Here is a 288,358-nt window from a genome sequence, read left to right as displayed (position 1 = left end):
TTTTGTATTTATAACTGATGTTAGAATACAGGGTTGTATTTATGTGTAGCGTTGGCATTTGAATGCAGGGGTGTGTTTGTATGTAGTGTTGGTGTTTGCATGCAATTCTGTTTTTGTGTATAGTGTTGGTGTTTGAATGCAGAGGTGTAGTTATGTTTTGACAAAGGTCATATATTTATTTTATTAACCCCTTAATGACAGCAGGCATTCTATGTTGTCCTTAAGGGGCCGGTCCTAAACTCTTGCAGGCGGCATAGAATATTCCCACCATCCTTTACACTTACCAACTCCCCGCTCTTCCCCCTCTGGCCACGAAGATTGTGGGGACCACCTGCCATCCATGCAGTACCACTGCAGCTGATCTGGCCCTCCCAGGCCATGTGATCGCGAGACTTCCTGGGATGTCAGGTAGTCCCCCATATGCATGTGATAAAGTTTGTAAACGTTAATAAAAGTGAGTACACCCCTTACATTTTTGTAGATATTTTATTAAATCTTTTCATATAGCAACACTGAAGAAATGACAGTCTGCTACATTGTAAAGTAGTAAGTGTACAGCCTGTATTACAGTTAGACATGCGCAACTCGTTTCGTTCCAAATGTGAATTCGGACAAATTTCGGGCAATTCGGACATTTGGATTCTTCCAAATGTCCTAAATGCGGAATTTCCAAAATGCCAAACCGAACAGAATTGCCAAAGTGCTGAATTGCTTCTGATTTCTGAAAAGTGGAAAAACAAGAGAGGGAGGGAAAATCACGTGAATGATGACAGGGGTTGGGGTAGGAGTATAGGATTAGGGATCCCTTCAGATGTTCCAAATTGCCGAAGTTCTGAATTGCTGAAGTGCCGAATTGTCTTACTTACCCAAATTTCCAAACCAAATTTTTTTCCCATGCACATCCCTAATAACAATGTAAATTTGCTGTCTCCTCAAAATAACTCAACACACAACCATTAATGTATAAACCATTGGCAACAAAAGTTAGTACACTCCTAAGTGAAAATTTCAAAATTGGGCCCAATTAGCCATTTTCCTTCCCCGGTATCATGTGACACGTTAGTGTTACAAGGTTTCAGGTGTGAATAGGGAGCAGGTGTGTTAAAATTGGTGTTATCGCTCTCACACTCTCACACTGTCTCATACTGGTCACTGGAAGTTCAACATGGCACCTCATGGCAAAGAACTCTCTGAGGATCTGAAAAAAAGAATTGAAAGAGAGCTCCAGGGGCAACATTTGAAGCTCAGGTGAACTCCATGCCCATGAGGGTTAAGGCAGTGCTAGAAAATAATGGTGGTTTGCTGTCCCCTCAAAATAACAACACACAGCCATTAATGTCTAAAACATTGGCAATAAAAGTGAGTACACCCCTACGTGGAAATGTCCAAATTGGGCCCAAAGTGTCCTCCATGACGACATTATGGAGCTGGTGGATGTTAGAGATCCTGAGCCCATTACACAGTTTTGGAAAAAAATTAAACAGACTTGCCACTGGCACCTCCCTGTCTGTCGACATGAGAGAAACAGTGTTGTGGTCTGACTGTATCCTAATAGGCCTCTCCATTAACCAAGATCTGAATCGGTGAGGGGAGTGAAGAACTGCATTACGAGCTCTGAAATTAGCTGACTCATTTTTATTTGGACCAATAATGCTGACACATTAGAGAATTTAGAGGAGCGCCCCTGCCTGTGATAGATGCCTTATGTAGGGAGAACTACTCATTCTATAGGCTGAAAGGTCAGACTTGGAAGAAAGCGTGACGTTTTCCACCAGTTAAACCGATCTTCCATGAAAAGAGTCTAGGAGATACAAATCCAAGACCTCCACACTTTTGACCCAGAGAATTTTCCACTGTAGCGGCCATATTTTAGATTTTGCTCAGTAAAAGTAAATTTTGCATTATTAAAAACTGGACCTTTCCATTTTAGTGCAGTCAGATGCAGATATAACGTATTAGGGGTAACCTAAACACCAGAAAACCTGTGTTTTCCTGGAGGAAAAATACATTATTTTTATATTCTCCGGATCCAACCATGATCCTGTAGCGTTCTGCTAGCTATCTAAACATACGTTAAGGGCAACCGTACCGTAGTGTAATGGGAGCAAGGACCTATTAACTATTCTTGAGGGACCGCAATAGGGATATGTTGGTATATATCTTCTTTCTGCAGAATCGGAGTTACCGAAGCATCAGTTTCGATTCTGAATCTCAGGAGATGAACCAAATAATTTAAATTCAAAACAGGTCTAAAGGAACGATCCAGCGTTGATATCCGGGAGATTCCTGAGGAACTTAATGGTTCACTAGAACCATATTTCCAACTCCTTGTATCCAACAGGGACTCTTTTTCTGTAAATAGAGTAGCAGATGTTCAGAAGAATTATAAATTAAACAAGGTATTATGGATTGGGCATACTCTTAAAGAGCAATTGGTGCCCTCTGTACTAGATAAAGAACTCAGTGATTGCAAGTAGATTCCCCTTAAAAGCCGGGAAGATTCATTCAGATATAGACTGGATCCCAAATGAATCCTGGGAATAAGTGACTCCATTTAATGGTACTCAATTTATGTACCTCAAAGGGAAGAAGGGCTGAGTCAACACAGCTGGGAAATTGAACTTGTGACCTCCAAGGGTTGAATCAAGCATTAGCCCACTGAACTATCTACACTTAGTATAAAAATGCAGGATTCTGCCTCCAACCTTCTTGGCATCAGAAACGTCTACCCATGTCAGACCTAGTTCTACCACCAGGTACAAAACTACTTGTCTTGAGGCAGAGCTTTTTTTGTTTTTGACATAGGTTATAAGATACCCATTTTCCTAATGGGAGTAAACAGAGGACCGGAAGGGATGCCGATCCGCAGTCCAAGCCTAAGCCACAAGGACACAAGGGCAAAAGAAGATCATTCCCTGATTATGGGCATCAATTTCAAAATGTATTAGTCATGTCCATCACAAAAGTATGTGGCAATCACAAATCCAGCACTAAACTTAAAAGCTGCTATCTGGAGACTTCCATAACTTCCATTAACAATAGTAATCAAAGTTATACGTTCTGGGCACCTGCCAGCAAAGCCATAAAACCAGAAGCCTGGAAGTTTGTCTGTAAGAGGTCTCAGCCTTCTTGACCACAGGGTATTTAAAGCAACTATTTTACTTATGGGATTAGGGAAGAGAAATGCAGAACTTTCTGGTTTCCCAGTGTATCTCGGGGATTGAACTTTTACCCCATTTGATGGTAAACATATTAAATGCCGGGCAATAAAGGCTTGTTACACAGAGTTTTCCCATGGGGTCTGAGGAACAGAGAATCCTCATATAAATTCAGCAGATTATCCTGCCCCATGACCGATTCATTCCCAATGAACCTTCTTAGTACATCAGGTGGGAACCAACTCCACACAATATCATGAACCAGATATGTCTCAATAAGCGGTAGGCAAACATACAAAGGCACAGGCACAGCAGCTGATAAACTATTTGATTCTCCATAAGAATCCCAAGATAGGGCTTGATAATCTTGATACCTGGCTAGGAATGATAGCATAGTATTTGCTTACATTTTACCAAAGAAATTGCAGCACCTTGGTTACAATTATATACCCCAGTATGCAGGGCCGCCATCAGGGGGTGACAACCATAACGGTTGTCACGGGCCCGGCGGCCCTGGGGGGCCCGGCCGCCCGGGCCCCACGTGTAGCAGCGGAACTGCGGCGCCCGCACGCTGATGGGGCCCCATATCTTCAGGGGCCCGGTCAGCGCTGTGGCCGTGGTATAGCGCGACCGGGCCCCTTTAAAAAATAAATTGCCGCCGCAGCGCAAGTGCTGCTGGGAGGAAGTGGTCACTTCCTCCCAGTTTTCACTCCGCGCGGGAGGAGGGAGCGCCCGCCCGCCTGCCCGACAATGAAGAGGGAGAGCCCCGCCCGCCCGACAATGAAGAGGGAGAGCCAGCCGACTGACAGTCCCATCAGCCCCAGCCAGCCACCCTCCTGCAAAGACAAGGTAAGAAACAGGAGGGTGGCTGGAAAATGAGCTATGTGTGTGTGTGTGTGAATGTATGTCTGTGTGTATGTCTGTCTGTCTGTCTGTGTGTGTCTGTGTGTATGTATGTCTGTGTGTATGTATGTCTGTGTGTATGTCTGTCTGTCTGTATGTATGTCTGTGTGTATGTCTGTCTGTGTGTATGTCTGTCTGTTTGTGTGCATGTATGTCTGTGTGTATGTCTGTCTGTGTATGTATGTATGTCTGTCTGTCTGTGTGTATGTATGTCTGTCTGCGTGTATGTATGTCTGTCTGTGTGTGTGTATGTCTGTCTGTGTGTATGTATGTCTGTCTATGTGTCTGTGTGTGAATGTATGTCTATCTGTATGCATGTCATTATGTGTATGAATGTCAGTGTATGTATGTATGCATGTCATTATGAATGTGTGTATGTCTGTCTGTATGCATGTATGTCTGTGTATGCATGTCAGTGTATGTATGTCTGCATGTCATTATGAATGTGTGTCTGTATGAATGCATGTATGCCAGTATGCATGTATGCCAGTATGAATGTATGTCATTATGAATGTGTGTATGTATGGATGTCAGTGTCTGTATGGATGCCAGTATGAATGTATGTCTGTATGTATGTATGCATGTATGTCTATCTGTATGCATGTCATTATGTATGTATGCATGTCAGTATGAATGTGTGTATGTCAGTATGAATGTCTGTCTGTATGTCATTATGAATGTGTGTGTCTGTATGTCCTTATGCATGTGTGTCTGTATCTATGTTAGTATGTGTCTGTCACTATGTACGCCTGTGTGTCTGTATATGTGTGTATGTCTCAGTATTTGTGTGTCAGTATGTATGCCTATATGCGTATCAGTATGTGTGTCTGTTAGTATTTATCAGTGTGTGTGTGTGTGTGTATCTGTGTCCTTTTGTATCAGTGAATGTGTTTGTGTCTGTGTGTGTATTCCTGTGGGCGGGATTTGGAGACGGTCTCTGTGGGCGGTTTTGGAGGCGGGCCCCCAGGGGCCCAGACCCTGAGCTCAGTTAGGGGCCCCAAACTTTCTGGTGGCGGCCCTGCCAGTATGATCAGGAAGGGGAATAGCACAGATACCACAAGAAAAGCATGTTTATGGAAGAGGCATTCCAAGGTGCATAGACAGACCACTAAGCAAAACTTAAATTCTTCTATTCCAGTCAGAACAGATTTTTAAAGTAAAGATGAGCTAATCTTAACTTGAAAACCTCTGAGCCATGTGGGGAGCTGGTGACACACGGAACTCTTCTGACAAGCGTCCTGCTGCCAGAGGGAACTGAACAGCGATCCGCACTCGGACATTTCCAGGAAGTTCCGGTTCATGCATGTGCAATAGCACAACCAGAACTTCGGTGGAACGCAACACCACTCGGGCGTGCGTTCCACCGCTGTGTGCAGACGCAAGGCCTGCCATGTACTCACTGCGATCTCAGGCCATGCTTTCTTCCCAACGTCGGTACTGACTCTGCACACAAAGATCCTGGTGTTGAAGCTCCGTACCTCCGTGGAATGAGTCTGGCCACTCAGCCTGCCACCCGGACAGCTATCTGACTGCACCCCCCAGTCATCAACCCATGTGCCTCACCTCCAACAGATGCCTGATCCGTCCGGTGCTGGGACAAGAAAGAACTGAGGTGGGTTTGCTGGGGGAAGCCCTTTATAGAGTAAAGGGAGAGGGAATTTTCTTAATTCCTATCTTGCAGATACTTGTCACAATTAAGAACCACAACCCATTCGTACTGCCACCAGAAGTCAGAAAAAATAACATTTAATTTCTCACTTTTTTGGATTTTATTCATATTAAATTATGTTTCATATATACATATTTGATGTAAAAATGAAAGCCCCCTTTCTCAGGTACAAAATCATATATAATAAGTGTTAACACACTTAATATGAAAAAGGTAAATTACATGATTTTGCTGTTTCATGATGAAAAGTCATGATTCTATGAAAGACACAAAGGAGAGTGTTGCTTAACCCTTTCTTTACTATCCACCAACAGCAACAAAGAACACACATAGAAAAAAAAGAACATATACAGTGTCACCAGCCAATCCCCATCCAAGTCCTAGTATAACAGTAAACACCAGAAAATTCCAATATACGGAAAACACAACAACAAAGTCCAGCAATTGACAGTCCATGAAACTTGTCAACCGGAAACAAACTATAGACGGAATTCAACCATCTCAAGCGAAAACACACAGGAAGGCGTAAGGACCCTCAAAATGAATGAATTAAGCTGTGAAAACATAAGGAACAGGAGCCCAATGGTTAAATCGGTACTAAAACCAAACTGCAAAGGTAAAACAACCATTGACCCCACATATAGTTACTTACATAGCTGAAAATAGTCCATCAAGTTCAGCCTTCCTTACATATGTTTTTGTTGTTGATCCAAAAGAAGGCAAAAAACCTAGCCTTCCAATTTTGCAACAAACTAGGAAATAATTCCTTCTTGACCCCAAATTAGCAGTCAGATGTCTCCTTGGATCAAGCAGCTATTGCCCCACTAATTAGAAAGTATATCCTTGTATGTTATGCTTTTCCAAGTATGTATCCAATTGCAGTTTAAATACAGTTGCAAGAAAAAGTATGTGAACCCTTTGGAATGATATGGATTTCTGCACAAATTGGTCATAAAATGCGATCTGATCATCATCTAAGTCACAACAATAGACAATCACAGTCTGCTTAAACAAATAACACACAAAGAATGAAAGGTTGCCATGTTTTTATTGAACACACCATGTAAAAATTCACAGTGCAGGTGGAAAAAGTATGTGAACCTCTAGAATAATGACATCTCCAAGAGCTAATTGGAGTGAGATGTCAGCCAACTGGAGTCCAATCAATGAGATGAGATTTGAGTTGTTGGTTACAGCTGCCCTGCCCTATAAAAAACACACACCAGTTCTGGGTTTGCTTTTCACAAGAAGCATTGCCTGATGTGAATGATGCCTCGCTCAAAAGAGCTCTCAGAAGACCTACGATTAAGAATTGTTGACTTGCATAAAGCTGGAAAGGGTTATAAAAGTATCTCCAAAAGTTCATCAGTCCACGGTAAGACAAATTGTCTATAAATGGAGAAATTTCAGCACTGCTGCTACTCTCCCTAGTAGTGGCCGTCCTGTAAAGATGACTGCAAGATCACAGTGCAGACTGCTCAATGAGGTGAAGAAGAATCCTAGAGTGTCAGCTAAAGACTTACAAAAGTCACTGGCAAATGCTAACATACCTGTTAGTGAATCTACAATACGTAAAACACTAAACAAGAATGGATTTCATCCACAGAGGAAGCCACTGCTGTTCAAACAAAACATTGCTGCACGTTTACAGTTTGCACAAGAGCACCTGGATGTTCCAGAGCTGTACTGGCAAAATATTCTGTGGACAGAAGTTGAGTTGTTTGGAAGAAACACACAACAATATGTGTGGCGAAAAAGAGGCACAGCACACCCACATCAAAACCTCATCCCAACTGTGAAGTATGGTGGTGGGGGCATCATGGTTTGGGGCTGCTTTGCTACATCAGGGCCTGGATGGATTGCTATCATCGAAGGAAAAATGAATTCCCAAGTTTATCAAGACATTTTGGTAGCCATCTGTCTACCAGCTGAAGCTCAACAGAAGATGGGTGTTGCAACAGGACAATGGCCGAAAGCATAGAAGTAAATCAACAACAGAATGGCTTAAACAGAAGAAAATACGCCTTCTGAAGTGGCCCAGTCAGAGTCCTGACCTCAACCTGATTGAGATGCTGTGGCATGACCTCAAGAAAGCGATTCACACCAGACATCCCAAGAATATTGCTGAACTGAAACAGTTCTGTAAAGAGGAAAGAATTACTCGTGACCGTTGTGCACGTCTGATCTGCAACTACAGGAAACGTTTGGTTGAAGTTATTGCTGCCAAAGGAGGTTCAACCAGTTATTAAATACAAGGGTTCACATACTTTTTCCACCTGCACTGTGAATGTTTACATGGTGTGTTCAATAAAAACATGGCAACATTTCATTCTGTGTCTGTTATTAGTTTAAGCAGACTGTGATTGTCTATTGTTGTGACTTAGATGATGGTCAGATCACATTTTATGACCAATTTGTGCAGAAATCCATATTGTTATGACACTCACCGCCAGGTATACGAAGCCGCAGTTTAGTAGATAATCCCCTTCTCGAGAAATGCAGTTTTAATCTAGCCGATCGTCAAACTCCCGAACGGAGCACACAAACGCGACAACTCCCGATCAGCAATTCAGTCGAACTCCTTCCACAGCTAGAAATAACGAAAGCGCTGTCCCAATAATAAATCCCTCCACAAACAAGACCAAGCTCCGTCTTGAAGGTCAAACAGGAATGTGTTTAATGGGGGCTACCTGCCCAGTATTTATGCGGGTCTCCACAAGGTGGACACTCCCCTAGGGGACCTTGTGGAAGACTGTAAAAAATATTGGACAGTAGCCAATCACAGTGGCTTCAACATAAGCCCTTCCCATCTTACCCATACATCCTTCTTCTCTATCCCGGAGAAAATTAGGAAGAAACCTAATTATCTCCCAGGATAGAGACAATCGCCATTTTAGAATACAGTAGGAAAAATACAATAAAATACATAACTGCAGAAATACCGAATGCATATGGTTCGTGTAACGTATCCCCAGATGGCCTGGATCTGAGTGCATATTTCTACCGAATAACGCTCAGATCCGATGTACCTGGTTCAATCGCCATGGAGTCAAAGTCTTTCACAAGTCCTTCGGTATACGAATGACTCCATGGGACAGCTATCTGGTTAAAGTCCATACGAAGGGTAGAAACTCCCGAACTGGCTGGTGTTCGTACGCCTCGACGAAATAGAAGGCGGGCTGTGACTTCCAGCAGTGTTCGGTAGATAAAGTGTCCGTTTTTAGTTCCATAGGATTTGTACCGAACACCTCTGATTCTCCTCGTGTCCCAAAATGGCCGCCGCCTCGTGGTCGGCATACGAACGACGACCACCCGTACGAATGGAATGGAGAGGTGTCTGCGGTTAACCGCAACTTTCTAATTGGGGCCATTAGGTTAACTAGCAGCACACTCCTCTCCTGGGGGGCCGTCCGTTCGGTAGTTTCAATCGGTATTTGGAGAAACACACGAACAGGGGCATACGGACAGGAAATCCAGCAAAATTAGGGCAAACAGATGAACCAGCAATATAAGTCCATACAGATGGATCTGTCACACATATCATTCCAAAGGGTTCACATACTTTTTCTTGCAACTGTATCTGTATGGACTCTGATAAAACCACCTCTTCAGGCAGAGAATGCCATATCCTTGTTGCTATTACTGTAAAAAAACCACTTTTCTTTGCCTTAGATTAAATCTCCTTTCTTCCAGCCTAAATGTGTGACCTCGTGTCCTATGTATAACCCTCTTATGAATAGATTTCCAGATAATGGTTTGTACAGGCCCCGAATATATTTGTATAATGTTATCATATCCCCTCTGAGGCGTAATTTTTCCAAACTAAAGAGATTTAAATTTTTTAACCTTTCTTCGAAACTAAAATGCTCCATTCCTTTTATCAATTTTGTAGCTTATTTCTGCACTTTTTCTAGTGCCATGATATCCTTCTTTAGAACAGGTTTCCAAAATTGCACAGCATATTCAAGGTGTGGTCTTACCAGCGATTTATAAAGAGGCAAAATTATATTTTCATTACGAGAATTTATGCCCCTATTTATACATGACAAAACCTTGAATAATTTGTTGTCTATAACAATTCCCAAATCCTTCTCGTGTGTGGTTATCCCTAATTCACTACCATTTAGGGTGTAAGTTGCTTGTGCATTCTTGACACCGAAGTGCATAACTTTGCATTTCACTACATTAAATTTATTTTCTTTTTTTAATTCTTTATTTTTTGCTGTGCATGATATGACAATAGGCTCATTCAGCCATGACAGTAGTCGTAAGCGTTAACAGGTATAACAATATAACAAGTCAAACATGGCCTATGCATAAACGGCACAGTTTTTACATTTTGGGAAGAGAAAACACAAACAGTAGGTAAAGATATAATATGCGAGCTTTCTTGTCTGTCCTGCCCCTTTTCATATACTATATTTTGCAGCTTGACAGAGTTAGCAAACATAAACTTAGTAACGTGACATGTGCAAAAGCCACTGTCTGTGTTAATCAAAATGGTAGTTTAGTATAATAAGAAGTAATTAACGGTTTTATAACAGTGCTTAATCTTTATATTTGCGAACACAATCTGGCTAGTTGACCGGGTGTCTGTAAGTATTTATACCTGGGCGGCCCTACCGGGACAACTGGTGTACAACCATATATTCAGGCGTAGCTCTTCAGATTCGTAGCGTGGTACACAGCGTAAGGGTGGAGCATTGTCCCCGGTTTAGGGGCACCCTCATACAACTCTCATACTGTGCCCCAGGTAAGTCCTGTGCCAGATATCAAGGTAGTGTCAGCCCGTCCCGTGTCCCGGGTTGGGCTAGTAAAGAGAGGGAGAGAAGAGGGAGAAAGAAAGAGAGAGAGGGACAGTGATTTAGGGGGTGGGACCTGGTTTAAGCAGCGGAGGGTGGTCAGTATTCACTAATCTTAGTAAAGGGGGGGGAGACCGGGCGAGGGCGGGGACGAGGTCCAAGCGGTCGATGTGTCGGCGTCATTCCCTCCCCATGTCGCTACAGTCCCAAGGTTCCCATATTTTGGTGAATTTTCGTGTTGAGCCTCGCACGCTAGCCGTCAGTTTATCCATCAAGTGGATCTCCCTGATTCTTGCTATAACCTCCGGCATCTTTGGGGTATCTTGTTGCAGCCATGTGGCTGCCACTGCGTTTCTAGCTGCTAGGGTGAGTTTGTGTATGAGTTTTTGCTCTACCCTAGTCCATCCCTCGACCGTACGGTTGAGGAGGTAGACCCAGGGGTCCAAGTCAAGGGTCCTGGATAGTACTGCCCGTATCAGTTGCTTAATTGCGGACCAGAAGAGGACCATTTTTGGGCATCACCACATGTGTAGGTAGGTGCCTCCCCCCCGGCCCCCATCCCTGCGCGGTGGGTGGGGGGCATAAATCACAATGGGACGGACCTACTTATAGGAGTGGAGTATTGTTCATATCAGTTTAATACCTTCCGCGTCTCCGATCAGTGGACGTGTATATGGCAGCCATTTTAGGAACCGCACACCTGGGACCCGAGCAAGGTCACCTCGTTCAAGCTGCTCTGGTTCCTTGATGAGCCAGCTGCCCGTGAGTTAACATGTCCCGTGGAGAAGCACTCTGTCCTGTAAAGCCTCACCACAAAAAAATTAAGTAAATAACAGCACTCGGAGTGGTGAGTTTAGTAAATGTTCATATCAGTTTAATACCTTCCGCGTCTCCTATCAGTGGACGTGTATATGGCAGCCATTTTAGGAACCGCACACCTGGGACCCGAGCAAGGTCACCTCTTTCAACAGGCGACATGATTTGGCCCTGTAAAACTATCCTGGATATTCTCTACAATTTCTATGGATATGGCATTGATTTATGTAACAGGGAGATGGAAGAAGATGCTTGGTCGGTCCTCTTACTTGAAATTTGGGGCACTGCGCGGGCAAGCTAATGTGCCACCAGATAGGAGTGGTGAGTTTAGTATTGTTCATATCAGTTTAATACCTTCCGCGTCTCCTATCAGAGGACATGTATATGGCAGCCATTTTAGGAACCGCACACCTGGGACCCGAGCAAGGTCACCTCTTTCAACAGGCGACATGATTTGGCCCTGTACAATCGAGTACAAGTTGGGGATTGCCTTTTGTGAAAAGAAATTCCGGCCGGGTACCTTCCACTGCGGTGTCCCAATAGCTACAAATTTTTTGAACGCCTCAGACTCAACCAGATTGTATGGTAAAAGCTGGCGGGCTAATAGTTCGGACAAGCCAGCTGTCAGACGCTGGGCAAGAGGGTGACTTGGTGACATTGGCTTCTTACGCTCAAACATGTCCTTGACAGACACATGACTGTGGGCAGATGAGCGGGAACTGCTCAAGGCGGGAGACGGAGTGGCGGATGGTTGAGAGGGGGCAAGAAGGACAGCAGTGGTTGACGTGGCTGAAGATGCTGGACCAGGAGGAGGATGGCGGCTTTGAGCAGGCGTGCTGCTTGTACTCATGTGTTGATCCCATAGGCGTTTGTGATGTGAGATCATGTGCCTACGCAAAGCAGTTGTACCTAGGTGGGTGTTGGACCTCCCACGACTCAGTTTCCTTTGACACAGGTTGCAAATGGCATCGCTGTTGTCAGAGGCAGACACACAAAAAAAATGCCACACTGCTGAGCTCTGCAATGACGGCATTCTGGTGGTGGACACAGCATGCGTTGATTGGCGTGCTGTCGGGCTGACCCCGGGTGCCGATGCATGCTGTCTGACTGTGCCACTAGCTCCTTGTGACGACCCCCCCCTGCTTCCAACTCGTCTCCTCCTCCTCTCTGTCTCCACATCTGAACTTTCGCCCTGTTCTTCTTCTTGCCGAGCGGGCACCCACGTGACATCCATGGACGCATCGTCATCATCAACCGCTTCGCTTGTATCTGACAACTCAGAAAAGGAAGCAGCAGCGGGTACAACATCATCATCATCACACCGTACCTCCATGTGTTTAATGCTGCCTGCCTGAGACATATCCCTGTTATCTACATCCTCTAGCAATAATGGTTGCGCATCACTCATTTCTTCAAACGGGTGTGTGAATAACTCCTCTGACATACCAAGTAAAGCGGCTGTGGTGCTAGTTTTGGTGGTGGCGGCAGGCGGGTGAGTGGTATCTTGAGAGGGGCCTGAAGCTAAGCTGGAGGAGGATGGTGCGTCAAGGTTCCGAGCGGAGGCTGTAAAAGATTGGGTGTCCTGTGTTAGCCAGTCAACTATGTCCTCAGAACTTTTCAAGTTCAGGGTACGTGGCTTCTGAAAACTGGGCATTATTCTAGGGCAAAAGAGAATCACAGCACCACGACCACGACGGCCCCTGCGGGGTGGCCTGCCTCTGCCTGTCATTTTTTTGGTCATTAGTGGTACTATGCGTGCAAGCTACTGTGAGACCAGATATGATTGGCAATGTGAACTGTAACAGTTCTGCAGAGCACACACTGTAGGCCTGACACACCCGCTTGAAGACAAGTAACTGCTATTCAATCTATAACAGTGAAAAATACATTTTGGTTGTAAAAGCACGCTATAGAGACACCAGATATGATTGGCAATGTGCACTGGAACAGTTCTGCAGAGCGCACGCTGAAGGAAGGACTGACAGAGCCGCTTGAAGACAAGTAACTGCTATTCAATCTATAACAGTGAAAAATGAATTTTGGTTTTAAAAGCACGCTATAGAGACACCAGATATGATTGGCAATGTGCACTGGAACAGTTCTGCAGAGCACACGCTGAAGGAAGGACTGACAGAGCCGCTTGAAGACAAGTAACTGCTATTCAATCTATAACAGTGAAAAATAAATTTTGGTTTTAAAAGCACGCTATAGAGACACCAGATATGATTGGCAATGTGCACTGGAACAGTTCTGCAGAGCACACGCTGAAGGAAGGCCTGACAGAGCCGCTTGAAGACAAGTAACTGCTATTCAATCTATAACAGTGAAAAATAAATTTTGGTTTTAAAAGCACGCTATAGAGACACCAGATATGATTGGCAATGTGCACTGGAACAGTTCTGCAGAGCACACGCTGAAGGAAGGACTGACAGAGCCGCTTGAAGGACACTGACTGGCTGCTATTAGCTTACACTAGAAACCTTTTTTCTTTGTAAAAGCACGCTAAAGAGACACCAAATATGATTGGCAACTGTCAAAGCACGCTGGAACAGGTCTACAGAGCACACGCTGAAGTAGGCCTGACACCCAGACGCTTGCAGACAACTAACTGCTCTTCTATTACAGTGAAAAAAAATTATTTCTTTTAAATCTAAAGCTTAAGCTATTGTAAAAACAGATATGAGTGGTGGCACTGGGCAAGAGGGCACAGTATCCACTGTGAACCTCACACAGAAGCTGGCAGGCAGGCAACTGCTCTTCTATTACAGTGGAAACAAAATTTTGGTTGTAAAAGCACGCTATAGAGACACCAGATATGAGTGGCAACTGTCAAAGTACGCTGGCAGGGTTGTGCAGGGCACACGCTGAAGGAAGGCCTGACAGAGCCGCTTGAAGGACACTGACTGGCTGCTATTAGCTTACACTGGAAACCTTTTTTCTTTGTAAAAGCACGCTAAAGAGACACCAGATATGATTGGCAACTGTCAAAGCACGCTGGCACAGGTCTGCAGAGCACACGCTGAAGTAGGCCTGACACCCAGACGCTTGCAGACAACTAACTGATCTTCTATTACAGTGAAAAAAAATGATTTCTTTAAAATCTAAAGCTTAAGCTATTGTTAAAACAGATATGAGTGGTGGCACTGACTGTGCAAATGGGCAAGGCATCCAACCTGACACAGAAGCTGGCAGGCAGGCAACTGCTCTTCTATTACAGTGAAAAAAAATTATTTCTTTAAAATCTAAAGCTTAAGCTATTGTTAAAACAGATATGAGTGGTGGCACTGACTGTGCAAATGGGCAAGGCATCCAACCTGACACAGAAGCTGGCAGGCAGGCAACTGCTCTTCTATTACAGTGGAAACAAAATTTTGGTTGTAAAAGCACGCTATAGAGACACCAGATATGAGTGGCAACTGTCAAAGTACGCTGGCAGGGTTGTGCAGGGCACACGCTGAAGGAAGGCCTGACAGAGCCGCTTGAAGGACACTGACTGGCTGCTATTAGCTTACACTGGAAACCTTTTTTCTTTGTAAAAGCACGCTAAAGAGACACCAGATATGATTGGCAACTGTCAAAGCACGCTGGCACAGGTCTGCAGAGCACACGCTGAAGTAGGCCTGACACCCAGACGCTTGCAGACAACTAACTGATCTTCTATTACAGTGAAAAAAAATGATTTCTTTAAAATCTAAAGCTTAAGCTATTGTTAAAACAGATATGAGTGGTGGCACTGACTGTGCAAATGGGCAAGGCATCCAACCTGACACAGAAGCTGGCAGGCAGGCAACTGCTCTTCTATTACAGTGAAAAAAAATTATTTCTTTAAAATCTAAAGCTTAAGCTATTGTTAAAACAGATATGAGTGGTGGCACTGACTGTGCAAATGGGCAAGGCATCCAACCTGACACAGAAGCTGGCAGGCAGGCAACTGCTCTTCTATTACAGTGAAAAAAAATGATTTCTTTAAAATCTAAAGCTTAAGCTATTGTTAAAACAGATATGAGTGGTGGCACTGACTGTGCAAATGGGCAAGGCATCCAACCTGACACAGAAGCTGGCAGGCAGGCAACTGCTCTTCTATTACAGTGAAAACAAATTATTTATTTAAAATCTAAAGCTTAACCAATTGTTAAAACAGATATGAGTGGTGGCACTGACTGTGCAAATGGGCAAGGCATCCAACCTGACACAGAAGCTGGCAGGCAGGCAACTGCTCTTCTATTACAGTGAAAACAAATTATTTATTTTAAATCTAAAGCTTAACCCATTGTTAAAACAGATATGAGTGGTGGCACTGGGCAAGTAGGCACAGTATCCAATGTGAACCTCACACAGAAGCTGGCAGGCAGGCACCTGCAATTACATTACACAGAAAAAAAAAAAAAAAAAGCAGCCTGATGTTATAGCCCTAAAAAGGGCTTTTTGGGGTGCTGTCCTTACAGCAGAGATCAGATGAGTCCTTCAGGATTGTAGTGGACACTGAATACCCTAGCCTAGCTATCAATTTCCCTATCTAATCAGCAGCAGCTAAACTTTCCCTCCTCTCACTAAGCATGCAGCTGCAGAATGAATCGAAAATGGATGCTGGGAGGGAGGTTGGAGGGTGTGGAAGGTGCTGATTGGCTGGAATGTGTCTGCTGACCGAGAGGCACAGGGTCAAAGTTTGCCCAATGATGACTAATAGGGGGCGGATTGAACTGCGCATGTGTCCGCCCGCCGCGGCGAACGCGAACACGCTAAGTTCGCCGGGAACTGTTCGCCGGCGGACAGTTCGGTACATCACTAGTTGTGACTGTTATTTTATTGGTTATTTTATACCTCCCTGTGGGCGGTCCTGTATGTGCAAGACCGTAATAAAAAACAGGCTGGGTGTGCCAGCACAATTCAGTTCCTGTTTAACCTTAAAAGTGAAGTGTCGTCTCATTATTGGGGGAGGATTTATTGTATGCGGTTCCAGTTTGACTGCTAGGAGTGTAAACCTATTCGCATGTTTTTCCTATTCGGCTGTATACAGCATTCATATGCTTGAGAGAATTTATGTGCTTCTCCGGTTCGGTGATTCTGGTGTCTGCTGCAGTGCTTGGAGTCCTCAGGAAGCGCTAGGAGCATCCTTTAACGGAGGTACCCAGTCGGGGTGCCCGTCGATCCGTTACATTGGTTGCAAGCGGTGGGATGGCGTCCTAGTGCGAGGAGAAGCAGCTCAGAGACACCGTTTGGAGTTACAAATTGAGGGCAACGCTAGCACTCATGCAGCGCCCCTGGGAGCAGACGTATCCAGCGACTTGGAGCAGACAAGTATGGAAGGCTCAGGCTCTGGAGATGATTGGCTGGCCGAGGTGAGGCAGCGAGTGGCCGAGTATGGGGATGATATACCTATGGAGACACGCCGGGTGATCTGGAACCAGGTCATGGCCGAGCGAAACACAAGGCTGGGCCGAGAATTCCAGCTGGCGAAAGAGAGGAAGTATGCTCAGCAGCAGGAGCGTTACAGCAGCCGAGTAGAGGCTGCAACTGAGGAGGTTAGCCGTCTTTCCCTGAGGTGGCAGGAGGAACCCGAAGTGGGGGTCCTCATAGACTGGTCCTGTGAGGAACCACAACAGGCAGGTAGAGATGGGACCGAGGTCTCTCCACCGGGCCCACCGGGATGCTGGGCAGCTGGCCCAGATCCCCAGCAGCAGCCGGAGTTGCCAGGTGGGGAAGCAGGTGGCCCTTACTCACAAATGTTGAGGGGCCTCACGGACTGGTCCTGGGAAGACCCACAGATGACAGGTGGAGATGGGACTGTGGTCTCTCTACCGGCCCTACAGGGATGCTGGGCAGTCGGCCCAGACCCACAGCGTCAGTGTGCATTACAGGGAGCTGAAGGTGCCGTCCTTGCTCCCCAGCGGCAGTGTGTGTTACAGGGAGCTGAAGGTGCCGTCCTTCCTCCCCAGCAGCAGGACAATATATTGAAAGGGGAGACAGTTAGTCCCCCTCTCCACCAGCAGAGAGAGTGTCAGGAAAAGGAGCTGGTGACCCCCTCTCTCTAGCGGCAGTCTACGGTTCAAGGAGAGGAGCGTGTTACCCCCTTTCCCCAGCGGCAATCTACAGTTCAGGGAGAGGAGTTTGTTACTCCCTCTTCCCAGCAGCAGTATATGGTTCAGGGAGAGGAGCTGGTTACCCCCTCTCCCCAGCAGAAGCATAACCCACCAAGGGGAGACACTAAGCCCCTCACCAGCGCAGATGGGACCATGGTCGCTGCGCCCAAGCTACAGGGAGTACGGATGGTCGGTCCTGCTCCCCAGCGGCAGAATATTCTACCGGGAGGGGAGAGTCTCGTTCCCCCTCCCCAGCGGCAGCGTAGCCCACCAAGGGGAGACCGTAAGCCCCACAACAGTGCAGATGGGACCGTAGTCTCTGCACCTGCACCACTGGGGATAGGGACGGTCTGTCCAGACTCCCAACAGCAGGACAACGTATTGGAAGAGGAGGCAGTCGGTTTCCCCCTACAGCAAAGAGAGTCGCAGGGAGAGGAGCCTGTTACCCCCTCTACCCAGTGGATGAAAGTGTGTAAGGGAGAGGAGCTTGTTACACCCTCTCCCCAGCGGAAGCATAACCCACAAAGGGGAGACACTAAGCCCATCACCAGCACAGATGGGACCGTGGTCTCTGCGCCCAAGCTACAGGGAGCATGGACAGTCGGTCCTGCTCCCCAGCGGCAGAGTATTATACCAGGAGGAGAGAGCCCCGTCCCCCCTCCCCAGAGGCAGCCTAGCCCACCAAGGGGAGATGATAAGCCCCACACCGGTGCAGATGGGGCCGTGGTCTCTGTACCCAAACCACAGGGGGTAGGGACGGTCGGTCCTGGCCCCCAGCAGCAGGGCTGTATATCCAAAGGGGAGACAGCCTGTCTTCCCCTCCAGCATCAACCCCAGGTCCAGAGGGAGGAGCCTACTAACCCTTCTCCTCAGCTGGGCTCCAACCAGGCTACTCCCGTGGTAGCGCTGGCACCAGAGCAGAGTACTGCTGGTCTCTGCCCACTCAGCAACCCACCGATCTGGAAGGCTAGTACCCCCCAGAACCGTGGTGGAGCCCCTGGACATGGACAAGCTACCCACTAGCCCAGGTGCAGTAACTTTTCATTGTGGGTGGGCTGCACTACTGACTATGTTTTGTGGGTGGGTTGCTGGACTAACCAAGGCACTGACCGACAGGAGGCCAGATACCTTGTTAGTCTTTTTGGGAAAGGGGAGAAATGTGGCGAAACCAACCTCGCCACTGGGCATTGGAGAAGCCTGTTTGCCTGCCTCCTGCCTGCTGACTATGGCCCCTGGGAGATTTTGCCCTTTAAATACATTGACTGGGCTTAAGGGGGTTTTTGTGCATCACTACTGGCCCTTTAAGAGCCAACCAGGGGCATATAAAATGATATTGCAGAGACTTCGGACTATATAAATTATGCAGCAAAGGACATTGAGCTGTCTGCAAACTGTGGGTTTTAAAATGCTTTCGGTACTTTGTTTCTGTATATGAAGCATTCGTTTGATTGTTCACCTAACAATGTACCTGTTTTATGCAATAGCTGCACAATTGTATATTTTTATGTATTTTGTTGTATTTTGCTGCCATGTGGCTAATGGAGTTTTGCCTCTGTCCTTGGAGATAATTTGATTACTTCCCAATTATCTCCAGGATAGAAGACTCTTTTATGTGAATGTGATGTATAGTTTTAAAGTTATAGTATATTTGTAAAAACTGTATTTCTCTGCCTGTGATAATAAGATTTCCCATTGTGTAAGATAATTGTATCACAGGCAGAGGGAATGACTTTACTGTGGGTTGTAACTGTTATTTTATTGGTTATTTTATATCTCCCTGTGGGCGGTCCTGTATGTGCAAGACCGTAATAAAAACCAGGCTGGGTGTGCCAGCACAGTTCAGTTCCTGTTTAACCCTCAAAGTGAAGTGTCGTCTCATTATTTGGGGAGGATTTATTGTATGCGGTTCCAGTTTGACTGCTAGGAGTGTAAACCTATTTGCATGTTTTTCCCAGTCGGGGTGCCCGTCAATCCGTTACACCCCCTTATTGTTATTTAGGGCCCCCACCCACCGCGCAGAGGTGGGGGCCGGGGGGAGGACAGTAGGTCCCCCCCTTTATTGATATTTAGGGCCCCCACCCACTGGTCAGGGGTGTGGACTGGGTCCCCCTGTCCCCACATTCTTATTTATGGCCCCCACCCACCGCTCAGGGGTGAGGGCCACGGGGGAGGACAGTAGGTCCCCCCTGTGGCGAAACCAACCTCGCCACTGGGCATTGGAGAAGCCTGTTTGTAGTAGGTCCCCCCCTTATTGTTATTTAGGGCCCCCACAGGCCGCGCAGAGGTGGTGTAACGAAAATATACCCCAACTCGCAGGATTCAACTTAACAAAAGACAACACAGAGGAGAGATACGTCTACCGGACCTTAGAATGGCGGGACTCGACGTATGTGAGGGGAGACAGAGTCAGGAACGATCCGAGGTCAAGGGCACAAAGAGACAGCGTAAACTAGGACTAGCCGGGGTCTGGTACACAGTAAACAGCAAGCTGGCAAACAGAACAGATAAGGATAAAGAGATAACGTAGTCAGAAACAAGGCCAAGGTCAATACGAAGGAACACAACTGAACACAACAAGCGCTAAAGGGAACTGCAACAGAAACCACGATAGGGCAAGGACTAAGGGAAAAAGGTAAGTATAAGTACCTTCTAAACTAATGTGATTGGCTCCTGTCATATCCACACCCCTAAAAGGTAAGTGTATGGGGAGTGTGGCATGACAGGGGCCAATGGGAGCCTTTTGCCAATTTAGGCTCCCACTGTTTCTTTAAGAGCACGCCCGAGACCCGTGGCGTGCTCTTAAATTCAGGCAGGACATGTGACTGCTTCTCGCGGTCACTGCCCGCCTTCCTGTTGAAGCCGTCGGATGAGCCACACGCAGCAGGAACGTGCGCGGCTCGATGAGAGGACCGCGGCCGGACCCTGGATGAGGTAAGTAATGCTACAGTACCCCCCCCCCCCCCCCCCCCCGAGGACACGCCCTCCGGGCGGGTAGGGCCAGGTCTGGCAGGAAAACGAGAATGTAAAGAACGCACAAGGCGGGGAGCGTGAACAGCATCAGCTGAAATCCAACTGCGCTCCTCAGGCCCATAGCCCTTCCAATGCACCAAGTACTGAAGTCGACCCCTAAGGAAACGAGAGTCAAGAACAGCAGAAACTTCGAATTCCTCATGACCCTCCACAGAGACAGGAGGGGGAGTATGCCGGGTATAGCGGTTGCGTACGTAAGGCTTCAAGAATGAGGTGTGAAAGACATTAGGAATACGCAGATTTTTAGGAAGGCCCAAGGCATATGAAACAGGATTAACCTTATGCAGAATACGATAAGGACCAATGAAGCGGGGAGCCAATTTCATAGAATGCACCCGGAGGCGAATATTCCATGTGGAAAGCAAAACCTTGTCCCCCACAACATAAGAAGGAGCCGCTCTACGATGCTTGTCAGCCTGAACCTTCTGGCGAGCAGCAGAATCCACCAAAGATCGCTGAACCTGCTCCCAAGTATTACGCAAACCAGCCAAATGCTCATCCAGAACTGGCATGCCCTGTGAGGAGAATGCAGCCGGAAAACAACAGGACTGGCCATAGACAACGTAAAAGGGGCTTTTGCCGGAAGAATCATGAGTGGCGTTATTCCGAGCAAACTCAGCCCAAGGAAGAAGGTCAGACCAATTGTCCTGATGGTGGGGCACAAAACATGAAGGTACTGCTCCAGAGACTGGTTGGCACGTTCAGCAGCTCCATTAGACTGGGGATGGTAAGCGGAGGCAAATGAGAGAGAAATACCAATTTCTGAACAAAAGGTTTTCCAGAACCTGGAAATAAATTGGCTACCCCTATCGGACACAATAGATACGGGAATACCATGTAACCGAAATACCTCTCTAGCGAAGATAAGAGCCAGTTCCTTGGATGTGGGCAACTTGTGAAGAGACACAAAGTGAGCCATTTTGGAAAACCGATCTACTATCATCAGGATGACTGTGTTACCATTCGAAGGGGGTAATTCAACAATAAAATCCATGGATAGGTTAGACCAAGGTCTCTCGGGGACGGGTAACGGATGCAAAAGCCCACAAGGAACTCTACGAGAAGATTTCATACAGGCACAAGTAGTACAAGCACCTATATAGTCAGTGACATCCTTGCGTAAGGAATCCCACCAAAAATATCGAGGAATAGCTGACATCGTTTTGGTAATACCAGGATGTCCAGCAGTCTTAGTATCATGATATAAAGACAGAATATCCCGTCTCTCGGGAACATCAACGAACAATTTATCAGTAGGCCTCTCGCAAGGTGCCATGCTTTGTTTCGCCTGTATGGTCTGCAAGAGGGATGAAGAAATAGACAACATAGTAGTAGCTATTATCCTGTCTTGGGGAATGACAGGAGTAACATCAATCTCCTGTTTGTCAGCAGTTTCGAACTGTCTGGACAGAGCGTCTGCTTTACTGTTGCGATCACCTGGCCTATAGGTGATAATATAATTGAAACGGGACAAAAATAGTGACCACCTAGCCTGCCTAGAAGATAATCTTTTAGCTACACCAAGGTAAGATAGGTTCTTGTGATCCGTAAAAATGAGGGTAGGATCCTTAGTTCCTTCTAACAGATGTCTCCATTCTTTAAGAGCTAAGATAATAGCAAGGAGTTTGCGATTACCCACATCATAATTCTTTTCAGCTTTGGACATTTGTCTAGAAAAGAAGCCACAAGGATGCAATGGCTTTTCAGGCGACTCTCTTTGGGACAAGACAGCACCTACCCCGATATCAGAAGCATCAACTTCAAGAATATAAGGCAGTGAGGGGATAGGATGCTGTAAAATAGGTGCAGAGGCGAATGTTGATTTAAGAAATTCAAAAGCCTGAAGTGCCTCGGGAGACCAGACACGAGTATTACCACCCTTTTTTGTCAAACGGTGATAGGCGCTACAATAGAAGAAGCTATATGTTCTTATCTCAGGACGGAAATTTGCCTTATCGTATTGGCCTGTTCCCCCTACACTATACGTACTACCCTTTGTTGCCGCAAGTAGGGTTTGAGATTCCCTCACACCTACCTAGCGGCCTGGGGGTCACTTACCAGTCCTGATATTATTGAGACTTTTTTCTTTCTTTTTTATATTTATTACACCTATGTTGGGTTTTCAGTTTATCACCATTTTAGGTTAACACTTATGTACACTAGCACGTTGTGGTTTTAATATCAATTAATAAAATTTATTTGTTTTTCTTTGCTTAATTTGCTGAGCAATTGACCAGTGGTAGACTCTGTCTTACAGTTGAATATTCTGTATAGTTTACCGAAGTCCTTTCTGAATCTATGCATCTTTGAGTAATAACTCAGTATACATAGGTACACTTTTTGCCCTCTTTTTGCTACAATAGAAGAAAAACCCTTAATAAAGCGTCTATAATAGTTAGAGAAACCAAGAAAACGCTGAATGGCTTTCAAACCTTGTGGTAGAGGTCACTCTATGACAGCAGAAAGCTTCTGGGGATCCATACGAAAACCTTTAGCGGAAATCAAATACCCCAAAAACTGGACTTCGGATTGGTCAAATACATTTTTTTCTAGTTTACAATAAAGACCATTAGCAAGAAGGGTCTTCAGGACTGTTGTAACATGTCTGTGATGAGTGTGTAAATCTGTAGAATATATTAGTATGTCGTCCAAGTACACAATTACAAATGTGTGAATAAAGTCTCTTAAGACGTCATTAATAAATTCTTGAAATACTGCTGGGGCATTGCAAAGACCAAATGGCATAACAGTATACTCGTAATGACCGGATCTAGTGTTGAATGCCGTCTTCCATTCGTGGTCTTTCCTAATACGTATTAAATTGTATGCACCTCTAAGGTCCAATTTAGTGAATACAGTAGCATGTTTCAGCCTGTCAAACAATTCTGTGATTAAAGGTATAGGGCATGGGTCGTCAACCTGGTCCCTACCGCCCACTAGTGGGCGTTTTAGGATTCCAGGTGGGCGGTAGGGATTTCCAGGTTTTGACGCCCGGCGGGTTCCAGCCGGCGGTACCCGTGCGACTGGGTACCGCCGTGACCATTTGCGGCCCCGGCCCGCGCGGCAAACCGCCGGGGCCGCATATGGAGGTGTCCATCGGGTGGCCCATGCTGTCAGGGCCACCCGATGGATGTGGATTGTGAGGGGGCCCGGTCAGCGCTGGGCGCTTTAACAGCGCGACCGGGCCCCCTGTGATGACATCACAGAGCTGGGAGGAAGTGATTCCCCGGTCACTCCTCCCAGCTAAAACTGAGAGCCGCGCGGGAGGAACACCAGGGAGTCAGAGTGGGAACTCCCATCCACCTGAGCCACCACTGGACCCCAGGGAAAGTCACCCTCCTGCACCTTAAAGGTAGGAAACAGGAGGGTGACTTAAATATAATTTGTGTGTGTGTCTTTGTAGGTATGTCTTGTGTGTGTGTGTCTTTGTATGTCGTGTGTGTCTGTCTGTATGTGTCTTTGTATGTATGTCTTGTGTGTGTGTATGTGTCTGTCTGTATATATGTGTGTCTGTCTGTATGTGTCTTTGTATGTATGTCTTGTGTGTGTATGTGTCTGTCTGTATATATGTGTGTCTGTATGTATGTGTGTCTTGTCTTTGTATGTGTCATTGTATGTGTGTCTTGTGTGTCTGCATGTGTGTGTGCATGTCTGTGTGTGTCTGTTTGTATGTGTGCCTGTCTGTTTGTATGTATGTGTCTTGTGTGTGTGTGTGTATGTGTGCCTGTCTGTGTGCTTGTCTGTGTCTTTGTGTGTGTATGTATGTGTGTATGTGTGCCTGTCTGTGTGTCTGTATGCGTGTGTCTTGTATGTCTGTGTGTGTGTATATGTCTGTTTCTGTTTTAAATTAAGAAATTCCAATGAATTTCCATTTGAAATAATCACAAACGCATGCCTCGTCTAGAAGTTTTCACAACCTAAAAATGTGAATTATTCCAGCCATATTGTCAACGCCATTCTGATATAAACCTCTTGGATATGTCTGCTTTGCTAGAAATTACATCTTAGAACATTTATTTGTCATAGATAACCTCTGTGCCTCCATCTGCAGTAAAAGCCCGTCTGCACTTTGGGACAGACAATAACCAGAAGCCTTAAAAGTGGGGGGGAGCAGGGGCACTGTGGGTAGGTGGGGGGAGCAGGGGCACTGTGGGTAGATAAGGGGGAGCAGGGGCCCAGTGGGTAGGTGGGGGGGAGCAGGGGCCCAGTGGGTAGGTGGGGGGGAGCAGGGGCCCAGTGGGTAGGTGGGTAGGTAAGGGGGAGCAGAGGCACAGTGGGTAGCAGAGGCACGGTGGGTAGGTAAGGGGGAGCAGAGGCACAGTGGGTAGGTGGGGGGAGCAGGGGTACAGTGGGTAGGTGGGGGGAGCAGGGGCACAGTGGGTAGGTGGGGGGAGCAGGAGCCCAGTGGGTAGGTAAGGGGGAGCAGGGGCACAGTGGGTAGGTAGGGGGGAGCAGGATCACAGTGGGTAGGTAAGGGGGAGCAGGGGCACAGTGGGTAGGTGGGGGGGAGCAGGGGCACAGTGGGTAGGTAAGGGGGAGCAGGATCCCAGTGGGTAGCTAAGGGGGAGCAGGGGCACAGTGGGTAGGTGGGGGGGAGCAGGAGCCCAGTGGGTAGGTAAGGGGGAGCAGGGGCCCAGTGGGTAGGTGGGGGGGAGCAGGAGCCCAGTGGGTAGGTGGGGGGGAGCAGGGCAGTGTGAAGCTATGTGAGGGAGCAGGCACTCCTTCCTGCTTCCCCCTCTCACTTACCAGGCAGAGGGTCCAGTGTGTGTAGCTCCGCCCCCGCCGGTCGTGTAGCTCCGCCCCCACCGGTCGTGTAGCTCCGCCCCAGGCTCTCTAATACACTAGAGTGGAGGATAATAAAATCCGGGTGCTGTGTTAGGGGTGCTCAGAGCACTCCTATAATGCTGGTTTTGCTGTGCAGCGTGACCAGCATTAGGGGAGAGCTCTGACTGAGCATTCACTCACAGCTTTCACTGGGGCCATGTGTGAGCTGTGTCAGCAGCATGGCGCCCCCTACTGGCATGGCGCCCTGTGCGGCCGCACAGCTCGCACACCCCAAAGGCCGGCCCTGCCCGCGGCGCGCTCTTAGATTCAGGCGGGACACGTGACCGCTTCTCGCGGTCACTGCCCGCCTTCCTGTTGAAGCCGTCGGATGAGCCGCGTGTGGCTCGTGCAGCAGCAGGACCGCACGCGGCTCGAAGAGAGGAACGCGGCTGGCCCCTGGATAAGGTAAGTAACGCTACAGGTGGGGGCCGTGGGGAGGACAGTAGGTCCACCCCCCTTATTGTTATTTATGGGCCCCACCCGCCGCACAGAAATGGGGGCCGGGGGAGGACGACAGTAGGTCCCCCCAGTTCTTATTTATGGTCCCCACCCACCGCTCAGGGGTGGGGGCCAGGGGGAAGAACAGTAGGTCCCCCCCGTATTGTTATTTAGGGCCCCCCACCTGCCGCGCAGGGGTGGGGGCCGGGGGAAGGACAGTAGGCCCCCTCCTTATTGTTATTTAGGGTCCCCAACTGCCGCGCAGGGGTGGGGACCAGGGGGGAGGACAGTAGGCCCCCTCCTTATTGTTACTTAGGGTCCCCAACCGCCGCGCAGGGGTGGGGGCCGGGGGAAGGACAGTAGGCCCCCTCCTTATTGATATTTAGGGCCCCCACCCACCGCTCAGGTGTGGGGGCTGGGGGGGAACAATAGGTCCCCCCCTTATTGGTATTTAGGGCCCCACCCGCCGCTCAGGGGTGGGAACTGGGGGGGGCAATAGGTCCATCCTTTAGTTTAAAAGCCCCCACTCGTGCATCGCAGGTGGGGGCTCAGGAGGGGGGATTTTTTTTAACTGTTTGCAGCCACAGGCTGCTCACTGTTTAATAGACATGCCCCTACTCGCGGTATAGCGAGTAGGGGCATAATTTAATAATACTAACTAACCAGCTTATATAGAGGCTGGGTCACATGCTGCACTGGCCAATCACAGCCATGCCATTAATAGGCATGGCTGTGATGGCTTCTAAGGGCAAACGAGTCAAACGCTTGTTGATTGGCTGCCCTGCAGCCTTTCAAAACGCGTCATTAAATCGCCAAACACCGAACTCCAACCCGAACATACAGTGATATGTCCGTGTTCGGTTCCTGGGTCCAAAAAACGTAATGTTCGGTACAAACCCGAACTTTACAGTCCAGGTTCGCTCAACTTTATATATGTTCTATTTTTCTATTTGTGTTCTTTGCTGCTATTGGTGGACAGTAAAGAAAGGGTTAAGCAATATGAGCCTCTGTGTCTTGACATAAAATTATGGTTTAACAGACATACAACTAAAATTCCAGGTTTTGTTTTGATTTTTTTTTTTTTTTATTAGAACATGTCCAATTGCCTCCATCCTTAAGGGGTTAATACAAATACATGTTCCGAAAAAGGATTTTTTTGCAAGCAAAACTCAATCAGGACAGTTATTTCAGAATACTGACATTTATTGTGACAGGAAAAATGTTCTTATAACAATGAGTTATGATCTTGACAACTGGTAGACTTGTTTACCCAACATCTTGTCATTCATTTAGCTGCTAGCAGCTATTTGTCACGGACAGTTTTTATGTTTGTGACAGGACAGTTTCACGGCTCTTATTGCTACCTCAGGCTCACTCACACACACCCACAATCGACAGCATCATGTGATCTATATTTCACATAGCAGCTCCACTTCGCCCCTTTCCTTCTCAATTATGAAACAAATAAATAACAATGACAAAAATTCTGATGGCCTGCAGTTCAGTAATATTCCTGGATTTGTGTCCTGCAACCCCCTTCTTCAAATGCTCAAACGTGCAACCAGCTGTTTTGGTGTTTGGGTAGATAACTGTCTCTTATTCATCTATAGTTCCCACATACATTTCATGTAGCCCCTCTCATTGGGTCTGCTGTTGTAGCATTTAAGCAGGCCTAAGTTCTCACTTTGTGGCCTGCACTGGCAGATCCAGGGGAGGGGGGGCAATGGGCAATTGGCAGGGAAGGGGAAGGAGGAAGAGAGGACACGGGAGCTCAGCCTGCAGCTCCTCCGGGTCCTTCTCTCACTAGCACGGAGCGTTGCAGTGGTTACCACGGCAACGCTCCGGATCTCGCGAGAGTGAACTCTAGCTCGCAGCTCCATGGCTAGAGTGAACTCTAGCCATGTAGCTGCGAGCTAGAGTTCACTCTCACCCCTGGGACCACCAGGGATTCCCTACGGACAACCAGGGACATACATTTATTTATATATATATATATATATATATATATATATATATATACAAAAAAAGTGATAATTTAGGCACTCACCCCTGCATGTTGTTCAAATGTATCCTGCCTTTGGTGCATCCGTCGTCCAAATATATATATATATATATATATATATATATATATATATATATATATATATATATATATATATATATATATATCTATCAAGCGATAAAATGGAGCACTCAAAAGGACTTTTCAATAGTGGATTTATTGATACGAAAAAACGCTTACATTAAATTGTAAATCATCTGTTTCGACGTTTCGACCCCTCAGGGTCTTTATCAAGAACAATTTACAAGTGAACTAAACAAGATTTATATAAGAGTGAAGACAATTGACTCACCAATCGCGTGTGTGTAGCCGCCCGTTCAAACCCGGAAGTGTCACGGAGACCCACGTGGTTTCCCTGACGTGCGTCAGTGCGTACGGCGTGGTTGCTATGCGATGGTCTATACACAATGCGATCATGTGACCCTCGCAACCAGCCTGAACAAAATATCAATCTGGGTTGTGATTTGAAAGTGTGATCTATGGGAAGGAGATCTCAAAAGTGATATAGTATGCACAAGTATGCAAAAATATGCAAAAGTAGGAAGACCTCAAGTTTAATAAAGTGAATCTTTATGAGACATACGACCAAAGTGTGTATGTATACAAAAAGTGCTATGTGCTGTGTGCCTAGATTGCACCCAAAAATATCGTGAAAATAACGGCAAACCAAGTGATATAATCCCGATGTATTAGCAAAAGCGAAAGATAAAGCCATGAGACACACGATAAGTGACCCCATTGGGACCATGAAGAAGACCTCACAAGCAACTAAAATGTACCTACCCTTAACTTTGCATACAGGCACTTCACAAATCCAAAAAGCCATGAATAAATACTGGGGTATATTACGGTCTGACAAGAATCTGCCGAACGGGCGGCTACACACACGCGATTGGTGAGTCAATTGTCTTCACTCTTATATAAATCTTGTTTAGCTCACTTGTAAATTGTTCTTGATAAAGACCCTGAGGGGTCGAAACGTCGAAACAGATGATTTACAATTTAATGTAAGCGTTTTTTCGTATCAATAAATCCACTATTGAAAAGTCCTTTTGAGTGCTCCATTTTATCGCTTGATATATATATACATATATATATATATATATATATATATATATATAAAATTTAAAAAATATATAAAAAAAATGCCTCCCTACCCTCCTCACCACACATTTACACACTACCCCCCACATACACTGCCCCCACATACACTGCCCCCCCACACACACATTGCCCCCACATTCACTGCCCCCCCACACCACACTTTGCCCCTCATACACACACTGCCCCCCCACAAACACACACATTCACACACTGCCCCCATACACACATTGCCCCACACACACATACACTGCCCCCCCGACACACACACACAACACTGCCCCCACACACACCATACACATTTACACACTGCCCCCCATACACACATTGCCCTACACATACATACACTGCCCCATACACATACTGCCCCCACACACATACACTGTCACCCCATACACACATACCCACACACATACACTGCCCCTATACACACATTGCCCCCCCACACACACAGTGCCCCATACACACACTGTCCCACACACAGAGCCCCCCATACACACATTGCCCCACACACACATACACAACCCCCCATACACACATAGCCCCCCCATACAAACACTGCACCCATACACACACACTGCCCCCCATACACACATTGCCCCACACACCCTACACATTCACACACTACACCCCCCCACACATTGCACCTTTCACACACACACTGCACCCCTCACACATTGCACTACTCACACACACCACTGCTCCTATGCCCTACCACAGCCCCATATCCGAGCAGACCCCAGGTAAGTTGTCAAACTGTTCTTAAACGGTTTGACTACTTAATACATACAATGGTGGATCACACATCTGGATACGTCTAAAAAGAAACAATAAACCATATAGTGTAATATAGTCAATATATATGTAAATATGGATAGCTTTGAGATCATGTACTCACAAGCCTGGAGCCAAATATTATCATATGGCTCCCATGAGTTGTGCAATGGGACTTTTAGATGGGATGTCCCTGTCCGTCTTCTAAACGCTCTTGTAGTACTCAGCGTAGAAATCAAACTGGGCTGGGAGAGTGGGATTTCCTCACAAAGTGCTTTATTCAAAGTATACAATAAAATCCAAAAAGAAAAAAACAGAGCTATAAGTAAAAATATAAAAACAAGGACTGTAGGGTAAAATGGTCCAAAGTCCAGTGTAGCCAAATGGCCAATAGTGTCCTGTAAAGTCCGAAACGCGTTTCGCCCCATGCCAGGGACTTCCTCAGTCGGTAGTGGTATATAAAGGCATCTCGGCGTCCTTTAAATGATTCCTTCCGTCTACTTCCGGGTTTCGTTGTCACACGCTGGGACGCACAATGCTTTCCAATTCAGGCGCCATGCGTCTCATTTCCAGGTCACGTCACTTGCGCCGACTTGGGCGCATAGCTGACATCACTGGAGCGCATGGTGCATGATATGTGCATTCCACTTCAGATTTAGTTCAGGGATCTGGCTTTATTAACTCGGATCCTGGCTTAACATATATATAAAAGCACAATCAAATAAAATCTATGTATGAACAACTTTTGTCTGGATAAATAAGCATAACAAATTTTTGGGGAGTAATATACACAAACAACATTAAATGGGTATATAAAACCATTGTGAATATAAATAAAAAATTCATGTATAAGAGGGAGAAGGGCTGCAATACAGAAACAGGAAAGCTATTAGGAATAAACATCCTTTAAAGGAGAAAAGAAGAAAGAATCTAAATGACAATATTATGAATTATATAAATAAAATCAAACTGATTAGTAAAAACATCGATCTGATAGATAGTATATTGCATTTATCCCTTGCATTAGTAATTTATAAATAAATATGTGCAAATTCATAGGTACGGTAAGTAAATGTGTCAACAACCTTTTAATCCCAACCTCCCAAATAGGTTGATAGTGGGGAAAGTGCATAAGGATGTGATTGAAAGTGCAGAGGGGTATATAGTAAATGATTAAAAAAAAGTGACATATCTCAAAATCTGAATTGAGGCCGTACGGTATCAGTGTATTAAAATTATAAATGAACTTCATTTCTTCTGTTCCTATTTTTTTTAATATAGTTCCCCCCTCTCCAATCTTTTTTTTATGAGTTTTAAGGGACAGAAGAACAGGTTTTCTGGATTTTGGTGATGGTATTTCTTAAAATGGTTTTAGACACTGTGAGTTTCCAATCCATTTGTACTGTTGCGTACATGTTCTGAAATCCGAATATGAATACATCTGATAGTTCGACCTATGTAGAGTAAGTTGCAGGGACATTTTAATACATTTAGAAGACAGACGGGGACATCCCATCTAAAAGTCCCATTGCACAACTCATGGGAGCCATATGATAATATTTGGCTCCAGGCTTGTGAGTACATGATCTCAAAGCTATCCATATTTATATATATATATATTGACTATATTACACTATATGGTTTATTGTTTCTTTTTAGACGGATTTAGACGTGTGATCCACTCAGGTGGTTTATAGCATTTTTTGCTATCACACTCATGCACTTTGGTTCACTGTATATTTATTTTATACTTATGGTTTGACTACTTACTCTGGGAGGGGGTCCCGGCACTCCTGGCACCATAACCACTACAAAGAGCTGTAGTGGTTATTGTGTATGGATTATTTCTTTAAATATTCTTCAAGTGCCCCTCCCAAGATCAGGCTCTGGATCCGCCACTGGTGGTGCTCTAATTCTAGTAGATTGTCCTCTGACAGGGATTTCATTTTTGGCTTGTATTTCTGCATCGTCTTTGGCTTCCTCTAGGTGAACAGTATCGGGACTTGTTGCTTTGGGTTGTGAACTGCATGGATCGTGCCACACTCCTGCCAAGTTTTAATGTTGTACACATTGAGTTTCAACCTTTTCTTTATTGTTGTTGTGACAAACTCACTGTTTATCATGTTCTAAAGACATTTCCAACCTAGTTCATGTTAGAAGTTTCCCCGAACAGAAATACGTTTCCTCAGTTCTGCAGTTGCAATCTACCGAACACCAACCACCCACCTGGCTCATTAACTACAAACTAACCGCAAACGTAAGTGCTTTCTTTTTGTATCTGCCATTCGTATTACCGAACAATACGTGCTGTGGAAAACGGCGGCCATCTTGTCATCCATGTGCGAACCTCAGTGATCTTGCATCGATGCCTGCTTCTGTTCCAGACAAGACAGGAGAGCACTGTTCGGTAGGATTGTTCGCACAAACTAGGCAAACAATCACTATCTATGAGCCAGGGGAACCGTTCAACATTTTGTTCGTTTTGGAACTCCCGAAAGTGACTGACCAATACCACTTTTTTTCTGGAACTAATTTGGGTAGACGCTACATGTGCAGTCGGTCAAAACTTTACCCCGGTGGCGATCTGAGCACTATTTGGATACTGTGGGTGCTCAGATCCAGGCTATCTCGGGATTGAAATACTTGTTAGGGTTCCTACATGTGTTATGTGTATTTTGTTTTTTTTGTATAATATTTTGTACCTTTGTGCCTGGGAGATAATTAGGTTAAGCAAGAGCAAGCTCTCTTATCTCCCAGACACAGAGGTGCCTGGACAGGTTTACTGTACAAGTGAATGGAGACCACCTGTTGGGGGGCCGGGTATATAGACAGGCCACTGGGCCATAATAAAACATTCTTCTTGTACCCTTCATCAAGTCTTGGATGATGTTTGGGTATACGAGAGCTATAATAACTATATTTGCTCTGGGACTTGGGAGACTTACAATGGATATACTCAGTCGGAGTATAGGGGATTCGTTACAGTTGTGGTGAATTTTTATTTGATCAACACGTCTTCTTAGTGGTTGTCAATTCTCTAGTGTCACAGAATACATTCTTGAGCCCAGTAATCCAGAAACAGCTCCTGGTAACCATTTACTTAATTGTTAATTGAAATTTTAATCCAAACCATATTTCCAATGTTAAAAAGACAAGACAATTTTATTGGAACTTCTCTTTGTTTCTCTGCTACTCTAAATGGAACAAAATTATCATGCTTTGGTATAAAAGGTCTACCTTACTCTTTAATTTTCTTCTTACAAGTAACATAGCGGGTGCTACTCCTGTTGTTGGATGCAGTATATTCCTATAATGTAACGGAAAGTGCTCTAGGGATTATTGTGTGTTTGCACCCATTATTTCTGTTGTTTTTAAGAGAACAAACCTTTAAGTGTTTGATTCCATTCCCAGCTAATAATGCCTTAAATTATGTGAAATGGGGGTGGCGCCTGACTTCCGGTGCGAATGGTGGCTCCAAAAGCGCGCAGTAGCAACTATTCTCCACATTCTCACCCCCAATTTGGTTGACCTGAATTCCAGACACGGTTCACAACCGGCCCAACATGGGGGTAGGCAGAAAACAAAAACAAGGCTCGGCGGTGGTGCCAATATTCCAGAGCTTTAAGGAAGATGGACCAACACGCGCTAAGGAAGGCTGCGACTATGATTCAGACTCGGGCGCAAGCAACACAAGCCACGCGGCTACCACCGCACCCCTTACAAGGGACGATCTCAGGCACCTGTTGAAAGAAATTAAGCTAAATATGGCGACAGAATTCACTAAGTACCTAACACCCATCAAAGATGGCCTCAATGACCTCGCGCAATGTGCTACCGACATGGAAAAGCGGATGGACCAGGCATTCTCACGGTCCACTGCACACCAGCATGCAATAGAGGAACTAAGAGACCATGTACGCCAGCTAGAAGAAGCCCAGGAGGACTTAAACAACAGGTCGCGCCGCAACAACATTAGGATACGCGGCATACCGGAGTCCGTTGAAATGAGCACCATAGCCTCGACTCTTCACAAACAGTTCTGCAGCCTTCTCCCAGAAGCCCCACGAGCAGAGCTATTTCTGGACAGAGCCCACAGGGCGTTGAGTGCCCCTACACCAAATGCAACCCATCCACGGGATGTCATCATCCGGATGCACTACTTCCATATTAAGGAAGCAATCATGAGAGCGGCCCGAGACACCCCGCTTCGGATTGAAGGGAACCAAGTCCACTTCTATCAAGAACTAGCCCCCAACACCTTACGCAAGAGACAGGAGCTGCGGCCCCTAACTCAGGAACTAACAAGGCGACACATACGCTACTCATGGGGACACCCTTTCAAACTCAAAGTTGCGCAGGGACAACCACACTCTCACACTGCACAGCATCGCAGAGGCCGGAGAGTTTGTGGAGTGGCTGGGCCTACCCCAAATTGACTTTACCGCTGACCAAGCACCTAGAGGGATCTCAAGGTGACCACCACCCATAAACCCAGAAGAGCAGATGCAGGGGCGACAGGGGGACCAGTGCCGGGCAGGTCCCCGGACCCTGCTGAATGCCACTGAACAGCCCGACCATGTTACACAAACGGACAGTCCGGACTGAAACCACCTATTGCGGGACTCACACATGGCCCACACAAGCCTTAAAGAACACTAGCAGTGATATACACAGCATACATCATATGCAGACTGCAACAGACTCAGATAAGATTCCACACTTGCCAGAATACAGATAAGCAACGTTTTATGTTTTCATGCTTTGTATTATATGTCAGATGTGCTAGATTTACTCACCTAACTCAAGCTGTGAAGAGAACCACAAATGGCTTAGCACCCTACAATACCCCCGCTCAACACTTCCGTGTAACCCGTCTGGCTACCTATTAATATACGGAACCGAGAGGGACCTAAAATTGACCGCACCCCAGCCCATGAGGGAGACAGAATCCTGATCGGCATAACCCGGTAATCCTGGAAGCATACTACACCCTCCCACCAACACCCCTTGATACCTTGCCCCTCTCAATACGGGAGGCTCACCACGAGTGGTGGAGGGGACCGGCGCTCTCCCCTTAAGACTTGCTGACACAGCCACCAAGGTCCCCAAAACTAAGCCGCTAAAGGCAGGAGGCATCCACCACCAAGGGCACAACCACTCGTGATAAAGGACACTTACGCTATCACTCCCATGCAGAGCAGTCGATAGCGGCACCTAACCCAATGCAAGCAGCCCCCATGAGCACTGGACTCACTCACAACCTTTCCTATGGACCTATGAGTAGCGCACACACTACCCGCTACCCTAACTGCCCAACTCACTGCTAGAGTGGCCCAAACCTGCATCCTCGCGGCCATAGCCGGAGACAGACTAGGTCCTGTTTCAGACCTCTACCGGGGCGGCACAAAAGGGATGGGACGAGTAGGGGCCAATCTGTACCCGACCACATTAGCCTTCACACCAGCACCCACCCCGAGCTCACCCAAACTGACCCTACCACATTCAAGATAGCCACCTGAAAATAACAGACGGAGCGACCCCCCCATACCGGACCCCCCCTACTAGGTAGGGACCACCATGCTTGGACATGGGGACATGAGCGGCGATGGCACGGGTTCCACTCCAGAACGCTGCCGCTGCTCAATCGCCCCCCCCCCACCCCAAGCACCCCTCATTACCATACAGGCTACCATTCCCTCTTGATGTTAAGTTACTGTGGTTACTAGATGTTATAATGTCAATGTATTATGATACTACATGTTACATGTTACAATTTTACCGTTGCAAAGAGGGGGAGAAAAAGAGAATGTTTACACCATGGCATAAGCACATACCCACCCCCTCTCCCAACCCTTGGCTCACAACACGGCATAACCTGCTGACCACACGGAATCTGAGCTTTATCACTATTGTAGCACCACCTGGAGACCTGAAAGGCCCCCTGGTTCTTCCCCCGGGATGGACACCGATGACAATCCTAAGACGACCAACTTCACCTACTCAAGAATAGTAACATGAGTGCCAAGGACCTGCTGGCGACTCTGACTGGACCGCCACCAGTGACTGATACGACTCAAACCTACTCTGACCAGACAACCCAAGTTTTGGAAATTAGCTTTTCTTGAGATGTTTGTTTGTCACACACCAGTGTTCTAATAATCGAATCAGAGTGTCTTGCAGCCAAAAATGTTTATTTATTCAAGCATACACAAAATCCGAAAACAACATATGTCAATGCAAAACACCTTTGACCAATACAGAGCAATGTTCAAGATGGTATCCATTTTTGATGTTAAAAGTATTGGTAACAAAATCTGAGCTGCAATCATTTAAAATTCAGTTACATAGGGGTGTATACATAAGGTTGCCTTACTTTAAAATAAGTGGCTATCATAGAAAAAGGGTGGTAGCTTAGTATCATTGTAATCTATGATTAAAGCCATACGTTATATTTAGGCGGTAAAATAGAAGTTACACAAAAGAAGTTCTATATACATGGTTAAATGAATAAATGGTTCAGAAATGTGAGCCTTGGTAATACACAGGGGGCCTGGCTTGCAAAACTTGGTCAAAGGTTACTATCATCCATCATTCTTAACATGAACCAAATGCGGTGACCATCCATATTCAATGAAAGTCTGTAATACTAGTTACATCCTGTGTCTGTAAGAAGTTTGAATAAAGACGTTATAATATTCATATCACAAAAAACAAGATTCTACAACACATCTGATAATTTAAAGTTAATTAAATATTTTTCACCAAGGAGCAGTCAGGTGCTCTACACCACAACCTACTGGCCCTAGGATAGGATAGTCGGAAACCTGTTGATAATGGTTTCTTTAGGGGTTGTGGTGTTTGTAAAGCTTGCCAGACTGTTAATCTCAAAAAGACAGATGCTTTTTCCAGTTTCACCACAAGTGAGGTATTCCAGATCAAGTCAGAAATTGGTTGCCGCACGGACTATGTAGTTTATTTACTGCAGTGTCCGTGCGGCAGCAATATGTGGGCAGGACCAAGAGGCCCCTAAAAGTGCAACTTTTGGAGCATATAAATAATATCAAAAAGAACTTGGCCACTCATTCTATCCCAGTACATTGTAACCATTGTCCCCAATTCTCCTTCACTGGTTTAAAGTGTATAGGTATCGAAAGGGTATTGGTTGATTGGAGAGGGGGGGATAGGGTTAAAAAGTTATCACAGAGAGAGACCTACTGGATCCACAGGCTACAAACACTAGAGCCTGGTGGATTAAATGTGGATGTGGATCTAGTGTGTTTCTTATAAATATATATCACTATTGGTCACAGTTATTATAAATTATATTGAATTAGTATGTCATTATAATTAAGCACTGATTTTCACAGGATAAATTAGGTTTATTAATAATATAATAATAATAATAAAAAAGACACTCTTTTGATTAGATTATAAGAAGGATAACACATACAATGAAATAAAATGATAAACTATACATTAGAGGTAATACTAGATATTTAAATAATATCACAAAATTAGGAGATAAAAGATTAGTTAATATAAGATCCATATCACCAATTATTTGACACACAATATGGGAAGATTTTTTGTGATCTGCTGAGTATTGTGCAGATGGTATAAGGTTAATAAATGTATATATTATAGGGGAATACACCATAAATGGATTTGTGGTTAAGTTATAGACCATTTATATGTATTTTTGTGGCTAGATATTCCAAAATACAGGTGGAACGCAAAACAACGAAGGTGGAACGCATGCCATTTCCGGATATACAGAACTTCCGGGTTTGCGAGCACAGTTGGAACGCACAGCACTTCCGGTTTCCGGAACGCATGAAAACGCCGAAAATAACCGGAGAATCATAGAAATAATGAAGATCAACTGTGAATACTTGAGAATGCGATTTCCAACAGATGATATTCATCTACACAGGACCAATGAGGAAGGACAGAGAGGCACATGTGATCAATTACTCTTAGGGATTAGCCCTATTTAAAGGATTTGTGGGTGGAGGGGTGTTAGGCTGCTTTTTTGATTGTACTGCATTGATTGTAATTTTAATATTGTTGGTTCCTTGAGGAAGTCCCATACTTTATAGAAGGGACGAAACGCGTAGGACCTCTATTTGTATTTATTTTATATACTTTTATCCAATTAAAGCCGCTTTTTTCATACCTTCACCCGGAGTCCTGCTTTTTGGGTGGAAGTGTCCAGGGGATCCCCCCAGCCCCCCACATCATCAGGGGTGGCACCATATATGCCTGAACTGTCCAAGATCCTGTGAGTGCATTTCATATTGCGCAATGTCAATATTGTAAAACTGTATTACACTATATTTCTTTGTATTTATCTTTATTTAGGCTACCAGCCGGTTCCCTCGTTGTGTTTTGTATATGGCCCTAGGATAAGCCCAGTAGCCTTACACACCTTACCCTTACCCTCCCTCACCTTTCTGACCCCAGCCCAACCCACTGCCCCCTCCCCTGCACCGCTCCATCCTCACCACACCCTTCTCCTCCCACCCGACCGACTGAGCCCGCCTGGGCACATGGCCCCTGCCCACCCACACACAAAGCTCAAGGGGTCCCGAACCGGTCACAGCCTGTACACTGCAAACATGCCCACCATCATACGCTGTGTGTCGATTAATGCCAAAGGGTTAAATGCACCCACCAAGAGGCATGGAATACTACGATGGGCCCACAGACAACATATAGATATCCTCCTCATACAAGAAACTTATTTCAGGAACAGCCGCTCATTTACCCTCACTAATCGTTAATACAAACAAAGCTACATAGCCCCCTCCCAAGACACCAAGACGAAAGGGGTAGCGACCGTGTTAAAAACCACATGCCCCCTAACAAACATCTCATGCACCAAAGACCCACAGGGCCGATATATCACGATAAATGGGAAAATAGGGACTATGGGTTACGCATTCTCCTCTGTCTACGCCCTAACGACACCAGAACAATCATTCTGGCAAAAGCTCATGACACACCTCGGAACCTACTCCAACATGCGCCAAATAGTGCAATGCAGTTCACACGCCCACAGTTGACAGAGCACCACATAACCTTGCCCGCAACAGACCCACTAAAAATGACACCCTTTTCGCTCAATTCCTGGCCTTCCAAAAACTGACTGACATCTGGAGAGCGCAACACCCATCAAAATAAGACTACACCTTTTACTCACTCCCACACAGATCATACTCACGCATAGACTATTTTTTAATCTCCCCAAACCTGATATCCCAGATAGCCAAATCGGACATAGGAACGATCTTCTGGTCCGACCACGCAGAGATAGCCATTACCCTGACTCTACCCACCATACATAGGCCATGGTTCTGGCACCTAAACCCGCTCCTCTTACACAACAAACAAATAAAAGACGCTGTAGCCAAAGCGATAACAGACTACGTCGACCTTAATGTACCCACAGCAGCCACGCCAATGTCCCTATGGGCCACACACAAGACGGTCATCAGGGGCACCCTCATCAGCCTAGCCACACTCCAGAAAAAACAAACACAGCAGCAAATGACAGGTGCAATGGCAGAGCTGCGTAGATTGGAAACAAGACATTAAAGAAACCCTTTCTGTCTCATTAGAGATTTTTGCCAGAGGCTCAAGGAAGCAAGGTGAATGGTTAGAGTTAGGACCCACCTAGGGGGGTCTGCCTTGATGTGGCAGGTGGGCTCAACCTCTCATGGCCATTGGAGGTAACTAAAAGACCTCCATTTGTTTTAAAAATACATAGGGATAAAGGAGTGAGCGCGAGTAACATGTTTTTCTTTGGTTTTTACTATGTATTGGGGCTGATGTGTACTGTAGTCATTGCAGCCGCCCAGTAGTGATGGGAGTTGAGCGCAGGACTTTTCTTTCTGCATTTGTATTAAAGAAACTCTTACCCAACCACACTGGGCGAACTAAACGTGACTCGGGATCTTCTTAAAAGACTCGCCCACTCCGACACATCCAAAGCCCTAATGTGGTTAAAACAAAAATACTATGAAAAGTAGAACAAAGTGGACGCCATACTGGCCCAGAGACTCAAAACACGAATATAATCCATGCAGATTTCCTCAATCCACACCAGAGATGAAACCATTAGCAACTGTCCTGACCACAATGGGAAAACATTCCAAGACTACTAAACGACATTATATAACCATGCCCAACAGACACTCACTAACGTAGACACCCACAGTACCCGGATAGACAAGTTCCTGCAACCATCTCCCCAGATGCCAATCTTGCGATAGGGAGAGAGGCCACAGTAGAGGAAGTCGCAGCGGCCCTAGGGTCCTTCAAACCTAAAAAAAGCCCAGGCCCTGATGGCTACACAGCCCTATATTGCAAGGAATTCAGCCCCCTCCTCTTGAAACACCTTTGTACGGTATTCAACGCATCGCTTAGGGGCGACACACTACCAACAGATATGACCAATGCAAATGTATACCTACTCCCCAAACCCGATAAAGACTACACAGAACCCGCACATTATAGGCCAATTTCATTACTGACCATAGACCTAAAAATCATGACCAAGATAATGGCCAACAGACTGAACCCGTACCTGGGCTCCCTCATACACCCAGACCAAGTGGGCCTTGTCCCCACAGACAAGCAGCATACAATACTCGCAGAAACATCACTTTCCTGCAAGCGGTTTATCACTCCCCACAGGGAACACTTCTATTGCCTAACATATCCCCACCATGGTTTCCCATAACGAACGGTACACAACAGGGCTGCCCCCTTAATCTTCGCCCTCTCCCTAGAACCCCTACTGTAGGCGGTGCTCTCCAGCCGAGAGATAGAGGGCATCATGATTCGAAGTGAGACATCCAAGGTCTCAGCATTTGCCGATGACGTCTTGGTAACCCTGACAAACCCAGAAGAGTCAATTGGCTCCCTTCTTACCCTCATTCAAACCTACTCAGAGATTTCCGGGTATAAAATCTATCTGGCTAAATCCGAATTCCTACCAGTACAAATCGACACCCCCTGCTTGGACCGGATTAAACGAAAGTTCCCTCTACGGATTTGCCAGACGACCATATCTTATCTAGGGATTCAGTTACCAGGGGACACTAACACGCTATATGAGAGAAACTATGCCCCATTGTTGCAAAAAGCCCACAATGACCTAAATCGCTGGAAACCTCTAGCGATCTCTTGGCTGGGTCACATCACCTCCATTAAAATGAACCTCCTCCCCAGATTATTATACCTCTTCCAAACCTTGCCTATCCCAGTCCACAAACCTGACCTAAAAGCCCTACAATTGGCAATAGGCGCATTCACTTGGAACGGACGCAAACCCAGGGTCTGCAGAGCCACACTGTATGTCCCCAAAAAATTGGGGCCTACCAAAACTTTGCACCCTATCACTCTGCAGCACACCTAACCCAAATACAGCAATGGCACATCCCACCGAATAGAAAAAAAATGGGTGGACTTGGAACACCTAATTTTTGGCTGGGAACACCCATCCCAAACCACACAGGCCCCTGCCCCCTCCCACATCACCCGCGATCACACATGCACTAGACTTATGGGAAAAACTACACAATAAATATGAACTCTCATCCTTCCTATCCCCTATGACCTAGATTTGGAGAAATAAACTATACCCATCGGGCCTTACCCCAGAACACTTTAACACAATGATGAAATCATCCAATTTGCAGATATCAAAGACTCAGCCTCCCTCACGACCTTCGATCATTTCAGGTATATCGCCTCTACCCCTATTATAAAACAAGCTGGCACTGCCCAGCTCACCCGCTTCAAGCAAGATTGCCCAAAACTTAATCCTCTTTGGCAGGGAATCAAAATGCTAATAACCAAACCCTGTCCCACAGAGCCCTGGACCTTACTAATCTCAAAACCTGTAGAGACCTACACCAGAGCAGAAAACAAATTGACCGCCCGCATCGCCCTAGCAACGCGCAGGGCAATTGCAGAAGTATGGTCCTCGCTCTGTATCCCAACACAGGACATTATAACAAGAAAAATCCTAGACAGCTTACAAATGGATAAACTCACGGCGCAACTACACGACATGCCTAAGCAATTTCACAAAATCTGGGATCCCTGGTTGGAGGGGGACACAACCCTACCACAGTAACAACCCTTTATGAAAAACCCGTCACCCCACACAGAGAGGGGGAAGACACGCATGCACGCACAACCACTAGCAGCCTTAGAAGCTGGCCATCCAGGCCTGGGCAGGCTACAAGACGAGACCCCAACCTTTCATCTGAAACCCACAACCGCGACTCACATAAAACGCTTACCCCCACTTCCTCGGTGCTCACAGGACGGGGCACATTACATGTCCATGGACGCATACCTCCACATAAGAGACACAGAACCCCAGATGAACGGGTACAACATACTCCCTAACGGTAAGGCACAAACCCAGACTGGGCCATGGGCACACCCAAGCATAAGCCCTCCTTAAACCTGAGATCTGCGGGCCGCAGATGAGAAAAGGAGGCCGCCAACTAGCCAGCTCATGACACCAATACTCACACCAAATGAAGTACTGTGACACAATATATGGACGAGGGATGCATTCCAACCACCACCACATAAAGACCACAACTGCATACAACACCTGATAACAGTCTTGGGGACCGAAAACCGACCGACAGGTGTTGCCCTGGGAAATGCCCCTTGCAGAGTACACCAACCTCGATTAAGATACCACCCACAGGGCATGATAACCCAACTATACCATATACACACACACCATTAAGCAATGCGAAGGAGGCTGTGTACGAGTGTCAGGAATGTGATGGACTGATTCCCTGTTTTTACTTTGTATGACTTCCCCAAGACAATAACCCAAGAATAACCTTTTCTTTTTTCTGTAAACCTCTACTTGTTCTACTGAAAATGAAAAACGAAAAATGGAAATAAAGCATTAAAAAAAAAAAAATTCTGTAAAACAAGTTGAGCTACCAGTGTATCTGGTAATGCAAACCGAGGAAAGAATCTCCATAATATTTTAATTGTATTTACTGATGTTGTTGTGGACACAGGTATTACTTAATTAATAATTTGCATCAATTATGACCAAATATGTTTGACCTGCAACTGGTCCTGTAAAGTCAACATATAATCTTGACCAAAGTTATTCTACCAATGCTCATTTACAATGGGTTTCTTTGCACCTGGTTGCAACCATTACAATTTTATTTGGACAAGTTTATTTTTAAGATTTATGTAGATTTGATTGAGAAATATACATGATTCATGTGAAACAGTCAAATTCATAAAAATAATGAAAGTAAACAGTAAATAGTTGACCCTTGGAATAAGATATTTTGGCCTGTAATTTCCTGGACAACCAGGAGTCTGAATTTTTGTTTAAAGGGACATTATATGTTGATGTATCTACAGTAATAGTTTGCAAACCCGATGAACCTCTTGATGGCCACAGTAAGACGGCTTCTAGTTTATGTGGATCCATTTTGAAACCTGAAGCAGAAACCAGGATTGCTGTGGAGGGTAAATATCCAGGCATGGGGTGTGCAGATCAATAGGGTATGCTATGCAGGCAGTTTTGTTCGTACGGACAAGGGAAGCAATCGCTACTATGAGCCAGGAGGAACCATTCGGTACTTTTGTTCAATTTTTACCCTTTTGTGAATTGACCGACCACACACACTGAATTCATGGAACTATTTTTGGCAGGAGCCTCGTGTGTGGTCGGTAAAATGTGACTTCCACACTTTTTGAGAACCCCTGAACCGATCTGGGTGAAATTTGGATATGTTTGTACCCCAGATCGGGGCTATCAGGGGATATGTGGGGATACCTTATGTGGAAAGGGGTGTTCTAAGTTTTTGGGAAATTGTGTGCCCTCTGCCTGGAGATAATTGATTTATTCCTTAACTTATCTCAATATCTCCCAGGCAGAGGGAAGGCATGTATTACTGTAAAACTGTATGATGATTGGTTAATGTCTTTGTTTGTTGTGGGAAGTCCTCTTGCAGGGGGATTTCTCATAAAAGCCAGTGTGTTGTCAATAAACCTCAGTTCTGTTACACCCTTCATGAAGTCTAGGCTCATGTTTGGGGGATATTCTATTTGATGGAGAGAATCGTCTTGGGAACTGCATTCATCTATTTCATTCCTCTACTCCCTGCTGCAGCTATAATCACTTATGCTCAGCTTATGGGAAAAGGCTAGGAGACCGCAGCACCATAACCACTGCAGGTCTTAACAACTGGTGGCAAGTGACGGGATTGAATGGGACGCAGAAAGACAACTGTTGAATGGCCCAGCAGTACGAGAAACTAAAGAGGACTACGCTAAAGGATCTGCTGGAAGCCCGAGGTCAGGTGGCAAGCAACAAAAAGAAAGCCACCCTCATAGCAGAGCTAAGGGAGGGTGACCAAACCAACAGCATGGCGAACGTCAGTCAGGATAAAGCGGAATTCCAACAAAAGGTGATGTGGAGGCTAAATTTATATGGGCCAAATCCCCCACAGGAGGTGGGGACGCAAGTCCCGGCGCAAGCGATCGCGGAACGCAGATCACAACAGGCAAGCGACAACCAAGGGGACACCGCTTCCTCAGCTGCATCTATAAATGGAGGGCAGCGGAGAAAGATCAATTATGCTGCTTTTAAAAGCTTTACGGATGGAGAAATGGAAATTGACGCATATTTACAGGACTTTGAACGTCAATGCGCTTTGGAGGGTCTGGAATCCGAGCAATGGGCCGCAATTCTAAGCAGCAAGCTCATGGGCCGAGCAGCCGAGGCATACCGAACAGTTCCTGACGCAGCCATACATGACTACGCCAGGGTAAAGGACATTCTGCTAGCCAGGTTTGCCGTGACCCCAGAGAGATACCGGAAATAATTTCGGGCGCTACGGAAAGGGGGCCGAGACTCCTACACCGAATGGGCCTTTAGGATGTATCGGGCAGCCAAAATTGGATACAACGTCATATTCCGGCTCCCAGCTACAGCAGACAGCCCGCGCGGCGAGAGGAAGCAGAGAGCACACAGCTCCCTCGCCGCGGCTGATATGGAGAGAGCCGCCCGACCCACTGGACCCCAGGGACAAGTCCACGCCAGCACTCCAGGTAGGGAGGCTGGGTGGACATTTTTTAATTAAAAAAAATAATAATGTGTGTGTGTGTGTGTGTGTGTGAATGTGTGTGTGTCTGTGACTGTGTTTGTGAATGTGTGCCTGTGAATGTGTGTGTGTGTGTCTGTGAACGTGTGTGTGTCTGTGACTGTGTTTGTGTATGTGAATGTGTGTCTGTGAATGTGTGTGTGTGTCTGTGAATGTGTGTGTGTGTCTGTGACTGTGTATGTGTGTCTGTGAATGTGTATGTGTGTCAGTGTATGTGAATATGTGTGTCTGTGAATGTGTGTGTGTCTATGAATGTATGAGTGTGCGTGTGTCTGTGAGTGTATGTGTGTGTGTTTGAGTATGCGTGTCAGTGTGTGTGTGTATAAATATATATATATATATATATATATATACACACACACACATATACATACACACACTGGACTGTATATTTTTTTTGGGGGGGTGGGAATCTTGGTTCCCACACTTTATTCCCCAGGACTTTATTCTCCCCTGTCGGCTCACGCAGAACCGGCGCTGAGTGTCGGCTCTGCTCTAAGCCTCCATGGGCCGGCGGGGAGATCAAAGATCTACCTCACTGGCCCACAGCAGCATGAAGGGAGGCAGGAGAGGACCCGGGGAGCTCTAGACAGCAGCTCCGCCAGGTTCCTCTCGCGAGATCTGAGCATTGCCGCGGCAACGCTCAGATCTCACGAGAGTTAAGTCTAGCCCCGCAGGCTAGAGTTCACTCTCCACTGGACCACCAGGGATGGCACATGGCGGCAAGGATCCCCCCTCCCTACATAAGGTAAGAAGGGAGGGGGGTATTTACTAATCTGCCCCCACCTCCACAATCTGTCCAAACATACAGCACACACACACACACATACAGCACCCACACACAAAAAGCACCTACAGACATACAGCACTCTCACACAAAAAGCACAAACACAGCACCCTCACACACACAGCACCAAAACAGCACCCACACACATACAGTACACATACAGCACCCTCACACACAAAGTACACTAACCGCACCCTCACAAACACACACAACACCTTTACAAACACACAACACCCTCACACACAGCACACTAACAACACCCTCAGAAATACACGACACCCACACACATCACACAAACAGCACCCTCACACACACAGCACACTAACAGGACCCTAACAAACACACACACAAACACCCTCACACACAAACAGCACCCTCACAAACACACACACACAAACACCCTCACCCACATTGCACACTACCAGCACCCTCACACATACACACACACAGCAGCACCCTTACACACACCACCCTCACACAGCACACTAACAGCACACACACACACACAGCAGTGTATGTATGTGTGTGTGTATGTATATATATATATATATATATATATATATATATATACATGCGGCGTGTGTTTGTGCTTTAGGGTGCACACCCTAATGCAATAGGCTGCGCACGCCTATGGTTGTCAATAAACCTCAGTTCTGTTACACCCTTCATGAAGTCTAGGCTCATGTTTGGGGGATATTCTATTTGCTGGAGAGAATCGTCTTGGGAACTGCATTCATCTATTTCATTCCTCTACTCCCTGCTGCAGCTATAAATCACTTATGCTCAGCTTATGGGAAAATGCTAGGAGACCGCAGCACCATAACCACTGATGGTCTTAACATCTGTAAAAAGTGAAGAGTAAAGAAAAAGGAGTGAAGGGGAGAGGAAAAAAAATAAAGGCGGAGTGGAGGGGATACTTTTTGCTTTCAAAATATATAACAACCCTGGACATTTATTTTTTACTTCTCTTCCGCTGTCAACTGCACAGTTAATATAACCGTTATAAAATCTATTTTTTCTGATCCTGGGAGTGCACAGAAACAGTGCGACACTGCATGGCATGTCCCCCAATTCATATTATGTAACCACCACCTGCTATTCATGGTTTGGGATGGGGGAGGAGGTAGCAAATAGCATGTTCACAATAACTATATTATTTAGCTACTACCTGCTGTCCATGGGGTTTTTGGGGAAGCAATTGGCATGTTCACCCAATTCATAGTATTTAACTACCACCTACAGATGGTTGAGGATCGGGGGCACTTGGTATATCCACCCAATACATATTATTTAGCCCTTACCTGCTCCCCCCTATAATCATTCTACCACTACCTTCTGTACACAGGTGGGGGCAAAGGGTGGGGGGTCGACAACAGCATGTCCCAGAGTAGAGCTTGGGTTACCGTGCAAGTGCCCTCCCTGTTATTTTACTGCCCCCATTCTTTTATATTAACCCCTCCACTGCTGGGAATTGTTGAAGAGGTAAGGAGTGATCATAGATAGCTCCTCTGTAATTAGGGATTATTCTAGCCTCAGTGAGGGAATAATCTAAATTTTATTAAAGACAGGAGGCGAATATTTGCTTTACCTTCTTTACTGAAACCTCCAGCAGCAAAGAAACAGTTAACAGAACTTTTCAAAACAACCAATCAGAACAAAGCAACAGTAGTATAAAACCCCTTAGCATGCTCTTCCACTTCCTCTTTCTTTGATGAGGTCGAGCAGGAGAGCAAGGAAACCAACGAATCCACCTTGTAGCAGACACATCCAGAGAAATAATCGTCAAGCCCAGAGAGAAAATAGATTACACTGCAAGAAAAAGGAAAACATTGTGAAAGTAAACTGTCAAGGCAAAATGTCATATCCACACAATATCACTTGCACATCATAATACCTGATGAATAAACAAAGTCTACAGATCTTATGAAGACCTAGTATCTAGTATGTACCTAAACTAAAAGGCATCGACGAAACATAATTACAACACAAACATGATGAATAAAATGCACACAGACAATCATCACCGAATAATAGAAATAACCTTTATTATGTAAAACAACGCATTCACAAAACATAACAATATCCCCAATTAATTATAAGACCCAAATCCAGGGAGGGAACGTAAGAAAAGGGGGGGGAAATATTCGCCTCCTGTCTTTAATAAAATTTAGATTATTCCCTCACCGAGGCTAGAATAATCCCTAATTTTATGGCAGGACAGGAGGCTTCATATTTGCAATTTTAACGCCCAAATAGTAGAACCAGAAGCAATATGACATAGAGGACTGAAATAAAAGGAGAGTGGAAAAACCCATTCCCTAAACCAAGCAGCGGTGTAGAGAAAATGCAGAAGGGACCCAACGGCTTCCAAAGTTGCTGAGGTGACAGCACCCCGAACCAAAAGTGTCCCAGAGGAACTCTCAAGGTCAGCCAATGAGAGGATCCACCAAATCCAACGGGCGAGCGAAGATGCAGAAACAGTTCAAAACGGCCGTACGCAGAAATCAACAGCTGTCCATGAGTAGACGGATGAAAGAACCAGAACCTGGATCTACATGGTCGTGTACAACCTGTCAACAGAGCCGTGGCCTATCCGGAGAATAGGGGTACAACACAGAGGACGGATAGAAATGAAATATGTACGGAGCAGAAACCGATGTACTGAACGGCAAGAAGGAAGAAGACACTACGTCGATACCATGACGTCAGAACGCCATGAAATACAAGATGTACTGGGGAAAACCGTAAGCGGAAAAACTGGCGCAAGGCAAGTCCTTGTCATCAGGTCATTCCTCAAGGAAATACAGAACACACGATACCACTAGACTTGAGGAATAGCGAGAGATAGGGTTCCCGTAAGGTATACTCCTCTTGGCAGACTGCAAGAGATCCTTACCAATGCCAGAATCTTGAGAAACGCACACGAGTCGTCCTCTAGCTGACATAGGACGTGAATGGCCCCATACGATCCTACCCTGAGAGGGCAACTCAGCCAGACAATGGGGACAGCCATAGGGACCTAAACATCTCTCCAGACACCAGTCATGGCAGGCTACCCCTGTGGATCCCACACAGGACGTGAAGAGACAGGGAGTCGTAGATTGCTTTCCCATGGCAAACTCCAGCAAAAGGGGAAAGCACGGAGGACTCCTCTGAAGTGGTGTGGCCAGGCGAAACGACGCTCCCAGGAATTCGGTCTGAAGCAAAGCCCGAAGTATCCTGGAGGTAAACAGGATGCGTACGCCCCGAAGGAGACCAAGCTTGGAAAACGCGTCCCTCGCCTTGCTGAGGGTCCGGCAGCCAGCTGGAGAACCGCTCCGTATGGCAGTTCGCACCGAATTTAATCATGCCAGTACTCGAGACCCCGGAGGGTGAGGCAACCAATAATTGGGGTCTCGCCATGGTCGGTTGAAGCCGTCCGCCACATGAGTGTCTCGTCCCGCAGACATTGTCACAAACGACGAATACTTGTCCAGACGCTATAGATAGCGATCCTACGTGAGATCCGACTGCAGTCCAAAGTGGGCAACCAGTGATAAGTCCAGGCCGGAAGGTAGCGAGCAGTACTACTTCCCCTGGGAAAGCTGTAGATGTTGAACAAACCTGCAGGTAGTTCCATGCAGTTGGCGTGAGGAGGTCCCTCCTTTGGAGTCCAGGCCGAAGTTGGTTGGGGTCCGAAACTCCTAGGTAGGCCAGGTCCCCCTATGTCGGAGTCATCAATTAAGTTTTAGATGACCTTTGTACGAAGGTCACATGATTCGGTCATACCAGGCCGAAGACCCGAGAAAGCGTCATGTTGGAGCGGCTGATAGTACCGGATCCTGGAGGTATGGCCTCGATGGCGAATAACAACTGGTCAATCGACTGGGTTGGGCCCCTAAATGTGACCCGAAGGTTGCGGAGCAAATGCCTGGCATTTTCCTTGAAGACCGACATCTTGGTCCTCGGGAAGCGGAGCACCGTCTGGACCAAATAAGAACAGTAGCTCAATCAGTGAGAGGGGTACCCTCTTTTACGGGTATACCCGGACGCTGCAGATCCAGCAATGGCGTCACACGTCCATTATTATTGTCCAGTAGCGGGTAGACCCCCAGAAATATGGACGGTGGGGGGGGGAGGGGTAGAAGGGTCCATACAGCTAGAAGCTGATTCACATCTACAGACCACTCAGGTATAATATTAGGATACACTTTGAAGTGTATGCATAGTGGAAAATTTTAAGCCCCTTGCAGGAAGGGCAGCAAAACCTTGGCAGGGGAGGTAGGTGCTGAAAACAGACCATATAATTTTTGTTGAGAGAAAGGCTTGATTAGCATATATCACATGTGCATAGTCTTGTTAAACAAAGATATTTAAACAAAGAGCAGTAACATACCCCTGTAAATTTAAGATTCTCCTTAGTAGTAAAAAGTGTGGCAAGTCTACTGCTAGGATAGAGAACCTAGTCACATTGCATCAGACATCATAGTAAGCTGCAGGGTGAGCTGTGAGAGTGCCTGGGACAAATCCTGCTATCCAGGATCTGTCACATATGCGGCATGTGAGACAGGCACAGTAAGTAGGGGGATAGCCGAAATATTGGGCTATCTCCCCTTATATAGGGAGAGGGAAGGCTGGCCACATGGCCAGCAGGCAGCAGGGCAGCTCGGTGGGTGAGACCGGGCTGTTTGCGACGCACGGAGCCCATGTGGCTCCAAAAAAAATGCCCGCCGCGGCTCCAACAAAATGGCCGCCGCGGCAACAAAAAGGACTAGCGCGGCCTACCGCGTGGTGCTCGTGCGGCACTGCCACGGCTGAAAAAGTTGCTCAGCACACGGCCAGGGGCCGCAGGGAGCAGGTGGGGGATAAGGGAGAAAGGGTATGGGCGACAGAGCCCAGCAGGAGGACCCAGGGAGGGGAAACAGAGTACAGGCAGAGTCAAAGCATCAAAGCAGGGACATCCAGTCCCCATGCAGCAGAGTGAGAAAAAACTGCATAAAGTAACCCAGAATAACAATAAATCAATGAGCAGTATCCAGAATCTATCATATAAGTAGTCTAAATACAGCATGTTAACAAGTGGTACAGCAGCTACATAGCATGAAGTGGTATAGGAAATAACACAGAATAAACTGCCTAGCTAAACCCAGCAATAGACTGCCTAGATAAACACAGCAGACAAACTGTTAAAACAAATCCAGCAAGAAACCTGCCTAAATAAATCCAGCAATTAAGCTGCCTAAACAAACCTAGTAAATAGACTGATTAAATAGACTGTTTAAATAAGCAAGCAGCATGTAGGATAAAAAACAACCCAGAGCAGAGACAACTCTGAGTTGGTGAGTGCTCACCTGGAGGTAGCAGCAAAGAAAGAGGAAGTGGAAGAGCCTGCTATGGGGTTTTATACTACTGTTGCTTTGTTCTGATTGGTTGTTTTGAAAAGTTCTGTTAACTGTTTCTTTGCTGCTGGAGGTTTCAGTAAAGAAGGTAAAGCAAATATGAAGCCTCCTGTCCGACCATAAAATTATAATGCCTCATTTAATTGCCTAGGGAATGGAATATTAATGGTTGAGCTGTTATTGGCTTGAGAAATTGAATCCTCTTGTTAGCGATATAGAATTGATACCGGAGAAACTGACGGAAGCCAAGCACAGAGAGATGGACACAGGTTTCTTCAGGAAGGAAGAGATTCTTTATTGGATCACCGATCGGGACTCAGAGGGACTAATGTCACCAAAATACAGCAAGTTCTGAGCCCCGGACAATAGTGCAGGCTCCTTATATAGGCACATGACTCCTCCCATATTAAGCTCCACCCGCACATTCTCTTGACCAATCAATACAAATAAGAATTAACTTCCTGCTTGACCGCATGGCTTGTCCAGCACAATGGAGGAGGGGAATACTATATCCTGTATTCTTGCACATGCTCCGTACACTACTGATCGTATCTTGCCTCGTGCAACCAACTGATCGATACGTCAGCATATGCACGTACACATGCCACGTGGTAATCTCGGCCTACTAAATTTATTTTTACCGAGATTCCACCACATTCCCCCCTTTGATGCCTCTTGATATTTCACAATTACTTGAGGCATCACTTAACCTTAGTTTGCATACACCGCAAATTACCTTGAACCAGACCAGACTTATCTTATGATGTGAATCTTCAACACTCATCTTCCTGCATTGGTTCTCCCTGATCTAGAGCCTTATATTTATAAATTGCCATTATCTGTGCAGCAGCCTTCCTTTCTGCTATATTTTCTATCAGGCTTTGCACAGACCTAACTACTAAGGGTATAAGACACGGCAGGAGTAGACACAACATTAAAATCAGTAGGACTCCACCTACCACTGCCTTAAGCCCTCCAAACCACTCATACCAGCTACCAAACCAACTACTTGGATTATACCCTTTCCATACCTGAGTAGGCACATGCGCTAGTTTAACCATATGGCTAGTAAGCTCAGCTATTGCTTGCCCTTCGTCATCTATTTGAAGACAGCAATTGCTCAGGTTAAACTTCCCACATACACCTCCCTCTACTGCCAAAAGGTAATCCAAGGCTAATCTATTTTGGTAGACTGCTGTCCTCATCCTGGTATTATGCTTCGCTAGAAGATTGAGCGCTTGTGATGTCTCGTTAGTAATGATCTCAACCACCGCCTGTAATCGTATAATGCGGTTGAGCATATAAATAGGGGTTCTATAACCAAAGGTACCATCTTCTGCCCACGTTGCTGGCCCATAATAATCTATAATACGCTGGGGAGGCCATTCATTATCTTCCCAGGCGCCTATCTCTATGGGTCCCTTTTTCTTCCTATGATTCACATCATACACTTTAACACCTAAAGTCTCACCTGTTTCAATAGGTAACAAGAAGAAGGATGGCTTGAGCATACCCAACACACATGCCCCTTCCCAGTCCTGTGGCAACTCCGAATAGGCTTTCTTACCACAGATCCAGTACAAATTTGCTGGGGCTCTCCAGGTAGATGTGATAGATAGGTCAAACCACACATCCTTTAAATTGGCGTATCTAGCAAACGGGTTAGATGGTTCTGAGACATTTGAAGCCGACCACCAAGTTGTATTCTTTGTATCATCATCATAAGCTTTTTGCCCTAGACAAGTTAATTCTCCTACAGAAGTATTATACATCATTCCTTTCCTTGCTATGCAAACATAACCTATGATGGAGGTCTTTAATCTCCACTCAGATTTACCTCTAACACTCATATGATAATCGGCTTGTGTAGATATTAATTGGTCAACTGCCTCAGAACCGGACATTACCTCCTTTGCTTCCCAAGGCCATTGGTCTCCCATGTTAGTACCTCCACACACATAGCAGTTGGTAACATTAAGACTACCGGCAATACTTTCGGCTAAATCGATGAACAGGTTTTTAGCATTATGGGGGATCTTATTATCTATGCTCATCTCTTCATAGAAGGAATGGTATACCTGATTAGTTTGGGAGGTTACCGTATCAGTCTCTATCCCTATAAACAATACTGTCCCAGGATCTAAACCCGTCCCATATATTTGAAACCCAAATAAATTACCATACTTGTCTAAGAACTTGTCGGGGTTATTTATAAGTATATGGACTGGATTGCATTCCATAGACTTACAATATGGGCTGGTAGGCAACTTAGTCACAATCATGTCCTTGTCTACTGTCTGTCCCCAAGTTGCCCACCCCACACAAGACCAATATGGGCAAAAGTTATAGTCTCTATTTGGGCATCTAGGACTCACATATTTATTTTTACTACTGGGACAAATATATTTATCGTTAGACCCATACGTCCTCTCCCATCTAAGATCCCCACATACATTCCACGTCTTTCTACCACTTGATATCGCCTTACACGCATCAAATAGCAGAACACCCGAAGAATGTACGGATTCTAACACCATCTTATTAATTAGGGTCCCCTGAGGATCTCCATTCCTGAGAGTCAACCAAATTGTACGAGGTTGATACTCCGGACTGAAGCACTTAGGTTCTCCTACTCCTAAATGGCACACACTATATTCTATATTTAGGTATCTACATCTTGATACATCTCCTTTACACTCGTATTGTGAATGCCAAATTAGGGTTTGGGAAATATGGTTACCTGTTCTTGTAGTCTTAATGCATACCTCACAGCTAGGAGTGTCGGTACCTCTACCTTCCTGAATATAAAAATACACATAAATAAACATTATTATAAGCACTTCTTTCGTCGTCATCCTCAGTCTTAGTCCGTGCGAAGGCACCTCAGCTTCCAGGATGTAAGGGCTGCAGGGAATGGAGTTCTGCTCGTCTTCACAGGGGTCCCTTCGAGACTTTCCTGGCTTTTAAATCACACGTTGGTGAGCGGACAGGCTTTATTATGGCCGTCTAAACACTCACTTTACCAAATCTCTGAAACAACAAAATTTGTAATCCACAAGGTTCCTCGTTACTCCGACTGAGTCGTGCGCTTTAACCGGATCTTGCAGGGATTCTCTGGATCTGCTGTAACTTGCCAAGAATCGACTGCTGCTGGTTTAACCCTGGAGTGATGTATCCACGGAGTCACTTCGGCTACTTTTATCGCTGTAGGGGTAGACAAAAGAACAACATAAGGACCTCTCCACTTGGGCCCTAATGGTACATTATTCCACTCTTTAATCCACACTTGGTCTCCTGGGTGGTAACTATGAACTGGGGGATAAATATTCACAGGTAATCTATCTTGTACCCATTTCTGTACCTCCTCCATAGTCTTACCCAACTCTACAACCTGCTGCCGGGTAATTCCTTCTCCCAACTGACTCAAATCCCCCCTTAAGTTACCAAGTACGGGAGGTGGTCGCCCATACATGATTTCAAAAGGAGAGAGGCCCATCCTTCTGGTAGGGGTACTGCGGATTCGCAATAAAGCTATGGGTAAGAGAACGTTCCACTTAAGTTGGGTTTCCTGACACATTTTAGCCAACTGATTCTTAATAGTTCTATTCATTCTCTCTACCTTACCAGAACTCTGGGGTCTATATGCCGTATGAAGCCTCCACTTTATACCAAGCATATGAGTCAGTTGTTGTAGGCACTGATGAACAAAAGCTGGACCATTGTCCGATCCTATAGAGCAGGGTAGTCCATATCGGGGTATTATTTCTCGTAACAGGAATCTCACAACTTCTCCTGCTTTCTCTGTACGAGTAGGACATGCTTCTACCCAGCCTGAATAGGTGCACACAATTACCAACAGGTAACGATGTCCACTCGATTTAGGCATCACTGTATAGTCAATTTGTAAATCAGACATGGGGAGTCCCCCCATAAACTGGACTCCTGGTGGCTTTACTGGTCCTTGCCTTGCATTATTTTTAGCACACGTTACACATCTTCGTACAATGGCCTGAGTCAAGTTGGACAATCTTGGTATGTAGAAATGTTTTCTGAGAGATTCCTCTGTGCTGTCTCTCCCAGAATGTGTCCCGTTGTGATAGTTTTGGACAATTTCTACCGCTAGTGATGCTGGAATGACTATTCTTCCATCTTCTAACTGATACCATTTGTTCTCCAAATACTTTCCAGGTTCAGTCTTTAACCACTCCTCTTCTTGAGCTGTATAAACTGGAGTCCATTGAGACAGTGGAGTTGGTATAAGAGCAGCTATATGCCCCACATACTCCTGTCTTCCCGATTCAGCGGCACGCTTAGCTGCACTATCTGCCATCCGATTTCCCTTGGTTACATCACCATCTCCTCTCAGATGCGCTCGACAATGTATGATACCGACTTCTTTCGGCTCCCACACTGCTTCCAATAGTTGTAGGATTTTAGCTGCATACTTGATTTCTTTGCCTTCTGAATTCAATAGTCCTCTTTCTTTATACAAAGCTCCGTGGGCATGAGTGGTTAAAAACGCATACTTGGAGTCCGTATAGATGTTCACTCTTAAACCTTCAGCCAATTGTAACGCTCGTGTCAGTGCTATCAATTCTGCCTTTTGTGCTGATGTTCCTTTCGCCAGTGGCCGAGCTTCTATCACCTTGTCAATTGTTGTTACTGCATATCCTGCATAGCGGATCCCTTCTTTCACATAACTACTGCCGTCAGTGTAATATTGAACATCGGGGTTCTGGATGGGAAAATCACGAAGATCTGGTCTACTTGAAAATACTTCATCCATTACTTCCAAACAATCATGTTGACTTTCAGTAGGTTGTGGCAAAAGGGTAGCTGGATTTAAGGTGTTTACAGTCTCTAAATGCACTCTTGGGTTTTCACACAACATTGCTTGATACTTGGTCATACGGCTATTACTAAACCAATGATTTCCTTTGTAATCCAACAACGTCTGTACTGCATGTGGGACTCGTACATAAAGTTCTTGACCCAGAGTGAGTTTATCGGCTTCAGCTACTAGCAGGGCGGCTGCAGCTACGGCTCTTAGACAAGGTGGAAGTCCGCTGGCCACTGCATCCAGTTGCTTAGACATGTAGGCAACAGGTCTTTGCCATGATCCCAAGTACTGTGTCAATACTCCCACAGCCATTCTTCTTTGCTCATGTACATACAGGTAGAATGGTCGTGTGTGATCAGGTAGACCTAATGTGGGGGCACTCATCAAAGCCTTCTTCACATCTTCAAATGCCGTTTGCTGTTCTTGAGTCCATAAGAAGGGGTCGTGCTCTGTACCTTTGATAGCTGCATACAGAGGTTTTGCCAGTATCGCGTAGCTGGGAATCCATATCCTACAGAAGCCTGCTGCCCCCAAGAATTCTCGCACTTGTCTTCTATTCTTGGGTATCGGTATTTGGCACACAGCTTCTTTTCTCTCTGGCCCCATAATTCTTTGACCTTCAGAGATATGGAATCCCAGATATTTGACAGTTGGCAAACACAACTGAGCCTTCTTTCTAGACACCTTGTATCCTGCCTTCCAGAGAATGTGTAGTAGATCGTGCGTTGCTTGCTGACATATTTCCTTTGTAACTGCTGCTATCAACAAGTCATCTACATATTGTAACAATACACACTCTCCTGGGATGGACTCGAAATCCAATAAATCTTGACTTAGAGCTGAACCAAATAGGGTAGGTGAATTTTTAAACCCTTGGGGCAGTCTTGTCCAGGTCATTTGGCGTTTTGAGCCCGTCACAGCGTTTTCCCATTGGAAAGCGAAGATACATTGACTTTCTGCGGCAATTCGGAGGCAAAAGAAGGCATCTTTGAGGTCTAAGACTGTAAAGTAAGTAGCCCCGCCCGGAATTAAAGCAAGCAGGTTATATGGATTGGGTACAACTGGATGTATACTAACAACCGCATCATTGACTGCTCTCAAGTCCTGCACAGGTCGATACTCATCTGTACCGGGCTTTTGAACAGGCAGCAATGGGGTGTTCCAGGGGGAAGTACAGAATTTTAGGATACCATACCGTATGAACTTATCCAGATAAGATTGGATGTTCTTCTTAGCCTTCTGCGGGATGTGATATTGTCTTAGGCTTACTGGATAAACCCCAAGTTTTAGTTCAATTTTAATAGGTGGAATATTGCGGGCCAGTCCTGGTGGGTTGTTCTCTGCCCAAACTCCTGGTATGTTGAATAAGGACTCATCACTCCTAGGGTTTTGGCTAGTCAACGCTGTATAAAGTCGCCACTCTTCTTCCTTTGGTACGGATAATGTCATAATACCTGAAGGTCCATTAAACTTTAAGGATGTTGTTCCATTTGGTAGGAACGTAATCTGCGCTTGTAACTTAGATAGCATATCACGTCCCAGCAATTGGACTGGACATTCAGGCATATAAAGGAATTGATGTTTTACTACGTGGCCTCCCAATGTACAGAGTCGACTTTTAAGAACCGGTTTTTCAGCACTTCTTCCAGTTGCTCCTATTACAGTAATAGTCCTTCCAGATGGAGGAGCAACTAGGTTAGTCACCACTGAATGTTCAGCACCAGTGTCGATCATGAACGCACTCCGTTTTCCCCCTATTGATACATCGACCATAGGCTCCGCTCGACCAAGGGGGATGGAGCCCGGTCGGTATCAATAGTCCTCCATGACCGTGTCAGCCAATCCTACAAAGTCCCTACCTTCTCTATCGCGGGACCTTTGCGCTCGTGGAAAATACCTATCTTCCCTAACACTTCCTCTGTTCCCATTACTCCCTCTATTACCATTATTCCCTCCGGGGCCTCCTCTACCTCTCGCTCTGTCTCTAAAGTTTCCGTATCCTGCCCTGGGTTGGTCTCTCTCGTACTGCTCTCTTTGTGGACACTCATTCCTCCAATGCCCTTCTTCCTTGCAATACGCGCACTGATTCCTACTCAAGGGCTCCCTATTCCATCTACCATCGCATCTATCTCGGCCCCGTCTATCTACGCCTGCGATCGCTACCGCTAGCATATCTGCCTTTTTACGCATCTTGCGCTCTTCCTCTTTCTTACTTTCTGTTTCCCTGTTCATGTATACTTTATTCGCTACCTCCATTAGTTGGGTGATAGACATACCTGCAAACCCTTCTAACTTCTGTAGCTTGCGCTTAATATCTCCGTAAGCTTGGCTGACAAAGGCGGAGTTCACCATTCGGGAATTATCTGCGTCTTCCAGATTAAAGGGGGTATACAAGCGGTATGCCTCCAATAATCGGTCATAAAAGACACTGGGCGCTTCATCACTTTTCTGAATCACCTCAACTGTCTTCGACATATTAATGGCTTTCTTTCCTCCGGCTTTCATGCCAGCAATTATAGCGTCTCTATAGGCTCTGAGTTGAACCATATCAGCACCATTTACATTCCAGTCGGGATCGGTGTTAGGATAATGTGTTGCGGCCCATGCTGCCGGATTGGCTTGATTCAAAGCACGTGCTCTATCCTCTAGCGCTTTAATGGCCGCTTGATTAATCCTTGTCCTTTCCTCATTGTTAAACAAAGTCATTAATAACTGCTGGCAATCAGCCCATGTCGGGTTATGTGTCTGAACTATTGAGGTGAACAGATCGGTCATAGCTTGTGGTTTCTCAGTATACGAGGAGTTGTGGGTCTTCCAATTCAAGAGATCGGTATTAGTGAACGGGACATATACGAAGACTGGGTCAGCATGTGCCATTTGACCTGCGGCATCAATATAGGCTGACCCGGGATTCAGATGAAGAGGCATCTGATAATGTTTTAATTGTTGGGTACCGGTCAGTTGTCGGGTTAGTATAGGGCTACGTAGAGGGGCGTCAGTTAGAGATTCCGGTCGGGGGGTAATAAGGCATGAGGATGTGGGAGCTTGGTTTTGGGAAAAATTAGTAAATAAAACACTTCGAGCCGAGCTAGAAGAAGCTTGACCGGAAGTCTGAAGTGGCGCCAAATCAGGATATTCAGATCTAATGGGGGTTGGTTCTGGTTCCGGAAGGGGAGATTTAGTACGAGAGGGGGTGGATTCTGTACTGGAGGAGGAAGCGGAAGTGGATGAGGGCAATGAGGGGAGGGGTATAGAACTTCCTGCATTCGCGTCACTTCCTCTTAAAGGAAAGTAAGGGGGCGGCAAAGGGATCTCGGACTCAGGGGGCGTGTCCAAAATGGGCCTAACACCAGTCCTAGTGGACAAACAAGTCCTAGCCACCATGAGGCGACATTGCTCCTCGTGGCATGTCTGAATCCATTTTGGCGAGTCATTTACGGCCTGTCTCCAACAATCAATATAAGGAAACTGCCCGTAAAGTTCAGGCCTACCCGATACAGCCACGTGTAAGCGCTGTACCAGAGTTGGATCCAAACTGCCACGTGGCGGCCATGCCGCAACCAAAGTAGGCCACTCCCTAGTACACAAAGTGACCAAACGTACAGGAGACATTTTAACCCCAAAATCACATGTTTTGAATCCCTTTTTAAAATTCTTCACCATACAACCTAAGGGATCCGGAATCGTTGACTCCGACGCGCCCATACTTATCAATGGAACGTCGTTGACAACGAATACTATGCACGCGTACTATTCAACAGTCACACCCGTTTCCTCTGGCAACAGCACCACGTGGTACGGTTACCAAGTGAAACGTACACAATAACACAATAAACACTCAGGGAATTCCCGTACACGCACAGCTGTTACACCAGTCACTAGATAATCAATATTATGCCCTTTGGCGAAACTATACAGTCACCCACGCTATAATTCTCTATATATGAATTACCCGTCTATAACACACCCCAGTAACATCGTCTTTTACAAATAGCGGTTACAGTACGGTTAGCATAGGTCAAAGCACAATTTAAGGTCACAATACAATTATTAGTGGTTATGGTGTTAAACATGCAATAGACGACAATGATTAGTACTTATATACAGTGTCAGTAAATATACAGGGTTATGGTACCGTGCACTATGATACAGCAACACACTATTAACACTCTCGCTAGACGGCTGAGCTCGCGCAATCTAACAAGATATACACTTTACTAAACAATCTTTAACACATTTACAATTCCCAACTAAACTATTGGCCAGTACCTTGAATGGACTACCTAAAACTATGTACACCCGTTTTGGTTAGCCACACTGCCCAAGCACCACATATAGCGAGCTAGAGGACCGAATTTACACAGGCGCCTCTTAGTCGATTACTATCAAAAATCTAGTGGGTTCCAAATTTACACGCCTTCCCACTTAGCCAAGATAGGTTGAGAGCTAGCGAACCGAATTTACACAGGCGCCGCTTAGTCTCCCGGTCCCTCCGACCTAGCGAACGTAATATACACCCTAGAACGCTAGTCTAGACAAGACACCGGTGTCCGGCTAGGGCTATTTACACAGGACCCCGCCTGACTAACCAAATCAAACGGTCTGACTAAAGAGCGTTCGATTGAGCGGTGCGCCTTCGCTCCTTCCCTCCGACAGAGGGGGCAGATTCCATACACAAATAACCCCTTATGGGCCTACCGCACAATCGGTATACCCCTAGTGGGTCTGCCGTCTAAAACAGCAGTTGTCTTACCTCCTCGTTCCTGAACCTGAGTTCACACTCATCGACGGGGACACCCCAGCACTTCTTACGTAGAGGCCGATGATCTCCTGGACAACAGACCAGTGGCGCCGAGACGAAGGGAGGTCCACGCAGAAGTTCAGGGGTGCAGCCGTAGAGAACGTGGGCAAAGATAGACCGTCTCACGCCTCTGCCTCTCAGCTACCGTTGAACGATGAGCTTCACGGCCAATGCACCAAATGATACCGGAGAAACTGACGGAAGCCAAGCACAGAGAGATGGACACAGGTTTCTTCAGGAAGGAAGAGATTCTTTATTGGATCACCGATCGGGACTCAGAGGGACTAATGTCACCAAAATACAGCAAGTTCTGAGCCCCGGACAATAGTGCAGGCTCCTTATATAGGCACATAACTCCTCCCATATTAAGCTCCACCCGCACATTCTCTTGACCAATCAATACAAATAAGAATTAACTTCCTGCTTGACCGCATGGCTTGTCCAGCACAATGGAGGAGGGGAATACTATATCCTGTATTCTTGCACATGCTCCGTACACTACTGATCGTATCTTGCCTCGTGCAACCAACTGATCGATACGTCAGCATATGCACGTACACATGCCACGTGGTAATCTCGGCCTACTAAATTTATTTTTACCGAGATTCCACCACAGAATCATATTGATGCCCATATGCATTTTTTTTTTTAAAACAAGAGGGTGCATCAGTGATGCTGTTCAGGTACATCCTAAAACAGAGGCTTGTCCGAGAGTGGAATGACAGAAATTGCAGCAGGTGCAATGGCACCTGGGCCTACCATAGCTTAGGGGCCCCCTCTTGGCCACACATCAGGGGAGGGAGCACAGTCAGAGTCCCAGCAGAGGTGGGCTGAGAGCTCACCCTGGTTTCTTACTCTCAGACAGGGCCGTCTTTAACGCGGGGCAAACGGGGCAGCTGCCCGGGCCCTGTCCCTGCTGGGGGGCCCAAGACAGCTGCTCCGTTTGCCCCGGCCCGCAAACTATGGGGGCCCATCGGGTGGCCCATGCACTTAGGGCCACCCGGTGGGCCTGTGTCAGCAGGGGCCCGGTCGGGCGCTGTGGCGCTTTAACAGCGCGACCGGGCCATTGCTTTTCGGCAGCCGTCTGGGAGGAAGTGACCGCTGCGCGGCACTTCCTCCCACAGAAACCGGAACCGCGCGGGAGGAAGGAGGACCAGCTGCTCAGAAGGGGGCCAGGCCGGGAGAGAGCGAGAGAACCCACTGGACCCCAGGGAATCCACCCTCCAGGAAAAGGTAAGAAACTGGAGGGTGGTTATCAAATTTTGCATGAATGTCTGAGTGTGTGTCAGTATATATGTATGTCTATCTGTGTGTATGTGTGTTTCAGTATGTCTGTCTGTGTGTATGTGTGCCAGAATGTCTGTCAGTGTGTCAGTATGTCTGTGTGTGTGTTTGTCTCTCAGTGTCTGTGTGTATGTGTGTTTCAGTATGTCTGTCTGTCTGTGTGTATGTGTACCAGAATGTCTGTCAGTGTGTCAGTATGTCTGTGTGTGTGTGTGTGTGTGTGTGTGGGTCTGTCAGTGTCTGTGTGGTTCAGTATGTATGTGTGTTCCAGTATGGCTGTCTGTGAGTGTCAAAATGTCTGTATATGTGTATGTCTGTCAGTTTCTGTGTGTATGTGTGTTTCAGTATGTCTGTCTGTGTGTATGTGTGACAGAATGTCTATGTGTGAGTCTGTCAATGTCCGTGTGGTTCTGTATGTCTGTGTTTGTCAATATGTCTGTCAGTGTATGTGTGTTTCAGTATGTCCATCTGTCTGTGTGTATATGTGCCAGTATGTCTGTCAGTGTATCTGTATGTCTGTGTGGTTCAGTATGTCTTTGTGTATGTGTGTTTCAGTATGGCTGTCTGTGTCAGTACGTCTGTCAGAATGTGTCTCTGTATCTGTATGTTGTCCATTTGTGTTTGTGTGTGTATCTGTATGTGTCAGTGTTTGTATCTGTATATCTGCATGTGTGTCTGAATGTGTGTCAGTGTGTGTGTACCTTTCATATCTGCATGTATGTCAGTGTTTGTATCTGTGTGTGTGTCTATGTGTGTGTCAGTGTCTGTGTGTATCTGTATGTTCTTGTGTGTATCTATATGCGGTCAGTGTGTATCTGCATGTGTGTCAGGTAGTGTATTTGTGTGTACCTATATGTAGTCAGGGGGGCCCAAGTAAATGCTTGCCCAGGGTCCAATCAAAATTAAAGACGGCCCTGCTCTCAGACAAGGTCATGTAAGCATTAGAAAGTAATGGAATCTTAGTTGCTGCCTCCATCTAGCCCAACCTATTTTTATTTCAGCATGCAGGCTGCCTTCCTAGTGGATGACGGATGATGCAACTGCTTCATCTTGCTCTGATTGTAGCATTGGGTCTCAAGCACGGGAAGGAGCCCTCCTCTATAGTGTCTTAGTGAGTCAGCCTGTATGTCAGAAGAAAGGGAAGAGCACTGGGGCTTGATCACTAGCTGGGAAGGGTGGCATGGTATCTTTACTTCCTTGATACCTTAATTTAGCAAATAATTTTTAATATTTCTGCAGATTACAAAGATGGAAGAGCTGATGCCAGTGCACAGAACACACAGTAGGCAGTACTGGAGACCGTATCTTCAGAAGGAAGTAGTGTACAGCTACACAAGTCATCAAACTAACTTTTGACAGGTGCCCCGCCCCTTTTTAGTAAACCACGCCCACTGCACAATATAACCCCGCCCATTGCGCATTGTTGTGTGATCCGCCCCTTTTTTGACTAAACCACGCCCATGACACCTTATGGGCCCCGCCCCTAATACATTTTTATTTTGTCAGGTGCCCCACCCCTATTTATTAAACCACGCCTGTTGCGCAATATGACCCGCCCATTGCGCGACGATGTGTGTACCGCCCCTTCTTTACTAAACCATGGCACTAAACCACAACCATGGCACATTACGTCCCCAGTGCTATTTTTGACGTAGTAACGGCCATTTTTATGAGTCCACACACACGGCGTGTTATGACCACGCCCATGATCTTTATTACATATTAGCGAACATTTTAATGAAGCCACATCACGGGGTGTTATAGACACGATACAATGTTCATAGAGTGTGCCACCATATGGTTGTATGAGGTATTACATTCTTTGATTGGATTTTTTACATTTATTTTTAATTTCATTTAGAGGAAGGATATTGCTGAGTAAAGGGATTGTGTCTGGGCATGTTTTTGAAAGATGTGTCTGGGATCTTTTTTAAAGTATAGAACAAACACAGAGGACAGATTTATATAAATCGGAGAAATAAATAAATGCCAAATTAACTCATATAGCAATGTTTATTAGACAAAAAAAAAGTCAATGCAATATTCACAGGAAAAACAATAATACAATATCCGCAGGAAAAGCTATAATACAATATATGTAGGAAAAGCAATAATCATCAAATGTATTAGTCAGAAAAGCAAGGAATAAACATCACAAATTCAACCAATCAGCAGGATGCTTTAGTATACGTGGGCGCTTCTTAGGTAGCAAATAGCCGTGAGATGTAGTTAATCCCGGGGTGCTAAAAGAAATATTTGGTAACGATTGTCTCTTTTGAAAATGGGGTGTTATGTCCCGAGTCTCACTTGGAAGGCTCTGCAATTTCAATCGTTCCAAATAGTCTCTATTTGATGTGTTGCCCACAACTGTAGATGGTATGTTCAGGTCAGCCATAGCCTGAAGAAAAGTATCCCAGCCCAGAGGTAATTTACGTACCGTAACATTGTGACTCTGGGTAACACTACGTACCAAATCGAGTATGCTGGATCCCGGTACAACAGTGTTTTTATAAACAAATTCACCCTTATCATTCCAAGCGGTAATGTGCTTAAATTGAGACATTCTACTCAACAACAATTCAGCATTTTTTTTATAGCGGACATTTACATTATTAACAACTTCATGAAATACAGCGTCTGAAACATCAGAGACTCCAGCAGCATGAGGATGTGCTACAGGGGTGTTTGGTACTGAGGATTCTCCAGGAGGTAAGAAAAGTGTCAAGCCCAACTTTTCGCTTTCACTCTGTTTAGCACGTACCAAGTATTTATGCAATATAGTGGTATACCTCTTTATCTTCTCATCATCCGACACACCTCTATTTTGAAGAATAGACATAATCTCATTATCTAGGTTCTGAGTGACAGACTCACGAGAGGCCTCAGAGCTCTGAGTGGTTCGCTGTATTAGGTCTAACTCTTGTTTAGACACTAAGTACTTTTTCTCAGCATGGGCCATTAACGGTTAGTCAAAAGACCGGTCAGCAGAGGTATAGCAAATCCCAACAGAGAGCCAATAAATCCTCCAGACTGTTTAACCAACTGCTTCTTCTTACTAAAAGACACCTTTTTGTTGCTCAGTGCTTTTATATTTTTTCGCCACTTTTTTAGCTTTTCTACTTGTTGTTGTGATAAAGGTATCTTACCTTTAAGGGTATTAAGAGCAATTTCACATATAGCCGTGACTAAATCATGAGATGCGGAGCATAAAATATCTTTTTTCTGTGATGGCGAGGCACTTATTAGACTTTGTAAAGCCAACCAATTGCGACGTATACGCATAGACATCCTTACAGGCTCTGAGATTCGGCAGGGAATGACCTGTTAATGGTATGTTATCGGCTTTTAGAGGGCTGTTTGTTATAAGTATATGCCGAGGGAAGGTCGGGTGGGAAGAGACCAGTTCTTAAGCGGTACTCTTCGAGGGTTGTAGATCTTAAATCTACAAGTAGATAACCATAAGATTTGCGTGTGGCATCTTCAAAAGCATCTAGAAAAAATTGTGATTTACCGGGGTACATTTGGCGGGCCAGAGTAGTGATTTGCAGTTTATCTCTTGGGTTCTTAAAAAGTACCATATATTTAGTGTTTAAAGCTATAGTACGACTTTTTTTACCTTGACAAAACACATTCTGCACCAGATACATAATACTCAGATTTCTGTGGTGCACATACTTGGTAAATGCTATCTCAATTTCTGAACTCTCACTAGCAGCCTCCATTAAGTCATCAACAATAGTCAAATTTACTCTGTTAGGGGGAAACAAATTATCGTCATTAAATGTTGTGGGTAAACCCTCTTTAAAACGAATATTTGGGGTTGTGAGTAATAATTCATCATAAAGCACTTGCCAGCAGGCATAAAACCAAACAATGTTATCAGGAGTGTGCGACATTAATGTGGTAGCATTCTGTAAAACCTGTTTGACAAAATAACTTTTCCCTGAATTAGAAGGGCCGGCCAATATGCATGAAAAAGGATGTTGTAAACGAGTGTCCATGGTGAATGGTTAGTAACCAAATGGGAGAGTGGTAAAGTTGTCGACCAAATATCTTTTTGTATAAACACACTTTTGTGTTTTCTGTAGTGGTCGCGTCTCTATCTGCCAAAGGAGTTTATTTCTGACAATTGAGGTCTGTCGTACCACTATTCTTTTCTGTTCATCAGGGTCTGAGTGCAAGGGGTAGTCCAACACCAGGTCTTTTAAACTGTCAAAGTTAATCAACTGGGCATTACTGGCATGAAGCGTTATGCCTTTCACCTTTAGAGATGTTTTATCCGTCGATAGTTTGTAACCATAAGTCTTGGGCCCTGCAGATACAAACTCTGTAATGTGTGTGTCACAGGGTATTTCACTAGTCAGCTCGCCTAGATAGTCCCCTAGAGGTGGATTCCAGTCACCCGCTGTACTAACAAAAATAACAGAGTCAGTGTCGTGGTAGAGACATCTCTCATTAAGACGGTCTAAAACATTATACAGTTCAAGTCGTGCATAGGCGGTGGTAAAACATGCAATAAATATATTGGTATTGCGAGACGGACTGTGACAGCCCTGGGCGTACTTCCAACTGAGCATGGCTGTGTCATCATTTATGAATGACAGAGAAGACACCTCATATTCAGGTAAAAATACATACCCAAAAAGCTTGTCAGGATCAGATACAAGACTTGTGGTTTGCAAATTAGGTTTCTGACCAAATTTGCCCCATAAAGAATTAAGAAACAATTTGGCAATCTGTCTTTTTGCAGGGTTTACTTCTATTTTCTCTGGTCTTAACAAAATACCCTCTTTAGCGTAATAAGCATCGATGTATTGGCGTCTTTTTTCATCAGTCGTACACCATTCAGGGTAACCTGAGGATTCCTGTTTATCCCTAAGGTGCACCTTTATATACTTTTCAAATAACGTATCGGAAGAGTAAGGAAAGTGCCAAATCTCAAAGATTTTTCCCAACCTGTAGCCCTTAATCAGGGCTTGTTGTATTTCAATAGTGCACCAAGTACCTGTCAAAGATCGTTCCTCCTCATTATGTTCACAATGTGTTGTTTGGTTATTGGCTGTGCATGTGCGACATAATGGGAACATAAGTTTGCCATTCATTTTAACCGGTAGAACAGGGAAAAATAAACCTCGGGGTGGGTACACTGTTACTTTAGCAAGGCCAAAATAGTGTTCAAAAGGCTGAAAATTATCATAAACGATTACCGGGTGACCCGTGGGATATAATTTTGTTTTGTTGACGTAAGGGTATAGACTGGTAAAATCATAATAGTGTATGCTCTCACCTGGGGCCGCTTTGTGGTACAATTTGATTGCGTTTGTGCGGCCCCCATAAAGGGCATCACGAGGCTCCAGCGGTTGTGGAAAATCTTTATCGATAAGAAAAGCCTGTAGATCCTTGTCAGTTTCTAACAGGTTTGACCAATCATGTTCCCACATCTCACGGACCACATAACCCAGCATTTTTAGAAAATGGGTTTTAACATTGGTTTTGTGGTGTAATTGTGCATAGGTAGTCTTTGTAACTGTGTTAAATGCCTTTTCATTAAAACAAACTGGGCAACCGTGGTAGAAACAACCCTGAAATTCAAAAGCTGTATGCTGGCCATCAATCAGAGCGTACCCATCCAAAAAATAGTTACCAACAGCCCTTTCACCACCCTGTAGAGCGTGCTGAATAGTGATCCCCTCTTTGTGTGCAACATACATTAACCACTGTATAGACTTTGTTGAGAAACGTTTCTGATTTGCATGGTAATTGTCAGAGGGTAAAATTGCTATGGTATTTTTCGGTAAAAACTTAAATCTGTACATGGCCATGCACACAGACGCTAATGTAGTGAGTTGGAAAGGGTCAATATCATTAATGACGGTTTCAGGACCGTCGGGGCCCATAATAGTTTTTACCTTCTTGGTCATCTCCATCACACTTTCTCTGTAGCAGACACAGGCCTGTTTCAAGATTTTAACATCATCTATACAGTATTTTTTAAGTTCATCTTGAAAATTGAACTGGCAATGTTGGTTCTCTTGATACCAGACCATAAACTCCTTTTTATCATCACACATCATTTGGTCATAACCATAATAGTCTACCGAAGGCATAGGGCCAATATAGGACTGATTCTGGGATGTGTTAAAAAAGTGTGGAAAATATCCTTTACAGCCGACGAACCCCAGGGCCTTTGGCAATTTACTTAGTTTCATGGGGAGAAAATTTAAAGAATCGATAAATCTGATACCTAGATCAGCGACAGTCACACAAAGTAATTTACCACCTTGCGCCAACAACTCGATAGCTATTTTCTCCTTAAGAAGTTGATTCACCACAAAGTAAGAGTCATACCTACCTGCATTATGCGCTATGAATGTGTAGCTACTAAAGGGTTTGTTTATAAATGTTATTACAAACTCCTCTAGGCACGATGTACCCTCAAACTCCCAGCACTTATCCCCTACTAACTCTGAAGCATAGATATAGTTGGGGATATGTACACCGGTCTCCTGCATACATTCAAAGTCATAAAAAATGTATTTGTTAGTAGGGTCTTCTGGGGTGTATCTTCTCATATAACAAACATGGCCATCAAGCGTGACTACAGTGTCATAGCAAACCTGACATTGGAAACCTTTACACTTATGCTCGGCCATTACAGTGTAACGGCCGCAGGAATCACAATAAGCTTTCTGACGGCACTCTATGTTTCCGGATACGGAGAGCTCTTTGTGCAACTTTAAGCACTCCTGTGAACGACAAAAAGTGCGACAACTGGAACATCTAGGGATCTCCCCTTTCACTTCTACACAGTTCTGTCTGTGACAGGCCTTACAAAAATACCGGCAGGAATGATTGTTTTTGTGAGAGAATGGTGTGTGACAGTACTTACAGAAGTATGATTCCCCAATGAACGCATTAATTTTTTTAATGCCATAATAATGTTCGCCCTCATGGTATATAAACACAACTTTATCTTTACAGGGCTTGTCTGAATGAAAATAGTGCCACGAACCATGATTGTGATACATTACTTTAATTGTAATGCCTAAATGTTGTTCAAAAGCTGGGATGTCGCTAAAACTAACCAGACGATCATCAGGGATACCTACAGCTTTATGTATTTCCCTGGCTCTCTTCAACAACACAGAGTCTGCAGGATTATCCTGAGCCACAAGGGCACAAATGCTAGCTGCTAGACACAGGTTATTATTATCATTGTTTAAATCATAAAGCCACCTCTTTTTCCTGGCAATGATACAACTATAGGGTGTTGACCGAAGACGCCTACGATGCATTACACCACCGACTCTATTCCTAACAATGATTACAACTAGCCTTAAAGACCTGCTGCCAATAATTTCAGCATTGCTCTGTACCAAGTTTGACACTGCGTTTAAAAAGGTTTCTGCATTCAATTCATCTCTACAACGTCTAATAGAGTGTAACGGTCTGCCAAGATCATCGCTATCTAGTCTTAATTGAACAAAATCGCTTGGCCCTATATCAGGCATCATTCTGTTTAAAAGCTCTTGAATAGCATCATGTACAGACTGGAGTGCGTCTGAAAACGATGTTATTCTGTCTAAATTTACAAACCGAAAATGTTCATAATATTCCACGGCATTGAAATTGTTAATATCTCTGCGGCGTTGTTCAACACGCTCCAAAAATACAGGAGCCTCTAGTTCATCATTGGGGTTCTGCACTTTGGGGTGCTCCTGCGAATCGTTAATATTCTCAGGACTAAATGGACTTTGTTGTATCTCTGGGGAAAGATCTGTAGGTGATGGGGCTATTTCAGTATCATTTGTGTGGGGTGTCACAGGGGTAACAGGAGTGTCAACGCCATCCTCAGCTGGAAGTACCACAGGGGTTAAGCATTTGTCTGTATCACAAGGGGTCTTACGGCGTTGCCTAGACATCGCAGAACGTAATGCACCTCGCAATGTATTTATGGCACGTTTTACGGTTCTAGCTCGGCGTTTAGCTACAAGTCTCTGTCTGGTCCATTTTTTGGATTGAGATAATAAACCCCGTCCAACCATGACTAGTCACGCGGGGGTCAGTAAATTTAGACCTGAACGAAAGGCATCGGTAGCACGGTCAAGTCTTTCTAAACGGTTTAAAAAATGAGTTTGTCTAAGCTCATCATCAGTCACAATAACAATGTTACGGATCTCACTAATTACAGAGTCAATAAAGGTTTCTAAAGCGAACCAAAAACCAAATTCCCTTAAAAACCACTGTAATAAATCACCGACGTTGTCACGGGGTAATTTATGGTTTGGTATAAGACCTCTTATTCCCAATGGACTGTCACGGCCATCGTGGGATAACAATGAATGGCCAATACTAAATGGGCGCCTAGCGGCGTAAAGTTTTAGACTCAGAGGCCTGCTTTGCTTTAAAAGAGCAGCATTATGCACTATTTTGAGTATTTCATTGATTGTATGGTCTACCGCATCCTTGACTTCAAACCATAAAGGAGCAGAACGCGTGAACCACAACATACATTTTCTAACATCAAGAGGTGATGTGGTCTCTGTATAAATGTGTGTGTTTTTGCTGTCATATCTACTTTTCTTAGGTGGCGGTGGTGTTGGCACCTTTACAGAGGTATTTCTGGATGTCAATGATGTAGTTCCTCTATGTATATTGTTATCGTTGCTGGTGGCTTGTGTTATATCCTGTAAAACAGTTCTACTTTTCTTAGGGATTGGTTGTATAGGAACATTTACAGGGGTAATGGATTGTTTCACAGGTATATTTGATGCTACAGTGAAATGTCGACACCCTGATACATTGACTGGTGATGTGACAGCTGACTTACCCCAAAATGTATGTTTTGTTGTGTTTAATGACTGTATTTGTAGAGGCTCCTTTGCTACACATGTCGCACTAGATGGACGCTGCCTTAAAACCCCTGAGGTAGATGTTGACGGTTGTTCGTCATCACGTGTGACTGTAATATCTCTTGTAGAGCGGCTCCGGGTTAAAGACAACTTTGATGCTGTATAGAAAAAATAAATGAATATGTTAATATATCAATGTACATACAGAGCCTAAAAACAGACCCTCAGATATGAATACTATATTTATGTAGTAAATAAATATACAAATAAAAACCAACTCATACGTATACTTACCCTGTTTTAATTTATGCGGGTTGCAGTCCCTGCGTTCTCCGGCATTCGCGCTGTATGTCTTACGACCGTGATCCGCCGTTGGTAAGCGGCTAATGCCTGTACATGCATCAGAAACTTCTGAGGTTTTTGTACTTTTTATGGATGTTTCTAAAATAAATAGAAATATAATTATCACAGGGATAAAACCGGGTATGATACAACAGCATATAACATTATATAAACACACACCTGTTTTTAATGGTCTACGTGGATGTATGTTGGTGGGTCTGTCAGCCAATACTCCAGTATTAAAAGGACCTAAATAAATAAAATACAATAAGACTTAGTTTATTTTATGCATAAAAGACTCCAAAATAAACATTTGGAATTTTTAAACAACACTTATCAACATAGAAAATTTACAACCTTGTGAGGCGACCGTGAGCCTTCTGGGTAACCCATTTTCATTCGTTGGCGGACTGATTTTTCCCTGAAACGCGATAAAGTATTTGAACACTTATGACGGGAACACTATGACAGCATTTTACAATTAATGACACCAATCAGTTGTTTGACAAAACAGGCATAGTGAGATGTCTAACAGCCACAGTGAAATGCATATCAGCCACAGTGAAATGTATAGCAACCACAGTGATATGTATGATGCTGTAGCATCACAGCATATTTTAAAAATGTTATGCTATAACATGCAAGGATAAGCTGAGCATAACACATATGTACAACATATATAACCCCAGTATAACAAATATATTAAACAACATACACGGATAAGACCCCGCAAATGCATAGATAAGGATTTTGCCCACATTAAAATCATTACTATGTTCAGTACGTAACGTTTTAGAACACAGAGACACGGAAACAAGCAATGCAGACTCTATATAATAGCCCCTTACGTTGTTAAAAATAAAACGCAAAAAACATAAGGCACACAGTCTATACTACAGACCCTTATAGTTAGACATAAAACAATCCCATTGATGCTGTAGCATCACAGCATATTTAAAAAAATGTTATGCTATAACATGCACGGAGAAGCACAGCATAACACCCCCGCAAATGCATAGATAAGGATTTTGCATACATTAAAAACATTACTAACTATGTTCAGTACGTAACATTTTAGAACAGAAAGACGCGGAAACAAACAGTGCAGACTCTATATAATAGACCCCTACGTTGTTGAAAATAAAAACAAATACAAATGGCATACAGTCTATACTACAGTCCCCTACAGTTAGAAATAAAACAATCCCATAGACGTTCATATTTTAAAAAACATACAATTTTAAATATAAAAGAATGATGATTTAGAATTACTTACCATATCTGTGTCTTGGGTATTCATTATGTAGTTGTAACCAGGAGATGCCTTATGACCCCTAGTCTTGAGCCATGTCTTTTTATACCTTTTTTTTTTTTTTTTTTTTTGTGTTTTCTTGATGGGTTCGGGCAGGTGTATGATGGTCATTGTGTAAATGTGGACAGACAGGTGCATGAGGGTCATTGTGATGTGGTCAGACAGGTGCATGAGGGTCATCAGTAATAAATATATACATACTAATTGTAACAGACAAAACTGATTTTATTGAGATCAAGAAAAATCATAACAAGATATTAATGACGATAACACGCCGTACATCTCTGTACATGAACGCTATGAACACGTCTATTTTTTAACCCACGCATATATTGCCACACAAAACGGGATACTAAACGATCATTTTGTTTTAATTCACTTGTGAAATGGCTTAAAAGCTCTTTAAAAGCAATCCCTTTACACATATGATGAATAAAAAAAATACAGAACTCCCCACACACTGTAGACAGAGTACTTTGCAACTGAACATTTTGAAAGAATATCTGTTTAACATTTCTTTTTAAAAATATCAGTATTTCTTTAGGGAATATTTCACTTGTCGGTGCTAGTCCGTAAGAATCAAAAAAATATCCCTGTCTCTTATCATCAATATAAACAGCCAGCCAGTGCTCCCCGGATAATGTATGTGGATCCGTATTTATAATGAATGCCGCTGGTACGCTGTCCAGTTTAGAGGTTGGTAGTAAATCGTACGGGAACACACCAACGAATATACCTCTGGAATATGGGTCGCTGCGTAAAATATGCGTTATTTCTAAGGTGTTCATGGTTAGGTTTTAGAGAAAATCATAAAGAACCTCCCGTCTTTGATTAATTTCAATAATGTTTTCAAACAGTCCATAGACAAGCAAATTTACAGTGCGTTCCAGGGCCCTCGAAAAACGTATTTCCGCCCTTAGGTTACCGCTACGAATGAGTGAAAAATGGCTACTGCATTCCTGATCAGGTGATAGATCAAAGGCGAATAATGTATATCCGGCCACAAATTCTTCTCTGTTAATTATAATTCCAGAATCACCACAATTCTTCTGTGCCAATAATAAAAATGACATATATTCACGCACTGCGTTAGAATGTTCAAAATCAGGTTGAAAAGGCTTTGCAGGTATTTGTTCACCATCCAGATAGAGTGCCGCAAAATTCACATTATGGTGTTTGAAACACAAGGGATTTCTGTCATAAGCGCCTGAAAAAGCTTCATTGTCGACAAATGCTAAAATGACCAGCTTTGGAATCTGTCCCAAGAATATATTTTCCTGATTGCAAACACGACTGCCTGTGGGTACGCTGAACACTTTCATACTAGCGCGCTCTATGGCATATTTAGCGTTGCCTGTTAGAAGGCCTTGCGCGTGACCTATTCGCACTGCCGGGGATATCTGGACTCTTTTAACAAACAGAGATGCATTTAGAATTTGAAGTTTATACGGTTCAGCGTCTGCGGACATTAAACAAAACGTGTCTTTATTTCTGGTAAGCTTTATTTTCAAATCCAGACCGTTCAGTATTAGTTTGTCCTGAAAAAATAGATCACTATGTAGATGTCCAAGTAACTCAACAGTTTTACTGCGTGCTGTCATATGTGCCCGCTTTGTAAATCCTGTGTTGTCACCATCCAAAACTCTGTCTTGATGTTTTCCCGCAGTATCCTTGTAAAATAATCCGGCTGTAAACTGAGTTGATAAAGCATCAGCGCTGTAATTGAGCAGTGTTTCAATGTAGGCTCGGTAAGCGTAGAGATTATTAGATTGTGATATCAGCCTATCCCCGAGTGTAACATCTAGCTGATTAAACAGTGTCGCTATCGGGTAGTTGATTAGACTCACTCGTGCTCCATCTGCAATCGGCGTATTGTCATTTTTAACAATTTTACACGTAATGTACAACAGCGTGTTATTCAAATCGAAATAATGTTCACCGCTTCCTGCTATGTAGAATTCGAGTGGTGAAGTTTCCGAAATGGCGGCCAACGGTTGTACTTCCACATACAGGCTTTTTTCTATGCTGGTCTGAGTAGGCTTTATTTCAAAAAGATCCAGTTCTGATTTGGCGCATTCTACGGATGCAGTATGGATAAACGACATGTCAGCTGTTCAAAATATGTTGTTAGCGTTCCTTCGTGATACTCTTCTCTTCTTTCTAGCAGGAGTGCAAGCCTTTTTGTTGCGGGTGTACGTTGTACATGCAGGAAATACTCCTGATCGTTTCCGTTTCCTTTTAGGATTATTTGTACCTATGTATACTAAACCAGAGCCGTCCTGGGGTTCACCCACTATTTTATTCATCGCAGCCGTTGAAACTCTACCCACAACATCCTTTGCAATGTTCCTAGCCGCTGTTTTCACGTGTGGTTTCACCAATTCTAAACCGCGCCTGAACAATGGTACGGCTCTCCGGAATAAGCTTCTAAATATGCCCCCTAAACCACGACCGTACATATACGTACTACCATGAAATCCCGGCAGTCCCTGACCAGCCTGTGTCTTATAATAATTACTGTAAATGTGTGGTTCGCCATAGATTTTAACAGCAACCATGTTTGTTTTGCTAGTAGTAGACGCTGCGACGGGGGCGAAAGTGAAGCTTAACGATAGACTTTCCGTACTTGAATGAGACGTTTCTATTTTGGTCGTTCTTTATCTCTATTGTGATAGTATCGAAATGATGCTTACTTACTGGTAAGTAATCCGGTTTGATGTACTTCTGAGTTATAATCTCATTGTTATTACCTGTAATTTCAACGGACCGTAACAGCGGTACAAAGCTATCACCCACCCGCTGATGCTCTATTATATCTGTGTATACAAACAGGGTATAAAAACATGCCCAGACACAATCCCTTTACTCAGCAATATCCTTCCTCTAAATGAAATTAAAAATAAATGTAAAAAATCCAATCAAAGAATGTAATACCTCATACAACCATATGGTGGCACACTCTATGAACATTGTATCGTGTCTATAACACCCCGTGATGTGGCTTCATTAAAATGTTCGCTAATATGTAATAAAGATCATGGGCGTGGTCATAACACGCCGTGTGTGTGGACTCATAAAAATGGCCGTTACTACGTCAAAAATAGCACTGGGGACGTAATGTGCCATGGTTGTGGTTTAGTGCCATGGTTTAGTAAAGAAGGGGCGGTACACACATCGTCGCGCAATGGGCGGGTCATATTGCGCAACAGGCGTGGTTTAATAAATAGGGGTGGGGCACCTGACAAAATAAAAATGTATTAGGGGCGGGGCCCATAAGGTGTCATGGGCGTGGTTTAGTCAAAAAAGGGGCGGATCACACAACAATGCGCAATGGGCGGGGTTATATTGTGCAGTGGGCGTGGTTTACTAAAAAGGGGCGGGGCACCTGTCAAAAGTTAGTTTGATGACTTGTGTAGCTGTACACTACTGAAGGATATTGATACTTTTGAGAGAGTTCAGAGAAGGGCTACTAAACTGGTTCATGGGTTTCAGGGTAAAACTTACAAGAAAGGTTAAAGGATCTTGACATGTATATGACAGAAATAATAGGGGGGATATGACAGAAATAATAAATTACATAAAGAGAATTAACACAGTAAAAGAGGAGACTATTGTCAGTGTGTCTTGCATTGAGAATCACTGTGTGAGTGTATGTCTGTCAGTTTGTATATGGGCATGTGTGTGTCCCTGTGAATGCGTGTGGAAAGTATATGTGTGTGTGAGCAAAAAAAAAAAAAGTGTGAATCTATGTGTCTGGAAGCATGTGTGTAAGTGGTTGGTGAGGGTTCAGAGTGTTACATTGTTACATGGGCTGAAAAGAGACGTGTCCATCAACTTCAGCCTTCCTCACATTTGTTTATTGCTGTTTATCCAAAAGAAGGCAAACAACCCAGTATAGTCTTAAATTAGAGGGGCAAAGGTTTAAAAATAATATCAGGAAGTATTACTTTACTGAGAGGGTAGTGGATGCATGTAATAGCCTTCCAGCTGAAGTTGTAGAGGTTACAGTGACCGAGTTTAAGCATGCATAAGGCTATCCTAGAATTAACATGAGGCCAGTAACTAATGAAGCTATTTTGAAAATTGAACACTCTAGATGGGCCAAATATTTTTTATCTGCAGTTACATTCTATGTTTCTATGTAACATGTGGTGTGTGAACTGCATGAGATGTCTGTGTGAGGCATGGTATGCTGTGTACTGCATGGAGTGTATCTGTGTCCTGCATGGAGTCATAGTGCATGGCCACACTGAGAGGAAGTGTTGTCCGATTTATTCCTCCCAGTGCTCAGAGAAGCCCATCCAAACAGAACACAGTCTGTGCCGGATTCCCACTGGGCCATAGAGAAGTCACCCTCCTGGCAAAAGATTGGCAAAGAGTAGGGAGACTAAAACATCTTAGATTTCAGTATTTGTGTATGTCTCTGTCAGTGCTTGTGTCTGTGTGTTTGTCATTGTATACATGAGTCTGTTAGCGTTTGTGTAGCCATAGTGGGTGTGTATGTTTGTCTGTGCATGGCTGTGAGTCATGCGTATGTTTGTCAGTGTGTCTTGCATTGAGAATCACTGTGTGAGTGTATGTCTGTCAGTTTGTATATGGGCATGTGTGTGTCCCTGTGAATGTGTGTGGAAAGTATATGTGTGTGTGAGCAAAAAAAAAAAAAGTGTGAATCTATGTGTCTGGAAGCATGTGTGTAAGTGGTTGGTGAGGGTTCAGAGTGTTACATTGTTACATGGGCTGAAAAGAGACATGTGTCCATCAACTTCAGCCTTCCTCACATTTGTTTATAGCTGTTTATCCAAAAGAAGGCAAACAACCCAGTATGAAGCACTTCCAATTTTACAACAAACTAGGAAAAAAATGTCCTTCTTGATCCCAGAATGGCAGTCAGATTTAGCCTTGGATCTAGATGCTACTAAGCTACAGTTATTTTGTAACGGTCCGCTTATTACTTTAAATCAAGCATGTCAAACTTGCAGCCCGCGGGCCGAATGCGGCCAACAATGTACATCTTTGTGGCCCCGCAAGCCGCAAGTACATGCCTTGTTGTTAAAGCAGAGTAGGCACCTGCTTTCCCCACATTGCAGTTGCCTACTCTGCTAAAACTTACCCGGGTAGGGAGGAGGGCCAGCGAGGGAGCTCAGTGTTCTTGCTCCTCACTGCTCCCTTGCACGCGCTGTCTGTAGTGAAGCTGGGCGCTGGAATATAATGTCATATTCCGGCACCCGGCATCACTAAACTGCGCACGAGGGAGCAGTGAGGAGCAGATAGATAGGGCCAGGGAGAGGCCCCCCCAAAGGTAGGGAGCAATAAAGAAAATTATGTGTGTGCAAGAATGTGTAAATGTGTCTGCGAGTGTGTGTGTCTGTCAGTGTGTGTGTGTGTCTGTCAATGAGTATGTCTGTCAGTATGTGTGTGTGTCAGTGTGTCTGTGTGTCGGTCAGTGAGTGTGTCTGTCTGTTTGTGTCTGTCTGTGTGTGTCTGTCTGTGTGTGAGTGTCTGTGTGTGAGTGTCTGTGTGTGAGTGTCTGTCTGTGTGTGTGTCTGTCTATGAGGGTCTGTCTGTGTGTGTCTGTCTGTGAGTGTATTTCTGTGTGTATGTGTCTGTGTATGTGTCTATGTGTGTGTGTGCCTGTGTGTGTGTGTGTGTCTGTCAGTGAGTGTGCATGTCTGTGTGTCTGTCTGTGAGTGTATGTGTTTATGTCAGTAAGTGTGCATGTGTGTGTGTCAATGAGGGTGTGTGTCAGTGAGTGTGTGTCTGTCAGTGAGTGTCTGTGTGTCTGTCAGTGAGTGTTTGTGTCTGTCTGTGAGTGTATTCTGTGAGTGTCTGTGCCTGTCAGTGAGTGTGTGTCTGTCAGTGAGTACGTGTCTGTCAGTGAGTACGTGTCTGTCAGTGAGTATGTGTGTCTGTGTGTGTGTGTGTTAGGGAGTGTGTGCCTGTCAGTGAGTGTCTGTGTGTCTGACAGTGAGTGTGTCTGTCTGTGAGTGTGTGTATGTGTGTTTATGTGTCTGTCTGTGAGTGTGTGTCTGTGTGTTGGTCAGTGTTGTATTGGCTGCGACTGGACAGTGGAGTACCTGGAGGTGCAAGGAGGCACGCAAGGCCACGTCACATTCCAACATGACATCGACGTGCTCCACCTTCACAGGGTTTCAAGAAGTAGTGGGAGAATCAGATTTGGCACAGGGTGCGGTCGGCGCCATTTGGGGTATACCAGAGGCAGGATTTCTGAGTCACATATTGGCAGCGACAATGTGAGTGGAGTCTGCTTGTTGGCTAGAGGGGGCTGCTGGGACTTAGTATATGAGGGGGGACTGGGATTTAGTATGAGGGGTGGACTAGGATTTAGTAGAGAGGGGGACTGGGATTTAGTAGAGGGGGATGCTGGGGGCTTTTTTATACTGTATTTTTCAAATTAAACCTACGTTTCTATGAAAATTTAAGGTTGTTTTTTGTTTGCGGCCCACATAAACGTAAACCTTGTTTATGTGGCCCATGCTATACTTTGAGTTTCACATGCTTGCTTTAAATCCTTGTTCAGCACTGACTTCCACAGGCGGAACCTTTCTGCCTTCCTCTTATTTCCCTGGGGAATGTTTGATCATCAGACCCCGCTCTTTCCTCTAGTTTTGGAGGCAAAAGGCTCTCTGTGACTCAATATTCTGATGCAAGGAAGCCAGCAGCACCTTGTGGGAAGGCGATTGTTACTGAGGTTTTTCCAAAGATTAAAGTTGCACCCCTTGGCAAGCGGAGCGAGTTTTTACGGTGCTTATGGTAGATGGTGCTCAAGGTGTTAAAGAGATTAACCTTGGTGGTATTCAACCCTCCTGCACACCTTTGATGCAAAAGAATAAAAGTACCTCACCCGTCAGAAGCTCTCCTCTCGTTAATTACTCAATGCCAAATGGGCCGCTACATATATTATTGAATATTATGTTTTTGCAAGTATGCATCTAGTTGCTGTTTAAACATCTGTACAAACGTTGAGAAAACTCCTTGTTACGGCTCCCCCGGTAGGAGAGGGGTTACAGCCGTATTGGACGTTCCCTTCCCGAATGCAGAGGTAGCAACTGAGCGCTCCAAACTGACGAACAGCAATCACACTAACCAATAAGTCTTCCAAACAGCCGAACAAGCGTAATCCATACGAATAATTCCCCCAATGATGAGACAAAGCTCCGTATTGAGTGTCAGCATGAATCTCGTTTATTGAGGGCTACCTGCCCGGTATTTATGCAGGTCTCCCACCTGGTGGACACTCCCCTAGGGGACTAAATGGGAGACTGTGACAGGGACATTACAACAACCAATCACAGTGTTACACCTGTAGCCATGCCCCTTTAATTACCCAAGACCCTCTGCTCTGCCTGGGAGATAATTGTGAAGTAATTCGATAATCTCCTTGGACAAAGACCAAATGCCATTTTAAGTGTCTATAACAAAATGCATAAAAATATATAACTTTACAATAATTGGACATAATACAGGCATTCAACGTGTCCCCAGATAGCTGGGATCTGAGCGCACAAAAGTACAGAATAGCGCTCAGATCCTATGCACACAGTCCAATCGTCGTGGAGTCAAAGTGTTCACAAAGTCTATTCTTCATACGAATAGACTGGACAGTATGGCTATCTGAGGTATGGCTTATTCGTGGACAAAATACCGAATACAGGGACCTTCATGAGTTTTCTACCGAAGAAGAAGGGAGGTCGGTGGCTTCAGCGGTGTTTGTGCCAAAAAAGTGTCCGTCTTGAGTTCCATGAGTTTACCGCCGAACACCGCTGAGCGTTCGTGGATTTAAAATGGCCTCGACCTCGTGTTCGGGATACAAATGGCGGCCACCCAGCTACAGGCATCAATTAAGAGGTTAACCTCAACGTTCTAATGGGGCCCAGAGGTTAACCAGCAGCACACTTCTCTACTGGGTGGCCCGTCGTTCGGGAGTTTTATTCGGTAGTTAAAAAGGGAACTGTATAGAGTCCACATGAACGGGAAAACACGAATTAAACTAACAAATGAAGAATAAATATCTGTAAGTTCAAGACAGAGAGATCTGTCACAACCCTTCTTCAGGCAAAGAATTCCACATCCTTATTGTCCTTACAGTAAAAAAAATCTCTCTCTATGCCTTAGACTAAATTTTCTTTCTTCCAGTCTAAACACATGACCTCATTACTATGTATAGTCCTGTTTCTGAATAAATTTCCACACAATGGTTTGTATTAGCCATGGATATATTCGTATAATGTTAGCAATCCTCTTCTGACTGGTCTTACATTTTCCCAGATTGCACAGCTGCAATCTATAATGAATGCAGTTCCTAAATCGGCTTTCAGTTAGATATGGGGCTCAATTAAAGATACTTGTGCTTGCTTACAAGTCTCTACATAATGCTGCTACACCAAGGCTGGGCGCCAAGTTCCCTCCCAGCTACGCTAACCTATTTATGGCCATTGGGAAACTTACCATATCGGTGTAGATAGTAGCTGGGAATCGAACTTGGTTCTCTATAAACACTATATTGATCACTTATTTTTAATTTAGAGGGGGGGAGAGGACCTGTTAAAAACTTTTATAAACTACATCAATTCTAACCAATGGAGGATCCAACTTACATTTTATTAGAGTAAGTGTGAGGTCAATATTTTAGATTTAACGATTTATGTGGAAGAAGGAAAAATTGAAACGAAAACTTTTTTTAAATCTATTGATGTAAACAGTTATATAGAAACCAGCTGTTGCCTTTATAGCCTCAGTTGCCTTTATAGCCTCATGGCTCAGTAATGTACCGAAGAGCCAACTTATTAGAATAAAGAGGAATTGCACAAATAGCGGCATGTTCACGCAACAAAGTCAAAGAATTATCCAAAATGTTAAAGATAGGGGATTTGAAGATGTGATTTTAAAACAAGTGGTAATGGAAGTGCAACAAATGGATAGGGTCTCATTGATGAACTATAAAGTTATTGATATGAATGACTAAAACCAACAAATCCCATTTATATGTCAATTTTCAGGGAACCAAAACAACAAAGTTAGAAATATAAACACTGGCACTGGCTTCTAAAATATCCCATTTTATCAGAGTTTTTACCCCCAAAACTGAGGATTGTGCATAAGGGAATACAGAACATGAAAAGGATTTTAACTGATGTTATCCCGAATACTAACACCCACCAAGAGAACTTTTAAAATAAAGTTAAAGGCTTTTTTAGATGCGGTAACTGCAAAGCATGCCGTACTACATCAAGTAAGAAGGCATGCATCTATGTTTTTCAATAAAAAAGTAAGACTTACCAAATAAAATAACTGATCACCTGCCACTCAAAAAATGTGATATACATGTTAACTTGCCCCTTTGGACTTAAGTATATAGGTCGCATGACAAGACAATTATGTACGAGAATATGTGAACATGCCTATAACATAAAGAGACAATATTTACAACATCAAGTGTCTCTCTATTTTAAAGAAGTTCATAATTCAAATCCATCCCTATTAGAGTTCATAGGAATCCAGCAAGTTAAAAAGAATTGGAGAGGGGGCAATTTCATACAGGATTTATGAAAAACAGAGATGAGATGGATATTCAAATTTAATACCCTTATTCCCAATGGACTTAATAATGATTTTGAGATATGCCACTTTTTAAATTAATTCGTTTTTTTATTTTTATACTTATATTTATTTTTTACATGTTTTTGTGTGTATTTTTCTGCACTTTTGGCATATATACTTTTTAGGGATTTTATATTGGATTTTTTTTTTTTTACTGTAATGGCATATCCATTGGTCACAAATGTCCATCTCAGATCTGAATAGTAATTGTATACTGTAGTTATTGAAGCCCTTTCTACACTTTTTAAAGATGGGATTTTTGAATGGTGACACTTTTTTATCCACGGGTGCTATTACTAAATATTTTATTTATTTTTATAATTAAGTTCTATAATATTGCTGTATCTAACCTTACTATTTCTCTTTTTTCTCCTTATGAATTTTATATTATGAGATAGGAGTGGTGATGTTGGACTAGCCAACGTCAGAACCCCAAAGTAGGTTACAAGAGGTAACACGGGGGCTTAACCCTACAACAAGTAAATAACTACCAACTGAAAGAGTGGGATAGAAAAAAACACTCACTCAAAAGTGAATGGGATTCAATCTCACTCTAGAAGATTACCTCCTAGAGTAAACGTAACAAAGAAAGTGGTAATAACCTTTATTAAGCAAAAAAATAATAATTATATAATAGGTATAAAGCTTACCCCGGATAGAACACCATAGAAAGTTGTGTTAGTGAAAATCACATAAAGGTGAGGAATTAAAAACCTGGGGATATGTTCCTTAATCTCATAGAAAATGATATATATATATTGTATGTGCACATACGTATAAAGTCCGCTAAAATAAATAGTAGTAAGGTCTCTAAAGAGGACCAAGTAAGACTATAGGGACATCCGATATGTGGACCAATATATAAGAGAAACGGAACATAAGTACAGACTGCTCCGTACAAAAGATGAAAATTAAATAAACCAAGTCGCGCTAAAATGGTAAAATCCATAAGTAATATATATAGCTGGGATCGTAGTACCTAGCAATAGTAGAAATGCTGATATGGTACTGGAGTTAAACTGTAGTCATTATAAATAGTGTCTCAATAGAGTATATCAAGATAGCTCACTGATGGAAAATAAATTCACAAAGAAGCACAAACGGGTGTAGAGCTAAGTAGCCAACCCTGCTATACAGACTCTCTGGGAGGCTATATGCCTCGTTTGGCAATATAAACTATAGGGGAAATCCAATAGTGATATATCCCCTAGTGTGAGACTAAAAGATACATAAAATCCACAGCGGTATATAACAGCAGTACCTTAAATCAAAAACGCCCCCTCCGAAATTAGTAACTTAAGAGGAAAGGAGACAATATCCTAGAAAACCCTGGGCTTACTATCTAGCCCACAGGCAGGCCATAGATACTAAACTGCTGCTTCAAGGCAGTCTAGCAAATCCCTATATGCACAAACGGGTGTGGAGCTATGTAGCCAACCCTGCTGTGCAGACTCTCTGGGAGGCTATATGTCTCGTTTGACAATATAAACTATAGGGGAAATCCAATAGTGATATATCCCCTAGTGTGAGGCTAAAAGATACATAAAATAGTATATAACAGCAGAGACGGTATATAACAGCAGTACCTTAAATCAAAAAAGCCCCCCTCCTTTATTTAAGCTTTAAGGTTTTAATACCTAGGTTACTCATCAATTCATAATTTTTGACATTACTATGGCCGGTTTTCTATTGAATAAACAGGATATCAATACATGGTGCAAAGACGCCGAGAATGTCTTCTCGAACGATAATCTTGAGAATAATCATACGTCTTTGGACATTAATCAATCATTTAATATAGCAACAAGACTATACAAACAACAGATCAGGACATGTTGGGAGGTGTCCTCCCGAGAGAACTATATAAAGAAAGACATGATCCAGAGAGCTCTGAGGGTAAGAAATATCCCTACATCCTATACCAACAACCCCGACATTATGAAAGAATGGGAGCTATCGGCGGGCACCTGTTCTAAAAGGTTCATGGAGATCATTTGTTGTTTTAAAAAACAGAAATTGGAAAACACCAATGTAAAACTGGGAGAGGAGATTGAGAAACTTAACCAGTTTAAAGATGAATCCAGTTTCTCTGTTTTGGAAAACAAACTGAAACTGAACCTTGATAGATATCAGGAGTCAATAAAATTCAGGAAACACCAGAAATTTCTCAGAGATTCTAGGGACTACCAAATGGGTAATGTGGATAACTTTCCAGCTCGTCGTCTGAGACGCAATTCTGAGAATTACACAACGTCAGAATACGATTCCTCAGACACTGACCGTAGTACGACACCCTCTAATTTACAAACCCCGACCCCCTCTGTCCCTAACCCCCGGGGTATCCTAAAGAAAGGAGTTGATTTTTTAGAGAAGGACCATCAGGAGGAATTCACAAACTATCAAACGCGATACTAATCCAGAACTCAGGGTGGGAGGGAAGGGAGAAGAGGGGGGAGGAAGAGACGCTATTAGCATCTGAACCTGATCCACATCTCAATAGTACTCCAAAGTTACAAATCATCAATTTGTCTGCCTACCAGTTGGATGAGTTCCATCTCAAAGTGTTAGAAAAAGGCCTTTCTTTTGTTCCGACCCCTGCCTTTGATAGATTTACTTGGGTAAAAGATCTTCATCTGTTTGTACGGAAACTGGCGTTACATAAATTTCATGAATTAAATAAAGAAAAGAAGGCAAGGTCTATGGGCCTCTCCAGTAGCGACATCGAAGGTTTTAATGCCTTGATGTCTCTCCTTGATGAAAATGAGACACAACCTCTTATAAGATATACAGAACTTAAATCTAAAAGCCGTTTTACCCCTAATTTTTCAACATTTAGAAATATTGACTTATTATTGGAGGCAGTAAAATGTGAGATTGACAGTATTGATACTATTCATTTTGACTCCTTTCCTGGTGATAATCTATCCAGGAAGGAACAGACGGCTTTGAAATCCCTTAGAGATAACACTAATCTCATTATCAAGCCGGCAGATAAGTGGCAATGTGGTGGTTATGGATAAAACTAACTATGAACAAATGGTTTTAAGAGTACTAAGTAATGATGATACATACACCATCTTGGACTCTGACCCTACCAATGTTTCCCTTAACAGCTATAAGAATATTTTGGACGAAGGCCGCAGTGGAGGGTTGCTATCCGATGAGGAATACACCTTTATCCTCAACCGATGTCCTAGGATGGCAACCTTTTACTGCTTGCCAAAAGTCCACAAAAATCTACAGGATCCACCAGGCCGTCCAATCGTGTCGGGAGTTGATAATCTGATGCAAAATGGCAGCCTTTATATTGGCCAGATCCTTAGACCATATGTTGAGTTATTACCCTCGTACATCAGGGATACAAAACAGGCGCTTTCTTCCCTTTTGAGTCTCCATATTAAACCCACAGACAACTTGTGTAGCCCCGATGTCGAGGCACTATACTCTTCCATCCCACATAAGAGGGGTATCGAGCATGTTAAATATTTCCTGGACAAAAGGGGTTCGAACTACGAGGCACATACTGACTTTACTGTTAAGTTGTTGGGTTTCATTTTGTCACACAATTATTTTTTGTTCTGGAATAAATTTTACCACCAGGTGAGAGGTACGGCAATGGGCACGGCGTGTGTACCATTGAATGCCAGCCTCCACCTAGGTTGGTGGGAGGAACATATCAGGACCTCTGAAATCTTGTCTCCTTTCTTATCCAAGATTTCATCTTGGTATAGATATATTGATGATGTCCTAATAGTGTGGCATGGCAGTATGGACAAATTTAATAGGTTTGTCTCCACCCTCAATATCAATGAGGATAATTTGAGATTTACTGCAGAATTTGGGGGCTCAACCCTCAATTTTTTGGATTTAACAATTTCCATTTGTAAGGATGGTTCCCTTAGGACCACTCTTTTTAGGAAACCTTCTGCGTCAAATTCCCTCCTTAAATGGGACAGTTACCACCCGAAATCTTTGAAACAGGGTATTCCAACTGGACAGTACCTTAGATTGCAACGCAATTGTACTGATCTACAGGATTTTAAAATTAAAGCAACAGCCCTGAGGCAGCAATTTAAGGAGAAGGGTTACCCTGACAAGTGCCTTAACCCCTTAAGGACACATGACGTGTCTGACACGTCATGATTCCCTTTTATTCCAGAAGTTTGGTCCTTAAGGGGTTAAAAGGGCCTATAAAAGAGCACTTACAACCAGTAGGACAGACCTGTTGTCAGACCAAGCTAAACAAAAAAAAAATAATAAATAAAACTATAAGGATGATTGGTATCTTGGACACAGGTTGGGATGAGGCTAAAGATGCCTTGCAGAAATTCTGGCCAATCCTTCTCAAAGATACTCACCTGAAAGAAGTCCTGGGTCATGGAAGGGTAAGAACCTCCGTGATATTTTGGTCCTTAGTCACTTTATGGTCCAACAAAACTCCCAAACAACTTGGCTGGGACGGAGAATTCCAACAGGGACCTATGTGTGTGGGAAAATGTGTGGCCTGTAAATATATCCTTAGGAATTCTAAGGAAGTGAGGAATAGCGAAGGTACACAATCTTTCCATATAAACCATTTTTTCAACTGTAATTCTGCAGGGGTAGTTTAGCTCCTTACCTACAGTTGCAGTTTGATGTATGTAGGGAAAACTTTCCGTCCCTTTAAAGAATGTATCAAGAAACACGTTAGATCCACTAAAAATCACTTGGAGACTCCAATCTCCAGGCATCTTAAGGAAAGACATGGAGGATCCTCAAGGGACATACATTTCTGTGGTCTGGAGTTGGTTCAATGACAACAAAGCCGGGGTGACTTTGACAAAATCCTGCGTCAAAAAAAATGCAGGTGGATTTATAAATTAAATACTTTAAATCCCAGTGGCCTTAATGAAGGTTTTTCTTTTTCTCCTTTTATTTGAAATATTAGTCAACCCCTTTAAATTTATGTATATAATTTTCTGTATATATTTCTCTGTATATATTTTCCTGGTTTTTTGTATATAATTTTTCCAGCAAAATTTACTAAAAGTGATCATTATAAGTACACAATTTTTTGGTAAATAATAACCTGTTTGTTAAACTGACTCTAGGAGCTGTATACTGTCAGCAGCACATTAGACAGTGCGATCATAATACCTGTCTTAATATCTGAAGTGTATCCATTTACTTATATTTATGTAGCCATTGGGTTACAAATGACTTAAAGGACCACTCTAGTGCCAGGAAAACATACTCGTTTTCCTGTCACTAGAGTGCCCTGAGGGTGCCCCCACCCTCAGGGACCCACTCCCGCCGGGCTCTGGGGGGAGGAAGGGGTTAAACTTACCTCTTTCTCCAGCGCCGGGCGGGGAGCTCTACTCCTCCTCCTCTTCTTCCTCGCGACGTCATCGGCTGAATGCGCATGCGCGGCAGGAGCCGCGCTCGCATTCAGCCGGTCGCATAGGAAAGCATTCATAATGCTTTCCTATGGACGCTTGCGTGCTCTCACTGTGATTTTCACAGTGAGAAGCACGCAAGCGCCTCTAGCGGCTGTCAGTGAGACAGCCACTAGAGGCTCTGGAGGCTGGCTTAACCCTCAGAATAAACATAGCAGTTTCTCTGAAACTGCTATGTTTATAAAAAAAAGGGTAAAAGCTAGCTGGACCTGGCACCCAGACCACTTCATTAAGCTGAAGTGGTCTGGGTGCCTAGAGTGGTCCTTTAACATAACTTTCTCTTCCTTTACAGAATGAAAGACAACATTATTATGGTTGCAGTTCATTTGAAGGGTGCAATGGCACCGGAGGAGTTAATGATAGTGATGCTGATTAACTCACTGACGTTGAGTGCTTCTTTGTGAATTTATTTTCCATCAGTGAGCTATCTTGATATACTCTATTGAGACACTATTTATAATGACTACAGTTTAACTCCAGTACCATATCAGCATTTCTACTATCGCTAGGTACTACGATCCCAGCTAAATATATTACTTACGGATTTTTCCATTTTAGCGCGACTTGGTTTATTTAATTTTCATCTTTTGTACGGAGCAGTCTGTACTTATGTTCCGTTTCTCTTATATATTGGACCACATATCGGATGTCCCTATAGTCTTACTTGGTCCTCTTTAGAGGTCTTACTACTATTTTAGCGGACTTTATACGTATGTGCACATACAATATATATATAATTTTCAATGAGATTAAGGAACATATCCCCAGGTTTTAAATTCCTCACCTTTATGTGATTTTCACTAACACAACTTTCTATGGTGTTTCTATCCAGGGTAAGCTTTATTCCTATTATATATATATATATCTATATATATCTATATATATATATATATATATATATTTTTTTTTTTTTTTGTTTTTGTTTTTGCTTAATAAAGGTTATTACCATTTTCTTTGTTACGTTTACTCTAGGAGGTAATCTTCTAGAGTGAGATTGAATCCCATTCACTTTTGAGTGAGTGGAATTTTATATTATTATATTATTATTATTATGTAAACTTTTGTGTAATTAATGTTACTTATGACTGATTTGTATGATAGACTCTTAATATGCTTATTTTGCACATACAAGACTACATTTAATTTATTAGTTACTGTGTAGGATTAATTTGTATGATGGATTTTTAATATGTTTATTTTTGCACAAACAATACTGTATGAAATTTACCAGCTATTATTTATGAGCTACCGTATATACTCGAGTATAAGTCGTCCCGAATATAAGCTGAGGCCCCTAATTTTACCACAAAAAACAGGGAAAACTTATTGACTTGAGTATAAGACTAGGGTGGGAAATGCAGCAGCTACTGGTAAATTAAATACCCAATAAAATTATATTAATTTAATATTTATTTACAGTGTGTGTATATAATTAATGCAGTGTGTGTGTATATAATGCAGTGTGTTTGTATGAATGCAGTGTGTAATATAATGAATGCAGTGTGTGTGTATATAGGCAGTGTGTGTTTGTATGAATGCAGTGTGTGTTTGTATGAATGCAGTGTGTGTATATAATGAATGCAGTGTGTGTGTGTATAATGCAGTGTTTGTATGAATGCAGAGTGTAAATAATGAATGCAGTGTGTGTGTATATAATGCAGTGTGTGTTTGTATGAATGCAGTGTGTGTATATAATGCAGTGTGTGTCTATATAATGAATGCAGTGTGTGTGTATATAATGCAGTGTCTGTGTGAATGCAGTGTGTGTATATAATGCAGTGTGTGTGTGTGTGTTTGTGTAGTGTGTGTAAACTGGGTGAGGGGAGGGCATTTGTATTATATATTTTTTTTTTTAATAGTATTATTATTTTAATATTATTATTATTTTAATATTATTATTATTTTATTTTAATATTTGTATTATTTTTGATTTAATTGTTTTTTTGTCCACCCTCCCTGCTTGTTGCCTGGCCAGGGAGGGGGGCTGTAACATTCCCTGGTGGTCCAGTGGTTGGGCTGTGCAGTGGGGGGGCTGGCAGCGAGATGTTACTTACCTTTACAGCAGCTCCGGTCAGCTCCCTTCACCTCCGTGCAGATCCCCTGTCACCTCCGTTCAGCTCACAGTGTAAATCTCGCTGTCTGCGTGCCGCGTGGAGCGTGCCACAGTAACCCGTGGCAACGCTCTGACGGCCGCGCATGTCGCGAGACTTACACTGTGAGCAGAACTGAGCTGACAGGGGAGCTGCACGGAGGTGAAGGGAGCTGACCGGAGCTGCTGTAAAGGTAAGTAACAGCTTGCTGCCAGCCCCCAACAGGACCTGGTCCTGGTCTGTATTATGGCAATGTAAGTTGCCATTACACAGACATTGACTCGAGTATAAGCCGAGTGGGGGTTTTTCAGCACAAAAAATGTGCCGAAAAACTCGGCTTATACTCGAGTATATACGGTATATAATAACTGTTTTTAGAGTTGCAACAGAATGGACTGTATTTAAAATGGCATTATAGAAAAAGCACTACTGCTATAGAGACTCCGAGGTGAATATGCAAATTAAGGTTCAAAAAATAGACCAATTAAAAATAGTTTAACTTTGCCCTTATATAGCCCACACTGGGAAGGGCTGAACTAGCTTCAAACGTTTTTACGAAACCGACCTCTTGTGGCGAAATGCACAGACGACGTGACACAATTCGTACCCAGGTGGGTGGAGCTTAAACAGCTGTGGCAGCTGGGAAAGACAAACAGTACCTTGCAAGGGCTGGTAGAGCTGGGACCGAAACCTGACTACACATAGGAAGATAGACTGCAGAGACTCCAACACTTTGATTCATCAGTGAATAAGCATGGTTGTGAGTAGCAGGTACATGTACCGCAATACTCACCACGTTATCTTGTAAGCGGCTGTTCATCTCTATTGTGTCTTACATGAACATATGATTTGTTTTTACTTTTTAAAGATGTGTTTAATTAACTCTTTGCTAAAAATACTGGTACAGTTATATTTATATGTGTGACATACAATTTAGCAAATTTACGCTATTGTGTCTATTTTTTTCTTTTTTTTCCCCATTTATGTACCATGTGATCTCGTTTCTGGGTACATTGGACAGGATGGCTTGGGAAATCACATACTTCCATGGTTACACCTAGATGTTCATTACTCTGATCTTCTGATAACATGCATGGAAAACCGGTTGGCAGGAGAACTGCTGGAGGGATGTAAGCTTTTGTTTTAGCTGGGTGGTGTAAAATGCAACTGAAAGCTTTGATCCTTATCACACTGTTATCAAGTAGATGACCCCCAAGTTGTGAAACCAGTCACATAAGCAGAAAGTTATATACATACAATATTGCAGTTTTGCATATCAATTTCGTACAATAATAATCATCATATACACGGCGACATTATTAAAAACTAAAGAGGGTTACATTTGTTAACCTTTCTCCGTAGCTAAAATGTTTTATTACTTTTATTAATTTTGTAACCTGCCTCTGCACTTTTTCCACTGCCATAATATCCTTCTTTAAAATAGGTGCCCAAAATTGCACAGCATATTCAATATGTGGACTTACCAGTGATTTATAAAGAGGCAAAATTATATTCTCATCCCTTTTTTATGCATGACAATACCTCACTGGCCTTATGCACTGCTGATTGGCATTGCACATTGTTGCATAGTTTGTTGTCTATAACAATTCCCAAGTCCTTCTCATGTGTTGTTATCCCTAATTCACTACAAGTTGCTTGTGCTTTCTTTACCCCAAATTGCATAACTAAGCATTTTTCTACATTACATTTCATCTGCATGAGTGCCCTGTCCCCCAGTCTATCTAAATCCCTCTGCAACAAAGTAATATCTTGCTCACATTATATTACTTTACAGAATTTTGTGTCATCTGCAAACACTGAAAAATGACTTTTAATGGTTTTTTTTCAAGATCGTTTATAAACATGTTAAATAGAAGGGGTCCCAGAAATAAATCCTGAGGGACATCACTTACTACTACTGTCCAGTTTAAAAACATACCATTAATGACAACTCTCTGTCCTTTATTTTAAGCCAATGTTCGACCCAAGAACAAGAATTTTCATCTAGACTAATTTCTTTGAGTTTGAACACTAGTCTATTATGTGGAGCAGTATCAAACGCCTTGGCAAAATCCAAGTATATCACATCCACTGCAACAACTTGATCTATACTTCTACTTACTTCTTTGTAGAATGCAATTAGGTTAGTTTGACATGACCTGTGTTTCATAAAACCGTGCTGATTTTTGCATGGTTACAACTGTGTTTGTAAGATGCCATAAGTGTTATGATGCCAGCCCTGAGACTTCGGACAGCGGATGTGGAATGATATGCCAGCACCTGCTGTCTGGAAACCGTACCACATGCAGAGGGGAAACAGGAAGGATTCCCTGTGTGTCAGTGGGGGACTTATGTTGCAAAGTCTGGAGCCGCCTCTGTCACACTGTTATATCTCTGTGTGTTGCTGTGTCCGCTACTTTAGATTGTAGAAAGGTAAGGGGTGTCTAATCAGTCATTTGAGGGAAAGGATACAGACATTTGTGGGGTGGTGAACCAGGGACATGATGAAATGACTTTAATTTATAAGGGTCTAATAAACAGCCAAGTTGTGGTTAGTTGGCCCAAACTGCAAACCATTTTAACAACTATGCAATTTTTATTTTATATTAAACAAGTTGGCTTTTACCTCACTTGTTGAATTAACCTTTCAAGAAATGCAATTGTTCAAATTAGTTACCAACTATCTTTACCTATCCCCAACTGACTTCCATGTGGTCCAGTGGCTCAGGCTGATGGAAGTCAGAGTTCCCAATCTGACTCCCTCCTCCTCTTCCTCCCGCACAGCTCTCTATGATTTCTCCCATTCTCTGACCTCATCACAAGGGGCCCGGTCATGTTGCAGTGCTTTATCGGTTACTCTGACTCCCATCAGCCTGAGCCACTGGACCCCATGGAAGTCATCCTCCTGCACATAAAAGATAGGAAACGGGAGGGTGGCTAAAACATTTTGCTTGTATGTGTGTTTGTGTGTCTTAATGTATGTATGTGTCTCTGTATGTGTGTGTCTCTGTATGTATGTGAGTGTGTATGTGTGTTAGTCTCTGTATGTATGTGTGTGTGTCTCTGTATACATTAGTGTGTGTCTCTGTATGTATGTGTCTTTCTCTGTATTTATGTGTCTCTGTAAACATGTGTGTGTCTGTGTGTATATGTGTGTGTCTGCATGTGTATCTGTTTGTCTGTGTATCGGTATATCAGTGTGTGCCCTGTGTATCTGTATGAGTGTCATTCTGTATGTCTGTGTATCTGCATGTGTGTCTGTGTGTATATATGTGTCTGTGTATTTGTGTGGTAGTTTGTGTGACTGCATATGTGTGCCTGTGTATCAGCATGTGTGATTTGGTGTGTATCTGCATGTATGTCAGTGTCAGGATTTCTCCCTATTCTCTCGGAATTCCTCCATGTTGTTTTCGGCCACATGTTGTTTTCGGCCCGATCAGTATTACCAGTATGACATCCGGGTTTCACCGATCCGTCTCTGCCCATGCGTCTGACCTCACGCGCTTCCCTTAAAAAAGGAAGCCTCGACCGCATCCAAATTGCTCAATCAATTTTTGGGTTGTTTACAACTGTGGTGCCTCTCGATTACCTACTACTTTGTTGCTGTTTGATGACAGAGCGTCTCTAAGTGAATTTCTGTGTACCGAACCCTCTGGCTTTGATCCTGACTACGCTTTCTCTTCACTCCCTGAATCAGAACAGACTTCACGTCGGATCCCTGCCTTCACCTCATACTACAACGAGCCATAATCCGAACTATCCTGGAAAGAACTCTAATGCTCATCATCAAATAAGCAAGATAAGTTCGACGGTTACTGAGATTAATAATTGGTTTTACGTACAGTTATTTTAGAAAGAAAGGGATACTAAGTCTGCTCTCTGGGATTCCATTTGTCTGCTATTAAGAACTTTCATTTGCTAATAGCTCATATGATATTATCCGTTTATTAAAGGATTGTGTTTATTAAAAGGATTGTGTTTCCTTTACATAACAGGAATCACCTGCTCTGTCATTGTCTTATTTGAAGTCTTATGGACTATATTGCTAATTAAGCTTTTCCTCATTTACTTATATTTCATGCTTTAATCTTGTGAAGCAAACTGAAAACAAGACTACCTTCATTTATGCATTATTATTTCAAAACTTTATTGCTGCAAAAGAATGCCAAAGTTAAATTACTTTATTTAAATAAATTATATTTTCTTAAAGTGACAGCATCAAATTAATTTATTCATCTGGGTTTGAGTTCCAAATGTAATCTCCCTGAGAGCATTACAGTCAGTGTGTTTGTATGAATGAGACACATTGAGGGGCATGAGTGTGACACATGGAGGGGCTGTGGGGGGAGTGAGACCTATGGGGACCGGCCCAGGGCAATTTTCGCACCGGGGCCCCGTTGATTCTAGTAACACCTCTGTATATAAGTTTGTCCATTTAAATATATTTACTGATGTCCCTGAGGAAATGGGTCAGATGACTCACAAAATGCATAAGGCTCATTTGCATAAGCTCTTTACAGTTTTGAACTTGTAATGCACACTTAAATCAGACTATGAATTCTGCACCTTGTGTTTCTAACTACACTGAGTCTTCACAAAGGACTAACAATTCACTATCATGTCAGGAGTGGTAAGTGGAAGTGTGGAGGAGCTGTGTCTCCTGCCAAGCGAGCAATATTTGTAACTGATTGAGTAATACATTTTTTAACATACAGATAACACTACAGTGAGGGGAAAAAGTATTTGATCCCCTGCTGATTTTGAACATTTGTCCACTGACAAAGATTTTTGCATATTTTTTTTTTTGTTATTCTGTCTCTCACTGTTAAAATACACCTACCATTAACATTATAGACTGATCATTTCTTTGTCAGTGGGCAATTGTTCAAAATTAGCAGGGGATCAAATACTTTTTGAACCCACCCTGCTACGCCCATTGAGGAATTACACAGACAATTGGTAGAAAATCACTTCTGACAAGTGCATCTCTACATTATCTCTTAGGCTTGTTTATCTAGTCTATAATTCATACTGTATATATCAAAATTGTGGCGCTACCTCAGCTCTCTCTTTTTTTCTGTGTTTTATTACTAGATTTAAATTCACTTTAGATGGCACTAGTTTGTTCTTTTTAGAGGCATATGGTAAATTAGACAAAAGAGTCACTAAATCTGCATTTTTATGCGTTGTAAATTGAGAGTTTAAACTTAGCAATTTGTCTCTCATAGCAGATTTAAAGGCACATTAATTATTTACATGAGAAGTAACTTTTAGGTTATTTTCCGCAAAAAAAAGAATAAAACATTTTTTTTAAGTCATCTCAATTTTTTGAATTATAGAGAAGGAACTCAAACAATTAGCTATAGTAATAACACTTCATTGGTCCTTCATGGACCAAACAGTAATAATGTGGTCCACCAATGAATGATCTAATATATTGATCAATTGTATATTTTCTAGAGAAGCAGGCTTGCCCCATAACATGTCAATATGTGAATAAGAAAAATAAACTATACAAAAATGGGTAAATTCCAATTCCCTGGGATGTAGAGATCTCCAGAGACCAAAACAATCAAATTTGCCCATAATATCAGTGAGAGATTTAACCATTGTGATTGGACTTTTATTTACTGATAATTGCTTGGGAAGTGTCTTATCTATACTAGGATCCAACAAACAGTTAAACTCTCACACTATTAAACATATACCAGTCTTTACTAGTTCTACCTGTTCCAGAAACCAGAATCCAGAATTTCAATGACAAAACAGGAAGCTGGTTGGGTAAGTAAATTTTGACTAGAGTATATTTAATCTTGTCCAATTCGGCCAAATTAAGTATCTGCCTGCTGGATCAGCTCTCAGATACAGTAGCTCTAATTTTACTGATTGAGTGAAAGCAATGGCAAACACTTACTTTCTTTTTAACCTTTAAAGAAGCTTGTAAGATTGTAGATAATCTAGAGCCACTTCATTTAATATTATCCTCGCTCTTCCAATGGGTTTCTTGGAAGAAACCCATGTCGACTTTATCTCTAAACAAACAACAACAATTTAGAAGAGATTTTTTTGGGGGGGATTTCAGTACTTAGTTATTAACCGATATCATTCTAACCATCTTCAAAAAAAATAGGGGAAAAAAAATAAAAACTCCCAAACTCCTTGGTAGTGTATTTACATATAATAAAAACAAACACCACATTAAATACCTAAATCATAGGTCTGTCACACCCATAGTTTCACGGAATGGGCTCCCATCAAAATTACAATGATAAGAGCCAGTTTAACGAGTACTTAGTGACCTCAGCCAACATAAAAACACAGGTATTTGTGCCTTCTAAAAAACACATAGTAGGGTGAGGGGCAAGTCTCAAGGCAAAGTGAGAATGCAGGAGAACTCATATAAAAATGTAGATTAACAGAATGAATAGCCTGATAAGAGGTTCCCAAAGCATACTTGTGAAAAAAATGAAAACCTTATCCTATTAAACACTCTACATTGAATTGCTGCCCTTATATTATCCTAGACTAGTTTTATATTCATCATACGATATTGTTCTACATTCAGAAAGCGTTATTAGCAGAATATACAAACTTGAAAAAACATCTCTATTAAAAGTGATATCCCCAAAAAACATTAAAAAAAATAACAGGGATATTAACAAGGATATGCACCGTGTGCAAATATACACATTACATTTAATTACAGCCCTTAAAGTATCATTTACTAATTTTATATTACTCATACCATAGTGTTTAATATCAGGAAACATTGCTGTTTGCTAGCAAAGTGAACTGTCATATACGACCTATTAAAAGTGATATTCCAAAAAAAAACAAAAACAAAACACTGAGAAACGAGAAACACAAAAACACAAATGTAAACATTATGCTATCAAACACCCTACATTAATTGCAACCCTTACATATCCTGGACTAATTTTATATTATTCATGCCATAGTGTTCTACGTCCACAAAGCATTACTGAAAGCGTGAGCTATTTATTTATTATTTAATCTTGAAAACATCTCTATTAAAGCTGATATCCCAAAGAGCTTTGAAAAAAAGAAAACAAAGTAAAACAGTTCCTTCTACTTTAATGAATTGCTTCGATTAAACGGAACACAGAATACTTTTTTTTTGTTTGTTAACCAGGATGCAAGCTTCTTCCATAAATCAAAAATTTCTGTTGTTCCATTCCAGGTAACACTAGTAATTGTTGCAGGAAAACCCCATCTGTAACTGATGTTATGTCGTCTCAAAGTGCTAACAATTAAATACAAATTTCTTCTCCATTTCCTGGTATAATAGAGATCTTGAAAGATGCTCAGAGTTTAAAATTTTTCTTCCTGAAGAGGATTATTTCTTACAGCTGACATTACTGTGACTTTAGAATAGTAACTATGACATTTCACAATTACATCTCTTGGATGTGAATCAGGAATCTTAAGAGGTCTAGGCAGTCGGTAAAACCGATCTAATAAGGAATTGTGTTTCTCTCCATTCCGCAATAGAGATCTTAAGTATTCCAGAAAAAAATCTCTAAAATTCTGATTTGAAACTGTTTCCAGAATATTACAAATCCTGATATTTCTTCTTGCCCTGTCTTCTATAGCGTTTTATTTGACTTCTAATATATTTATTTTATCTGACAGCACAGAGGTGGTATCCTGCAACTGGTTGCAGTGTGTCTCCAGTTTAATAAATTATGATAGATAACTTATCAGTAATGTCCTTCATTTCATGCTTAAAGGAACACAAACATGTATTAACATAGAAACATAGAAACATAGAAACATAGAATGTGACGGCAGATAAGAACCATTCGGCCCATCTAGTCTGCCCAGTTTTCTAAATACTTTCATTAGTCCCTGGCATTATCTTATAGTTAGGATAGCCTTATGCCTATCCCACGCATGCTTAAACTCCTTTACTGTGTTAACCTCTACCACTTCAGCTGGAAGGCTATTCCATGCATCCACTACCCTCTCAGTAAAGTAATACTTCCTGATATTATTTTTAAACCTTTGTCCTTCTAATTTTAGACTATGTCCTCTGGTTGTGGTAGTTTTTCTTCTTTTAAATATAGTCTCCTCCTTTACTGTGTTGATTCCCTTTATGTATTTAAATGTTTCTATCATATCCCCCCTGTCTCGTCTTTCCTCCAAGCTATACATGTTAAGATCCTTTAACCTTTCCTGGTAAGTTTTATCCTGCAATCCATGAACAAGTTTAGTAGCCCTTCTTTGAACTCTCTCTAAGGTATCAATATCCTTCTAAAGATATGGTCTCCAGTACTGTGTACAGTACTCCAAGTGAGGTCTCACCAGTGTTCTGTACAATGGCATGAGCACTTCCCTCTTTCTACTGCTAATACCTCTCCCTATACAACCAAGCATTCTGCTAGCATTTCCTGCTGCTCTATTACATTGTCTGCCTACCTTTAAGTCCTCAGAAATAATCACCCCTAAATCCCTTTCCTCAGATGTTGAGGTTAGGACTCTATCAAATATTCTGTACTCTGCCCTTGGGTTTTTACGTCCAAGATGCATTATCTTGCACTTATCCACATTAAATGTCAGTTGCCACAAGTCTGACCATTTTTCTAGTTTACCTAAATCATTTGCCATTTGGCTTATCCCTCCTGGAACATCAACCCTGTTACATATCTTAGTATCATCCGCAAAAAGACACACCTTACCATCAAGACCTTCTGCAATATCACTAATAAAAATATTAAAGAGAATGGGTCCAAGTACAGATCCCTGAGGTACCCCACTGGTGACAAGCCCAAGCTTCGAATATACTCCATTGACTACAACCCTCTGTTGCCTGTCACTACGCCACTGCCTTACCCATTCAACAATATTGGAATCCAAACTCAAAGATTGCAGTTTATTGATAAGCCTTCTATGTGCAACAGTGTCAAAAGCCTTACTGAAATCTAGGTAAGCAATGTCTACTGCACCACCCTTATCTATAATTTTAGTTACCCAATCAAAAAAATCAATAAGATTAGTTTGGCATGATCTCCCTGAAGTAAACCCATGTTGTCTCTGATCTTGAAATCCATGTGTTTTTAGATGTTCAACAATCCTATCCTTTAACATGGTTTCCATCACTTTCCCCACTACTGAAGTAAGGCTTACTGGCCTATAGTTGCCCGACTCCTCCCTATTACCTTTCTTGCGAATGGGCACAACATTCGCTAACTTCCAATCTTCTGGGACTACTCCTGTTAACAATGATTGGTTAAATAAATCTGTTAATGGTTTTGCTAGTACACCACTAAGCTCTTTTAATAGCTTTGGGTGTATTCCATCAGGTCCCATTGACTTATTTGTCTTTACTTTTGACAGTTGAAATAGAACCTCTTCCTCTGTAAACTCACGTGTAATAAATGACTCATTTATCCTTTTTTTTAACAGAGGTCCCTTTCCTTCATTTTCAGCTGTAAATACCGAACAAAAATATTAATTGAGGCAGTCAGCTAGACCTATAGTGTTAAATCCATTATCTGGCCCCTCTGGCCCCCCTTTGCCTCCCTAAATATAGCAACATCTTACTTCTATTCCAATCTGTTGCTGATGCTGGCACTACCACTTATCTGCCTGCTTCACTGACATCATCAGAAGTGGTGTTCTGAGCCAATCACAATGCTTCAATCACATAGGAAATTATTGGATTGGCAGAGCCAGCACAAGCCAAACAGCCGTGGCCAAGCAGCATCTCCTCGGAGAGATGCATTGAATCAATGCATCTCTATGAGGAAAGTTCATTGTCTTCATGCAGAGGGTACACTAAATGACAGTGATGCATACTATGCAGCACTGCCCCAGGAAGCACCACTAGTAGCCATCTGATGTGTGGCCAGTGGAGGTATCCCTAGGCTGTAATGTAAACACAGTGTTTTCTACAAAATGCCTAAAGGGAATGATTATACTCACCAGAACAAATACAATAAGCTGTAACTGTTCTGATCACTATAAGTTCTGTAGTGCTAGATGTAATATCCCTCTTTATTGAATAAAGGTGCATCTCCGGGCAGTTTGTTAGCAACTCTTGAGTGAACAATGTTTGTGCCTGTGGTTCAAATGCAGGAGTTTCATTTGCAAGTAATACATATTCTAAACTCTTTTGACTTGAGTGAGATTTTTTGGTATTGAGAAAAAAAAAACTGGGTGTAAATCTTTTTTCTCTTTTTTTCTTTTTATCTCCATGAGGCTTTCTTGAAGCCATATCTAGAGAAGAAGGGGAAAACACATGAAATTCAAGCATTACCAGAAGCCTCTTTACTATATAGTGCTACTCAAGATCACCTGTCGCTTCTGAAGTTATAAAAAACAGAAATTTAAGAGCAACAGAATTTTCCAAAGACGATGAACATTCAGCCTACAGGACGCAGACTTCAGGCAGCAATATTTGTTAACTTTCAGCCATAAGCATAAAATGTTGCATACTACAGAAAAATCAGTCCCTCTTGATTATATACCAAAGGTAAATTCACATCTAGCTGTATACAATGAATGCAGATTTAAAAGACAGTGAGGTGGATTAGGGCAGAATACAGTGCTTATCAGTTATTACAAACAATAATATGTGAAATTATCCAGTAGCAAAGATCCCACAGCAGTCAGCCTGCCTAAAGTGGTGACAATTATGAGAGTCACAAAAATATCTAAATAAACAATAGCTCTTATTTGTCAGAAAAATAGACTAGTTACCCATATGCAGAAAGTATTCCAAACAGGGATTGGTCAGTATGAGTGGTACCCAATCACCCTTATATGCAAAAAAACATAAAAAAAACCCTAATGCAATATAAAAGACCAGTGGTTAAAAGGGGGTAATTATTCAAATAATTTACCCTATAAAATAGTAGTTGTTTAGAAGATTCCTCGGATCTTCTGAATATACATACACATAGAGAAATAAACAACCTACAAAATAAAATCAGAAAGGACAACAAATGGTGCAGACCAAAAAACACCAGATAATAGCTAGTGTAAAAATGCACTCACAAGCATAAATTTAAAACAGGTAGAATATAAAAATACCAATAGAACTTCTTTCTTCTTTACTTCCCAACTTCTGTGCTTGTTAGGAGAGAAGAAACAAAACACATAGTGCACTGTATAACACCAAAAAGAACACTTTATTTTATGCACTCACGAGATAATTAAACAGTAAAATCCCATCACAGTTTCTTTACTCTTGGGAGAAATTCTGTATACAACCTCCAGGAACCAGAAATCTGTTGTGAAGGCAATCAGTAAAACACAGGAAAAACTGTGTTCTTTCAACCTATGTTTCATCTATAAATAGACTTACTCAGGGGTTTTCAGTGTGTGTCTGACAATTCTACCAAGTCCTGGGTTTAAAAACCCTTCTTTGCTCCTCCCAAATCAACATTGCTTAAAAAAAATCTATACCTAGTATCAGTCAAAGTTAGCCTGAAATTAGATAACTACCATCAAGAATCGAACTATAGGCATAGCCTATACTCCATACATATTACCGTAGATGTAACGAGAGATCCTTAAGTGCTAGCGTTCCCCACCTGGGGTACTTGACTTCTAAGATTGCCGAGCTACTGAAGTCCTGCTAACAATCCTCTCGCTTGCGTCTAAATTGATACTGACGGCTCCAGCACTAATAATCCCTATTGCACCTTTGTGGTTGCCAAATTAATGAAAATCCCTATATCTAGGGTTAAACTCTCTTGTCTACCTAGTTATCCCTACCAAAGATCCTCACCAACCCCTTTTATTTCCCTCACATAAATTAAATATCCAGAGCGTAAAGTGGGAAAATGTGAATCATTGCATAGTGCTGTAGTGATCTAAAAGCATCATAAAGAGGACCCAATGAGCGTTTTGATGCTAAAAATACACCTACGACCCTTGACAAAGGTGTGTTTATAGCACCAGTCTATCTAGTATTTTCCAGTCTATAGTATATCTACTTATCATTTCCCTATACCAGAATACCTCCTATTTGTAATGCAAATAAGTCAACAGTTTAGGTTTTCTCTCCCAAATAATATTGCTTACAATCTAGTCTAACCTCACCCCACATAGGGAGAGGCCATATGTTCAGGCCTCAATTAGCTATTGTAACAAGGGTTTTTTCTTGGAGGTCATTTATTATGCAAGTAAGAATTATCAAGAGATATTACTCTATCCACTATTTTGACTATAATTATTATTATATTTTGTCAGTTAACAGACAACTGTCGTTTGGATGTTCATTTTAGGCAATACTATTAAAGCCTTGTAGCTCACTAAGTAGACTGTTAAGTAGCCAATCTGTTGCTAAATAGTATCAGTTTCCTCACATATTGTTTCTTATTGAATTTATATTCATCAGCTAGTCTAATACTTTTTACCTGGCAAATGATTACTCTATGGATATTTTCCCTACTTATATTCTTTTGTAGCTCTTATTTGTTCCTTAAATTGTCTTCTGTTTCCCTTCTCCTTCCCCCAATTCTTTTATTTCCTGTATGGTAAGTTTAAAAATGACTTAACTGAGGGAACATGAACTCGGTCTCAGACGTGGGGGTGACTGTTCCAATTTCAGTTTCACGGACGCTCCTTTAACCCCAGTACTTGGTGCTCCACGCAGGTGGGCACAGCTGCAACTACAGGACCAGTGAAGACCCACTCTTAGGGTAACTTACTCGGCATCCCTTGATTTTGGCAGGAGAAGGGGGTTCATCCAGTCTCCTGTAGTCACTCACACCTCACAACTACCCTTAAATCCACTTTACAAGCCAACCAAAGCTCTGGACATTTTAGTAAAGTTCTTTGTAAAGTTTGTAGACATTAGGGAAGTTTTAGGCAAAAAGCCTTGACCCTGTTGGTCTTAAGTTAGATTTTGATTTCTTCAACTTTTTATAATAATTTATATACATTTTTAAACATCTTTTATTCATAAGGAGAGAAAAACAAGTAACAAAATAGGTGAGAACGGACACCAGCTCAATTAGCCTGCCCTTTGGTGGGTCCACGCTCAGATCTCAAGCTGGTTTTAGCTCAACTTGTGCCATTAATACACACCTCTCCGTATACCATGTTTCCAAGAACCTGCTGTACTGCATATATTGGACATTGCTATTGTGTATGGTTATCTTGCAATTTTTCTTTTGGACTTTTTAAGATTGATACAATATTTTTGTTATATGCTGACCTTTGCAATGGTTTTTTGAATAAGAATTTAACTTATATTGAGGTTTTACTATATATTTACTTTTGACACAACCTTTGTCTTTGCTTTTTTGTTGCTGCACTCATTTCTGAAATCTTTAGCAGATAAACCCTCTTTTTTAGGTAGCCATTCTACCCCACTCAGGGTAATCCACACACAAAGCACTTGCAAAGAATTAAAAAAAAAAATGGTGTGATGAAGAAAAATGTCCTGTGTGTGTTTTACCATTAGGAATCAATAAATAATAACAATATTAATATATATACTTTACAGTTTGTTTTTATATATGTTTTCTTATAGTCAGTGCATAACAATGACTTAAATTCTTTCAAGTCTTCCTGCCCTCAGGCTACCTCCTCCAGTCCTGAGTAACCTGCACTACTGGGGGTGGAGCTTAACTATTTTTGCAGATACCAGTCTGAGCCCAGCTCATTCTATGGAATCCGTGGAGAACCTGCAATGTTGTAAAGACCTAGAATGACGGAAAAGAAGATTCAAAGTGATGGGGACCGGCAGCCCCTGGAGGAGAGCTCGCCTCTCAGGGGAAAGCCCAGCTGGATACCCAGGTGTCTCCGCCGGATGCTGCCTGCTGGCTTTCTGGATGAAGTGAAGGAGCAGTGCGCGCTGGCTGGACCTGTGGTAGGTGTTTTTTATGTGAAACCTAGAATGTGAAGGCAGATAAGAACCATTCGGCCCATCTAGTCTGCCCAATTTTCTAAATACTCCCAAATACTTTAATTTGTTTCATCCTGGCCTTATGTTATAGCTAAGATAGCCTTACTCCTATCCCACGCATGCTTAAACTCCTGCACGGTGTTAGCCTCTACCACTTCAGCTGGAAGACTATTCCATGCATCCACTACTCTCTCAGTAAAGTAATACTTCCTGATATTATTTTTAAACCTTTGCCCCTCTAATTTAAGACTATGTCCTCTTGTTGTGGTAGTTTTTCTTCTTTTAAATATAGTTGCCTCCTTTACTGTGTTGATTCCCTTTATGTATTTAAATGTTTCTATCATATACCCCCGTCTCGTCTTTCCTCCAAGCTATACATGTTAAGATCCTTTAACCTTTCCTTGTAAGTTTTATCCTGCAATCCATTAACCAGTTTAGTAGCCCTTCTCTGAACTCTCTCTAAAGTATCAATATCCTTCTGGAGATATGGTCTCCAGTACTGCGTGCAATACTCCATGTAGTTAATTAAAATATGAGCATCCTAAGCATTTACATTTCATATTTGAAGCTTTATGTTTCTCCCATATTTACCAGCATCACTTTACATTTATATCAGTGGTTCATAAACTTTTTAGGTTCAAGGCACCCTTAATGGTTTCCTATTTTTCCAAGGAGCCCGAAATCTATTTTTTTTATAGGTTGTATATATGTACAGCGCAGCGGCATATACTGGGCCTTGTTTGGCAGAAATGATTGCTGTTCAAGCGCAGATCCAGAACCCAATCTTGGGAGGGGTACTGGTAGATGATTTAAAGAAATAATCCAGGCACAATAACCACTACTACAAAGATTCTGACAAAATCTGGACTGTTGGTGGTCCATGAGGACTGAGTTGAGGAACACTGTCTTAATAGACATACTACACAAAAAAAACATCCAAAACTAACTCTCATTCATGTGATGTTCCTTTTGGCGTCAGACATTACAGTCAGCATATCTTCATAAACTATTAGTTGTTATTGAAAATAGGGGATATTTGTTATACATTATAATAATCATCATTACTACCAAGCTTAATGAAGTAGTTGATACATGCATATAATTGTATGCCTTGCAAGTGAAGTGTCAAAGTAGATTTTTCTTACAGGGCTATATGACTAAAAATTTTGATTGATTTTTAAGGTATCTCAATGCTTATCCCAATTCCTTACATGTGTTTGTTCTTGTCTAATTTTGTAGAACCCTAGCACGACTCAATTAATGTGTTCACTGTTAAGCTGTGCTCATACTTACCTGCTCCATGCCGAGCAGCTCCTGACTGAAGACCTATAGGGAAACACACTTACATATTTGGCGCCGTCTAATGGCTCCTTCACATTCGCCGGAGCCAAGCCACTGATCTCCATAGACAGACGTTCAGACACTACCTGCTCCAATGGGCGTCCTTAGATAGATTTGAATATGATGACCTCACACTAGTCCTCAAAGGGACCACATCATCTAGGCAACCCTGTGCTGTTTGGAGTCACAGAGATGACGTGGACAAATTAGAACACACGTGAACCTATTTAAAGCCTATTCAGTTCCTCACTCAATGCCCTATCATGGTTTCTGTTTAGTTCCACATTTAGTGATTCAGCAACTCTTTTGTAATTTCCTGTTATTGACCTTGGCCTTAACGTCTGGTTTCCTGACCCGGCTCTGGTTTCCTGACCCGGCTTGTATATTAACCTGGCTGTGCATTTCTGTTATCCTGACCTGGCGTATTTTTCATGTTTTTGTATTTCTATATTCCTGATCTCGGCTACTCCTGACTTCTGTCTGTCAATATGTTAAGTCTGGCAACTCTCGGCCCAGTAATACAGCGTTTGGACCATTATTTTGTGGGTATCCTACTTCCTATGTGTAAGGGTAAAGGCAACAATGACATAAGCCAGATGTCTTATGAAATGCTATTGAAGGATACTCATGATTGCTCTCTCTTCATATGCCTTGATTCACCTGCATGTGCACAGATCTGTTTTCATTACATACTGTATTTATAAATGGGAAATCAATATACTTTGATTAAAGTACAAAGCAATAGTCTTAAAAGAAATACATATAGATAATATTAATGTTTAGCATTGAAGCAAAAAGAAATGGATGATCTTAACCATACAAAAAAAACAAACTAACGGCTAAGACAATGTATGGACAAAAATACTCATTTATTAAATATTTGATTTTGTTTGAAAGATATGATTAGTATTTTTGCCTTGTATTTAAAAAATTTAAAAAGGGAAACTCAATGGTTAATTTCCCATCTCCCCCTTAAGGGATATAGTAAGGACTAAAACAACTTAGGCTTATTGAAGCAGTTTTGGTGTATATATCATGCCCCTGTCCCACTGCTCAATTTTCTTTTCTAGGAGTTAATTTTCTTCAGACAGCCCTAGTCACACCTCCCTGCATGTTACATGCATAGACTTCCTAAATACTTCCTTTAAAGTGTTAGCGTTAACAGGGTCGGTGCATCCATAAGGGTACTCTAAATAGTTTTAATGCCTGTAGGCTGTAGCCTACCTCTCTGCTTCCCTTGTTCTCCCTATCTGCAGAATGGAAGTGTAATCAGAAACCCTCTCATGATGTCAGAAGAAGGGTATGACTTCCACCACTCTTCCCCCAAACTTCCCCGCACTCATGAGACTGACTAGGCTGGCCTCCCTTTGCAGGCTCCAGCATGACAGTGTGGCAGACTTTATAAGATTATAGTGTGGCTGACCCAGCTTATGCCACCCATCTCCTCCTCCAGACTCTTCATGTACAGACTCCACAGTCCCCAGCAGGCTCCAGCATGGCGGTGTACTCAGCCACCCACACTATGGCAGTGTGAGGGGTTGAATGAGACAAGGTTGGGGGTGAGTTCCTACATGGTTGTAGGAAAAAGTGTGACTGTGAGGAGATGAAAATGCAAAAAGATTAGGGGGGTTAATGTGACAGGGTGAGTGTGCATTGGTTGGTGGAGTGAATGTTGCATGGGTGAAGGAGGGGGTGTGACAGGGCAAAGGGAGGTGAAAGTGACAGAATTAAGGGGAGTTTTATGTGACAGTGTGAGTGTGGCAGAGTGTGGCAGGATTACAGGTGTTAATGTGACAGGGAGAGTGTGACAGGGTTGGGAGTGAGTGTGATACGATTGGAGGAATGAGTGTGACATTGTAAGAGGAGGTAAGCGTGACAGCATTGTAGTGGATGGCATTGTGCTGTCCTAAACATTGCATGTATGTCTATGTATTCGGTTTAATTTCAACATTTGTATAAGAAGTGTATGCAGCAGTTGTCTGATTGTTCGGTAAAATCATTCCAATTATTATACGAATGAAACTACCAAACAATCAGACCACCCCAAGAGTAAGTGTGCCGCCAATTAAGCGTTCGCAACAATGTTGCAAACGCTTAATTGGTCGTTCGTGTGTGGGTTCTTTGTTCGTTAGGTGGCCGCCATTCGGGAGACGAACACGTGGCGGCGGCCATCTTAAACTCCCGAACAGCGGTGTTTTGCCGTCGAGTGTCTGGAACTAAAATCGGACACTTGACTAGCCAAACACCGCTGAAACCTCCAGACTTCCAGCAATTCGTGTATAAACTATCGAACGGCCCGCCGTTCGGTAGAAAAAAAACCCACAAACAAGGGGATTCATTCGAATCCTCCCCAGGCTCCATAACCCAGGTAATTCATGTGTTTTTGTTCCCTTGTCTGTGACCGACCACAGGGCCAAAATACATGGAACTATTTTCGGATATTTTGCTGTCGGTCAAATCTTTACCTTCCCATAACTTCCGAACCCCTGGTCTGATCTGGGTGATTTTTGGATATGTTCCTCACCCAGATCAGATATTTAAAGGTGTACCCCCCATATTTGGGGTACATCCACAAATTGGGGAAAAGTGTGTACAGTATAATTGTGTCAAGTGTTAATCTAAGGGGAGGAGATGTGTGGAAGGGTAACGTCTATGGGATTGGCTACTGTACTAATTATGGTGAGTCTCTCCCTTGCATGGGAGAATCTCATAAAAGCAGGCATGGTGTGAATAAACCTCAGTTCTACTCCTGATATTGTGTGTCGTCCAGTTATTGGGAAAGGTGATGGGATATCCTTGGATTATATTGCTGATCGTGCTGGTTACCCTGTTGGATTTATGACTTGTTCCTGCATTATTCTAAATTACCAGTGGAGTTAAGCTGTGGGAAATCAGCTCTCCGCTATAAGCCTTACAGGGGGTGAAGGTGGCATGGTTAAGAAAGATGTGTGACAGTATTGGTGGGGTTAATTTGATAGGGTGAGTGTGGCAGAGCGAAGGGGGATGATTATGACATAGTGGGAAAGGATGAGTGTGACAGTGCAGGAGAAGATGAGTGTGACAGGATTGGGGGGTAGGGTAATTGTGGAACAGCGAGGGCAGGTAATGGTGGTATTCTTAGAGGGGGTGAGAGTGATAGGATTAGCAGGATTTAATGTGAGTGTGGCTGGGCGAAGGGCAGATGACAGCGTGTGTGGGGGCTTAAAGTGTGTGTAAAGGAGCAGTGTGCGGAGGGGTGGCAGTGACGGGGAAGTGTGTGGGAGAGTTACTTTGTGTGTTTAGGAGGGTAACTATGTGTGACAATGTGGGAGGGTGACTGTTTCTGTAGGGGAGGATAACAGTATGTGTGGGAAGTGTGTGGGGGTGACAGTGTGTGGGAGGGTGAATTGTGGGGGGGGCAGAGTATGGGAGATTGACAGTGTGGAGGGGCAGAGTGTGGGAGGGTGATATTGTGAGTGGGCAGTGTCTGTGGCAGGGTGACAGTGTGGGGAAAGGTGACATTGTGGGGGGCAGTGTGTGAGAGGTTGACAATATCAAGGGGGAGAGTGTGGTGGGTGACAGTGTATGGGAGGGTGACAGTGTATGGGAGGGTGACAGTGTGTGGAAGGATGACAGTGTGTGGAAGGGTGACATTGTGGGGGGGAGTGTGGGAGGTTGATTGTGTTGGTTAGAGAGGGTGTGGGGGTGTTGAAGGGTGACAATTTGTTGGAGATTGACAGTGTGTGGGGCAGGGTGTGTGGAAGGGTGATAGGGTCAGGGCAGTGTGTGGGAGGGGATCATTGCAGTGGAGGGTGACAGTATGGGGGAGAGTGTGGGAGTGTAACAGTGTTTTAGGGGTCAGTGTGACATTTTGGGGCTAGGGCTCATTTAAATACCTGGGCAAACTCTGCGGTCCTCAACCCTGCCAGGCGCAGAGATGCAGACCATGTAGTAAGTTTTGGTGTTGCCGTGGTAACCTGCGGCAACAGACTGGCTGAGATTACGAGCCACTTACCACATGGTCTGCAGCGTCTGCAGAACAGAGGTGATGTGTGCTCTCTCTTAGGGCAGAGGGAATGTAGGGGCCCCACACCCGGTGGAAAACAGAGCAAGTCACCGGGCCCCCTCCTGGTGTCGGGGGCCTCTGTCTTGGACAGAAGATCCGACAGTTCAGTCTGCCCAAAGACAATTTGTGTGGCTGTGAGGCCCCAGTCAGCAGGAGGACTTAAGCGGCCGCCTAAATCGCCTAATTAGAGAGCCGCCTATGTTGACACACACTTTTACACATTTATTTTCCCTGGTTGTGCACTAGTGACAATGTCAAGGCTGAAGTGCCCATTCCAATGAGGGTCTGATGGCTTTCCACTGCTCTTCTCTGGGGAGCTTTTAATGATAGAAGCCAGCCACCCTCCCTCCCAAAGAAGAAGGTAATTGGAGGGTGGTCTGCTTCAATCACTAAAATCTCCCCATTAGCCACCTTCCATTTGCCTGGCACTCTAGGAGGAAGGCTGGCTGGCATTTCTCCTCCTTCAGCCTCCCTCCATTTGATCTGTGTGGGGGAAGGTGGCTGTCCCTCAGTGTGTGCTGGCTGCTCCCCTGCTTATTTAACACAGAGCACAGAGGATGTGATATCATATTACATCCCCTCTGTGCTCCATATGACAGACATCCCAACATGCATGTCATGAACCATGGAACCAGACACACTGACAGAACACAGACACAGGAAGTGCAGTACCGGTCCTTAGAGTGGCCGGACTGTGCACACAGAGAGAAGTCAGGATTCAAGCCAAAATCAGAGGGAACCAGAAACACATAATAATCGATAAGACAAGCCGAGGTCAAGGGTCAGAGAAAGCAGGATAAAAGGTGAGACAAGCCAAAAATTCGGTAACCACACAATTAGACAAACGGACAGAGTGTACGCGCTTTTGGGTTATCAAAAGACCACAACAGGGCACGGAGAAATGGGAATTGTAAGTATAAATACCCTTAGATTAACTCGGATTGGCTAATTTCCAATCAGAGTTAATAATCACATGTGGGTGGTACTTATACCTCACACTTTGACCTGTGAAATCACTATTGCGCCGAGTCAGATGACTGACCTGGGAGCCTATTTAAACATGCTGCACAAATCATACACACTATAATGGAAATCACACAAACACATCAGATTGTGTGTGTGATGTCTGGGATATTGTGTATGACTTGCAGGTGTCAGGAATCCACATTCAACATGCGGGAGTCTCCCGGAACATTAGGGAGACTTGGGATATCTGATATGAGTACAGTCATACAGGCTGGAAGAAGGAACTGCTAACCTTCCCCATTCCCCTCTCCACTGAAATGCTGCAGCTTCGGATGGCCACACAGAGGAGAGCTTAACACAGAAAGACAGTCTGTATTCAGCTGTCTGCGGTTCATAGCATGGTGGCTTTGCTGCACTGTGAACTTCAAAACTGGAATCAATGCTTAATTTGCAAACAGTAAACATATTTTACATGCAATTATGCAAATCATGTATACACAATTGCAGGGTATGAATGCATACTCTGTGCCGATGTGCAGGGGTTAAGGTCCAAAGCAATTTTTCCATTTTTGCTGTGTGTTTATTGAAATGCAACTTCTATCTTTCTCATTTATACACCATCACATATTATGTTCTGTATTTTAAAGGATAAAATGAGCTTTAATTTGATGTGACATATACATATATAACTTCTCATTTATTATTAAAAGAAAATATACACAAACATTTAAAAATATATATATTGTTTCACAGTTTCGGCAATAATAATCTGTGCATAGTTAGTGCAATTTAAGAAGAGTAATTCAAAATAACTTTGTCCTGATTTACTGAGTACATAATGTATAGGATTTCAGTTTATTTTTGGTAGTTACAGTTTACAAAATACAATGATTTCAAAATTTGGTATGTTAGTTTTGCAAGCAGGGCCGGTGCAAGGATTTTTGCCGCCCTAGGCAAACACAAATTTGCCATCCCCCCATATGCTCTGCCCACCATGTGACATCACAATGCCCCACCCATATAATCTGCCAAATGAGCTAATGCCAGTGCTGCACACAGTGTCTTTTATCTGAAAAGGCAGTGTATTTACATTAAAAAGCCTGTAGGGGAACAGGCTATAGACACCAGAACCACTACATTAAGCCCCAGTGGTTCTGGGGACTATAGAGTCCCTTTAATGTGAGGTAAATTAGAGATTAGTGTCACTAATAATATACTAGATTGCCTACTTACAACCAGATGAGGATGATGATGGGCTCAGGCTGCAGTCTGGCACCATTGGTCTGGTGTAGAACAGGCTCTCTGGAGGCTGTTTGTAACAGTGCTCACAAAAATCAACAAACTATTTTTGGGGCCCCTTACACAACTCAAGTTCTGGACCCCAGGGCCTGACCATGAGTATGCATACAAGGCCGGCCCATAAATCCACCTACATGACCCACACCAGTGGCGGATCCAGAGCCTGATCTCGGGAGGGGCACTTGTAGATTATTTAAAGAAATAATCCAGACACAATAACCACTACAGCTCAGTGTAGCGGTTATGGTGTCAATAGTGCTGGGACCCCCTCACAGAGTAAGTAATCAAACCGTTTAAGAACAGTTTGACAACTTACCTGAGGTCTGCTGGGAAATGGGGCTGTAGTAGGGCATATGAGCAGTGGTGTGTGTGAGTGGTGCAATGTGTAAGGGGTGCAGTGTGTGTGTGAGGGGGACAGTATATGTCAGGAGTGCAGTGTATGTGTGGGTCAGTATTTGTGTGTGACATTTGCAGTGTGTGTGTGTGTGTGAGGATTGCAGTGTATGTGTGAGTGTGGGGCAATGTGTGTGTATGGAGGGGCAGTGTATGTGTAGGGCAATGTGTGTATGGGGGTAGTGTGTGTATGGGAGGCAGTGTGTGTGTGTATGGGGGGGAGTGTGTGTGTGTGGGGGCAGTGTGTGTGTATGGGGGCAGTGTGTGTATTGGGGCAGTGTGTGTGTATGGGGGGCAGTGTGTGTATGGGGGCAGTGTGTGTGTATGGGGGGCAATGTGTGTGTATGGGGGCAGTGTGTGTGTATGGGGGGCAGTGTATGCCTGTGTGTGGGGGGAGCACACATTGCCCCCCCAACACACACACACACACACTGCCCCCATACATACATATTAATTAAATAAAAAATAAAAAACACATATTATATTAAAATATTACAAATATTAAAAGCCCCCCCCTACCCTTCTTATATGTGTTTTTTTATTTAAATTTAAATAAAACAAATATTCTTTATGTTCTCCCTCCCTTCTTACCTTTATTGGTAGGAAGGGGGACATTTCTGGATCCCTGGTGGTCCAGTGGGGAATCCCTGGTGGTCCCAGGGGTGAAGTGAACTCTAGCCCGCGCTCCAGGGCTAGTGTTCACTCTCATGAGATTTGGAGCATTGCCGTGGTAACCGCAGCAATGCTCCGTGCTCGCGAGAGTAGGACCCGGAGGAGCTGCAGGTAAGAGCTCCCGGGTCCTCTCGCTCTTATTCCCTGCTGGCTGCCAGCAATGTGCTTGCGGACCGGGGAGGTAGATCACTGATCTCTGATCTCCCCTCCGGTCCTTAAAGACACATTGCAGGGCTGGCACTTTGACAATGCCAGCCCTGCATTAGCAGGCAGGGGAGAATCTCGGGGGGGGGGGGGGGGGGAGGGCAATTGCCCCGTTGCCCTCCCCCCCCCGCCCCCTTGATCCGCCACTGACCCAAACATGAGTTTGCTCAAAGGGAGTGGAGTGTATGTGTGTAGAAGATATGTTATGTGTATGTTCTTATGGAATGTAGTGTATAGTAACACCAGTTTGTGTACGAGATGTAGTGTGTGTGTGCGTGTATAGGGGAGGCAATATGTGTGCAAGGGCTGCATTGTGTGTGTGTGTGTGCGTGTGTGTGGGAGGCATTGTGTGTGTGTGTAAGGAATGCTTCGCATGCGTGTTATAGATGCATTGTGTATAAGGGTGAGTGTGTAAGGGAAGCATGGTGTGTTTCTGTGTGTCTGTAGGATTCACTGTTTGTTTTGGTGTGTGAGAAGGGTATTGTATGTTTGTGTGCATGTGTCTGTGTGTGTGTGGGATGCATTGTGTGTTTCTGTGTACGTGCAAGGATGCATTGTGTATGTGTGTAGTGTGAAAGAGAGGGTTTGTGGGGTAGGATAGGGGCTGAGAGAGGAGCAGCTCTTTATATGTATTATTATATTTATTTTGTTAATATAATTTTTTTGTATATATTTTTTCTTTAAGTTTTGTGTGTGAAGAAAATTGACTTTTATTTATTTCTTCTTTGTATTCGGTTGTTTCCTACATTTATTGCATGGTTATTGAATTATTGAATACCGAACACCGACCACCCTCCTGGCTCATTAAGTTCAAAGGAAACGACTAATTAAGTGCTCCCTGGGCGGCCGCTGTTCGTATAGCTGAACGCCACGTGGAATAGCAGACCATGGCCATCTTGTTCGCACAAGGGAGTCAGCGGAACTTGGTCGTCGAGTGTCTGGAACTAAAATCGGACACTCGACCGCACGAACCACCGCTGAAACTACCGAATGCTGGCTTCTCTTATTTACCGAACAGCCAGAAGAGCGCCACTCGGTAGTTTTGTTCATACGGACTAGGGGAGCAATCGCTCCTATGAGCCAAGAGGATACATTCGGTACTTTGTTTGTTTTTTGCCTTTTTCTTAATGGACCGACCGCACACGCTGAATTTGTGGAACTGTTTTGGGCAGGAGCCTCGTGTGTGGTCGGTAAAACATGACTTCCATACTTTTTAAGAACCCCTGAACCGATATCAGGGGATATGTAATTTGTGGGGATACCTTGTGTGGAAAGGGGTGTTCCAACTTTTTGGAAAATTGTGTGCCCTCTGCCTGGAGATAATTGGTTTATTGCTTAACTTATCTCAATATCTCCCAGGCTGAGGGAAGGCGTGTATTACTGTAAAACTGTATGATGATTGGTTAATGTCTTTGTTTGTTCTGGGAGGTCCTCTTGCAGGAGGATTTCTCATAAAAGCCAGTGCGTTTTCAATAAACCTGTGTTCTGTTACACCCTTCATGAAGTCTAGGCTCATGTTTGGGGGATATTCTATTTGCTGGGGAGAATCGTCTTGGAAACTGCATTTATCTACTTCATTCCTCTACTCCCTGCTGCAGCTATAATCACTTATGCTCAGCTATTGGGGAAAGGATAGAAGACCGCAGCACTATAACCACTGCAGGTCTTAACATTGTGTTTTACACCCCCTTTAGTGTATTTCTTACAAGCCCCCTGTGTGTCTCTTATCCCCCTCCTCTCATTGTATGGCTCCTACATCCGCCCAACCTCTTTGCGTGTCTTACTCCCCCCCAGCCCCTTTGTGTCTTTTACTCTTCCCAGCTCCTTTCTGTGTCTATTTTACCACCAAGTCCCTCTTTGTGTATTTCCCCTGCCACCTCCAGGTCTCTCTGTGTGTCTCCCACCTGAGCCCCTCTGTATGTCTCTGTCTCCTCTACCAGCCCCTCTGTGTTTCTTTTTCTCCCCTACCAGCCCCTCTGTGTTTCTCTTTCACACTTCCTCAGCCTCTCTGTGTGTCTTACACTCTTCCCATCCCTTAATGATCTCTTTCACCCCTCCACTGTCCCTTAGTGGTCTCATCTTCTCCCCCTGTCCCTTAGTGGTCTTCTCTTCTTTCCCTGTCCCTTAGCGGTCTTCCATCCTGTCCCTGAGAATTCCCCCCTTCCCTCCTGTCCCTTAGTGCTCTCCCACCCCCTCCTGTCCTATTGTGATCTCCCCTTCCTTCTTTTCACGTAGTGCTCTTCCATCCCTTAGTGTTCTCCCATCCCCTCCAGTGCTCCCCCATCCCCTCCTGTCCCTTAGTGCTCTCCCATCCCCTCCTGTCCCTTAGTGATCTCCCCTCCCCTTCTTCCCTTAGTGCTCTCCCATCCCCTCCAGTTCTCTCCCATCTCCTCCTGTCTCTTAGTGCTCATCTATCCCTTAGTGAACTCTCCTGCCCTGTCCCTTAGTGCTCTCCCCTGCCCCCTGTCCCTTAGTGGTCTCTCCTGCCCACCCTGTCCTTCAGTGCTCTCTCCTGCCCCCTGTCCCTTAGTGTTCTCTCCTCCTGTCCCTTAGTGCTCTTCCATCCCTTAGTGATCTCCCCTTCCCTCCTGTCCCATACTGATTTCCCTTGCCCCTTAGTGCTCTCCCCTGCCCCCCTGTCTCTCAGTGCTCTCTTTTACCCCCCTGGCCCTTAGTGCTCTTCCATACCCTCCTGTCACCTAGTGCTCACCCTTGTCCCTTAGTGCTCTCCCCTGCTCCCATGTCCCTTAGTGATCTCCCGTGCCCCCTTGTCCCTTTGTGCTCCACACTGCCCCTTAGTGATCTCCCCTGTCCCGCTGGACCTTAGTGCTCTCCACTTCCCTCCTGTCACTTAGTTAACTCCCCTCACCGACCCTTACTGCTCTCCCCTGCTTCCATTAGAGTTCTACCCTCCTCCCATGTCCCTTAGTGGTCTCTCTCCGCCCTCCCCTGGTGATCTCTCCTCACCTGGAGGTCTTTCTCTCCCCCCGGTCATCTTTCTCTCCCTTCCCTCCTCATTTGGTGGTCTCTCTCCTCTCCCCTCCCCGTGCCCTGGTGGTCTCTCCCTCTCCTCTGATGGAAAGAATGCTTCCTGTAAGTCTGGTCAGGTGCAGGAAGCTCCTGTATATCTCATGTAAAAAAAAAAAAAAAAATTATAAAAAACAAACAAATGAAAACGCTAACTTTGGCCAGCGTTTGTGACTAAGTGGCTACTACAAAAGACTGGAAATATCCCATTTGGAACACCTTGGGTTGTCTTCATTTGAAAATGGTATGCCATTATGGGGTTATTTCACATTCCTGGGCTACCATATGGTCTCAAAAGGCAACACAGACCCAGCAAACCAATCTGGCAAACTGAATTGGGCAAGCCCTATATTGACCCTTTCACTTTCCAAAACACCATAAAACCTGTACATGGGGGGTATTGTTATACTCGGGGGACTTCGCTCAACACAAATATGAGTGTTTAAAACATGATATCACCAGTAAATGATATCACCAGTAAAAATGCAGTTTTTGAGTAAGAAAATGCAAAAAACAAATAAAAACGCTAACTTTGGCCAGAGTTTGTGACGAGGTGGCTACTACAAAGATGGAAATACCCCATTTGGAATACCCCGGGTTGCATGATGACCATCTGTGAAAATTTCAAGTTGGAGAACTGAAATGCTCACCCTCCAAATAAGGTATTTTAGCCCCCAGAAAACCCAACACACCTATACATGAGTGGTATCACTGTATTCAAGAGATGTTGCTGAACACATATTGGGGTGTTCTTTGTCAGTAACACATAACAGGAACTTAGAATCCATGCCTAAAGTACAATGGGAGAGAAAAATAACACAAAAAAATAAATACCCAAAAGTTTGACAAAGACTGGTGGTAGAATTAGTGCATGGAAAGTATTAAAATACCACCATTTGAAATACCCTAGGGTATCTACTTTTCAAAAATATATGGTTTGATGGGGGTAAATTACATTGGCTGGCTTAAAAATGTCCCTAATAGGACATGGCGGGCCGGGCATGATGACCATCTGTGAAAATTCCAAGTTGGAAAACTGGAATGCACACCCTCTAGTTAAGGTCTTTTAACCCCCAGAGAACCCAACACACCTATACATGGGTAGTATTATTGTACTCAGGAGATGTTGCTGAACACATATTGGGGTGTTCTTTGGCAGTAACCCTTAAAGTTCTCCGTACATGTATTCTTAAATTGGTATGTGTGTCAAAAAAATCACAGTTTTTTAGCGGTTGCAGATGCGTAGCAGATTTTGGGGGTCAAAGTTAGAAAAAGTGTGTTTTTTAAAAACAAATTTAATTATATTTCATACTTTTTTGTAGTGATTTGTATCATATGATGAAAATAATGGTATATTTAGAAAGACTATTTAATGGTGAGAAAAATGGTATATAATATGTGTGGGTACAGTAAATGAGTAAGGGTAAAATTACAGCTAAACACAAACACCGCAGAAATGTAAAAAGAGTCCTGGTCCTTAACTATTGTGAACATAGATATGACGGGGTATTAGGGTTTATAATATTTTATTTAGGCATTTTATTGTACATGCTCTTTGCAATTTAGCGTTATTAAAATAGCGTTATTAAAATTTTGTATACATGATATGTACTACTGTAATAAAAGTCACTAAATTGTGCTCAGCTATATCTCCTACGTACAGAAAGACCCCATTCACATATCCTTGTCAAGATTTTGTGAAAATACAGAGATGAATTCATAACCTTCCCATTGCAGTTTTTTTCAAGTGTTGAAGGGTCTATGGTACATTTTAGTAGCTCACATATTTAAATTACTCTACAAATGTATTTAATTTTCAAAAGTGGACAAGCTTTTCAAATGTTGTGGTAATCACTTAGATTTTTTTTAGTTTTTACATATACATGGCATTTCTTCTGCTTAGTTTTGTAAATCTTATGTGGACCACTGTAATAAAATTATTTTAACTATACTAATCAACATATCCTGAGTACAACAATATCCCATTTGTATATCTCTGCAAAACACAATCTTAATGTTAATTCCAGTCTAAATCCTTAATCCTAAAGTCTCTAGAGTAAGCTCCACTTACCTGAACCCTTGTACTCTGTATAGTGTGAGCAGATATTTATGCTCATACCACAATCTCATTATACAAATGTAAATTTAAAAGCTGCTTTTAGCGTTGCAAACAGCTTACCAAAAGTTTGGGACCACTAAAAATGGCCTATGTTGACAGAACGGAGCCCCAAGTATAAACGGATACTTGGGGCTCCCTGGTGTGAGCGGAGAGTTAACCCAAACTCACACCAAAATTGTAGGATGTGTCACCATAAATATATTAAAGCCCAGTATAGTTAGGATGTAAAGTCAAATCCCAACGTTGTTATAGTGTTAATAAAGTAGAAACACTATAGTTACATAATAACAAAGGCTGAAAAGAGACAGCAAGTTCAGCGTTTCTTATGTCTGTTTTTGCTGTTGATCAAAAGAAGTATATTTACCCACATTCCCCCTGAGGTGCAGCATATTCAAGGTGTGGTCTTACCATTGTTTAGATAGAGGCAAAGTTATATTTTCATCCTGAGAATTAATGCCCCTTATTATACATGACAATACCTTACTGGTACTGGTATCGTTGCTGATTAACATTGCACATTGTTGTCCAGTTTGTTGTCTATAACAATTCACAAACCCTACTTGTGTATTGTTTTCCTTATCGTTTAGGGTGTAAGTTGCTTGTGCATTCTTTACCCCAATGTGCCTAACTTTGCCTTTTTCTACATTATTAATTATTTTTTATTTATTATTAATTTCATCTGCCATTTGTGTGCCCAGTCCCCCCATCTATTGAAATCCCTCTGCAGTGAAGAAATATCTTTCTAACATTCTATTACTTTACAGAATTTTGTGCCATATGTAAACAATGGAACATGACTCTCAATGCCTATTTCAAGATCATTTATAGATATGTTTTATAGAAGCAGCCCCAGAACAGAACCCTGAAGGACACCAGCGAGAGAGGATAGCAGTATGGACTAGAACCTTAGCTGCATCCGGCATTAACGCCTTAAGGACCAAACTTCTGGAATAAAAGGGAATCATGACATGTCACACATGTAATGTGTCCTTAAGGGGTTAAATTGGGGCGGATATGCGCTAGGTTTTTGAGATAGAAGTGACAGGGTTTATAAATATATAAATGTACGTAATTCAGAACTAGACCAAAATAAAGAGTAATCACTTGTTTATTAAAAAATGATATGACCCCCTAACTTTAAAGAATGTATGTGAAGAAGTGGATCTGTTGGAATGTAAAGTTAGATTGAAAAAGCAAAAAGAGAATAATGAGATCACGTTGATTTTAAATTTTTGCTCCAGTAGCTTTAATTTACAAAAAAATCATACTACCATGCTACCCCATGGCTTAAATGCAGATTTTGAGATTAATTTGTGTATTTAAAGCTATATTTTCATGTGGAATGTTCTCACCTTTATGTTTTCTTTTTTTCCCCCTATGAAGAACTCATCTAGTTCATTTATTGATTATGTATATTCATACCTTTATACATTTACCCCTATTACTATTTTTTGCCTTTTATAATAAAAGGTTTTAAATATTTTAGGAATTGTAGTAATATTTTAGTTGATGATATTTATATTAAAATAAATAAGTATGAGATGCATTTTATTTTACATAGATATCAAATGATCTTTATTAATTAGATGTGATATTTCCCGAGCTATTTCCCTTTTTAAGAAAGTTGTTTCTTTAATATTGAATATGTTGACTCAGGTAATATGGTGGATCCCAGAGCCTTAGGTGTATCCGGTGTAAAGTGTTTAGAGCAATGATGGTACGACAGGAAATTAAAGTATTTGCTCGAGTGCTTACACACTGACTTGAACGTTACCCTACGTCATATGTCAAGATGCAAGGATGCATAAGAACGTAAGCGTTGGACGAATGATTATGACGAACCCAGAAGTGTATACCGAGACTCCTAAAGAAATACACTTGCCTTTTGTGTGTTTGGAGTGATACACACAGTGATTGTAGCACCATCCATTTTAATCAATCTTACTATTGTATTATTATTGCTAGGATTTATACATGCTATATAACCATTGTTTCGTCATATAGCATAATAGCTGTAGGACTCTAAAGGGATTTGATAAAGGAACAGGGGAATGAACACATAAGAGATGTCTAAGTTTCCCCCATAGGGAAAAGGTAGGAGCAGCAGTCAGAAGCAGATCTAACAAATGTGGTACTGGGTTTTAGGAAGCCAGTCTAAAGGAGGCACAACTGTCTATTATGACCAATAGGTTTCTGTATAAACCAGTTGTGGCACCTCATGATATAAGTAACATCATATAATACTATCTGAAATCACTGCTCTATTATATAAAATGCTTAACACCATTCATGGTTACTTCCACTACCAAGCTAATATATTTATAGAGATCTGCACACTTAAAAGAAAAGAGGGATGGACATAAATAGTTACAAACAAAAAAGGCATTGCAGCTTGGGAATAATTGTCTAGGTCAGAGGGGGACTTCATGTACCCCTTTGAGAGTGAACTACTCAACAGTTCATTTATTCAAACCTCATTGCATGCCCTCTCAACAAAATTGATTACAACTTTGCAGATTGGCCTAGACTTTCAAAATCTGGGGTGCCCTGCTTTCCACATTGAGACCACATTATGATCAGCACATTTAAGTTACTTAACCTGTTTGTGGCTACTCTTTGCTGACAGAAAGCCTTTCATCGATCACTGAGACTTTAAGAAGCAACCATATATATTTGGAGAATACCGGCATTACAAAAGACCATGGTACATGGTAAAATATTGGATAGTCAAATTATATAATTGATTTTGGTCTGCTCTTTGAATAACTGTCAGTAACAGAGTAGATCCTCTGCAAGATATAGGCAAACCCCTAACAAATAGGTAATATAGGAGCAATAGAAAAGGTGTATTAACTTTTATTAAAAGTCAGGAATTAGCTAAGTCTGGTATTCATTTGTGCAGGGTTGTAGTTAGCACTTTAGTTTTGATGTTTGAATGCAGATGTGTATTTGCATGTAGTGTTGGATTTGAATGCTGAGATGTATGCACATATACAAATATACTGCCCCACACACACTGGTACACATACAGAGACATATACACACACAGGTACATGCAGATACAGACACACATAAACACACTTGCATATACAGAGACACATAGATACACACATATACACACACTGACACATATAGAAATACACACAGACAGATACACAGACACACAGGTACACAGATACAAACACTGACCGATACACAGACACAGAGATCAGAGATACATACACTGACACACATACAGATACACAGACATACATGCAGGTCACAATGTACACATTATTAGCTACAGGGGTCAAGTCCTGGGGAAAAAAGTGTGGGAACTCACCCAAGATTCCCGCCCGGGACCAGGCTCCCTCATTCTGTTACAAGCTATTTTATTCATATAAGAGAGCGAAAAGAAAGGTAGGATCAGAGATAGATACTTTCATATATCTTTCAACCTAAACCTTCCAAGTATTGAGAAAAATAGTGAAATGAAGTAAATTAAAACATATCCTTTAATAAAGGACTATTAAAACTAAAAATCTAGTGGCTATAAGTGCTATATACACGTGGAGGGGAGGGGTATTCAGCTAGAGGGTACAAACATATATAGTAACTGGGAACATGGAGGGCAATACACTAATAATCTTAAAGATGCAAAAATCCAAATAGGTGTCTGCAAGAGCACCCTCCCATAGTGTTATCAAATTCCCAAAAGTCTCCAATCCCCAACTCAGAATGCCAAAATCTTAAAAGGTCAGACCCCTAACCCCTTGCTAAATGTCTAGCTGTTACTGACTGATAGCTGGATCTCGCTGACCGATACCAGCTAATATAGCAATATCACTAAATCGATATCACTTAGTAAAAACATATAGCGTGGTGGCTAATCATAGAGATATGAGGTATATTGTACTGCAGGATCGTCCCTTATCTAACCATGCCACCCACTGCTCAAAGTTGTCCTGATGCACGTTTTGCCGAATACAGGCTCTTCCAGGGGAAAATTGTGAGTTTTAACCCTTTGCAATTAGGGTAATCATGAAAGAAAACAGATATTATAAAGTCCTGTTTAACCCCTTCCCGCCGTTACGGCGTTCTATGCCATCCCGCATTTAAAGGGCTTTAAAGCTGCTGTGGCAGCCCCAGGAGATCGGTGGTACTTACCTCCACCGCGATCCTCTTCGGGAGGGCTGCCTGACAGCCCAGGTAGCCCTCCCCGGCAAATGAGGCCCCCGGGGGCCATGTGATCGCTCAGCATGGGGACTGTCTGTAATGTCAAACAGTCCCCCTGCTGGTGGGAATTAATAAAAAATAAGAATTAAACAAGTGTAAAATAAAATAAAAGTATTTATATATATATATATATATATATATATATATATATATATATATATATATATATACATATTATATATGTAATGTCATACAAAGTGTATTTTAATACTAATAGAAGTATATATATTAGTATTAAAATACACTTAGAATGACGTTACATATATATAATATATATATAATAGATATATACATATATATTATATATATATACGTATAATTACAATAATAAATAAATAAAATAATAAAATAAATAAAATATTGAAAACAAAAACAAAATTTAATATAAATTATATATTCATATGTCATTTCATTCTAACTGTATTTTGTTATTAATATATATATATATATTGGTAATAAAATACACTTAGAATGACCTTCTATATATATCTATCTATATATAAAATACAAATAACCGCAAATATATATATAAACACAAATACATATAATTACATAAAAGATTACATTAGTATACACATAGAATTTCAATACCTATAAATGCATATATATTAAAATTCTACATGTATATTTAAGTAATCTTTTAACATAATTATGTGATTTGATTAATTAAAATTTGATTGACATGCCTGACAACACAGGGAGAAAGTGCAGAGAATTTAATTCGCAAGCACTATATTTGACCCTGTAACTCTCCAAGACACCATAAAATCTGTACATAGGGGGTACGGTTTTACTCGGGAGACTTTGCTGAACTCAAATATTAGTGTTTCAAACTAGTAAATTGTTTTACAACGATGATATTTTAAGTAAAAGGGACGTTTTTTGCATTTTTTACAAATGAACGGCACTTTTATGGACTATATTATTGTTGTAATATGTTTTACTGTTTTAAAACACTAATATTTGTGTTTAGTGAAGTCTCCCGAGAATAACAGTACCCCCCATGTACAGGTTTTATGGTGTTTTGGAAAGTTAGAGAGTCACATATAAGGCTTGCATTTCATTTTTTTTTTTACATTGAAATTTGCCAGATTGGTTATGTTGCCTTTGAAAGCGTATGGTAGCCCAGGAATGAGAATTACCCCCATGATGGCACACCAGTTGCAAAAGTAGACAACCCAAGGTATTGCAAGTGGGGTATGTCCAGTCTTTCTTAGTAGCCACTTAGTCACAAACACTGGCCAAATATTAGTTTTTTGCTTTTTTCACACAAAAACAAATATGAACGCTAACTTTAGCCAGTGTTTGTGACTAAGTGGCTACTAAAAAAGACTAAACATACCCCACTTTCAATACCTTGGGTAGTCTACTTTTTTAAATGGTATGCCATTATGGGGTTAATTCTCATTCCTGGGCTACCACACCGTCTCAAAGGTAACATTACTAATCTGGCAAATTTCTATATTTTGACCCTGTAACTTTCCAAAACACCATAAAACCTGTTAATGACCCCCATTAACAGGTTTTATGGTGTTTTGGAAAGTTACCGTTGTACTCGTGAGACATCGCTGATTACAAATATGTGAATTTTTTTGACATTCACAGCTAAAATGTCAGACGGAAATACACATTTTAAAGACAATCTTATTTTCTCACATTTTTTTAAAATTTTATTCATAATAAATTATGTTCCATATATGAATAGTTAATGATAAATTAAAGCCCTGTTTATCCTGAACAAAATGATATATAATAAGTGTGGGTGCTTTTAATGTGACAGCGGTGAATTACGGTTGAACAGACATGTAGCGCAAATTCCAGTTTTTGTTTATGTTTTGTTTTGATCAGAACGTGCACTATTGACTCCGTCCTGAAGGGGTTAATTCAATAGAAGGAAATAACACAAAGCAAGGAAATAAGCTGAATAGTATTTAGCCCATGACCAAAAGTATGAGTGAATGTATACATTTATACAACATTGGTGCACAATTGCCTCTTCATCTCAACGAACGATAAGAAATCATATGTCAGTTTTGAAGAATATAAATGACTCTTGCAACATAAGTTACTATGTGGCTACTGGTACATAACATTTGCGGTCCTCTGTAGCTAACTGTGTGTATTGTGACATAGCAATAGATTTGTATTTAATGGCATCTTGTTGTAAGTGATGAGGCTGCCCTGCAGTGGGGGAAGATATATACATATGGCTTAAAACAGCCTTTGTCAGAGTAATATTGTCCTATTTAATGTTTTAGTGGGGGATAATTTGTACATTTTGTACACTTTTCTCCACTGCAGCAACTCGTTGGTTGTTGACACTCCTCTATCTCTGCAATCTAAGGGTCTCCTGCATATTACAACTACTGCATTATGGATTGCATTTTCGCCTACACACTGAACCCTACCGGTCATTCGGTGAATTACAGGCTTCTCAGACATTATTGCATTTCATATACAAACCAACGAACCACTGCATTTCCACCTACATACTGACCCCTACCGGCCATTCGGTGTACTACAGGCTTCTTAGACATTATTGGATTTCATGTTCAAACTAACGAACCACTGCATTTTTGCCTACACTGACCCCTACCGGTTAATCCGTATACTACAGGCATCTCAGACATTATTGCATTTCATGTACAAACCAACAAACCACTGCATTTTCTCCTACACCCTGACTCCTACACACTGAACCCTACCGGTCATTTGGTGTACTACAAGCTTCTCAGGCATGTTTTGCATTTCATGTACAAACCAACGAACCACTGCATTTTTCACCTACCCTCTGGCCCCTTCTGGTCATTCGGTGTACTACAGGCTTCTCAGACATTATTGCATTTCATGTTCAAACCAACGAACCACTGCATTTTTGCCTACACTGACCCCTACCGGTCAATCAGTATACTACAGGTATCTCAGACATTATTGTATTTCATGTACAAACCAACAAACAACTGCATTTTCTCCTACACACTGACCCCTACTGGTCATTTGGTGTACTACAGGCTTCTCAGACTTGTCTTTTATTTCTTGAGCAAACAATCGAACTACAGCATTTTTGCTTTTATACTGACTCCTATCTGTCAAACGGTATACTACAAGCTTCTCAGACATATGGTTATTCCCTCATAACATCCCTACTGTAATTATAACTATGCATAACACTTCCTTAAAAAAAAAAAAAAAAAACCTTACAATCAGTAAGGGTATCTATTCATACACCTGCTCAAGTGGTATATGCATACATTTTCTGTTTCCCCTGGGTATATCCTTAGCATACTGGCAATTAGGGACTATATGTTTCCAATAGGTATTTCCCTTTACTTGGCATCTACGCCTGTCGTATAGTGGTCCCGCGAGGCCAACACCCTGCCTCAACGCTCGGAGGCAAACACCCATCGGGCCACTCGTGAGCTAGCTGCCTTGCATGGTAATATAGAGAGGGCCTCACCTGTCACTCCCTTCCCCTTTCTCTGCTTACAGTCATCGAGATGCCAACATCCTACCACTACGTCTGGTGGCCACAAAATCCCCTCGTGCCAACGCATAGATAGAGCCTCTCAAGCCACTTGGCAACTAGCAGGGTCTCACCTGTCACCAAACAAAGGATTAATTCTTTCGCCATGTGGCTTTAGCTAGCAAGCCAGCACTAGCACCCTGTTGTTTCATATAATAATGGCTATCTTCATGTTATTTAGTTTAGTACGTATCAAGAAGGTGGTAAGGATTTCTCTCTACCCAACACTTCAGCTAGAGTCAACACACTTCCACTTGGAGATGTTGCTAGTCCAGCATCGATCAGATCCTCGGAAATTCCGCGTATTACAACCGTGCTAAGGAGGTGACAAATCCCCTACCCAGAGGCACCAGCATACCAATTCGGGTAACATACATCCCATGTTAATATCACTCATGAATTCCATGAGCAAAGTGTGCGACAGGCTGGGGCAGCTCGTGTCTGTCACCACAGCCCTTACTAAGGCCGGGCCTACCGCTACAGTACAATCGGTAGCTACTGATACTCACCTGGGTGGTCCAGTCATCTACACTGATGATCAGGACATTAACTCTGCCCATATGATACTTATGAGTAAGTAGATTTATCTGTGGTGGTCAAACCCAGGCATTCACAGTTAAATAGGTAGGTGACTATCCCTGAGTTGGCAATTGGTATTTATAGTGATGTAATTTGTTCTGTGTACCCCTAACAGAAGGAAGAATTGACCTGTATATACACAAACTGGTAGACCTAGGCAACAAAAATGGTGGTTCAGCTGTTATAACTTCCATAAGTCTTTTTTTTAGCCAAGCATCCGGCGCTCTCTCCCAATTCCAGAATCAACTGGAGCAACTGCATACAGAGATATTCTGCATACACTTTGCAGGTCTTAAAACACCAGCTTGTACATTCTGCTCTTCCACTACCCACATGACAATTTTGTCCCAACACAGCGGACAATCACGTTTTTATGTTATAGGCACTAGCACCTCGGGTAGAATGTAGAGAACTACCAGAAACAAACCATGTGTCCCAATAAAGGTACCCTAAACCTTACTTCACATCTGTAAACATATTATGCATTCCAGTACCTTCTGACTCATCACCCTTCCAGACATTTAGTGGATTTCCTAATCTCCAATTTTTAAAAGGCTTCCGTACAGGTATTGCCATATACTTTTGGGGAATCTGGAATGCCCTAACTTGCATTCAGCGCAGTAGCATCCAGCAGCCGGCTTTACTCTCATGGCCCAAGAAATGGCAGATTTCTACATGGGCCTCTCCGATATCCACCATTTACAGCATGGCGCAATCCCATTGGGATGGTCACAGGGAATCTTCCCTCACACAGTAACTGATCATAGAATTATCTGCACCTCACGCCTTGACTACCCCAAGTCTCAACTCCCTCATACCCTCCGAGGAGTTTTCCTTACAGTATGCCACCATTGTTCATACCGTTACAGCTATCACTCATTGCAGGGGTTGGAGCCTGGTTAAGTAATACTGATATCACAAGCACATTTTAGACGGCTACCAATCCACCCTACACTCTGGAACTTACATGGCATTAATGAGCAGCAGTTAATAGTTCTATTCCCGCTTAACTTTCGGGTCAAGAGCAGCCCAAAATTTTCAATGTATTTGTTTAACTCTTTGCTGGTTGTGGTTAAACATATCCAGATGCCCCACAGTCATACTCTCCCGAGATGACTTCTTGTTGGTCAAAGGGAACACCTTTCCCTCTAGAAGCTTCAAGGAAGCCATTAGTACGTCTGAACACTTGGGTGTCCCAGTATCCCCTAAGGGCACCGAAGAACCAGACACTATCATTACATTCCTGGGCATACAACTTGACTCGGCATCCATGCCAACAAGTTACCACAAGACAAATAGGGATCAGTCGCAACACCACCAATTACCACCTCCTGCTTTGTACATGCACCGCAAGGAACTACAATCCCTGCCAGGTTCCTTAAATTTTGCCAAATGCATCATACCGCAGGCTGTGCTTTCATCTCAGACCACTTTGCTTTTTCCACACTTCCACATGATGATCAGGGGCTGTCCCTAGAAACCAAGCCACGGCAGACCTAAACATGTGGTAGACTTTCTTAACCACACGGAATGGTAAACTATTGTGACAGCTTTATGGTCAAGGTCATCATTCCATTGTTACTCAGAATTTCTGTTTTGCTTTCAGATTGTCTCGATTTCAAGTCCAGGCATTCAGAAAGTCACTACCCACGGCCTCACCAGTAGCAACTGCCGCCCTTCTATTCCAGGAACTAGTCATGGATTGAGCCATTGGTGGGGCATATTCTCCGTTTTACTTGCCTGGCCCTGTCAGATAACACACGCCTGTCCTACAATAGGGCTTTCACTTTGTATAAAGACATTTAGGCGGTACCATTCTCAGGGTCAGCTGTTTCAAGTCGCATCTTTGGTAGCATTTTCAACTTTTTGCCACCTTAAGCTCAGGCTGTCACATAATACCATCAAGCTTTATCTCACCGGCATTCAACATCATATGCTCACTATTCCCTGATAACCAGAGCTTTTATCAGCCTACCCAATCAAAACCATTCTTAAAATGCATTCAGAAAGACAGTCCACACACAATAAATGGTGCCCGGTGAAGGTCTTGAAATTCCTTCCTACTCACTCTATCACAACACCCACAGACACCTCTGTTCATTCTGCACGGTGCTGTTCTGACTACCGCTAAATTCATATGCCTTTTGCTTACTCACCAAGGGTAACACGCTAGTCACTATTCGGGACATTGTTTTCGGATAGGGGAGGCGTCTACTGCTTCTAGCCAAGATATACCGGTTCATGTAATTAAGTTAATTAAGGGACTGTGGAAGTCCTCTGTGTTCTCAGTATATATACCTCAACCTGTGTCAGATGAGGACCGCTTTTTGTAGCATTGTCTTCTTGAGGTATATTTCCTTTGCACTATGTTTATATAAATATTATTTGGCATCATACTTTTGCCCACTTTATTTACCAGCCTACCACGTTCATTGGTTTTGGCACACTCTCAACCAACTTTACTATAAATATTCTATATGCTACGTAGGTATATACGTTCTCATTACTATGATGGCCCCGAACAAAAAAAAAAAAAAAAAAAAAAATATATATATATATATATATATATATACACAAGTGTATTTTTTGTTGGGGAAGGGGGGGGGGTGGTGGGGGTGATTCTTGGGTGAGTTCCCACACATATTCCCCAGGACTTGACCCCTGGATGTGTTGTAGTATTCTTCGTCGTAGTTGCTAATATGTTTTACCGATATATTGTAAACCGCACTCACATGTTATAAGGTAAGTTACATGGGTGGAGCTACAGTTAACAAATGCATTAATAATGATCTCCTTGGATGTTCTTTTATTTAAAACCGATTTTGTAGGTAGAATAAAGTCACAGGCTTTACAATATCCACACTTAGAGAGACTTTTGGAAGATTGGAGCCATGTGGATGCTGTTTGTACTGGTTTCAAATGGCTGTGTGTTAAGTTATCTGCCAAATTCCTTCCCTTTCTGTAGGTCATTGAGGGTTGGCTGGCAATAGTGTTTTTAAGAGATGGATCATAATGCAATACTGGCCATTTTCTATTGAAAACCTGTTGTGCCATGTCCCAGTGCTTTTTTTCATATGAGCCTATAAATCTTGTTATACCTGGGGATATAGAGGTATTCCTAGGCGGTCTGTGTAGACTTTCAGACCTATCTACCGCTTTGGTTCATTGGTAGGATTTCTTAAGAATCCTGTTTGCATAGCCAAGGCTTTTAAATCTACTTCTGAGTTCCTTGGCTTCTTTTTAAAAATCATCCTGGTTGGAGCAGTTCCTCTTTGCTCTTAAATATTGGCCGTATGGAATGTTAGCCTTTAGATGGTAGGGGAGAGAGCTGTGCCAATGTAACAAACTATTGGTGGCCGTAGGTTTCCTGAATAAAGTTGTAGTAAGACTAATTCCCTCTCGTCGATGACATAAGTGAGTTTCAAATTTATTACATTCTTATTGAGTATGTCCATCATTTCTTCAAACAGTGCAAAAGAACCAGACCAAAAATTTAAGACATCATCTATATACCTATACCATTTGTATATATAGTATAGTAGATGTAGTGAATTTGGTGTTTGTACTGGTGTGCACAATAGTATCGTCCCACCATCCCAAAAATAATTTGGCATAACTGGGTGCACGACCCCATGGCTGTGCCTCTTAGCTGTAGGTAGTACTTCCCATTAAATGTAAAGTAATTGTGTGTAAGTACAAAACTGAGCAGAGTGAGAATAAAAGTTGGTTCCTGTTCGTTGAAGGTTTCAGATTTGGCAAGAAAATAAGCAACACCTGATAGTCCTTTATCATGTGGGATGTTATTATACAATGCCCAGGGCCGCTATAAGGGGGTGACAACCATAATGGTTGTCACGGGCGCGGCAGCCCTGGGGGGCCTGGCCGCCCAGGCACCACATGGAGCAGCGAAAATGCCGCAGGTGCATCTGCACCAGGGCCCATCAGGTGACCCAAGCATTTAGGGCCACTACATGGGCCCTATATCTTCAGGGGCCCGGTCAGCACTGCGGCCGTGTAATAGCGCGACCGGGCCCCTTTAAAAAAAATTTCGGCTGCACCGCAAGTGCTGCTGGGAGGAAGTGATGGCCGGTCACTTCCTCCCAGCTTACTCCGTGTGGAGGGAGAGACTCCCATCATCCCCAGCCACCCTCCTGCAACGAAAAGGTAAGGAAGAGGAGGGTGGCTGATAAATGAGGTGTGTGTGTGTATATGTATGTGTCTGCATGTATGTATCTCTGTTTGTCAGTATGTATGTCAGTATGTATGTATGTGTGTGTGTGTATGTTTATATCTATCAGTATGTATGTGTGTATGTATATCAGTATGTATGTGTGTATGTATATCAGTATGTGTGTGTGTGTATGTCAATATGTATGTGTGTATGTATCTATCTGTGTGTGTGTCAGGATGTATATATGTCAGTATGTATGTATGTATGTCTGTGTATGTCAGTCTGTATGTATATATCTATCAGCATGTATGTATGCATGCATGTCTGTGTGTGTGTATCAGTATGTATGTATGTATATATCTATCAGTATGTATGTGTGTATGTATGTCAGTATGCATGTCAGTATGTATGTATGTATGTATGTATCTATCTGTGTATGTATATATCTATCTTTATGTCTGTATGTATGTATGCCATTATGTATGTATGTATGTGAGTATGTATTTATGTGTATGTATGTATGTATGTCTGTTTGTATGTCTGTATGTCTGTTTGTCAGTATGTATGTATGTGTGTGTGTCAGTATGTGAGTATGTTTGTGTGTATCTGTATCTTCTTATGCAAGCAATCTTTCTCTATTGCTGTTTTGTGGCTTTAAACATGCAAATAACTACTTAAAAAAATATAATGTAGTATTTTCATGATTAAGGTAATATAGAAAATATCCAGGCATGTCTGAAAATGTTAATATTTCAATATTTATTCTACACACTGACATATTTTTATCCTTCTAAATTTCAGTTCATTTCCCAGTTGATGTTTTTCCTCATTAATTTGGTGAGCATCATTTTTTGTGGACATTTGGGAAAAATTGAGCTGGACTCTGTGACACTTGCTGTAGCTGTAAGTATAAATTACCTTGTTACATTTTGATTTTCAATTGCACTCATAATGAGAGTATAGTCCTGATTCCATAACCATGTACACTGATATAATTTATAATCAAGGATGTCTAGTTAAATAAAGTTATTTTGCATATTGCTTCTAAATGTGAGTGTAATGTATATTGCATACTGGTAGACAGGCTGTTCTTTTTAATCATGGTATTATGTGATTTTAATGGAAGAAGCCCATCGAACATATTTTAAATGATTACATTCTAAATAGCATATACTGCTAAATTGAATCTGTCATTTCCCTCCCAGAAATTGTAATATTCTGTTGACGTTTCCCTTTATGTAACAAATACTGTCTATATCAGTAGCGTGTGGAGAATTAAAATTAAATGTAGAAAGCCACACCTCTTTATCCTGCAACTGGGTGCTTCTACCTTACTTCACTGTCAGTCATGGGCGGTGGGTAGGTGCTCTAAATAAATATAGAAAGGGTAGGTAGACATGCCATTGTCATTTAGTGTGTGTGTCCAGTGACTAGGGATTCCACGCTTCTAGCAACTCTGGGCCCTCCACACCCCAAGTGAAAATAAACTCTACATTAGGCCTACCCAATTATTAATGTTAGAGCCCCCATCCACAGCCCATGCATGGGACTGAGAGGGAAACGATTTCTACCTCCATATTATTATTCATGCAGAGTCTCACCATGGATGCCCAGGGGGACACCATGTCCCCACACTTCATAATGTTATTAAAAACCTTGGGAGCAAGGGGGTGGAGAGTGATCTGTCCACCCCCATTCTTTAAATTTAAGCATGGGGGTACTATACTAATGAATGGGCAATAACTTTCCAGTCACTATTACCGTATTTTATTACAGCAAACAGCCACTGGCTGATTGATGTCTAGCAAACATGCCCCCACTCACGGCATGGCGAGTTAAGCATTCTCACCATACACCCTATATGATAAAAACTCATCCAATTCTGAAAATATGATGTTTAGTGCATGAATAATGTTTTTGGAAACCTGTCTTTTGGTGACAAACTCTGCCTTATCCAGTTGCTGAATCTTTAATATAGTTACAAAAACAGAGCACCTTTATGAAAAAAGGTTAGCACAAGTTATAGTTGATATTTCATTCAGCTGTGTAAATCCCGAGTGACAATTCCATTTTAAATAATGTTTCACTGATTAGAGAAATGAGACTCATTCCTGAAAAATGTTTTATGTTGAAAGCCTCATTGAAGGGCAAATACAAATTGATGTAATAACAACTGAAAAAAGTAACATTATTGGGCATTTTGTATCCCTTTCCTATTTTCCTCCTTTAGCATTACAGTTGGTATATACTGTACCTTAATATATGTATATTATTTATTTTGTCAATCTTTATTTTTATTTTTTGTAGTGCTGAGAGTTACAGTTTCATGGCATTAGGTAAAGACACAATTTTGAGTTAGTAGATGCAGATTAGGAACAGGATAATGAAACAAGCTTTATAGATATGTCAGTGGTGAGAGTGGTGTCAAAACAGTTTACGCTAACTGACGATATAAGTGGTCTTAATAAGATATGCTAATGTGCATAAGAGATTAGTGATATACTACTGTATAAGGTTATGTCAAGCAAGCCTAACTAAGACAGTACGTGGCTGTGCACATCATTAAAGAACAAGAGTTAACTTCACCAACATTGCTAACATTAGATGAATGAAGATGAGAATGCATAAATATCAACAGGGTTTCATGTTTTGGTCTCATGAGAGCGGTTTGGCCATGTTGCCCTCTTTGAATGAGGCTGTTCAGGGGGCTGCAAGTCAAAGGCCTCATGTCCATGAGAGTCCAATTCAGCCTATGTCATCTCGAATCTCCCTCCCGCTCTGCAGCCCACACAGGGACCCATCCGACCTAGATCCCAGCTCTGGGTGTCCCAAAGACAGGGTCTTCTGCTTCCAGAAGTGGAGGCATGCCATGAGGTTAGCAGGGATGGTCGTCGTTGTTGGCCGAGCCCAGTGGGGCTCTGAGAGCAGGCCCTTCGAGGCGCTTGAGTTGAGCTGTGCAGTGCTGGCATGCCTGGGCAAGGCTGTTTGCTTTTTGCACGGAGCGGTAGTCACATGCAGGTGCCATCGTGTGGGTTTCCCTGTCAGCAGGATGCAGTGTCTTCTACTGGGTGCCATTTTCTGGAGCGTGTTGCTTTGCCAGGTTACCCTCTATAGCGGGTGCGAGAGGGTAGCGTCTGTGGTGTGTTCTGGAACGGAGCTTGCATGGCCCTCTGCCGCCCTTCTAGCTTTCTCCAGAAGATATTGTCAGGCTCTATTCATGTCAGGCTCTATTCATGAGTCAAGACGCTCTGCGGCACTTTCCGCCATCTTAGTTACAGCACTGCTCGTTTGGGGACATCGGCACAGCCCATGGAGGACCAGGATGACCCCTACCAGTCCATAGGGGGGGATCGAGGGCCCAGAGTCAGGCTTGTAGTTGTTATAGGGGATAGGAGAGCGGGCGTCTCCCTTACGCCAACCATGCTGGTAGGCATTGGGCTTTGCTGCGGCGTTAGCTGCGAGTTGCGCTGCATTTTTTGGTATCCACTAGTAGCCCCTGCTGTCACCACTCCGGTAAGTGCCTTTTTGGGTCGCTTGGAGGTAGCGGAAGGCTGATAAGATGGGTAATGTGCCCAGTGGTGCAGGAGCATCTCGAGTCCGCTTCCACTTGGCTCAGCGGGCAGGCCCTGCCCCGTATATAATTTATTGTTGGATAAATGGAGGTGACTTTCCATCTATAAAACCATTTGTAGTGTGGTTAAGGTAAGGTCACTTTTTAAAAATTAGTGTATTTTTGCAACTGCCTTATGCTTGTGCTGTGTAAAATAACGTGCCTGGGGAAAAAAATATTTTATTGGACTGTTCACATGCATTCAAAAGATGACTGCTGGGGGGGCGGGACTTCCGGTCTTATGGAACAGTCGCATGGTGTAAAAGCTCTGTGCTTGTAAAGGCCTAAAGCGACAAAAAAACTGCAGCACTTGGACCTGAAACTACCCCGAACAGCAGCTCAGGCATGGGGAGACCTCACCTTACATGATGGCACACCCTAAAGCACAGCATCGGATTTCTTCCGCCAAGGCAGACAGGACAAAACGGGGCCGGAACAAGATGGCGGCGGCTCCCACTCACCAATGCCTGCCTCAGATCAAGTATCAGACACTGAGACCACGCAAAAATACAAATAAACCTTGCAATATAGGTGCTCAGATATAATGTGATAAAGAACCTCAATCCAGTAAGCAGCTCAACACACGTGTAGGTACCTCTAACCTTAACACAGTTACATGCAGAAAGGTGGAGTATTATCAGTGAGACAGATAGTCGCAACAAACAAGACCCAGTGGAGCACTAATTTAGCATAACTTACCCTTATAGTAAGGGATACAAATCAATTTATGAGAATATCTGGAGAGAAAGAAATAAATGTGAACAATGGTGTAGTATGTATGGACTCAATGATCTTAGAAAAAGACTTAAACTGTGGCAAACTCACATGGTTTAGAGCCTGAGAAGGATAGGCTCAAGACACAAACGCTGAGGTATTTTAAAGCAAATACTAAGCTTCTTCTATAGCTGTTATCCAATACTAAGAGAAAGGAGAGAAGAGACAATGGACCGGGTCCTAGTGTGTTATCTTTTACACCAATATAATGGTAAAGTAAATGCAGGTGCTTTCTAGTGATGTCGCGAACATAAAATTTTCGGTTTGCGAATGGCGAACGCGAATTTCGGCAAATGAACCGGGCGAACCGCCATAGACTTCAATAGGCAGGCGAATTTTAAAACCCACAGGGACTCTTTCTGGCCACAATAGTGATGGAAAAGTTGTTTCAAGGGGACTAACACCTGGACTGTGGCATGCAAACTCCGATCCGTGGCTGCATCTTGCAGCCGCTTAGTAGATAACTCCCTAATTCCCACGGTATCAGGGAGTTATCTACTAAAAGGCTGAAATACCTAAATTGGACTTTCAGCCACATTTACTAATACTAAGTAAAGATTACTTAGTATTAGTAAATTGTGCCCCTACTCCCTATACCGCGAGTAGGGACATGTCTAGTAAGCAGTGAGCAGCCAGTGGCTGCTCACTGTAAAAAAAAAAAACACACAAAAAAAACAACCTATTGGCCCCCACCCCTGTGCTACGGGTGGGGGCCATAAATTACAATGGGGAGGGGACCTTCTGCCCTCCCCCCGGGCCCCCACCCTTGAGCGGTGGGTGGGGGCCATAAAGATAATGAGGGGGGGCCTAAGGTCCTCCCCCCATCCCCACCCCTGCGTGGTGGGGGCCATAAAAATAATGAGGGGGGGGACCTACTGTTCTCCCCCCCGGCCCCCACCCCTGCGCGGTGGGTGGGGGCCATAAATCATAATGGGGGGGACCTAATGTCCTCCCCTCTGGCCCCCACCCCTGAGCGGCGGGTGGGGGCCCTAAATACTAAAAAGGGGGGACCTAAGGTCCTCCCCCCTTGCCCCCACCCCTGAGCAGCGGGTGGGGGCCCTAAATACTAAAAAGGGGGGGACCTAAGGTCCCCAAACCCCTAGTCACCCCCTCCCCCCCAAAAAAATTAACCCCCTACCTACCCCCCTCACCCTAAAAATAATGAGGGGGGGGACCTTTAACTAAGTACCTGTAAAAAAAACAAAAAAACTTACCATTCAATGTTTTCTTTCTTCTAAAATCTTCTTTTTTCAGCCCCAAAAAAGGCCAAATAAAACCATAATAACCGACGGAATAAAAATAAAAAAAATAAAAACGAGCGCAAAAAAAAATCCATCTTAACCCGGCGAGGGCTCCGCGCAAACTGAGCTCTGCAGGGCGGGGGAAGGCTTATAAAGCCTTGCCCCGCCCTGCAATTAGGCTCAGAGCACTCTGATTGGTGGGTTTAAGCCATCCAATCAGAGTGCTCTGACAGGTAAATGAAGAGACTGACAGGTAAGTCTCTACATTTACCTGTCACAGCACTCTGATTGGTTGGTTTGAAATCCACCAATCAGAGTGCTCTGTGTCATTTTACACAGCGTGGGAAAGTTCTTTGGAATTTTTCCACGCTGTGTAATTTGACTCATAACACTCTGATTGGTGGATTAAGTAACCAATCAGAGAGTTATGAGTCAAATTACACAGCGTGGGAAAATTCCAAAGAACTTTCCCACGCTGTGTAAAATGACACAGAGCACTCTGATTGGTGGATTTCAAACCAACCAATCAGAGTGCTGTGACAGGTAAATGTAGAGACTTACCTGTCAGTCTCTTCATTTACCTATCAGAGCACTCTGATTGGATGGCTTAAACCCACCAATCAGAGTGCTCTGAGTCTAATTGCAGGGTGGGGCAAGGCTTTATAAGCCTTCCCCGCCCTACAGAGCTCAGTCTGCACCGAGCCCTCCATGGGTGAAGATGGATTTTTTTTTTGCGCTCGTTTTTTTTTTTTTTTTTTTTGCGCCGGTTATTATGGTTTTTATTTGGCCTTTTTGGGGGCTGAAAAAAAAAGATTTTAGAAGAAAGAAAACATCGAATGGTAAGTTTTATGTTTTTTTACAGGTACTTAGTTAAAGGTCCCCCCCCTCATTATTTTTAGGGTGAGGGGAGTAGGTAGGGGATATTATTTTTTTTAGGGGGGAGAGTGTGACTAGGGGTTTGGGGACCCCTAGTCACCTGGGGGGAGGTAGTTTTTTTTTCAGGGCCCCCACCCGCCGCTCAGGGGTGGGGGCCGGGGGGGAGGACAATAGGTCCCCCCACCCATTGGTACCCCCCTTTTTAGTATTTAGGGCCCCCACCCGCCGCTCAGGGGTGGGGGCCAGGGGGGAGGACCTTAGGTCCCCCCCCTTATTAGTATTTGATAACAGCTATAGAAGAAGCTTGGTATTTGCTTTAAAATACCTCAGCGGTTGTGTCTTGCGCCTATCCTTCTCAGGCTCTAAACCATGTGAGTTTGCCACAGTTTAAGTCTTTTCTAAGATCATTGAGTCCATACATACTACACCATTGTTCCCATTTCTTTCTTTCTCTCCAGATATTCTCATAAATTGATTTGTATCCCTTTATATAAGGGTAAGTTATGCTAAATTAGCGCTCCACTGGGTCTTGTTTGTTGCGACTATCTGTCTCACTGATAATACTCCACCTTTCCGACTGAGACCACGCAGCCTCCTCCTGGGACCATGTCGGAGAAGAGAATGGCGGATATGCTCCTTTATGAAGGAGGATCTCCAGCTGGCGGTCAACGACATCTGCAGAGAGGTACACAAGGTGGGAAGCCGCTTAAACGCCCTAGAGGAAAAAACGGATGATCTCTGACTTGCCAACGATGGCATTCTGGAGAAGGTCCGCAAATTAGAAGAAGAGCAAGCGCGCCTCACAGTTAAACTGGCGGACCTAGAGGATCGGTCATGCCGCAACAACATCTGGGTGCATGGGGTCCCTGAAACTGTCTCCGGAGCAGACCTCCCAGGGTACCTCCAACAACTCTTTAAAGCCATACAGCCGACCCTGGAGCTAGCAGACCTCTGCTTGGACAGGGCACACAGAGTACCCAAACCTGCTAACCTGGCACAAGATATACCCAGAGACATTGTCACAAGGCTTCATTACTTCAGTGCCAAGGAGGCCATACTCACAGCGCAATGCCAAACCACAGCAATGCCAACTGGCTATGACGGTATCTCTCTGTATGTGGATTTGGCCCTCATGACAATGGCTCAGAGAAGAGACTTTATAAACGTAACAAAATACCTCAGAAACCACAAGATTCCCTACCACTGGGGCTTCCCCACGAAACTGTTAATCTGGAGAAATGGATCCCTAACGAAATAGGATGACCCGGACCGGGGCCCGAGCGGCAACCGGCACCCCTGCTTCCTCAAGACAAGTGGCCCAGGAGTGGACCAAACTTCAAAAAAAGAACTGACCGGACTGCCGCGCATCTCCATCCTGCAACGGACATTCTGATCTCAGATACTAGACCTCTTGGGGCCCTGCATGGTGGATTTGCCCTCCTTTTTGGGGAAAAGATGTTATGAGAATTTACCCCACGTGCGTATGCAGGGTAATAGGTGCCGACCCACAAGCCCTCATAGTGGGGACGCAGCTGCCCTAAATATTGTACATCATAACTTATTGCCTTATGCAACATACTCCAGCCATCCGGCTGGCCTCCCTTCTCTGATGACACGTTTAAACAGGTCCCCATGTGGCCCGGGGCTGCCTACTGGCATGCCATGGCATCTCTGTCAGGACCCACTCAGGGACCCTTCAACCACCTGGCGGCGCAGCCCACCTCACCATGATACCAGCTGTACCCCCCACCAAACGCTGTGATGAGGCCGCTCGATGCGGTGGGGTGGGAGGCGCCATATGGTGTCCCCCTCATGCCTGATCTAGGAAAATGGATCCCCTTTGACCTTGTAGGCCACCACTGAACCTAGACCACTACCCCCCTGCCTCCTACCGAGACCCACGCCTGCAGTGTTACCCCCCCAGTGCAGTGGGGATAGACACGTGCCTCTTAGACATGAAAACCTTGGACACATTGACCAAGGTTACTATCGACCCTATTATCTGTTCGGACCACGCCCCCATGCTGTCCTCATTTACCACACTACAGCCGGTCAGGGGATGAGGAAAATGGCATCTCAATGAGTCGCTCATAGACCACGCTGTACAGGCTGCAGAGGTGAGGAAAACCATAGCGAGCTACTTTGCAGAAAATCAGTGCCAGGACAAAGTGATATGGCTAGCCCATAAGGCAGTGATACGAGGGGTATTGATTAAAAAAGAGAGCGACATTGCGACACAAATTTGCAGAAACTACTACCGCACTACTCAGGGACTTGAAGCTAGCTGAGGATCTCCACAAATCCTCACCCACGGACACACACAGATGGGAAGTTAATAAGATCAGGGCTGCCTTAGAAACTCATCAACTTCAGCGAGTGGAGAGAGCTCTCCGCAAGCTCAAGAGTGATAATTACAGACAGGGGAACAGGGCAGGGAGCCTACTAGCCGCCCAATTGAAAGAAAAAACTTCTCAGATGCGGATACCATACTTAGTGGATAGTGCAGGAACAAAACTGACAAACCCCAAAATGATGATAGACGAGTTTGCGACATTCTATGGTGCACTTTATAACCTCGCAGAGGACCCCCTCCAACACCAGCCATCCCTGCAGGAGATGGCCGCCTTCCTAGGTGGAGTGGGGCTCCCCCAGCTCTCCAGCGACCAAGCCTCACTACTTAATATCCCAATCACTCCCAAGGAAATCTCCAAAGCACTTTCCAAAGACACCCCAAGACACAAACCCTAGGCCTGGACGGTTTCTCCACCCACTATTATGAAGACCTACTGCTCCCACACATGACTTCCCTGTTTAACAATATCATGGAGACAGGCTCCATACCCCCGAAATGCTACAGGCTACCATAATCCCAAATCCCAAAACCAGGCAAACCCATGGAACTTTGCGCAAATTACCACCCTATTTCATTACTCATGAAGACACAAAACTATTTGCCAAGGTCCTAGCTAACAGAATACTCCCCCTCTTATGCACGCTTGTCTCCCCAGAACAATCGGGCTTCGTCCCAGAACGTCAAGTAGAGGACAATGCCAGGAGGGTACTGGATGCAATGGAGCTCATGGCCGTGAATAGGACGCAGGGACTGTTAATGGCTCTAGACGCAGAAAAAGCCTTTGACCGGCTCCATTGGGGCTACATGACGGAGGTCCTCTGCAGGTTTGGATTCCCTGAAAAATTCCCTCCCCGAAGGCCACGGTCATGAGCTCCGGCTTTACAAATGGTACACGACAGGGATGCCCCTTATCACCTGTCATTTTTATCCTAGTATTAGAACCTTTGATACACAAAATCAAACAGGAGCAGGTGTCCCTTCGCAACTAGGTCCCCAAAAAATAGCCGCCTTTGCTGATGACATCCTCCTATTCCTGACCAACCTGACAGACTCTTTGAGTCACCTCCTGAGCCTACTCCACGACTATGGCCGAGTGTCCTACTACAAAAATAATGTGGCAAAAACCCATGTGCTACCTCTGAACATGGCCCTCTCCCACCTCACCACCCTCCAAGCCCAACACCCCTTTGACTGGAGAAAAGACACTCTCTCCTACCAGGGCACACAACGAGCACCCTCGCAACACCTCCCACTACGACACAATCATGACAAATTATTGACTAAAACAGAGGCACTGCTGGAGAGCTGGGGGGCCAAAAACACCTCTTGGTTGGGTCGGGTGAATGCCGTCAAAATGATCATACTCCCACAAATACTATTTCTCTTCAGAGCCCTCCCCATTGAGCTACTAAAGTCGTCACTGCAATGATTCCAGCACCTGTTAAATGCGCATATTTGGAAAAAGAAGCTGCCAAGGGTTTCCACAGCGAGCATAACCTGGGTTGTGGGGGTGTGGTAGTACCCAACATTACCAAATATTATTTAGCTACAAACTTGTCCTAAACTGCATGCTTATTGCTGACCCCAAGACGCCCCCTATGGTACCAACTAGAATCCGCATTTATCGCACCACACAATCTATTGGACCTACTCTGGGTCCCACCCAAGTCACAGCCTCAACACACTGGCCTGCACAGCCCTCCGTACATGGCAACGGTGGGCACCAAAAATGCTTACCCGTCCTATGATTAGATACGCCCTCCTGACTAGACTACAGTACCTCACACACAACATGGCTCTAGACAAATGGACAGAGAGAGGGATAGTGAAAATATTGCAACTCATGGAGGACACGGGAAAAAGGCAATTCCCCGAACTTCAGCAGACATTCCTCTTCCCTGGTAGGGAGCTCTTTAACTATTTACGCATCACGCACATATTACAGGACGTCGCTCATGTGGTGCCTGATATTCGAGTGCCTAATATGTTTGACTCACTATGTCACAACCTCAGAATCCATGCAAAACCACTCTCCCTATGCTACCGCAAACTGTTAGAGGTGGACAAACCAGATAAGTTAGGGTACGTGGTGCAGTGGGAAACTGAGCTTAGTTGTACACTAGATGTGGTCAGATGGTTAGCAGCAATGGCACTTGTAAATAAAGTCACGCACTGCCTAGATCATGTGGAAACGGTTTATAAACTCTGGATGAGGTGGTACCTCACTCCTCAGCGATTGGCCCTAATATACCCAGGTGCACAGCAGATATGTTGGCGCTGCTGTAGGCAAGTGGGTACTCTGAGCCATATATTCTGGAAATGCCCAGTACTGAACACTTTCTGGAGACAGGTACAATCACTAATAGAAACTAATAGAAACAGCATGTGCAGCAAGTAGGTCCCACTCCCTATGGAGACCTACTTGCTGCACATGCTGTCCACAACACTTTCGCACTCAGATGCAGTATCTCGACCCCCCCCCCACTTTCACCCCTTTCACACCAATACCGGTTATCATCCCCCCTCTTTCCCCTCAGTCACACATGGTAACCAAATTAGCCAGATTCAGAATATCTATATATTCACCAGACGAAAACCTGGTTGTAAGCTCCTTAACTCTGCTGCCATACTATGCCCCTTCCCCCCATGTATGTAACTTGTATACCAAGATATGGGTATAATGTTGCCTTCTTTGTGAACTCTGGCTAAAATAGAAAAATGTAGAATGTTTACACTGTTTATCTCTTGTATAATCCGTTTTTGAAACACTGTAACAAAAAATAAACAAAATATAAAAAAAAAAAAAAAATGATAATAGCTTAGTTTTGTTTTGTGATAAGACTCCTAAGGTTTTTGAATGAAAATGCCATTTGTTCTTTGGTCTTTCAAAACAAGTATTACAAGCTTACTAGAGAATGTTTAACCACAACAAAGGATTCCCCATAAATCATTTTGTGTATTGTAGTAGGCTTTACTGTCTAGAAAAATTGTTTTCTAAAATTGTTGAAATTGAAACTGTTTTCAAAAATGCTTGTCACTGTGATACACTTATTATAGCAGATTATTATGTTTCCTCTATGTTAATGAACTCACACTTCATATTGTTGGGGGAAACATGGGCTTGTTTTTGAAGATATTAAAGTTTATAATTATTTATTATTTTTTATAATTTAGCAGCTATTCTTCACTGTTATTCAATAGAACAGAGTTACAAACTGGCTAATATACATTGTAAGAAAGAATAGGTCATGAAGGCATGTTTATAACCCTATGAGCAGATACCAGAGGAAACAACCAACATTTTAGCAAGATAAAATGTTTGAATGTCAAATTTATTTATTTAAAATTATTTGATGAAGGAATTTATATTACTATTATTATTAGCATTATATTGCTCCAACTCTTTCCATAGCATTTTACAATTTTATAAGATGAATATTCAACACAAATAATTGACATTTAAAATAATGTTTATATTTATGAACAGCGTGAGCACACACAAAAAATAATATTTTTTAATGTCACTCAAAATTGGCTGTCTTAGCAAACAAATATGGAAATTCAGTACCTGTATATTGAGTTAAGACCAGTGCCTACCTCTACATCACAGTTCCCCAATATCAGTGGGTCTTACAGTAATTTTAACATGGGAGATAACATGCTAACTATGATACTTCTTAAATCGGCACTGTCATTCTTAACTTATCTTTCCCTAATCACTTCCTCTTCTCTCCCTCTCTTTGGATCTGTTTTCAGTTCTTCCTATCTAATCTAGTTTGCGTTAAAACATAAGACAAAGTAGGGACTATTTTGCCTTATGTATTTTTGCTATGCTTGACCCGCTCTAACCCACTTCCTGTGGGTCAAAGAACTTTTCCCACAATACTCACCCTTTCCTACGTGATCTTGCGATGTCTGCTGTCACTATTCCCGAACATCCTGTCATTTAGACAGGACGCTGGCGTAACTACCTAATTTCGTCCTAACAGAATGAGAACAGTTTGTCCATTCGTGTTAGGACAACATTCGGTACATTTACGTCAGTTTGAAAGCCTGTGGCTGCTCACTGTTGTAAAAAATCCGCCCTCCAATAAATTGCCCCATGGTGGGGCATCTATTACCTAGCGGGGGGTGGGGACTCATGAGCCTTACCTGATTGGTTACCTGTAAGGCTCACTAGTTACCTTAAACCATCTAAACAGAGCGCTCTGAGTCAAATTGCAGATTGTGGGAAGGCTTTATAAGCCTTTCCCTGACCTGCTGAGCTCAGTCTGTGCTGTGCCCTCGCTGGGTGAAGATGGATTATTTTTTTTAGCGTCGGGATTTTATTTTTAGGGTACGGGGGGTAGGTAGGGTTTTAGTTTATTTTTTTTGGGTGGGGGGATGACTTGGGGCTTGGGGACCTCTAGTCACCTGGGGAGGGGGAATATATTTTATTTAGCCCACACCCGTTGCCCATGGGTGGGGGCCAGGGGAAGGACAATAGGATTCCCCCTATTGTCTTTTAGGGTCCCCACCCGCCACGCTTATGGGTGGGGTACGGGGGGAGACAATAGGTCTCCCTCTTATTGTCATTTAGGGTCCCCACCCACCGCCCACCCACAGGGCCTTCATCTGCCCACACAAAGATGATGACGCCCAGGACCTCAGTCCTGGAACAAAACTAAGATGTAAAAATTGGTAATATGGGGCATATGGGGCATTTGAGAGTGACTAGGGTGACAATTAAATGTAGTGGACTCAGGAGGTGGGTTAAAAAAAACCCCGGATGCAGCCATGACAGTGCTGCTTTAAATGGCTTCCAGAGATTCTCCTCAAATGTATGCTTTTCTTTGGTCACCGACAAAAGAGCAACTTTTTTTTTATGTAAACTATTTCAAAAAAATGATCAGCACTCTAGGCTTTTCAAATCGTCTTTCTTTATTCAAGCGACTTCAAGTCAACGTTTCAGCACTTGAACTTAACTTTCATCATACAAGGACATACAAAGCATACATCACAGTAAGGGGCTTTATATAGGACGACCAAAAGGGTACTCACCAAATCAGCTGTTCCCTGTTCTGCCAATTGATCAGCATGCGCGAAGCCCCAGAGTCCAGACCCTGTCTGAGATTAGGACAGGAATCAATTAGAGCTTTCTGGCGATATCATGTTACTAGGGCAACCAATGACACATCGTGGCCATTGGCTACCCTTACGTGTACAAATGCTGTCGGGAGATTAGCTTCTCTAAGCTAAGAAAGAACCGCCTACCTGTTGATCGGGCTTCGGTGCAACTCCATGGCAACCGGAACGCACCCACCAGCTGGAAATCTACAAAAAAATGGACCAAACTATTTATCTGTACAACCATAGTATAATGTCTAGTAAATCTTAAGTTTCATACCAGACGTTATGGTCAAAGTCCTAAGGGAACAGTAAACTGATATTTTATCACCAAATTAATATTTTAAGTGCTCAATTGATTGTAATAAAGTGCATAGTTATACATACCATATAATAAACTCTGCTACCAAAAAAGTAGTAATAAATGTAGCTATAAAACAGTGCTTTAGTAAAGTGCATGTAATTGGACAAGTGCTATATGTGAATAAAGTGCATATTACAACATTTGTATTCAAGTACTACAGTGCTAAATTATTTAAGTACTGTACTCTGTATATTGTACTCTGTATATAAGACTTGAATATTACAGAGAATATACACACTTTAAGGGATATGCTGCTAAAGTGCCATCGACTAAAGTGTATTAATGGAAGTGTAATTATTATGGGGTAAAGGGAGAGTGCCTGAGTGATGCTTATTATATACAAAGAATTTCAGATACAAGTTAAAAATATTTTCACAAATAGGGGTTAGTACAGGTGTAAATAAGACCCATATAGTTTTAATTTTATATTTTGGTTCCTGATACAAGACTTAAAAAAATATAAATCTGTGTGTTCTTTGTTTACATTCTGATTATTCTTTAGTGTCCCATGTATTCCCTGATCTGTATTGTTCAACAAATGTTGTGTATTTCTGGTGTATTTCCTTGTTTACTTCTTAGAAGGACATCCTAATGCAAAGTAAATCATCTTTCTTTCTGTCTTTCCATCTTTTTACTGAACTTGGTGAATACTCTGCAAGCTGGATCTTTAATATGTGAAGTTAGTAATGCTGCTCGAGTTTCAGTTGTGTTTAGGTCGTTTTAAAATAATTTTACATGAAAATATGTTGCTGTCACTGTTATTTAATTCTATATCTATAAAAACAACAAAAAAATGCTGCCTGTATGATTTTTAGCCAGCCTATTGGTATATTAAGGGGGAATAATCTAAAAAGATAAATCCATCTAGACAGAATATAAGCTTTCAATATGTTTACCCTACACCACCAAGAAATTGTGTTATTTTTCCATTACATCAGATTTTTATTAGTTTGTTTTAATAGGGGTAAAAAACTTAGTTCAATAATTTCTTTAACATCTGTACTCAATTGAATACCAAGATAGTTTAAAGAGTGTGTGGCCCACTTGAAGCCACATTGTCTATCAAGGCATTTTTTTTTCATCCTCTGGTGTATATTTCTCAAAAGCAACTGAATTCTCAAGATTCAGTTTATATCCTGAATCATATCATAGAATTTATTGGATCTTGGAGAGTTAAAATCACATCATCCGCATATAAATTTACCTTGGAGTTGTGTCTGATAGAATTCAAAGCCTTTTATGTCTTAATTTTCCCTTATAGCGATTGCAAGTGGTTCCTCAGTCATTATACACAACAATAGGAACAATGGGCAGCCCTGTCTAGTACCATTTTTCAATGGAAACCACCCATAGCTGAACCCATTGCCCACCACCCTTGCTGTCGGGGTCGTATACAGTGCCATAATAGCATCTAAAATAAGTCCATCAAGTCCAAAAGATTTTAGTGAGATTTTTAGGTAGCACCATCTAAAGTATGGCAAGGTAAACCGCCAAGAATAAATATTAAAACTATGATATTAAAACCAACAAATGGAAAACTCTAATAAAGAAAAGTGGTATAAAATCAAACAGTTTTTATCAAATGGTTATAATCTTAGATCCCTGTTCTGGAAAACCGTTTCTATAGACGAGAGGAAAGAGAAAAGTAAGAAACAGGCAAAATCAGTGCCATCAAAAGTTATAATTGACTTAATTCAAAACAGGAATAAGTTTAAAAACAGATTGGGTCTGAAAAACAAAGTAATTGTTCAAAACCAAATAGAAATTCTCAAATTCAATATTAAAAATATACAGTTAGATATTTGGAAAGAACTGGGTATATATAGAATAGACAATGTATTTGCTCATAATGAAATTATGTCTTGATCAACTAAAATATATATACGATCTACCAGACAGAGAGATCTTCAATTTCTTAAGAGTGAAAGGATATATAAATATTAAGGGGAAAATGATCAGATAGATGGATTAATGCATTTGCTTAAGAAAAAAGATCATAGTAAATCACTTACCCATTGTAGGAAATTAGTAGAAGAATTAAAGGGAGTGGGTACTATAAAATCTATAGTAAAACGGCAACATGACTTAAATGTACCAATAGAAAAGAAAGATTGTGTTTACTCTTTAAATTATGTTAACAAAATAGTACATTGCTTAAATATAGCATAAACACACTACAAGGTCATGAATAGGTGGTATATAGTGCCCTCGATATTGGCCAAAATGTATCCAACAGTATCAGACATATGCTGGTGATGTGGAAATTATAGGGGAGATTTCCTTCATTTGTGGTGGATCTGACTACCCTTAGACCTTTTTTGGGAGATGATAAGAAAAAATATTATCCTATTGTTAATGTAAATCTAACCTTTAGTCCAGAAATCTTCCTACTAAACTGGAATTTCATAATTTGAAAGTACAAACGAGATTTCATGATTCATATGATGATGGCAGCAAAAAGTACAAATACTAGACATTGGAATACACCAAATATTCTTCATTGGTCTGAAGTAGAGGTACAGTTACTCTACCAAATAAAAATGGAGAGAGGAAGGTGGACCAACCAGAGGCAATATGAAACTTTGGGAATGTATCTAGACAAGCTGAAACCTGGGCAGAATAATACAGTATAAGATATAAAATCAAGGTTAGAAAAAACAGAGCGGCAACTTCTATATCGACAGCAACAAGAGGTGGGAAGGAGGGGACAGAATATATAACATAACTTACCGGTAATATTGAATTCACTGTATGTTTTATTCTATTAGTTAGTTATTTATATTTAACAATTTCATACTAATGTTTGATGATAATTATGTGTGTACAACATACAGTATATGAATATCATTGTCAAATATGCTTGGATATTGTTAATTCAGAGAATGAAATAAAATTAAAAAAAATAACGAAAAAAATGCATAATGTCTCATAAATGTTAATCTCTTAAAATCTTGTTTTTAAGATCACAAATATATCGGGTTCATCTATTGCTATAGGCTTGTCCTCTGCATGTGATACACTCATATCTCAGGTATGTTTTCAAAATAATTTACTCCTATTTGATAATGCATATATTTCATTTAGAGTGTGTCTGTGTATGTAAATTAAATCAATTAACAGGTATCTCAATGGGCTTATTTCCAAATAAAAGGGCTACTCGTTTTGCAAGTCTTATATAAATCGCCTTACTTCACAAAGGCTTTATCACTTAACAATGAGTTGTGTGGAAATAAGAAATCACTTTTAACATTTCAGACAAAATAGACATGCTATGAAAATTACCAATTCAGACAGTTCTGGGTGCATTTTTACCTAAAGTTTTGGTCTAAATTTTGTGAATGGGTGGAAAAACCACAAAAAGCAAACACCAAAAATGGCACAATGTTTAAATAAGACTGTGGCAAAAATACATCTGCCACGTGTTCTTGGAGGGGCCTACTTGCCAGCCTCCTGCCAAAAGACTATGGGCCCTTTAAAAACGTATGTGATTTATGTACTTTTGTACTCCATAAAGAGAAACCGACTGTTGGACCTAAATTCTCTGGAACTGTTTTGGGCATAGGACCATGTGCACAATCGGTCAAAATTATGACTTCCATGGAAATCCCGAACCCCTGAACTGATCTGGGTGATGTTTTTGATATGTTTGTCCCCCAGATCGGGGCTGTCAGGGGCTTTTGTGGGGTTTCCATGTGTTTTAGGGGTGCTTTTGGGGTGTTGTTGTATTGCATGTTCCTTGTACTGAGAGATAATTTAATTAAATATTTGTGTACTCAAGTAATTATCTCCCAGGCATATAGGAGGGATTATCTTGTTTTATGTGGGAGTGTCCTGGACCCGAGAGGCAATGTAATCGTTTGTATGTTTTTACTGTAGTCTACTCTCAGGTCCAGGGGGAGTGCCCCTTGCATGGGGACCTGCATATAAGGTCAGTGTGGCTACCAATAAACACATTTCTGCTTACCCTCAACATAGAGTCTCATCTCATTTGTGGGGGAGAACGGCTGTATCACTCTAGGGATTGTTATCTCACTATACTCCCCAGGGATTATAATCACATGCTCTTTTAAGAGCATATTGCTACACTCTCTTGGAGGAGAGGTCTACCAAATGGAATCTGGATCCTGGTGTTGGGTCCAGGGTGGGTGGAGGACAGCGAGACCCCAACTAAGTTGTAACGCTGGAAGTGGGGACTACAGTGCTGATAGTGTCTGGTGGTACTCGGTAAGCACTAAGGAAGCAGCGATTGGCAGAGGCACCAAGTCGGGGTGCCAGGCGGTCCGCCACAAAGACACATTTTGAATTTACTCTGTTAGTTTCTTTCTTTTTAATTTTTTTTTTAATTTGAGCTTTATTTAGCCTTACATACAAAAATATAAATGTATATATTAGGAAAATGTAAACACAGTAGGTGTGGTTGGCGCTTAGTGAAGAATTTTGTGGTAACCGTAAATGTAGCTGCTGTATACACTCTGTGGGTACTCCCAATACACCACCATAAAAAGACAGCAAAATAAACAAATAACTTGGGGTCTGGTTGGTCTTTCCACCTTCCAAACCTCTAGTTAGAGTGCAGCACTATACAGATTAAGTATATAATACATATAACTAACCCCTTTTTAAATGGCTTGTTGGGGGTGTACATAGAAGAAGAAAAAAGATATAGAAAAATAATTGTGCAATTTTGTATATACACAGTACTTAATATCTAATGTGAGTTTAGATTTACTCACATTATTTAGAGCCTTTTTAGTTTTTAGGCTCTAAACTTCCAGGCTTCCGTGTCTTTGAGGTAGACAACTTGACCCCTTTTTTTCTTTTTGGTTCTTTCCTATATAAATCTCCTCACAATGTGGGTATAAGATGAGAGAGAAAAGGGACTCTAGGTGTAGTATTGTGGAGATATCCTCTTTAAATAAATATTTGAAAAAAGAGAACAAAGGGGTGCTTACCTTTTATAGAGCCTGTTTGTCCCCGGCTCTAAGTTTGCAGGCTTAGTGTCAAATTGGAGTGACACCTCCCCTTACCGGACAAAGTGCAGGATGCAGAAATAGATAAATATAATTTATTATTGGCTAGAATTAAAATAATAGTATAAAATAATACAGTACTAGAAAATAAAAAATCAGTCAATGTATAAAATAAAATTCGATGGTTAATAGTGGTTATGTACTCCTCTGCCAAGACGCGTTTCGCTCCGATCAGCTTCCTCAGTTGGCCGTGGGTTACATTCTGCTTGTTCCGGTTTTTATATATTCCAAAAAGCCTGCCTGTTCTCCAATTAGCCAATCGGCTGTGATTCTTTAGGGCTTCTTTAGGGATTCTTAGGACTTCTCAATCTTGGTGCACAAATCCAGATATTCCCGGACCTATCCTGGATGACATTACAAGCGAGAAGTGTCATCAAACCGCTGACGGACACCCTCCGTGCCAGGAACATCAGGTACTGCTGGGGATTCCCCTTATCCCTCACGGCCACACATAACGGAGTCACAGCCACCCTTACAAGAGATGTGCCCACGTTCACCTCAGCCTTGGACCTACCGGAGATACAACTTACAGATTGGTATGGGCCAATCCAAGCCCCTCAAAATTACCCCGGTACGCAACGAGCTAGATGGCAGACACCATCTAAACGCCGCCGAAATGACCCACCCCAACAACAAGGGGGCATCCCTCCCCGAACTGACCGGTCATCTCGCTAAAACTATCGGACATGCAAGTACCCATAAGCAAAACCACCATCACCGTCCAGACACAAGACGGCCAAGGGGCGAGCAACACTCTGGTACCAGTGAAGCTCTATAAACTCTCACGCTAGTTAATATACCCCATGATCTTTCACTCGAACCCTAACAAGAGGTTCCATCACACGAGTGATACACATGGAGCCTCCTATCTCCCCACCCCTCTTACCCCCCCCCTCCCCCCCCCAAAAAAAGGGAAAAAAAGGAGAGGGAATATAAAAAAATAAAATATTAAAAATATTAAAAAAGGGAAGGGGAAAAAAAAAAAAGGAAAAAGAAAATTTCAAAAAGGAAAAATTTGTCACCAAAATATCTATCTACTCGTGACTTCCCCCTCCACCTCCACCCCCGAATGACTATATCCCATACAGCCCTGGTACAGCAGGGATGACTCTTGCACCCCTTCACTCAAATAACTAAACCTCTTACCTTAAGTACTACTCGGGACATTCAAGGCATGCTTGTCGCAGACAGAGAATTCAAGGTATCTGCTTTCGCAGATGTCCTTCTTTTCACAATCACCAACCCCGAAGCCTCCCTGCCCCACCTACTAAGAGAGATAGACCTATACAGTCAAGTGTCCAACTTCAAAGTCAACGTTAGCAAAAGCGAAATCCTTCCCCTACGCATGTCAGCCACAACTAAAACCAAACTCCAATCTAAATACCCCTTCCGATGGCCATCATCCTCAGTGAAATACCTAGGAGTTTACTTTCCCCCTAACGAAAACATATGACCTCAACTACCCGCCCTTTCTTGAAAGTGTCAAAAACGACTTAAAAGTATGGAACAGACCACATTTTGGATGGTTATGCAGAGCACATATCCTAAAAATGACTATTCTCCCAAAGTTTCTATACATGCTACAAACACTCCCCATTAAACTTCCATCCACCTTCTTCATCCACACCAAATGCATCCTATCGACCTTCCTCTGGGCAGGGAAGCACCCCAGGATCCAACACAAACTCCTCACAAGAAATAGAGAACAGGTTTACCTGACATAGAATTATACCATAGAGCTATAATACTCACACGAATATACGAGTGGACATGCCCACACAAACAAAAAAAAATAGGTGCAAATTGAAGCACAGAGCTTAAAGGTCCCTATACACACAGTGCCATGGTACGAATACGGCACAGATCTACTAACCTCACACACAACACATCCCACCATACTCCCTACCTTAAAATACTGGACCACCCTAGAAAAGGGGAACACAATAGCACCACACCCCTCCCCCTTATTCCCAATAACAGGAAACCCACAATTCATACCGGGAATAAACCAGACCGCATTCAAACACTTCACAAATGAGCCAAGACAACTTTGTCTGCGATATGTTATAAATGATAAAGGACTCATCCCATACTCAGACATAATACCTACGTCCAAAAGGTCAGCGATGTTGAGTTACAAATATACACAGCTCACGCACTTCATTCAATCACAACCTCACCTCCTTCAAGGATCCAGACAACTCACAGCATTCGAAACGATGACATCCACCCAGTCGGTTCAAAAGAAACATCTCTCTACATTCTACAAACTCTTACGAACAGAACCGAAAGAGCATCTCCCAGACTTTACAAAGTCATGGGAAAATGATCTTCACATGACACTCACTCCTGATGATTGGGGAAAAAATATTTACAAACATTTTTAAATCATCTAGGAACACCTCCACCCACGAAAGCAACTACAAACGCATAGCCCGATGGCATTTCACTCCCACCCGTATAGATACATTTTTCACAAACGCTCCCAACGTATGTTGGAGATGCAAATCCACAGATGGAAATACAGGTCACATATGGTGGTCTTGCAGTATCATACAGGAATACTGGGAGAAAATCACCACCCTAATAACAACAATCACGGGATACAAAATACCACGGACGCCACAAACGCTAATATTCTTGCTCTATCCTAACCCACTAAGCAAACCACTATGAACTTTACTGAATCACCTCCTTACAGCAGCGAATAGCCTGATTCCAACTAAGTGGAAACAGGCTAAACCTCCAACCATCAGAGAATGGATCTCCAAGGTAGACTCCATTAGAACAATGGAGGAAATCTCTTACACCCATACACACATGTATGAGATGTTTACCAAGATGTGGTTTCCGTGAGATCTCTTCCTACAAGAAACCCGAGAATTCGGGTAAACACATACTCCCCAAATAATCAACATTCACTACCATACTAACATTGAGCATAACTACACATGTGGTCCACGACAAAAGAATGTATGCTTGAAATGTCTGTTATGAGAATAACTCAAAGGTACCAATCACCATGTATGTCTTCACGGTTCTATCGTACAACAAATTGTTTATATACACCTAAGCCAATGGAAACTTATAACATGTTAATTTACTAACTGATTGTCTGTACTTACATACATATTTTCAATATGATGTGATACTCACACAAACCTTATACTGCTAAATTGCTGTACTTCCTGTCATTGCAAAAGTTAAAAATAAAAAAAGTTATAAATAAAAAAAAAGTAACATTATTATTATTATTATTTTATTATTTACATAGCGCCATCAAATTCCATAGCACTGTACAATGGGATAAACAACTCCCAGTTTACTGAATATGAATATACCCGGCGAGTAAGAATGCTACCCCCCCCAGATTTGTGGGGGTTTCTACACCCATGAGGTCAGGTGATTGACTTGGCCATTGCATAGCATTCCACTTTTTTCCCTTAAAAAACTCTTTGGTTGCTTTTGCAGTATGCTTCGGGTCATTGTCCATCTGCACTGTGAAGCGCCGTCCTATGAGTTTTGAAGTATTTGGCTGAATATGAGCAGATAATATTGCCCGAAACACTTCAGAATTCATCCTGCTGCTTTTGTCAGCAGTCACATCATCAATAAATACAAGATACCCAGTTCCATTGGCAGCCATACATGCCCACGCCATGACACTACCACCATCATGCTTCACTGATGAGGTGGTATGCATTGGATTATGAGCAGTTCCTTTCCTTCTCCATACTCTTATCTCCCCCTCACTCTATGAAGGCTTTTTTAGATGTTGTTTGGCAAACTCTAATCTGGCCTTCCTGTTTTTGAGGCTCACCAATGGTTTACATCTTGTGGTGAACCCTCTGTATTCACTCTGGTGAAGTCTTCTCTTGATTGTTGACTTTGACACACATACACCTACCTCCTGGAGAGTGTTCTTGATCTGGCCAACTGTTGTGAAGGGTGTTTTCTTCACCAGGGAAACAATTATTCGGTCATCCACCACAGTTGTTTTCCGTGGTCTTCTGGGTCTTTTGGTGTTGCTGAGCTCACCGGTGCGATCTTTCTTTTTAAGGATGTTCCAAACAGATGATTTGGCCACACCTAATATTTTTGCTATCTCTCTGATGGGTTTGTTTTGTTTTTTCAGCCTAATGATGGCTTGCTTCACTGATAGCTCTTTGGATCTCATATTGAGAGTTGACAGCAACAGATTCCAAATGCAAATAGCACACTTGAAATGAACTCTGGACCTTTTATCTGCTCCTTGTAAATGGGATAATGAGGGAATAACACACACCTGGCCATGGAACAGCTGAGCAGCCAATTGTCCCATTACTTTTGGTCCCTTGAAAAGTGGGAGGCACATATACAAACTGTTGTAATTCCTACACCGTTCACCTGATTTGGATGTAAATACCCTCAAATTAAAGCTGAAAGTCTGCAGTTAAAGCACATCTTGTTCATTTCATTTCAAATCCATTGTGGTGGTGTATAGAGCCAAAAAGATTAGAATTGTGTCAATGTCCCAATATTTATGGACCTGACTGTATAATGACATACAGACATGCATATATACATAAATAGACAGACATACATACAGACATACATACATGCATACAGACATACATACATACATAGACATACATAGACATACATGCATACAGACAGAGAGATATACATGCATACATACAGACAGACAGACATACATGCATGCATACAGACATACATACATAGACAGACATACATACATAAACATACATACAGACATACAGACTGTGACAAGAGCAATCTCGCCACATTGCATTGGAGGAGCCTGGTTGCCCACCTGCTGCCTTTAGACTATGGCCCCATGTTGAAACGCTTGATTTTCCCCTGCAAAGACACGAAAGTGAGGTCATTCGGTGCTTGCCCTGTTTGAGCGGTGATACCCCAGATAGCTATGCCATGGAGCCCATTCATATAATGAAAGACTATGGGAAAGACTTTGTCTCCATGGCAATTGAACTGTATGTGTGTCATCTGAGCGCCATTCAGTAATAATGTGCGCTCTGATCTGAGCTATCTGGGGATATGTTGAATGTATCTCTTTTATGCAACGGCTGCACAGTTATATATTTTTATGTATTTTTTCTTGTCTTTTGCTGCCATGTGTTCAATGGAGTTTTGCCTCTGTCCTTGGAGATAATTGGATTACTTCCCAATTATCTCCAGGATAGAAGACTCTGTGGAACTGGTTTTGGGCAGAAAAGCCATGCTTCCAGGGCCGGATTAAGAGCCCAGTGGGCCTGGTGCTGACAATTATGATGGGGCCTAATTACAAAATCTTATCGACCAAAAACACAAAAACAGTCATACCTCTCAAGCGTTATGTATCTGGTGGAGTTGGTGTTGGAGGGAAACTCAAAGGATTCAGCTATAAGAAAACACATACTCTATGCTAATCTCTTCGTCTAATTTATGCTTTCATCTTTCAATAAATCAATACCAACAACAGTGTCCAGTGAAGCAGGAAGCCAATGGGCGGGGTAAAAGAGAAGGCCACTGATGTGAATCACATGACCAGAACTGCCAAAAGGGGCGAACATGCCCAAAAAGGGGGTATGTCTGTCCAAATAATTGAAAGGCCAGCCTGGCATCAGTGTCCCTATGCATCACAGTGTCAGTGTCCCCATGTCGCCCAGTCCCCTATTCTCCCAGTGTCTGTGTCCCCATTTCTCCCAGTGTCCCCATGTCTCAGTGTGTCCTGTGTCACTAGGAGACACAGAGACATGGGGACACAGAGACACAGGACTGAGAGACATGGGGGCACTGAGACACTTGGGGAGACTGGGAGACATGAGGGCACTTGTGGTTACAGACATGGGGACACTGAGAGACATGGAGACACGGGGACACAGACATTTGGGGACACTGGGAGAAATTGGGTCACAGACACTAGGGACACAGAGACATGGGGACGCAGACACTGGGAGACATGGGGACACTAGGGACACTGGCTGGGAGACATAGGGACACTGGGAGACATGGGGACACAGACACTGGCTGGGAGACATGGGGACACTGGGAGTCATGGGGATACAGACATATGGGAACAATGGGAAACATGGGGAAACAGACATTTGGGGACACTGGGAGCCATTGGGACACTGGCTGGGAGGCATGGGGACACTGGGAGACATGGAAACACTGTGTCCCTAGTGTCTCCATGTCCCAATGTGTCTACCTATGTCTCACAGTGTCCCCATGTCTCACAGTGTCCCCTAGTGTCTCAGTGTCCCATGTGTCTCAGTGTCCCCACATCTCCCAGTGTCCCCTAGTGTCTCAGTGTCACCATGTGTCCCCTAGTGTCTCAGTGTCCCCGTGTCTCCCTGATGCCTTTCCCCTCATCCCTCACTTTCCTGAGCTGTAGTCTTTCTCTGCAGGCTGGGAGCTGCTGTCTGAACTCTCTGTGCTGTGTAGCTGCTCCCCTGCGTATCAGTGAGTAGAGAGAGGCAGGGAGGGATATGCTGTAACTTCCTATCCCTGCCTCTCTCCATACACAGTGACCCCTACTGGCCGGTGTTGGTATTGCAGAGTAATCTCCCTTTATACTGAGAAAAATATTTGCATTTGTATTGCCGGTATTACTGCAATACCATCACGGCCAGGCAGCCTCAAATACAGGCTGTGCCTTAAAATACCAGTCAGGTGGGGCGTGGTCTGAAGCCGGAGCAAGATGGACGTGTCCTCCTGAAGCTCCGTTAGGACCACGATGCCATAAGCTTACAATAGCGCTAAAAACACTGACCTGGACGAGAAAGTAACCGGGGGAGCCATTATGGACAGGCGGGCACCGAAGAAACAGTCCAAAAAGCCATCGGAACACGGAGCCACGGTGACTGATCTGTTTGCGGCCTCCCGCGCCATGCGATCGCAAGCCCAAGATCGCGGACGGGAAAGCCCGATGGCTCCGAGATCACCCTCTAGCCCGGGAGCGGCGGCGGCCTCGGAAGTGTCGGAAGCTAATACTGCGCAAATCCTAGCAAAACTGGCGGAGGTTCGCGGTTACTTAGCTGCGGAAATCACCAGAAACACACACGAGGTCAAGGCCGAAATTCAGGCCTTGGGAGCGAGGACGGCGGTGCTGGAGCAGCGTGTGGAGTCCACGGTCGTGGCCCACAATGCCGCTACGGCTCAGATTAACCAGCTGTCTTCCAGATTGACCGCGGCGGAATCTGCCCTGGACGACCTGGGGAACAGGTCCAGGCGGAACAACATCAGGCTTCGGGGTCTACCCGAACAGGAAGGTGAGGGCCCGCTGCTGGAAGTGGTCACTAAGATCCTGAAGCCTTTGCTGCTGGACATGCCGGATAATCAGTGGCATATCGAGAGAGCGCACAGAGCTCTCAGGGCAAGAAGAGCGACTGACAACCGCCCGAGGGACGTGATTATTAAGTTTCTCTTCTACCAGACGAAAGAAGCCCTGCTGAAGAGGAGTAGAGAGGGCCCAATCAGGTATGGCGGGGTAGAACTCACCCTGTTTCAAGACCTGACACCGGCCACACTCCAAAAAAGAAGGCTGTGGCGCCCTGTGACGGGGCTCCTACAGAGGCATGGAGTGAAATACGCTTGGGGCTTTCCATTCCGTTTGTTGGCGTTCCGGGATGGTCGCACCAAAACCTTGTACGCGGACGGAGACCCGGCGGCGTTTCTGAGGAGCCTGGATATCCGAGACCAGATCGAGCTGTCGGAGCTTCCTCCTGCCATAGAGGAGCTGCGTCCCCTCCCCGGTGAGTGGGACACGGCGGGTGAGTGAGGCCGACCCGGATCCGGCGGTGGTTGGCGGAGAGGAGATCGGGTTTTTTTTGTCTCTCCACTCCGGAGGGGGGGCTCTTAAGATGCGGATGGTATGGCGGGTTTTTGGAGCCTAATTTCCATTGGGGCTCACCCAGTGGGGGCATGGTTGGGGAGCTCCCGTGAGGGTCCCTGAGAAGACCCTCGGGCCCGGGTGGGTTCGTGGAGCACCTATTCCCCTTATTGGGTGGGTTAGGGTTGCTGAGACATGACGCCCCTTCATTGATTATGCGGGCCCCCTATGTTTTTTCTTTATGGGCGGCACGCCGGGGCGGTCAGATTCACCGTTTATTTTTATATTTCTGTTTTCTCATGTTGGGGTGCGGGGATCGGGGATCGGAGAGGATCGGGACTGGGGGTCATTTGCTTCCTAGCCAGCATCTCAAAGTAGACTACGGAACTATCATGCCTTTAGACGATATTGTCCCCCCCCTCTCCCTTTTTCTTTTTTTTTCTCTCTCCCGGGCTACTGTTTTTATATAACCCACGGCCGCAAGGAGGGAGGTGGGGGGATGATGTCTGGCTACTGTTATGTATGTCGCTATGTACTTTCTTGCGCAATTGTATTGCGTTGTATTATGTTTGCACGGGTGGGGGACGGAACCGTGGGGAGCCGGGTAGGCAATAGGGCCCTAGTTTTTTGAGGTGTAATTGCTATGGTTGGCTTAGATGGTTAGGCCCTACAGGGGGCATGGAAGCGTGGGCTCGCTCTCTCATCCCCGTATGGGTGGGGGAGGGTGGTGTCTGGGCCGGAGCCACGAGATGGCGCCGGGATCCCCCTAGGTAGTATGGGGTAGAGTGACCTTCCCCTCCCTGCTCCTGGCCCCTCCTATCCCCGGCTTGGGAACGTAGTCTCACCTTGGGGGACGCCCCTCCGCACCGGCGGCCATCCGCCCGAGTTTATTCTTGCACTATACCTATGTACTCATTCGTTTATTTCTTTTGCAGCACTCTCTCAGCACCGGGTTATTCGTTTATTCATTGCCTTATATTAGGCTTGCTTTATTGGTGTGTACGACTTCTACTTAGCAAAAAAAATAAAAAAAAAACAACTATATATCTTATATTAGAAAAAAAAAACAAGAATAATAGTTAAAAAAAAAAAAAAAAAAAAAAAAAAAGAAAAAGGAAAAAAAATACAAAATAAAACAACAAAAATAAATACATTTGTTCAATTACGATTAATACCTTCTCAACTATGTCTCCTCTGGTTATGCATATTGGAGCATAAGATATTAGATACTCTGGCTCATTTACTCGGTTTTGTTTGCCCTCCCTGCCGATAAGGGTTATGCAGGGTCTGCAGTGTTTTTTCCTATATTTAACTTCAGTTGGCACTCAAGTAGTGCCATTATTGGCTGGTCCATGTCCCGAGCATCCCAGAACCTTTTCTTAGTTATGGGGATGACGGGACATATACCCCGGATAAGCCTGGCTTTAGGTAAGACCAGGCGACTTTTGTACAATATGTTATGTTGTTCTTCCTTCTTCTTCTCTCTACTTTTTCTTTTCCCTCTCCACTCTGCCCTTTCCCATCATATCTCTCCTCTGGGGGGGGAATCGAGGAACGCCCTCAGTATCTTGGCCACAGATGGTAGTGTCGGTAGGCTCCACAATAGCGATATTCCACAAGATGAGTTATGCCTGTGAAACTAATGTCCCTTAATGTTAAGGGTCTAAATGCCCCTAAAAAGCGACGTCTCATGTTTCGGGAACTGAAGCGCATGAACCCGGATATAGCCTTCCTGCAGGAGACGCACCTGCCGAAATCAGCTAAGTTTGCCCTTAAAGATCATACATTTCGAACCTCGTTTGAGGCCAGAGCACTCAATAAGAGGAACGGGGTAGCTATTCTTATACATCATAGATGCCCGCTCAGGGTTAGCAAGGTCAGTACGGATCCGAGCGGTCGCTATGTTTTAGTATCAGGGTCCTTACACTCTCACACTATCCATGTTCTCAATCTCTACGCCCCTAACGAGCAGTCCAGGGAATTCTGGACAGAGATGACCCGCGTGGTCAACTCGCTGCCACATGGTATGGTCATCGTAGGGGGGGATTTTAACGCGGCTCCATCCCCAGCACCCAGCAATGGACAGAGGGCCCTGTAGGGGAGCTCCGAGATCGCACAAACGGGGAGGGCAAGATAAATTGTTACACACTTTTATACAACACACTGATTTGCTGGATATATGGAGGGCTCAACATCCAGACGATACTGACTATACGTTCTACTCCACCTCACGACACGTATTCAAGGATAGACCTGTTTCTTGTAAACTCACTAACTGTTCCCAGGGTATCAGAGTCCAGGGTGGGGTCCATAACCTGGTCGGATCACGCAGATATCTCCCTTACCCTAGACAGGCTAAGCGCGGCGTCCCCTTGGTCGTGGCGGTTGAATACGTCTCTACTCCAAGATCCAGCTATTGTAGAGATTATTCGTACGGAACTCAGGGACTACTTTGAAAGGGAAGCGGAGTCAGGAGTTACGAAGGCTACGGTGTGGGCAGCCCATAAGACTGTCATTAGGGGTGTACTGATCAGAGAAGCGACGTTGAGGAAGCGACGTAAATTTCAACGATTGGCCACATTACTGGAAGCATTGAGAACGGCGGAAAACAGACACAAATCGGACCCTACGCCTGCCAATTTGACATCATTGCAGAACATAAGGATCTCGATTAGAGAAACGCTCCTGGATGATACCGCAAGGGCTATGATATGGGCCAAGCGCACCTTCTATGAGAAGGCGAACAAGATGGATACCTTGCTAGCTAGATCCCTTCGACCACGGCAAAGGAGCACACACATTACGAGGATCAAGAATGAAGCGGGTATCTACCAGACAAACCCCACAGACATAGCCACGGTGTTCTCAGATTTTTACGCTAAACTTTATAACCACTCATCGGAAGGCGCCACGGACACGGGCCGGGAACTAGAAGGGATTCAGAATTTCCTATCTGGATTACGACTCCCTAAACTAGAAGCAGCGGTTTCGAATGTACTGGGAAGCCGTATCACGGGAGAGGAGATAGACGCGGCCATATCCGCCTTGAAAAGCAACAAAGCACCTGGACCTGATGGCTTTTCGGGGAGCTACTATAAAACCTTCCGGGAAGAACTCCTACCTCACTTGGAACCCTGGTTTAATGAGTTGATGGATGGGGGGACGCCTGATAGAGATATGTCCTTGGCGAATATCGTTCTATTGCCCAAACCTGGAAGGGACGACTCGGTCCCGGAGAACTTTCGCCCTATTTCCTTGATCAACCACGACTCAAAGATCTTGGCAAAGGTGCTTGCGGGCAGATTAGGCCCACTCCTTACGGGTATGATTCACCCGGATCAGGTGGGCTTTATACCTGGGAGACAACTTTTCGAGAACACGAGACGCAATATAGATCTCATAGGGAGGCAGGTCACGAAGGGCACCCCGACACTACTGTTGTCCCTAGATGCCGAAAAGGCATTCGATAGAGTGAAATGGCCTTACTTATTTGAGGTGTTGCGACACTATGGCGTGCCGGCCCCGTTTATTACAACTATTCAAGCTATGTACTCCAACGTTAGGGCACAGATTCAAATTTCGGGAGCGCGAGTCGAACCGTTCCACCTGAGCAATGGTACGAGGCAGGGTTGCCCTCTTTCACCGCTGCTATTCGTGCTCTCGCTGGAGCCCCTCATGCAGGCCATACGAGAAGCTCCTGATGTTAAGGGTATCTTGGTGGGAGACACACAATACGTTGTTTCGGGTTTCGCAGATGACGTCTTGTTGACGTTAACAGAACCGGAGGCCTCCATGGAGGCACTGACTAGGATGCTGGAAGCATACGGGGAGGTGTCGGGATATAAGGTCAACCTGCATAAATCGAGCGCGATCCCCTTAGGTATGACGGACGAAGACGCAGCGTCTATAGGGAGGACCTATCACCTACGGATAGAGAAGGACCAGATTAAATACCTGGGCATTTGGTTGACAGCGGACCCCTCTCAACTCCATAGGCAAAATTATATCCCACTGATTAGACAGTTGATAGCTGACATGGAGACATGGGTAGACAAGCCGATCTCGTGGATCGGAAGATTGCATTCAGTAAAAATGAATGTGCTGCCTAGGATACTTTTTTTGTTCCAGGCTCTGCCAGTCCACTTGAGTAAATCCGCCTTGGGACCGCTTCAACAGGCCATAGGAAGGTTTATCTGGCAGAATAAAAGGCAAAGGGTTTCCCGCAACGTCCTGTATAGGGCAAAAGACAGGGGAGGCCTTGGTCTCCCGAACTTATATTTTTATTATGTGGCGGCTCAATTGACTCAGATTGCACTGTGGCACTCCCCCCCAGGGGAGCGGAGGTGGGTGGATCTGGAATCCACCATGATGGGCCCAGATAGACCACAATTTCTTATGTGGATTCCTAAGGAACATAGACCAGCAGATCGAGTGGATTGCGCAGCGATTCACACTTCCCTTAGGGTCTGGGACGCTGCAGTACTTAAATACAGACTGGCTTCTGTACCATCACCCATGACCCCATTTTTGCGAAATAAAAAGTTTATACCGGGCATGTGCCCTCGAGATTTCAAGGGTATAGAAAACTCAGGATTACAGCGGTTGTGCGACCTCTTTGAAAACGGCACCTTCATCACATTCGATGCACTACAGAGCAGAGCTCCTCTGCGTCCCTTTGATTACTTCCGGTACTTGCAGCTCAGAGATTTTGCCCGGGGTTTCAGGATCAAGGCGGCTGCAACGATGCAATTAACATTCTTTGAAAAAATGTGTAAGAGGGAACAGTTCCCTACGGGCCTGATCTCGTGCTTGTATTCCCACTTGAGCACAAGTACGCTAGAATGGGGTGACATCACATACATACATAGGTGGGAGGCAGATCTTAACGAGGTATTGGAAGGAATAGAAGGGCAAGAGATATGGGAGGCCGCGGCAAAATCGTCGGTGTGCGTCTCGCTGCAGGAACAATCCTATAAGACGTTATTCAGGTGGTACACAACCCCAGTAACGCTGCACCGGATGGGCAAAAACCCGACGGACCTCTGTTGGAGAGGTTGCGGTCACAAGGGCACGTATATCCACATGTGGTGGGAGTGCCTGGAGGCGCAAGCCTATTGGAAACGAGTAGCTGCTTTACTGAGGGAAATTTTAGGCAGGGAGGTGAGGCTAGACCCGTGGGTGTTCCTACTGTCTAGATCCATGGATGGTTGGACGAAAATGGAACAGGCCCTTGTCCAAAAGATAAATCTGTCGGCTAGGAGAGCTCTGGCGCAGGTATGGCTACAGGGGGAGACCCCTACGATAGCGACGGTGATACAAAAAATAAAAGACACCTTTCTGATGGACAAGTTGACAGCTCGGGTGAGGGGGACAACGAAGAAATTTGACAAACTTTGGGGCCCCTGGATAGATTGCACTGTCAGCGATTAAGACGGTAGGGACTGATTGGGGCGTCTAGATGTTACTAGGGGACCTCTGTGTTAGGCGGTTTTTTAGGCGGACTAGATACGACCTACAGGGAGAAGAACTAATTAATCCTGTATGAGATAGTGGTGAGAGGGCATCGTGAGGGGCTTCACTCCTCGGATACCCCCCCCCCCCTCCTCCTTCTCTATCTATCCCATTCTCTAAGGCCCCGACCTCTCGGGCTCTACCTTTCATCTTTCTCTTTTCTCCTGTCTCTTAATCTTCTTACGGCTGAGCCGCACGTAGCGGAACTATTTTTGAGTGACGCTAATGCTACAGGAAAGGTAGTACGCTGGGGTGCTAAACTCTATCGAGATGCTTCTTTCCTCAAATTTGCGATGGAGGTGCGGCCGACCTTATTCATCGGTTAACCGATTACTGTTTTATATAATAACAAAAATGCCAGGCGGAACATCCAAGCTCCTGTGGGGTTTTTGATTTCTGTGGTGAACGGGAGTTGGGCATGCTTATGGGGATACGAGACAGGGTGACCTGGAAATTCCTGCTAGTTCACTCCTCTTGTTGGTATTTCATGTAACGGTATCAATATACTTGCTTTATGTTTGGAATTTCTGTATTACTGTGCATGTATTGCTTGTGATGTTTTGCACTGGAATAAATAAAGAATTAAAAAAAAAAAATACCAGTCAGGTGGCAAACCTACGAGTAGTGTGTAAAAAAAAAAAAAAAAAAAAAGTTATTATTTTTTTTTTTTTTAAATGGGCCTATTCCATGGGCCTGGGCCTGGAGCTGCAGCTCCATCAGCCCCTATGTTAATCCGGCCCTGCATGCTTCATTTGGTCACAAAGGACTACGATCTATCTTTTAAACCACAGCACCAATTTGTATGATTTTGACGTATGTTTGTATTTGGAGTATGCTGATTCTGAAAATGTTTTATGTGAATGTGATGCATACTTTTAAAGTTATGAATATTGTGAAAAAACTGTATTTCTCTGCTTGTGGTAATTACATTACCCATTGTGTACGGTAATTGTATCACAAGCAGAGGGGAGGATTGTGTATGGGAGTGTCTGAGTGTATTGTACGTGTTTATTGGTTGTTTTCCAAAACCCTGTGGGTGGTACTAATGTGTATATAAGAACAATAAACCCACAGCTCTGTCTGTTCACTGCTTGACCCTCAAAACGGAGCCTTGTCTCGTTCTTGGGGGGGATTTATTGTATGCTGTTCAAGTTTGACTGCTAGGAGTGTAAACCTATTCGTATGGTTTTTCCTATTCGGCCGTTTACAGCATTCGTATGGTTCCCGTTCAGCTGTTTACGGCATTCATATGCTTCTCCGGTTCGGTGTATTGGTGTCTACAGTAGCTGTGCCTGTGTCTCTGGAAGGGAAGATCTACTAAACGGCGGTTTAACCCATTTATGCCCGGGGTGCCGTTACACAGACAAACATACATACAGACATACAGACAGACATACATACAGACAGACATGCATGCATACAGACATACACATACATACATACACATACATAAAGACATACATACAGACAGACAGACATACATACACAGACATACATACAGACAGACATACATACAGACAGACATGCATGCATACAGACATACACATACATACATACACATACATAAAGACATACATACAGACAGACATACATACACAGACAGACATACATATGCATACAGACATACATACATACATACATACACATACATACATGCACGGGGTGTGGCGGGTGTGCCTGGGCACACCCTAATCCCTGCGGCACGCCTATGGAGTGAGACCTGCAGGGGAGATCTCAGGATCCCCCCTGTCGGCTCATGCAGAGCCGGCGCTATCAGAGGTTGGATTTTTCTTTAATCCTGAACAATTCTTCTGGCAGTTGTGGCTGAAATCTTTCTTGGTCTACCTGACCGTGGCTTGCTATGAAGATATCCTCAATTTTTTCACTTCTTAAGTGATTGAACAGGACTGACTGGCATTTTCAAGGCTTTGGATGTCTTTTTATATCCTTTTACAGCTTTATAAAGTTCCATTCGCAGGCCTTTTGACAGTTCTTTTCTGCTCCCCATAGCCTGCTCAGTGCATCCACGTGAGAGCTAACACAAACTTTGACTATTTATACACAGAAACTAATTTCAATTTAAAAATCCACAGGTGTGGAAAATGAACCTTTCATTGCCATTTGAACCTGTGTGTGTGTCTGTAACAAGGCCAAACATTCAAGGGTATGTAAACTTTTGATCAGGGTCATTTGGGTGATTTCTGTTATCACTATGATTTAAAAAGGAGCCACAATATGATAATAAATGGCTTCATATGATCACTATCTTTCAATAAAAGACATTTTTTTTTGCATGATCAGTCACATTTTTTAAAATCAATGCCCAAATTTCACAATCTCTGCCATGGTATGCAAACTTTAAAAGGAAACAAAATATACACAAGGTGTATAGTTGTGTAGGCGCTTCCAACTTAAAATAGACAATAAAAGTAAGTGTGACAGAAAGGTGTAATCCCTTAACACCTAAAGGTAAAGTGAAACAATTAAAATAATTCACACCCACTTAGAAAAATATACAGAGTAAAAAGGATATACCACCTATTGCAGATATAAATATGGTGGTTACATCTGTAAAACAAATGAGACATACATAGTGTTTCCATATAGGTAAAAACAAACAATTGTATCATATGAGGATTGAACTCACAAGGATGGAGCCTCTAAGGCTCTATGTACTTCGCTCTCGGGTGCCTATTCAGGCTTTCGATAATTTTCAGTTGAAGACCCAGACTCCACAAATTCAAGAGTAAATAAGGGTTTATTAATTAATGAAATATTATATTAAATATTAATAATATAGGACAAAAATAGGCAGATATATGTATAAAATACAGCGTGGTATGGTACTGCAATAATGGCCAAAATTAAAAGCAGCAAAGCACCACAGCATATACACAAAATAACAATACCGCCAAATGAAAGTCCCAGTAAAAAGTCCAGTAAAGTGCAAACGCGTTTCAGCCCTAGATAGGGCCTTCCTCAGTGCTAAATTCCTGGAGAACCTTCAGGGCTTAAGTAGCCCCCTTGATAAGTCCAACTGCATCCAGCTGTGCTTCAGAAATGCCGCCGGCCATATCACTTCCGGTTTCGGCAAAAAATATGTGACTTCCGGTTGGATGCGGTCACATGATGTATTTGCGTTCCACCATGCGTTCCACACTCGGGCATGGTGGAATTGACTACAGAAAATGTTCATATTGAAAGAGGGCATTTGCCCAAACAAATAATACAATAATATAGTAAAATAAATAAACAAATTGAGTAAGCTGTGAATAAATAAATCGGAATAGGAATATAAAATACAAAATATTTGTTAATATAGGTACATATAAAACATAATATATAAAATCAGGAGAAAGAAGAAAAATAGAAGAAATGTAACTCAGGGGGATGTGGAAGGGAGAGGAAATGTCCAAGAAGAAAAGATATTATATAAATATAAAAATGTAAATATAATATTATAAAAAATATATTATAAAAAATATTATAAAAAATGGACTAACTCAAAATCTATGTTGAGACCTTTAGGGCACATAGTGTCCAAAGTGAAAATCCATTTACCCTCTAACTTACTAAGTTCTCGGACATTATCCTCTCCTCTCCAATTCATCTGCTTCTTCCCAATAACCATAAAACTTGAGAGAAGTGTCACCATTATGGAATTCAATAAAATGTGCTGACACACTATGTTTAGTGTATCCCCTCCGTATGTAAACATAGTGTGTCAGCACATTTTATTGAATTCCATAATGGTGACACTTCTCTCTTAAGTTTATATGGTTATTTTTTATAATATTATTTTTTATAATATTATATTTACATTTTTATATTTATATAATATCTTTTCTTCTTGGACATTTCCTCTCCCTTCCACATCCCCCTGAGTTACATTTCTTCTATTTTTCTTCTTTCTCCTGATTTTATATATTATGTTTTATATGTACCTATATTAACAAATATTTTGCATTTTATATTCCTATTCCGATTTATTTATTCACAGCTTACTCAATTTGTTTATTTATTTTACTATATTATTGTATTATTTGTTTGGGCAAATGCCCTCTTTCAATATGAACATTTTCTGTAGTCAATTCCACCATGCCCGAGTGTGGAACGCATGTTGGAATGCAAATACATCATGTGACCGCATCCAACCGGAAGTTTTTTGCCGAAACCAGAAGTGATATGGCCGGCGGCATTTCTGAAGCACAGCTGGATGCTGTTGGACTTATCAAGGGGGCTACTTAAGCCCTGAAGGTTCTCTAGGAATTTAGCACTGAGGAAGGCCCTATCTAGGGCTGAAACGCGTTTGCACTTTACTGGACTTTTTACTGGGACTTTCATTTGGCGGTATTGTTATTTTGTGTATATGCTGTGGTGCTTTGCTGCTTTTAATTTTGGCCATTATTGCAGTACCATACCACGCTGTATTTTATACATATATCTGCCTATTTTTGTCCTATATTATTAATATTTTAATATAATATTTCATTAATTAATAAACCCTTATTTACTCTTGAATTTGTGGAGTCTGGGTCTTCAACTGAAAATTATCGAAAGCCTGTATAGGCACCCGAGAGCGAAGTACATAGAGCCTAAGAGGCTCCATCCTTGTGAGTTCAATCCTCATATGATACAAACTTTAAAAGGAGACTGTTCCTATCTTGCCTCTCAGCTAACGTAATGGCTTCATCGATGAATTATTTTAGACAAGTTGTTTGCTCTTTATATTCTGATAATATCTAAACTGTTGATTGTTATTGTTAGTTCTAAAAATTTAGCAAATTCTATCTATGCCATGACAATATATCGCCATGTATACAACTTCACCGCTTGTTAATGCTGATGTGGCATCACAGGCATGTCTGAATTTATTTGCACCACAAAAATAAAGAATTTATTTATATTATATATATATATATTTTTTTATTTTTTTTTAAATGATATTCAATTTATAGCCTTGAATTTTACTCCATTACCACTAGGTGTAACCTATATTTTATTCTGCCAATTTCTCTGTTTATCTGTTTTGGGGTTGCCCAAGTACGTACATCTGTTGCTGCCCCTGAGCCAGCAGTGTATCTGTTCCCATTGTAATCCAATGCCGTTCTCAAAGGCATAGTTGCTTGCAAATACAAAAGTGTATTGTACATGTTAGTCTTAATTTACAGTAAAAATTGTACAGTTATTTTAAAATATGTCAATATGTTGTCTCTTGATTTTAATATAACAAGTTTGTTTGGTTTACTACTTAACCCCCTTTCTCTCTCCCTCTCACTCTTTTATTTTTAATTTAGACATATGGTGGCAAAAATATGAAACGCATTGGGACTATCCTACAAAGAGGCATTTTGATTCTGTTACTATTTTGTTTCCCTTGCTGGGCCATCTTCATTAACACTGAAGGCATTCTACTGCTCTGCAGACAGGATCCAGAAATTGCCAGGTGAACCATGTACCCAGTTTGTACACCTGTCCATTAAATCATCTGTCTATTCCAGGGTGTTGCATAGATACACATATCCTCATCATGTTGTGTTTTACTTACTCAATTCCTGTATTGATTTGTAATACAGTCTTATTCACTGCATAGCTCTGTTTTATTACAGTAGTGTTCTCTTATACACTCATATACAACGCACATTTTTGTTTTCTGCAGCTTTGCTGTTTCATACTTATTTACGCTGCTTACTAATGATAGCTTCATTGTTGTAGTGCTCTGTTATGAACTTGATTATTGATCCTGACATCCCACACAAACAGAACATCATAGTAGTACTGTGCAATAGACTAGAGTCTAATGAAACACTCTAACCTTATAAGTGAATATATTTATTAGTAATGTTAGTTTGGCATTCACTTTTGTTTGACACAGGAAAGTAAGATGGAACCAGTGACTGGAAATGTAGTGGTGTTGGTGCTTAATCCTTGAAAGAGGTCTGAAGATGTGCAGTTCATCATTTATATATATATATATATATATATATATATATATATATATATATATCAGAATTGTATATGTTTGCTTCATGTTTTGTGCAGATAGTTTTAACTTTTCTCCGTTGGATGCATGAGCACACAGCTGAACTGAAATGAACAGAACTTTGATGCAACAATTTAATACATGCACCAACTATATTTTGTTTTCCAGGTTAACACAGCTGTATGTGTATATCTTCATCCCAGCTCTTCCAGTAAGTTTTGTGTGTGTGTGTGTGCGTGTATTTGTGATATAAATAATGGCAGGTAGGGACAAAGGGAGATTTAAAGCCTGTCTTATCGTACCCAATTGTTTTTTATTTATTTATTTTAACTGTTTTAATGTGATGACTGGCTAGCAAGCACTGGCCAGCCCTCAAATAATTAACACTGCCAAGGGTTTTTAACTATATGCTCAATGGCTGATAGCACTGCCAGTGGGCAAATAAAAAAAAATATTGTTTGCTTGCAAGTTTAGCTGATTATAGATGTTTTTGTTGTTTTTGTTTATAAAGAATACTTTTAATTTTCAAAGAAAAACTCGATTCAAAATCGAAAAAAATGCAACAAATTTTGTTGACTGTCTGAGCTTAAATTACAGCAATGTAATGCACCTTCCTTTCATGTCCTTCATTTTTAAGTATAATTAGAAGAGAAAAGGATATGGGCAGATTGTATAAACATCTCTTGTTCAATAAATTAAGGTGAAGTTTTAACATTTTATGATTTGTGCTGATACCGAAGGAAACGTCTAAGCAGAATGATTTCTGCAATAAATGTCTAATGAAAGCATTGGGTGATTGATAACTGCTGGTAGCACGCCTACTAAACTTCTTTCGCTCCAATACAACAAATCTCACGTCACCCACCTGCCCAAACCTTGTTCTTTTTTTTTTTTTTTTTCCAATTTGTATTTTATTGGAGATTGTACAGAAAGTGCACAACTTCACCATTACATGAGAGATGTATTTAAACGATTAATCAATACATCAGAAATGGGTACGAGGCCGCAAACAAAGCATCAGGTAATATAAATCTAAGTGGTAGGGTAAATAGTGGAATATGCTAGATCGCATATCTCTATGTGTTAAGAAAGATCTACTTATTGATATTGCCAAGCTGTCATCACTTTGAGCAAGTGGGATTCAGGTTGGTAACGTTTCTGACATAAGAAAGTCTGGCTAGCCTAGGAAACATTAAAAAGTAAAATAAAATATAAGATGAAAACATACAATTATAAATAATAGCTTTAGTTAGTGGTAGTGACATTAGTGTCAACTGCAGAGGTGTCAGCGGTTGACCGATATTAACATGACCACCGATGGTTTTGCTGCTCAGTTAGCCTGCAGGACTGTTTTAGTTGAATTTTTCAGAAGTGCTCCTATTTTGCTGCTGGGTACTTCACCTTCTGGTACATCATCAGAACCTTGGGTGTGTGAGATAGGCCCAGTTCACGAAGGAGCGTCTCTGGGTTGTCAGTGGAGGACAAGGTTAGTACTACAAGGGAACCTTCAGCACTCCAGCGGTATCAAATGGAGTTTTCTCTCAGTCTTCTGGCTACCGTTCCAGTTGTCTTCTCTCAGCCAGGATGGAGAATGGAAGGTTGTTATATATAGCCACAACACATCCCTCAAAGCTTACAGTCCTCAAAGTCCTGAAACAAGCTACAATGTCAGTTCACACTGCTATCTCTCTGGTGGTGGCTATGATATCTCTAGAGCATCCGCTGGTGCTGCCACCAATTTGCGCATTGAAAAAGTGGATAAAATGAGCAGAGTGTCGGCATCGCACTTAAGGCCCATAGATGTAATGAGCCTCCGAACAAAGGGGAGTAAGTCTTCATTCCCCAACTTTTTCGGGTATGCCTCTCAGGCATATGTTGCAGCTGTTTTATCTGGACTCAAGCAAGGCAACTATTTTATTCAGTTGCCGGACATGTGTGGTGCGTCCTTCTACCTGAGTTTTGATGCCTTGGAGTCGGTAGTCTCTTGACTTCTCCCTCTCCTCCACATCTTGCACTTATCGCTGTAGGACCGCCAACTCTGCTTGGATTTCAGCCAGGTTTTGCTTTCTATACTTGTCTCAGGTCCACCAGCAGCCTCTTGATGTCCCCTTTTTGTGGATGGGGATGTATTATAATCTGATTCAGATCTGTGGTGGACTTTGCCGGATCGAGGCAAGGTAAGGGATTCTCCCTCCTCCTGTGAATCCTCTGGGGTTTTGGTGCCATCTTGGAAGGCTTCAGCAGTACAGACCTCTCAAATAAAAGTTTCTCAAATTGCCTTCGGTGCATTCTGTCATAATAAATCTGCCTGCGGATTGAAGTTGGAGTGCCTGTGAGTTTTTCCCACTTTTCAAGGGACCAAAAGTAATGGAAGCCATGGACCCTGCTGTTCAGGCTACCCACATTCCTCAAGATCCCACACTCGGGACCGAGCGGAGGGAAGAAGTCTGATTACGCCTGGTTCACAAATGACGGCGATGCTTACATCAGGTCAGAGTGACAGGGATTGGATGTAAGCCTTCGTCAGGTCCGTTCACACACAGGTTATATTCTGGGCCACCAGAGGAGCGAGTGAGGCAACGACCTGGACTGCAACCACATCTCAGCAGCATGACCATTTTACCACCAGCCATGACCTATCCCAGAGCGGTATTGGATGACAGGGAACGGAGACTATTGCTGACATACACACCTCAGTCCTGTCAAGAATATTTCAGTTTAGGTTCCTGTTTTCATCTCTCAATATTTATGTTTCTCTACCCTCTGCTAATTTGGTGCTTCCATTTTTGCCTGGCGTCTTATTACCCAACTATCTCATGTCGGGGGCCCTGTGAGTGTACTAACAATCTCTTGCTATTTAGCAGTCCAGCTCTGGACTACTATGATCTAGCTTATCTATACCTACTTGAGCTGGCTCATTTAATCCACTTTACTTTTTAGAAGTGAAAGAAAACAGTAGTATACCAGCTAATCATAAATAATAAATCTGCCAAATTTGAAGGGGTTCCAGGTGAACCTCACTAACACCCAAAGTGATAAAACAAGAAGCAGAAAGTGGAAAACACCTTCAAATAAGCATATAATTGATACAACCTGGAGAATATATCCAGAATATGAATATTCTATATAGGAATATAATGAAATCTGAAATAATAAAAAATATATATCATAGCGTAATACAGTAAAGTATAATAATGGGAATGTGAAGCAAGTATTAAACTCACAAACGAAAATGCAAATCAGGCCTCTCACCCCCCTGGGGTATATGTGATATAGGTCTTGATAGTAGATCCAATTGGAAATTGTCTTTAGAGAGATGGATAAAAAGAGCCATACATGTATAAAAAAGTACAAAAAGTATTTATTGGAAACACTTACAGACATAAAATAGTAGTGGGCATGTCTCCACTCTCAGTGGAACTGGATAGCAGTATGGAAGCTGAAGGCCCAAATCCAATTCAAGTAGTAGAGAACAGGAACAATAAATGGACATCAATAAAAATTACAATAAAAAAAAAATATAATATATATAAAATATATACAGAAAGTCCAATATCCACTATCCAATATTGGACTTTCTGTTTATATTTTATTTTATTGTAATTTTTATTGATGTCCATTTATTGTTCCTGCTCTCTACTACTTGAAGCCTGGATATGTTAAAAGTATAGTGATAGGTACCGGGTTCTCGGTTGTGTGCCGAGAGAGGGAAAAGACATGCGTGGGCCTAACAAGGTAATGCGTAATATTAGGAATGTAGTATGAAAGGTTGTATTCTTTATCCCTCGTATATTAGAAATTAGATGTATGTAATTGCCCAAATGTGGGGCCGAAATTGACGTAAGTAACTGCTCAAATGAGGGGCCGGAATTGCCATAGTGCACGTAGTGGGCCATGTGTAAACGTATGGAGTGAAGGCTTAGTGAGGGCCATGTGTAGAGGTAATTTAGTGGTGTGGTGTGCTGGGTATTTCGTCCAACAGTAGACCGATTATTGGGATGGATTCTTGTGACATTCTGAAAAGAAATCATGATTTGGATAAGTAAGGTGTTGTAGAGGTGGGGATAAGACCTCCGGAGAACTGGCCTGCTAGCTAGTGCCGAGGCGAAGAATTAACATAGGACCAAGTGATAGGTGAGGCCCTGCTATTGCCAAGTGGCGGTGAGAGGCTCTACCTATGATTTGGGCCGAGGGGGTTTTGTGGCCACCAGAATGAGGTGGCAGGATGTTTGCCTCTTGGTGACAGTAAGAGATTCAAAATGTGTGGCCGTGACTTGGGAAGCCCTAACTGTAGCCCAAAGAAGAGCGAGCGAGGTGGCTAGCTATGATTTGGTCGTGGGGCTGAACCTCCGTGTATGAGGTGGGGGTGTAGACCTTGCAAACTGCAGTATTATTTGGGAAAGCTAGGGCCAGCTCCTAACCCTGAAAGCCAGTTCTCTAACCTGACAGGGCTTGTCTCGAGAAAGGAAGTATGTAACGTATGTAGATACTGACCTCGAGTGTTTGTCCTGTATATTTAGACAATGCTCAGGGCGACTTCAATATTATATATATATATATATTGCATTACTTGTGAAAGATACGAAGGCAAAGTGAGGCCTTAGAAGGAACATAATCGTAGTGAGTAAGATTAATGATACCTGATACTGAAACGTCGGGGACCAGGTAGCCTGTTGGTTTGTTGATGGCGTAGTAAATCTGCGACACGGTGCAGGTCTAAGTAATGATATGTAGAAATCATAAACAAATTTAACACTTCAATATAATAGTAACATGGAGGGTGAGGCATCTTAAAACCCGATGTGTTTGAAGTTAGAACCCACTGTGGGAGGGGATAGTAAAAAAGCAAAAAGCAGATCTGATTAGATGCAAAAGAAATCATAGATGTCATTAAAACGTTACCTACCGGCAAATCACCTGGACCGGACGGTCTAACGAACCAGTACTACAGAACGTTCAGCTCAACCCTAGCACCATATTTAGCCGCGACCTTCAACTGTGCAACAGCCACAAAATCACTCCTGAGAGCAATGCTGCTAGCCCACATAGTCACATTACCGAAACCCAACAAACCCATCACAGTTCCACAAAACTTCAGACCCATATCATTACTAAACACTGATGCAAAAGTTTTGCGAAATTGTATGCGAGATTAGGGCAAATCATACCACATATCATACACAACGATCAGGTGGGATTTGTAAAAGGAAGACAGGGGTCCGACAGCACAAGGAAAGTATTAAACCTACTATACAAACTTCTCAAGGCAACATTAACAAAATTTGGGATCCCAAGGGACTTTGTAGCAGTGGTAGAAACACTATACAGCGCACCTGCGGCACAGGTCCTAAACTCAGGCTTCTTATCAGAACCTTTCCAACTGTAAACCTTTGTCACCACTGCTTTACATCTTGGCCTTGGAACCCTTAGCTAGCAAAATCAGAGCCAATACAAATATACATGGCATACAAATAGGGAACACTGAATACAAAGCAGGGCTGTTTGCTGATGACATGATTCTGACACTCACGCAACGACTCATCTCACTACCCAACCTCCTTACCGAAATCAACACATACGGGGAACAATCTTACTACAAACTCAACCTCAATAAAACGCAAGCTATGGGGATGGGAATACCCACTAAAACACTGACACAATTAAAAGAATGTTTTCAGTTTGACTGGAGAGAGGAAAACTATGGCAGGTTATTACAAGAGCTAGGGGACACACTGAAAAGCTGGGAGAACAAATTGCTGTCCTGGATAGGAAGAATCGTGGCCATAAAAATGATGCTACTACCCAAGTACCAATACTTATTACGCACATTACAGATATTCCTCCCGAACACCTACCTAAATAAATTACAACGAATAATCACACGATTTGTATGGGCGAACAAGAAAACCAGGGTAGCCACAAAACTCCTGTGCAAACCAATGAAAGGAGGTCTGGGACTCCCAAATGTACACATGTACTACAGAGCCGCCATCATGTCAGTAGCCCTACAAACGCACAAAACACGAACAGCAGGGGAAAGCCCACAATGGGAGGAAATAGAATCTGCTGAGGGATGCCACAGAGGCATAAAACACCTGTTTTGGGTACCACACAAGTTAAGACCAAAACCTCAAAAAATACTCCGGACAACAGCACTATTGTTGGATGTCTGGGACTCCACAACACGACAACTGGGACACATTAACAAATGGGCACTACAGACAGCGATGCAGAGCCTATCCATAATGAACCCCATATTAAACATTCGCCCGTGGACACAAAATGGTTGCTCATGAGTAGACCAACTATTCTGTGATGAAGGAAGGTCAAGGTGTACTTCACATGTAGAGTTGATGAGGAAAATCCAAAACAGATGGTATATGCTACCGACAAGGTTAGCGCATATCTATCCAAACACATCGAAATTATGCTGGAGGTGTGGGGAAGATGAAGGCAGTATGTACCAAAAATTAAGGGGTACTGGGAGCTGGTGGAGGGGCTTATCAATGGTTCCTTACACACAAAATCGGAGAATGGGCTGCTTTTCATGATCCCAGATACTCTCAACAAAGCACAAAAGACACTCTTGTTTCACATACTGATAGTTGCAAACACACTGATAGCACGGGCTTGGAAGCAAACCACATGCCCTAAACAAAACGAGCTTCTATCTCAGTTCTCTTACTTGAAACGAAACTTACGACAAGCTATACATCCCCAGGCCATATTTTAGAGGCCAGACACAACTGGGAACTGTTTACAATAGAGAGGGAACAAATAGAGCCTGCATCCTAATACAAAAGAACAAAATGCATAAGAGCAAGGCCATACAAAAGGGGAACATGACCGCCGTTACAGGTGTGGTACCATAACCGCTAAGAAGGCTCTGCGTAGCCAAAAGTGTTGAAATTCTGCTTGTATATAACATGTTGCTTGTATATAGCATGTTGATGTGAACACCAGATGTTGAGATACCAGTGGTTGAACTTGCCCTATTGTAAACTGTTTAAGATAACATGTTATATAATACATGAATCATACAAAGTTTCCACGAACCTAAAAGCATTTTCCCCCCTATTTTCTTTCTGTATCCCTGTTTTATGTTTTATATTTTCTGAGAAAAAATTCAACAAAGCATAAATGGAAAAAAATAATAATATTTAGCTATGAAACATAACTTAATATGAAAAAAAGGGAAAAAGTAAGATTTTTTTTATTTCTTTAGTTCTACATGACATTTTAACTGTCAATGTAATAATACTTGTAGCGGAGCGGCAATATTAAATCCCACGATCTCCGCTGGTATAGAAAATAATCCAAAGTAAAGCGCTGGAAAAGCAGGCAATATCCCAAATCCCCCAGTAACCAGACGAAACACAGTTCTGGGAGTCAACTGAGGTTTTATTCCACAGGTTACAGTACTTATGCAGTTCCCTATGCAAGGGTTTCCTTAGTCACATTTCCGGGGTATTACCCATTACCGAACGGCCGGAGCTCCCGAATGGCCTGGAAGTCCAACGGTGTTCGTGCAGTCGAGTAGCCGATTTTAGTTCCAGGCGCTCAACGACCAAACACCGCTGGGCTAACAAAGGATCCAAGATGGCCGACAGCCGCATGGTCAGTATCCGAACGACGGCCACCCAGGATATCAATTAACTGCCAAATGCTACACTGTTGCAATCGGCTAATGGGGGCCACACGACCCTCTGTGTGTGGGCTCCCGTTCGGTACTTTATTCGTTTCACGAACAGGAGGTAAAGTCTCTGTTCGTGAAATGAACATGTGAATGCTAACGGCTTTTGGCTGTTAGCATACGAATGCTCCATAGCACAACATACAGGCATACAGTTAACCATAGAATTCCAGCGGCTTTTCACAGATAACTTTTAAAGGTACAGCAATTGAATCTAAAGTGGCTAGGTTTGCCACAATACTGTTTGCTTTTACTGCAATAATACACACATATTTGTATTCAGCAAAGTCTCACGTGTAAAACAGTACCCCCTATGTACAGGTTTTATGGTGTTTTGGGAAGTTACAGGATCAAAGATAGCACGTTACATTTGAAATTGAAATTCGCCAGATTGGTTACGTTGCCTTTGAGACTGTATAGTAGCCCAGGAAATACATTTACACCCATAATGGCATACCATTTGCAATAGTAGACAACCCAAGGTATTGCAAATGGGGAATGTCCAGTCTTTTTTAGTAGCCATTTGGTCACAAACACTGGCCAAAGTTAGCGTTAATATTTGAGGTGTGTGAGAAATGCAAAAAACGCAAATTTTGGCCAGTGTTTGTGACTAAGTGGCTACTAAAAAAGACTGGGCATACCCCATTTGCAATACCTTGGGTTGTCTACTATTGCAAATGGTATGCCATCATAGGGGTAATTTTCATTCTTGGGCTACCATAGGGTCTCAAAGGCAACGTAATCAATCTGGCGAATTTTAATGTGAAAAAAATGAAACAAACACAAGCCTTATATTTGACACTGTAACTTTTAAAAACACCATAAAACCTGTACATGAGGGGTACTGTTGTACTCGGAAGACTTCGCTGAACACAAATATTTGTGTTTCAAAACAGTAAAAAGTATCACAGCAATAATATCGTCCGTGTAAGTGCTGTTTGTGTGTGAAAAATGCAAAAACTTCACTTTTACTGGCGATATCATCATTGTAATACATTTTACTGTTTTGAAACACTAATATTTATGTTCAGCGAAGTCTCCAGAGTAAAACAGTACCCCCCATGTACAGGTTTTATGTTGTCTTGGAAAGTTAAAGGGTTAAATATAGTGCTAGCAGATTAAATTCCCTATACTTTCGGCATGGGTTGTCAGGCAGGTCCCGCTAATTGTAATTAATTAAAATACCTAATTATGTAAAAATATAAATAAATATATATGTAGAATTTATATATATATATATATATATATATATATATATATATATATATTTATATATATTTTGTAAAATATTTTATTTATATATAGTTATATATATTATACATATATATATTAATATCACAATACAGTTAGAATGAAATAACACACATCTATATATTTTTTTATTATTTAATTATTTATTTTATTTTATTTTTTAACGTATTTACATTTTTTTATATTATATATAAATATATATACAAACAACAATTATATATATATATATACATATATATATATATATATATATATATAAAATCAGTATCAGTCTACGTGTAATTTGATATTAATGTATAATATATATATATATATATATATATATATATATATATATATATATATATATATAATCGAAGTATATAGTATATGAGCTAACCCGGCCATGTGATTGTGAGGTCCTCGCAAGGACCTCACTCTCACATGGCCGGGGGGGCAGAGGAGGCAGGATCCGCTGCGGGGGACTCCCTGGGATCCCAGGTGAGTCTCCCTAACCGCGATCGCCGGCGTGGAATCGCCGGCGACTGGGTAAGTAAAAAAAACGGAAGGCATACTATTATGCCCTGCGGCATTTAGAGCTGCTTAGAATAGGGCGTAATAGTATGACCTCCGGTTTTAAGGGGTTAAAAATAGGATTCTTCCAGGGACCTACTTGAAGTGTCCATCTTGTGCTCCCAGTCATGGTGACTACCATCACAATCATTATAAAATGTTTATTTTATTTTTTAGAGAGATATAATAATATAATTATGGCAAGATGACAACTCTGAATTTGCATAGCAAAAATGACTTATTAGGCTACGCACGATTGTAGCCACTTTTGTATTGCAGCACACTAACAGTTGCCTTTTTGCTAATTGGCCGGGGCCTGCCTCCTTGCCAATTTCAGCCTATCCAATGATTTTCTTAAGGGATTGGCTGAAATAATAAATTATGATGTCATCAAGGAGGCGGATAGGGGCAGGGCCAGCGCTGGTAATAAGGTACGTTTTATAACCTTTTAAGGGGGCTAAGGGTAGGGGGGGGCAATTGGTTTTAACACTATAGGGTCAGGAATACATGCTTGTATTCCCGACCCTATAGTGTTCCTTTAACATATTATCAAAGGAAAGATTACCTAACGTGACTAAAAGGACAGACCTACAGGGATCTATAGACTAAAGATAACTTGGCCAATGGCATAAGGATTGTTTTCTTCAAAAGGTGGCCTGGTGAGTATACAAAACAAATACCTGGCCCGATGTGCAAGACCAGAAAAAGACTAGCTAAGGATAAGTCATGTTAATTTTTATTTCAAGTGTATCAATGACCTTACTGTTACAAGATGGTGTTACCTATCAGTGAAGACTGCCCACCAAAAGGTATATTTTGATTATCTTCTAGCTTTAGAAGCAAAGTGTGTTCCTTGTTATTTAAGTTATATTCATCTCCTATATATGATTGTTATTGCAGGCTGTCTTCCTTTTTCAGTTAGAAATGCGATATTTACAAAATCAGGTAAGCATCCATAAATTCATGTTTATAATGGTAATACATTTTCGAATTATATATTTGTCATTGATAGTACTCGAGCATCTTACTACAAATAAAGTCTGTATGCCAATTAGAATTATTATATAGAATTGTTGCTAAGGAAATAGGAAATATATCATTATTATTATTATTATTATTATTATTAATATTGGCATTGATTTAGTACCAACATTTTCTGCAAAGTTTTACAATTATAGAATGAAGATATTTGACAAGTAATTTACATGCAGAATATAACAGAAAAAATAGGTGAACAAGCTGACAATCAAAAAAAAATACATTCATGTTCCCTGTCTATTGTTAACCCCACTGAATATACACAAAGCTATATTCATAATGGACTTTGTCTGTCGTCGTCCCAAAAAAACGCCCACATCCCACAATCTCAAAAGCGACACATGTTGACATTCAGATGCAATTCGATGTGAATCAAATGTAGATAATTGAGCTGTGTTTGTTTATCTGTAATCTAAGTCAATGCCACTGAGGAACATGTGCAATTTCTGTTATTAATGATTCAAATAGGGTGAATACATATTTTGTTTACATTTTTTATTAGCTCCACTAATAAACAATGATACCATTTTGGACACAATGCATAGATTCTACTGGTGTTTTACCTTTGTCTTCTGTGAAGACATCAGGACTCCCTTTCTAGCTTTCACTGACCCTGCCACAATGTTTCCCTTGCCCAGTCACAGACATCCTCCAGATTCATACAACTTGTCTATTCCAAATGTTTTTTGTATTCCAGTCCTTGTGCATATCCTTGTGCTTATCAATCTTTACCCAATTTCATTCAGTACATTTTGTCTGTGAGTGTGTTTCCCATTCCCATGAACCATTCTTAGGCCTGTGTTATGTGAGATGGAACCAAGTTAGTTTTAGTTAAAATATCTCCAGCTCCGCCTCCTATTGGAAAAGTGTACTACTAATTATGAATTAGGAAGTCTGGTATTTGACATTCTTATTGGTCCTGCAGTGCTGAGAGGCATTTTGCCATAGCACATTTGCCAGTATCCATGACATCCTTATAGGTAGTGTTACCACTCTTGGGTCTCTTCCCGAGCCTGTTACCACTTCTAAGTCTTCCTTCTTCGTCTTATACACTCATCCACATTCATTAATTTTCCTTTACTAATTCCTTTCATATAATTCTACCATTTCTTACTCACTTTATTCACTATCCATTGTTTTGTCTATTTTTTTTGCCTATTCTCCTTTCTCACCAGTTATTTCCTCATCCCAATACGCTCATCTATGTTTCTAGATTATTTTTCTCTGCCCTCTTCCTTTTCAGTATGTTAACTATTATATAGAAACTCTTAAACTGTATAAACCATCCTCCTCGTGCATATGTTTTCAAACTTCACTGTTTAGTACTTTACCTTTTGACACCACTTTTTTCTGCACCTTTTTCCTCCGTTTCCCCTTTCAATTTTACATTCTCTTGAAAACTAAACAAAAAGCAGAACAAAATAAAAATGTAAACCACTGCTTGCCCTATATTTCCTGGCAGCTGACGATGAAGGTGGGTGATCATCATTCTGTAATGATCTTACCTTGAGAATGGAGTCAACACGCAGAGTTAAGGCACCCTTTGCAATTTTACACAAGCCAAGGGGACTCAAGGTAAAAATCCCCAAGGCTGTGAAACAGTGCACTGGGGCTGATAATAAACAGTGCTTCCAGGAACAAGGTACAGGCAAGGAAAAGCCAAAAGCGAGTCAGGGACAGAATCAATGGTCAGGACAGGCGGCAATCAGGATAAATGAAGGACGAGCAGAGGATCAAGAACCAAGAGTCAGATTAACAGCAGAAACACCAAACAGGAACAAAACGATCTGACATCGAGACACCAGGCAGGCAGGGTTTAAATAGGGAAACATCAGCCACTTATGCTTATTATATTTTTTTTTAAAATCACCATTGATATGGTCATTGAAATAAGCAATAAAGAATAAATATTATTTTGTCTTTAACCCCTTAAGGACACATGACATGTGTGACACGTCATGATTCCCTTTTATTCCAGAAGTTTGGTCCTTAAGGGGTTAAAGGATCACTAAAGGGTCAGGAACACAAACATGTATTCCTGACCCTATAGTGTTAAAACCACCGTCTAGCCCCCTGGGCCCCTCATGCCTCCATAAATATAGCAAAATCTTACTGTATTCAAGCCAGAAGCTGTAAATCTGCATGCCGTTTGCCTAAAAAAAAAAAAAAGCAGGCTGCTGACATCATCAGAAGTGGTAGCCTGATCCAATCACAATGCTTCCCCATAGGATTGGCTGAGACTGACAAAGAGGCAGATCAGGGGCAGAGCCAGCATGATTCAAACACAGCCCTGGCCAATCAGCATCTCCTCATAGAGAATATGAGGAAAGTTCAGTGTCTGCATGCAGAGGGAGGAGATACTGAATGTTTGGATGCATTTTAGGCAGCCATGACCCAGGAAGGATCTCTAACAGCCATCTGAGGAGTGACCAGTGAAGTTATCACTAGGCTGTAATGTAAACACTGCATTTTCTCTGAGTTACGAAAAGGTAATGATTCTTCTCACCAGAACAAATTCATTAAGCTGTAGTTGTTCTGGTGACTAAAGTGTCACTTTAAAACCAAGAATAGCCTTTACAATGTTATCTCATTTGCCATTAATTATGTTTTAGTGTGTTATTTTTTCTTTTTCACTCTAGGGTATAATATGGCCTCAGGTTTATACTGGTATATGCGTCAACATACTTAATGCCATTATAAATGCCATATTGTTGTATGGCCTAAATTTGGGAATTCAGTAAGTAATGTTATATTTAAATATATTTTAAGGTTGTATGTGTCAATATGTGTCTTATTCATATTATTAATTATTAGACCATTCTTTTTTTTTTTATCTGTTTCCGTGTAGACCTGTTGTCACACACTTTTGGATGTCTGCACCAATGCAACCACATCGTGCAAAATATAGTGTTTTATGTTCTGCTACTCTAAGACAACTGCATGGACAAATTTTGTGTTTTGACAATACAATTACAACTTCTTGATATACTTATATTGTATATTACTTGACGATTGGATATATTACCCCTTTTTATATTTTTATGTTGGTTACTTTACCTTGTTTTTACTATTCTATTTGAAGTATGAAATCATAATCAGACACACTTGATAATGTACGTTGACTGTCTTGTAACACTTTTTGTGCAAAACAGCACTCTTACATAGTCAATACACACATCATTAGCACAAAAAAAGCTATGAGTCCATAGAACACCTGTTATTTTGCACTAACAAAAAGAAGGCACCTTGAAATAAATGAATATGGTGATCATGATTATCCCTATAAGTGCATCTGGTGGTCATGATTATCCCCATATACGTGCAGAAAGCACCATGTCCATTCCAACTCTTCACTCTTCACAAGTGAGTATTTCATAACTAAATAGTTCAGCAGATTGTAGCTTGTCAAATTCACCTGTCAATTGGTCCTTCCGCATCCTTTGAGCAGTGGTTCGAGTATATTAATGGAACAATATACGTTGGTCCTCTTATTTCCCCACATGTGACTGATGTCAAACCTCCCACCAACCCATGTAGTAGCTGTGCCTCTCCTTTGCATTCGGCCGATATATAACACTCGCACGTTGCTCCTTTTCTTTCATTCAACGTTAAATGTTTTCATGCTGAATGCCCGCACACCGCTAATCATAAAAAATCATAACCTTGTCAGGGGATGCCCAGTCCCCCAGTATGGAGGATTATCCCCTCAAAGCTTCCCTACTTTGCCCACCCATGCCTAGTCTAGATGGCAATGCTGACAAAATAACATTAATAATCTATTATTCTATGGAAGGGCATACTATCTTATTACTTTATAATGACTTATTGAGATGTTAATACATTATTAAACTCCAACCCATGAACATCCAGTGTAGAATAGGGGAAGACTTGTTTCTCCCACTCATACTTTGGGGCCACACTGATAATTATAGTGGTGAAAGGTGGCAATAGTGTGATGGGCTCTCCTGGTTAACCAGGATCTGGGGAGTACATTTTTATTGACTATAGGACTTACTTAGCCTCACTATGGACTAAGTGTTAATTTATAAACTTCCCTTATCACAGAGTGTATTTCATATTCAAGTTCCTGCTTTGTTAATTCCCTGCTAGAGCCTGCAAAAGCTTCCTGTGTGTAATTATATTCAGTTAATAAATCCTTAGTTTAATGATTGTGGATTATTTCCTATATCCCACCCTTAAGTAAGAGTATATGGTTAACAAAACAGACTCTAGTATGAACAGATGAATGATGGAGGGCAAGAATGGAAAATAGTAGATTCCTAGCTGTGAAAGCATCATTGAAGTTGTGGTTCAACAGCTGGTGTGAATTAGTTCAGTACCATTTTTAATGAATTAATTATTTTTTATTTTTTTTGTCCTTCAGGGGCTCAGCATGGGCAAATACATTTTCTCAAATTTTGATGGCCATTCTGCTTTACTTGTATATCTATTTGAAAAAGTTGCATGTGAAAACATGGGGAGGTAAGAAAATATCATTTTATATGTGTGCCATGTCTAGGGTTAAAAAATGGGCTTCTGAGAAAAATATTGCAATTTTATGGTAGTTGGTACCCAACAATCAAAAAAGTGACACTTCCAGGACATATGATCAAGTATAAAACATAACATTTATTATTTTATGTTAAAGGTAATTACATAATGCATAGACCAGAACACTTTCATGTAAAAATGCACACACATATTACACTATATTGTGTGGTTTCTTAAGGAGTATTTATCCTCAATAGCAGTGCAGTTAAGCATTATAGAAAAGTGTGGTCAGAGACATGAAAAGTGCCCCCAATCTCACACTTGATACTCCAGTACCCTGGGGGTTAATGGGTGGGTTTCCTAGCAGTAAGGATATTGCATATTTAAAGATTTATCTACACCTGTTTAGAATATAATTAAGTGCTGATACAAACATGAAACATGGAAGGTGAAATAAAACTATGTTTATACTTTATGGGCTATTGTAATTGTTGGACATTGGTATGAAAGTTTTTTTTTTGTTTTAAGCATTATGTAATTACCTTTTAAATGAAGTCATAAATGTTATGTTTTATACCTGATCATATGTCCTGGAAGTGATTTTTCTTGCTGTTTTGAACACATGCCACTAAAGATTGTACCACGGGATTTAACCAGAGTGAGCACACCTTTCTATTGTGAATTTATTTATTCTTTAATTCTAATTGGTATTTACCCTTACCTATATAATTATCAACAGCATCTCTGAACAGGGAAACATTTTTGTCTCGTCATCTATTTCTATTTCTTTCTTTCCAGGTTGGTCCAAAGATTGCCTCCAAGAATGGGGTCTTTTTATGAATTTGGCCATTCCCAGCATGCTAATGGTGTGTATAGAATGGTGGAGCTTTGAAATTGGCACTTTCTTGGCAGGTTAGTTTCCAGACTATGTTTTTTGAATATGAAAAACCCACCATAGATTTAAATTGATGTGAAATTAGGGATTATTCTAGCTTCCCTGACCAAATAATCTAATTTTTTATTAAAGACAGGAGGCGAATATTTGTTTTAACCTTCTTTCCTGAAACCTCCCAGCTGCAAAGACACAGTTAACATAAATTAGTCAAAATTCAACAAATCAAAATACATATAACAGAATAAAGGGCTGTGAATTCCTCCCCATTCCTCTTTCTTGATGCAGCCAACAGTTAAATCCATACAGGAACAAAAAACTAGTTGTTCTATACAGGGCCGGCCTTAGGTGTTCAGGCGCCCTGTGCGAGCCAATTTTGTGCCCCCCCCCCCCCCCGCCATCTTTGTTTGACCCCCTCTAGACAATTTCAGGCACATTCACAATCTGTCGCCTGCACCCTCTTCAACAAATCCCTGCCCCACTTTATCGCCAGTCCCCTGCCCACTGTTTATCACCAGCCCCCTTCCCCTTATATCACTAGCCCCCTGCCCCCTTTATCACTAGCCCCCTGCCCCCTTTATCACTAGACACCTGCTCACTTCAATTAAACGCAATCGTTTTATATCTATCTATCTATCTATATATCTATATATCTATATATATCTATATATATAAAGCAATAAGGACAAGCACTTACATTAAAGGCTGCTGCTCCCTGGATCCAGCTGTCAGTTTTTCCTACTCTGCCTGACGTTGCGAGTGAAGAGCACCTGCCGCCCTGACACCCACTGAGCGGATCCTTCAGACGTCGGGCCCCCACGCTTCTCCTGCATTCCAATTCGGGACGGTTTGTCAGTGACTGACTGCGAGCTGTGTTGGCCACCTGGCCACACTGCTCACACACCCCAAAGGCCAGCCCTGGTTACAGTCACACAAAAAGGCAGACAGTCAGGCACAGTTACAATCAGGTACAGTCTCACACACACAGTCATACACAGAGTACAGTCTCTCACACACACACACACAGGCAGACAGTCAGACACTGCTACAGACAGTCACACAAAGAGTACAGTCTCACACACACAGGCAGACAGTCACACACCGAGTACAGTCTCACACACACACACGCAGACAGTCACACACTGTTACAGACACTCATGCACAGAGTACAGTCTCACACACAGACAGGAAGTCAGCCACACACAGACAGTCAATCAGCCACACAAAGAGTACAGTCTCTCACACACACACGAAGACACTCACACACAGAGTACAGTCTCACACACACACACACACACATAAGGCAGACAGTCAGACACTGCTACAGACAGTCACACACAGAGTACAGTCACATACACACACACAGAGACAGTCACACACAGAGTACAGTCTCTCTCACACACACACACACACACACACACAAACAGGCATACAGACAGACACTACTACAGACAGTCACACACAGAGTACAGTCTCTCTCTCACACATACACACACACAGGCATACAGACAGACACTACTACAGACAGTCACACACAGAGTACAGTCACACACACACACACACACACACAGAGTACAGTCTCTCTCACACACACACACAGGCATACAGACAGACACTCGCACACAGAGTACAGTCTCTCACACACACACACACAGACACTGTTACAGTCACACACACAGAGTACAGCTTCACACACACACACACACACACACGCACTACAGTCACATAGACAGCTACCTGGAAGGGAGGAGTGTAAGCAGGGATTATTTTCTCTGCAGCAAGTACTTGGAGCTCCAGTTAGCTGCAAGCTCCGCCCCGGCTGCTTTTTAGCCCCGCCTCCTCCATGCGGTAAGCTCCGCCCCCACCGTCCGGTAAGCCCCGTCCCTTTACTTTCATAGTCACCGGTGGGAAATTATGAACTCTTCAACCGGGGACTTGCTTCAGATCCCCCTGCACTCACCCAGCCATGTGCGAGCTGTGCCGACCACTTGGCGCCCCGTACTCCATGGCCCCCTGTGCGGCCGCATAGCTCGCACACCCCAAAGGCCGGCCCTGGTTCTATATAATTAATTCTATATAATTGTAGACACAAAAGGATTCATCAGGACTTCTGAGGAATCCTTTTGTGGTAAGAGTAACTTTGTCTGGGATGATTTCACATCATGAAATGTATGATGCCAGTGAAGAGGCTGGATTCCGGGTCCTGTAGGAAAGGTCCGAACACTGCAGAGAGGGAAGGGAGCCACAGCCGCCGGAGCAGTGTGGCTCTCTAAAATGACTTTGTTCAACAAAGGAAAACTAAGGGGCCTAGAAAAGACCTTTTGAATGGGGAAACTGACAAGGGGCACCAAAACGGGTACCCCCAGAGCATGAAAGCGATTGTGACAATGTTCGGGCAGATGGCTAGTACTACAGCAAACAGCACATGAGGTGCAGCAAATGACACACCAAATACTAAACGAGAACAAAACACAGATACGTGTTATGTGACTGTGAAAAATAATGGACAGTAACTGGGGCAGACTCAACTGGGAGACAAGCAGAAAAGAAAGAGGAGTATGGAGGAGTTTCAAAGCTATGTTGTATTTATTGAGACTGGTTTGCATTTTTACTCATTTATGTTAACTGTTTCTTTGAGGAGGTTTCAGTAAAGAAGGTTAAAGCAGGTATGAAGCTTCCAGTCTTGCCATAAAATAATTTTTCATTATACAGTAGACATTTCTGTACATACATTTTTCATAGTTTCACTCTAAATCCCCAAATGACATTTAATCATAACCTTCTTACCATGTGACTGTTAAACCTTTTAATGTGCTGTTAGTGTACAGAAATAGAGAAGTGAAGTTCCATGCAGACATCCAACAGATCCAGAAGATGAGTGTGCCTATAATGATATCCATGAAGTATGAAACATATTAGATGTTTGCATTTTTGGCCTTTATTAAAGAGTATGCTGTGCATTTATAAAACTGTTTGTTTTATAGCACATCAATGGTGGTTGGTGAAGTTTAAAGAAGGTGGGGATCTTTTTTTGCCCCTAACCACTTAACCTCTGGTTAAAATAGATGCAATGTCGTGCTCAAAACCAGCTTCATCTAGACTCATCAATAAAGGAAAGAATGAAAACTGCAGATATAATCATGACAGACACATGTTTTCTTTCTATCACATGCTACAAAAGTAGTCCTTATTATGATAGTAGGGTTGTGTTTTTTTGTTTTGTTTTTGAAATTTACAAGTGTGTGTGTGTGTGTGTGTGTGTGTGTGTGTGTGTGTGTGTATATGTATGTACAGTGAGGGAAATAAGTATGTGATCCTCTGCTGATTTTGAATGTTTTCCCACTGACAAAGAAATGATCGGTCTATAATGTTAATGGTACGGTAGTTGTATTTTAACAATGAGAGACAGAATAACAAAACCAAAAAAATCAGGAAAAATACATGTTAAAAAAGTTATACATTGATTTGCATGTCAATGAATGAAATAAGTATTTGATCCCCTATCAATCAGCAAGATTTCTGTCTTCCAGGTATCTTTTATACAGGTAACAAGCTGAGATTGGGAGCCCTCTCTTAAAGGGAATGCTCCTAATCTCAGCTCGTTACCTGTATGACAGTCACCTGTCCACGTAAGCAATCATCAATTAGATTCCAAACTCTCCACCATGGCCAAAACAAGAGCTGTCCAAGGATGTCAGGGACAAGATTGTAGACCTACACAAGGCTGGAATGGTCTACAAGACTATTGTAATACTCTCTGAGAAATTTTATATTAAAGGACCACTATAGGCACCCAGACCACTTCAGCTGAATGAAGTGGTCTGGGTGCCAGGTCCATCTAGGGTTAACTCTGCAGCTGTAAACATAGCAGTTTCAGAGAAACTGCTAAGTTTACATATGGGTTAATCCAGCCTCTAGTGGCTGTCTCATTGACAGCCACTAGAGGCGCTTCCGTGATTCTCACTGTGATTTTCACAGTGAGAAGACGCCAGCGTCCATAGGAAATGAGAATGCTTTCCTATGGTCTGACTGAATGCGCGTGCGACTCTTGCCGCGCATGCGCATTCAGCCGATGACGTCGGAAGGAGGAGGAGAGTCCCCAGCGCCGAGAGAGCCCGGCACTGGAGAAAGGTAAGTGTTTAACCCCTTCCACCCCCTAGAGCCTGGCGGGAGGGGGGCCATGAGGGTGGGGGGACCTATTAACACTATAGTGCCAGGAAAATGAGTTTGTTTTCCTGGCACTATAGTGGTCCTTTAATAAATAGATTTGACACTGTCACTTTAAGAAAAGATCATTTATTTAAATAAAGTAATTTCACTTTGGCAGACTTCTGCAACAATAACGTTGTGAAATAATAATGTATAAAAGATAACTTGTTTCAATTTGTTTCACTAGACAATTACTTTGTAATATAAGTAAATAAGAAAACGTAATCAGCAATATAGTCCATACACTTTCAATAAGGCAAATGACAGATCAGGTGATTCCTGTTGCATAGAAGGAGCACAATCCTTTTAACAGTGGCAATTGAGATTAACTTGATCCTGCATTCGAAATGGTTATAGTCACCAGTAACAATGTATAGCATAGATGGCATTTGGCAAATGAAAGTTCTTAATAAGAAACAAATTAAATCCCAAAGGGCAGACTTAGTATCCCTTGTTTCCTAAGTAACTGGAGGTAAGAACCGATAATATATCCCAGGCTGGGAGAACTTATCTTGCTTCATGTGTGATCAGGGCCGTCTTTAAAGCATTTGCTTGGGCCCCCTGGTATCCTCTCCCCAGGTGTGCAATCACGTCCTCCACCCCAACGCAGTGGCAGACCTAATGTAGATTTTTTTGAGCCGCCCTATCGCACAGGTGATTAAAAGGTAGTTCCCCATCTGTCGTGCAACTCCAGCAATGCATTGACAGCTGGGGCTCTACCATTTACCCATGTTTGAAGGTTTGTATTTAGCACTAAGCTGTTTTTATGTGTTTGAATGTAAACAGGTTTTTGTATGGAATATGTTTGTATGTGGTGTTGGCGTACTTGCATGCATGTATTTATGTGTAGTGTTGGTTTTTGAATGCAGGGGTGTGTTTACATATAATTTGGTGTGTAACAGATGTGTGTTTGTACGTAGTGTTGGAGTTTGAATGCAGGGGTGTATTTGTATGTAGTGTTAGTGTGTGAATGCTGAGATGTATGCACATATACACACACACATATATATATATACACACACACACTGAAACACATGCAGACACACAGATATACACACTGGCACACATGTAGATATACAGACACATATACACACATGCAGATGCACAGACACACACAGATACACCTAAACACACAGCATACAGATACACACTGCTACACATACAGACACACAGATATACTTACACATATAGACAGACAAACTGACACATACATACTGACCTATGGACACCGACACATACACTGGCAGACATGCTAACACACACACTGACACATACTGACATACATTCACAGACACACACACAGACCTACTGACAGACACACAGACATACTGGCACACACAGACACACACACAGACAGACATAGTGGCACACATACACACACATACTGATACCCAGGCAGACATACTGGCAAACTGACACACAGACATACTGGCACACACACATACAGACCTACTGACAGACACACACACAGACCTAGTGACAGACACACAGACAAACTGACACACATACACATACCTACTGACACACACACACAGACCTATTGACAGACACAAACACAGACCTACTGACATACACAAACACAGACCTAGTGACAGACACAAACACAGACCTAGTGACAGACACAAACACAGACCTAGTGACAGACACAAACACAGACCTAGTGACAGACACACACACACACACACACAGAGACCTACTGACAGAAACACAGACATACTGGCACACACAGACACACACACAGACAGACATAGTGGCACACACACACACAGACATACTGATACCCAGGCAGGCATACTGGCACACTGACACACAGACATACTGGCACACACACAGACAGACCTACTGACAGACACAAACACAGACCTAGTGACAGACACACACACACACACAGAGACCTACTGACAGACATGCATACATACTGGCACACACAGACACACACACAGACAGACATAGTGGCACACACACACAGACATACTGATACCCAGGCAGACATACTGGCACACTGACACACAGACATACTGGCACACACACAGACAGACCTACTGACAGACACACAGACCTAGTGACAAGCACACAGACAAACTGACACACATACACATACCTACTGACACACACACACACAGACCTAGTGACAGACACAAACACAGACCTAGTGACAGACACACACACACAAAGACCTAGTGACAGACACAAACACAGACCTAGTGACAGGCACACACACACACACACACACACACACAGACCTACTGACAGACATAAACATAGACCTAGTGACAGCCACACACACACACTGACTGACTGACACACACACACACAGACTGACACACACACAGACTGACACACACTGACACACACATGGGCAAACTGTAAAGCCCCCCTCCAGTTTCCTACCTTCCCTGAGGTTCAGTGTGCTGCCTTGGGTGGTTGGAAGTTAAGGAATGGCTCTCTTCACTCAGCCCCCCTCCTCGCTGCCTCCTGGCTCAGCTTCCCTCCCGCGCGGCTCATCATCTCTGAGGGAGGAAGTGACTCCCGGACGTCACTTCCTCCCAGGCTGCCATAAAGCAGGAGGCCCGGTCATGCTGTTAAAGGGCCACAGCATCCGACCGGGCCCCTGCTGAAAAGTGCTGACCGGGTGGCCCTAAGTGTATTGGCCATCCGGTGAGCACCCTTAGAGTATGGGCCCTGGTGCAGCCGCAATACAAGCACCGCGGGCCCATGGGTGGGGAGGGAATTTTTCTTTTGCAGGCTATGGGCGGCGGGGCCACAGGGCAGCTGCTTTGGGCCCCCCAGGAGTAACTGGGCCCGGGGCAGCTTCCCCGTTTGCCCCGTGTTAAAGACGGCCCTGTGTGTGATGAGCATTATATTCCTTTCCAGGGGAATGCAGATTACGGTTCCTTGTAGTATGAGGAGAAGGCAGGTTACCGAGCTGTAGTCTGTTCCTTTTTAGTGAGTGAAGAATAAGCGTTGTGAGATTCAGGTCAGAGGTCCGGTACACAGGAATTCAGTAGAGACGCTCCATCGGTAGAATAACAGGTCGAGAAGCACAACAATTGGAACACATGTAGCACAATACACATGTAACTCATTGATTGAGCAATCTAGACATGAACGCGCCTTAATTTTGAATGGAAGCGCCTGACGTCAAACACATGGGAGGAGACTGATCATTTTGAATGGAAGCGCGTGACGTCAAACACATGGGAGGAGACTGATCAGCGACCAGGGTATTGACGATTGGGCCGAGAACAACATGGAGTAATGCCGAGAGATTATGGAGGAATCCTGACAACTATCGCAGGCAGCTTGGTGAGAAGGTGACAACACTTTGTGCGATTATTCGCAAATGGAAGAAACACAAAATAACTGTCAGTCTCCCTCGGTCTGGTGCTCCATACAAGATCTCACCTCGTAGAGTTCAATGATCATGAAAACAGTAAGGAATCAGCCCAAAACTACACGGGAGGATCTTGTTAATGATCTTAAGGCAGCTGGGACCATAGTCACCAAGAAAAACTATTGGTAACACACTATGCTGTGAAGGACTGAAATTCTGCAGTGCCCGCAAGGTCCCTCTGCTCAAGAAAGCAGATGTACAGGCCCATCTGAAATTAGCCAATGAACATCTGAATGATTCAGAGGAGAACTGGGTGAAAGTGTTGTGGTCGGTTGAGACCAAAATTGAGTTATTTGCCATCAATTCAACTTGCCGTGTTTGGAGAAGGAGGAATGCTGCCTATGACCCTAGGAACACCCTCCCCACCGTCAAACATGGAGTTGGAAACATTATGCTTTGAGGATGTTTTTCTGCTAGGGGACAGGACCGCATCAAAGGGACGATGGATGGGGCCATGTACCGTCAAATCTTGGGTGAGAACCTCCTTCCCTCAGCCAGAGCATTGAAAATGGGTCGTGGATGGTTATTCCAGCATGACAATGACCCAAAACACACAGCCAAGGCAACACAGAAGTGGCTCAAGAAGAAGCACATTAAGGTCCTGGAGTGGCCTAGCCAGTCTCGAGACCTTAATCCCATAGAAAATCTGTGGAGGGAGCTAAAGGTTTGTCAACCTCAAACCTTAATGACTTGGAGAGGATCTGCAAAGAGGAGTTGGACAAAATCCCTCCTGAGACATGTGCAAATGTGGTGGCCAACTACAAGAAACGTCTGACCTCTGTGATTGCCAACAAGGGTTTTACCACCAAGTACTAAGTCGAAGTGGTCAAATACTTATTTCACTCATTGACATGTAAATCAAGTTATAACTTTTTTCACTAGTGATGTCCCGAACTGTTCGCCAAACTGTTCGCCGGCGAACATAGCGTGTTTGCGGTGGGCGAACATATGCGATTTCCGGTCTGCCCCCTATTTAGTCATCATTGAGTAAACTTTGACCCGGAACCTCACAGTCAGCAGACACATTCTGGGAGGGAGGGTCTGCTGCTGATTGGCTGCGATGTGTCTGCTGACTGTGAGGTTCCGGGCCAAAGTTTACTCAATGATGACGAATAGGGGGCGGACCGAAAATCACATATGTTCGCCCACCGCGAACACGCTATGTTCACAGGCGAACAGTTCGGTGAACAGTTCGGGACATCGCTATTTTTCACGTGTTTTTCTGGATTTTTTCCCTGTTATTATGTCTCTCACAGTTAAAATACACCTACCATTAAAATTAAAGACTGATCATTCCTTTGTCAGTGGGCAAACATTCCAAATCAGCAGGGGAACAAATATTTTTTTTTCCTCACTGTATATGTGTGTGTTTATATGTATTTATTTATTATTATTATTATTATTTTCATACATAGAAACCACAGTTTTATCAACTAAAGTTAAATTTATCTTTAGGTCTTATCAGCGTGGTGGAACTTGGAGCACAGTCCATAATGATAGAATTGGCAACAGTTGCTTACATGGTGAGATGTTTACTAATTTTTTTTCACAACAGTCTTTCAATGTATAGCCCCTGCATCATTTTAACACTTATATAATATTAAAATACAGTATTGTTAGACATAACACTTCAGCTACTAACAATAATGTGCCTTCAGAATTACATTTATATTACATTACTTTGCTTTTATATTTTATATTACTTTTCTATTACAATTCTGTACATTGTTTTACATCACTTTATCAAATGGTTCCTCTATCTAAATATAAAAATATATAATGCAAACACTCCATTAAGAATTAAAATTTAGTAGATATAGCTAAAAAAAAAAAAACAACTAACTTGTAATGCATTTTTTTGGGGGGGGGGGGGGGGGGGGTGTCATTGGAGTAGTGTTGGAGTCATTTTTTCTTGTAATAGCTGCAGATCTAGTATATGTAGCAACTGAAATCACTCCCATTGTTCCCCAGCACAGGCCTTTGGGAAGTATTTGTAAGGCAAATGGACTTGTTATGTCCTAGTAGTTTAAATGGACATGCCTTGCATTTGCCATATCTAAATACTGTTGGGGATAAAATCATTCAGAGCTCTGGAAATTGGAAATGAATAGCAGAGACATGTTCAATAACCAATTCAAATTTTATTCATACGTCAGTTATATTTATACCCCGTTTTTATAGCAGGATGGGAGGGGGAAAATGAGCATATGGGCGTGACAATGATGACAATGACAGATTGTTTTTCACAAGTTATGAGCAGCTGTTTCTCATTATCCTACGTTATATAACGCATGTATATTTGATAAAAAAAAAAACATATATTTACAAATACCCAAATCTTGGACAATTAACAAGAACATTTCGAAATCAGTATGGTCATTCTCGTAAATGATTTAGATAAATTCTTCCCAGAATCGAAGATACAATTTTAAGTTTAAATTAACCCTTATATGAACAGCTATGATAGATAGTGAGATGGATAATTGTATCTACAATTCCCCTCTTAGATCATATCATGATCTACCTTATGAAAAATATCCATGGGAGGCCTGCAGCAGAGAGACAAAAGGAGGTATATTCAGACGTGCTAATCACGTCTGCGGGACTTTCAATATTTCTTCACCTTGATTTCCCCCATTTGCTCTGTGTGGCAAACCTAGCCACTTCTGGAAACTTAGAGTGAATATTTCGTTAACTGTTATATGCTCGTTCCGCTAACCTTTCTTTGCCTGATGGGAGATCATGCTAGTTTTTCAAGTGTAGAAATCTTTTTTCTCCCTCAGCAGGTTAACTACAGCTCCTTCAGCAATAGGGGCAACTACTGCAACAGCTGACTTTGCCAGCCCTTAACAGCAATTAACAGCTGATACAAAGAATCTCCAGCATACTAAGTTGCAACTTTGTATCTCCCTAGTCACACAGAGATACTTTGTTTTCCACTGGCTGTTACCTGGGATTGAATTATTCTTTCCTACACTCTGATGCCAAGGGACACATTCAGCTGCCATTTGCCTGTGCCTCTCAGGTTAGAGATACTTTAGTGCACAACATCACTCAGGCAGCAGAGCTGTCCCTCTGCGGCACCAGCTACACTTTATATTACTAGTACATTTTGTGGCACAGACCCACCCCAGTGTATATAATGGTTGTGGTATATTAAGTTTGCGTGCAGCCAATCAGATCTTAAGGAAGTATGGTCCTTTTATGTCCTCAAACCATTAGAATGAGATTGTATTATTAAACATGCCTCAGTAATAGCAAGACGGGACACAAATTTATTGGACATTCTGGTTCATAGCCACCTGCAATCCATTGTACCACGGGAAACTACCCATGGGAAATGGCAAATGCAACACATATCCATTTATTGTTCCAACCAACCAGGTGACTAGCAGGTGACCAGGTGACTTGTGAATAAAACAATACGCAGTATCATTTATAAACTACTCAACTACATTCATAGTGTATATTGCCTCCTGTTCATGCAGACAACAATACATAGGTAAGAACTACCAACAGTTTCTTAGGTACATTTTACAGCATGTCACCTCACTAAGGACTGCCTTGGATATTCTGATTGCATGCCACATACGCTTACTAAATAATGGGGACCCTTGTCATCTGGACCCTGGTGTCTCCTCCTTTTTTTCCACAAAAGACGGTTTCAGTCTGTGTCAGGGAATACACAATCATAGGTTTCTCATTAAGACACGTCTTTGCTGGAGCTGCAGGTGTGCACGCAATTGAGCATTTCCAATGCTTTTCAATGAGTTTGCCACTTATATTAGCTCCACTGAGTAACAGCTAGGGAGAAGTTTCTGCCCCAGTTATAAAAGTTCTGATTGCTACTGAAATTGACACGTTTATCATTTTTTTCCCCATCAGTTTCTAGACTCCAGATACATAAAGCAATTTTACAAGTGCTAATTGTTCCTTTAATTTAATTAATGTATTCCCAATATTAGCTTTACATAGAAGCATGCTGCTATGGTAACCAGTAATTGTGCACCTTAAAGGACCACTAAGGCACCCAGACCACTTCATCTCTTGTGACATCATCATGGAGGCGTGCCTGCCGGATGATGGCCCAATCCAATACCGGAGCATTGGGGCCCATAGGTCCATGGATCTGCAAATGGGAAAGCATTTGATTCGCTGAGATCATCAAGCTTGATAATATCAGTCAAGTAGGCAACGCGACTGCATAACGAAAGCGGCAAGGGAGAATAGGTAAGTAAATCTGTAGCGTAGGACACTGTAGCCTTAGGAATACATATTTGTTTTTCTACAACTATTTTGTTTCTTTAAAGGGACACTATAGTCACCAGAACAACTACAGCTTAATGTAGTTGTTCTGGTGAGTATAATAGCTCCCTTCAGGCATTTTCATGTAAACACTGCCTTTTCAGGGAAAAGGCAGTGTTTACATTGCCCCTAGGGACACCTCCAAGTGGCCACTCCTTAGATGGCCACTGGAGGGGCTTCCTGGCTCAGGGCTGCACAGTAAGCAGCCCTGCCATTCAGCGCCCCCACGCTCTGCATGGAGACGCTGAATTTTCCTCATAGAGGTCATGGTTGTCAAAAACGGCCCTATAGGAAAGCATTGGATTGGCTAAAAAATGGGCATTTCATTGATGTCACAAAGGGGGCGGAGCCAGCACCGGCGCTGGAAATATGGTGAATTTTACATTTTTATAGGTGGGCTTGGGGGGGGGGGGGGGGGGGGGGGGGGGGCAAGCCACCTAAATGGTGGGTTAAACACTATAGAGTCAGAAATACATGTTTGTGTTCCTGACCCTATAGTGATCCTTTAGCATATAATATCTGTTGTGTGGTGCATTGGTGCATTGAAAACATACATATTCATAATGCAACTACACAGTTATTTTAAAGTACGATATGAAGAAAATTGTTAAGGAAATTGCTAATTTTAGACAGTGTAGATGAACTAGACAAATTATGAAGCTGTTTTTCCAGAACAACTTTTTTAACATTCAGCTTGCAGTTCAGGTAATAAACTATGTTGTACTATTTTGTTATTTGTAGTTGTGTTTGCAAAGGCTACATACATACATATATATATATATATATATATATTTTTTGTGAATCATGTTCCACAGTGTGGGCAAGAAGGATATTTCTTTCTGCGACAGAATAATATGCTGTTAATATAGTTTTTAAAAAAATTATCATTAAATATTATACTTTTTTCTTTTTTTTTTTTCATTTCTAAAACACAGGTTCCAATGGGTTTTTCAGTAGCTGGAAGTGTGAGACTGGGAATTGCCTTGGGAGCTGGAAATTTTGACCAAGCCAAGCACTCTTCTAGAGTGGCACTTATATGTGCTGGTAAGAAACCCATCCTGAGTTAAGACGTGAAAGCGTATGCAAACAGAAAGTCAGAGAAGTGGCAGGCACCTGCTGTTAGAGGGGTGCCTGTCACCACTTGGTTGGGGAAACAGTTTGCTGCTGCCAACCACGCTACATGCCGAGTTTGGGACCCCTATATCATTCTTAAAGGGAAACTGTAGTTGTATTCAAGCTGTATTTCTAGCACTATAGTACCCTCTGCCTGCACTGAAACCAGAAACCCTTTTGTCACTTACCTGATTCCAGTGCCAATGTCCTTTAACACTCGCTCGATTTCACTCATTGACATGCAAATCAATTGATTTGCCATGCATTGTTCTGGATTCTTTTTGTTATTCTGTCTCTCTCTGTTAAAATACACCTACCATTGAAATTATAGACTGATCATTTATTTGTCAGTGGGCAAATGTTCAAAATCAGCAGGGGATCAAATACCTTTTCCCCTCACTGTATGCATATATATATGCACATACATACAATGCTTTGTATTCAGAATTCACAATATGTATTTTGCCATAAAAATACATTCACCTGATAATTTTTTGTTTGCTCTCTTTTCTTCTCCAAGTATGCTTTTCTGTCCTGACTGCCACTTTGATTGCTGGATTCAAAAATTATATCCCATACATGTTTACATCAGACAGGTTAGTAAAAGTAAAACCTTGAGTGATATACAACACAATGTCTTTTTAGTTTTGTTTCAGTTTGAGTATTCAGCTTCTTTCTGCAAAATATGATGGCATCAAGCACATTACCAAAGGTGGCTGGGTGCTGAAGTCATTTATAAAAGTTCACTTTCAATTAATAAGTAAAACTCATTAATAACAAATCTCGATAGACGTCACTTTGTTACTGCGGTACTATATTAAAAGGGGAAAATTAAAGGAACACTATAGAAATACAAACATTCCTGATACTTAGTGCTTAAAACAAATTTTAGGTTAATGTCTCCCTCTTGCCCTCATTAAAAGGTAATAAAATGTGGGGCAGAGCCAAGCAGCCGAGCTGATCAGTCACACTACAAGACAGCTCCGAGCATCTGGTGGAATAAACATTATTGGGTTGCATTTAAAACACCCTCAGATAAATTAAAGTGCTTCACAACAACAAGAGATAGAGCATGGGATGCAAAATAAAGAAACAAAATATAGAAAATCCACATATGGGCTTGCATACAGGAGGCATACTGCGTCAGGCACAAGGCGCAACAAGGCTGCAGTATTGACCACTGTCAGGGAACACACGCCATTCAAATTCGAAGAAATGGAGCTTACCTTCTATCCTGGGGGCACCCTGGTGTGGAGAGAATTTCTGCTGCCATTCACATCCCCACTTTGGAAAAACACCATCCAATATAGATGGCAGATGACACACACACTAGTGGTCCTCCATGACGAAAGCACACACCTGGTCCACGATATCCAAGAGGCAAATGCCCTGTTGGTCACCTTGCATATTCCTCAGGACTCTATGCCTAGCGCTGGGTCGGGTAAAACCACCCACGCATCACACTGGTGAAATCCAGGGACCGTTATCTCATTCATCCCTAGAAAGCCTGAACTAGACCGCTATGTCTGTTGAGATATGTGCTTACCCTCTTTGATTTTATGTATGTTAGTAATGTAGCTATGATTTGAACCAAAAATAAAGAATTATATATATATATATAAAAAATGTACCTTTATTCCAGCGCTGCATGGGTCCACCACGGCTCTGCCCCTGTTTTGCCCCCTTGGTTGAGATGATCAAAATTAAAGCTCTCTCTCAATCCAGTGCTTTCCCTCAGTAATGAGGAATGCAGTGCCTCCATGCAGAGGGTGGAGATGCTGAATTATGCAGCACTGACCCAGGAAGTCACTACCTTAATTTTCCATTTGCCTTTGTCTTTACTGGTTCATGCACTAGAAAGAATACTATACAGTGCATAGAGTGAATGAAAGAAAAATATAACAGAATGCAGTCTACCAAATGTGAACAGCTCCTCATCTTATTATTACATGTGAAAACAATAGATACAAGTACTAGATTTGTGCACAATGAAAAAATTTGGTTTGGCCGAACCATTTTTCCTAAAATAAAATAAAAAAAAAAAACAATGGTTTGTCTCACCTGGATTTCGGTAATGAAAAACTGATTCAGGAAACAAATGTGATGAACAAAAAGATGTGAAAATGCACCAATTAGTGTACTGCAGTGTGTAGCGGAATGGACATTTGCCAGATACTTTTTATTCCCTATATTGTCTGTCCGTATCTTACCCCCCTGTTATTTCTTGTGTTTTGCTGGTTAATTCTTGTGGTTCTTCTTCGGTTGAATTCATACGAACAGAATCCATTTGTCTCCCGAACAAGGACCACCCCAGTACACCATTAGAACTTTAACACCAACCACTTAAGTGCAAAACCACAAGGGAAACAATTAATGAATGCTCTCCTGGGTGGCCGCCATTTCGTATAACTGAACACGTGGCTGGTAGAATGGCGGCCATCTTGTCTCCCGAACGAGGGCAGTGGTACTTAGTCGTTGAGTGCCTGGAACTATTTTCACGTGAACATCGGTAAACTGTCGACCGCTGCCCGTTCCTGTTCCTGACCACCTAAACGAACGGCGTTCGGGAGATATAAAGTACCGAACAGGGGGAGCATTCGTATTGTGAACGCAAGAGATTCCCTTGTATGGTTTTCGCACAGGAACTTCACGAACAAAGAACGGCCAAGGCACCTAATCTCCTGGAACTATTTTCGGCTACCACCTCATGTCTGGCCGGTCAAATCTTCCACTCAATGCCTTCCCCGTTCCACCAAACCAATCTGAGTAATTCTTGGATATGTTCGTCACTCAGATCGGGGCTATCAGGAAAAGTACTTTTTGTGGGGTTCCTATGAATGGTTGGGGGACTTTTGGGGTATGGGATATTTTGGGGATTTTTTGTGCTGATATATAGTTAAATTGGAGGAGTTTACTCAGGCAATTATCTCTCAGGCGCAAAGAATCCTGGGATTGAAACCCTTGCATTTTCTGTCTGTGAAACCCATTGCATGGGAGATGGCATAAACGCTGTGTATAAGACAATAAAAGTTAGTTATACCCCCAGAGCTGAGTGTCATCCAGTTGCTGGGGATGAAGTGGGAGATTATTGGATTATTTTACTGTGCCTGACTGTTCCATTTGATTATTTTTATGGTTCCTGAGTATATTTTGGAGTAACCAGTGGAGGAGAGTCACTGCTAGGACTTTGGATCTGCTACACAGTGCACATACATATTTTGCACATTTCTGCAACACTTGGTTCACAGATCAAGTGAGAAAATAACCAATAACCGTGATTCTGAATTCCATCCATTGGCACCAGAAAAAGATATGATTAATTGGGAAAAAAAAGATTATTGATGGTTAGGGTACAGTCACTAAATGTTTTATTCACAGATCAAGTATGAAATAGAGGGAAAACAGGAGCGATTTAAAAAAAGATAAATTCAATGTGTGTGTATATATATATATATATTTCACAGGTTTTCTGACCTGGTGCTCGATTGCACTAAATGTATATAACAAAAAAATCTGCACTCCCAGGTAGTTCACACATAACTTCTTTACTTGGAAAAGTCAACGTTTCAGTTCCACATAGGAACTTTCATCAGGACAACCACCCTGATGAAATGTCCTGATGACATTTCCTAAGTTCCTATGTGGAACTGCAACGTTGCCTTTTACACTTTTCCAAGTAAAGAAGTCATGTGTGAACTACTTGGGAGTGCAGATTTTTTTGTTTTATATATATATATATATATATATATATAGATAGAGAGAGATATTTTTTCTGCTTCTCATTTTCTCTCTATTGCTCAATTCTCACTTAATTTATGACTAAAATTAGCATTTAGTGACTGTCCCCTTGCCAGATGCATAACTGGAAACCATCAAGCCTGGTGCAAAAATTGCCCTGGGCATCCCCATATATCTCATTCCCTGCCCCCCCCCCAGCCCCTCCATGAGTCTCCTTTTCCCACCCAGCCCTCCATGTGTTCCATTCCCTGCCCACCCCCCCAGCCACTTAATGTGTCTCATTCCCCCAGCCCCTACATGTGTCTCAGCCCCCAAAGTGTCTAATTTCTTACTTCCAGCCCTTCCATATGTCTTATTCCCTCCCCCAACCTCTCCATGTGTCCCATTCCCTTCCAGCCCCTACATGTGTTTCATGCCCTCCCAACAAGCACCTCCATATGTCTCATTGCCTCTCCTAGCCCCTGCATGTGTTTCAATTCTCCCCTCAAGACCCTCCACATGTCCCATTCCCCATCCCTCCATGTGTCACATTCTCCACCAAGCCCCTCCATGTATCCCATTCCCCCCCATGTGCCTCATTCCCCCTATGTGTCTCATTACCCCCAAGCCCCTCCATGTGTCCCATTCCCTCCACAATCCCCTCCATGTGTCACATTCCCTGCCACCCCCAGCCTCTGCATGTGTCTCCTCCATCCCCTCCTGTACCTGCTCAAAGTGGTACAGAGTCTATGTCAGGATTACTAATTGATCCAGCACGTAGGATTGTGTCACTCTGAGGACTAATAGGCAACATATTACCGGCCTTAGAATGGCCAGACTTAATGTACCAAAGAATAGTCAGGATACTTGCTGAGGTTAGTGGGCACAGAAAGAGACACAATGATAAGGGAAAGCCAGAAGTCAGGGATACCAGAATACAGGGAAGTCAAATGAAGCCAAAGTAAAAAAAAAAAAAAAAAAGACTATAAACACTCAGGAACACACTCTCGGACAACCACTAGGGAAACCTTTGACAGGGCAATGAGGAAAAGTAATTTTGAGTTAAAATAAGTGCTTTACAGTTCTGATTTGCCTTTGACCCTTGACCCCACAATGTGCGTGTATGTCTCCCGCGTGAAGTCACGCGCACGCTGACGTCGTCATTAACGTGGGCAGAAGTGGGGGTATAATTTGGCATGGATCCATAGCTGGGCGCTAATATCGCAAGTTGAGGAGGAATATGTTACATTACCCTCCATCTGAAGACTGGGTGGGCAGGACCAGGCTTGAGAGGAAATTTTGCAATGAAAGAGCGGATCTTGCAGCCAGCATGGATGTCAGAGGCCGGAACCCAAGAACGTTCGGCAGGTCCATAACCCCTCCGATCAACAAAATACTGTAAGGTACCACGAGAAAACCTGGAATCAATTATGGAGGAGACCTTATACTCCTCCTGTCCAGAAACAACCAATGGAGGAGGGGGAACACTTGGAACAGTATACCTATTGCAAATAAGAGGTTTGAGCAAAGACACATGAAAGGTATTAGGAATACGTAAGGAGGCCGGGAGAGCCAGAGAATACGAAACAGGATTAATCCTATGAAGGATACGAAAAGGACCAAGGAATCTAGGAGCAAACTTCATGCTAGGAACTTTAAGCTTGATGTTGCGCGATGATAACCACACCCTACCACCCACTTTGTAAACAGGGTTGGCATAATCAGCATAAAGTTTGAAACGATCAGCCGCAGTCTCTAGAGCGGAGTGAACTTTGATCCAAGTATCACGAATGGAAGCAAGGTGGTCATCCAAAGCAGGGAAAGCTGTGTCAGAAAAAACAGCCGGCTGAACAGTAGGATGACGACCGTTATTAACAAAGCATAGGATATGTCCAGAAGAGTCATGGTTAGCATTGTTCCTAGCAAACTCGCCCAGGGTAGTAATTCGTACCAATTATCTTGAGCGCTATTAACAAATATACTTCCAATGACTGGTTAGCCCTCTCAGCCGTGCCATTCGTTTGGGGGTGGTAAGAGGAAGAAAATCACAATTGAATGCCTAACTGTTCATTGAAAGCCCTCCAAAACCGAGAGACAAACTGAGAGCCCCTGTCAGATACAATATTGTGAGGAATGCCATGCAGTCAGACAGACAATCTTACTGTCAGGATCCCGCGGGCGGCTGCGGGGAAGGCTGCAGTCCGCTCACGGCACTCACCCTCCAGCCGTCCGCGGGTCCTTTCCCGGTATACGCTCGCTGGGCGGCATCCTCCCAGCCTCGGATGCTGCCCGCGTCCTCCTCTCCATCCCCCAGCGGCAGTATGCATGACGCTGAACGCTGGGGGACCGCCCACTCTTATACACGCCGCGGTCAGCCACCTGACCCGGCGTTATAGACACAGTACGACAATCACAGTGGGAGACATAGATATCTCCCACGTGTGATTGTTAATTCTGATTGGAAGTTATCCAATCAGAATTAACCACAGGGTTTAAATACTTACCTTTTCTGTCTCTCAGTGCCCTGTTGTGGTCTTTGCTTGCTAGTATTGATACTGAACTTGTGTTTTCTGGTTACGTACTCTCTGGCTTGTTTATCTGACTTTGTGACTTTCTCCTACCCTTTGACCTCGGCTTGTTTCTCGTTATCCTGTCTTCTGGTTCCCCTTACTCGGCTTGTCTCCTGACTATTCTGTGTGTGCTTAGCCCGGCCCTTCTAAGGTCCGGTACTGCACCTTTTCTGTGTGTGTGTGTTAGCGTGTTAGGTTCCCCAAATCGTGACATTACAACAGGGCCATAATGGAACCTGCTGACATACCACAGCTCCTAGTTAATCAGGAGGCTAGAATGGATGGCTTGGACCACCGTATGGATCAGTTTGCTCAAGCTTTGCAAACCATACTGGCTCGTACTGCACACTTGCAGCCTGCCGTTCAGGAGGCTGCTGCTGCTGTGCCCGAACCCATTCCCAATCCAGTACCCGTTCATGCTCATGTAGTGCATATGACGCCACCACAGCGCTACAGCGGTGACCCAACATTGTGTCGTGGTTTCCTCAACCAAATCGACATCCATTTGGTGATGAATCCCCGTTCCTATCCCACTGACAGATCTAAAATCGCCTTTTTGATAAACCACTTGTCCGGGAGAGCTTTAGCATGGGCCAACCCCATGTGGGAGAATACATCTCCTATGTCCTTTGCAGATTTTCTGACAGCTTTCAAACGCACGTTTATTCAACCCGGTAGGGTTGCTTCTGCTGGCAAAGCTCTGCTTAGGGTCCGACAGGGTAATAGATCTGTAGCGGATTACACTATCGAATTCCGCACTCTAGCAGCTGAAGTGGGTTGGAATATGATGCCCTCGTAACAGCCTTTCAGGAGGGTTTGGCCGCTTATATACTGGATGAAATAGCATCCAGGGAATTACCTGTTCTTCTAGATGATGTTATAGACTATATGATTCTTATTGATAACCGTATTAGAGAGAGGCGTAGTCAAAGACGGCTGGATACACGGGTGTTACCTGCTCTACCCAGTACTGCACTACTAGCGTTACCCGCTCCTAGGCAACCATCCCCTGAACCCATGCAATTGGGTGCTACGGGGTTAACTGAGGCCGAAAGAGCGTACCGTAGAAGGGAGGGGTTATGCCTTTATTGTGGGAAGAGGGGGCACCACTGTAATGCCTGCCCTAAAGTACAGGGAAACTGCAGCACCTAAGGCCTAGAGAGGGGTCGGCTTCGGGTGTTATGACTTTGTCCCCTCATGTGTCCATCTCCAGACCGTTTATTATGGTTTCTCTTTTGGTCAATAAAACCACTATAACAACCAAAGCCTTGATCGATTCAGGTGCTGCAGACAACCTTATGGATGAGAACTTTGCTAAAACCGCAGCCTTGACTGTGATTCAAAAGGCCATAGATGGTAGACCACTTAAAAAAAACCCTGGTGACCCATGAAACTCAAGAAATGGTTATGACCGTGGGTGCCTTGCATAGGGAAAGGTTAACCTTCCAAATAATTGTTGCTTATGGGTTTCGACCTACTGTCCTTCCCGGTGCGTTCTCCGACAAGGGAATGCCCGCCTTGGACCAGCACCTCGCTTCTTTGCGGAAGATGTGGGATCAGGTCCATATAGCACTGTCTCGTTCGGCTGCTGCTCAGAAGAGGTTTGCTGATCACCCTAGAGGTGCGGCCCCTTCTTATGCTCCGGGTGATAGGATGTGGTTGTGCTCCAGGAATCTCCGTCTCAGGGTTCCCTCGATGAAGTTTGCTCCCCGGTTTCTTGGCCCCTACAAGGTGTTGCTTAGGGTTAACCCCGTTTCCTACTCCCTGGACTTGCCTCCTTCCATGCGTATTCCGAACACGTTTCACACCTCCCTTTTGAAGCCCTTACTGTGTAACCGGTTCTCTCGTCCCCTCGGACGGCCCGTTTCCCCTCGCACTGTCTCTAGTGACGTGTATGAGGTGGCTGCCCTCATCGACTCTCGTGTTTCTAGGGGTGGTTTGCAATATCTGGTGGATTGGAAGGAGTATGGTCCCGAGGAGCGGTCTTGGGTTTCGGTCTCTGATTTGCACGCTCCCTCTCTGCTTCCCGCCCTCCGGGTGGTCTTCGAGGGGTGGTAATGTCAGGATCCTGCGGGCGGCTGCGAGGGGAGGCTGCAGTCCGCTCGTGGCACTCACCCTCCAGCCGTCTGCGGGTCCTTTCCCGGCATACGCTCGCTGGGCGGCATCCTCCCAACCTCGGATGCCGCCCGCGTCCTCCTCTCCGTCCCCCAGCGGCAGTATGCATGACGCTGAACGCTGGGGGACCGCCCACTCTTATACACGCCGCGGTCAACCACCTGACCCGGCGTTATAGACACAGTACGACAATCACAGTGGGAGACATAGATATCTCCCACGTGTGATTGTTAATTCTGATTGGAAGTTATCCAATCAGAATTAACCACAGGGTTTAAATACTTACCTTTTCCTGTTCCTGTCTTTGCTTGCTAGTATTGATACTGAACTTGTGTTTTCTGGTTATGTACTCTCTGGCTTGTTATACTGACTTTGTGACTTTCTCCTACCCTTTGACCTCGGCTTTTTTCTCGTTATCCTGTCTTCTGGTTCCCCTTTCTCGGCTTGTCTCCTGACTATTCTGTGTGTGCTTAGCCCGGCCACTCTAAGGTCCGGTACTGCACCTTTTCTGTGTGTGTGTGTGTTAGCGTGTTAGGTTCCCCGAATCATAACACTTACGTATAAAGATAAGAACCAGGTCATGTGAGGATGGCAATTTTTTGAGTGGAATGAAATGAGCTATCTTAGAAAAGCGGTCAACCACCATAAGGATAGTGGTATCCATGGACAAATGGGACCATGAAACATCAGGAATGATGGATGTAACAACCCACATGGAAGCTTATGAGGTACTTTTGAAACTGCACAAACAGAAGAGGCCTGCACATATTCTTTAACATAATTTCTGAGGAAATACTACCAAAATGATTTCATGATCACGGATATGGACTTATTAATTCCTGGGTGTCCAGCAGTCACATTGGTGTGGAACATTTTCATTACATTTTCCCTTTCACCCAATGGAACAAACAATCTATCCCGTGGTTTATTTCATGGCACCTGAGACTGAGCCTCCATGAGCCTTGTTCCTGTACTGTTTCAGTATTTAACTGTCTAGATAAGGCTTCAGCCTTCACATTTTTGGGACCAGGCCTATAAGATATTAGAAAGTTAAAGTGAGAAAAGAACAGACTATCTAGCCTGTCTACAAGATAGTTGTTTAGCATCCCCTATATAAGCCAAATTTTCATGGTCAGTAATGATCAACAGGGGGTCCTTGGAACACTCTAAAATGTAACCATTCTTTGAGTGCTAGTATAATGGCCAACAATTCTCTATTGCCAATATCATAATTGTGCTCAGCAGGGGAGAACTTTCTAGAGAAGTAACCACACAGATGTAAAGGGGTATCCTGGCTCTCCCTATGGGAAAGAACAGCCCCCCTCCCCAGTTTTGTAGGCATCAACCTCCAGTATGAAGGGTTTGCTGGTGTCGGGATGTATTCATATGTCGGCAGAGGCAAACTTTTATTTCAGAAGTTCAAAAGCTTCTCTAGCCTCCTTAGACCATATCGTACTGCTAGCCTCCTTTCGTATCATATTTGCAATGGGGGCTATCACAGAAGAGAACCCTTTAATCTCCCGTAATAATTGTCAAATCCAATAAAACTTTGAATGACCTCTAGTCCATTGGGCAATGGCCAATGTAGAACAGATTCTAGTTTGAGGATCCATCTGAAACCCAGAGGCAGAAATATTATAGCAGAACTGTACTTCTGTCTGATCAAATATGCATTTTTCCAGTTTACAATAAAGTAGATTTTTCAGTAAGGTTTGCAATACTTGTGTAACATGTTCATGGTGAGTCTGAAGGTCAGGGAAATATATAATAGACTAAGACAAATTAATAAATATAAACCCTGAGTACATCATTAATAAAATCCTGGAATACAGCCGGAGCATTACACAACTCGAAGGGCATCACAAGGTACTCACTTCTGGAATTAAATGCCGTTTCTCACTCTTGGTTTTCCCTAATCCTCACTAAATTGTACGCACTCCTAAGGTCAAGTTTGGTAAAGACTTTAGCACCCTGGAGTCTGTCAAACAATTCTGAAATGAGGAGAATGGAGTAGGCATTTTGAATGGTGATTTTGTTCAATGTCCTGTAGTCAATGCACGGACGTTTTTTTTTAAAAACACAAAAAAAATACTGCACCAGCAGGCGAGGATGATTTACGTATATGGCCCTTACTTAGGGAGTCTTTGATATACTCCTCCATTATTCTACTGTCATGTGGAGATAAAGCATATACTGCTCCCTTAGGTGGCACATGACTTATGGAACAGTCATATGGTCTGTGAGGAGGTAGAATATTGGTCTGAGTTTTGCTAAATACCTCTTTAACCTCCCAGTATTGTATGGGAACTTCAGGGGTTTGAGGCGTAGTAGTGGGTAATGTAATGGTGCTAACTCTCTTGGTAATGTGTAACAAACACCTCTCAGTAAAATTCTTGCCCCATTACAATATTTCCCCATTAGCCCAGTCAATATGAGGATTGTGCTTAGTAAGCCAAGGAAAGCCTAATATGATAGGGCAAGAAGGAGATGCAATAACTTGGAAGATGCAAGGAGATGCAATAACTTCCTTATGTAAGGCACTGTGGCGGAACCAACCTCGCCACTATGTTCTGGATAAGCCAGGTTGCTCAAGTGCTGCCTCTGGACTATGGCCCCATATTAAAAGCTTGTATTTTCCCCTGCAGAAAGGGGAAAATACACCACCACCTGGGTACGGAGTGTGCCAGTGATTTACCTCCCAGAAGCTGCGGTTAACTGCAGCTTAATGGATGAACGCTGGGTGGCCGCTGTTCGTATAGCCGAACACGTGGCAGCAGCCATCTTAAACTCCCGAATGGCCAGTGGTGTTCAGCTCCAAACCTGTGGAACTCAAAATGGACAGTTAAACGCACGAACCCCGCTGAGCCGCCAACCTCTCTTCTCCTGCTTTCAGTCGTTTAGCCGAACACCGGTCCATTTGGTATTTTAATGTGTGAACAGTGTTACCACAGATAGCTATGCCATGGAGCCTATTTGTATACCGAAAGAATGTGAAAGACTTTGGCTCCGTGGCGATTGAACTATATGTATGTGATCTGAGCGCCATTTGGTAATAATGTGCGCTCAAATCTAAGCTATCTGGGGATAGGTTGAATGTACCTGTTTTATGCAATGGCTGCACAGTTATATATTTTCCCTTCGTATAGTGGCAGTACTTACAAGTGGGATGTTCCTTAGGATTCTGGACAAGAAGCTCCCCCTTCTTTAGAATTTAAATGCTGTGCTCCGCCTGCTGCCTCCATATTGTCAGGATCGGGACAGGGATCCAACACGCAGAGTACAAACAGGTACAGGGTACGTATACCGGACCTTAGAATGGCCGGACTAACGTAAGTAGTAGTAAAGAATGGTCTAAAGACAAGCCGAGGTCGAGGGAACGAGAGAGCAGGTAAACGAGAGACAAGCCGAGTCAAAGGGTAATAGAGGTAAACGAGGTAGAACAGACAAGCCGGGTCAAAACCAAAGAAACTAACAAAATAAAAGAGCACTGAGTGACTAGACAAGCTAGAACCACGACAGGGCAATGAACAAACGTAGAAAGCCCTCTTTTATACCCTGATTCTAAACAGGTAATCACGCCCCCGACGAATCCTCATTCGTGCTTGGGGCTTGATTGACAGATCGGGTTGGGTTGTCGTCATGACGTCGGCTACTGAACGCCGCGTCATAAAAGGAAGTGGATCCCTCGTGGCCGGCGTGTAAACGACCGAGGGAACCGCGAGGAACGAGTGATTCAACCCTTTTGCGAGGAAGAACGTCCAAGTGTCTCACCTCCACAGAGGTAGAGACAGCAGGTACCCTGACACATATAAGCTGTAACCCAGAGACACTCACCAGTTCTTCTTGTCCCGGCAACGGGACGGACAGGTTCCCCCACAGTGCAGGTGGAGATTTGGTGCGTTCAGCACAGGTTGCTGACTGGGAGGTGAGCGCCCGATAGTTTCCCGGGCGGGAACTGAGCGGCAACAGTACTTCCGGGTTCGCGTTACGGAACGCGACCGGGTACTGTCTTTTGTGTTTTTTTCTGACGGAGTTCCCAGGCGGTCCTCCTTCATTGCTCATTACGCATGCGCACAGCGGTGGAACGCACACCCGGGAGGCTTTGCGTTCCACCAAACACAGAATCGCGCTACTGAGCATGCGCGAAACGGTGTTTTGGCGCCAAATTCAAAATTTGGATACAGGGCTGTGCAGGACCTTCCTGACCCCAAGGGTGGGTGTACAGTTCTGGTTCTCCGTGTCACCTGCCCTCCTACACGCATCTTAGGTGATTTAAGGTGAGATTTAACTATATGAACTCTCCTTTTTTTCACCTTTCCTTACGCATGCTCCTAGTATATGTCCTATGTCTCCAGATAAGACAGATATAGACAAGATGTCAACTTCTGTTCCGAAAACCACAAGTAAATCTAAGCACTTATGTTGTCTGGTATGTGCGGTACCTCTACCTGACGGATGTCGCAAAAATACATGCAATCAGTGCGCAACGGATCGGCTAGAAAAAGCAGAGCAGACTGATATGGCATCCTTCCTGGGCTGGTTTCAGGAAAATTTGTCCTAGACATTGGAAGCTTATAAAGATCTTTCCGGCCTGAAACTAGTAAACACCTGCATACCATACCAGAAGTTCCGTATGGTACGGATTTTGTCTGTGACACACATTTTACAAAGGGAGATTACATGGCAGAGTTGGTTTTTAAAGATACTTATCTCCATGTACCGGTTTCAGAATCTTCCCGGAAGTTTCTCAGGTTTGCGGTTCTAGCAAGAAAGCGAAGGATTCTCCATTTACATTCAACTCTTCCCTTTGGCCTGTCCTCAGCTCCTCGAGCTTTTACGAAAATCCTGGCCACCCTTAGTGGCGGTTTTACGTCTGAAAGGTATCTCGATTGTTCCATACCTGGACGTTTGGTTCCTGAAGGCCCAATCAAGACAGCTGCTAAATCTTCATCTCAAGATTACAATGAAGGTTTTAAGAGATCACGGTTGGATCCTGAACCTGGAAAAATCCAAGCTGACTGCGTCACGAAGTCTAGAGTTCTTGGGTCTTAGAGGAAATTCACAGTCCCCTCTTTTTTCTACCAATAGTGAAACAAATGAGGATTTTAAAAGCCGTATCAAAGCTGCATAAAAACCTAAGTTCAATCAGAGATGCTATGAGGTTCTAGGCCTCCTCGCTTCTGCAATCCCAGCAGTGGCCTGGGCAAAGGCAGAAGCAAAACCATTGCAATGGGACATCCTTTCCCAAATGGACACGAAAACAGGAAGATCTAGACTCTCCCTTCCACCTATCCAAAGGGGTGAAAAGACTACTGAACTGGTGGAAACACAGAAGCAAAATCGCAAAGGGCCTATCATTGCTCGGAAACAATGGTTTATGATAACCACAGATGCCTCCCAGATGGGTTGGGGCGCCCATCTAGCTTCTCAGTTCCATCAAGGTCTTGGAACAGAGTGGAGGCAGGCGGTTCCTCGAGTTTCTGGGATTAAATGCGGTTTGGAAGGCACTGGTTTCCTTCCGTTCAGCCATCACCAATCAGTCAATGAGGATTCAGTCGGACAACGCCACTACAGTGGTTTTTTTGAATCTCCAGGGAGGCACGAAGGTAAGGCTCTATGAGAGCTCTGCTACCACATATGTCTTGGGCTCAAGCGAATCTTCTCGCTATACCAGCTACCCATATCAGAGGGTCTCTGAACGTTTTTGCAGACGGCCTCAGCAGAAGCCTTTGATCTCAGGCAGACTGGGCACTGTCAAGCCAAGTTTTTTTTTTGGAGCTGGGTTCACGCTTCGGCAGGCTGGAGATAGACCTATTGGCCACAAGGAGAAACAGGAAAATACAATGATTTGCTTCCCTCCATCAGGAGATTACCCAGTTGTACTAGACGGTCTATCGATACCTTGGAACTTCGACATGGCTTATGTTTTCCCTCCTGTCGCTCTTATACCACGGATTGTTCACAAGTAAGATGGAGAGGGCAAGTAATTTGACAGTCCTGCCCTCCTGGCCTAACAGGAGTTGGTTTTCGGAAGAGGAAAACGTGACAATCTCACGTTGGCATCTCCCAGTCTCTTCTCAAAGATTGTAGAATGTGACTCTTCCCGTGGAAACTCTGGAGATGTTTCACCTGACGGCATGGTTGCTGCAAGGGTAATCCTTCAAGGCCAGGGTCTTTCTGACCTTTATGTGATGTGTTGCGGTCTTCTGTCCGCTGGTCCACTTCGAAAATCTATTTCAGAGTTTGGATGAAGTTCAGAACCTGGTGTTCACTTCGAGGTTTTGTTCCGGCCACAGCCTCTATCCCGGAAATTCTTTTTTTGCAAGATGGGTTTGAAGCCGGCCTGGGAGTATCTTCGCTCAAAGGCCAGCTTTCAGCTCTAAATCACTTCCTGGTTCGTGACATTGCCTCAAACCTGCTTATTCGAAGATTTCTTAAGTTCATAAGGCTTAAGAGGACTCCTAAGTTAGTACCTTTCCCTACTTGGGATCTGTCTCTGGTGCTTCGAGCCCTTTGTGAACCACCGTTTGAACCATTCTGGAGGTTCCTATCAGGTTTCTTACCTTCAAGACGGTTTTCCTGGTGACTATCACCTCTGCTAGATGAGTAGGTGTGATCCGAGCTCTCTCTCTTTCTCTCCGGAATTCAATTTTTCATCAAGACAAGGTGGTCCTGCACACCAAGCCTTCTTTTTTTCAGAAGGTTATTTCTAGTGCTGCGATTAACCATCCTATTGTCCTACCGGTTTTTTGTCAATATCCTACATCGGATCTGGAAAGAAAGTGACATCTCCTAGATGTTAGAAGTTCCCTGAAAATCTGTCTTCAGAAGACTCAGGGATTAGATCCTTAGATCATCTATTTGTATTCTTTCAGGGCACTAACAGGGGTTGGGCTGTCTTAGGACCCTCTTTGCCCAGATGGCTAACGTATACAATCAGGTTGGCTTATCAATCCAAAGGAATCCCCTTAGTTTCCCTTTAAAGGCTCGTTCCGCTAGAGCTATGGCGACCTCCTGGGCTGAAAAAGCAGCCGCCTCACCTGAAGACATCTGCAAAGCTGCTGCTTGGTCTTCTATGTAATACTTTTATCAAGCATTGTAGGCTGGACGTATTCTCATCATCTGGAGCTGCTTTGGGCGTAAGGTGCTACAAGCTGTGGCCTGCTGAGTTCCCACCCTTTGTTTTATGCAGGGGTCTTGCTATATCCCACTTGTAAGTACTGCCACTATACGAAGGGAAAAACAGTAATTTTACTTACCGTAAATTCCTTTTTTCTTAGTATAGTGGCAGTACTGGCTTTCCCTCCGCTTTCAAATAGATTTAATTCTATGCATCATTCGGTCTCCGTTTGGTTCTGTTGTATTACTGGTGAGTGTATCTGGGTTACAGCTTATATGGAGGCAGCAGGTGGAGCACAGCATTTAAATTCTAAAGAAGGGGAGCTTCTTGTCCAGAATCCTAAGGAACATCCCACTTGTAAGTACTGCCACTATACTAAGAAAAAAGGAATTTACGGTAAGTAAAATTACTGTTTTTTTATGTCTTTTTACTGCCATGTGGTTAATGGAGTTTTAACTCTGTCCTTGGAGATAATTGGATTAGTTCCCAATTATCTCCAGGATAGAGGGGAGGGATTATAATGTACTGTGGGAGTGTTTTAACCCTGTATGCCTGTGATTGGTCATTTTACCATTTGTGTCACAGTCTTCCATCTGGTCCCCTAGGGGAGTGTCCACCAGGTGGAAGACCTGCATAAATACCGGGCAGGTAGCCCCATTAAATCAGATCTCTGCTTGACCCTCAATACGGAGCCTTGTCTCGTTCTTTGGGGCATTATATTGTATGCTGTTACAGTTTGATTGCCAGGAGTGTAAACCTATTTCGTATGGTTTTTCCTGTTCGGCTGTTTGTAGTATTCGTATGGTTCCAGTTCAGGAGTTTGAAGCATTCGTGTGTTTCCAGTTCGGGAGATTGGTGTATGGAGTAACTGCCTGTGAATCTGGAAGGGAAGATCCTCTAAACGGCGGTTTAACTTCTTTTATGCCTGGGGGTGCTGTTACCGGCACCAATGGAAATGTTAATGGGCAAAGTTTCATGGGTTCAGAATACAGGGAAGTCAATGGTTGAGAGAGTGGTCTCCCATCAATAACCTCAACGTCCAGAGGTGATAGTCTCTCCGTGATAGGTATAGTATTTATTTTTACAAAATGAACATCAATGAAATTTCCTGCTGCACCTGTGTCCATCAGGGCCTTGCACAAAAAGTCCTTCTTGTTACATTTGGTTGTAATATCGAGGAGGAGCCTATTTTTGTTATTCCCAGAGGACGTATCCATCACACCTAAGACCTGTCCCCTTAAGGCTCTTAGGTGCAGAAGTTTTCCGGACGTATGGGACAAGCATTCCTCATATGTCCTCTTCTACCGCAATATAGGCATAGGCCCTCTTTTATCCTATATTGTCTTTCTGCCTCTGACAGTCTAGTGACCCCCAAGTACATGGGTTCAGATGCTTCGGGGTGCTAAAGGCATAATCTTACGTCTGATCTTGTTTCTGGTAGCTTCTCTGGTTCTCAATCTATTATCAATTTGCATGACAAATGTGATAAACTCATTAAGTTTCTTGGGTAGGTCTTTGTTGGCAATCTCAACCAAAATAGGATCAGATACTCCTTTCTTAAATGCAGCGATTAATTCGCTGTTAGTCCAGTCTACCTCGGAAGCCAAGGTAAGAAATTCTATGGCATAATCCGAGATAGACCGGTTCCCTTGTTTGATATGCATTAGGGCAGTGGAGGCGTCATCCTCCCTGCCTAATGGTTCAAATGTTAATTTTAATTCTGCAAGGATTTCCTGGTAATTGTGTGCAATGCTCCTATTACGCTCCCATAACGGATTGGCCCAAGCTAAAGCTTTACCTTTAAGTTGGTTCATCAGGTAACCAATTTTAGCTGTCTGTGGGAAAAGATCCCGGTGAGGCTTCAAAATGATACTCAATTTGGTTTAAGAATCCCCGGCATTCTTGAATATTACCATCAAAGGAGATCGGGAGATAGTAGGTGCCTTATGTACTATAGGTGGAGGTACACTAGGCGGAGGTGACACAATTGGAGAAGCCACAGGTTCGAGATGCGCTGTTCGAATAAGAAGCGTACTGAATGCCTGGGGAAATTGATTCATACAGTGATCATTCTCCTCTAGCTTTCTCTCGCAAGCAATATGTGCTGACACAATTCTACAGGATCTATAGCCATGTCGTAATGTCAGGATTACTAATTGATCCAGCACGAAGGATTGTGTCACACTGAGGCCTAATAGGTATTGTATTACTGGGCCTTAGAATTGCCGGACTTAACGTACCAAAGAATAGTCAGGATACTTGCCGAGGTCGGGACACAGAAAGAGACACAATGATAAGGGAAAGCCAGAAGTCAGGGATACCAGAATACAGGGAAGTCAAACGATGCCAAAGTCAAAAACCAGAATATAAACGCTCATAAACACACTCTCGGACAACCACTAGGGAAACCTTGACAGGGCAATAACCAATTTTCAGTTTAAGTGCTTTACAGTTCTGATTGGCTGAAAACGACCTTTGACCCCAAAGCATGCGCACGTCTCCCACGTGACATCACGCCGACGTGGGGGTATTTGGCGTCGATTCGCAGCAGCCGGCGGCCATCAACATGCTGCAAGTGTCAGTTATACAGATGCATGGCTGCTGGGCGCAGATACCACAAGGTGAGGAGGAATATGTTACAGTCTGTGTGACAGGAACTGCTGTCCCTGTGACCGTGGTAGTTACGACACTGCCCCTAGCCATCAATCATCTATTCAGACTAGTGAAGACTTCATAACAACTGCAACTTTCAAAGGGCACTACAGTCATCAGAACCACTACAGCTTTATGTAGTGGATCTGGTGTCTATAGCATTTCCCTGCAGCCTTAGCACTGTATACACTGCCTTTTCAGAGAAAGATCAAGTTTACATTGCTAGCTAGCTATACCTCTATTGGCAGTCACTCAGACTACCAATAGAGGTGTTTCCTATTTCAGTGTTGCACAGTGTGCAGCACTGTCTTTCAATGTCTGGACTTTCCCATAGAAAGCACTGGACTTTCCCATAGAGATACATTGATGCATTGGAGATGTTGATTTGCGCAGCACAGCAATTTGCTGCACATGTGCATTAGCCTCAAAATGCTTTCCTCAGCCGTGGAGGTGGGAACAGGTGGGGCTAGCCACAGGGCGACTGCCACGGCATGAAGACACCTTTAATCGCTGAAGAGAGGAGTACCAGGGACCTAATGCTGAATTACAGCACTATAGTGTCAGCAATACATGTTTATATTCCTGATACTATGGTGTTTCTATAAGGTAAAAGGAAGGACAACCAATGAACCGGTGTCAAGGTCATGGAGGCCAAAGGCTCATTGATGCACGTGGGGAGCGAAGGCTAAACCGTCTTGTCCGATCATACCGAAGGTCTACTGTAGCTCAAATTGCTAAAAAACTTAATGAAAGAACATTGTCCAAACATACAGTGCATCATAGTATATGGGGCTGTGCAGTCGGAAACTGGTCATTATGACCCTTGTCCAGCAACAAAGGCGCCTTTATAGTTACATAGGCTGAAGCGAGACGTGTCCATCAAGTTCATCCTTTCTCACATTTGTTTTTTGCTGTTGATCCAATGAATGCCCTTTTTTACGCATGACAATACCTTATTGGCCTTAGCCACTGCTGATTGACATTGCACATTGTTACATAGTTTGTTTTCTATAACAATTCCCAAATTCTTCTTTCATTAGGGTATACGTTGCTTGGGCATTTGTGACAAACTCCCCTTTAAGGGAGTTTGCCATGAGTTGCTGGAGGAGCCTGCTTGCCAGCTTCCTGTCCACAGACTATGGACCCTATAAAATGTGATGTAAAAGTCTCTGTCATGTATGTGGACTATATGGTTGGGGAACCGAACAGCCGCACGAACCGGAGACCACCCTGGAGCTTGTGAGACATAATTGCTACTTTGTAGCAATTTCCACCTCAGTGTTCGTCTGGGTGGCTGCAATTCCTATGGATGACCATGAGGTGGTGGCCATCTTTTTCACATGAACTGAGGCAGCTGTGTATGGTCGTCGAGTTCATGCTGGACTTCCATGATTACCTGCGTTCGGTTCTACAACACTTAGAATTGTTCCCACGAACAAGGGTAAGATTATTGACTATGTTCTGTACTTTGTTCGTTTTTAAACTACCGAACTAGTCCTGATTCTCTGGAAATGTTTTGGGCATGGGACTATGAGTGCGGTCGGTCAAAGTATGACTTCCAGGAAACTCCTGAACTGATCTGGGTGATTTTTAGATATGTTGGTCACCCAGATCAGGGCTATCAGTGGATGTAGCTTTTCTTATGTATTTTTAAGGTACTTTTGGGGTGTTTGGAAAATGTGTGTTTTTTTGTGCTTGGGGATAATTGAGTTTAATACAGTGCTTGACTCAATTATCTCCCAGGCACAGGGGAGGGATTGTCTTGTTTTGTATAGGAGTGTCCCGGAGCTGAGAGCCAATGTAATCATGTGTATGTTTTTACTGTAGTCTACTCTTAGGTCCAGGGGGGAGTGCCCCTTGCATGGGGACCTGCACATAAAGGTGTCAGGATCGGGACAGGGATCCAACACGCAGAGTACAAAGAGTAGCAGATACGTATACCGGACCTTAGAATGGCCGGACTTAACGTAATACTACGTATAGAATGGTCAGGGACAAGCCGAGGTCGAGGGAACGAGAAGACAGGTAAGCGAGAGACAAGCCGGGTCAAGGATAACAGAGAAGACAGGTAAGTAATAACAAAGCCGGGTCAGAACCAAAAGACAAGAGAATACAAGAGCACTGTGTGACTAGGCTGGCTAGAACCACGACAGGGCAATGAGCAAATGCTGAGAGCTCCCTTAAATACCCTGGTTCTAGAGACTAATCACGCCTCCGCCGAGACCTGATTCGTGTCCGGGATTTGACTGACAGGTCGGGCTAGAATAGCGTCATGACGTCGACTATTGAGCGTCACGTTACAAAAAGGCATAGTTCTCTCGCGGCCGGCATTTACATGCGCGAGGGGACCGCGAGGAACGGGAGAATCATGCCGTCTGGATTGAAAAACGTCTAAGTCTCTACCCGTCTCAGGGGTAGAGACTACAGGTACCCTGACAGTACCCCCCTCTCAGAAACGCCCACCGGGCGGAAGGAACCGGGATTCGAGATGGAAAGCGGGAATGAAAAGCCCTGCGAAGACGAGGAGCATGGACATCCTCCTGTGGTACCCAGGTCCTCTCTTCTGGACCATATCCCTTCCAGTCAACCAGGTATTGGATTTTCCCCCGGGAGATTCGAGAATCGATGATGGAGTTGATTTCGTACTCCTCCTGACCCTCAACCTGAACAGAGTGAGGAGAGGAGACCTTGGAGGAGAATCTGTTACAGATCAGGGGTTTTAGCAAGGAAACATGAAAGGAATTAGGAATACGTAAGGCAGAGGGAAGCGCTAGGCGATACGCAACAGGATTAATTCGATTCAGGATCCTATAGGGTCCAATGTAGCGACGAGCGAATTTCATAGACGGTACTTTCAAACTAATGTTTCTAGTACTCAACCATACCCTATCACCAGGGACAAAACTAGGAGCCGGCCTTCTGCGTTTGTCAGCGTGTTTTTTATACAGTATAGAATTATGTAGGAGAATTTGTCGAGTCTGATCCCACAACTTCTTCAGATTGGCAACATGAGTATCAACCGACGGTACCCCCTGGGAAGAAGGAACCGAGGGAAGAATGGAAGGATGAAAACCATAATTCATGAAAAAGGGGCTAGAGCGAGTTGAATCGCAAACAAGGTTATTGTGTGCGAACTCTGCCCAAGGAATCAGACCGACCCAATCGTCCTGGTGTTCAGAAACAAAACAACGCAGATATTGTTCAATCTTTTGATTGGTACGTTCAGTGGCTCCGTTAGACTGAGGGTGATAAGCAGAAGAAAAATTTAATTTAATGCCTAGTTGAGAACAGAATGATCTCCATAAACGTGAAACAAACTGGGAACCTCTATCAGAAGTAATCTCGGAAGGTATCCCATGTAAGCGAAAGATCTCTTTAGCAAAAATCTCCGCTAATTCAGGTGAAGTCGGAAGTTTAGGTAAAGGCACGAAATGAGCCATCTTGGTAAACCTATCCACCACTGTGAGAATAACAGTGTGCTTTTTCGAAACAGGCAAATCCACAATAAAATCCATCGCCAAACAGGACCAAGGTTTTTTTGGAACTTCCAGGGGATGTAAGAGACCACAAGGAAGCGAATGAGGTAGTTTAGTCTTAGTACAGACCTCACAGGCTCCGATAAAATCCTTAATATCCCTCCGTAAAGAAGGCCACCAGAAATCCTTAGAGATCAAGGAATATGTTTTGCGAACGCCCGGATGACCAGCCACCTTACTCTCGTGAAGACACTGTAAGAGCTCCAGTTGGAGTTCAGGAGGAACGAAGGGTCTAGACGCAGGGGTCAGTCTAGGTGCCAGATGCTGCAAGCTCCTGATCTGATCAAGAAGCGGAGAATGGATTTTGAGAGTTGTGTTAGCGATGATATTACACTTAGGTACTATAGAGGATAAAACCGGCTCAGATATGGCAGAAGGTTCATGTTGGCGAGACAAGGCATCAGCTTTAGAATTCTTAGAACCAGGCCTATATGTGAGTATGTAATTGAAGTGAGTGAGGAATATAGACCAACGGGCCTGTCTCGATGATAATCGTTTAGCCTCCCCAATATAGGATAAGTTTTTATGATCCGTCAAAATGGTAACAGGATGCAAAGTCCCCTCCAATAGATGTCTCCACTCCTTTAAAGCCATGATAACCGCTAGGAGTTCCCTGTCGCCAATGTCATATCTGCTCTCAGTACCCGATAATTTTTTGGAAAAATACCCACATGGATGTAATGGTTTATCCACACCCAACCTTTGGGACAGGATGGCACCTATACCCGTCTCAGAAGCGTCAACTTCGAGTAGGAAAGGCAGAGTAGTATCAGGGTGAACTAAAATTGGTGCGGAAGCAAACAGCTCCTTGAGAGTCTTAAAAGCCAGAAGTGCTTCAGTAGACCAATTCTTAGTGTCAGCCCCTTGTCTGGTCATATTGGTGATAGGAGCAATATGGAGTAACCCTTAATGAAACGTCTGTAATAATTAGAGAAACCAATAAATCTCTGAATGGCCTTGAGACCCTTAGGTAAAGGCCAATCTAAAATGGATTGGAGTTTCTCCGGATCCATTTCAAACCCCTCTCCAGAAATCACGGAACCAAGAAAGGTAGTCTGGGATTGGTCAAAGCTACATTTCTCTAATTTGCAGTACAAGCCATGTTGAAGAAGTTTGTGCAAAACCCTTCTGACCTGTCCGTGGTGAGTCTCAATATCCCTGGAATGTATAAGTATATCATCGAGGTATACAATAACACAGTCATGTTGAAACTCCCTAAGAACTTCATTAATTAGATCCTGAAATACCGCCGGGGCATTACAGAGACCAAAAGGCATTACAGTATACTCATAGTGCCCATAACGAGTATTGAACGCAGTCTTCCACTCGTGTCCCTGCTGAATTCTCACCAAGTTATAAGCACCTCTGAGGTCTAACTTAGTGAAAATCTTTGAACCCTTTAATCGATCAAAAAGCTTGGTGATCAAGGGGATCGGATAGGCATTTCTAATGGTTATCTTGTTCAAACCTCGGTAGTCAATGCAAGGTCTTAAAGAACCATCCTTCTTTTTAACAAAAAAAAAAAAATCCAGCCCCAGCAGGGGAGGAGGATCTCATAATGAACCCTTTGTCTAGGTTTTCACGAATATACTCCTCTAAGACTAAGTTCTCATTCGTAGACAAAGGGTATACATGGCCCCTGGGAGGCATAGTACCAGGAAGTAAATTAATTTTGCAATCAAAAGGCCTGTGTGGTGGTAAGGTATCAGCCTTTCCTTTGTCAAATACCGCCTTTAAATCTAGATACAAGGACGGTATCTGTACTTTAGTAGAGTCGGTAGAGTTATTAAGTGTGTTAACAATACAAAGGGGTGACACTCTCTTTAAACATCTCTCTTGACAACCCTGACCCCACGAGACTATTTCCCCTGATTTCCAATCTATAATGGGGTTATGTCTCTTCAGCCAGGAGTATCCCAGGACTATGGGAACAGAAGGAGATGAAATTAGTAGTAGAGATATCTCCTCCTTGTGTAGAATACCAGTAGTTAAGTTAAGAGGTGTGGTCTCCCGGAAAATCACAGGCTCAACTAAAGGTCTACCATCTTTGGCCTCAACAGCCAAAGGTGTCTTCCTTAACTGGGATGGGATAGCGTGTTTGGTGAGAAAAACTTGGTCGATAAAGCTCTCAGCAGCTCCGGAGTCTATCAATGCCACAGTCTCTAAAGTTCCCTTCTCCCAAGTTAAAGAGACGGGTAATAGAAGCCTGTGTTCTTTGTAGTTATGAGTAGAGGACAAAATAGAAACACCCAAGGCCTGTCCTCTAGAGAAACTTAGGTGCGAGCGTTTCCCGGGCGATTGGGACAATTCAAACGTAAGTGACCTCTGACTCCACAATACATACACAGTCCCTCCCTTCTCCTGTACTGTCTCTCCTCCTCTGAGAGGCGAGTAAGGCCTATCTGCATAGGTTCTGGAAACTGTGGAGTTTTGGTTTCAGGACTTTGAAATGAAGGAGCTAGTCTAAAGGAAGGTCTACCGGTTCTATCTCGAGTGTTCTGCCTCTCTCTTAGACGTTCGTCAATGCGAGAGATAAAGGAAATTAAGTCCTCCAAATTCTCGGGAAGCTCTCTCGTCGCTACCTCGTCAAGTATTATATCGGATAATCCGTTTAAAAATACGTCTATATAAGCCTGTTCATTCCACTTAACCTCTGCCGCCAAAGACCTGAACTCTAGTGCGTAATCCACAAGTGTTCGGTTCTCTTGTCTAAGGCGCAACAGTAATCTAGCTGCATTGACCTTTCTGCCAGGGGGGTCAGAAGTTCTTCTAAAAGCAGCTACAAAGGCATTATAATTGTATACTAATGGATTATCATTCTCCCACAACGGATTAGCCCATCTCAGAGCCTTCTCAATGAGTAAGGTGATAATAAATCCCACCTTTGCCCTATCAGTAGGGTAGGAACGGGGTTGTAGCTCGAAATGGATACTGATCTGTTTCAAAAAGCCACGACACCTTTCAGGAGAACCAGCATAACGTACAGGTGGGGTAACTCGGGAAGAAGCACCTACAGTGGCTACCTCTAGCCCTGAACTCACAGGGAGGAATAGAAGTATTACGCATCTCCTCAGGTGGATTATTAGGACGTGATAGTAACGCCTGTAGTGCTAGTGCCATCTGATCCATTCTATGATCCATGGCGTCAAACCTAGGATCAGGGGAACCAAGCTGACAGTTTGTACCTGCAGGATCCATTGGCCCTGTCGTAATGTCAGGATCGGGACAGGGATCCAACACGCAGAGTACAAAGAGTAGCAGATACGTATACCGGACCTTAGAATGGCCGGACTTAACGTAATACTACGTATAGAATGGTCAGGGACAAGCCGAGGTCGAGGGAACGAGAAGACAGGTAAGCGAGAGACAAGCCGGGTCAAGGATAACAGAGAAGACAGGTAAGTAATAACAAAGCCGGGTCAGAACCAAAAGACAGAAGAATACAAGAGCACTGTGTGACTAGGCTGGCTAGAACCACGACAGGGCAATGAGCAAATGCTGAGAGCTCCCTTAAATACCCTGGTTCTAGAGACTAATCACGCCTCCGCCGAGACCTGATTCGTGTCCGGGATTTGACTGACAGGTCGGGCTAGAATAGCGTCATGACGTCGACTATTGAGCGTCACGTTACAAAAAGGCATAGTTCTCTCGCGGCCGGCGTTTACATGCGCGAGGGGACCGCGAGGAACGGGAGAATCATGCCGTCTGGATTGAAAAACGTCTAAGTCTCTACCCGTCTCAGGGGTAGAGACTACAGGTACCCTGACATAAGGCCAGTAATGGCTGCCTTTAAAGGTATTCCAGCTTGTAATCCCAAAACTATGTGTCGTCTGGTTAATGGAAGGGGAAAGGGCTACTCTTTAATCACTGTTCCAGTGTGGAAGACACAACGGGGAGAGTCCTTGTAATGACTAAAGCTCCCAGGACTTAGGGTCGTCCAGTGCTTGGGGGTGTCTAGAGTAAATTCCCCATTCAGCTCCAGGAAGGAACAGTTCCAGGACCCAAGTCAAGCCACGGCAACTGTGAGCAGAAGTGCTGCGGTTTGTCCCCTGTTCCAGCGTTGAAGCGGTCTTTGGCAGAGGTACCCAGCCAGGGGTACAGTGAGCTCCGTTACAGCATTCATTACGACGAGGGGATAACTTTGGATTTTTCTACATTAAATTTCAATGACATGAGCCTCCGAACTAGACGGTGAAGAAAGTTGCCTGATCTGATGAATCACTTTTTGTTTTTAAGATCAGGTGCATTGTTGGGTGCGTCATTTACTTGAGGAAGAGATAGCAGCAGGTTACACTATGGAAATAAGGCAGGCAATAGAGCCAATATATGCTCTAGGCCAGGGGTTTCCAATTTTATTTTTCCTGTGGAACCCTTTGACATAATTAACAAACATCGTGGAACCCTCCAACCCACCTAAATGATTTTTTTTATTTTTTGCAAATTTTGTTTTTTGAGAATATATACTCTATTTCTACAGATAGTAAACATTTTCTTGTACTTAGGAGCAGGTGATCTTTTGTGTGTTTAATAGAGGGGTGTGTTTGTATATAATGCTTGCAAATGCATGTATGGGTGTGTTTGGATGTAGTGCTGGCTTTTAAATGCAGATGTACATTTTTGTGTAGTATTGGTGTTTGAGTGAAGGGTGCATTTGTGTATAATTTTGGAGTTTGAATTCAGGGGTGTTTTTGTATGTAATGTTTGTGTTTGCAGGGGGTGTTTGCATATTGCGTTGGTGTTTGATTGCTGGGATGTATGCAAATACACTGCCACATACATATATATATATATATATATATATATATACACATTAACAGAGATACACACAAACACACTTCATGTACACACACATTTATATACACACTGAAACATGAACACACTTTGTCACACAGGTACACATGCTGAAACAAAAAAAGATACAGACACAAATACACAAACACAGACATATACACACACACTGGCGCATACACACTGACAGATACACATAGTGACATATACACACACCCAGATACACACACTTGCTCATACACACTAAGATACATACTGACACAGGTTCACACACTGGTACACACACTCAGATACACACAGTGACATAAACACTGACAAACAGATACACACACACATTGAGATATACACACAGATACACACTGGCACATATACAAACTCAAACACATTGACACATACATATTGACATAAACACACCATAGGCGTGCGCAGCCTATTGCATTAGGGTGTGCACCCTAAAGCACAAGCACACGCGGCGTATATATATACACACACACACACACACACACAAAGCTGTGTGTGTGCTGTGTGAGGGTGCTGTTAGTGTGATGTGTGTGTGAGGGTGCTGGTAGTGTACTATGTGGGTGAGGGTGTTTGTGTGTGCGTGCTTGTGAGGGTGCTGTGAATGTACTGTGTGTCAGGGTGTTGTTTGTGTGTCAGGGTACTGGTAGTGTGCTGTGTGTGTGTTTGTGTTTGTGAGGGTACTGCTAGTGTGCTGTGTGAGGGTGCTGTTTGTGTAATGTGTGTGAGGGTGCTGTGTATGCCTGTGGGTGCTGTATGTGTGTATGTGCTGTGTATGTGTGTGGGTGCTGTGTATGTGTGTGGGTGCTGTGTATGTGTGTGGGTGCTGTGTATGTGTGTGGGTGCTATGTGTGTGTGTGGGTGCTGTGTGTGTGTGTGGGTGCTGTGTGTGTGTGTGGGTGCTGTGTGTGTGTGTGGGTGCTGTGTGTGTGTGTGGGTGCTGTGTGTGTGTGGGTGCTGTGTGTGTGTGTGGGTGCTGTGTGTGTGTGTGGGTGCTGTGTGTGTGTGTGCTGTATGTGTGTGGGTGCTGTGCATGTGTGTAGGTGCTGTGTATGTGTGTGTGCTCTGTATGTGTGTGGGTGATTGTGGGGGGTGGAGGTGGGGGTACATTACTTAATATCCCCCCTCCCTTCTTACTTTATGTAGGGAGGGGGGATCCTTCCTTGCTGCCTTCCCTGGTGGTCCAGTGGAGGTGGGGGCAGATCAATTATCCCCCCTCCCTTCTTACCTTATGCCTGGGAGGGGGGATCCTGCTGCTGCTGCCGCCATCCATCCCTGGTGGTCCAGTGGAGAGTGAACTCTAGCCCCGCAGGGCTAGAGTTCACTCACGCGAGATCTGAGCGTTGCCGCGGCAACGCTCAGATCTCGCGAGAGGAACCCGGCGGAGCTGCTGGCAATAGCTCCCTGGGTCCTCTCCTGCCTCCCTCGATGCCTGTGAGCCGGTGAGGGGAGGCTGAGAGCAGAGCCGGCGCTCGGATAGCGCCGGCTCTGCATGAGCCGGCAGGGGAGATCCTGAGATCTCCCCTGCCGGTCTCAATACATAGGCCCACAAATTGACACAGATACACACACACACACACACTGACACAAATATACACACACACACTGCCAGATACACAGTCACCCTCCTGTTAGCATACCTGTTGTCTGCAGAAGGGTGACTTGCTGGTTGAGGCTGGTGTGTGTGAGGGAAGCTGCTGCCTTTCTGCTGCTTCCTCTCTCCTCCAGCGTGGCGTTCTCTATATGAACCAGCATCCGATACTACAGGGGCCCAGTCGTGCTATTACTCGGCCACCCGACGAGCAGATTGTGGCGGAACTCTGATTTTGTTAGATCTTAATCCAAATTAGCATCTGTGGTATGTGGTGGAACAACAAATCCAATACATGGAGGCTCCACCTTGCAACTTCTTCTGCTAATATCTTAGTTTCAGATACCACAGGACACGTTCAACGGTCCCCACCTTGCAACTTGCAGGACTTAAAAGGATCTGCTGGTAATGCCTGTTACATTCCTGTTATATTGTTACTGTTTCATCGCTGCTACTATTGACATTTTGCTGGAAAACTACAAAACCCACAAAAGGATTTATACCGAAGTTCGGCAGACGAACGACGGACCCCCCAGTTCTCGGCGTGTGCCGCCACTTAACCCTGGTCACCTCTGGAAGTACCGAACGGCCGACCACCCAGCCGGAGGCATGTGCCGCCACTTGATCACCCAGGGAGTTGCGGTTGCGGTTAACCACAAGCTAATTGAGATGGAATGTTGTGGTTAACCGCAGGCTAAGTACCCCTCCCGGGCGGTCCCCGATTCGTACCCAGACCGGTAATAACTTCCAGGCAGAGAGCGGGGGTTCGTATATCAGTCTGGCCGTGGAGAGTTCCATAAGATCATGCCGAGGTACCGCTGCCTATTGTCATCGCTTAAAACATGGCCGCCACCTCATGTTTGGGACTAAAAGCATACGAAAGACTTTGTATGCAAGAGACTGGACGTGCCATTCGTGAGGTCTGAGCGCTATTCGCATGGATGATGCGCTCGGAACCGAGCTACCTAATCATCGGTGGAATGTGAGGGATTCCTAGTGAAATGTTATAATTGTATATTTTATACTGTTTTCTCCTATAGCTATTCCACGTGGGATTTTGGGCCTTTGGGGATAATCGAGGCATTCCAGCCGTTGGATTCATTATCCCCAAGAAGGGCGGGGCTTATTTCAAAGGATACAGTATATTGTCATTGGCTGATTGTATGTTTTGTCCCGACATGCCACTCGGTCCAGAGGGGGTTGTCCCTGGACCGAGAATGTTTGCATAAATAACGCTGTACTGTGTCAGTAAAGCCAGTTCTTATTTTGACCCTCAAATCGCAGCCTCGACTCGTTTTGTGCGGAAAGGGTATCCTAGCTGAGCTATAGCTAGTGGGAGATTCTACACTTACAGGTCTCTACCGATTGCAGCTCCGTTCGACTCTTTGTGTTCGGGAACCAGGGCATCCAAACGATCCAACCTCCTGCTAGCCCGGAGGCAATCGTAACAATGCCTTGTTGCCAGATATCACAGGACACATTCAAACATCTAGTGGAGTCCATGCGCCAACGCATCAGAACTGTTTTGGAAGCACAAACGGGACCTACACAATATTAGGATGGTGGTTTTAACATTGTAGCTGATCAGTATATATATTGACAGGCTTATTGTAAGCTAGCAACATATTCATCCTTGTTCCTACAACAGTCCTGTGAATCTTTGCATGTTTTGATAGTTTTAACCTATAAAATTGCTTTTTATCTACCTGTCTAGTGCGGTTTCTAATTCTGTCATGTGATTTATATTTGTATTTTTTTCTCTAGTGATGTAGCTCATCGGCTTTCACAAATTCTCTTATTGTTTGCACCATTTCATGTGATTGAATCCCTTTCAGTAAGTATACAGATATATAGCTCACCGGCAGTCTCTGATCATTGTGCTTTCCTATAATTATCATTCAATTTTAGTGTACTTGTGGTGGAATATTACGAGGATCTGGAAAGCAAACAATTGGTGCAATTCTAGCAACTGTTGGAAATTATGTATTTGGCCTGCCGATAGGAATAACATTGATGTTTGTCGTAAAACTTGGTGCTTTCGGTAAGTACTATGACTGCTAGTGAAAGCAATTTTACAAAGCAAAGGGAGATTTAGAACATAGTTGGCAATTTACATGATTTAAACCTATATACAGTACATATTTATTTTCTTTCATTTTCAATTGTGTATATATTCAGGATTGTCTACAAACGTGTAAATATATACTTTTTAGTGAATAACACAGACTGATTCCAGTAGTTCTTCCATTAAATATTATTTAATTTGAATTGCATCACTAGACACACAAAATACGTCATAGTCTTGATATATTATATAATATTTTTGTTTATGTTTCTCCTTTTCAGGCCTCTGGATAGGAATGATTATCTCTGTTCTGTTCCAAGTCATCGTTTTAATTACCTTTACTATGTTGCTGAACTGGGAAAAGACCAGTGATGAGGTAATGTTTCCTTTAATTGCTATGTTGCAGAAATGGACGATGTGGACCTTGAATGCTTTTCTCTATGTAGGGAATTGACAGTGGTTTACCTTGCTTTAACCCTTGACTCAATCAGGGTTATGTAGTCATGCACACTATATGAGTATTATTTAAATAATAGTCCACAGTAGTTGGAGCATTAAAAATGATAGTATAGGCTCCAAGACTGCTTTAGCTTAATTAAGCAGTTTTGGCGTTTTCTACTATTTAGATCAGGCTTCACCAAACCCCGGCCCCCAGATGTTGCGGAACTACAACTCCCATGATGCTCAGCCTATGTATTTCATAGAATCATGGGAGTTGTAGTTCAGCAGCAGCTGGAGGGCCGGAGTTTGGGGAAGCCTGATTTAGATGTTAAAGTACTTTTTTATATAGCCTTAGTCACCCCTGCATGGGACTTCCTAAACACTTCCTGTAAAGAGAAATTTAATGTTTCAACTTCCTTACAGTCTGTTTAATTTAGAATTTCTTATAGCTTGGTTGGTTAGTAGTCTGCTAGAGCCTAATGTGTATGATTAAACCTCAGTTTACAGAGCAGGAGATAAAAAAGTGGGCTTTAGGTCAACCGCTATCTTAGCTGGCTGTGTTTTTAGATTGGCTTCAAAAGATCTTAACCATGTTTGGGGTCTGAGGGGTATGCACTTTCCACCTTGAGCTCACCATCTGAAAGTTGAGTCATTTGAAGAAGACTGCCATTCTCTGGATCCCGCTCTTTTACCCATAAACTTGACAGGTGGATCTGCCCTCTACTACTGCCACATATATTCCATCCTATCAAGCCCTGCAGCCTCATGGTTGTGACCACAACAGGTACCATTTAACCCGCTATACACGGCCCACAGCAGCTTTTTAATTTATGATTTGATGCCTCCTCTGAGCCTCCTTGACTTGATCAAGGGCTATTCCCTCCTCACACCTCCCGGGGACCCGGCCCTCTGCTTAAAGAGACTCACTATGCTGGGTCTTTCTTCCAATGTGAGGCATCGTTCTGCTAAAGTCTGCTATGCCTCTTTCCATCCAAGGTCTGCTCTCTCTTATAACCTGACCTATTGGCTGGGCCCTGCCTGGGAGGGTGTTAATTGATGCTGCCATACTTCAATTCTCCCCTCTGGGATATGGGTAGATGAGTCTCATTTGTATATGTATTTTGGTTGATATATGTATTTAGATTTTTAGATTTTTGTTCTGCCTGGCATATTCTTTAAAGCAAAAAAATACATTTAAAAAAACAAAAATGCCACTGTCAGCAGGGAAACCACACTCAGCCCTACTTACAAATCACATATGCGGCTTTAGTCCGTATGTTTGCCATGCCTGCCGTCCATCCATTGCATCCATTGCATCCCTGATATCCATTTGGGCTGTTGGGCTCCATAGCTTCTACAGTGCAAGCTTGCTCCATTATGCTCCCTCAAGTGGTTACTCTGGACATTGTTCTTGTCCACCAGAAGCTGGACTCCTGACAGCCTTTCTTTCCCCTTGCTTTTATTTTCCCACTTTTCCTTTATTGTCTCCATTTCCGAACTGTTCTTCAATAACAAATTTCTCCTCTTCATCTGCAATGCCTTTCTATTCACTCTTTCTCTGCCCTCCTTTCTCCTTGCTGCTCTCCTCTCACTCTCACTTACATATACAATACACTTGACTACTTTTTTCTCCTCTGGGATTCTCTGCCTCCATATACCCCTCTCTCTACTCTTCACCCCTCTTGACATTGTGAGTGTGTATGCCTAAGGTTTCTTCTAAAATGCAGTATTTATTTAAAACAAGGAAGTGGAGACAATGTTTCGGCTCCTCTCTGAACCTTTAGCAAGACTTGCCCTGTTGGATATCTCAGAGTGCATTATTTCTATAGATTCTTGTGTATTTTGATCATGGCTTGTTCTTGGACTATTCTGACTTCTCTATCCCTTGAATTTTGGCTCGTCTACCGTTTACGTACATTCTGTTTCCCTGAATCCGGCCTGTCCTGTACAGATATATTTATATTAAATCTGACCTTTCTAAGAACCTGTTTCTAAGAACCGGTAATATGTTTTAAGGTTTCTTTTTTTTAAATGTCAATTTGTTACTTAAGCGTGTTGGACATTAGACTTTCATGTCAGGACCATGGAATCTGTAGACCTAAGTTAGTAAATGGTGACTTGTGAGGCAAAAATAGATTGATCACCACATGGATCAGTTCACTCAGGTATTTCAGACCCTGCTGGCATGAACTGCCCATCTCCAGTTAGAAATGTCTCTTGCTCCACATGGTTCACAGAACGCTACTGTGGCAGTGTCTGGTAGTCACAGTGCCCCGTCCATAAGCCTATCTCCTCTTCCTAGATTTAGTGGTGGTTCACATCAGTGTAGGAGCTTCCTTAATAAGATAGAATATCACTTTGAGGCGTCCCCTGCTTATTTTACATCTGCTAGGGCTAAAATTGGGTACCTTTATGAACCAGCTATCTATTAAGACTCTAGCATGGGGTAAACCCTTATAGGAAAGTAGGAGGACAATACCTTATGACTATAATTAATTTGTTACTGAATTCAATAGGTATTTCAAACCACTGGGCAAGGAGAAGAATGCAGCAGAAGCCTTTTATTATTATTATTGCCATTTATATAGCGCCAACAGATTCTGTAGCGCTTTACAATATTATGAGAGGGGAGATTTAACTATAAATAGAACAAATACAAGAAAACTTACAGGAATGATAGTTGAATTAGGACCCTGCTCAAATGAGCTTACAGTCTATAGGAGGTAGGGTGTAAAACACATTAGGACAGGAAATAGCAATCAAATAAGGTGGGAGTGAAGAAGAGCTGGAGGACAGAGTAAAGTGCTGCCCTTTAGGAGAGAGCAAGAGACAGGTATGTAAGGTAGAGGTTACTCTGCGAGGCCATAAGCTTTCCTAAAAAGAGATAGGTTTTAAGGCACTTCTTAAACCATTGAAGACTAGGGGAGAGTCTGATGGCAGTAGGCAGGCTATTCCATAGGAAGGGAGCCGCCCGCGAGAAGTCCTGCGAGTTGGCCGTACGGGTATGTAGGTCATGGGCAGAATGGAGAGACCGAGAAGGGGCATACCTTTGGATCTGTGAAGAGATATGAGAGGGGCTAGAATTGTTCAGTGCTTTATAGGTATGGGTTAGCACTTTGAATTGACTCCTATAGGATACAGGAAGCCAATGTAAGTACTGACAGAGAGGTGAGGTGTGAGAGGACCGACTAGAGGGGAAAATCAGTCTGGTGGCAGCATTCATTACAGACTGTAGTGGGAAAACCAATTAGGAGAGGGTACAATATTCCATGTGGGAAATTACTAGAACATGGACAAGCTACTTGGTAGCATCTTGCGTAAGAAAAGGGTGGATGTGGGCTATGTTTTTAAGATGGCATCTACAGGATTTGGCAACATACTGGATGTGAGGCTCAAACGTGAGGCCAGAATCAAAACAGCACGTTGCAAGGATGGACTTATGTGGATACCACTAACCTGAAGGGGGAGCGAAAGACGAGGATCCGTGTTAGGAGGAGGAAAGACAAAGAGCTCCGTTTTAAAGAGATTGAGTTTCAGAAAGCTGGAGGACATCCAGTCAGTGATGAAAGAAATGCAAGCAGTGACACGTTGCAGGATGGCAGGGGAGAAGTCTGGGGAGGAGAGATATATCTAGGTGTAATCAATGTGGAATCCAAATGAGTTAATACGTTTGCTAAGAGAGGCAGTACAAAGAGAAAATAGAAGGTGGACCAAGGACAGAGCCTTGGGGGACTCCAACCGAGACAGGACGAGGGGAGGAGGTTGTGACGGACCGACTGGCACACCGACCGGGTACCTCCGTCAATCGCTGCTTCCTAGTACTTGCGTGCACCAAAGGCACTGTAATAGAACACCATAACCCCCGTAGAAAATAGTTCCATAGAATCGCGGCTAAGTGCCGCTGGAGGACCTACCGGGAACCTCAAATAGTCCCTCTGAAGTCTATTCACGGTTTTGGTCCATGCGAACAAGATGGCCGCCACCTCGTGGTTATCCATAGGAATTGCGGCCACCCAGACGAACACTTTGACCACTGTGGTGGAAATTGCAACAATGTATCAATGAAGCTTAACAAGCTCCAGGGTGGTCTCTGGTTCGTGCGGCTGTTCGGTAAACTAACCATATAGTCCCGATTACATGAACAGAGCCTGTTTAAAGTATTTTAGCCAGGTCTATTGCAGGGGCCATACTCACAGGGTAGGAGGCTGGCAAGCAGGCCCCGCCAAAAAACAGTGGAGAAGTTACTTTCGTCACAAAGGTATCATTAGTAAAGGAGACACTGAATGAGCATTGGGAGAGATAAGAGGAAAACCACGAGATGACAGAGTCACAGAGACTGAGTGATTGAAGAGTTTGAAGAAGGAGAGCATGATCAATGGTGTCAAAGGCAGCAGAAAGCTCAAGAAGAATTAGTACGGAGTAGTTGCCTTTCGATTTAGCTGTGATTAGGTCACTGGTAGCTTTTATAAGTGCAGTCTCAGTAGAGTTGAAAGGGCGGAAGCCAGATTGAAAAGGGTCAAGGAGAGAGTTGGAATTGAGAAAGTGAGACATACAGGTAAAGACAAGTTTTTCCAGAAGCTTGAGAAAAAATGGAGCAGGGATATGGGACGATAGTTAGAGGGGGAGGATGGGTCTAGAGATGTTTTTTTTTCAGTATAGGTACTACAGTGGCATGTTTAAGATCAGCAGGGACAACGCCAGAAGAGAGAGAGCAGTTGAAGATATGTGCTAAGGAAGGCGCAAGACAAGGGGAGAGAGATCGGATAAGGTGAGATGGGACAGGATCGAGCGGGCAAGTGGTGGGGCAAGAGGAAAGGAGAAGCACAGCCACCTCTTGTTCAGTAGCCAGGGAGAAAGTCTGAAGGGTAGGAAAGGCATTCTTTCCTTAGCTGTTCATTCTTGGCAGTAAAGTAGCATGTAAAGCTATCGGCTGTAAGGTTAGTTTGGGGGGTGGCCACAGCAGGGTAAAGAAGAGAGTTAAACGTGTCAAAGAGACACCTGGGATTGCTGGAGCATGAACTAATGAGAGAGGAAAAGTATGACTGTTTGGTGAGGACAATGGCTGCACTGTATAAACACAATATGAATCTATAAGAGTTTTAAGTTTTACATTTTGGATTGAGAGTTTTTTTTTCGTAAAAACCCCTACCCTGGGAACCACTACATCCCTGCACTTGTGCAAACACCCCAACATACCACACAGAAACCTCAGATTGTCCACACTCCACCCAAATATACATTTACACACACTGCCACTCCACACAAATACACACTAAATGCAAGTGTTAATGCTATGAAGCTCCCATACTCTCTCATATGCAATGTTACATTACATGCATTGTTGAGGGTTTTTTTCCCTATCCCACTTTAAATAATCATACCTCCAGAGATAAGGATGTGGAACAGCCCCTGTATAAATAAGATCTCATTGGTTTAAAGATGGATGATTAAAACCTCTTTAGTTTAGAAAAACATCACCTCAGAGGGTATAGGATAACATTATACAAATATATCTGGGGACAATACAAACTTTTGTGTTTAAATCTATTCACAAACATAACTATACATAGGACACGAGGTCATGCATTTAGACTGGAAGAAAAAAGATTTAGTCTAAGGCAAAGGAAAGTTGTTTTTCTAACTGTAAGAACAATAAGTATGTGGAATTCTCTACCTGAAGAGGTGGTTTTATCAGAGTCTGTATGGATGTTTAACCCCTTCAGGACGGAGTCAATAGTGCACGTTCTGATCAAAACAAAACGTAAACAAAAACTGGAATTTGCGCTATATGTCTGTTCAACCGTAGTTCCCCTCTTTCAAATTATATGCACCCACACTTATTATATATCATTTTGTTCAGGAGAAACAGGGCTTTAATCTATCATTAACTATTCATATATGGAACATCATTTATTATGAATAAAAGTAAAAAAAATGTGAGAAAATAAGATTTTTTTTTAAATTTGCATTTCCGTCTGACATTTTAGCTGTGAATGTCATAATACTGTTAGGTTTTACTGCAAAAAAAATGCACATATTTGTAATCAGCGATGTCTCACGAGTACAACAGTACCCCCCATTAACAGGTTTTATGTTGTTTTGGAAAGTTACAGGGTCAAATATAGAACATTACATTTTCAAATTGAAATTTGCCGGATTGGTAATGTTACCTTTGAGACGGTGTGGTAGCCCAGGAATGAGAATTACCCCCATAATGGCATACCATTTGAAAAAGTAGACAAGCCAAGGTATTGAAAGTGGGGTATGTTTAGTCTTTTTTAGTAGCCACTTAGTCACAAACACTGGCCAAAGTTAGCGTTCATATTTGTTTTTGTGTGAAAAAAGCAAAAAACGAATATTTGGCCAGTGTTTGTGACTAAGTGGCTACTAAGAAAGACTGGACATACCCCACTTGCAATACCTCGGGTTGTCTACTTTTGCAAATGGTATGCCATCATGGGGGTAATTCTCATTCCTGGGCTACCATACGCTCTCAAAGGCAACATAACCAATCTGGCAAATTTCAATGTGAAAAAAATGAAATGCAAGCCTTATATGTGACTCTCTAACGTTCCAAAACACCATAAAACCTGTACATGGGGGGTACTGTTATTCTCGGGAGACTTCACTAAACACAAATATTAGTGTTTTAAAACAGTAAAACATATTACAACAATAATATAGACCATAAAAGTGCAGTTCGCTTGTAAAAAATGCAAAAAACGTCACTTTTACTTAAAATATCATCGTTGTAATACAATTTACCAGTTTGAAACACGAATATTTGAGTTCAGCGAAGTCTCCCGGGTAAAACAGTACCCCCTATGTACAGGTTTTATGGTGTCTTGGAGAGTTACAGGGTCAAATATAGTGCTTGCAAATTAAATTCTCTGCACTTTCTCCCTGTGTTGTCATGCATGTCAATCAAATTTTAATTAATCAAATCACATAATTACGTTAAAAGATTATTTAAATATACATGTAGAATTTTAATATATATGCATTTATAGGTATTTAAATTCTACGTGTATACTGATGTAATCTTTTATGTAATTATATGTATTTATCTATATATATATTTGCGGTTATTTGCATTTTATATATAGATAGATATATATAGAATGTCATTCTAAGTGTATTTTGTTACCGATATATATATATTAATAACAAAATACAGTTAGAATGAAATTACATATGCATATATAATTTATATAAAATTTTGTTTCAATATTTTATTTATTTATTTTATTATTTAATTTATTTATTATTTTAATTATACGTATTTATATATAATATATATATGTACATCTATTATATATATAATATATATACATATTATATATATGTAATGTCATTCTAAGTGTATTTTAATATTAATATATATACTTATATTAATATTAAAATACACTTTGTATGACGTTACATATATATAATATGTATATATATTATATATATAATATATATACATATTATATATATATAAAAATGCATTTATTTTATTTTTACACATGTCTAATTATTTTTTTTAATTCTTCCCACCAGCAGGGGGACTGTCTGATATTTCAAACAGTCCCCCTGCTGGCATATCCACAGCCAGCTATAGGGGGCCATGTGATCGCTCTTTGAGAGCGATCACATGGCCCCCGGGGGCCTCATTTGCCGTGGGAGGGCTGCCTGGGCTGTGAGGCAGTCCTCCCGAAGCGGATCGCGGCGGAGGTAAGTATAACTTACCTCCTGGGGCTGCAAGCCGTTACGGCGTGCTATGCCGTCATAACGGCGTTAAAGCCCACTTAACCCGTGACGGCATAGCACGCCGTAACGGCGTTAAGGGGTTAAACAGCTACTAGATGCATACTTGCAAAAAACATAACTTTCAATTATATAATTTTTCAACTGCAGGGTAATAGCTTTTCAGAAAAGCATAGAAACATAGAATGTGACGGCAGATAAGAACCATTCGGCCCATCTAGTCTGCCCAGTTTTCTAAATACTTTCATTAGTCCCTGGCCTTATCTTATAGTTAGGATAGCCTTATGCCTATCCCACGCATGCTTAAACTCCTTTACTGTGTTAACATCTACCACTTCAGATGGAAGGCTACTCCATGCATCCACTACCCTCTCAGTAAAGTAATACTTCCTGGTATTATTTTTAAACCTTTGCCCCTCTAATTTAAGACTATGTCCTCTTGTTGTTTTTGATCCAAGGATAAATCTGACTGCCATTCTGGGGTCAAGAGGGATTTTTTTTTCCCTAGTTTGTTGCAAAATTGGAAGTGCTTAAAACAGGTTTTTTTTGCCTTCATTTGGATCAACAGCAAAAAACTAATGTGAGGAAGGCTGAACTTGATGGACACATGTCTCTTTTCAACCTATGTAACTATGTAAAAATAAATAGTGACAGTATGTTCAATAAAAGGGGTGCACTCAAAATTTTATAAATAATAAGAAAATAAAACACTACATACTTTAATTGAATGAGCAAATCTACTCAGTGTGACAAAACACATAAAAGTTTGAGCAACCAAAATATTCTTGTATATGTTAAAATGAAAGTGCATACTCATATGCAGCCACTTCGAAGAAGCAGAGCACACAACACACTTGACTCTGATATACTGCCTGTTGTCACTAAAAGAACGCTGCAATGTGGAAACTCTGTCATACCACTCTTCACATGATCCCGGAGAAATACAAGAGAAGGAAAATACCAACTATATAAAACACATTACGTCAACTAAAATATTGAAATCTGCTCACACGTTCTTAGTCCAAGTCACTGAAGTAAATTGGTTTTCAGATCACAAATTGGCTATGCCTGACAACCAAGAATACAAAAAAAAAAAAAACCACAACAACCACAAATGGTTCTAAACTTAGTAAAAAAATATAAATAATAATAGCACCCATTGTGGATAACCTTTAGTTAACTATCAGGTTGTGTCAAAAAGGAGATCTCTGGAAACCTGTTATTTATTGGAGAGGCAGTAAAAAATTCATTAAATGCAACACTTGCACAAATCATTGAGAGGTAAAAAGTTGTGTGAAACATGAAAAATCGTGAAGAGTTAAATTAATAGAAAGATAGTGGTGCACTACAATTTAAAAAGGAGTGACAGGGAGGACATATGAGTTGAATAATTTTCTTTTTTTTTTTTTTTTTAGGCTAGAAATCGAGCAGGTGTGAAATCAGAAGCCAAGAGCCTTGAAGATGACAGCACTAGTAGAAGTGGTAAGTTAATGAAGCATCCTCTACTGATAAAATAACAAAGGGGATTATTTAGTATATTATTTTGCTAACATCTTGCAAAAGTTTGACCAAAGTAGCAGAACTTATAAAAGGTTTTGTAATGGGGCTGGGTTGGAGAGTTTTCCCCTAACTCAATTATTTGAGCCTTTATTGTATAAAGTGGGTAGTCATCTCCTAGTTTACCAATGTATGGTTTGCACATTGCTCTGATTGCTGAGCCTGGGACTCAGGAATGTATAATCTTGTAAAACCAGGTAAACAATGGCAACCAAATATTTAACACTTAATTAACGTGAATGATGTTGACCTAGAATCACAGTGCAGAAGAGTAAGGCACTGTTTCAATCAGGTTGAAATCTGTTTAAATTTCTCTGTAGTTCCATGTACAACAAAACAGATCTTTTCAGATACTACACTTTAATATGGTTTGTCTGACAAGTAATACAAAAAGGCATCACTTCAGTACGTAGCTGGCTTACCAAAAATAAGTATCCACTAAGCCTAGCACTAGGGCTAGTGTAACCCCTAACAACATTAAGGTGTGCTATGCTGTCCTACAAAAGGAGAGCTTTAATGACATTAGGGCGGCATAGCACGCCCTAGCAATCGTGCCCTCCAGGGAGCATGAATACTTACCCACCGTGGCGATCCCGAACAGGGGGACTGACAACCAAGGCAGCCCCCCTGCAGCAAATACCACCCATCCGTATTATGTAATCATGACACCACGATCACATGATATAAACTTAGAATGAGATTCTAGTAATATATTGAAAGGTGGGGCCTGAAGTTGTGGGAGGGGTTTATGGACCTTTAAAAGGGACTTCCCCCCCTTCCCTACCTTACTGTAATTGGCCTGACGATCTTCTGCTGTTACTTCCGGGTTACAGACCATTATCTCGCTTTTACCTTTGCGTGGAAACTCGGTCCCCTGCTGTCTGGATCCCACTCGTTGATACAACCTGCTTCTCCGAAGGTCTTCTTAGACGACCTTCCACACCGGAAGCTCCTGCCTGAGCTGACAGTCGTGCTGACGATCTCCATTGGTGTCCTCACGGTTTGACCTTTTCCTTTCACCTTTTCATTTGATTAAATTATCTGTTTGGTTGCCCTCTTGGTTCCTACCATCAAACGCTGCTTCCCCAGCTCGGTTCTTTTCATACAAATGGGTCATTAGCCGCACGGCTGCGGTGGCACGTTTGTTGTGGGTAGGCGGGCACGAGAGCTCTATTGCCATATAGAGCGTTTGTTTCCTTCGCTTATTTAGTATTATAAGATGGTTGTGGCGGGGGGGGGCGGGAGTTCGTTCTTTTACAATACTGTACTTAAACCCTCGCCAGACGATTCAAATATGCTCGCGCCCTTTTTCTCACGAACGCGTGGCAAAGAACTCTCGATGCGTTGCCATGGTTACCCCGTCCGCACGAATGGCATTGACACTTTGGCTCGTGGCCCCTTAGTGGTCGACACTTATATGACAATTGCTATCTATGTGCTCTCTATGTGCTTGCTATTCCCCTTCAATAGAAAGCACATAGATGGCAATTGTCCTATAAGTTTCGACACTATTTGGTTGAATGAGGCAAAATGTTACTTAGATGACATGTGTTAAGGTTATTTAAGAATACTGTTTTACTCCCCAGCATGGGCCGGAAATATTTGGTTCTTATAGTTACATTTCAGGGTTATATTGTATTCTAGGTTATTTTTTCCTGGGATATATTTTTGGTATGGTCTATAACACCGCTACTACCATTATCATGGGCATCATACCTAACCTGTTGGTTGGTTAGAATCAGGTCCCGAGGTATTGTATCTGGGCAGGGGACGGATGTTGCCATTCTTTGCTTATGCCAAGCCGCTGTATCATATTTTATGTCATGTTTTTGCAGATTAAAAGGTATCTGTTAGAGACACGCTTGGCTCTGTTAAAGTCTCAACCCTAATTTATAGGTGGGTAGCTTATGGTATTGTAAGTCATATCTGCTCAATAAGTTCCGTATGACGATAGATATATCTTTTGTTGATTTAGGTCTTCCTCCTTCGTTGGGATCTCAGATTATCATGGCGGATCTTTCAAGCACACACCTTACCACCAGGTCCGAGACTCCCGGGCCTGCTCTTTTAGCCTAATTTAACTACAAGGTTTACTGGCTGTTAGGGAATTAGGTGGCCAGTTAGCTATTTCGATAAGGGCACTCTTTGCCTAGTGGTCCCGCGAGGCCAACAACCATCCTACATGCAAGAGGTAATACGCCCCACAGGCCAAATCATAGCTAGCTGCCTTGCTTGTTGCATAGATAGGGCCTCACTTGTCACGCCTTGTCTATCTTATGCCACCCACCACAACATTTTGGTGGCCACAAAACCCCTTGTTCCAACGCTTAGATAGAGCCTTTCAAGCCGCTTGGCAACTAGGTAGGTCTCACCTGTCACTTGCCTAGTGAATCATTTCACCACTTGACACTAGCTAGCCAGCCAGTATACATCACCGGTTCTAAACAGTATTGTTACTATATTTCAGTAGGTCTCAGATTCCAGATGCCGGTGACGATATATCAGTCCCCAGCACTCCGGCCAGCTCCGCCACTCCTACACGCAAAGGCGACGCCGGTAGCCCCGCATCCATCAGATCATGGAGTATCCCCCGCATCACAGCCAAGCTACATAAACGCAACATCCCTTTCCCAGCAACAGCCAGGAAAGCGGAGCTTTTCGGCTCATGCGGACCAGCACAGACAATACAGACGCAGAGGAGGGCACGAGTGGCTCAAACGACACCAACACAATGATCACTTCCCTAGTGTCCTCAATGGGGATAATCAACGACAGGCTATAGAGACTGGAAGTCTTCCCATTATGGCAACTGAGCCTTTCACAGCCAAACTTCCAGGCCCGCCACAGATACAACCGGGTAATAAGGTATCCGCTAGTTCAGGTTCGCACATGATCAACCCTGCCTACATGGTACCAATGAATCTAAAAAAGGGCATCCTGTAAGGCAGGGCCGGTGCAAGGATTTTTGTGGCCCTAGGCAAAAGAAAGATTTGCTGCCCCCCCCTCCAGTGACATCACAATGCCCCACCCATATGATCTGCCAAATGAACTAATGCCAGTGCTGCACACAGTGTGTGTTTACATTAAAAAGACTGCAAGGACAAACTATAGACACTAGAACCACTTCATTAAGCTGCAGTGGTTCTGGGGACTATAGTGTCCCTTTAATGTGAGGTAAATTAGAGATTAGTGTCACTAATAATATACTAGATTGCCTACTTACAACTAGATGAGGATGGTGATGGGCTCTGGCTGCAGTCTGGCTCCACTGGTCTGGTGTAGACCAGGATCTCTGCAGGCTATTTGTAACTGTGGTCACAAAACTTAATGTTCTGGGAGAACGGAAGCAGCTCCATTTTTTGGGGCCCCTTACACAGCTCAAGGTCTGGGCCCCAGGGCCTGATGGTGAGTATGCCCATAGGGTCCACCCATAAGTCCACCTATGTTCGTTCACAGGAAGTGGAGTCCATGTTCGTTCACAAGATGTGGAGTGTGTAGGGGATGTGTTATGGTAGAGGATCTAATGTGTGTGCTTATGGAATGTAGTGTATAGGGATACCAGTTTGTGTAGGTGATGCACTGTGTTTGTGTGTAGTGGAAGCAGTGTGTTTTTTGTAAGGGATAGAAAGCAGTGTGTGTTTGTGTATAACGGATGTATTGTGTGTTTCTCGTTGTGTGTAAGGGATGCACTGTGTGAATCTGTGTTTGTATGCATAAGGGATGCAAAGTGTGTTTCTGTGTATGTAAGGAATGTAGTTTGTGTCTGTAAGGGGTGTGTTGAGTGTGTGTAAGAGATGCATTGTGTTTCTGTGTGTGTGCAAGAGAAGAAATGTGTGTTTGCATGTGTGTAAAGGATGCATTGTCTTTATGTGTAAGGGTTGCATTGTGTGTGTAATGGATGCATTGTGTGTTTCTCTGTGTGTAAGGGAAGCATGTTGTGTTTCTGAGTATGTATAGGGATGCATTGTGTGTGTGCGTAGTGTGAAAGAGCCCCCTTTCCTGCTACCTGTCCTGCCCCCTGTCATGTAGAGCTCTCCCTTCCATCCCTTAGAGATCTCCCCTGCCCCTTAGTGGTCTCTCCTCCTCTCCACCTCCCTTAGTGGTCTCCTTTTTTCCATGACTTTCCATTAGTGGTCTCTAGTCTCCCACTTAGTGGTCTCTGCTCTCCACTGCCCCCCTTTCCATGAGTGGTCTCCCCCCCCACCCTTTGTGGTCTATCCTCCACCGCCCCATCCCTCCCTTAGTGGTCTCTGCTCCCCCCCCCCTTAGCAGTCTCTCCTCACCCCCCACCCCTCTCCCTCCCCACGTTCTCCTCAACCCCCCCTCCTTTAGTGGTCTCTCTCTTCCCCCACGTTCTCCCCAACTCCCCCACGTGTTCTCATCTCCCCCCCCATGTTCTCCTCCCCTTCTCCTCTTCTCCCCTCCCTCCCTGTAATCTTCTCCCCCCGTAATCTTCTCATCTTCTCCCCTCACCCCTGTAATCTTCTCTTCTTCCCCCCCCTGTAATCTTCTCTTCTTCTCCCCCATCCCCCTTGTAATCTTCTCTTCTTATCCCCCTCTCCCCCTGTAATCTTCTCTTCTTCTCCCCTCCTCCTCCCTGTAATCTTCTCTTCTTCTCCCCTCCTCCTCCCTGTAATCTTCTCTTCTTCTCCCCTCCTCCTCCCTGTAATCTTCTCCCCCTCCCTACAATCTTCTCTTCTCCCCCCTCCCTCTAATCTTCTCCACTCCCCCCAATCTTCTCTTTCCCCCCCCCCTCCCTGTAATCTTTTCTTCTCCCCCCCCGTGTTCTCCTCACCTCCCCTTCCCTGTAGCGTGGCCGAGCTCCTCTACAGTCCACGGTACAGGAGCTTCTGTTTCCTGTACCCGGCCGGACTGATAGGAAGTGCACACTGGATGTGAACTTCCTGTCAGTCCGGCCGGGACCGCGGCTGCCTAGTTCGCCATATAGGAAATGCCGGCCTTGCTGGAAGGCAAAGACGTAAATCTTGTCTCCCTTCTAATTGCCTCCCAGGATGTCATTGAGAATTGCACTTACGCATAAGGGGGTTCTCGGTGGTACTAAAAGCTAGAAACGTGTTATGTTCGGTGTACCCACATAGAAGAGAGGAGTTGGACCTCTATATGCACAATCTGGTGGACCTTGGCAACAAATACGAGGGTACGTCTTTTTACGACTACCACCGGTCATTTTCAGCGAAGGCAGATGCAGCTCTGGCCCAGTACAATGTCAGGACGGAATGGAGCCAACTGGACACAGAACTGTTCCTTAGACACTTCGCTGGGCTAAGGACCCCGTCTTGTGCAATTTGTGCATCAACCGCGCATTCGGCTAATTTCTGTCCCATTTCACCTGACATCGCCCCTAACACGGCCATCCCAGGCACTATGAGGGTTAAGAAACAGGGCAAGGATAAACTGGGCCGCCCGATTGTTTACCTTGGCAAGTCGCAAATTTGCAATCATTTTAATGAAGCTTCATGTAGTTATAGTGACTGTCATCTGTTGTGACATGTTTGCTCACACTGTTTCAGGGCTCTTGCGAAAGACCTTGGTTAATGTTGATGTGCTGGCTCAGCCGTTATCCACCCACCCTTCACGGTTCTGTGCACGCCCCCGTGCACAGACTCACAGGCCAGGTGAGTTCTTACCTGACCACCTTGGCCTGTGTTTAATTGTAAGGGAGAGCACATATGTGCACTACAGACTCCCAACTCCCAACTCCCAAGGTAAGCTGTGACATCACAACACCTGGTTGAGTTTTTGCTAACAGGTTTCACCCAGGGTTTCCACACGGGCCTTATTCACATGCCAGCGGGAATTTTGGAGTGTAATAACCTCCAATCAGCTATGGCCGACACCTAGTCATTAAAGGTGTTAATACAACAAGAACTGGAGCAGGGGTTTATATAAGGGCCTTTCAAAGAGCCACCTTTTTCTAACTGGAGGACTTACCCTATTGGCCTAGTCACCAGGAAAAAGTCGGCTAAGCAGAGAATGGAGCCTTGTGTGCAGTCGGTCAAAAAGAAGACTTCCATGAAAATCCTGAACCTCTGAACCAATCTGGGTGATTTTTGGATATGCTGCTCACCCAGATCGGGGCTATCAGGGGATACACTTTTTGTGAGTTTTTGGGGTACTTCCGGGTTGCCTGTAAATTGTGTTCTTTTTTCGCCTGGAGATAATGGACTCAACTATCTCCCAGGCAAAGGGGAGGGATTGTAGGATATGTATGGGAGTGTCATGCATTGTAACACTGTTGTCATTGGTCTGTGACTTTGTAATACAGTCTTCTGTCCAGGTGGGAGTACCCCTTGCATGGGGATTGTCATAAAAGGCCAAGTGTGGTCCCATTAAAATTAGTTCACTTTACCCTCAACACGCAGCCTCGTCTCGTGATTGTATGGAATCGCTCTACTTGCTATAACCTCTAGCTCTTATAAGAGCTGTACAGCTATACTGGATTCATGGTCTGCTTGGAGATCGACTTGGAAATATTGCAGCGCTACCCACACTAGGGGAAAAGGACCTCCTCTCTCGGGATGACTGCCACAAATCATGTTTCTCCCACAGGTATCTATACACTCCCCTGTCATTTGGACGGATGCAGCAGCTACCACCGGTTTCGCTGCCATATTCGGCGACGAATGGCTCTGGGGTAGTTGGCCTGAGTAGGGACAAGATACTGAGGCGTTCTACAATAACTCAACTCTTTTTGAGGTGTACCCCATTGTAGCCACAGCAGTGGCGTGGGGCCCCATTTGTGGTCAGGCACCTTACGTCTAGCCACAGCAGCCCCCTGTTCCAAGAACTTATCATGGACTAGACAAGTTACTGCACCATAGCCAGATACTAATAAAACTGGCCCTATCCGCCAACTCTCGTACGGCCTATGATAGGGTATTTTCCTTATACAAGACCTTTATGGCAGTTTATCAACTAGATAGCATGTTTAAAATTACCTCCCTGGTGGCATTTGCCACTTTTTGCCACCTCAAGTTAAGGTTATCACACAACACTATTAAGTTATATCTGACAGGCATCCAGCACCACATGTACTCCGTCTTCCCCAATAACTCTACTTTCCTCTCCTCATACCCCATCAAGACCATACTTACAGGCATATCCAAGGCGAACGGTCCTACCCCACAACATAGGCTACCCACCAACAAACAGTTATTCAAAGACATGTCAGATGTACTAGATTCAGCCCCGTTTGAATCCCAGACTAACTCAGTCTTTAATAATGTGTCACCTATATAAGGATACATCTAGATCATTACATACTCACTCTACCCGTGACCAAAACAAGCCAACCTGTCCACATTCCTTATTACCCCATGAACAATTCCTGCTGCCCAGTAAAGGTTTTCGATTCCTTTCTTCTCACCGTACAAAATCATGCATCGCTTCCGCTTCTGTCCCTGCACGAGGCTATCCTCACTATATCCAAATTCATGTTTTACATCCGTTTATTGTTAACAAGGCTCGGCATGAACCCTAGCAATTATTCAGGAGACTCATTTAGGATAGGGGCCTCATTTATGGCATCCAGCCAGGATGTTCCAGTCACATCATTAAATTACTAGGTCACTGGTGTGGAACAGGGCAAGGATATTCTGTCATCAAACTAATATGGTGACCAGGGGTCATGTGACCAAGCTCATGTATGCCTTTCTCACAGTGGGATAAGCTTTACCTTTGATATGGTAATTGGGTAATTCAATATCTTTACAGGTCAGGAAAGAGATAACCACTTCCCCCTATCCCCATTCCTTGCTGTTCCTTCTTGGCTGTACTGCAGAGCAGATGGGCAGACGCCATGTGCTAGCATGGGGAACCATGTTACACTCTGTTGCTTCCTTTTCTTCCTTGGTGGATGTGATGTCGAACTTGCAGCAGTGAGCCATTACTAGATGTGAAGGCCTAACTGTGGGTGAGATCAAACGTGCGGGGAAGGGGATTACTATATAGAAAGATAGATTTAAAAAGGGTTGTTGCTCTGTGGGTCTGGGCTATGTGTTTGTGATACATTTATAGTATTGTGTTGTTGCCTTCTAAATAAATACCTTTTAATGTAGACGAACCTTGTGTAATATATATATATTAATGTGGTGATACACCACAACTGGAAGTCATCAGTATTTACAACATACATTCCTCAACCGGTACAGGAGATGCGTAAAGCCTTTGAAAAAATGACCTCTTAAAGTACTTACGTTGTATTGTTTCTTTCTCAAATAAATGTGTTTTAAGCTTGAGATGTGTTCCTTTTTGCCCACTTTATTTACTGGCCTACAACATACGTCGGTTTCGGCACAACTCAACCGACTTTCATATCAATCAATCTTACCTGAATCATAACCAATGTAGCCCCGAACACAAATGGGAAGATGGGGCCTGAAGTTATGGGAGGGACTTATGAACCTTTAAAGGGACTCCCCTCTTCCCTATCTTACCGTAATTGGTCCGACGATCTGCTGCCCCACCCTCCACTCCCTTTATTTAATATAGAATTCTAGTGTAGGCCCACTTTATTTACTGGCCTACAGCATACGTCGGTTTCGGCACACCTCAACTGACTTTTTCAGATATAAGTTTAATAACTTACCTGAATCATAACCAATGTAGCCCTGAACACACACACACACATACACATACACATACACATATTTTATATAGTTATGTGATTTTATCAATTAGATTTTGAGGGACCTGCCTGACAACCGAGGCAGAAAACAGAGAATTTAATTTGCAAGTTCTGTATTTGACCTTGCAACTTTCCAAAACCCAATAAATCCTCTATTGTTGAACCCATGAGACATCGCTAAACACAAATGAGAGTTTTAGCGCAGTAAAATGTTAGATGAAGATGATGATGATGATGATGATGATATCTGTAAAAGACCAGTCATTGTGTGGAAAATGCAAAAAACAAATATGAACAGAACACTAACTTTGGCCAGGGTTTGTCATTAAGTGGCTACTAAAATGACTGGACATTATTTTGAATACCCTGGGTTGTCTACTCTAATAGTATGCCAAGATGGGAGTAATTCTCATTCTTGGACTGCCAGATTGTCTCAAAGGCAACATAGGACCAGCAAACTAATCTGACAAACTGAAACGAGCAAACTGTATATTTGACCCTGTAACTTTCCAAAAAAAACATAAAACCTATACATGGAGGGTACTATTGTACTCATGATACATCGCTGAACACAAATATGAGTGTTTCATAGCAGTGAAACGTATCATGATAAATATATCATCAGTGAAATTGCAGTTTTTGTCTGAAAAATGCAAAAAAAAAAAAAACAAATAGGACACTAACTTTGGCCAGGCTTTGTGACTAAGTGGCTACTAAAAAAAATGGTCATACCCCATTTTAAACCCAGATTTGTCTACTTTTGCAAATTGTATGCCATGATCGAGGCAATGCTCATTCCTGGGGACAACCAAAGACTTTATTAATATCAGTTAAATGGGTTACTAGAGGGAGAGCTCTGAAAAACCGTCAACCAAATACCACTCGAAAGTGCATTGTGATCTCTACCTCTAAAGTAAATTAAATAAAACAGAAATAGGAGAATGCCTAGGGTTTTTCGGTGCAGGTAGGCACTAGCTTTGTGCGGTGCCGAGGTAAATAGGGACAAGTGTATGTGCTGATACTCACTACCTGTTTTTATGGTCTATTCCCATTAGCTGGCGAACTCTGCACAGGTTGTAGGTAGTATCAGTCCATCATCCTCTGAAGGTATTTTGAAGGGGTTAATAGTGCTTCATGGTTAGACTGTAGCTCAGCATCTGGAATTCCTATTCTAGGTAGGAATTCGTCCTAGTACCTTTCCTCTCTTTTTGCTATTCAGATGAAAGCTGGTCATTACCTACCCCTAACCTTTCTGGTTATTAGCTGCCCGAACATCACGATATATGTTTATCCAGTTCTTGTTCTTATTTTTGTAGAAAAGAGCTCTCCCTCTAGTAACCCGTTTAACTTATTTTTAATAAAGTTTTTGGTTGTTCTGTACAAATAGTAATAGATTGGACTGGGCTCCCTTCCTATTAATCACCTTCTAGAGAAGGGATTATTGTTAATTATTTTCTTTGTTTTTTTTTTTACTATTCAAGGGTTGTCCCCTATTAACCCAGTCTAGGTGACCTTTTTGAAGATAGGGAGTGGGACATGGGGGTCCTTGCCCACTTAGTGGTAAGGGAGGTGAGCGTGGCATCTCTCTAGTCCTATTCTCCTACCTTCTTCTTGTTTATTCTCTATAATATTCTAATTCTTATTCCTGGGCTGCCACACTGCCCCAAAGGCAACATAGGCCCAACAAATTATTCTGTCAAGTTTAAGGTGTAAAAACTGAACTATATTTGACCTTGTAACTTTTCAAACCCCACAAAACGTGTACATGACGGCTACTGTTGTAGTCATGAGACTCATGAACATAAATCTGACTGTTGTAGAGCAGTAAAATGTACATTAACGATGATATCATCAGTGAACGTGTAGTTTTTGTGTGAAAAATGCAAAAACAAATATAAACCCTAACTTTGGACAGGCTTTATTACTATAAAAGACCGGACATACCCCATTTTGAATACCCTGGGTTGTCTACTTTTGCAAATGGAATTCCATGATGGGGGTCATTTTCATTCCTGGGCTACAATACGGTCTCAAAGGCAACATAGGCCCAGCACACAATTTAGCAGATTTCAAGGTGTAAAAAACGAAAGGGGCAAGCTTTTTATTTTACCCTGTAAATTTACAAAATACCATGAAACCTGTACGTTGGGGAAATTGTTGTACCAGTTATATACAGTTATAATACTGTTATTTAAAAGAAAACAGTATTATAACATTTACAATTAAATCACATTTCTTAGTTTCTCACACTTTTTTTTTTAGCTTGTTTTGTTCATATTTTGTTATTTCATATATAAATATTTGATGGGAAATCAAAGACCTATTTCTCTTGAACAAAGTAAATGTAATAAGTGAGGATGCACTTAAAGGGAAACTCCAGTGCCAGAAAAACAATCCGTTTTTCTGGCACTGGAGGGTCCCTCTCCCTCCCACCCCCCAATCCCCGGTTACTGAAGGGGTGAAAACCCCTTCAGTCACTTACCTGGGACAGCGGCGATGTCCCTCGCCGCTGTCTCCGCCTCCGCGACGCTCCTCCCAGTGATTGCGTCGGCCGGTGGGCGAGACTGATCTCGCCTACCGGCCGAGGAGACGTAATGCGCATGCGCGGAAATGCCGCGCATGCACATTACGTCTCCCCATAGGAAAGCATTGAAAAATCATTTCAATGCTTTCCTATGGGGTTTTGAGCGACGCTGGAGGTCCTCACACAGCGTGAGGATGTCCAGCGACGCTCTAGCACAGGTTTCCTGTGCTAGAACCCAGGAAGTGACCTCTAGTGGCTGTCTAGTAGACAGCCACTAGAGGTGGAGTTAACCCTGCAATGTAATTATTGCAGTTTATGAAAAACTGCAATAATTACAGTTGCAGGGTTAATGGTAGTGGGAGTTGGCACCCAGACCACTCCAATGAGCAGAAGTGGTCTGGGTGCCTGGAGTGTCCCTTTAACTTGATAGAGGTAAATTATTGTTGAACAGACGGATAGCTCAAATTCTAGGGTTTGTTTTGGTCAGGACTTGTACAATTGCCTCTGTTCTTAAGGTTACGTCCTTAAGGTTATGTCTGTCCTTGAGGTTACGTACTGTATTTGGCAATTGCCAGATGAGACACGGGTAATGTAGATAAAACGTTTGAGGTACTGCACATTATTAATTATAAAGCTGAAATCTGAAAAAAATTAGATGAGGGCATATGATTCCAAAGTATTTGAAAGACAATCTGATAATGAATTCCAAGCAGCATTACCACTACAGGACACTGTAGTGATTATGGTGACAGATTTGCCCTGGCACCCCCCATTGGAAGGTGTCAAACAATTTAACTTCTTACTTGGGATTCACCGGACACTGCTTCCCACTTAAAATACTGCTCAGTGAGAAAGCTCTTGTTGCTAACTGGCAGTGGATCAGCCTGGCAGTGTATCAGCCTTGTACTGCAGTGATTAGGGTGCTTAGAATATGCCTTTAAGGGTATAACACTGCAACATAACCACCAATTGTCTTTGCATAACTTGTGGTGCACGGAATCGTTGCCAATGTTTTCAGTTGCTAATAACTAAAAATGTGAAGTAACTGTGAGAAGACATGCAGCAGGGGTAAGGGCACAAACTAAATTTTTGCCTAGGTAGGTATAAATGCTTGAAGTGGACAAGTGTGTACATCAGCCATCTGTCAAGTCCATCAAACTTTGTCAAACACAAGAAAAAACTAAGCAAACTGCAAATGTCATAGTGCTTAAACAAATAGGTATCCAGACAGCAAACAAAAAATAAAATAGAACACATAATCTTTTAATAAAAACATCTATTTACGTGTTACACAGGGCTTAGAGTGCCACATGAGAGAAAATGTACTTTTTATGTAGCAAATTTCTTCTATATTTCTTAGCCAAACATAGGTATTTCCAAGGTTATGGACTTACATATTTTTGCAATTTGGCTATTTATGCTTAAGATTCACAATTACCTTGTCCATTTTCAAACTCCCAGTTTAGTGAATAAGTCACGGTGGATGTAGAGCATTAACTGATGCATAAAATTTCCTTTCGTGTGGTGTGGAGTTTTCCATAATCCTATTTTCTGCCTATTATCTTGAATGCCTTACCTATTTTATGGGTCATCATTCTCTCACCTCTGTCTGGTTTGCTTTGTTGTCAGTATTGCAAAAGTGTGTGTTCCTGCCCTGCTAAGATGTAGCTACTATATAAAGCTGAGCTCCAATTAATTAATATGCAGGTGTGGCTTCATTTACAACAATTGAAATAAAATAAATGGTATTATATCCTGCCAGTCCTATTACTAAAATTTGACAGGTCCCCCTGTATTCATTATTCATTGATTTCTAATCTGTCACACATTGGTGAGGAGATAGTGGAGTCATTCATCTGGTCACCTGGGTAATTAAAATGAACGCTGCTTATTGTTCAAATAAAACCACTCTTCTACAGCACATGGGTAATTGTGTCTGATGGACATTTGACCCACTTGATTAATATCTGACCCACCTTTAAACCCTTAAGGACCAAACTTCTGGAATAAAAGGGAATCATGACATGTCACACATGTCATGTGTCCTTAAGGGGTTAAATTAAGTCTGCAAATTAAGTATCCTGACATTTTTGGGACCATCCTTATTGAATTTCTTGTTTCGCTTTTTCCAGAACAACCCGCAAATACCAATCAATGGTAGAAAATTGACACTGGTCTAGAAAGAGGGACTGCTTCATTTGAGTTCCAAAGTGACATTATCCAGTTTAGTTTGGGACTAATATGGGTTATGCTAATAATTGAATAATTTAACATATTTTTTTATAAATTTTTTATAAATTCTTGAAAAGTCTAAATTAATCTTGCCCACTTACTTATACGCCCATATAGTGTCAGTGGTGTATGTGAAGTTCTTGGAAAAGTAACAGATTTTTTTTTTTTTCAGGAGACATTCTGCCATTTGATAAAGGGCATTCATGGGACGATGACCGTATTCAAGGAGAGATTATCTTGTCTGATATTGCTTCTAATGGCAAATATACAGACCAGTTAGTGCTAGAAGATGACTCCGCTATTGAAGCTTCAAATGTTGTAGGAGAAGTCCTTTCTTTGAAACAGCTACTTCTTCGCCGTGGACTGGCTGTTGTTTTCGCCATGGCTACACTGATTATTGGTTTACTTATTAAATTTTTTTGTTGGCAGAGGACAAAGTAATCATCTTAAGAAAGTTAAAACTGAAATGCCACTACATGATCTGAAAGTCAGTATTTTGACTTTTTATATCATTACCAAGCTTTTTTACTGCCTTACAAGTACTCCAAATAAGCTAAGAAACTTATTGTATCCTGTTAACTTGATTGTATATTTATCATTTGTCTTAAAAAATAAATGTTTGGCATGAAAGTGGCCCTTTATAAGTGCACCCCTTAAATTTAATTCAAAACATTTTCAGGCAATTTGACAAAAAACTTGGTCGCATATCACCTCTGCAGCTTGGCTAATGTGACGGTCAGCTTATGCATTGAATGGACTACCTTATAATGTATTTTATTATAGGGACACTGGATGCACCAAAACAACTTTAGCTTAGTGAAGCAATTTTAATGTGTAGATCGTCCCCCTGCAGTCTCAGTGCTCAATTCTCTGCAATATAGGAAATAAGTCACTTACTTTATACAGCCATAGCCACACTTCCCTGCATGTGACTTAAACAGCCTTCTAAACACTTCCTACAACAAGATATATCTAATGTTTAACCCTCCTTTATTGCACAGTCTGTTTAATTTAGAATTATTAATCCCTGCTCTGTTAATCGCCTTCTAGACCCTGTGGAGACTGCTGTGTGTGATTAAAGTTCAATTTACAGAACAGGAGATAAAATGTATAAAGGAAATTAAAGAGATACCATAGAAACTTCCTCCCTTAGGAATCTGCAGGAAGTACATCTAGAGGCTGCCTTAACACTGCAATGTAAACATAGCCAAGACAACAATCTTAGGAACAACTCTGTGAATGTTGAGTAACTCAGCCAGAACCAGTTCTTGAACAGGTAAAAAGGTCTCTGATGAGACCTGAAATTGGTTGTCCACCGACGGTCCCTATCCAACTTGAAAGAGCTTCAGAAGATCTGCAGAAATGAATAGCATAACACAAGGTGTGCAAAGCTTGTCACATCATACCCCAAAAGAAATGAGGGGGTTTTCACTGCCAAAGTGCTTTCACTGTGTTAAGGGTCTGAATACTTATGACAATGTGATATTCATTTTATTTCAGTTTAATAAATTTACAATGATGTTGCAAATTTTTGCTTTGTTGTGGGGTATTGAGAGTATATAATATACATGTATGATGCCGCACTCAAAAGGTAATTCAAAATAAATATATATTTATTACACAGCCTATTGATATTAGTCTGTTACTTCACAGTCTATATCCCAATATGTAAATAAAACAAAAAAACTATATCACAACTAATATCCTAAATGGATAGAACAATGCAATACTGTGGGTGATATATTGATACCGGAGAAACTGACGGAAGCCAAGCACAGAGAGATGGACACAGGTTTCTTCAGGAAGGAAGAGATTCTTTATTCGGTTCACCGATCGGGACTCAGAGGGACTAATGTTAAGACTACCAGCAATACTCTCGGCTAGATCAATAAACAGGTTCTTAGCATTATGGGGAATCTTATTTTCTACACTCATCTCTTCATAAAAAGAATGGAAAACCTGATGAGTTTGGGATGCTACGGTATCGGCCTGTATCCCTATAAATAATATTGTCCCAGGATCCAAACCCGTCCCATATATCTGGAACCCAAATAAGTTACCAAACCTATCTAAAAAATGTTCAGGATTATTAATAAGTATATGGACTGGGTTACACTCCATAGACTTACAATACGGTTTGGTAGGCAACTTAGTAACAATCATATCCTTATCTACTGTCTGTCCCCAAGTTGCCCACCCCACACAAGACCAATATGGGCAATAATTATAATCCCTATCTGGGCATTTTGGACTTACGTACTTATTTTTACTACTGGGACAAATATACTTATCGTTAGACCCATACGTTCTCTCCCACTTAAGATCCCCGCATACATTCCACGGTTTTCTACCACTTGATATCACCTTACATGCATCAAATAGCAGAACACCCGAAGAATGTACGGTTTCTAATACTGTTTTATTTATTAGGGTCCCCTGTGAGTCTCCATTCCGGAGGGTCAACCAAATTGTGCGGGGTTGATACTCTGGATTGAAGCACTTAGGTTCGCCTACTCCTAAATGGCATACACTATACTCTATACCTAAGTATCTACACCTTGATACATATCCTTTACATTCATATTGTGAATGCCAAATTAGGGTCTGGGAAATATGATTACCTGTTATAGTAGTCTTAATACAAACCTCACAGCTAGGTGTGTCGGTACCTCTACCTTCCTGAATAATAAAAAACATAAAAATACACATTATCAAGAGCACTTCTTTTGACGTCTTCATCCTCAGTCTTCGTCCGTGCGATGGCACCTCAGCTTCAAGGTTGTAAGGGCTGCAAGGAATGGAGTTCTGCAGGTCCTCTCTTCCCTTCACAGAGGTCCCTTCGAGACACCCTGGCTATGTCACGTGGGTGAGTGGTCTGGCTTTATTATGGCCGACAAAACACTCACTTACTGATCTCTTTAAACACACTTGTAATCCCATTATCTCCTCGTTACTCCGACTGAGTCATGCGCTTTAACCGGATCTTGCAGGGATTCTCTGGATCTGGTGTAGCTTGCCAAGAATCTACTGCTGCTGGTTTAACCCTGGAGTGATGAATCCACAGAGTCACTTCAGCCACCTTTATTGCTGTAGGGGTAGACAAAAGAACAACATAAGGACCCCTCCACTTAGGCCCTAACGGTATACTGTTCCACTCTTTAATCCACACTTGATCTCCTGGATGATAGCTATGAACAGGGGGATAAATATTCACAGGTAATCTATCTTGTACCCATTTCTGTACCTCCTCCATAGTTTTACCCAACTCTACAACCTGCTGCCGGGTAATTCCTTCTCCCAACTGACTCAAATCCCCCCTTAAGTTACCAAGTACGGGAGGTGGACGCCCATACATGATTTCAAAAGGTGAGAGACCCATCCTTCTGGTAGGTGTACTACGAATACGTAACAGAGCTATAGGCAAAAGAACATTCCACTTAAGTTGAGTTTCTTGACACATCTTTGCCAATTGGTTCTTAATAGTTCTGTTCATCCTTTCCACTTTCCCAGAACTCTGAGGTCTATATGCCGTATGAAGCTTCCACTTAATACCAAGCATATGAGTCAGTTGTTGTAGGCACTGGTGAACAAAGGCTGGACCATTATCCGATCCTATAGAACATGGTAGTCCATATCGGGGTATTATTTCTCGCAACAGGAATCGCACAACTTCTCCTGCTTTCTCTGTACGAGTGGGACATGCTTCTACCCAACCTGAGTAGGTACACACAACTACTAGTAGGTAGCGATGTCCGCCGGATTTAGGCATTACCGTATAGTCTATTTGAAGATCGGACATAGGGTGTCCCCCCATATACTGGACTCCCGGTGGTTTCACTGGTCCTTGCTTTGCGTTATTCTTAGCACATATTACACATCTTCGTACAATGGCTTGAGTCAAGTTGGACAATCTTGGTATGTAGAAATGTTTTCTGAGAGATTCTTCCATACTATCTCTTCCAGAATGTGTCCCGTTGTGATAATTCTGGACAATTTCTACAGCTAGTGATGCTGGAATGACTATTCTTCCATCTTCTAACTGATACCATTTGTTCTCCAGGTATTTCCCAGCTTCTGTCTTTAACCACTCTTCTTCTTGAGCTGTATAAACTGGAGTCCATTGAGACAGTGGAGTCGGTATAAGTGCAGCTATATGTTCCACATATTCCTGTCTTCCTGATTCAGCGGCCCGCTTAGCTGCATTATCTGCCATCCGATTTCCTTTGGTTACGTCACCATCTCCTTTCAGATGTGCCCGACAATGTATAATACCAACTTCTTTCGGTTCCCACACAGCTTCCAGTAGTTGCAATATTTCAGCTGCGTACTTAATTTCTTTACCCTCTGAATTCAATAGTCCTCTTTCTTTATACAAAGCTCCATGGGCATGAGTGGTTAAAAACGCATACTTGGAGTCCGTGTAGATGTTCACTCTTAAACCTTCTGCCAATTGTAACGCTCGTGTTAGTGCAATTAATTTTGCCTTCTGTGCCGATGTTCCTTTTGACAATGGCCGAGCTTCTATCACCTTGTCTATGGTAGTCACTGCATATCCTGCATAGTGAATCCCTTCTTTCACATAACTACTGCCGTCCGTATAATACTGGACATACGGTTCTGGATAGGAAAATCACGAAGGTCCGGTCTACTTGAGAACACTTCATCCATCACCTCCGGGCAATCATGTTGACTCTCAGTAGGTTGTGGCAAAAGGGTAGCTGGATTCAAGGTATTAACAGTCTCTAAATGCACTCTTGGTTTTTCACACAACATAGCTTGATACTTAGTCATGCGGCTATTACTAAACCAATGATTGCCTTTATAGTCTAGCAACGTTTGTACTGCGTGCGGGACTCGCACGTAGAGTTCCTGACCCAGAGTGAGCTTATCAGCTTCTGCTACCAGCAGGGCGGCGGCAGCTACAGCTCTTAGACAAGGTGGAAGACCACTGGCCACTGCATCCAGTTGTTTGGACATATATGCAACAGGTCTTTGCCATGATCCCAAGTACTGTGTCAATACTCCCACAGCCATTCTTCTTTGCTCGTGTACATATAAGTAGAATGGACGTGTATGATCAGGTAGACCTAATGCTGGGGCACTCATCAAAGCCTTCTTCACATCTTCAAATGCCTTTTGCTGTTCAGGGGTCCACAGGAAGGGATCGTGTTCTGTACCTTTTATAGCTGCATAAAGAGGTTTCGCCAATATCGCATAACTGGGAATCCATATCCTACAGAAGCCTGCTGCCCCCAAGAATTCCCGCACTTGTCTTGGGTATTGGTATTTGGCATACAGCTTCTTTTCTCTCTGGCCCCATTATCCTTTGACCTTCAGAGATATGGAATCCCAGATACTTGACAGTTGGCTGACACAACTGAGCTTTCTTCCTGGACACCTTGTATCCTGCCTTCCAGAGAATGTGTAGTAGATCATGTGTTGCTTGCTGACATATTTCTCTTGTAACTGCCGCTATCAACAAATCATCTACATATTGCAATAATACACACTCTCCTGGGATGGACTTGAAATCCAGTAAGTCTTGACTTAAAGCTGATCCAAATCGGGTGGGTGAATTTTTAAACCCTTGGGGCAGTCTTGTCCAAGTCATCTGGCGTTTCGAGCCCGTTACAGCATTTTCCCATTGAAATGCGAAGATACACTGGCTTTCCGCAGCAATTCGAAGGCAAAAGAAGGCATCTTTGAGATCTAAGACAGTGAAATAGGTAGCCCCGCCAGGAATTAAAGCAAGCAGGTTATATGGATTGGGCACAACTGGGTGTATACTTACGACCGCATCATTGACTGCTCTCAAGTCCTGCACAGGGCGATACTCATCTGTACCGGGCTTTTGAACAGGCAACAATGGGGTGTTCCAGGGGGAAGTACAGAATTTTAGGATACCATATCGTATGAACTTATCCAAATACGATTGTATATTCTTCTTGGCCCTTTGTGGGATATGATATTGCCTTAAGCTCACTGGATAGACCCCAAGTTTCAGTTCGATTCCTATTGGTGGGATATTGCGAGCAAGTCCTGGTGGGTTGTGGTGCCCACACTCCTGGTATATTAAACAAGGATTCATCACTCTTAGGGTTTTGGCTAGTCAACGCTGTATAAAGTCGCCACTCTTCTTCCTTTGGTACAGATATTGTCATTATACCTGAAGGTCCATTGAACTTTAAAGATGTTGTTCCATTTGGTAGAAACGTTATCTGCGCTTGTAGTTTTGACAACAAATCACGTCCTAACAGTTGGACTGGACATTCAGGCATATAAAGGAATTGATGTTTTACTACGTGGCCTCCCAATGTACAGAGTCGACTTTTAAGAACCGGTTTAGCAGCACTCCTTCCAGTTGCTCCTATTACGGTGATAGTTCTTCCGGATGGAGGAGCAACTAGGTCAGTCACCACCGAATGTTCAGCACCAGTATCGATCATGAACGCACTCCTTTTTCCCCCTATTGATGCATCGACCATAGGCTCCACTCGGCCAAGGGGGATGGAGCCCGGTCGGTATCAATAGTCCTCCATGACCGTGTCAGCCAATCCTACAAAGTCCCTATCTTCTCTATCGCGGGATCTCTGCGCTGCTGGATAATACCTGTCTTCTCTAACACTTCCTCTATTGCTACCATTATTCCCTCCAGGACCTCCTCTACCTCTCGCTCTGCCTCTATAATTACCATATCCTGCCCTAGGTCTGTCTCTCTCATACTGTTCCCTTCGCGGACACTCACTTCTCCAATGCCCTTCTTCCCTACAGTATGCGCACTGATTTCTACTCAGGGGTTCCCCATTCCACTTACTATCGCCTCTATCTGTTCCCCTATATACTTCCTTTTCCCTTCTATCTACGCCTGCGATTGCTACCGCTAGCATATCTGCCTTTCTACGCATCTTGCGCTCTTACTCTTTCTTTGTCTCTGTTTCCCTGTTCATGTACACTTTATTCGCTACCTCCATTAGATGGGTTATGGACATCCCTACAAACCCTTCTAACTTTTGTAGCTTGCGCTTTATATCTCTGTAGGCTTGGCTGACAAAGGCAGAGTTAACCATCCGGGAATTCTCAGGGGCCTCCGGATTAAAGGGGGTATACAAGCGTATGCCTCCAATAATCGGTCATAAAAGACACTGGGCGATTCATCACATTTCTGCAATACCTCAGCCGTCTTAGACATGTTAATCGCCTTCTTTCCTCCAGCTTTCCTCCAGCAGATTGTATCTGGCCGTCACCGTTAATGTGTGTCGGGCCGGGTGTCAGTCGAAGTGGCATTTGATAATGTCGGGGTTGTAGGGTACCGGTCAATTGTCGGGTTAGTATGGGGCTTCGTTTAGGAACATCAGTTAGGGGTTCCGGTCGAAGGGTAGTAAGACAAGGGGATGGGGACGCTTTACTGAGGGGGAGGTCAGTGAGTAAAATATTCCGGGCCGGGCTAGGAGGAGCCTGACCAGGAACTAGAAATGGCGCCAAATCTGGGTAGGTGGAGTTGACAGAGGTAGGTACTGAGAGGGGAGGGTTTAAAACAAGAGGGCTTGGCTCTGAGCTAGAGGAGGAAGTAGGTCGGGACAACGGGGCAAGGGGAGTAGCGTTTCCAGCAGCACCTCCTCTTCCTCTTCCGGTGGAGGAGGAGTAAGGGGGCGGCATAGGGATCTCAGACTCAGAGAATAAGAAGAGGGGGGTAAGAAGAGGGGGGATGGGGTAAGAAGAGGGGGAGGGGGGTAAAAGAGGGGCGAGGGTGGAGTAAAAAGAGGGGGAGTAGGGAGTAAGAAGGGGTAAGAAGAGAGGGAGGGGGTAGTAAGAAGGGGGGTAAGAAGGGGGAGGGGGGAGTAAGACAAGGGCAATTGCCCCCCCCTTCCCTCCCCTCCCCTCCCCTGTCCGCAGGCACCGTGCGGGCAGCCGGCAGGGGAGGGAGGAAGAGAGGACCCGGGAGCTCAGCCTGCAGCTCCTCTGGGTACTTCTTGCGCGAGCACAGATCAGTGTGTAACCACGGCAACGTTACGGCTCTTGCGAGAGTAAACTCCAGGGCCGGACTGGGAATAAAAAGCAGCCCTGGAAAAAAATTCCATACCAGCCCCGTAATGCATCACGACAGCATAGTGCGCAGATATGGAAGCGGGAAAAAAAGTGAAAACATGAAAGAAATTTTTTCGTGGAGAGAGTGCCGTTTGTGCGTGGAGGGGTGCTGTGTGCGTGAAGGGGTGCTGTGTGCGTGTAGGGGTTCTGTGTGCGTGGAGGGGTGCTGTGTGCGTGGAGGGGTGCTGTGTGCATGGAGGGGTGCCGTGTGCGTGGAGGGGTTCTGTGTGCGTGGAGGTGTGCTGTTTATGTGTGGAGGGGTTCTGTTTGCGTGGAGGTGTGCTGTTTATGTGTAGAGGGGTTCTGTGTGCGTGGAGGTGTTCTGTGTATGGGGAGGGGTTCTGTGTGCGTGGAGGGGTTCTGTGTGTGTGGAGGGGTTCTATGTGTGTGGGGGGTTGTGTGTGTGTGTGAGAAGGGGTTCTGTGTGTGTGGAGGGGTACTGTTTATGTGTGGAGGGGTTCTGTGTGCGTGAAGGGGTTCTATGTGTGTGTGGAGTTGTTCTGTGTGCGTGAATGGGTTCTGTGTGCGTGGGGGGGTTCTGTGTGTGTGTGTGAAGGGGTTCTGTGTGTGTGAAGGTGTGAAGGGGTTCTGTGTGTGGGGGGGTTCTGTGTGTGTGGGGGGGTTCTGTGTGTGTGGGGGGGCTTCTGTGTGTGGGGGGTTCTGTGTGTGTGGAGGGATTCTCTGTGTGTGGGGGGGTTCTGTGTCTGTGGAGGGGTTCTGTGTCTGTGGATGGGTTCTGTGTGTAGGGGGGGATTCTGTGTGTGGGGGATTCTGTGTGTGTGGGGGAAGGTTCTGTGTGTGGGGGGGGGGGTTCTGTGTGTGTGGGGGAAGGTTCTGTGTGTGGGGGGGTTCTGTGTGTGTGGGGGTTCTGTGTGTGGGGGGTCTGTTTTTTTGGGGAGGGTCTGTTTTTGGGGGGGTTCTGTGTGTGTGGGGGGTTCTGTGTGGGGGGGGGTTCTGTGTGGGGGGGGTTCTGTGTGTGGGGGGGAAGGTTCTGTGTGTGGGGGGGAAGGTTCTGTGTGTGTGGTGAATATGCATTAACCAAATGTAATAACTATATTTCTCGTATTGTTATCAGAAATAAAATGGTGTTGAGAATCCACAGCTTGGTATTGCAGTAATGCCTTTACAAAAATTACTTTAAGCGGGATAACATCAAACACAGTTTATTTGACAAATGGTTAGAAGAAGAATCTTTGTGAAAAATAAATATAAATTTATATATGGTATAAAATATAATGATAACCAGTACATGCAGTTAAAGGACCACTCTAGGCACCCAGACCACTTCAGTTTAATGAAGTGGTCTGGGTGCCAGGTCCCTCTAGGATTAACCCCTTTTTTTTATAAACATAGCAGTTTCAGAGAAGCTGCTATGTTTATAAATGGGTTAATCCAGCCTCCAAATCCTCTAGTGGCTGTCTCATTGACAGCCGCTAAAGGCGCTTGCGTGCTTCTCACTGTGAAAATCACAGTGAGAAGACGCCAGCGTCCATAGGAAAGCGGCTGTGGCTCCCTCTTGGGCATCTCGTGTGTGGCCCCCTTGGACATTTGAAGTGGCCCCTTTGATGTGTGCCCCCCATAGGCCTCTCATGTGTGGCCCCCCCGGACATTTGAAGTGGCCCCTTTGGACCTTTGAAGTGGCCCCCCCCTTAGGCATGTGTGCCCCCCCTTGGACCTTTGAAGTGGCCCCTTTGAAGTGTGATCTCCCCCCCCTTTGGGCATCTCACTGTGGACCTTTGAAGTGGCCCCTTTGAAGTGTGCTCTCCCCCTCCCCCCCCCTTTGGGCATCTCACTGTGGCCCCCTTGGACCTTTGAAGTGGCCCCTTTGAAGTGTGCTCTCCCCCCCTTTGGGCATCTCACTGTGGCCCCCTTGGACCTTTGAAATGGCCCCTTTGAAGTATGCTCTCCCCCCCCTTTGGGCATCTCATCTGTGGCCCCCTTGGACATTTGAAGTGGCCCCTTTGAAGTGTGCTCTCCCCTCCCCCCCCTTTGGGCATCTCACTGTGGCCCCCTTGGACCTTTGAAGTGTGCTCTCCACTCCCCTTTGAGCACCTCACTGTGGCCCCTTTGAAGTGTGCTCTCCCCCTCCACCCCCCCCCCCTTTGGGCATCTCACTGTGGCCCCTTTGAAGTGTGCTCTCCCCCTCCCCCCCATTTGGGCATCTACTGTGGCCTCCCTGGACCTTTGAAGTGTGCTCTCCCCCTTTGGGCATCTCACTGTGGCCCCTTTGAAGTGTGCTCTCCCCCTCCCCCCCCTTTGGGCATCTACTGTGGCCCCCTTGGACCTTTGAAGTGTGCTCTCCCCCTCCCCCTCCCCCTTTGGGCATCTCACTGTGGCCCCCTTGGACCTTTGAAGTGTGCTCTCCCCCTCCCCTTCTTTTGGGCATCTCACTGTGGCCCCTTTCAAGTGTGCCCCCCCCCCTCTTTTGGGCATCTCACATCTCACTGTGGCCCCCTTCAAGTGTGCTCTCCCCCTCCCCCCCCTCTTTTGGGCATCTCACTGTGGCCCCTTTCAAGAGTGCTCTCCCCCCCCCTCTTTTGGGCATCTCACTGTGGCCTCTTTCAAGAGTGCTCTCCCCCCCTCTTTTGGGCATCTCACTGTGGCCCCCTTCAAGTGTGCTCTCCCCCTCCCCCCCTCTTTTGGGCATCTCACTGTGCCCCCCTTGGACCTTTGTGGGACTTTTAAGTGGCCCCCTCCCCTTCCCTGGGCACCAGTGGGACTTTGCTGGCCCAGCCCCACACCTTTTAATTGCAGAAGAGTCTGTCCGGCTCTCCCTTCCTCTTCTCGCCGTCCTCCTGAGGCAGCCTGCTTCCTGTCTGCCTCATCAAACAGAGAGCCGCGAGATCATTGCCGCTCAGCCCACCCAGTAGGCGGAGCATGATGCGGTAAGCAATGCCGGCCCCCCAGGACTACGAATAGCGAGATGGCCGTCTTTCAAAAGTGAAAGACGTCCAAAACTCTTTTTTTAAATTACACATAATTAGTGTTGGCCTGGATGGAGCGGCCCACCGGGCAAATGCCCGGTGTGCCCGATGGCCAGTCCGGGCCTGACTGGGACCTGGAGGCGACTGTTTCCAGCAGGGACGCTGAGATGGCCTGAGATGGTTAGAAAGACCCCCTTCCAAGCCTATTAGACTCCATTGTAGTCTCTAATGAGGCCTGGAGGGGATTCTTTCTAACACACTCTCTAAAGGACACTGAGATAGCCTCTGCTAGAAAGACCCCCCCTCCATGGCCCATTAGCCCTCAATTGTAGTCTCTACTGGGGCCTCGAAGGGATTATTGCACTTTTGTTCCTTGTGTCTAAAGATTGTGTAGGGTGTGGCTGGAGGCGGTGCATGGAGGTGGGACAAGAGTGGCGCTTGCTGCGGAGTATGGGTGGGGCCTGTAAGGAGGCCCTTGATTTATTTTGCCCAGGGGCCCTGAGGGTTCTCAGTCCGCCCCTGATGAGAAGAGACAGCCAAGCTCAGGTATCCAATACTGGAAAGACTATAAGCCCTGGACACCCAGTGAACAACTGGCAATAATTCAGCAGCTGCCAGATGTTGAAAAGGCACCCTTAGCTCTAGTCCAGTCTCTATCCACCATTCAAGCTACTTACTAGTGTATTTGGATGGATTTAAAACAGACATTTGGGTGACCCTTGTATCAAAAGAGGGGATTGTGATCGAATTTATCTTGATTCCAAGGCTCAAGCTTATAGGTGTTATATTTTGATATCCTATATTAAAATTGGCTAACTTGAACTCAGGAAATGCTTGATGCTTAAAACGACACTTAAGACCATATATGTCTAGTTCCGGGAGCAGATAGCCCCCACCTGAGCTGTCTCTTCTCAAATCATTCTGTTCTATCTCTTTCTCTGAACTTATTTGTTATATGTACATGATGTTCATCCCTGTGTCTTATCTGTACTCATTTACCCTTTCATTCCCTTCCTACTACTGTCCTATGAGCAGGGCCGGCCTTAGGCCTTTAGGCGCCCTGTGCGAAAAATCTTTACATTTTTTTTAATTTTTTTTATCCCGGCCAGCCATGTGTGAGCTGTGCGGCCGCATGGGGCCCCCTGCTCTATGGCGCCCTGTGCGGCCGCACAGCTTGCACACCCCTAGGTCGGCCCTGCCTATGAGTATTTGCACGTAAGCACTTACTTTTTAATATATAAAAACCCATCTGACGAATAAACGACAGAGGCTTATTTTGATAACCAACACACGTCTGGTGTCTAATTCACACTTCTCCAAGTGCACTTGTAATAAAAACATCAGTTTGATAGATAACTATAGATGACAATTCCAAAAAAAAATAACTTATCTGCAGGTTTTATAACTAAGTTTTTATCTGTCTGAAGATCTTTTAATGCCTTCTTTTCCAATACCGTTAGATTATGTTTGAACTTATCCTTAGGAGCAATTTTATTTATCTCGGCATTGAAAACTAAGAGAAAGAATGAGTGTTCGTATAACTTGTAACACTATGTTTTAAACTAAATAATAAATTTCCATTGATACATTATTTATACTGCAATTCGAATGCATTATGATATGGAGTCTTTAAGTTATTTTTTATTGGAATTGTCATCTATAGTTATCTATCAAACTGATGTTTTTATCAGTTAGGGATTTGAAATCAACTAATGTATCATTCTGTTTCAATTATGATCGACTATACTGTGTTTTGAAATTTATAATTCATTTATTTACAACTGAGATCATTCTTCTTTGGCTATTTTGGTACTGAGAAATCACACTTTACGAAATACAATGTATCATTACACTGATAAGAATCAATTATACGTTTCTGATGATATATGGACTGATACAGTGTTTTCTGTTTTTTATTTTTTCTATGTATATGTGGCTTAATATGAATTTCCGTTAATGGAACTCTTGAGGACATTGCTAAAAGAAACCTGATGAAATCACCAGACTACGGATTATAGAGAACATGCATGATGTGAAATGTAATCGTATTCATCTACCGCCTAACCGCATAAAGAAATGAACAGAGCCAAAGGGTTTATGAGGATTCAACTCTCTCGGCTCCCTCTTGATACCGACATGAGAGGGAGGCATGGACCGCACACGCCGTACCTGTGGGTGGTACCGGCGTGTGACGGCACATTTGCATCGGCTCTCTGCCCGCTGTTTTTTGGATATTTAAACATGTATTGGGAACTTGAGGACACTGAACAATTTTACCCGGTTGAAGAAGCCACGCTAGTAGTGGCGAAACGCATCCCGGATTTAGCACATTGATGCTTCCTTTATTTTTAATTTATATTGTGTTAATAAATCTTTTACCTTTTTTCATCGATCCTGGTTCCTATTACCATTATATATACAGCAGGGAGTGCAGTCCCCAATCTGCACAACGCTTGAGAATTGAGTCATTACTGTATGACTCCATACTTGTGAGTACCCACTTGGGATTTTCTTATTTCACATTTTAAACAATTTTCAGCAATACTGCGCAATCGGCTGTGCCTCTATTTTCCCTATAGAACAAGATCCCTATCGGGAATAGGGGTGGGTCGCCTGTACGGACCCAGAAACGATTCAAACCAGAGCTGGGTCTATAGCTCTCCGTTTGTGAGTGCACATATATTGGAATTAATATATCTTATTGTGCCATGTATGATCTATACTATGTTTGATTATTTTTTATAGATATCTATATGTTTGGCTTGTCAGGGAGAATCCTCCTCCATACAACTCTAAAAAGGTGATTAATTAAAATTTAATATAAGCGCTACATTCTTATTTTGTTTTTAGGCTTATGCAATGTATGATCATATAATGTAAGTAAATCCCCATTATTTTTGCCTAGATTAGGTGTTTTATAAAAAAACTAATAAAATCTGTTAACATTGAAGTTGCTGCTTAGTGGATGAGTAAGTTCGCTGGATCTTGTGTATTGTTTATAGTGGCACCCATCAGCACCCCATTTATGCATGTGCAGGTGAGTTCAGCCCCCTGGTTTCATATGCATATATTTTTGGGAGTCTATCCAACTCCTTGGTTTTGCACCCCTCCCTGTCACAAGTGCCTCATCCCAGGGCCATATTTAGCCTTCTACTGCAGAGAGCCCCAGATGGAAATATCCCCCCAAGTAAGTGGGTTAATCTCATAAGAGCAGACATTAGGCTGTTAGAGTAGGACCTGCCAAAGATAGGGTACATTGACGTTGTGGCAGGCTTATGCAATGTATGATCATATAATATAACTAAACCCCGGGGTGCGGAGCTAGCAGCCATACCGAGAGAACGCATATGCCTCGAGCTCCGAGAGAAACTCACTCAAACACCCGGAAAACTGAGAAAAACTTACGTTTTGAATGCAAATATCAGCAGCCTGATCGCAGACAAACATGGGGCGGCGAAATAAAAAATTGAAGCCGGACAAACCCCACTCTACAGCCGACATCGGGGAACTACTGCGGAGGTCCCAAAACTTCCAGAGGCACGACATGGTGCCACAACTGGAGGGCCTGTACCACTCGTTCAGCGAGGCCACTGAGTCGGAGGAAGATGACTATGGCACTGGAGCGGCGAGCAGACCAATCCATTCACCCACGAAACCTAGCCTCACTGAGGAGAGGCTCAAGGTCATGCTGGGAGAGCTGCGCCGCAACATAGCAGCGGACATCGGAATTTTCCACGACGAGATCAGCGGAGTGGTGGCCCGCCTGCAAAACGCGGAGCTAAACACCGCCGCACAAGACTCCCGCCTAGCATTGGTGGAGCAACAAATTGTCACCCTGCAAAAGACACAGAAACAACACCAAGTCAACATGGCGGCACTTGAAGATAAAAGACGCGGGAAGAACGTCAAAATCCGAGGCCTACCAGGAGAGGTAGAGCCCACAGAGCTGCCACACCTAATCCGCAGACTGCTCAACGCGTTATTCACACCCAAAAAGGCCAAAGAGATGCCGCTGGATAGCTGCTTCCGCATCCCTGGTCAGAAAACGGGCACACCGGAGAAAGGGAACGATGTAATCGTTAGATTTCAACAAGGCAGAGATCGCCTAGCATTCATGGCGGCCGTGCGCAGTAAGTCACCTTTACACTTTGAAAACCACTCACTGACATTTTACCCCGATTTGTCCAAAGCCACTATGGACTGGAGAAAATCCTTGCGACCCCTGACTACAGAAGTCATAGCACACAACATACCCTACCGCTGGGGCTCCCCAGGACCCTGATTATAACCAGAGACACTGGCACCCTTAAAATATACAAAGCTACCGAAATACCGGACATCCTAAAACAACTCGCACTGGGAAGACAAGGGCCGGGTCCCGCAGATTTCAATAAGCCGACGACAACTACAGCCTGGAACCCCGCCACAGCGCGACCCTTCATACCAGCGGCCCAATGAGGAGAACCAGCATCTGCCTCGGTGCCATGAACTCCCTGACACCGCCAATGCCGGAAACCTTTGGCTCAGGCTCTAACCACGAGCCTTCATAAGAAACGTTCCATGATTATGTTTTATGTTTCACGTTTAATGTTTTGTTTTCTTTTGTCTGTTTTACATTTGACTTTAAGCCGGTTACCAACGACCTCTGACATCGCTATATGTCCTCTCGAAAACTGTATGTGCACACTGCAGTACTACCACCCGTTCTCCCCCCCACTAAGACATTAAGACAAACGACCGACATTGCAGACCTAAGAGTCAGTGAAAGGGGATGCAGGTCTCTCTGACCCACTCCTAATTTAATAACCTTAGTTTCAACCTATTGACCACGTGGCGACAGTTGTGCCCTACCCCATAAAAACCTAGAACACGCTCACGAAGTCACACTTACGCAGGGGTTGCACACTTGTCCATTCAATGCTTATAACTTACAACAGTCATTCTAAAGTTAAAATGTATTATATATATAAAAAAGTGCTATGTTATTGAAGCCAACAACAGTATACCTATGCCTGAAAGATATTACTTGCTACAGCTGTTGTGACCAAGCAAGAATGCTTGTACCAACTATGCACAAATAAAAATAAAGAATTAAAAAATATATATATATATAAACCCCCATTATTTATGCCAAGATTAGGTGTTGAAGTTGCTGTTTAGTGGATGACTAAGTTCGCTGGATCTTGTGTATTGTATATATATATATATATATATTTTTTTTTTTTTAAATTCTTTATTTTTCTGTGCATGAATAACATCTGCTTGTCAGCAATGCCACAACAGCATTTTCGACATTTTGAACATACAGATTGTGAACTGTTTTACAGCATTTAGATGAATCGTACACATTTTAAATGTTAATAAAGCAGGTTAATTACATGTTGGTTAGTCGCATTATTTATGAGTTACATCTTCGCTTGGTTACAGTAGTTTGAAGTTAACATTTCCGTTGCATGTCATCGCTTAGTGTCAAGCATTATTATAGGTATGCTTAGCTTGGCTTAAGTGAGGGATATGTGTTTCTTACAATATCAGCCTGTCTAAACAATATCCAGTAGTGAGTGTTACCCTCCAAGGTGTTGCTGATAAGTATTTTGTATGCTGTGTTATGCTTTTCCAAGTGTTGAACTGATATGTCAGGAAAGATTACAAATGCAGGTATAGTGTTGTCGCGAACCCGAAATTTTCGGTTCGCGAACAGCGAACGCGAACTTCCGCAAATGTTCGCGAACCGGCGAACCGCGCGAACCGCCATTGACTTCAATGGGCAGGCGAATTTTAAAACCAACAGGGACTCTTTCTGGCCACAATAGTGATGGAAAAGTTGTTTCAAGGGGACTAACACCTGGACTGTGGCATGCCAGAGGGGGATCCATGGCAAAACTCCCATGGAAAATTGCACAGTTGATGCAGAGTCTGCTTTTAATCCATAAAGGGCATAAATCACCTAACATTGACACCTGTCCTCAAAGCCCAGCCCTGATACACACTGACAGAGAGCAGAATAGAGACTGTTCCCCCTACATAGGGTCACTTGGCAGATATGGATTGACACCTGTCCTCAAAACCCCTGATACACACTGACACAGAGCAGAATAGGGACTGTTCCTCCTACATAGGGTCACTTGGCAGATATGGATTGACACCTGTCCTCAAAACCCCTGATACACACTGACACAGAGCAGAATAGGGACTGTTCCCCCTACATAGGGTCACTTGGCAGATATGGATTGACACCTATCCTAATGATCCCTGATACACACTGACACAGAGCAGAATAGAGACTGTTCCCTGTCCACAGAGACCATGATACACACTGACACAGAGCAGAATAGAGACTGTTCACCGTCCACAGAGACCATGATACACACTGACACAGAGCAGAATAGGGACTGTTCCCCCTACATAGAGTCACTTGGCAGATATGGATTGACACCTGTCCTCAAAACCCCTGATACACACTGACACAGAGCAGAATAGAGACTGTTCCCTGTCCACAGAGACCATGATACACACTGACACAGAGCAGAATAGAGACTGTTCACTGTCCACAGAGACCATGATACACACTGACACAGAGCAGAATAGAGACTGTTCCCTGTCCACAGACACCATGATACACACTGACACAGAGTGTCCGCGTGAAATAGGGCCGTGAGTAATGACGTCACGGGTAGCCTGCCCATAGTATCGCATAGGGTGGAAGAGCTGATAGGACATCTGAAACGTATTGGGATGGAGATGCTTAATTGTTCTCCAAAATGCTTGACACCACCCCATAGTGAATCTCTGCAAACTTTAATACCATCAGAGGAGGAAGAATGTGGCAGCCCACTGGGATTATTCGAAAAATTTCAAATTGATGATTTTCCAGACCCTGGGGTTGACATTAGTCCAGATTTACATCTTGTGACCCATGAGGATGTTCCAGGCACTACTTGTGAAATAAAGACAGATAATAAAGTGAATGATCCTTCTCCTTGGGACTTGCACCCTGTCGTTGAAGGTGGAGTAGGCAATGGCAAGAGCATGCTGTGGGTAGTCAGTGCAAACACTCTCTTCCCGGTGAATAATGAGGAGACTAACTATGATGACGTTATTTGCGTTGAAAGTAATGATGCCAGAGATCTTTTGAAACCATATGGAAGGAACAAATTGGTTAAAAGAAAGGCAAGAGACCACCTGCATATAGACAAGAATACGCATAAGAGAAAGAAGAGAACAGGTGAAAAAGAGAAGCTGCAGACTGCCTATCTGCAAATAGTTGAGTTATGTCCTGAAGATGTCCGTGTTACCACAGTGCAGACTCTGTTTGATACACTACTGAGGAGAGTCAGAGAAACCCCAGATCTTCAATTATTGGATGAGTCGGTGCGTGGAGTTGCAGAGAACGTAGAACAAGAAATATTTAAACTTTTCCTGTGTACTGACAGCAGATATACATAGGGTCACTTGGCAGATATGGATTGACACCTGTCCTCAAAACCCCTGATACACACTGACACAGAGCAGAATAGAGACTGTTCCCTGTCCACAGAGACCATGATACACACTGACACAGAGCAGAATAGGGACTGTTACCCCTACATAGGGTCACTTGGCAGATATGGATTGACAAATCCCTGACAAACAGCTACCACATGCAAGGAAGGCAGCAGGGGCGCAAATGACCCACTCCCGACGTGGGAAGGTAGTGACGACAAATAACAATACAGGACTCTTTAGAGGCCCTGTAATTGTAATCAGTCCACTTGAAATCCTTTAACTTTGATCAATTGGAGGGAAGTCTGGTGCAGAGCCACTGACCCATGCGCAGGGCCAGCCTTAGGCCTTTGGGCGCCCTGTGCAAGAAATCTTCACCCTGTCACACACACACAGGCAGACAGCCATACACACGCACACACACAACTGCGACTGACTAGGTTTGTCACCTCCTCAAAAGGACGCATGAGCCTACAGGCATTGCGCATGAGAGTCCAGTAACGTGGCAAAAAAATTCCCAGCTCCCCAGAGGCTGTCCTAGCACCCCGGTCATACAAATATTCATTAACAGCTTTTTCTTGTTGGAGCAGGCGGTCGAACATTAGGAGTGTTGAATTCCAACGTGTAGGGCTGTCGCAAATCAAGCGCCTCACTGGCATGTTGTTTCGCCGCTGGATATCGGCAAAGTGAGCCATGGCCGTGTAGGAACGCCTGAAATGGCCACACACCTTCCTGGCCTGCTTCAGGACGTCCTGTAAGCCTGTGTACTTATGCACAAAGCGTTGTACGATCAGATTACACACATGTGCCATGCACGGCACGTGTCAACTTGCCCAACTTCAATGCCGCTATCAAATTTTTTCCGTTGTCACACACCACTTTGCCGATATCCAGTTGCTGCGGAGTCAGCCACTTTTCCACCTGTGCGTTCAGGGCGGACAGGAGTGCTTGTCCGGTGTGACTCTCTGCTTTCAAGCAAGTCAAACCCAAGACGGCGTGACACTGCCGTATCCGGGATGTGGAATAGTACCTGGGGAGCTGGGGGGGTGCCGTTGATGTGGAGCAAGAAGCAGCGGCACAAGAGGACTCAGCCGAGGAGGTTATGGAAGAGGATGGAGTAGGAGGAGTAGAGGAGGTGGCAGCAGGACTGCCTGCAATTCGTGGCGGTGTCACCAACTCCTCTGCAATGCCACGCATTCCTTGCTTGTCAGCCGTCAGCAGGTTTACCCAATGCGCAGTGTAGGTGATATACCTGCCCTGACCATGCTTTGCAGACCAGGTATCAGTGGTCAGATGGACCCTTGCCCCAACACTGTGTGCCAGACATGCCATGACTTCCTTTTGCACAATCGAGTACAAGTTGGGGATTGCCTTTTGTGAAAAGAAATTCCGGCCGGGTACCTTCCACTGCGGTGTCCCAATAGCTACAAATTTTTTGAACGCCTCAGACTCAACCAGATTGTATGGTAAAAGCTGGCGGGCTAATAGTTCGGACAAGCCAGCTGTCAGACGCTGGGCAAGGGGGTGACTTGGTGACATTGGCTTCTTACGCTCAAACATGTCCTTGACAGAAACACATGACTGTGGGCAGATGAGCAGGAACTGCTCAAGGCGGGAGACGGAGTGGCGGATGGTTGAGAGGGGGCAAGAAGGACAGCAGTGGTTGACGTGGCTGAAGATGCTGGACCAGGAGGAGGATGGCGGCTTAGAGTAGGCGTGCTGCTTGTACTCATGTGTTGATCCCATAGGCGTTTGTGATGTGAGATCATGTGCCTACGCAAAGCAGTTGTACCTAGGTGGGTGTTGGACCTCCCACGACTCAGTTTCCTTTGGCACAGGTTGCAAATGGCATCGCTGTTGTCAGAGGCAGACACACAAAAAAAATGCCACACTGCTGAGCTCTGCAATGACGGCATTCTGGTGGTGGACACAGCATGCGTTGATTGGCGTGCTGTCGGGCTGACCCCGGGTGCCGATGCATGCTGTCTGACTGTGCCACTAGCTCCTTGCGACGACCCCCCCCTGCTTCCAACTCGTCTCCTCCTCCTCCTCTCTGTCTCCCCATCTGAACTTTTGCCCTGTTCTTCTTCTTGCCGAGCGGGCACCCACGTGACCTCCATGGACGCATCGTCATCATCAACCGCTTCGCTTGTATCTGACAACTCAGAAAAGGAAGCAGCAGCGGGTACAACATCATCATCATCACACCGTACCTCCATGTGTTTAATGCTGCCTGCCTGAGACATATCCCTGTTATCTACATCCTCTAGCAATAATGGTTGTGCATCACTCATTTCTTCAAACGGGTGTGTGAATAACTCCTCTGACATACCAAGTAAAGCGGCTGTGGTGCTAGTTTTGGTGGTGGCGGCAGGCGGGTGAGTGCTATCTTGAGAGGTGCCTGAAGCTAAGCTGGAGGAGGATGGTGCGTCAAGGTTCCGAGCGGAGGCTGTACAAGATTGGGTGTCCTGTGTTAGCCAGTCAACTAAGTCCTCAGAACTTTTCAAGTTCAGGGTACGTGGCTTCTGAAAACTGGGCATTATTCTAGGGCAAAAGGGAATCACAGCATCACGACCACGACGGCCCCTGCGGGGTGGCCTGCCTCTGCCTGTCATTTTTTTGGGGATTAGTGGTACTATGCGTGCAAGCTACTGTGAGACCAGATATGATTGGCAATGTGCACTGGAACAGTTCTGCAGAGCACACGCTGAAGGAAGGACTGACAGAGCCGCTTGAAGACAAGTAACTGCTATTCAATCTATAACAGTGAAAAACAAATTTTGGTTTTAAAAGCACGCTATAGAGACACCAGATATGATTGGCAATGTGCACTGGAACAGTTCTGCAGAGCACACACTGTAGGCCTGAGACACCGCATGAAGACAAGTAACTGCTATTCAATCTATAACAGTGAAAAACAAATTTTGGTTTTAAAAGCACGCTATAGAGACACCAGATATGATTGGCAATGTGCACTGGAACAGTTCTGCAGAGCACACACTGTAGGCCTGAGACACCCGCTTGAAGACAAGTAACTGCTATTCAATCTATAACAGTGAAAAACAAATTTTGGTTTTAAAAGCACGCTATAGAGACACCAAATATGATTGGCAACTGTCAAAGCACGCTGGAACAGGTCTACAGAGCACACGCTGAAGTAGGCCTGACACCCAGACGCTTGCAGACAACTAACTGATCTTCTATTACAGTGAAAAAAAATGATTTCTTTAAAATCTAAAGCTTAACCAATTGTTAAAACAGATATGAGTGGTGGCACTGGGCAAGTAGGCACAGTATCCAATGTGAACCTCACACAGAAGCTGGCAGGCAGGCAACTGCTCTTCTATTACAGTGGAAACAAAATTTTGGTTGTAAAAGCACGCTATAGAGACACAAGATATGAGTGGCAACTGTCAAAGCACGCTGGCAGGGTTGTGCAGGGCACACGCTGAAGGAAGGCCTGACAGAGCCGCTTGAAGGACACTGACTGTCTGCTATTAGCTTACACTGGAAACCTTTTTTCTTTGTAAAAGCACGCTAAAGAGACACCAGATATGATTGGCAACTGTCAAAGCACGCTGGCACAGGTCTGCAGAGCACACGCTGAAGTAGGCCTGACACCCAGACGCTTGCAGACAACTAACTGCTCTTCTATTACAGTGAAAAAAAATGATTTATTTTAAATGTAAAGCTTAACCAATTGTTAAAACAGATATGAGTGGTGGCACTGGGCTAGTGGGCACAGTATCCAATGTGAACCTCACACAGAAGCTGGCAGGCAGGCAACTGCTCTTCTATTACAGTGGAAACAACATTTTGGTTGTAAAAGCACGCTATAGAGACACAAGATATGAGTGGTGGCACTGACTGTGCAAATGGGCAAGGCATCCAACCTGACACAGAAGCTGGCAGGCAGGCAACTGCTCTTCTATTACAGTGAAAAAAATTATTTATTTTAAATCTAAAGCTTAACCAATTGTTAAAACAGATATGAGTGGTGGCACTGGGCTAGTGGGCACAGTATCCAATGTGAACCTCACACAGAAGCTGGCAGGCAGGCAACTGCTCTTCTATTACAGTGAAAAAAATGATTTATTTAAAATCTAAAGCTTAACCAATTGTTAAAACAGATATGAGTGGTGGCACTGACTGTGCAAATGGGCAAGGCATCCAACCTGACACAGAAGCTGGCAGGCAGGCAACTGCTCTTCTATTACAGTGAAAAAAAATTATTTATTTTAAATCTAATGCTTAACCAATTGTTAAAACAGATATGAGTGGTGGCACTGACTGTGCAAAGGCGCAAGGCATACAACCTCACACTGATGCTGGCAAGCAGGCAACTGCTCTTCTATTACAGTGAAAAAAAAATATTTATTTTAAATGTAAAGCTTAACCTATTGTTAAAACAGATATGAGTGGTGGCACTGGGCAAATAGGCACAGTATCCAATGTGAACCTCACACAGAAGCTGGCAGGCAGGCACCTGCAATTACATTACACAGGAAAAAAAAAAAAAAAAAGCAGCCTGATGTTATAGCCCTAAAAAGGGCTTTTTGGGGTGCTGTCCTTACAGCAGAGATCAGATGAGTCCTTCGGGATTGTAGTGGACACTGAATACCCTAGCCTAGCTATCAATTTCCCTATCTAATCAGCAGCAGCTAAACTTTCCCTCCTCTCACTAAGCATGCATCTTCCGAATGAATCGAAAATGGATGCTGGGAGGGAGGTTGGAGGGTGTGGAAGGGAGGGAGTGCTGCTGATTGGCTGGAATGTGTCTGCTGACCGAGAGGCACAGGGTCAAAGTTTGCCCAATGATGACGAATAGGGGGCGGATCGAACTGCGCATGTGTCCGCCCGCCGCGGCGAACGCGAACACGCTAAGTTCACCGGGAACTGTTCGCCGGCGGACAGTTCGGTACATCACTATGCAGGTATACAGATTGGTTTACTGACATAAAATGAAATAGAATAATAAGGCAACAAGCTTAGTCCTATGCATACTACCGCAAGGCATCTAAAGCTCCACAGAGTGGATTAAACACATAAAGCATTGATCTTGTAAGCCTCTGCAATGGCTGCTTCATTTCGTGCTCCATGTTGATAATTCTTAGTTGGTTCCTCTGCGGGCGGAATAAAAGTCTTTGTGAGGGGCCTAAACTGCGGGCCTCTGGGTGCCCCTGTCGGGTTGCGTCAACCGATGCCCATTTGGCTTGTCTTGCGTGGCAGGGTGAGTGCTACATCGGAGTGCAGCATCCCCGCTGCACCCTGGGCGGCATCGCTGTGCGCTTTGTGGTTTCCCACCTGTGGGGCTGTTCTCTGTCCGTCGAGGGTTGCTGGGGACGCTGTATGGCAGGCAGGTCGGGTGCGCTGGTTGGGCTCTTCTGCAGCTGCATCGGTCTCGGTGTGAGCGCCCAGGTAGGTCCTGCTCTTCCCCTGTCTCCACCTTCCTCTCCTTCGTGTAGCAGGTGATTTGAGGCGTGCTGGCTTAGAGGTTTTTGCGGGAACCGCTGCATGTCATTCACATGGTGGGCAATGGTCGGCCATCTTGGGACCTCTTTGCTCGGTGTGGCCGGGATGAATGTGGTATATTTTGCGGTGGCTGCTGCCCATGGATACCGGGATAATCCCCCCCGGTCTGGGGGGGGGGGGGAGCGGCAGACCGCCGGCCAGAGAACCGTGAGAGCGGCCGTCTCTCTCGGCTCAAGATCGTAGGCCTCAGGCCTCGGCCGGGTTACTTTGGCGCCGCAGACGTTACTCTTGGGTATCCCCTGGGTCACGGTCGTCTTGGTGGTGCAGTGAGCACAGTTTCATGCCGGTTTCTCGGCTGTGGCCCTCGGTTGGCTCCGGTTTTCCAGCTCAGAGGCCGGAGCTCAGACAAAGCGTGTCTGATCCGACCGGCGGTCAGGCCCCGCCCCCATATATATTTTTTTTTAACTCTACTTTTTTTTTATATTATGTTTTTCGGGTTTAGCACATACCTCTTATCCATCCACATAGATACCTGTTTGGTCCATTATGGTTTTTAAGGTTTTTGAACATATCACAATTTTTGGATTTTTGGATTGTATATTGCCTGACCTATCTACCATTTATATTTTCATTACAGCTTTTAGCAAGGGTTTTTTTTTATTTATGGACTGTAGAGGAATTTTGTACTTTCTTAATATGTTCTATATGTTGATAATTTGATATAGATAATCTTCCCCTTTTTTTCACTTAAAGTGTTGATCTGCAAAACTGTTTTATCTCTTAATAAAATTTTGAGATGAGTATATATATGTATATATATATATATATATATATATATATGTGATGAATTATGATCTGGACCCTAGATATATGTGTTTGAATTATTTTGCACTAACTTATAGTGTAGAGGTATTATTTTGATATTCTTTATATTCTACTATTTGATTACAGCCTAATTGCACTTTTTTACCTCAATTATTTCTGCTATTTAAGTATTTTTTGTTTTTCCATATTTATAGAAAGTTTTTAGAACGTTAAAAAAAATTGGTCACAAGAGAATACTGAGGACGGGCAGCAGCTGAAATAGCCTGCCCTTCGGTGGGTACCCGCTCAGTTCACAAGCTGATTTTTGCTCATCTTGTGCCATTACAGAGAGAACATCTCTGAAACATATCAGACTGGTCCCACCCATACGGGCAGTCCAGATCCGAAATGCCAGCAAGTTCTCTCTGCACGAGAGACACAGCAACCCCAGACGATCGTTTCAGCCTTGTTAGGCATCATCAGTGAGGCATAGCTGATATCTCCCTAGGCACCGTGAGCAAGGGGTCCACGTCTGGATTACCCTTTAAACTTGTGGAGAGCAAAAAAATGGGTCGCAAGAGAATACTGAGGACGGGCAGCAGCTGAAATAGCCTGCCCTTCGGTGGGTCCCCACTCAGTTCTCAAGCTGGTTTTTGCTCATCTTGTGCCATTACAGAGACAACATCTCTGAAACATATCAGACTGGTCCCACCCATATGGGCAGTCCAGATCTGAAATGCCAGCAAGTTCCCTCTGCACAAGAGACACAGCAACCCCAGACGATTGTTTCAGCCTTGTTAGGCATCATCAGTGAGGCATAGCTGATATCTCCCTAGGCACCTTGAACAAGGGGTCCATGTTTGGATTACCCTTTAAACTTGTGGAGAGCAAAAAAAATTGTCGCAAGAGAATACTGAGGATGGGCAGTAGCTGAAATAGCCTGCCCTTCGGTGGGTCCCCAGTCAGTTCTCAAGCTGTTTTTTACTCATCTTGTGCCATTACAGAGACAACATCTCTGAAACATATCAGACTGGTCCCACCCATAAGGGCTGTCCAGATCTGAAATGCCAGCAAGTTCCCTCTGCACAAGAGACACAGCAACCCCAGACGATCGTTTCAGCCTTGTTAGGCATCATCAGTGAGGCATAGCTGATATCTCCCTAGGCACCATGAGCAAAGGGTCCACGTCTGGATTACCCTTTAAACTTGTGGAGAGCAAAAAATGGGTCGCAAGAGAATACTGAGAACGGGCAGCAGCTGAAATAGCCTGCCCTTCGGTGGGTCCCCACTCAGTTCTCAAGCTGGTTTTTGCTCATCTTGTGCCATTACAGAGAGAACATCTCTGAAACATATCAGAATGGTCCCACCCATACAGGCAGTCCAGATCCGAAATGCCAGCAAGTTCTCTCTGCACGAGAGACACAGCAACCCCAGACGATTGTTTCAGCCTTGTTAGGCATCATCAGTGAGGCATAGCTGATATCTCCCTAGGCACAGTGTCAGGGTACCTGAAGTCTCTACCTCCGAGAGAGGCAGAGACTTAGACGTCCATCCGTCCGGACGGGCTGTTTCCTCTGTTCCTCGCGGTCCATCCGGTCACGTAAACGCGAGGGACTCACTTCCTTTTCTAGCATGACTTCCGGAAACCGACGTCATGACGCCAACCCGGAACGACCTGTCACTCAATCCTTCAGAGACTAATCAGGACTCGTCGGAGGCGTGTCTACCCTTCCGAGCCAGGGTATTTAAACTTGCTTCTCCCATTTGCTCATTGCCCTGTCGTGGTTCTAGTCTGCCTAGTCACACAGTGCTCTTGTATTTCTGTTATCCCTTTGGTTCTGACCCGGCTTGTTTGACTTACTCTGTTTATCTCTGTTACCCTTGACCCGGCTTGTTCCTCGCTTACCTGTCTTCTCGTTCCCTCGACCTCGGCTTGTCTTTGACTATTCTCTATATTCTCCGTACGTTAGTCCGGCCATTCTAAGGTCCGGTATACGTATCCTGTACCTGTTTGTACTCTGCGTGTTGGATCCCTGTCCCGATCCTGACATTATGACAGGGCCAATGGATCCTGCAAGTACAAACAGTCAGCTTGGTCCTTCTGATCCTAGGTTCGAAGCCATGGAGCACAGAATGGATCAGATGGCGCTAGCACTACAGGCGTTATTGTCTCGTGCTAATAACCCGCCAGAGGAGACGCGTACTACTTCTATTTCTCCTGTGAGCTCAGGCCTAGAGGTAGCCACTGTAGGTGCCTCTTCCCGTATTACACCACCAGTACGTTATGGTGGCTCACCTGAGACGTGTCGTGGTTTCCTTAACCAGATCAGTATCCACTTTGAATTACAACCTCGCTCCTATCCTACAGATAGGGCGAAGGTTGGATTTATTATCACCTTACTCATTGAGAAAGCTCTGAGATGGGCCAACCCATTATGGGAGAATGATAACCCTTTGGTATATAATTATAATGCCTTTGTAGCTGCCTTTAGAAGAACTTTTGACCCTCCTGGTAGAAAGGTCAATGCAGCTAGATTACTGTTGCGCCTGAGACAAGAGAACCGAACTCTTGTGGATTATGCACTAGAGTTCAGGTCTTTGGCGGCAGAAGTTAAGTGGAACGAGCAGGCATATATAGATGTATTTTTGAATGGGCTATCAGATGTAATCCTCGACGAGATTGCTACTAGAGAGCTTCCTGAAAATTTGGAGGATTTAATTTCTTTAATTTCTCATATTGATGAGCGTTTAAGAGAGAGACAGAACACTCGAGAGAGGAACCTTAGACCTTCATTTAAATTAGCTCCCGCATTTCAAAGTCCTGATTCCACTACCTCACTATGTCCTGAACCTATGCAGATAGGCAATACTCGCCTCTCAGAGGAGGAGAGGCAGTACAGGAGAAGGGAGGGATTATGCATGTATTGTGGAGTCAGAGGTCACCTACGCCTGAATTGTCCTAATCGTTCGGGAAACGCTCGCACCTAAGTTTCTCTAGAGGACAGGCCTTGGGTGTTTCTATTTTGTCCTCTACGCATAATTATAAAGATCACAGGCTTCTGCTACCAGTTTCTTTAACTTGGGAAAGGGGAGTACTAAGGACCATGGCTTTGATAGATTCCGGTGCTGCTGAGAATTTTATCGATCAAGCCTTTGCTACTAAACACACTATCCCATCCCAGTTAAGGGATACACCCTTGGCCGTTGAGGCTATAGATGGTAGACCTTTACTTGAGCCTGTCATCTCTCGTGAGACCATCCCAGTTAGCTTAACTGTTGGTATCTTACACGAGGAAAACTTATCGCTTATGCTTATTTCATCTCCTTCTGTTCCCATAGTCCTGGGTTACCCATGGTTAAAAAGACATAACCCTATTATTGATTGGGAGTTAGGGGAGATACTCTCATGGGGCCAGGGTTGCCAGGAGAATTGTTTACGGAGGGTTTCCCCATTGGGTGTAATTAACACACCAGGTAGTTCTGCCCAGTCTACAGAGATACAGATACCGCCCCTGTACCTAGACTTAAAAGCAGTATTCGACAAAAAGAATGCTGATACTCTACCTCCACACAGGACCTTTTATTGTAAAATTAACTTACTACCTGGTACCATGCCTCCGAGGGGCAATGTATACCCCCTATCCACTAAGGAGAATTCAGTTCTAGAGGAGTATATTCGGGAGAATCTAGACAAGGGATTCATTAGGAGATCTTCTTCTCCTGCCGGGGCTGGTTTTTTTTTTGTTAAAAAGAAGGATGGTTCACTAAGACCTTGCATTGATTACCGAGGTTTGAATAAGATAACCATCAGAAATGCCTATCCGATTCCCTTGATTACCGAGCTCTTTGATCGTCTGAAAGGCTCTAAAATTTTCACCAAGTTGGACCTCAGAGGGGCATATAACTTGGTGAGAATCCAGCAAGGACATGAGTGGATGACAGCGTTCAATACCCGTTATGGGCATTATGAATACACGGTCATGCCTTTTGGTCTTTGTAACGCACCTGCAGTTTTTCAGGATTTGATTAATGAGGTGCTTAGGGAATTTCAACATGATTGTGTTATTGTATACCTGGATGACATACTGATACACTCTAGAGAGGTTGAGACCCACCACAGACAGGTCAGAAAGGTATTACACAAACTCCTGCAACATGGCTTATACTGTAAATTGGAGAAATGTAGCTTTGACCAGTCTCAGATAGACTTTCTTGGATACGTGATTTCTGGGGAAGGCTTTAAGATGGACCCTGACAAACTCCAGTCCATTTTAGAGTGGCCTTTGCCTAAGGGACTCAAGGCTATTCAGAGGTTTATTGGTTTCTCCAATTATTATAGGCGCTTCATTAAGGGATACTCTTCCATTATTGCACCTATTACCAATATGACCAGACAGGGGGCTGACACTAAGACTTGGTCTAATGAAGCTCTCGCTGCTTTCAAGACTCTCAAGGATCTTTTTGCTTCTGCTCCAATTCTAGTCCATCCTGATACGACTCTGCCGTTCCTACTCGAGGTCGATGCCTCTGAGACTGGCGTAGGGGCTGTTCTGTCGCAAAGGTTAGGGGTGGATAAACCACTACACCCTTGTGGTTTTTTTTCTAAGAAACTGTCTGGCCCTGAAAGTAGATATGACATTGGCGACAGGGAACTCTTAGCGGTCATTATGGCCTTAAAGGAGTGGAGACATTTATTGGAGGGGACCTTACATCCTGTTACTATTTTGACGGATCACAAGAACTTGTCTTATATTGGGGAGGCTAAACGACTGTCCGCCAGACAAGCTCGTTGGTCCTTATTCCTGACCCACTTCAATTATGTGCTTACTTATAGACCTGGTTCTAAAAACTCCAAAGCCGATGCTTTGTCTCGCCAATATGAACCTTCTACTATATCTGAACCGGTTCTTGCCTCTATAGTTCCGAAATGCAATATTATCGCCAACACGAATCTCAGGATTCACTCTCCGTTACTTGCCGAGATCATTAAACTGCAACATCTAGCTCCTAAACAGACTCCTGAAGGTCGACGTTTCGTTCCTCCTGCTCTACAACTGGAACTGTTGCAATGTTTCCACAACAGCAAGGTGGCTGGACATCCTGGTATTCGCAAGACATGTGCTTTGATCTCTAAGGACTTCTGGTGGCCTGATTTACGGAAGGATATTAAAGATTTCATCGGTGCATGTGAGGTTTGTACTAAGACCAAGCAACCTCATACCCTTCCCTGTGGATTTCTGCACCCCTTAGAGGTTCCAGAGAAGCCATGGTCCTGTTTGGCTATGGACTTTATTGTCGATTTACCGATCTCTAAAAAACAGACTGTTATCCTCACCGTGGTTGACAGATTCACCAAGATGGCTCACTTCGTTCCTCTGCCTAAACTCCCGTCTTCTCCCGAATTGGCGGAGATATTCGCAAGGGAGATTTTTGATTACATGGGATACCCTCCCAAATTGTATCTGACAGAGGTTCCCAATTTGTTTCCCGTTTTTGGAGGTCCTTCTGCTCTCAACTGGGTATCAAATTGAATTTCTCTTCTGCCTATCATCCTCAGTCCAACGGAGCTGCTGAACGCACCAACCAAAAGATTGAACAATATTTACGTTGTTTTGTTTCCGAACACCAGGACGATTGGGTTGGTTTGATTCCTTGGGCGGAGTTTGCACACAACAATCTCGTTTGTGATTCTACTCGTTCAAGCCCCTTCTTCATGAATTATGGCTTTCATCCATCTATTCTCCCTTCGGCTTCTTCTTCCCAGGGGGTGCCGTCGGTTGATGTTCATGTTGCCAATTTGAGGAGGTTGTGGGATCAGACTCGACAGATTCTTCTGCACAATTCTATGCTGGTTAAGAAACACGCTGATAAACGTAGAAGGGCGGCTCCGGTGTTTGTTCCAGGTGATAGAGTATGGTTGAGTACAAGAAACATCCGTTTAAAAGTGCCTTCCATGAAGTTCGCTCCTCGTTATATTGGACCTTACAGGGTGCTAACTCGCATTAACCCAGTTGCGTATCGTCTAGCTCTTCCAACTGCCTTACGCATCCCTAACTCATTTCATGTTTCATTGTTGAAACCACTAGTCTGTAACAGATTTTCCTCCACATCATCCTCTCCTCGCTCTGTTCAGGTGGAGGGTCAGGAGGAGTATGAGGTTAACTCTATTATCGATTCTCGAATCTCCCGGGGGAGAGTACAATATCTGGTCGATTGGAAGGGATATGGTCCTGAGGAGAGGAGTTGGGTACCTCAGGAGGATGTTCATGCTCCTCGTCTCCGCAGGGCGTTTCACTCCCGCTTCCCATCTCGTCCCGGTTCCTTCCGCCCGGTGGGCGTATCTGAGAGGGGGGGTACTGTCAGGGTACCTGAAGTCTCTACCTCCGAGAGAGGCAGAGACTTAGACGTCCATCCGTCCGGACGGGCTGTTTCCTCTGTTCCTCGCGGTCCATCCGGTCACGTAAACGCCGGCCGCGAGGGACTCACTTCCTTTTCTAGCATGACGTCCGGAAACCGACGTCATGACGCCAACCCGGAACGACCTGTCACTCAATCCTTCAGAGACTAATCAGGACTCGTCGGAGGCGTGTCTACCCTTCCGAGCCAGGGTATTTAAACTTGCTTCTCCCATTTGCTCATTGCCCTGTCGTGGTTCTAGTCTGCCTAGTCACACAGTGCTCTTGTATTTCTGTTATCCCTTTGGTTCTGACCCGGCTTGTTTGACTTACTCTGTTTATCTCTGTTACCCTTGACCCGGCTTGTTCCTCGCTTACCTGTCTTCTCGTTCCCTCGACCTCGGCTTGTCTTTGACTATTCTCTATATTCTCCGTACGTTAGTCCGGCCATTCTAAGGTCCGGTATACGTATCCTGTACCTGTTTGTACTCTGCGTGTTGGATCCCTGTCCCGATCCTGACACACAGTGAGCATGGGGTCCACGTCTGGATTACCCTTTAAACTTGTGGAGAGCAAAAAAATGGGTCGCAAGAGAATACTGAGGACGGGCAGCAGCTAAAATAGCCTGCCCTTCGGTGGGTCCCCATTCAGTTCTCAAGCTGGTTTTTGCTCATCTTGTGCCATTACGGCGAGAACATCTCTGAAACATATCAGACTGGTCCCACCCATACAGGCAGTCCAGATCTGAAATGCCAGCAAGTTCCCTCTGCACAAGAGACACAGCAACCCCACACGATCGTTTCAGCCTTGTTAGGCATCATCAGTGAGGCATGCCTGATATCTCCCTAGGCACCGTGAGCAAGGGGTCCACATCTGGATTATCCTTTAAACTTGTGGAGAGCAAAAAAATGGGTCGCAAGAGATTTTTAGAACGTTAATATTTTCTAATACTTCAAGAGACTCTTCTATAGATTGGGCTATTAATTGAGACTGATATGATATATGCCAGTTGGATCACCTCAAGAAGCCCTGCAAATAAATAGCGTTCAGAAGTGGGAGAAATCCCCAAGAAGAGGGGCAAAATGCGTCACGGGACCAGGAACGCAGAAGTGCTTGATGTGTCTACACCGGCGATACCAGCCACGATAGGAACAAGAAGGATGGCGGTTGCAGCTCTTGCGTCTTTCATCCCCAAAGGGTTGGTGAGCGGACGGTGGACCACATGCATTTCTGTATATGTTTTTAAAGTATTTGGAATAAAGGAATTTTAACTAAATGACCTTCATTTGTTTAAATTTACATAGGGATTAAGGAGAGAGCGCAGGTAACTTTTTTTTCTTTGGTTTTTACTATATGTATTGGAGCTTATGTGTACTGTGGTCGTTGCTGCCACCCAGAAGTGATGGGAGTGAGCACACAAATTTTCTTTTTGTAAAGGAATTTTATTTACCTGCAATCCTGTTCATCAGAGCATCTATTGGATCCCACGCACTCTAAGGGCTGATCCACCTGTGCTATAACTATGAGTGTGGCTTCTACCACTCTTAACTTGTAAGTAGAATACCTAGAGAATCTTTTATTTTATTTCTAACCTTATAATTTTAGTATGTGAGGGGTGCTGTGTGTGTGTCAGGGGTGCTGTGTGTATGTGAGGAGTGCTGTGTGTGTGTAAGGGTTGCTGTGTGTGTCAGGGGTGCTGTGTGTGTGTGTGTGAGGGTGCTGTGTGTGTGTATGTGAGGGGTGCTGTGTGTGTTTGAGGGGTGCTGTGTGTGTGTGTGTGTGTGTGAGGTGCTGTGTGTATGTGACGGGTGCTGTCTGTGTGTTAGAGAAGGGGGTGAATAGGGGTAAGGGATTTTTGTTATTTTTATTTAAAATACATTTTAAAAATGCCTCATGCCCCCTATAGATTAGGAGTGTGGTACCCGCCAGGAACCTGCTGCACCTCTTGTGGATGAGTGCCATGGCTGACCTTATATTTCTTAAAATTTTTTTTTTATTTATTTACCTCATCCACTGTTGTTTACTGCCTAACCGTTTTCTTACATGTCCAGTTTTCCATTATCACATTCATGAAAGGGACACAAGCAAGAATGTTGGAATGTGAATGCCTCTGGAAGAACTGGTCAAATAGCCTAGAGCTATAAGATAAATATGAGGTAGGACCTGTTTCATTGCCTTAAGGTAACTGCAAACAGTGTCTATCCTATAGGTGTGAAATCTACCTAATAATGCTAGTTTTTTCTATATTTTGCAGGATGTTAACCCCTTAAGGATGGAGACAATTGTTCTGATCAAACCAAAAACCTGGAATTATAGCTATATGACTGTTCAATCATAATTTACCACTTTCATATTAAGTGCACCCACACTTATTATATATCATTTTGATCAGGAGACATAGGGCTTACATTTTACATCAAATATTTATATATTATATAATGTTATATTATATATACATAATTTAATATGAATACAATCTAAATAAGTATGAGAAAATAAGAAATGTTCTTTTCCATGTTCTGCATGGCATTTTAACTATCATAATATGTGAATGTCATAATACAGTTAGGTCTAACTGCAATAATATACACATATGTGTATGTTATGATGTCCCAGGAGTACAACTATGCCCCAGAATTACAGGTTTTATGGTGTTGCAGTGTCAAATAGACACTCAATTTACCCATTTATGTCACCTTTGAAATTTGAAAGATTGGGTTGCTGGGCCTATGTTCCCTTTAAGGCTGTATGGCAGCCAAGGAATGAAAATTACCACCATCGTGGCATACCATTTTCAAAAGTAAACAACCCAAGGTATTCAAAGTAGGGTATGTCCGGTCTTTTTTAGTAGGCACAAACCCTGGCCAAAGTAAATTTTTATATTGTTTTTTTTTTTCATTTTTCACACACAAACTGCACTTCCACTGATGATATCATCGTCATTATACATTTTACTGCTCTAAAACACTCATATTTGTGTTCAGTGATGTCTCACAATTACAACAGCTCCTCAATGTACAGGTTTCATGGGGTTTTAGAAAGTTACAGGGTCAAATATAGGTCTTATCCCTTTCTGTCTTTATACCTGGCTGGAGTGATACCTTGAAGTGATATGCTGTGCCTATGTCACCTTTGAGAGGGAGTAAGGCAACTTGGGTAATATTTCCACCATTATGGCATACCATTTTCAAAAGTAAGCAACCTAGAGTATTTCAAATGGCATATTTTGAGATGTGTGGTCTAATACTTTATTAAAAATGCAGGCCCAATTTATTGAATTTACTATTATTTGGTAATTTTTCACACACACATATTTCATTCTCACAGGACATTTCATAAGCTTGATGTGCGTTACTATAATAAAGCCTCAATATTTTACTTGGCACTACTTCACCAAGAGTTCTGCCCCATGAACTGGTTTTCTTGGGGAAGTCACAGGGTGAAATATGTTAGATACCCTTTTCAACTTGGAAATTTGACAAAGTTGTGTTCCTACGTCGCCTATGAGAGAGCATGGCAGCCCTGGAAAGAAAATTACCCCCATGCTGGCATATCATTTTGTAAAGTAGGCAACTCAGGGTATTCCAAATGGTGTAATTTGAGTTGTTTAGTCTAGCCATTTTATCACAAATGCTGATCCCATTCATTGGTCATTTTTTCTTTTGTATTTTATCAAACACATGAATACCATTTTCACATGAAATTTCATAATCCTGATATGAGTTAGTGTAATAAAGCCTCAGTATTTTTATTACACATTGTCTCACAAATATAAGAGCTCTCTATGGAAGACTTTCAAACAGTCTGTTATGCAAAGGGCAGGTAGAGATAGGCAGTGAACCTAAGTCACCTTTCAGACTCATTTCTTATAGCAAACACAAAGCTTTCTCTGGAGTGACCTTTTACAGGGTGGGGGAAAGGAAAGTGCTTGCAACAAAGTCTGTGAACATTTTCTGATTCCAAAGAGGGATTATTTGGGGACTGGGTTAAAAAATGGGTATGGCTGACATATGGCTGTTTTTTTAATACCGCACATAGGAATTGAAAAATACATTCTAAATTTTGTCCTGAGTTTATAAATACCTAATGTTAACATGTTCTTAGCTTTTTATGGAAAGTTATAGGGCAAGAAGTACAAGAAACACTTCCAAACCATTTTTTTTTTCTCAAAATTAACGAAGGTTACATTGTAACACTGATATCTGTCAGGAATCCCTGAATAACCCTTCACATGTATATATATATTTTTTAAAAGAAGAAAACTTAAGATATTAAACTTGGGGTATTTTAACTCTTTTCACGCAACCATTTTACCACCAATCTATGCCAAATAAAAAAATAAAATTTTTTATAATTGGTGATTTTTTTTTACACACATAGCAATTTAAGGCCCTGGGGAGATAGCGCAGCTAAGCGGACAAGGGCACATGTAGGAGTGTGGGGATAGATGCATGGGATTGGTTGGGAAGAGTCTGTGGGTGTGATTATGTTCTGTGTAAGACAGTGTGGGGGAGGTCTTACCTCAGTGCCACTTGGGATTCGGGCCAGCAAACAGCTTCCTGTTCTCCTGCTCCTGTTTGCCTGGGCCTGCAGATTGACACAGCCTGATGGTTGAGGCTTCTGGCTTCCCTCAGGGCTGCTGCAGCATGGATGGTGGCCGGCACCTGTGGAGAGATTTGGGCACATTAAGAGAGGTATGGCTACCGGTGTGGGCCCCCCCCGCGGCCTACCTCCCCCTGGTGCACCCCCTGCGGTCTCCCCTGCTGCCTCCCATGCGGTCCCTGCCCCTGGGGGCCGCACCAGCCCTGGCAGGCGTTCCCGCCCGCCTGCCAGGCTCTCCCCTGTTCCCCCTCTTCGGGCCCGGTTGATGAGGTGGAGCCCGGGCCCGAGGCCTCAATAGGCGCCCCCAGACACGCGGCCTACCAACAGGGGCCTGGATTTGCGGCCTGCTGCGGCCGCGCGCGTGGCACGGCCTTCTGCCACGAGGCCTGCCACCGCCGCGCGGCCAGCCGCCTCCGTTGCCGCCCGGCCTGGTACTCCCAGGCCGGGGATGCGGCCTCCTACTACTAGGCCGCGAGTGCGGCCTCCTACTGCCGCGCGGCCCCCTGGTGCGGCTGCCGCGCGGCCTGCATGTGCTGTTTCTGTATCCGGCACCATCCGCCCCGGCCGCCGGTGCTGGATTGCGGGCCAGGGGCGGTGGGCGGCGGATGCAGCGATCTGGGCGGCGGGTGGCCGCCCGGCAACGATCATGGTCCCCCCCGCGGCCGGCGGGGGGTTGGGGAGGTGAGTAGGCCCCCGCGGGCCGCGCGGGGTACCCTGGTACCGCCGTTGGGGTCAGTGGGGGGTCCCCCTGCCCGTCGGGAGCCTCCTCTGCCAGTGAGGAAGGCTCCCAGGGCTCTGTCTCCCCTTCCCACTCTGCTTCTCCCAGGGGGCCCTGCTTACCCGGTCCTGGGCCCCCTGGTCCCCCTTCCTCCTTCTCAGTTTGTTTCCAGCCCCCTCTCTGTTGCCCCTTCCCCCTCTCTTTGCCCCTTCCCCCTTTCTGGTGCCCCTTACCCCTATCTGTTGCCCCTTCCCTCTCTCTTTGCCCCTTCCCCCTCTCTGGTGCCCCTTCCCCCTCTCTGGTGCCCCTTCCCCCTCTCTGGTGCCCCTTACCCCTTTCTGGTGCCCCTTACCCCTTTCTGGTGCCCCTTCCCCCTCTTTGGTGCCCCTTCCCCTCTCTGGTGCCCCTTTCCCTCCCTCTGTTGCCCCTTTCCCTCCCTCTGTTGCCCCTTTCCCTCCTGTTTTTTCTTTTCTCCCCCTCTGTGCTTCGCTTCCTCCCCCTGCTGGTCCCCATCCCTCCCTGTCTGCCCCCTCTCCTTTATCCCATCCCCCCTCTGTCTTGTCTGGGCCCCCTGCCCCCCCCTGTTGGTCACTTACCTCGGCCATCTCCTCTGGGGCGTGGGCTCTCCTCTTCTCCACTGCTCTCTTCTCCGGACTCTGCTGCAGCTCCTGGACCCGTCCAGCAGGTGGCGCCTGGATCCCGGCTGATGTCTTCGGTGGTTGCTGTTACTGATGTTTCTTTGCCTCAGCCTTCTGTGAGCGCAGTGCCGGGCTTGGATCGCCAGGCTGCAAACGGTGAGTACTTTTCCCCCTTCTTTGTTAGCGCTTTGCGTGCATACGTTGTTCCTTCCCTTATTCAGTCTAGTCCTCTTGCACACACAAAAAAAAAAAAAAAGACTACACTGTAAATTGCCAAATGGAATAAATTAA

The 288,358-nt window shown here is 43.4% G+C and overlaps 2 protein-coding genes and 1 long non-coding RNA gene across 3 annotated transcripts; 1 reads left to right on the top strand and 2 right to left on the bottom strand.

The window, feature by feature from the left end:
- Positions 1-71,327: 71,327 nt before the first annotated feature.
- On the bottom strand, positions 71,328-72,459 carry LOC134593499 (uncharacterized). The gene is made up of 3 exons (XR_010089977.1): positions 72,391-72,459; positions 71,472-71,535; positions 71,328-71,363 (listed from the first exon to the last, which is right to left on the bottom strand). It is a non-coding gene; the product is annotated as an uncharacterized LOC134593499 (long non-coding RNA).
- Positions 72,460-73,223: 764 nt separating this feature from the next.
- LOC134566080 (uncharacterized protein F54H12.2-like) lies at positions 73,224-74,531 on the bottom strand. Its single transcript, XM_063425803.1, has one exon. It carries the CDS (start codon positions 74,529-74,531, stop codon positions 73,224-73,226), a length of 1,308 nt encoding a protein of 435 aa, XP_063281873.1.
- A 28,723-nt stretch (positions 74,532-103,254) lies between these two features.
- On the top strand, positions 103,255-252,316 carry LOC134612727 (multidrug and toxin extrusion protein 2-like). Its single transcript, XM_063457156.1, has 17 exons — positions 103,255-103,415; positions 130,807-130,908; positions 147,292-147,360; positions 168,002-168,150; positions 168,856-168,898; positions 179,084-179,128; positions 181,861-181,958; positions 183,606-183,703; positions 184,511-184,624; positions 193,663-193,730; positions 197,448-197,556; positions 198,146-198,221; positions 227,497-227,566; positions 227,641-227,773; positions 228,079-228,173; positions 237,403-237,469; positions 251,120-252,316. The coding sequence occupies exons 1-17, from the start codon at positions 103,356-103,358 to the stop codon at positions 251,386-251,388; spliced, it is 1,665 nt and encodes a 554-aa protein (XP_063313226.1). The 5' UTR covers positions 103,255-103,355; the 3' UTR covers positions 251,389-252,316.
- The last annotated feature ends 36,042 nt before the right edge of the window (positions 252,317-288,358 follow it).

This window comes from Pelobates fuscus, chromosome 1, assembly GCF_036172605.1.
Source record: "Pelobates fuscus isolate aPelFus1 chromosome 1, aPelFus1.pri, whole genome shotgun sequence".
In the NCBI taxonomy this organism is placed as follows: domain Eukaryota; kingdom Metazoa; phylum Chordata; class Amphibia; order Anura; family Pelobatidae; genus Pelobates; species Pelobates fuscus.
The sequence above is the reverse complement of the archived record's forward strand: the minus strand, read 5'-3'. Positions and strand labels throughout refer to the sequence as shown.

What these genes read in the sequence shown, in the direction of transcription:
- LOC134566080 (XM_063425803.1), bottom strand. Translation starts at nt 74,531, where the DNA reads ATGTCGTTTATCCATACTGCATCCGTAGAATGCGCCAAATCAGAACTG.
- LOC134612727 (XM_063457156.1), top strand. Translation starts at nt 103,356, where the DNA reads ATGCTGCCTGCTGGCTTTCTGGATGAAGTGAAGGAGCAGTGCGCGCTG. An exon ending in TGCGATATTTACAAAATCAG is followed by an intron (nt 179,129 to 181,860) that starts GTAAGCATCCAT and finishes TTTTCACTCTAG; the next exon opens with GGTATAATATGGCCTCAGGT. An exon ending in GCATGTGAAAACATGGGGAG is followed by an intron (nt 183,704 to 184,510) that starts GTAAGAAAATAT and finishes CTTTCTTTCCAG; the next exon opens with GTTGGTCCAAAGATTGCCTC.